Source organism: Ranitomeya variabilis, chromosome 3 (genome assembly GCF_051348905.1).
Source record: "Ranitomeya variabilis isolate aRanVar5 chromosome 3, aRanVar5.hap1, whole genome shotgun sequence".
NCBI classification, from domain to species: domain Eukaryota; kingdom Metazoa; phylum Chordata; class Amphibia; order Anura; family Dendrobatidae; genus Ranitomeya; species Ranitomeya variabilis.
Genome location: NC_135234.1, coordinates 658,069,336 through 658,305,905, shown reverse-complemented (window position 1 = coordinate 658,305,905; position 236,570 = coordinate 658,069,336). Strand labels below are relative to the sequence as shown.

At 43.4% G+C, this 236,570-nt stretch overlaps 3 protein-coding genes across 10 annotated transcripts; 2 read left to right on the top strand and 1 right to left on the bottom strand.

Moving 5' to 3' along the window:
* Positions 1-5,222: 5,222 nt before the first annotated feature.
* On the top strand, positions 5,223-84,516 carry TFCP2 (transcription factor CP2). Of its 2 annotated transcripts, none has more exons than XR_013224008.1 (15): positions 5,223-5,821; positions 31,095-31,246; positions 36,057-36,133; positions 36,521-36,626; positions 38,028-38,134; positions 39,282-39,434; positions 46,412-46,522; positions 46,868-46,956; positions 51,639-51,714; positions 54,459-54,552; positions 65,032-65,122; positions 66,904-67,013; positions 67,189-67,331; positions 77,405-79,778; positions 81,350-81,795. XR_013224008.1 is itself a non-coding variant. In XM_077297816.1 (15 exons), the coding sequence occupies exons 1-15, from the start codon at positions 5,700-5,702 to the stop codon at positions 83,146-83,148; spliced, it is 1,518 nt and encodes a 505-aa protein (XP_077153931.1). In that variant the 5' UTR covers positions 5,227-5,699; the 3' UTR covers positions 83,149-84,516. The 2 variants fall into 2 exon arrangements, 1 of the variants encoding a protein (XP_077153931.1); XM_077297816.1 differs by lacking the exon at positions 81,350-81,795 and adding an exon at positions 83,114-84,516 and having other exon boundaries at positions 5,227-5,821; positions 77,405-77,456.
* Positions 84,517-111,308: 26,792 nt separating this feature from the next.
* On the top strand, positions 111,309-179,386 carry CSRNP2 (cysteine and serine rich nuclear protein 2). Of its 7 annotated transcripts, XM_077297808.1 has the most exons (9): positions 111,427-112,241; positions 117,373-117,690; positions 123,325-123,450; positions 124,548-124,693; positions 124,844-124,946; positions 166,140-166,315; positions 167,104-167,363; positions 176,573-176,869; positions 177,307-179,386. In XM_077297808.1, the coding sequence occupies exons 6-9, from the start codon at positions 166,156-166,158 to the stop codon at positions 178,138-178,140; spliced, it is 1,551 nt and encodes a 516-aa protein (XP_077153923.1). In that variant the 5' UTR covers positions 111,427-112,241; positions 117,373-117,690; positions 123,325-123,450; positions 124,548-124,693; positions 124,844-124,946; positions 166,140-166,155; the 3' UTR covers positions 178,141-179,386. The 7 variants fall into 7 exon arrangements, with proteins under 7 accessions (XP_077153925.1, XP_077153923.1, XP_077153922.1 ...); XM_077297807.1 differs by lacking the exon at positions 117,373-117,690 and having other exon boundaries at positions 111,429-112,241; XM_077297809.1 differs by lacking the exon at positions 117,373-117,690 and having other exon boundaries at positions 111,430-112,241; positions 124,844-124,933.
* Positions 179,387-199,177: 19,791 nt separating this feature from the next.
* LETMD1 (LETM1 domain containing 1) lies at positions 199,178-235,417 on the bottom strand. Its single transcript, XM_077297806.1, has 9 exons — positions 235,049-235,417; positions 233,388-233,539; positions 226,307-226,422; positions 223,993-224,075; positions 223,383-223,569; positions 214,162-214,263; positions 210,697-210,849; positions 205,291-205,387; positions 199,178-200,549 (listed from the first exon to the last, which is right to left on the bottom strand). The coding sequence occupies exons 1-9, from the start codon at positions 235,126-235,128 to the stop codon at positions 200,476-200,478; spliced, it is 1,044 nt and encodes a 347-aa protein (XP_077153921.1). The 5' UTR covers positions 235,129-235,417; the 3' UTR covers positions 199,178-200,475.
* Between the last annotated feature and the right edge of the window lie 1,153 nt (positions 235,418-236,570).

Below are 236,570 nucleotides of genomic sequence, written 5' to 3'. Positions count from 1 at the left end.
CAACCCACAGTAGTATACAGCACAGAGCACAGCCCACAGAGTACTATATATAGCACAGAGCACACAGTAGTATACAGCACAGAGCACAGCCCACAGAGAACTATATACAGCCCACAGTAGTATACAGCAGAGTACAGCCCACAGAGAACTATATACAGCCCACAGCAGTATACAGCACAGAGCACAGCCCACAGAGAGCTATATACAGCCCACAGCAGTATACAGCACAGAGTACAGCCCACAGAGAACTATATACAGCCCACAGTAGTATACAGCACAGAGCACAGCCCACAGAGAACTATATACAGCCCACAGCAGTATACAGCACAGAGCACAGCCCACAGAGTACTATATACAGCCCACAGCAGTATACAGCACAGAGCACAGCCCACAGAGAACTATATACAGCCCACATCTCTTCTCTTCCTCCCCTCACCTCCTCCGAGAATGGCCCCACAGTCCAGAAAAAAAAAAAACTCTCCTCACCTCTCCTCGTGCCCAGCGTTGCTTCCTGGTTCCTGCTCCTGTCTCAGCAGCTGCAGTCTGCCCGGGACACAGCAGGTGCGCGATGATATGACATCATCGCGCACCCGCAGTGTCAGAGGCAGAGCGGGGAATGATGGGAGAGGAGCGTCTGTAGACGCTCTCTCCTCCATCATTGCATTCAACTGTACCGGCGTCTATACGCCGGTATAGTTGAATGCGACGGCGGGGGCGGCGGATTGAGCGGCCCACCACTGGCACCGGCCCTTCTGGCATTTGCCAGAAGTGCCCTATGGCCAGTCCGGCCCTGAGTTTGAATTCCCAAACCCTTTTCAAAATGTCTTTTTAAGATGGGTTGTGTTCATCCCATTTCTAAAGGATTTCCAGAAAAGAGAAATGAAAAAGCAGCACTCACTTCCCTTGTACCTGCACCACCGCACTTTTATGGATATGTACATTTGAATGAATGAAAGGACTTTTAGCCAACAAAAGATCGGATGAGTACTGCTTTTTTCGTTTCTCTTTTCTGGACATTATATGCACTTACAATCATAGAATGGTAGAGTTGGAAGGGACCTCCTGGGTCATCTGGTCCAACCCCCTGCTCAAACAGGATTCACTAAATCATCCCAGACAGATCTCTGTCCAGCCTCTGTTTGAAGACTTCCGTGGAAGGAGACCTCACCACCTCTCATGGCAGTCTGTTCCACTCATTGATCACCCTGTCAAAAAGTTTTTTCTAATATCTAATCTGTGTCTCCTCTCATTCAGTTTCATCCCATTGCTTCTAGTCTTTCCTTGTGCAAATGAGAATAAAGATGATCCTTCTACAATGTGACAGTCCTTGAGATATTTGTAGACAGCTATTAAGTCTCCTCTCAGTCTTCTTTTTTGCAAGCTAAACATTCCCAAATCCTGTAACCATTTCTCATAGGACATAGTTTGCAGACCGGTCACCATTCTTGTCGCTTTTCTCTGAACTTGCTCCAGTTTGTTGATGTCTTTTTCAAATGTAGTGCCCAAAACTGGACACAGTATTCCAGATGAGGTCTGACCAAAGGAGTAGAGGGCAATAATGACTTCACGTGTTCTAGACTGTATGCTTCTGTTAATGCATCCCAGAATTGTATTTGCCTTTTTTGCTGCTGCATCACACTGCTGACTCATGTTCAGTTTATGATCTATTAGTATACCCAAGTCGTTATCACATGTGCTGTTGCTTAGCCCTATTCCTCCAATTCTGTATATGCTTTTTCATTTTTATTGCCCAGATGTAGTACTTTGCTTTTTCCTTGTTAAAAACCATTCTGTTAGTTGCTGCCCGCTGCTCCAGTTTATTTATATCTTTTTGAATCATCTCTCTCTTCTGTAGTATTAGCTATCCCTCCTAGCTTTGTCATCAGCAAATTTAATCAGTGTACCCTCAATTCCTTCATCTAAATCATTGATAAACATGTTGAACAATACAGGGCCCAGGACAGAACCCTGTGGTACCCCACCTGAGACATTCTTCCAACTGGATGTGCAGCCATTTATTACCACTCTTTGAGTCCGATCAATAAGCCAGTTATGAATCCACCTAACAGTTGCCTTGTCCATTCCAAACTCAGTCATTTTTTCAATAAGGAAGGTGTGTAATACTTTGTCAAATGCTTTGCTGAAGTCAAGATATACTATATCTACAGCACTTCCCTGATCCACCCAGTCAGTGATTCTGTCATAGAAGGAAATTAAGTTAGTCTGACATGACTTATTAGTTACAAACCCATGCTGACTCTGGTTAATCACTTCATTCTTATCCAGGTACTTACATACATGTTGTTTAATAATTTGTTCAAAGATCTTTCCTGGTATGGAAGTCAGACTCACCGGCCTTTAGTTCCCTGGGTCCACCTTCTTCCCCTTTTTGAAGATAGGAAAAACATTTGCTCTTCTCCAGTCTTCTGGGCCTTCTCCTGTTCTCCAAGAATTTTCAAAGATTATTGAGAGTGGTTCAAAAATTTCTTCTGCTATCTCCTTCAGTACTCTGGGGTGTAATTCATCTGGACCTGCAGACCTGAATTCATTTATGTTAGCTAAGTGTTTCCTCACTATCTGTTTATAAATATCCTGGATTTTTCTATTCCTTTAATAGGACAGTGAAGATCAGCTGATGTTACATTTCCTTTCTGAGAGAAAACAGATGCAAAACAGGAATTTAAAGGTTCGGCCTTCTCAACATCCTTTCTTACCATTTCATCATTTTCATCCTTTAAAAATCCTATAGCATCTTTGACTTTTCTTTTACTTTTGACATATCCCCAAAATCCTTTTTTATTGCTTTTGACGTCTCTTACAAGCCTTAATTCATTGTCAGCTTTAGATAATCTGATTCTTGCCCTGCAGGTTCTGCAGACAGCATTATATTCTTCTTTAGATATGCCTCCCTTTCCAGTTGATAAACATTTCTTTCTTCCTTTTTAGCATGTGTTTAAGTTCTGAGTTCATCCATCCTGGTTTCCTTAAATGCTTCATATTCTTCCCTCTTTTTGGAATTGTTAACGATTGTGCTTTGAAAATCTAATTTTTCAAGATTTCCCATCCTTCCTGGACCTTGTTGTCCTTAAGGATATCCAGCCATTGGAGTAGAGTAGAGTAGACTCAATTCCCTTTTTGAGTCCCTTAAAATCTGCCTTTCTGAAATCTAACTTTAAAGGGAACCTGTCAGCTGAATTTGGCGGGTCCTTTTTTGGGTCATATGGGCGGCGTTTTTGGGTCTTTTTGTTTTTGCGAAACCGAATCAACATCAAGTCAATTTTGCGACCAGCGTGCGGCCAGTGGGAAAAAAAGGGGTTAATAAAAGACCCGAAAACACTGCCCATATGACCTAAAAAAGGACCCGCCAAATTCAGGTGACAGGTTCCCTTTAAGCATAGCACCACAATAGAAATCCTAATAAGACGATTATCAAGAAATCCAGGAAATTAGACATATTAAAGTTATAAAACTGGTGCCCCTTTATCTTCATTGACATACCTAAGGGATTGGTTGTTGATTATAGACTTTTTAATGTGTTTCGAGAGGAAGCGGTCTCATCTGCGGTATGTGGGATGGTCAATTGGTTTCCGACACACCGATGTCTGGATTGAACCATTTTGAATTTTTATGGTGGTAACAAGAAAGTTGTTTTCCGTTTTTGAGTGATACAATGTTAAGCTTATGGTGGGATGAAATGTATTGAATTTGTCATAGAATTTTAGTTCTTGTTCAGACTCAGATCAGATTATTAAGATGTCATCGATGTAACAGAACTAGGCCTAGGGTTTCATGGCGCAGAAGGCTAAAAAGTCATTTTCCAGTTTAGCCATGAAAAGGTTGGCATACTGGGGTGCCACTCTGCTGCCCATAGCAGATCTGATGCGGTAGCTATAACGCCTTACCAAAAGAGAAAAAGTTATTTGTGAGGATAAATCCGGGGAGTCTTAATACACTCAGAAGGGATCCCATTAGCTTCAAGAAACATTTGGCAGATGGATAGTCCATCTCCACGTCGGCTGTTTCAATATAGGAATTCCACATCAATGGTGGCTAAGATGGCACTCTTGAAGGACCTATTGTTGTGACCTGAAACCCGTACTTGTCTCCATCTCTACCTTTGGCAACTCATAAAGTCCCATGGCTTCCAGGACCATCTATACGCTGATGACACTCAGATCTACTTTCTGCTGTCCAGACTCCCAGGGTGTATCAGCCATAGCCTCCTTCTCCACGCTTCCTAAAACTTATTGTGGAACGGAACTCATCGTTGTTCCTCTATCGCGCCTACATCCTCTATCTGCTCTATTCATCACGATAAAATGACATCACACTTTTTCCTTGTGCAGGAAGTCCCCTGCCTCAAAGCAACCCTTGATCCTGCCGTCTTCAAACCACACATCCAAGCTCTTGCCTCCTCCAAGTCAAACAATCCTTCCAAAATCTGTCCTTTTCTGAACCCTCAATCAAGTAAACTGTTATTGCATGCCCTCATCATCTCCCGCCTCAACTACTGCAGTAGCCTCCCTGCTAACACGCTCGCACCTCTCCAGTCGGCCATTAACGCCGTTCTCCGAATAATCCACATCTCTCCTCGCTACTCCTCCTCTTCTCCCCTCTGATAATCCCTCTATTGGCTCCCAATACTTCATGGTGGACGGTCTCCGCCATCTCGCTCCTCACTGCCGCCATCCCGTAGTTGTTCTACTGAACCCCATCACTCTATCATGTAGAGGTGGTCTTCCCTATCCCCTGGTGCTGGCCAGCTGGTCCCTGCCGGATGAGCAGCTGCCGGTGCACCAGGTGCCGCTTGTCTGAGCGTGGAGCTGTGCAGAGGTCACACTAGGTCAGCGCCGCCATCGGCTGCTCGGTGAACAGTTCGGGATTTCCTTTCTGCTCCCGGTTGCAGTGATTTCCGTTCAGTAACGTTATCGACGGCAGAAAAATGACCTAAGATCAGTACAAACACCGAGCCGCATGCACCCTCGGTAACAGCCAAGAGGTGGCACTGGCCGGCCCTGGGTGACATATGGAGCGGCGTCTAGACCGCGGCGCTGCCAGCTGGAGGAGGCAGGAGGCGCCTTATGTAATAACTTCCCGTGTGACACGCAATGACGTCACACCGGGCTACTCAAGCTCCCAGGCAGCCTATCAGAGGTAAGTTCCGCCTGTTAGCTCCGCCCACTGCCTGCCGCCTGTAGTACGGAGCGCTGCGGCTTCTCCTGGGGATGTTCGTGACAAGCTCCTGATTGGTGGCTGGCTGCCGAGTAGAAGGCGTGGTCTGCTGACGTCACGCTGTGCGTCGTGTCGTCGGCCGCCGCTGCTGCTCCTGCTCTTTCCTCCATGTTGCCTTGTTGAGTCGGTTCGGCAGCTTGTCACCCGTGTCCTGAGGGAGTCGGCGCAGAGGAAGCCGGCCGCCCGGCGGAGGGGCCCCGTACCTGTCCATGCGCTGTGCAGGGAGCGCAGTCCACCGGGGCGGCTGCTGCTTCAGGAGCACATTGCAGCTCTCCTTGTGATGCCTCCCCCAGCGCCCACCATGATCTCCTAGGACTCGTCCGCACCTGCTTCGTGCTCCGCCTCAGCCCTGGCATGTCCTGCCTCAGCGTCCGTCACCGGGGGCCGGCACACTAGTCAGGAGGCTGCCGGGGGCCGCACATCCGCACCGCTCATCACTGGGACGTTTACTGTGACCTCCTGCGAGAATGGCCTGGGCACTGAAGCTGCCGCTGGCGGACGAGGTGATCGAGTCCGGGCTGGTGCAGGACTTCGATGCCAGCCTGTCTGGGATTGGGCAGGAGCTGGGTGCCGCCGCCTACAGCATGAGGTGAGTGCGGGGAGGCCCCGCCTGTGAGGAGCGGCAGGGGGCAGCACGCACTGCTCTGCGCCCTTAGTGCAGGGACCCCTGACACCTCCGCAGAGGTGCCGGGTCATATTCCGCAGCACACACTGGGCACTGCTCTGCGCCCTTAGTGCAGGGTCCCCTGACACCTCCGCAGAGGTGCCGGGTCATATTCCGCAGCACACACTGGGCACTGCTCTGCGCCCTTAGTGCAGGGACCCCTGACACCTCCGCAGAGGTGCCGGGTCATGTTCCGCAGCACACACTGGGCACTGCTCTGCGCCCTTAGTGCAGGGACCCCTGACACCTCCGCAGAGGTGCCAGGTCATATTCCGCAGCACACACTGTGCACTGCTCTGCGCCCTTAGTGCAGGGACCCCTGACACCTCCGCAGAGGTGCCGGGTCATATTCCGCAGCACACACTGGGCACTGCTCTGCGCCCTTAGTGCAGGGTCCCCTGACACCTCCGCAGAGGTGCCGGGTCATATTCCGCAGCACACACTGGGCACTGCTCTGCGCCCTTAGTGCAGGGACCCCTGACACCTCCGCAGAGGTGCCGGGTCATGTTCCGCAGCACACACTGGGCACTGCTCTGCGCCCTTAGTGCAGGGACCCCTGACACCTCCGCAGAGGTGCCGGGTCATGTTCCGCAGCACACACTGCGCACTGCTCTGCGCCCTTAGTGCAGGGACCCCTGACACCTCCGCAGAGGTGCCGGGTCATGTTCCGCAGCACACACTGCGCACTGCTCTGTGCCCTTAGTGCAGGGACCCCTGACACCTCCGCAGAGGTGCCGGGTCATATTCCTCAGCACACACTGCGCACTGCTCTGCGCCCTTAGTGCAGGGTCCCCTGACACCTCCGCAGAGGTGCCGGGTCATATTCCGCAGCACACACTGGGCACTGCTCTGCGCCCTTAGTGCAGGGACCCCTGACACCTCCGCAGAGGTGCCGGGTCATATTCCTCAGCACACACTGCGCACTGCTCTGCGCCCTTAGTGCAGGGTCCCCTGACACCTCCGCAGAGGTGCCGGGTCATGTTCCACAGCACACACTGCTCTGCGCCCTTAGTGCAGGGACCCCTGACACCTCCGCAGAGGTGCCGGGTCATATTCCGCAGCACACACTGCGCACTGCTCTGCGCCCTCAGTGCAGGGTCCCCTGACACCTCCGCAGAGGTGCCGGGTCGTATTCCGCAGCACACACTGCGCACTGCTCTGCGCCGTTAGTGCAGGGTCCCCTGACACCTCCGCAGAGGTGCCGGGTCATGTTCCACAGCACACACTGCGCACTGCTCTGCGCCCTTAGTGCAGGGTCCCCTGACACCTCCGCAGAGGTGCCGGGTCATATTCCGCAGCACACACTGCGCACTGCTCTGCGCCCTCAGTGCAGGGACCCCTGACACCTCCGCAGAGGTGCCGGGTCATGTTCCGCAGCACACACTGCTCTGTGCCCTTAGTGCAGGGACCCCTGACACCTCCGCAGAGGTGCCGGGTCATATTCCGCAGCACACACTGGGCACTGCTCTGCGCCCTTAGTGCAGGGTCCCCTGACACCTCCGCAGAGGTGCCGGGTCATGTTCCGCAGCACACACTGCGCACTGCTCTGCGCCCTTAGTGCAGGGACCCCTGACACCTCCGCAGAGGTGCCGGGTCATGTTCCGCAGCACACACTGCGCACTGCTCTGCGCCCTTAGTGCAGGGACCCCTGACACCTCCGCAGAGGTGCCGGGTCGTATTCCACAAGGGTTATATAGGGGGTTACTGCCGCGACCCCCATCTGTCCAGGGGGCTCTGTACAGACTACCACTCCACTAGCAGAGGGGAGTTTGAGGGGTCTCAGCAGTCGGACTCCTAACAATCATATGTTTATTATCTCCTGCAAGGTGACGTCCATAAACCTAGATAAGAGAAGGTAGATTTACGCTTTACCCACCAGTGAAGCAGTGACCGGTGTTCAGGTGAATGATGGTCCTGCCAGCACAGCCACGTGTACTTTATTGGCCATATCACTGGCGCATGATGAACTATAGGACTGCATAGGGCCCCTCTGCTATTCTTGCACTAGGGCCCTTTTTCTGAGTCTCCCAGGGGCCATTACGGCTTTGTCCAGATGTTTATAAGAATTTAGGATTAAAGATCTTTTGTAGGAACGAGTGCTCCATGAGATGTTTCCTGAGAACGCTAAGGCCATGTCAGCAGTTACTTGCTTGGTAATAAGTCATATCGCCCCTTTACCTTCTCATAAATTCTGATAAATCTGCCCCATAGACTGTTTGCTTTTTGCACATCCTACAGGCATAGGTGGACAACTAAATACCCAGGTAAGTTAACCCTTTATTGCTTTGCTATTAGTAAGGGGGAACTCCCCAAAACACACAAAAAGCATGAAATATACTGTTACTGGGTATATAAAAGTAGCCTAAAGGGACATACAGAGCCGGCACCTCTCTTCCTAGTAGACCCTACCATCCTGGCCCTACCTGGCTGCAGAGGCTGGAACTGAGCACATTGGCTGCCACTGAGAATAGCTGATTGGTGGGAGTGTTGGTTGTTGTCACCCAACTGATCAGATATTGATGTCCTATTCTAAGGATAAGACATCAATTTTAAGTCTCTGGCAACCTCTTTAAGAATTACAGATTTGTACAGTACGGGATGATGTATAGCCTGACTCCGGCACTGGAGGAGCTTCACTACTGAGCATGTGCATATAGTGCAGCACAGATTCATCTCACCTCCGACTCCACAGCACTGGTCACTACTGAGCACGTACATAAAGTGCAGCACAGATTCATCTGAACTACGTCTCTACAGCACTGCCTCACTACTGAGCATGTACATAAAGTGTAGCACAGATTCATCTCATCTGCGACTTCACAGCACTGATCACTACTGAGCATGTGCATATAGTGTAGCACAGATTCATCTGAACTACGTCTCCACAGCACTGGTCATTACTGAGCATGGACATAAAGAGCAGCACAGATTCATCTCACCTCCGACTCCACATCACTGCCTCACTACTGAGCATGGACATAAAGTGCAGCACAGATTCATTTGAACTACGTCTCCACAGCACTGATCACTACTGAGCATGTGCATATAGTGCTGCACAGATTCATCTGAACTACGTCTCCACAGCACTGATCACTACTGAGCATGTGCATATAGTGCTGCACAGATTCATCTGAACGTCAACTCCACAGCACAGCCTCACTACTGAGCATGTACAAAAAGTGTAGCACAGATTCATCTCATCTACGACTTCACAGCACTGGTCACTACTGAGCATGTGCATATAGTGCAGCACAGATTCATCTGAACTACGTCTCCACAGCACTGCCTCACTACAGAGCATGTATATGAAGAGCAGCATAGATTCATCTCCACTAAAAGCCAAGATCCATAGATCAGGAGCAGAACAGACATTTATAGGACATTTCCTAATTTTCCCAAATTCTTATGAAAAATTATTCAGCACATCCTGCATTGTACTACTCTACCCAATTTATTATATATTTTAGGAGTCTCTCCATTTTATACCAACTCCTCAAAAATGGACACCAACTTCAACTCCACAGCACTGGATGACCAGTATGTCTGGCTGCCATTACTGGCACATAAGCAGTGTAGTCTTCCTACTGGAAGATATGTATGATGTGAGTGGTGAAGGAGTGTTTTTCTATATAGACCTAGAAGCTCCAAGTATACATGGTCCAAACAGGGGTCCTGAAGAAACTAAATACTAGTAATCTGAAAGAGTGGTCAGATATGATTCAAAGGGGTTTTCTGGTTAAAATAAGTGATTTCTCGTTGGCCTGTTGGGTTCAACCACAGGGAACCACAAAGTCAGAATGGAGCGGAAGTGTGCATGTGCGACCTGCACTCCTTTCACTCCTTATGGCGCTGTGTTCAGTGTTTTTCAACAGCCCAATAGAGAATGAATGTAGCTCCGGTTTGGCATCCTACCTACTGTGCCAGTTTGTAATTTGGGTAAAAAATTCCCTGATAGGTGCTGGTCTTAGTATTAGGATGTCCACTGATCAGTATATTATCGCCTTTCTTAAGTATAGGTGATAACTTGTTTTCACTGAACAACCTCTTTAAATTATTAGTTACCCTGGTATACGTGCCAAAAAGCTGAAATTACCAGTAGCAATGCTTATAGGCATATTGTCTAGTCACAGGCTTCCACATTTAGTCCAACCCTGCTATTCATGGGGCAATATATGAAATAGAATGTATCGCTTAAGAGTGATTTACTGAAAATTGGACATTGTACCTGCAACTGTTCAATCTTCTAGAAAGATCAATTTGCCTGTGTGCCCCCGTGAGCTAATATAAAATAGTTACTGTGTGACATTTTGGGTTCTAGGACATGGCTGATAATACACCAGACATATGCTGATTGAATGCTGCTACTTTTTGTGGTAAATTTCATTGATGTTTATGGGCGACTGTCTTCTGAGCCCACACATAGTACTTATTGTACACTGTGTTGTTCCTGCCAAGAGATGCAAATTTGGTACAAAAACTTCTGCACCAAATACTTAATGTGTGCAAAGCCTAAAGCATATAAATTAAATTGCATGGCATGTATACAGCAGTCCGTGTCTCCTATGCGATGTGTATACAGCAGTTTGTCTCCTATGCGATGTCTCCTATGAGATGTGTATTCAGCAGTTCCTTTCTCCTATAGGATATGTATTCAGCAGTCCATGACTCCTATGCGATGTGTAAAGAGCAGTCCGTGTCTATGTGATGTGTATACAGCAATCTGCGTCCTATGCAATGTGTATACAGCAATCTGCGTCCTATGCAATGTGTATACAGCAATCTGCGTCCTATGCAATGTGTATACAGCAATCTTGCCTCCTATGCGATGTGTATACAGCAGTTCGTGTCTCCTATGCGATGTGTATACAGCAGTCTGCATCTCTCATTGCTTGAGTTCTATAAATGGTTACATAAGCCTTGCTGAATTTCTCACTTTGAGAAGACAGGCAGTGACATATGTATCAGTGTTCAAGCCTTACTGCTGAGGTATGTTATTTAAAAACATACTGCAGAGAGTAGACTGTGCTTCAGACCGACGATGCAATCCTGGAAAAGCAGTTCATAATTTGTTTTAAATTTCCAAATGACCTTTGGCAGAAAAAAAGGTTTCCCATACCTGATTTTAGAGAAAAAAATTAAGTTTTAATGCAACAATTTCCCTGCTATCATCACCACATATGCTTTTAAGACCATTTCATACAAAACAGAATATTATTAACCCCTTCATGACCTACGACATGTATTTATACGGCATAGGTCGTGTCTCACCCTTTGATGCAGGCTCATGCGCTGATCCTGCATCTCTTCCGGCACATGACAGCTGATTTGATCCACCCGCTTCTGTCAATCCCTGACAGCAGCATTTAACATGATCGCACCTGAAGCACATCACAAACTACACCCATCAGCGCCCCTGTCATATTGCAGGGCGCTGATGGAGTGGCATGACAACCGGAGGTCTGCAGAAGACCCCTGTGCTTGACATTGCTGATCTGCTATGAACACCACCCTGTGGTTGGCATTCATAAATGATAATCTTTGCTACATATAGCAGGGCTGAAGCTCTGTGTGGCATAATCAGTCAGATGATCACAGCTTCAACTCTCCTAAGGAGACTACTGAAGCCAGTAAAAAATGAATGAAAAATGTTTTTAAAACTATAAGTTGAAATCGCCCTCCCTTTTGCCCCATTCAAAATAAAACCATTAAAAAAATACATATTTGGTATCGCTGCATTCAGAAACGCCCGATCTATCAAAATATAAAAATAATTAATCTGATTGGTAAACGGTGTAAAGGTACCGTCACACTAAACGATATCGCTAGCGATCCGTGACGTTGCAGCGTCCTCGCTAGCGATATCGTTTAGTTTGACACGCAGCAGCGATCAGGATCCTGCTGTGATGTCGCTGGTCGCTGAATAAAGTCCAGAACTTTATTTGGTCGTCCGATCGCCGTGTATCGTTGTGTTTGACACCAAAAGCAACGATACCAGCGATGTTTTACACTGGTAACAAGGGTAAACATCGGGTTACTAAGCGCAGGGCCGCGCTTAGTAACCCGATGTTTACCCTGGTTACCAGCGTAAAAGTAAAAAAAACAAACAGTACATGCTCACCTGCGCGTCTCCCAGCGTCTGCTTCCTGCTCTGACTGAGATCCGGCCCTAAAGTGAAAGTGAAAGCACAGCGGTGACGTCACCGCTGTGCTGTTAGGGCCGGAGCTCAGTCAGTGTCAGGAAGCAGACGCTGGGAGACGCGCAGGTGAGCATGTACTGTTTGTTTTTTTTACTTTTACGCTGGTAACCAGGGTAAACATCGGGTTACTAAGCGCGGCCCTGCGCTTAGCAACCCGATGTTTACCCTGGTTACCCGGGGACCTCGGCATCGTTGGTCGCTGGAGAGCGGTCTGTGTGACAGCTCTCCAGCGATCAAACAGCGACGCTGCAGCGATCGGCATCGTTGTCGCTATCGCTGCAGCGTCGCTTAATGTGACGGTACCTTAATGATAATGAGAAAAATCAAAATGCCAGAATTACGTTTTTTGGGCGCTGCAGCATTGCAATAACAGGCGATCAAAACATCGTATGTAACCTAAAATGGTATCCACAACAACGTTAGCTCAGCGCGCAAAAAAATTACCCCTCACCTGGCCCCACATCCCAAATAATGGAGACGCTACAGGTCTCAGAAAATGGCTGTATTTTTTTTTTACCACTTAAATAAACAAGATTCTATACATGTTTGGTATCTGCGAACTCGTAATGACCTGGAGACTCATAATGGCAGGTCAGTTTTAGCAGTTAGTGAACATGGTAAAAAATAAACCCAAAATACACTTGTGGAATTGCACTTTTTTTTGCAATTTCACTGCACTTGGATTTTTTTTTTTTTCCGTTTTCCAGTATACACTATATGGTAAATCCAATGGTGTCATTCAAAAGTATAACTTGTCCCACAAAAAAACAAGTCCTCGTACGGCCATATTGACAGAAAAATACAAAAGGTTATGGCTCTGGGAAGAAGGTTGGACACAGTGTCCGATATGCTTTATTATATAACGATCCTGGATAGATATTCACATTATCTGAGTCCACACAACTCTTTGAATTTTTTACCAAAAAATGAGTACAGAGTACTCACAGACCACCATACTACACAAAGTAAAATCAATAAAGTTTATTGAAAAAAACATTAGTTAAAAAATACATCATACTACATCATGCTTTCTCAAGAGGAGTGTCAAAAAGAAAGCACGTGAGTTGCGAAACGCGCGTCGGGGCGTTCCCATAGCGGCACTTATGATGGGTAAGCATTGATAGTGAACATTTCCAATGGCTTTTTGTACTTTTTATGGTGTTTTTTAGCTCTATCTATCCGGGTATTATATATTATTTATCTGCCTTAAAGGATTTTTTATGAGCTTTAGCACAGAGACATATTTTTCATCAATAATGTTCAATATTATAGTTATAATTGCTGCTTGGTATGGAATTTAGACTGAGTCCTTTTCTATATATCCTCACATAGTATGATGTATTTTTTAACTAATGTTTTTTTCAATAAACTTTATTGATTTTACTTTGTGTAGTATGGTGGTCTGTGAGTACTCTGTACTCATTTTTTGGTAAAAAGTATTTAATTGTCCACTATTTTTTGGATTCTTGGTATAGATTGAGAGGAGTGATCATTGTAATGCTCCTGGCTAAGACTAAATATTTATGCTTTTTGTATCTTTATTTTGATATCTTTGAATTTTTTGTCTGAATTGATGCAGTTATTCTATGTAATATAGTTACCTGAATCTATAACCCGCATCCCCCAAAATCCTGTGTCTCCTTTTGTTTCTTATATTTCCAACACAGTCCTGCAGAAATGACATTTTCTTGATCCTTTTTACTGTTGGCGCCTTTTACTTTTTTTATTGGGTCATACTCTCCATTATTAATTTGTTAGTGGATATATGTTGTTGTGTCTTTATTACTCATTCACCATTTTACATGGTTTGTACAATTTTTGCATTTTCCGTGAGCGCCTTTAGTGCAACCATAAGCCCTATGTTTTGCAATAAAGGCAACTTTTATCCCAATATTATTATTTGTATTTATTTATTTTTTACCTTATCTCAGTATAATTTCTTTGGTTCATAAACCTCAGTGTTCTGTCTGCATCGATTCTTATTTGCATACAATGTGGTAATTACAGGTATTTTCTACACTGGCCAATGACCTGTATAGAGACAATCTCAGCATGTCCTGCTTTGATCCATGTTCTAGATTGGCCTTCCATAAGTCATAGGGTCTACAATTAGCGATCACATGCAGGTCACCATCTGGATGTCGTGTTTTTCACTATCCCGAACAATTGATATAGCAAACTGTATTTGTCCTATTTATTGTTCATGTAGAAACCTGATTCCACAGGGATGAAGAATCATGTTTATAGGCATAACTGAGGCTGTTTAGCGCAGGTGTGGACATCCCAGCCAGTCTGTTCTTAGACCATGAAACCTGGATGTGTGAAATTGACCTTATCACCTTCATGTTTTATTACCGTAATTAGTGGGGGCTTCGCAGGTCTCTATAATGTATAAGTGCAGTTTTGTTTGTTTTTTTTCATTGCATAAACGTTTTCAGTGCGTACAAAGCAAATTGGAAGCGACCCATGTCTCGCTGACTGGTGGAGTTTGCGTTGCTCCGATTTCAGCATAACTCCTTATCGGCTTTGATCAGTGATGTCACAGATCTGTGATGCCATCATTGTCCTTTGTATATCTGGTTACAAGAAAGTTCAGATCCACTTTTTCTTTGAACGCCGAGCTCCAGTGCAGCACTACAGCTGTGGTGACGTTTCTGTAGCCGGGGCCAAGGCTCCCTTAGGTCATAAAAAGTTTGTCATACCAGTGGTTTCCATCTGAGAGCGCTTTCTTGGTAGAATTAACAGTAGAACGTCTTGAGGCATCTGTTGGCTTCTGCAGATCCTGAATCTTTTGCCGAGGTGATTATGTGGGGGGGCGCTGGATGGATCCTAGAGAACACACAACCCTTATGCATTCCATACATTGGTCTTCGTTACTATGGAAGTTTATTATTATCCGTTCTGCATTCGGATGACTGTCCCCATCTGTGAAGTGCTCATCAGACTGTAATTAATAGCTATGCTTGCTCATGGCCTAGAAAAATATGTGCAGTCGTCACTTTCATAATTGCCCGTGCCCACCCTCATCAACCTGAAGACTGAGTGAAGGTCATTGAGCACCTAACCTATTAATAACTGTAGTATCTTTTTGAGGCCATTTCATACTTCTTTTTTTTTTTTTTTTTTTTTTGCTCCAATTTTTTTTTTTTTTTTCAACGTGTGATGTGTTGCAGCAGATATATCGTTAGACAAGTCGGGGGCCCGATATAGCAGGTTGGCTTCCATTATAGGAGATGGAATGGATGTAACTGATGCAGCTGTCCTGTTTCTTTAAAGAATGAGCAGACCACAGTGTAGAGCGCCACCTTTTCTACAAATTGATGTCTTTCACGGTATGCTGGAAGTTGTGGTTCTTCAGTTGCTGTAGGTCTACAATTCGGTGCTGCAGCCAGTTCGGTCTGTGTATCGGTGAGATTCACATGTGAACTTTTTTTTTTAAATTCTGTTTGCTCTGTATGTATGACAATAAGACAGTATCTAGCCAAGTGTTATCTACACATTTCAGATGTTCAGAGTGGTGTCCATTGGTGAGACAGCAGATGTCTAAAGGTACCGTCACATTAAGCGACGCTGCAGCGATATAAACAACGAGCCGATCGCTGCAGCGTCGCTGTTTAGGTCGCTAGGAGACGTCAGACACCGGCAACAGCAGAACGATGCAGGAGCGATCCAGTGACGTACTTATCGTTCTCGCTGGTTGTTCGCTCCATGAAGAAACATTGCTGGTATCGTTGCTTTTGCTGTCAAACACGCCGATACACGCCGATCTGACGACCAAATAAAGTTCTGGACTTCTAGCTCCGACCAGCGATATAACAGCGGGATCCAGATCGCTGCTGCGTGTCAAACACAACGAGATCGCTATCCAGGACGCTGCAACGTCACGGATCGTTGTCGTTCTCGTTGGAAAGTTGTTTAGTGTGAAGGTACCTTAAGCGGTTATCAGGCTGTGTCCAGACGCAGGCCAGCGTATCCTCGGATGTGGACTCCATTGTTTTGGTGAAGCGTTGTCCATCAGATCCTGGAGCTGCCAGAGTCCTGATGTGGCTTCAGATGAAGTCGCAGGGTGCTTGGATGTGGCGATTGTGAAGGCCAGTGCAACATTGCTGAATCGACCTAAGACAATGGTGGATGTGTAGTTTGTCGGTAACTGGCTAGTGTGCTAATACATTTGTTTTATTCTCTGGTCTAGGAATACTGAAGTTGTACTTTTGCATTTTTTTCATTCTTATGGCAAAAACACTTTAATATCCTAGAGATATTAGTGACCGTTCAGCTCTGTATTTAGGACATGAATCAGATTTTACCCTTGCTGCATCTTAGGTAATGGTTTGCTGTTGTATTTGCCAGGTGTTGGGGGGCATCTGTTGTATACACTGTTTTTTCTTTCTAGCATGTATGACCCCAATAGGAGTGCGAGAAAAGAGGAGGCTTTGACTCAAGCTTTAGTGACGCACTTGATAGATCTTTTTAATGACTCTACCGTTAGATCAGTTTAGACAGCATGTTATGTTTTGGATTTGGACCCATATTGGCTATTGATATTAAGAGTATGTTCACTTATGTCCTACGTGCTTGTATTTCAGCTTATCATTATTCCAGTGATTGATTATTCAACTTACCGTATAAGGGAAGTTGTGCAGAACTTTGGCAGCTCTGACACTGGTGAATGATGTCAGTATGTCTTTGAAAAATTACCTGGAAGACTAATTTTTCTAAAAATCATACGAGAAATTACTAGAAATGCATACATTCTTGGTAATGGTCTAATGTGTCCTCATAAAGGGGACAATAATAATGTTACATTGCGCCATCATATTCTGCAGGGCTTTAAATTTGAGGGTGAAAAGGACAGCAAGTCTTCAAGGACTTTGTGTATGTTCAGCAGGAGGACAACACACACATTTTCAATCTAATAGAAAGATAACAGTCTGTATGTGGGGGCTGGGATAGCCTTCTCTGGAGATAAGTGGCACCAGACCATCTGGCAGCAGTTTTCCCAAACCTCCATAAGGGTACTAAGCCTGTATAAAATTGTACCCATTGGGGTCAAATTGTGCCATCAGCCCATGTGCTGGTTTTAGTAACTATTTCTTGCATCTCATGTGAATATCCAACTGTAAATTGTGGAGCCAGCTTATCGAGCCGTCCATTGGACCAGACTATGTAGACCTTTCTGATGGCGAGAAAGCTTTCCTTAGCGCATATCTACATAGTGTGATTTCATCAGGTGTGTTATGGAAACAATCGCTTGTTTTGGTTCTTGTTGTCAATTTTCTGTTTACGGTACAGATGTTCCTTCCATGTCGTGTCAGCCATCTGGAACATTCAGACTTGTTACTCCGGTTAGACATTTTGCATTTCTTTGTTTTTAAACAAACTGTATTTTGTAAAACAAAAGTGTAGTGCTGGGGAAAGAAATGTTGTATGTGAGCCATGGAGTAGCTTGTGCTTCCATAAATGAAAGTAAAAAAAAAAAAAAAAAAAAGGGTTTCTATCCGGCCTTTGAATGGATGATCCTCCAAGATTAAGACGCTCCTTTTATCATAGATATCAACATAACAATTCGGTCTCCAATTCTGAGCCTTTGTCAGGTGGGGAATACTCCGGAATCTATAGATTGGAGACAAAAACCAGTCTGTGTAGCTTAAATTGTGATGCTGATATTTACAGTACTGTACAAAAGTTTTAGGTGTGGGAAAAAATGCTAAAAAGTGAGAATGTTTACAAAAAAAAAAAAGTTTGCTTTTATTTATTTTTCTTCAAATAACAAAATGGAGCGAGCGAATAAATAAATCTAAATGATATCAATATTTGCTGTGACCATCATTTTGACCTTCAAAACAGCATCAATTCTTCTAGGTGCACTTGCTCAGAAATTTTGACTTAACTCGGTAGAAAGGTTGTTCCTAATGTGTTGGCGAACTAACCCCAGATTTGTGGATGGAAGCTTGGCAAATCTTTGTCTTCTCATATAATCCCACACGGACTCTTGAGATGAGGGCTCGGCGGGGTCATATCATCACTTCCAGGACTTATTGTTTTTCTTTATGCTTAAGATGGTTCTCAAAGGAAACCTGTCACCAGGTTTTTCTTGTATGAACAAATACCACCACCTTACTCACGCATGTGCTGCATTCCACAAAGTTGTATATTTTCTCCTGACTCTCCCTGTGTGACCCCCAAAAAACCTTTTGAATTGCTCCCACACTGAAGGCAAATCTAAACGATCCGGTCCGAAAGGCGTCATTGCTGCGGCGTGTCACTTTTCTGTGCCGCTAATCGCCATCCCCCGGCTTTTATGTGTTCTGAGTCATCTACAAAGCTGAACAAAATCTATCATCTAAACAGGGACATCGCTGGCTTGCGCAGGTGCACTTTACTCTTCCCCACTGCGGGCAGAGCATAAAACATAACTGCGCAAAGTGCACCTGCATGAGCTGGTGATGTCCCTGTGCAGGCGCGAGATTTTGTTTGGCTGTGCGGAGGACATGTCATTCACATCGATCAAAGCGGGAGGACGGCGATGGATGGACAGATGCTGCAGCAATGACTAGATGCCCATTGGACTGGGCCATCTGGGTTTGCTTACAGTTTTTTTGGTAGTTATACTGGGGGAGCTTGGATAATATACAACTTTGTGGAATGCAGCACAAGCGCTGATGAAGGCGGTGGTATTTGTTCATACACAAAAAAAACTGGTGATAGGTTTCCTTTAAAGGGAAGGTGCCACCAGTTTTATTGTAGTTTTTTTTTTTGTGAAATTAAGCTTAAAATAGTAAATAAAATGTATTAATGCAATGTTTGCACTGCTTGCAAACATTTCTATATGAAAAATATTATATATTTTCTTACAAATATATATATTGACCACTAGCGGGAGCATTTTCCGTTTTAGACCTCAAGCAGCTATAGTAAGACTTACCAGCTTTACTGTTAGCTGGAAAATCTGGGCAGTAACTGCTGACATCAGCATTTCCCTCCCCTTTTGGGTGGTCTAATATCCCTGGGGCAGAATGAAGAGCAGCATCACAGGGCAGAGCCATTTTGTGTGTGACTGCCCTGTGACCTGCTATCACCAGCAGTTACTGCATCAGAAGCACAGTTAGTTTATGTGGTGTGTATGGAGCAGCATTGTCTGTGCAGAGCGGTCTGTGACTCATCCCTCAGTAAGATAAGAAGGAGCTCCAGGTCTGCAGTGAATGGCCAGGCATTGTGGAGGGAGGGGAGAGATACATTGTATGGCTGAGAGAGATGTCAGGTGTCACCTCTCTCTGCAGGCTGGGAATGGAGCTCCTGTGATAGAGAGTAAGTGTATCTGGGCAGAGAGCACTGGGCTATAATAAAATGGCTGCTAGTCACACCTACAGCAGTGAGTTGTGCAGCCCACAGAGGCGTGCCCAGCTCACTGCTAATGCCTCTTCAATGTTAGATAGGGTCAGCGCCGGTCTATTATCTCCTATGTCCATGGGGTGCTGTAAAATGACACTGTTAGTGCCCTGCTACTGCTGCAAAACCAAGATGTCAGCCCCCAGTTCCTTCTTTAAACACATATAACACACGAAATCTGTTTCACATGCATTTAAAACTTGGTTATAGCAGCATGTTATGCTACGTTACAGTTTTTTATTAATGATCTACAAACGCGGTACCTTACCTTTAATGAATTTGACTGTTTGGGGTTGTTGTCCCGCTGAAGAATTAAGGTGGAACGACTCTGATGCCTCCCGGATGGTATTGCATGATTGCCAGTCTTCTCTGATCAGTAGATGTCAACATCATCGACTATGTGGGATTGTATGAAGAGACAGAAGGATTTACTCAAATCTACATCCATACAAGATCTGTGGTTAGTTCCCCATGATGTTTGAACAACTTACCTGCCGAGTTCCTTCAAAAACTGTGTGCAAGTTTACCTAGAAGAGTTGATGCTGTTGCGAAGGCAAAGGGTGGTAACACCAAATTTTGATCTAGATTTCTGAATTGTTTGATCACTTTGCATTTTTTTAACTGATACAAATAGACTTTGCAGCATTTTTCCACAAACTTTTGCACAATAGTGCTTAACAAAAAAGCACCTTATCCTGGAATACTGTCTGATAATTATTCATTACAATGCCGGATAACCGTGTTCCAGCAAATCCTATGCTTTACTATATTAAAGCATATGTATTATTCAATCATAGAAAAGACTGTCCCAGCATAAAGCTGCTGCTGATAATCTGTTTGATAAGCCATCAAACTATTGGAGGTGGCTATCTATCACAACTACAACCCCTATTATGGATTGGCTATGTGCCTGAGGAAGTGGACAAGGACGTCCACGAAACGTGTAGTTGTATAGCCCTGCATAAGGTATGCAACTCTTCTGAACTCTGATTCCCTTGCCTGATTCCGGTGCCATCTGCAGCCCTCATATCATACTTGCTATACGTGTTGTGCATACTCACAACGTGTAAAGGTGAGAATGTTACCGTACAGTAAACTGCGCTATTGCGCCCCTCTCTTTACCGTTTCTTGTGCGCTCTCAGATTTTGACAGCGGCATTTAACTAGTTAATAGGTGCGGGTGGATCGCGATTCCGCCCGCGCCTATTGCGGGCACATGTCAGCTGTTGAAAACAGCTGACATGTCCCAGCTTTGATGAGGGCTCACCGCCGGAGCCCGCATCAAAGCGGGGGTTGTGCCATAGGACGTACTATTCCATCCGATGGCAGAAAGGGGTTAATCTTATGTGTATGGGGTCACATAGTCTAATGTATATGGTTGCCTTACCAAAAGTTGGATGAAATTGACTGGTTTGGCTGACAATGTAGCGTGGGAGTTCCGACCAACCGATCGTCGGGGAAGATGGCATGTCCATTTTTTGACCCCCAATGCAATAATTCTTCCAACAGCCGTCTAATGTACCGTAAGTCTAGCTTTATATTGTACCACTCTCTAAGCCACAATACAGTTTGAGAGTATTCTGATCTTACAGTATATGCTATAACAACAGTGGGTTTTTTTTTTTTTTTTAGTAATTATGTTTTACTGCATGAAATAAGTATTTAATCACCTACCAACCAGCAAGAATTCTGGCTCTCACAGACCTGTTAGTATTTCTTTAAGAAGCCCTCCTACTCTGCACTCATTATCTGTATTAATTGCACCTGTTTGAACTCGTTACCTGTATAAAAGACACCTGCCACACACTCAATCATACTCCAACCTCTCCACCATGGCCAAGACCAAAGAGCTGTCTAAGGACACCAAGGACAAAATTGTAGACCTGCACAAGGCTGGGATGGGTTACAGGACAATAGGCAAGCAGCGTGGTGAGAAGGCAACAACTGTTGGCACGATTATTAGAAAATGGAAGAAACACAAGATGAATGTCAAACTTCCTCGTTCTGGGGCTCCATGCAAGATCCCACCTTGTGGAGTAAGGATGATTTTGAGAAAGGGAAAGGATGGATGAGGTCAAGTATCTCAAGATTTTGGCCAACAACCTCCTTGCTTCAACGAGAGCATTGAACATGGGTCGTGGTTGGGTCTTCCCAGCACGAGAATGACCAGAAAAACGGGGCAGCCGGGGCAACGAAGGAGTGGCTCTGTAAGTAGCATTTCAAGGTCCTGGAGTGGCCTAGCCAGTCTCTAGACCTGAACCAATAAAAAAAATCTTTGGAGGGAGCTGAAACTCAATGTTATCCATCAACAGCATTGAAACCTGAGAGATCTGGAGAACATCTGTATGGAGGAGTGGGCCAAATCCCTGCTGCAGTGTGGGCAAACTTGGACAAGAACTACAGGAAATATCTGATCTCTGTAATTGCAATCTAAGGTTTCTGTACCAAATAATAGGTTCTGGTTTTCTATTGTATCAAATACTTCATGCAATTAAATGCAAATTAATGATTTAAAAATCATGCAATGTGCTTTTTCTGGATTTTTTTTTTTTTTAGATTCTGTCTCTCAAAATTGAAATGTACCTATGATAAAAAAAAATGACAGATCTCTCTTTTCTTTGTAGGTGGGAAAACTTGCAAATTCGGCAGTGTATCAAATACATATTTGTGTGGGTGGGGGTCCCACTTCATCAACATTCAGGAAAACTACAGTTCCCTATTCATTGATGTTTCAGAGAATAGAAGTCCTTGTGGCCACTGAGCGGTTTCTATTGTAGTGTTCTATATGGGTTTCCTGGCATATAGCGCAAAGTCATCTTGATAAAAGAAAGGAAACTATATTTTAGCTTTCCCGCTCTGATGGTCTCCACTGGACCATAAAAGATATTTCCCTGGGTTATAAAACATCACTTTTAGTCCATTGGAGACCACTGGATTGAGTCAACACTTGTTTAACCCCTTAATGACCGCCAATACGTCTTTTTACTGACGTGAGATAAGAGAATAGCCTCCCCATACAGGTGACAATCCAGCAGCTGTCGGCTGTCCACTATAGCTGACAATTTGCAGCATAAGCCACGATCAGTGTTTGCACCGTCCAAATCTGTTTAACCCCTTAGATGCTGCTGTCAGTAGTGACTACATCATGTAAATGGTTAAGAGTGTGAGGGATCCCTCTTTATCCCATTTGGTGCCCTCAGATCATGATTGTGTGGTCCTGATGTTTGCCATGGCAATTCACGGCCAAATAGCGGCCTTAGGCTAGGTTCACATTGCGTTTACAGCAGCCCGTTCAACACATGCGTTAATGCAAGTGCCGACAATCCATCGCGCTAGCGCAGATAGAGAGCTAGCAGATGCTCTATCTGCGCTAACAGTGACGGACCCGGAAACGCTGCAGCCCGCGTCCCAGGGTCCGTCACTCAATGACTGCACATCGCTAGCGCATGCCCATATGGGCGTGCGCTAGCAATGCGCCTTAAATAGAGCTAAATGGCAGCGTTATCGGACTGTGTTATGCCGCGGTGTAACGCAGTTCGTCTCATGGACTGCTGAAACGGTATGTGAACCCAGTCTTAGAGTCTGCCAGCTCTAGTAACCTGTTCAGAAGTTAGCAGCATTTAGGTGGAGAAAATACACTTTTTCCTTCCTGACATGTCACTTTGCATGAATTCCTGAAAATTGCTACAAGGGTTAATAAACTACCTGACTGCAGTTTTCAATATGTCAGGGTGCTGTTTTTAAAATGGTAGAATTTTCTGGGGGTTTCCAATATATAGGATCCCCAAAGTTTATTCAAACAGCTCCCTAAAGAAATACATTTTGTAACTTTCCTTGAAAAAATGAAAAATTGCTGCTCCATTTTTAAACCTCCTAAAATGCTAACAAAATAAAATAACATTTTAGAAATTGTGCTGATTTAAAGAAGACACGTGGGAAATGTTATTTATTAATGTTTTTCTGTGGTATGACTATCTGGATTGAAAGGATAATCATTCAAAGTTTGAAATTTGCAAATTTTTTCACTTTTTCCTCAAATTTCTGATAATTTTTTTGTAAATAAACACAAAACATTTCAACCTAAATTTACCATGATCATAAATTATAATGTGCCATGAAAAAAGTCTGAAAATCACTGGGATTGAAGAGTTCCAGAGGTTAAATCCCTATCACACAGGCTGTTTCTATTGCTAATTCCAACTGCATACATATTATGCAAAGAAAAAATGAAACCTGATTTGGACAGGTCCAGCAAGATGCACCAAATTAATCATGCGCTGTGTACCACTATGGTAGATTTAGTGCAGTTCTGCCTTTCTCATTTAGGAGGTTAAATGCTGTCTAAATTTAGGACCCCTAATTCTGCCTGTGGGTTAAATTTGTTCTTCATGCCAACAGTCTATTAATCCCTTCACCCACGAAGGCTGTTTGCACCTCCATGACCAGTACAGTGCTGACCAGTGTCACTTAATAGCCCCGCACTGTGCATAATGCATAACACACTCCGGGGCTGGGATTCACAAGCTGGGTGGCCGCACAGGCGCAGTCTACGAGACTGCATCTGAGGTCAGACGGGCAGCGCTCACTGCGCCTGCCCCAGGCAGAACAAAACAGCGCAGGCACCGGATTTGATTTGAAACCAGCGCGGAGGGGGCGGCGCCCCGCGCTGAAGAAGCCTTGAGTGACGGCAGTGTGGCGTGTGCAGCAGGGGGGTTAAGACCTGCCTCCAGGGCTAAAGACAGGTATTTTTGCGAAATTATAAAACGCTTTATTTCTGCTTTGACTGCACCAGTAACTAAAAGAGCCACCTTGTCAGAATGCAGCATTACTGCTGCACAAGGTGGCTCTTTTAGTTTCTAACGGCTGGAGGGGGGTGACAGAGTCCCTTTAAGGGATGGGGGCAGTGTTCTGGATCACTGCGTTGAGAAACACGTGATGGTGTCTCCGCGGTGTTGGATGTTTTCATCTCCCCGAGGTCATTCATCCTTATGTTTATAGTCTTTTCACTAGGCACTGCTCCTAATAGCCAGTTTCCTACTCCACACTGATGAGGGGCAAATACCCTGAAACAGCTGTCTGTGGATGGATACCATGTTTTGGCATAGGTGGTTTTCCTTTATTGGATGCTGCCCTTCCCGTGGTTGTTCCTTCCCGGTGAAAGGCCTGGCTATTCATTGCTTGCGTTGAGAAACACGTGATGGTGTTTCCGCAGCTTTTCTACATGCATTTGCATATTTCCCATAAGGGATGGGGGCAGTGTTCTGGATCACTGCGTTAAGAAACACGTGATGGTGTCTCCGCGGTGTTGGATGTTTTGATCTCCCCGAGGTCATTCATCCTTATGTTCATACCCCCAGAGAGGTATAGACTGCTGTGAATGCAGCGTGTAAGCACATGTTCACACTAGCCACTGAAAAGACAAAGACAGAAACATAATGACGAAATACCCTGCAGTAAATAAACAGCATAGTGCATGAAAATAATATACGGTACTTAGTTAACATGATTTATTTATTTTTTTTAATCTAAAAAATGCAAAAGCCATCCCACCACTTCACGGTGACCGTAATTGGGACAGTCCTAATTCTAATACCAATTGTGACTTGTAGGATCGCTACTTCCAATAGGTGGCGCTGTAGAGTTTAAGTCCTCTTTTTCTCAGAAGAGGCAATTTGCATATTTAAATTCCCAGAGGAGCATTGTACGGCAAATAAGCCTCCTTACATTGACAAGCCAGAGATGGTATGTCACTCTCCATAAGGAGAAACGATACCCCTTAGACCCCATGTCCAGAGCCTCTCACCTAGCCAAATCAGTTCTCATGCTTCGCACTGACGAGGGCCAACAGCCCGAAACACCGTGTCTGCGAATTGAGATACTGATTTGGCTTTTATCCTAAGTCATATTGCACGACTCGTTAAAGGGTTGATTGTGACTTGTAGGATCGCTACTTCCAATAGGTGGCGCTGTAGAGTTTAAGTCCTCTTTTTCTCAGAAGAGGCAATTTGCATAATACCAAAACCTTAGCGTTTGTCAAGTGGCATGCATGTGGATAAGGGCTGAGAAGGACTGGTCCAGCTAGTGCACACACAGCCATGCAAGAGCACATCAATATAATGCCCAGTTCAAGGAAAGGCAGGCCACACCTTTATATGCACGTGATGCAAACAGAATGGAAAAACCCAAAGGTTAAAACCCAAATGTTAAGTGCTAAATGAGCAGAATCCCCCCCCCCCCCCCAAGTGACCCCATTTTGGAAGTTATGCCCCTTTGGGTATTTTATCTACAGGTGTAGTGACGATTTTGACTCCATGGTTGTTTTCCAGAAACAGGCAGCAGTGGATGTTGCTGAGTGAAAATTGCAAACCGCCGTTGTAGTGACCAGTACATTGTAGTGACCAGTATGTTATGCCTAGCTTTTGCTTCTGGTGACATGCACACGCCGTAAATTAGGCGGTCTCTCATCACTACAGGAATGCCAAACATGTGGACTCTAAATGGGGCTCAGAAGGGAGGGGGGGCATTTTGGATTTGGGAGCACAGAATTTGATGAATTTCTTTTAGGGAGGGCGAGGAGAGATTTCTCTTTTCCAGACCCCTGCGATTGATATCGATCGTACTAATTAGTGGGTTAAAGTGCCGGGTGTCAGCTGACACCCAGCGACAATCACGCTCACATCCTCTGTGCATGCAAAATCGCCATGACGTACACATACGTCATAGGTCGGTAAGTACCAGTCGACCATAGGGTATGGATATGTCCAATGTTGGGGAATGGGGTTAACTGTATTTTTTTCCCCTCCGCACCCTCTCAATAAAAACACACAAGTCCTACAAATTCACCAAGTGAACACACCATTAGGCTTCCACTGCATTATACGATCCGGACACTCATTACAGCGGCTGATAAAGGATCTGTGTCCCAAATGTGCGCAGGTCCGTGCTACGCAGGTTGCGTCTATACTTTGTTGGTTTTTATCCTGCATCAACAATTCATCCTGGTGATTAGATGCAGGTAGAGAGGAATGTAGTCTTTAATAGCTGTTGGCCTTGTGCAAGTCCTTAATATCTGAGCATCGGGGAAATCCACGTTCCTTTGAATTGGCCATATCTGGTCTTTTTTATTGATCTCTCAATTTATTCTAGTTCCCAAACTTATCAACATGGTTCCAGTTGATTAGGTGAGATTCTGCAGTTTCCTTCTCATGCAGTCTCATTGGGCCGAATAGGAGATACTGACTACAGACTCTACAGTAAAGGGGATATGACCTCTTCATCTATCGATTGGTGGGTGTCGGTGTATGGCGCTCTGATAATGTCCTGGCATGATTGAAGGTTTTTACAGAGGAGCCTTTCTTTTTTGTGTTTAACTAGGTTCACATTGCGTTAGGGCAATCCGTTTAGCGCTAGCGCTAGCGGATTGCGCTAACGCAATGTTTATTTAGGGGCCGTGTTTGGGGTCGCGTTAACGTCCCCACTCTCGCAGATCCCTGATCTGCGAGAGCGGGGAACGGACCTCGGGCGCGCCGCGGACGCTGCAAGCAGCGTCCGAGGCGCGTCACAGAAGAACGGCACATCACTAGCGCGAGCCGAAAAAGGCACGCGCTAGTGATGCGCTGCAGGAGAAATTTACATTGCTGTCAATGGGCACGCTAACGGACCCGTTGCACGGCGTTAATTGCGACATTTTCGCCGTGCAACGCTGTCCGTTAGTGTGCACACATTAACGCAATGTGAACCTAGCCTTATTACAGGTTGGGATGCTTTTTGTTCTTTGGCTACATGTCTGCTTGAGTTTTATTAACGATTACACCACAGATGCTTTCATAGAAATGCTTGAATCACACTCACAAAGTTTGCAACACAGATGCAATTGCTTTTGGTACGTGACGTACGTACACCAGTTGTGCCACTTGTACTTCCAGTTGTGTGTTTCGAGGCAGTCCGGTGACTAACGCCCAGATGTGCACATTCATGTTTGGAGGAACGTACTTCAGTCACATTTGGCTATTCGGGGTGAATGACCCATCTCTACCTGGTACCTTTTTGAAGTCACTAATGTGGGGCTTAGGGTGATTTAACATTGTGTTTAGGCACCCGTTCAGTGGCCCCTCCGGGGGCTTATGACCGATCCCCCTGAAAAACGAGATTCTGACCTACGCATCGAGGGGGCAATAGACTATAATTGTGCCGACAGAGTGAACGTGCCCTCTGCCATCTACTTTTGAGTGTTATTCGCCTACTTTAGGCGGATGCTCAGATGTAGTAGACTCAGTCTGGGTGTTCGCCTCCAGTAGGCGTATATGCCCAAAAATTATGCACGGCAGAGCACACGTTCGCTCTGTTGACAGGAAAAGTCTATGGCCCAGTTGGCGCATACATCCGAATCCCGTTTTTTCGTGGGGTTCAGACGTAAGCCCTGATGGGGCCACTGAACGGGTGCCTAAACACAATGTGAAATCACCCTTATTGATCTGCATTCATGTTCCTCGGCCATTGTAGCTTCTCCTGCTGCTCACCTTGTAGATGGGGAATGCAGAGATTTTTCTCTGATCATTAGTTGCTTAGTTCAGACTGTTATAAAATAACAGGGGCTGCAGATGAGTTTCCTGCAGTGAACCAGTCTGTGTTATCAGCTAAATAACAGATTTGGATGACCCTCCATGAGGCCTTGCACTGTCTGCTGTGGAGTTGCCAATGTCTGTGTGCAATGTTGGCAGCAATGTCAGACTGCAGACCTCGGGACCATCAAATTGCACCAAAGGTTCTCAACCTTGCCGTTTTTAAAAAAATGTTTTTTTTAATTTTCAGATCATAATCTGTGTTTAAAAAAAGTGTACTTTTGGACTAGTACACTTTTTTTTTTTTTTTTTTTTTTTTTTTTTAATAAATCTCTGTTCAGTTGGTTCATTATCACAGGCAGGGTTGCCATGAAATGTAACACCTCTTAAATGTATGCTCATGCCTTCTTTGCAATGTCGTTATCTATATCTATAGCTGAGTTATTATTATTATTTATTGTTATAGCGCCATTTATTCCATGGCGCTTTACATGTGATCCTCAGCTCCTGGTCTCGAGGCCCCCAGCAAATGTGTTGAGGAGGATGGAGTGATACCTGTGCTATGCTAAAGAAATCTTGAAAACATGATCTGTCGAGGGCCTTTGGATTTGGCGTTGAGGAACACTCCTCTATAAGGATAGTCAGGGCAACCATAATACCACCATACACATAAAATTAGCTGCTACTCTCATAATGGCTGGTTCGGCCAACTTTATTTTATATTTATATGGGCTTTGCAGCTCTGTTCTCATTTATAAGGGCATATGTTGGTGATCTACACCAGAAGAAACTCCGGACATATACTTCTAACAAAAAGCTGTGACGTGTCCCACTTTATAGTCCTAGGGTCCCCTATAAGGCTGCAATGGTAAAACAAAACCTGTTGACCGTGCAATATATTTTGATGGTAGTATGTTTGGTGAACCATAGCCTGCTGCGCTGCAGACGGAGCCTGTTCTACAGATCCCGAGCACAGAGATTTGTTCCGTTGTCTGGCAGATGAGTGGTAGGATGAGAGTTTAATGGCGGCTCCTGTGTCTTGCTGGATATTTGTGTTTTTGTTGTTGGACATGGACAATTTGCATCTGTTCCACTCTCATTTATCATCTGCCCGCAGCTACATCTTCAAAGCTCAAAGTTCTTTCCATGCAGATCTGCGTCTTGGTGTGGGCCGCCTCGCTAATAGCCGGCCAGTCACACACGGTTTGTTCTGATTGATCTTTTGTTTAGTTTTGGCGGCACAATTCGCTAGGGCAACTCCATGCAGTTGCAGACAAATGTAATATCTTTTTGTTTGAAAGGCTCTCATTGTGGGGTATCAAGCCGCGCCATGAACAGCGGCCAGCATGACGTTCTGTGTGTACCACGGCACATCTATTCTTAAGTGCACTTGCATAACGTGTTATGTCAAATTTAGTACATCCCTCCTCTTATATCCTCACCCCATTCTTATTTATTTTTTCCTTCAAAACTGTGTCCTGGTCCTGAGATTCCTCAAAAGACTGGTCTGAAGCGCTAGTCAGCGGGCAGAAGCACCCAGCCCCTCCATGTGCAAATGCTCATGAAGGATCCAGGTGCTTCAGGGCAGTTCTTGAGCATTTGGGGCTTGTAGGTGGTGGGTTATCTCTTAAAGTGCAAAAAGATCAGCAATGCAAAATCGGATATGCAGAATATTTATTCCTCCCCCAATCATCTTCCGGGGAAGAGTCAGGTGGCTCCTCCATAAACATTAGACTGTTGTCCAAACCCGATGTTGGTGGGTTCAGACAATGGTGGTCTATTGTGTATGGGGGCATTCCAAAAGTTACCTGTTATAAAGACCCAATAGGGCCTTATGAGTTAATGTAGCAGGTACCATGATGTATGTAAAATGCCACATGGCTGACCCTACAAGTAGTTCTCATACTTCTATCAGCTGGCTGTAGATTCCAGGTTAGGGGACCTGTGGCCAGGCTGTATTGTACCATGTTACATGGACGTGTGAATCCAGCCTAAAGAGCCGTACTAGGACATAAGCTTGTGAGGCGAAGTTCTGGCCGCACATCGCCATGCATGCGTGTGATCCCGGCTTCATTGTAATGTGGGCCTATACCTCAGTGATGAGTATTTGTATGGAGGCCGATTACTTCCCAAGAGAAAACTACGAATGCAACTAAAAAATCTTGGGTTTAATTAAAAAAAAAAAAAAAAAGTTTGCAATTTGCTAATCTTCTTTGTTCTTGGATTGGTATTTTTAAGGCTACATTCACACTTCTATTGTACCCAACTGCTGTCCAGTTTTCTTTTCCCAGACAACACACTGACCCATAGGGTTTCATTGCTCCATACACACTTCCCTTTTAAAAATGGATGTGTCTTTGGACTGTGAGGCTGCCGTCACACTATCAGTATTTGGTCAGTATTTTACATCAGTATTTGTAAGCCAAAACCAGGAGTGGAACAATTAGAGGAAAAGTATACTAGAAACATATGCACCACTTCTGCATTTATCACCCACTCCTGGTTTTGGCTTACAAATACTGATGTAAAATACTGACCAAATACTGATCGTGTGACGGCAGCCTGAGACAGAGCATGTCCTATTCTCATCCATATTGCGGATCAGATTGGATCAGCTATTAAAGTCTATTGGAATTTGTCTAAAAACAGATGAATCATGAAAGACATACTGTGGCCTTCAGTTTTCTGTTTGTCATTCTATTTTAACTGAACCATTAATAGTCAATGGATAAACTTCACACAGTTTATCCGCTTCAGTTTTTTCACAAATGGCTGAAAAAAACCTGATGTAACATGGACATAAAACTGATGTGTGGCTGTAGCCATAAAGCTATGTACAGTGGTTTTTTTTTTTTTTTTTTTACCACCTTCCCCCATTACAGCTGTAACTTTCCCAGTTGATAAGCGCCGGGGCTGGCTAACTCCAGTTCTGCGGAGGTCCAGTTACCTGTCTTAGAAAGGTCTGACCGCTTCCTTACCCCTGACATGTGTGCGGTTTTCCTGTATCTTCAGTGATCACTTGCTCTACAGTCATCTTGTCTGCTTTCTTCCAGTGATGTACTCGCCCTGCCTATCTTCAAGCAAGAAGAGTCAAGTCTGCCTTCAGAGAATGAAAACAAGATCCTTCCTTTCCAGTACGTGCTGTGTACGGCTACCTCCCCCGCTGTGAAGCTTCACGAAGAGACCCTAACCTATCTCAATCAAGGTGACTTCAGGGGCTAGCATTACTTTAACTGCATAATTGCCACGTGATGAACACCGTGTCAGCAAATATATAGATTTATATACTTTTATATTTTTTTGAGTTATAGAAAATTGTCCTATTTTCCAGTATTCGTTTCACCTTTTACTAGTAAAAACGGCATACTCTGATACAACCTTTATAAAGGGAATCTGGTCAAATGTGGTAATAATCTAAGCTATTAATATGGGTATACAGGTTATAGACTGCTGAGGAGAGTGGTACCTGTGTGTCTCATCAGATTCCTTGATGAGGATAAATCAGCTTTTATCACTTTATATAAGTTACCTCTTCCAGGCTCTGGGAATGTCAATGCCTGGAAGATAACTCTGCCTCCAGAGATTTTACATGAAGAATTACCAGTGGAATATGTGATGGCCGCTTTCTGATCTCCCTGCAGAGCTGTGTGTGATTATACCTGACACATCTGCAGGGTCCTCTCAGCTTCAGCTTCCATTTCTCAGGCAGACAGGGCTGCAATATTTTTACAGTACAGCAAAGCCAGTGGCGTGCCGCCAATGGCGACAAACCACACGGCTGCTATGGGGCCTGTGAGTCATGGGGGGCCAGCTCAGACACCGTGCCTCCCTGCCAGCATCGCACTTTCAACTGTATTGGCATTGCAGATACAGCTTCAGTATGCTCCCTGCCGAGAACAGAGCAGCGGGAGATCGAGGAGAGGTGAGTTTTGTTTTTTTGTTTAAATCAGTACACGTTGGCCATACTACTACATGGATGATTATGGGCTGTGCATTATATAAAGGATATGGGCTGTCTATTACACTAACATGAAGTGATTATGGACAGTGCATTATATATGGAGGTGGATTATACTATGGGGGGTGCATTATACTGTATGGAGTACTATGAGGATGCATTATACTATATAGAGGACTACGTGAGTCATTATACTATATGGGGGACTTTTGGACTGAATTATGCTATATGGAGGACCATGGGGGGTGCATTATACTATATGGAGGACTATGCGGAGTGCATTATCCTATATGGAGCACTATGCACTGCATTATACTATATTGAGGACTATGGGGGAGTGCATTATACTATATGCAGGACTATGGGGGGGAGTGCATTATACTGTAACGATGACAATGGGGGAGCTCATTATACTGTATAGAGGACTATGGGGGAGTGCATTATACTGTATGGAGGACTATGAGGGAGGAGTGCATTATAGTATATTGAGGACTATGGGGGGTGAATTATAGTGTAAGCTGCCTAGCACTCAAAAAATAGTGCTGGAATTGGGTAGGTTAATCTTTGCGAAGGATGTATGAATCAAACCGCATATAAGGTTATCCTAGAAAAACAGTTGATTTCCTTCTGCTCAGGCAATGTTCCCCAACTCTTGAGGACTGGTTTTTCCAGTAGGACAATGTGCCATGCCACACAGCTAGGTCAATCAAGGTGTGGATGAAGGACCACCACATCAAATCCCTGTCATAGCCAGCCCAATCTCCAGACCTGAACCCCATTAAAAACCTCTGGAATGTAATCAAGTGGAAGATGGATAATCACAAGCCATCAAACAAAGAAGAACTGCTTAAATTTTAGTACCAGGAGTGGCATAAGGTCACCCAAAAGCATTGTGAACGACTGGTGGAAAGCATGCCAAGACACATGAAAGCTGTGAATAAAAATCATGGTTATTCCAAAAAATATTGATTTCTGAACTCGCCCTGAGTTAAAACATTAGTATTGTTGTTTCTAAATGACTAGATGGTAGCCCGATTCTAACGCATCGGGTATTCTAGAATATGTATGTAGTTTATTTATGAAGATTTTAGAATAGTACATTGAATACACAGGATTCGGACTGCGCCTGTCACTGATTGTTCGCGGCCGGCCACGTAGTATATAACAGCCCACGTAGTACATAGCACAGCCACGTAGTACATAGCACAGCCACGTAGTATATAGCACAGCCACGTAGTACATAGCACAGCCACGTAGTATATAGCACAGCCACGTAGTATATAGCACAGCCACGTAGTATATAGCACAGCCACCTAGTATATAGCACAGCCACGTAGTATATAACAGCCCACATAGCATATAACACAGCCACGTAGTGTATAATGCAGCCCACGCACGTAGTGTATAACGCAGCCCACGCACGTAGTGTATAACGCAGCCCACGCACGTAGTGTATAACGCAGCCCACGCACGTAGTGTATAGCGCAGCCCACGCAGTATATCGCCCAGCCCACGCAGTATATCGCAATGTGGGCATCATATTCCTGTTACTTCGGTTGTGGTACCCCATGACTGCTATGTATGCCCCTGAGCAGGGCTCAAGAGAGCTGTAAAAAATGTTAGCAAGAAGACAAATTTAATTTCTCCTGTTCTGTGTTTGTTACTTGTCTCACTCTGGTAACCCTCCCTTCATATAAAATAAGCTCTGGACGCAGCATCCTCCTCATAGCCTGGAATAAGACCTCAGATATCAAGGTATCATTGTATTTCGCCTTCTATGACATACATGTCTATCTAGATGGCTTAGGAGGGTTGATTCCACTGACAGATTCCCTTTAAGAATAAGTTTGGCTTTTATACTATCTTGTTATATTTCTGATTGAACTACATTCTTGGTGAACTGTACAATTTTTTTAAAGGGGTTTTCTGACTTGCATTATTAAGGAGCACACTCATCTCCTGCCTCACAGCTTGTGGATTGGCTCTCCGCTGATGTTTGACAATTTGGCCTGCTTGCAAGAATGAGTTGCTGGTCCAAACTGCGTGCTCCCCAATGCTACTACAATGCTAGAGGCAGCTTTGAGGAGCACTTAGGCTGCAGGGATCCAATGTTTCGGTCTGCTTCAAAGCAGCACTTGCAAGCTCCACAGCAAACAGCTTGCAAGAGCTGCACTCCTTTCCTAGGAGACTGGTCACTTCTAATAGACTGCAGGGAATCTAGGCAGCGCTCACAAATCTGTGGAATTTAAGTATCCTTCTGTTCTTGATTGAGAAAAAGAGGATTTTTAATAACAAGTACAGTTTAGTAACAAATTGCAAAGGTTTTTTTATTACCCGCAAACTCTTTACAACTTTAAAGGGGTTTTCTGAGGCTTTTATATTGATGGCCTACCTTTAGGCTAGGTCATCAATATGTGATGTGTGTGGGGTGTGACACTTGGCACCCCCACCAATCAGATGTGCTTGATGTGACTGGATGTTAGAGATCTGGAGCAGCACAGCGCCGTCAACTGCATAATGGTTGCGGTCGGGTACTGCAGATCCACCCCCTACTTGCATAACTAAGAGGTGTATGTGCAGCATCTGGACACCGCCACTATACAATTCACAGAGCGGTGCTGCTCTGCAACTGAGCACATCCGGCCAGGGCAGGAAACTGATGATATTCACCTATCTTAAGGATGGGCCTTCAAGCATTGGACACTATAGTACGTTTTTGATGAGAAATGCTCCAGCCTATTGTAACATTTTGTCTTAGGTGTTTTTTTTTTTTCTTCTTAATCTCCTTTATAAATCGCTTGGAGAAGCCAGAAACAAATGCATATTAAAATGTAGCAAAGAAAAATACCACAAATTAGCATTTTTGTTGGCTTACTAACAGTGTAAGACTGCTGAACAAAAACAATTGCTTATGTGAAAAAGAACTTATGGGTGGGTTCATGATTGGCTAATGAGTTACTTGCAAACCAGCAGAGTCAGCCGTATGTGCACATATATTATGATGGACGATATCTCCATCAGGAGCTGTCACATTCTTCCCTTCTGGGGGATCACGTCTGTAAGCCATTATGTGTAAACATGAATTCTTCTGTGCATGAATTATTAGCTCTCCTCCTCCCCAGTGTGGGGAGCTCACCCCTGCTCCTGTTGTACTCGTTCATTACCTCTACCTTGGAGGACGGCAGTTAAGTGTTGACATGTGTTTTCTATGTAGGGTTGCGTGCACGAAGTCACCGCAGGCAAACCTAATCTATCTGGGAGCCCAAGGCTACGTGCAAAAGTGGTGGATTCCTCTACAAGAATGTAGTAGCATGCTAGTGAAAGTCTACAATATATTACACATTCTCTAGGGCCCCTCCAAAACTAAGAATCCATTCTGGGGGCAGCGGGAAGCTTGTGAACAACTCGAAAGTATGCAGGAAAACCGTAACAAGCTTTGCGTGCCCCCAGAACCAATGCCACTAAAAAGTATTTAATAGTCCTATGAAAGTGAATTTTAAACGTGGATTTTAGAAATTTCCTCTTTGTATGCCGTATAAAGTCATGTGGATTTATAGGGACTTAGTCCTAATTACATTTATCGCCAATTCACAGGCAAAGTGTTCCATGTACAATCATTGGTGTGGTTTCAGGGGTAGTGCACGTGTGACCACGGCTTCACCATGTGGCATCACCAGCGTAGCTGTAGCCTTTCTGTAATAAAACTTCAGTAGAGCTAAGCTAAAAAAGATGTGGGACCCTGTGCTAGGAGCCATGTGCGTGTTCCATGGCTGTCAGACTACAGCCCTTCTACCTGCCGGCACTTGATTATTATACTATAGGCATGGTCCTCATTGCAACACAACGCACCAGGCCTACTGGTCAGAAGAAGCGCCAGGAATGTCGGCAGGTAGGAGCTGGATCCGGGCTCTAGCCTGGTAGCCATGGAATACTCACATGGCCGCTAGGCCAGGGGTCTGCAAATCTTTTTGTTCAACTGTGCTTTTGAGTGATCCTGAGCAGATGTCCATAATTGCTGTTTTTTATAATAATCCCAATAACCACTTATTTCCTACAGGCCAATCCTATGAAATCAGGATGTTAGACAATAGAAAACTAGGAGAATTGCCAGAGTTGACTGGTAAACTAGTCAAGGTAAGAGGCCTGTCGTTGTCATTCCTTTTGTCTGGATGTATAGATATGTATCTGGTTACACTCCACATAACTTCCACTTTAGTCCTGCACATCCTATTATATAGGAGCTGATGGGTATATGACTAGACATAAGGAAAGAGCTGTTCTCCAGATACATTATTGGAAGGTAGTCATAATTGTAACTTTAGGCAGAGGATTGCCACATTTAATGTCTCCATAAGTGACTCCTCCGATAAGCAGACAGTGTGTGTCTTAGTATCAGACAATAGTCTTGTATTGGGTGTGGTCAGAGATATGTCCTATGTCTCGTATAAGAGAAGTAGTAGTATGCCCATTGCTTAGGATCATGTACCTCTTCAGGTAGTTTCCTCGTTTCTCCCCTTGTAGAGCATATTTCGAGTCGTGTTTCATGACCGGCGACTGCAGTACACGGAGCACCAGCAGCTGGAAGGATGGCGGTGGAACAGACCTGGAGACAGAATACTTGATATTGGTAATACGATGACTAACGATACAAAAGCAGGGCCACAACATACTGTCTGGACATAAGTATTTGGGACCCACACATTACACTACAGAAGCGATGGCATTCCTGTCTATATTCATAGGCATTGAGGTGGTGGTCACAGCTAGAACAGCTTACACTATACTGGAAAGACTTTCTACAAGATTTAGCAGTTTGTCTACTGGAATTTTTGCCCAATCATCCAAAAGAGCATTTGTGAGGTCAGGCACCGAAGGACGCGAGGTCCCAGCTCATAATTTCCATTTTAGTTTATCCCAAATGTGCTCAATGGTGTTGGGCCCAGGACTCTGTGCGGCCAGTCAAGTTCTTCATTGTGAAGCTCGCCCATCCATGCTTTTATGGACCTTGCTTTTTTTTCACTGGGGGCACAGTCATGCCGGGAGCAAAAAATTGACTTATCCAAACTGTTCCCACAAAGTTGTAAACTCATTTTTTCCAAAATCTCTTGGTATTCTGAAACATTAAGATTTCCATTCCCTGTATTAAAGGGGTCTAATCCAACCTGTGAAAAACAACCCCATAGTATTATCACTTTTCTGCCAAATTTTGCAATTGGCATCATGCAGTCAGGCAGGTAACATTCTCCTGATATTCATCAAACCCAGACTCATCCATGATCGTGCCAGACAGAAGAGCGACTCAGCCATCCACATTTCTTCTCCATGTCCAGTGGCAATATGCTTTACATCAGTCCAGCTGAAATTTGGCATTGTGCTTGGTGATGTAAGGCTTGCATGCAGCTGCTCATTCTTTGGAAACACATGACATTAAAGAAGCAATCCCAATATTATTTTGATTAAACCTGTGTCGGTGTGTGTGTACTGTAGGATAAGTTTGTGAATATACTTACCAATCACAGACTTCCTCATTCTGACGATCCACAGCTTTACATTGGCGCTGTTCACATCTGTGTTAAGGTTCTTGTTTATTACAATGCAGTGGTGGATCCTGGTTTCTATGGATTTGTAAATTATTTCGTTTTGGTCTAACAGCTGATCTTGACCAAAAAGCCAAGGGGTACATGCAGCATTATTTTTCTTGTCAATTCTGCAAAAACTGTGATGGGGTCTCTGATGTAGTCCTGGGCATAATAACATTGATTGGGACCTGCACAAGGAGCGGGGATCTCTCGCATTTTCCCCCTTGCACAGTGGTTCTCTCATTCTCCCATTGTGCTGCACAGCTACAGTCAATGAATGTTGCTCTATTGCCGTTCCTTGCACGGCGGGTAGACTGGAGTACCGCTGTTTAGGAATATATCATTATGGGACCTGCAGACCCTTTATTTTGAGGCGTGCGTACCAAAAATTATTGTTTTTGTGCCTCTTTGCAAAATATCTCTTCCCTTTCTACTTCTAACATTTCTAGATATCCCCATGTCTGTGGGTATTATTGACCCAAGAGCAAATCCAACTCAGCTCAACACTGTAGAATTTCTCTGGGATCCTTCCAAGAGGACGTCTATCTTTATACAGGTAAGGGGGGATTCCTGCTGCGTTGCTGGCTTATGCATACCACACTTGATTGATACCACATTAGATGAAAACAGGCTTGGTTTTTTACTGTCTCATTCAGCCAGTGTTTAGCAGCTGAAATAAGTAACACTCAACCAATATATGTAATTGTATACAGCAAAAGGCAGTATGTATCAGCTGAAGATCACCCGTCATGGTCAGAATTAGCCATTCTGATTGAATTTTATCCAGTGTGCGTGTGCTCCCTTAATCCCGTCCCTTTCACTTCTTTTTGCCATCCACACAGTGTACACAGAACAATAGTCACCACGATCGTTCTGTGCAGATAAAATATAATTGCGGTCAGCAGTACAGAGCAGCATGTCTGCTCATGACCTCTGTCTGAGGGCTTTACTCCATCTCGATCCTATGAATGACGTGTTAGAGGTCCTTTGCACCCATGCTGCTCCATTTGGTCCTGACTAGTGATGAGCGAGTATACTCGTTGCTCGGGTTTTCCCGAGCACGCCCGGGTGGTCTCCGAGTATTTGTAACTGCTCGGAGATTTAGTTTTTGTTGATGCAGCTGCATGATTTACAGCTGCTAGCCAGCCTGAGTACATGTGGGGGTTGTCTGGTTTCTAGGGAATCCCCACATGTATTCAAGCTGTGTAGCAGCTGTAAATCATCTAGCTGCGGCGACGAAAACTAAATCTCCGAGCACTTACAAATAATCGGAGACCACCCGAGCGTGCTCTGGAAAAACCGAGCAACGAGTATACTCACTCATCATTAGTTCTGACCACACTGAGTAAGAATGGAGGATTAGGATTCCCGTTCTGGTGATTGATGCAGGGCCCCTAACAATGAGACATGGGTCAGTATGGATAGATAGTAGATGTCGGTCATAGGAAAAAAACTTCCGGACATCAGGAAGCATTGAGCTCACATTTCTCATATCTTTTGCATCCGGCGATGGGTTGCTTGCTCAGTTTTAACAATCTAAAAATCGTGGCGAAATGGGTACATCTAAGATTGGGGGGGGGGGAAAAATCAGAATATTTTGATATGCAAGGAAAAGTGTAATTCTGACTAGTTTGCAAAACGGCGCACTCTATCAATGAATAATTACGTTATATCTTACTGGATTTCCTGCATTATGTTTTCAGGTTCATTGCATTAGTACAGAATTTACCATGCGGAAACACGGGGGCGAGAAGGGTGTACCTTTCCGAATCCAAATTGATACTTTTAAAGAGAATGAGAATGGAGAATATACAGAGCAACTGCACTCGGCCAGCTGTCAGATCAAAGTGTTCAAGGTATGTTGGTTTTTGTAGCCTGCAGCTACTGTAGGGAACATTCCCATCTCTGCTACAATTCATGTCTGCTGATTCCAGGACACGTAAATGACAGCGCTGATCCAATATCTGCATGCATCCATTTCGCAAATGATTCACATACTTATAATGGGGAAGTGTTCTCACGGTGAGAAAGTGTCTAAGTTGCCAGCCATGTATACCCATTTAAAAAAAATAAAATAAAAATGTGTGTATTATTTATATGCGCACGCACGCACGCACGCACGCACGCACGCACGCACGCACGCACACACACACACACACACACACACACACACACACATATATATTTATATGTGTGTGTGTATTTGTGTAATCTCAGTTATTCAACATTCTTCAACTTAAAGTAGACAGGAATCGTATGCAATTATTTTTCATGGGTTTTTTTGTATCTGCAGTACCCAAATGACATATGTGCTGGGTTAGTTATCAATTTACTATTTTTTTATTTTATTTTTTTTTTATTTATTTTTTTAAATTCACCAATGCATTACACTTTCTATATCTGCAGTCACGGTAGTTGCCCACCCCTGTCCTGTGCTGCCTCAGGTTAGGGTAGTATAGAGGACCTGATGGCTGTCTCCTATTTAAGAATAGTAGTGATTTGCAAATGACAAGTTTTGCAAAAATAAAAACCAGTAATACTGTATATATGGATCATACATTCATCTCTTGGGGCACATAATCTTTGGTTTCTGCTGCAATAAAGGGTGATGAGGTGGAGGGGGGTTACGTCAGTGATAAGACTTTGCATGATTTTGCACAAGGGGGGTTGGGTCCCTGTAAATTTTTGTAGTCAAAGGGAAAAAAAAAGTTAATTACTATGTGCCTCCTTGGCCTACGCCTATAAACTCCGATCATGTTTATTTACTCAATTATCATCATTGTTCATTGCAGAAACACACAAAGGCTCATTCTAGGAATTTCACTCATGTACAGGGCCACAACTGGTTTGACTGCTACTCTCCCACAAAGACTCTTTATGTCAATCTTGGGCTTTTTGTGCCTCAGGTGGTTTCCCTTCATTTACATGTAAATGGCAATTCTCCAGTTGCGAACCTTCAGCTACTTCTGGCTTGTAGTAAATTGTAATAATTTGACTCTTATCCATCACATATTTAGAACAATGGCCCCGTACAGGAGTAAGGGCTCATCGCACCGTCTCCCACCAGCTGATGTCATCGTACCGTGTTTGTCTTTCACTGTTAAGCCTAAGTCACACTAAATGACTTACCAACGATCACGACCAGCGATACGACCTGGCCGTGATCGTTGCTAAGTCGTTGTGTGGTCGCTGGGGAGCTGTCACACAGACAGCTCTCTCCAGCGACCAACGATCAGGGGAACGACTTCGGCATCGTTGAAACTGTCTTCAACGATGCCGAAGTCCCCCTGCAGCACCCGGGTAACCAGGGTAAACATCGGGTTACTAAGTGCAGGGCCGCGCTTAGTAACCCGATATTTACCCTGGTTACCATTGTAAAAGTAAAAAAAAAAAAAAAACACTACATACTCACATTCTGATGTCGGTCACGTCCCCCACCGGCGTCCACAGGGTTAAAACTGCTTTCGGCAGGAGCGCTGCTAATGCACGCGCTGCTGCCAAGAGCTTCCCTGCACTGAATGTGTCAGCGCCGGCAGTAATAGCGGTGACTTCACCGCTGTGCTCTGCTTTACGGCCGGCGCTGACAGTCAGTGCAGGAAGCCCTCTGCAGCAGCGCGTGCTTTAGCAGCGCTCCTGCCGAAAGCAGTTTTAACCCTGTGGACGCCGGGGGACGTGACAGACATCAGAATGTGAGTATGTACTGTTTTTTTTTTTTAACTTTTACAATGGTAACCAGGGTAAATATCGGGTTACTAAGCACGGCCCTGCGCTTAGTAACCCGATATTTACCCTGGTTACAAGTGAACACATCGCTGGATCGGCGTCACACACGCCGATCCAGCGATGACAGCGGGTGATCAGCGACCAAAAAAGGTCCTGATCATTCCCCAACGACCAACGATCTCCCAGCAGGGGCCTGATCGTTGGTCGCTGTCACACATAACGAGATCGTTAGCGGGATCGTTGCTACGTCACCAAAAGCGTGACGTTGCAACGATATCGTTATGTGTGACTCAGCCTTTAGTTTTTGAAGACCTCAAATTCAGGTGTCTTGTGGATTTTTCCACTGATGCTGCTGTGGTATTGTTTTGCATTGGAAGAAATCGATGGCAAACTGGCAACATAATGAGGTGTGCTGTAGAATTAATCTGCAGTTTTTGGAAAACTATTCACGGGCTTTGGACATTAAAATCAACCGTTGTTGGTAAAATGTACTTGTTAACTATATGTAATGTTTAATAAAAGAGCAAATGACTGACTACAGACCATCGCTGGTATATGTATGACTGCCCGAGAGGAATAAAGACCATCACTGGAATATGTATTACTGCCCGAGTGGAATAAAGACCATCACTGGAATATGTATTACTGCCTGAGCGGAATAAAGACCATCACTGGTATATGTATGACTACCCGAGCGGAATAAAGACCATCACCGGTATATGTATTACTGCCCGAGCAGAATAAAGACCATCACTGGTATATGTATGACTGCCCGAGCGGAATAAAGACCATCGCTGATAAATGTATGACTGTCCAAGTGGGCTTGGGAACAAGCAGTCTTAAGTGGATTAGTATTTCTGTTTTTCATCCTATAAAGGCCGGAGTGTAAAGCAAATACATAAAATGTGAACCCATCCATGAAGTAGAGCCCGGTCTTGGATCGGAAGACTCCGCCCAACTGCAGGGTCTCCTGACTTGAGCTCTCTTCCTGATGTTTATAAGGCAATTGGCTCAGGTCAGGAGACCCACCGGTGAGGACAGGTTTTGTCATCCAAGCACAGTCTGTGGTTCCCAGATGTGTGACTCCATCCTTGGAGTATGTTGGCATGGATTTTTTTTTTCTTAACACTGGATTTTGAAGCAGATCGGCTTCAAAATCCACAGTAAGAACCTCTTTAAGGCCACGTTCCCACAATGAATTTTTTACTTTGCGTATTTTTGGGAAAAAAATGCAAGTAACATATTTTACTTAATGGGTGCAGAAAATCTGCAACATGAAAAGCTCATTGTGGGAACATAGGCTAATATATGTTTGCGAGTCAGTTGGATTCAGTGTGAACATATCCCATATTAACCTCCTATATCTGCTGTGATATAGACCTCTGTACCCCTGTTCACTGGTGGTAGTGAGGGCTCCATTCATCACATTGAGATTGGGAAAAGCTTGAGGGGAGACTGGATCTAGCCGCTGTTTTTTATTTATTTATTTTTTTTAAGGTAAACATTTTGTTAAACTTGACGCATGTTGTGAAGTCCGGTCGATAAGTTTAGGTTCACGTTTCATATGTTTTGCTCAATGAGTAAAATTCTGATTTGAGTGTATAGGCATTACAGTAGTAAGTCTGTCACCAGTCACTCTATTAATGCTGCCCAAACCAGGGGCAGCATGAATCTGAGCCTAGCTGCACAATTGAAGCCAGGTATGTGTTTATCTGAAATGCTATGGTCTGGAAGATGGCGGGGGACAAAAGGAGAGAACTGACTTGTCCAGTGCGACTTACCGGCTTCTTCCTGCAGCTGGCAAATGACAGGTCTCTACCTATGTACACCATTGGAAGAGAACGGTTATTCAGCTAGTTTGACGAACTGGCCCCAATGGCTTCTCCCAGCGCTTTTCTTTTCTATGAAACCTTGGAGCGTTTCAGAGAGAAAATCTACCTGGCTACGTTCGTGGCCAGGCTGTGATCCATGCTGCCTGTGGCGCTACAATCGTGGCCAGGCTGTGATCCATGCTGCCTGTGGCGCTACAATTGTGGCCAGGCTGTGATCCATGCTGCCTGTGGTGATACCATCGTGGTCAGGCTCTGATTGATGCTGCCTGAGGCGCTACAATCTTGGCCAGGCTCTGATTAATGCTGCTTGTGGCGCTACAATCATGCCCAGGCCCTGATTCATGCTGCCTATGGTGCTACAATCATGCCCAGGCCCTGATTCATGCTGCCTGTGTCGCTACAATCGTGGCCAGGCTGTGATCCATGCTGCTTGTGTCGCTAGAATCGTGGTCAGGCTCTGATTGTACCGCCACAGGCAGCATCAATCGCTGTCAGGCTCTGATGCTGCCTGTGGCGATACAATCGTGGTCAGGCTCTGATGCTGCATTTGGCGATACAATCGTGGCTAGGCTCTGATTGATGCTGCCTGTGGCGGTACAATCGTGGTCAGGCTCTGATTGATGCTGCCTGTGGCAATACAATCGTGGCCAGGCTCTGATCCTTGCTTCCTGTGGCGCTACAATCGTGGTCAGGCTCTGATTGATGCTGCCTGTGGCAATACAATCGTGGCCAGGCTCTGATCCTTGCTTCCTGTGGCGCTACAATCGTGGTCAGGCTCTGATGCTGCATGTGGCGATACAATCGTGGCCAGGCTCTGATTGATGCTGCCTGTGGCGGTACAATCGTGGTCAGGCTCCGATTGATGCTGCCTGTGGCAATACAATCGTGGCCAGGCTCTGATCCTTGCTGCCTGTGGCGCTACAATCGTGGTCAGGCTCTGATTGATGCTGCCTGTGGCGCTACAATCGTGGTCAGGCTCTGATGCTGCATGTGGCGATACAATCGTGGCTGCTGCATGTGGCGATACAATCGTGGTCAGGCTCTGATCCATGCTGCCTGTGGCAATACAATCGTGGCCAGGCTCTGATCCTTGCTGCCTGTGGTGCTACAATCGTGGTCAGGCTCTGATGCTGCATGTGGCGATGCAATCGTGGTCAGGCTCTGATGCTGCATGTGGCGATACAATCGTGGCCAGGCTCTGATTGATGCTGCCTGTGGCGGTACAATCGTGGTCAGGCTCTGATTCACGCTGCCTGTGGTGCTACAATCTTGGGCAGGCTCTGATTCACGCTGCCTGTGGCTTGGGCAGCATGAATCAACTGGCAGGTTCCCTTTTAGATCAGCGACTCTGGCCTTCCTTGTTCCGCTCTCTGAGCTGCATGAACTAAATGGATTCCACATATATAATTTTTAAAACAATATTGCAGCTTGGAAAGGAAAAAAATAGAGATCCTGGAATTAATTATACAAGTACAAAAATTGAATAATTGGGGTAGTGTGTAATAGAGAAGGTTAAACAAATTTTAGTTCACAGCGGTTCCGCTCCAAAGGCTGTGACATACTTTGTGGAAAAAACTGTTCATGTTTACAGACCAGGCTGCATTTTCGGTTGTATTCACATCTGTTTAATGTTTTTTTCATTTCTTTTAAGATTAACCAGAACATCACTCATTTAATGAAAATCTTCAGTTTTAATACCGCCATGCCAAGGGCATGCACGAGTTCAACTTGTGTAGTAGTAATTATATTTTCACTTCACATTCGTAGAAGACTGTAACACAAGTGTGTATGCCTTTAAGGACTTTCTGCGTGTGAGTCTTAATTTTAAGACTAAGATATTTCTTTTGTGCGACCTTGGGTCAAGGACAATGTTCGCAGTTCCTTGAGGAATTCATTAGGCATGCTGGCTGGAGTTATTAATGTAAAGCCTGCCTGTTAATTTAGTTGCTTGTTTAGCACCGTGGACCTGCTTTGGAAATGGTTTTAACCATTGAGCTTACAAATGTGATCACTATGTTGCTGTACTCCAACCTACATCATTTTATGTACGAAGAGATTGTACCACGTATATCACAGATACAGCCATTGTATGGCTATGAGGGTTGATCCGAAATGAATGCCTCCTTTTTACTTAAATGGACACTACAAGACAGTTGAGTAAGATTTCAGCGACATAAACTGTTTTTACCAACGTTGAACAAGAGTCTGCATGCCGTGCTCGTAAAAATCTGAGCCAGCAGAGGCAAGCCACTATCTTTTACACTGGCGATGACAGCTTTATTGTCTGGGAGTTGTTACGCCCGTAATCCAACTTTCATTGGCCCAACGAGTTGGAAGTTTGAAGGCGCCAAATCCGGACTATATGGCAGATGTGGTAGGACAATCCAGCCCAATGTGCAGTGTGCTCATCTGTCCATCAGGTGCTCATAGATTTGCATTTGATGCTCTTTCGGTTCCAGTTTAAGCAGTAGCAGGACCTACCTGGCACGTTTTGCAATACCAAACATTGCCAACATCTTTTTCAATACATTAAAGCCAGCATTAATCTCTGTACGCAGGTTATAATCCGCCGATTTGTACGGGTGAGCTGATCAAGGAGCTCTTAATTTTGAGAGGTCTGCGGGATGCCGGGACATGGCTTGTTTTTCACCAGTGTTGAAGAACATCACCCACCGCCTCACTGTGCACCTCACATCCACTATATTGTCTCTATAGACCTTCCAGCGTCAGTGGAGCTCGGTGGGTGCACTTCTGTTTTGTATGCCAGGTGCCATTTTGGTAAACTGGCGATCCGATGCTATCTGTCTGACTACAATGAAATTATCAGGATGTCAGCGGGAAGGTTTAACCTTTATTAACACACCACCATCAGCTCCGATGTTGTAGGTCAGCACAAATAAGTCCTTGCTTTCGAAGCAGCCCTTGTAGCTATATGCAATAGTATGTGTGTTAAGGTTTTAATATTAGAGATTGTAAGGCCATCCCGATGGATACACCTTGTCGTAATGGCTTTTATGCTTATTTGATCAAAATAGTGTTAATATTTGGCATGGCTGTGATGAGGCCGAAAGTGCCCACATCGGAAAAGCTTGTTGACTGACTGACTGTGCTGCAAGCTTTATTTGGGCTGCCGAACCCAACCGGTAACGCGGACTTCCAGGAGAAGTCAGTGTTCTGGTTCGCCCATCATGATCAATGACCATCTCTGGAATAGCATCACTGTAACGTACAATTAAACAGCAGTAAAATAGTATTTTGTGTTTTTAATACTCTTGTAGCCTAAAGGAGCAGACCGAAAACAGAAAACGGACAGGGAAAAGATGGAAAAGCGAACGCCACAAGAGAAGGAGAAATATCAGCCCTCCTATGAGACCACCATTTTAACAGAGGTGAAAGGATTATTACAATGTTTCCTATGCAGTTGTTAAATTGTCACTGTTCTTTCCTAGCTCCTAAATACATCTCAGCAGCTATAAACATTAAAATTGTATTTACAAGGTTTCAGTATCTTTTCTCTCTTAATTCTTCATGATTTTCAGGATCTCTACTTTTTGTCATTTAGTGTGAACAGTGTGTACTTCCAGAGAATACAGGTGTGTCCTCTACATCACATCACATTACCAGGACAGATGTATATGCTATGGAAGTACACAATGAAGGTTCTGGCTGAATGGCCGCAGATGACTCCATGGCTTCAGTTGTGATCGTTTCTACTGGATCTTTGTGTTTTTTAGTGCTCGCCGTGGCCTGAGATCACATATGTCCCCAATGCTCCCTCCCCTGGATTCAACAGTTCGCACAATAGTTTTACAATTAGTGAAGGGTAAGTTTTCTCCTTCTTCCATTCTACATATGACTAAATGCATCTATGTAGTTGAAAATGTTGATTTACAGCTTCATCCAGAGCTGCAGCCTGGAATAGAAGAACGAGCGGGATCAGCGCTGTGCTCAGTGTTGCAGATATCCTTTCAAAGTTTGTCTTTAATCATTTCTCCTTTAAAAGTGTAACAGTGTACCATCACAAGACACAGAATACACTTGCTCGTTTTGAGGTAGAACACTGAGCTCTTAATGTACACAGGACCGGATTAATCACTGTTTAGAGTCGTAAAGCACTTTAAAAGGTTGCAAAATTTTTGGCAATGTGGAGATGCCCCAAAAAATGTTGCTACTTTTGGCGCTTCCACAGTGAATGGGGTGTGGCGCCCAGCGAATTCATCTTTAGTTAACACCGTTTTAGTGGTGTAACTTATGTCACTATTGTTACCCTAGTCACTGACTAGTTGTATTTCAGATGAATACCTCACTCATTAATTGCCGTGCATCCCTAGCCTAGCCTTAGAGTGAATGACTGACTGAATTTGTGCCCTATGTGACTTGTGAATCCTCACAATGTTCTAGGAGCAGGCAGTCGTGATTGCAAGCATGCAATTTGCATACCTGGCCACATTTCGAGTAGATTTGTCCAGCCTCACTCAATACACTTGGTTTGAGCGAGGCTGTGCATTTCTCGTTGGCACATGACTGCATGTATTCAAATCGCATATTTACGGACGACTTGCATCGGGGAATCCTTAGTGCGCAGTGCACACTGAGGATTTAAATCTGCAATCACATACAGTGTTTGTCCTCTTCTTGATTTCCAAATCTTTTGCATGTTTGTCACACTTACTGTAAATGTTTCGTATCACTAAACAAATTTAAATATTAGACAAAGATAACACACATAAACATAGAATGCACGTTTTAAATGTAGGTCTTTATTATTAAGGGAAAAAGAAATTCAAACCTATAGGGCCCTGTGTGAAAAAGTGATTGCCCCTAAACCTAATAACTGGTTGGGCCACCCTTAGCAGCAACATCAAACGTTTGTGATAACTGGCAATGAGTCTTTTACAACACCCTAGAGGAATTTTGGCCCACAAATCTTTGCAGAATTATTGTAATTCAGCCACATTGGAGGGTTTCTGAGCATGAAACACCTTTCTAAGGTCATGCTGTCTCAATCGGATTAAAGTCAGGACTTTGACTAGGCCACTCTATTGTCTTAATTTTGTTTGATAAACCATTCAGAGGTGGACTTGCTGGTGTGTTTTGGATCATTATCCTGCTGCATAACCCAAGTGTACGTCATCTTGAGGTCATGAACAGATGGCCAGATATTCTCCTTCAGGATTTTTTGATAGACAGCAGAATTCATGTTTCCATTTACCACAGCAAGACTTCCAGCTCTTGAAGCAACAAAACAGCCCCAGACCATCACACTACAACCACCATATTTTACTGTTGGTATGATGTTCCTTTTCTAAAATGCTGTCTTACTTCTACGCCAGTTGTAATGGTGCATACACCTTCCAAAAAGTTTTGTCTCATCAGTCCACACAGTATTTTCCCAAAGTCTTGGGGATCATCAAGATGTTTTATGGCAAAACTGAGACGAGTCTTTATGTTCTTATTGCTCAGCAGTGGTTTTCGTCTTGGAACTCTGCCATGCAGGCCATTTTTACCAGTATCTTTCTTATGGTGGAATCATGAACACTGACCTTAACTGAAGCAAGTGAAAATTTCAGTTCATTGGATATTGTTGTATGGTCTTTTGTGACCTCTTGGATGAGTCATCACTGCGCTCTTGTGATAATTTTGGTTGGCCAGCCATTCCTGAGAAGTTTGACCACTGCTCCACTTTTTGCCATTTGTGGATAATAGCTTTGATTGTGGTTAGTTGGAGCCCGAAAGCTATAGAAATGGCTTTATAATTTCTTTCCAGACAGATAGATCTCAATGACTTGGATTGCAGAATGATGTTTTCAGGACCTTTTGGTCTACTTCACTTTGTCAGGCTGGTCCTATTTAAGTGATTTCTTGATAAACAGCAGGTGTGGCAGTAATCAGACCTGCGTGTGGCTAGGGAATTTAAACTCTGCTTCCAAAAGATCTGATAAACCACTGCTAAATTATTTTTAAGTGGGGGTGGGAATCACTTTTTCACAAAGGGATTTGTAGGTTTGAATTTCTTTTCCCCTTCATTTAAAAACTGCATTTTATGTTTACTTGTGTTATCTGTGTCTAATATTTAAATATGTTTTTGATCTGCAACATTTTAAGTGTGACAAACGTTCAAAATAGGAAATCATGGAGGGGGCAAACACTTTTTCACACCACTATATAGTGATTGCATTCTTGTACCCTAAGGACGAACAAACCCTTTTAATGAATTTAGCGTCTTTTTCACCACTACACCCTTCATTAACATTGAAATGTTCGACAAAAATCTTAATAAATCTGAACATACGGGGAAATGCTAAATTTATTGATCATTCCTAGCAGCAACACTTTCCCATACTAAACGGAGGTAAGGGACAGGTGTGCATCTTGGAATAAGTAAAATAGACAAATACAGAATTAAAACCATAAGTGTGGCAACAATATCAACATGCGGAGGAGAGGTGGAGGAGAAACACATGGTGTGTAAAAAAAAAAAAAAAAAAAAAAAAAAAAAAGCTACTATGTCCAATAAACTATTCAGATAATTTGGGATCAATAATGTAGAATCCAGTAAGCTACTCTATTTGGAGGACTCCCACATTCGAATCCTTGAACATGTAGGTGCGATGTTTCACCCCAGTGTTTCGGGATGAAATAAATGATGAAGTAATTGTGTGCCCACACGTATAGTAGCCTTTACTTTGTAGCTAGGTAGGAATCGCTGGCTTTTTCCCCCACAACTAGATAAAATAATTGACCAAGAGTGGGAGTGCTGGGGTACATGGCTCACCCCCGGTCCAGTTATGATTTGGATACCAAGAATCTGCAAAAACCCTAGTCCATGCCCTCATCATCTCTTGCCTCGACTACTGCAACCTCCTGCTCTGTGGCCTCCCCTCGAACACTCTCGCACCCCTCCAATCTATTCTAAACTCTGCTGCCCGACTAATCCACCTGTCCCCCCGCTATTCTCCGGCCTCTCCCCTCTGTCAATCCCTTCACTGGCTCCCCATTACCCAGAGACTACAGTACAAAACCCTAACGATGACATACAAAGCCATCCACAACCTGTCTCCTCCTTACATCTGTGACCTCGTCTCCCGGTACTTACCTACACGCAACCTCCGATCCTCACAAGATCTCCTTCTCTACTCCCCTCTTATCTCCTCTTCCCACAATCGTATACAAGATTTCTCTCGCATATCACCCCTACTCTGGAACCTTCTACCACAACACATCAGACTCTCGCCCACCATCAGAATCTTCAAAAAGAATCTGAAGACCCACCTCTTCCGACAAGCCTACAACCTGCAGTAACCACCGATCAACCAACCGCTGCACGATCAGCTCTATCCTCACCTACTGTATTCTCACCCATCCCTTGTAGATTGTAAGCCCTCGCGGGCAGGGTCCTCACTCCTCCTGTACCAGTTATGACTTGTATTGTTTAAGATTATTGTACTTGTTTTTATTATGTATACCCCTCCTCACTTGTAAAGCGCCATGGAATAAATGGCGCTATAACAATAAATAATAATAATAATAATACAGGGTTGCTATATAGAATTGGGACATTTTTCTTAACAATGTTGCATATTCCATAGAAAACTGGGTAGGAAAAGTAGCAGGAGATGGACTTCCATGTTATAACCAGCAGCTGTTATTATCGTGATATAACAATTGCTGATCCCCTGGTTTTACAACTTGCCATAGTCCTCACACAATTTAGTATCTATAAAGGGTAACCCTGGTGTTCAAGTCTTTGGCAGATTCCATCAGATTCCCCTTTATAGGTAATCAATTGCAAACCATTTTTCTTGGCCCTGAGTTCTCAAGCGTGAATACCCTTAATGGTATGAGAAAAAATTATTTCTCTTCCTTGACCCCCCCCCCCCCCCTTCCACATTCCGTAAAAAAAAAATAAAAAGCAATCTACTGTATATAGCAGCCACACAAGACCACATATATCTTACACTTCATGGAATCCAGTAAAATTAAATTGCTTTTTATTAATTTTTCATTTCTATGTTGCTGGTCCTTGAGATTGTTACAATCACGTGCTTAGACTCTATTATGAATTGTGTTAAATAGTCACCATTACAAGTACCATATAGAGGAGTTGTAGGTCAGTCATTGTGAGCTGTCGTACAAATAAGCTGACTTTCATAAAGCACCCATTAAAGTGAATGTGAGCTGAGCTGCAGAACCAGGGGTGTCCTGGCTCCATACGCTGTACTAGCTGCTGCAGGAACCCCCTGGATTGGTGGGGGTTGATATCCAGGACCCCCATTAATCTGATATTGAAGACCTCTAAGGATAAGTCATGTGGATGTTCCCTCTATGACAAATATTCCACAGTACCTAATGTATGGGTGGTTTTGGGATGGCAATAGAGCCATTGAAAAGACAGTGATTTTCTGCTTGCACTGTTTATTATTTTTTTTTGAGTATAGTCAATTTTTATGAAGAAGGTATCTAGGTTTAATGATCCATAAGGATAATTTCTTCCTTGTTTTCCAGTAATGGTTCGCCAAATCACCAACCTGAGCCCCCTGCACCCATCATTGATGTAAGTTCACCGATAACCCCTACTCAGGTACGTATTTGACTAATATTCGACTAGGCCTTAGATTGTGTCATGGCCACCCTGTTACACAGCACCTATGGTTGGTGAAATACAGTTTTGATGAGATCTGTAATACCACACTTTTGCCATCAGAACCCAACTTGTCTAGAAGCACCGTTGTGTAGGTCTTATAGAATTACATTACAATCGTAAACCGGTTTCACACATTCCTGTTTCACAGTCCAAGTACAGACCGGTATGCACGGGCTGGCTGCAGGTCTCCTGACCCGATCTCAGCAGCTCCATATATGCCTATGAGGCTACTGAGTTGGTATCAGGAGACCTGTGGCCATTCCTTAAGGTACCTTCACACTAAACAACTTTACAACGAGAACGACAACGATCCGTGACGTTGCAGCGTCCTGGATAGCGATCTCGTTGTGTTTGACACGCAGCAGCGATCTGGATCCCGCTGTGATATCGCTGGTCGGAGCTAGAAGTCCAGAACTTTATTTGGTCGTCAGATCGGTGTGTATCGTCGTGTTTGACAGCAAAAGCAACGATGCCAGCAATGTTTTACATGGAGCTAACGACCTGCGAGAACGATAAGTGAGCCACCGCTACGTCACAGAATCGCTCCTGCATCGCTCTGGAGCTGCTGTGTTTGACGTCTCTACAGCGACCTAAACAGCGACGCTGCAGCCATCGGCTCGTTGTCTATATCGCTGCAGCGTCGCTGAGTGTGACGGTACCTTTACTCTGTTTGCGAGGCCCAGAAATGGGATATTGGTCTTAGGCTAGTGAGGATGAATCCATTACGATCGGGCTGTGAGTTGTATTGGAAGGGTGGCTTCCCAGAATAGTTCTGAACAGATATGTCTGCTTGCTGATGCTTTAACAAAAATATTAGCTAGTAAGCACCATTATTTCCAGTGCTTTCTACATTGGAAAGAGTTACATGCATATAACATATACAAAACATACATACAAGCTTACAATCTATAGAGTATTGGGGAAAATTAAGTGGTTTCTTAGTGCATCAAACCAGTGGACAGATCGCTGTCTACTCCATTTAAAGATTTCACTCCATTTCACCAATTTTTTCATGTTGAATTAGACACCATATGTAATAGTGGGTGAAGAGTGACATAAACCCTTTTTTTTATTTATTTATTTTTTTATTTGCGGAGTAGCATTTGACACCTAATGAGTTAGTGTTTTGTAAAGCCCAAGTGGGTGTTGGCAGATGGCTTTCACTGGAGGTGTGTATTACTTCTCCCTGTATGATTCTGACCAATCATAAGCATGCAGCCACACAGCAGAAAAAGAACACACCTATAGCTTAGAGCATGTTTGCTCAGTGTGTGTGAGATGTAATCACACTCATGTCTGCTGTGCTCAAGCAACTAACATTTTTTCTGCAATGTATCTGCTCTTCCTACAGAGCGAGTAAAAGTTACTTGAGTACAGCAGACAAGAGTGATTACTTCACACACTGAGAAACCTGTTCTGGTTCTATTTCTGCTGTGTTGCTGCCTGCGTATGATTGGTCTGTGTGATACAGGGAGAAAGCCATCCGATAACGGGTAAGCCCAAGTGGGTGTTAACTTACTAGGTGCCAAATACTTTGCTTGTTAATATGTCTGCAATGGAAAGGCGAAAATAAAATAAATGATCCCACTCTACAGCCACTGTTACATCTTGTGACCAGTTCAACACGAAAAATGTACTGAAAGGTCCTTTTTAATTATTATAAAGCATTTGTCTAATTTTATTATAACAAATGTTTTTATTTAAATTATTTTATTTTAAATGTTCGGTTGAGTTTTCCCCCATTGTGGAATGCCGATCTTATGAGTGAGAGGTTGTAATACTGCCTATCCACCTTTATTTATAGGCACACTATATTGCAGTATGTGTTTGTTGCATTATCACTCGTTTGGGTTAAGGTCCATTTTATGGCTAAATTAAAGTGATGTAGAAGTAGTGTATAACTTTTATGGGGTCCACATGTGTTGGATACGCTGCAGACTATTTCTGCAAGAACCTCAAAGACAAATCTCCTGGGGAGGGAGAGTACTTGCTTCGTATTGCAGGTAATCAGCAGCACTAGATTACTTGCAGATTTGATTGTATATTATTTATTAAAGTCCGTGGCAAAATTTGACATAATTTGCATGCTGCGGATGTTAAAACCTGCACTGCGGGGACAAATTCTGCACGGGAAAGTTCTGTAACATCTCATCGGTTTGCTTTTTACTGTGTTCCTCTGGATTTTATCTGTGCAAATCCACAGATAAAATGGGCAGCAGTTCCTTCATATGGCCAAGGCTGGCTTTATTAAAGGTCTGACACTTGCTCAGTGAACAGGCATAACATAATGAGCAAATCGGCTGTCCTCCTGCCCTAGTACCGTTCATGTGTAAGAAGAAGTGCGGTCTGCCATGTAGGCAGAATCTGTCCACAGAAGCAGGCACATGTCCAGAAGGTGTGTAGCTACATACTTGGCCTTGACGACACGTGCATTGTTTAGGGCCGGTGGGGTTTTGGTTTGCTCACCTGTGTGTGTGTATATACGAATATGGATTAATGGACACATGTTGTATATGACATTTAGTGAGAACCAGTGAAGGTGTGACGGCACACACAAGAACCTCTCTGCAGGTTAAACAGTCTTCTAGAAGAGGAAATGCCCTTCTCAGTGAGACACTGATTTGTTACATAATGTATAGAATGGAGTTTTGTGGAGCTCTCTTTATGCATTTCTCTTGTAGAACCTCTTGCCTACATCAACCCCTCAGGAGGCACAACAGTGGCTACATAGAAATAGATTTGCTGCATTCTCGCGGCTATTCACAAATTTCTCAGGTAACTCCCTAGGAGGAAAAGTGTTAATGCAGTGCTGTTTCACATTCCCTCAACCTGCAACCTACTTTCTCTTCCTGACCAGCTCCATACACTTGTGTATACTTCTGTCCCATATGGGTGAAAAAGGCTGAGCATAAAAAAACTACTTCATGGGGGTGGTAGGGCAAATACTGAACCGATCCTCAAGCTGGAGATGCTCTATACGGTGACCCGAAGCGGCTCCTGTGTGTCATGGCTTACGTAATGTTAAGCCGATGCTGGTTCTTAATATGGGCGAATATATATATATATATATATATATATATATATATATATATATATATATATATATATATATATATATATATATATATATATATATATATATATATCCATTTATCCATTACTGGACGATTATTAATGGACTCAGAGGTGAAAAAAATATAAAGTAATATTGATCCTCCCCCTCCATATGGGCATTGCAGCCCCTATTGGTCTGCTATGATCTACACATGGGCCCTCACGATAGCCTACTGCCAGTCAAGCTACAGCAGATTAGCGTCCACTGATGGGCCACAGCGCTCATATGATGCTCCCAATCAGTGGACATTGATCGGCTGCAGCGTTCACATTTTGTATGAGTGTAAGAAATACTGGCTGCAGTGTTCATGTCAGGAACCCCATTGAAAATGGTGCACTCCTAAAGAAGTAATGCAAGTGTCCTGATGGTGGTGCCAGGATATTAAATATTGTTGGAAAAGTATATAGAATTTTTTTTTCCTGTGCTTTATAAATTTTCTAGCACTTTTCTTAAAAGCCAGCATCCAGTAGGCACCTGCATATTTAGCATATCTACTTTTGCTCCTGTATAGCCTTATTGTCTTCAAAAGGTTTTCTCTAATATCGCGACAGCTGTTTGTTTTTTTTTGTGCTCAGCTTTTTTTTACCAACACTGCACTTATCCATCCGCGTGTCACAGCCCGTAATTCATGGCCCAGCCGTGGGTCTCCCAACCTGAACTCTACAGCCTCATAGGCATATATAAGGCAGCCAGGTCTGGGTCAGGAGACGTGCGGCCGCTCTGTGCATTGCAGTCTATACCGCAGATGTGTGAATGCGGCCTTAGAAGTATACAGAATTACAGAGCTATCCAGCTTAGCAGATCCAACCAAATCTTTCTACACTTCTAGACTTTTATATTCTCTTGTTTAATTACTGTGTTAAGCTTCACAAAGCACGGCGCTTTATTGTTGTATTTTTGTGAAAATCCCTGACCAGGCATAGGTTGGCTGGTTAATATCATTTTTGCTGCAGTGATATTGTGCTGTTCTACAGAAAATTACAATTTTACTTTGCTTCCAGATGTTTTCTACACAACTTTGTGGCCACTTTTATAGAGAGGAAGTCATCTTTTGCCCAAGTTTAGCCCTCTATATGGTCAGAAGCTCACCTGCAGTGAATGTCTGAGCTATCTTCCTGGACTTGAGGTGCCTTCTGTGCTAAAAGCATGGAGGATTATAATATGCATGAATACAGTGGGGAAAAAAAGTATTTAGTCAGCCACCAATTGTGCAAGTTCTCACACTTAAAAAGATGAGAGAGGCCTGTAATTGACATCATAGATAGACCACAACTATGAGAGTCAAAAATGAGAAAACAAATCCAGAAAATCACCTTGCCTGATTTGGCAAAATGTATTTTTCAAATTATGGAGGAAAATAAGTATTTGATCATTAACAAAAGTTCATTTCAATATTTTGTTATATATCCTTTGTTGGCAATGACAGAGGTTAGACGTTTTCTGTAAGCCTTCACAAGGTTGGCACACACTGTTGGTGGTATGATGGCCCATTCCTCCATGCAGATCTTTTCTAGAGCAGTGATGTTTTGGGCCTGTCACTGGGCATCATGGACTTTCAACTCCCTCCAAAGGTTTTCTATGGGGTTAAGATCTGGAGACTGGCTAGGCCACTCCAGGACCTTCATATGCTTCTTACAAAGCCACTCCTTCGTGCCCTGGCGGTGTGCTTGGGATCATTATCATGCCGAAAGACTCATAGACGTTTCATCTTCAATGCCCTTGCTGATGGAAGGAGGTTTGCACTCAAAATTTCATGATACTTGACTGATCCATGTACATGAAAGAATGGGGCCATCATGGTCCCTTTGCAGAGAAACAGCCCCAAAGCATGATGTTGCCACCCCCATGCTTCACAGTGGGTATGGTTTTCTTTGGATGCAACTCAGCATTCTGTCTCCTCCAAACACGAGAAGTTTTGCTTCTACCAAACAGTTCTACTTTGGTTTCATCAGACCATGTGACATTCTCCCAATACTCTTCTGGATAATCCAAATGCTCTCTCGCAAACTTCAGATGGGCCCAGACATGTACTGGCTTAAGCAGGGGGACACGTCTGGCACTGCAGGATCTGAGTCCCTGGAGGCGTAGTGTGTTACTGATGGTAGCCTTTGTTACAGTGGTCCCAGCTCTATGCAGGTCATTCATTAGGTTCCCCCTTGTGGTTCTGGGATTTTTACTCACCGTTCTTGTGATCATTTTGACCCCACGGGGTGAGATCTTGTGTGGAGCCCCAGATCAAGGCGTGGTCTTGTATGTCTTCCATTTTCTTATTATTGCTCCCACAGTTGATTTCATCACACCAAGCTGCTTACCTATTGCAGATTCAGTCTTCCCAGCCTGGTGCAGTGCAACAATTTTATTTCTGGTGTCCTTCGACAGCTCTTTGGTCTTCACCGTAGTGGAGTTTGGAGTGTGACTGTTTGAGGTTGTGGACAGGTGTCTTTTATACTGATAACACATTCAAACAGGTGCCATTTACTACAGGTAATGAGTGGAGGACAGAGGAGCCTCTTAAAGAAGTTGTTACAGGTCTGTGAGAGCCAGAAATCCTACATGTTTTTAGGTGACCAAATACTTATTTTCCACCATAATATGCTAAATAAATCTTGCCAAATCAGACAAGGTGAATTTCTGGATTTGTTTTCTCATTTTGACTCTCATAGTTGTGGTCTACTTATGATGTAAATTACAGGCCTCTCTCATCTTTTTAAGTGGGAGAACTTGCACAATTGGTGGCTGACTAAATACTTTTTACACACTGTATGTCTCAGATGTGTATTAGTATTCACCAACATGGCACAATTATTGCTCTACTGGGCCATGTTCACCTATCTCCCACCTACCAAAATCTGAATTGGGTCTTGCAATGCAGATAATTGGTAGGTTGTTTGATTTGTCACAAGTATAGGTCAATTACCTTTTCCTGTGAGGGCTTGTTCACACTGTGCGGCTTTTCCATCCAGAATTGGGAATTGAAAAATCTTCAATTACATTATCAGCATAATGAATGAAATCTCAAAAATCTCATCCACACATTGCAAACAATTTGTGTGGAATTTCAGAGCCACAGCATGTCAATTTTATATGTGGATTTCACCCTTTGCAATGTGAAGGGTCGATGTAAATACTTCTATGCCCAAAAATGACACCAGTATTCTAGGGCTGATACCTTTTATTAGCTAAACAGAAAAATTATTTTGCCAGCCTTCAGAGCACAGAGGCTCCATCAGGCCTGATGGTCCTCTTTGCTCTGAAAGCTGGCAAAATAATTTTTCCCCTTCATTCATGACAGCACACCTGAGAGAGGAATCCGCCCAGCTAGGACAGGAAACCTACTGAAGTAAAAGGGCCGTACCTCTCCCCCGCTTTAGTTGGTTTCCTGCCTTTTATGGAATCCTCGTGCTGAAATCTGCAGTGAAGAGAAAAAAGGAAGTAGGCCTGTCCTGGCGGAAAAACAGGCTGCATACCTGTGGCTCCGGTCTTCATGTGACTGGAAGTGCCGTCCACGTGTCCCCTGGAGGCTTGGTGTACGTACGTGCGGGGCTAGCGGCACAATCAGCTCAGTACTGGCTCTGACCGCTGCACCGCCCTCCTCCTGCCGCTCTCCCCGTACCTGCTCTCCGCTGGTCACAGTGCGGTAGAGAGACCGGGACGCACATCCAGAAGTGGTGTGCACCGCTGACGTCAAGGGCTCAAGGCACGCTGGGTATAGGTGTGCACGAGTGACGTCAGGGGGCATGCTGGAAGAATATGGCGGCGCCCTACGCGTCGCCATCAGAAACACTCTGGACAGTGTGCCCGGTCGACTTTTGTGGAGGAGAGGAAGGGCAATCGTTGGGACCGGAAAGGAAGCTCCACAAGATGGTGCTTACTACCCCTTCATAAGAGCGAGCAGCAGAGCAGGACCAAGGCAGCAGCAGCCAACAGCCCACTATCAACGTGGGCAGAAGGGAGGCAGCCGTTTGAGTGGCAGGAGCAGCTGCCATCCCAGTCAGAGTACTAGAGCATCTCTAGATTCCTCGGTGTCCAGAGAAGATGTGGTACATGTCCCACCACAACCTCCGAATCCAGTACTTTTAAGTGACAGCGGGTGGTGAGTGATCTTCGTGAATGTCACCTTTTTTTAGTTGGCCCCTTTATTTGTTTAAATCACTAGGGGAGGCCTAGGAAAGCTAGCGCTAAGAAGAGGAACAAGGAGTGTGCGCTATGCAAAAACTTGCTAGCGGTGGACTGGAAGAAGAGCCTCTGCTCTGACTGCATCCACAGGACCATTAATGAGGAGACCCCTGACTTTGCAGCAAGCCTTCGGTCCGTTATGAGATCCGAAGTGGAGGGCTCCCTTAAAACCTTGTTTAAAAAAAAAAAAAAAAGGGAAAGGGAAGACAAACTCAGGGAGGTCTCTTCTAACTGACTCCTCTCCAAAATCATCGGAAAAACAATGCATAACTGAGTCCTCATCCTCCTCCTCGGACAGTGACACAGGGAGCAGACCGTGCTTTCTGGGGGAGGAAGTGAATACGCTGCTTAAAGTCATTAGAACAACTATGGGCCTAAAAGTGGAGAAAGCAGTTAAGTCTCTTGAGGATGTGATGATTGGAGGGTTAGAAGAAAATAAGAAACACACCTTCCCGGTCAATGCTAAGGTCCAGGCTCTCATTAGCAGAGAGTGGAGGAGATCAGAGAAAACTGGTGCTTTACCCTCATTCTCAAAAAGGATTTGAGGAAAAGGATGCAGACTTATGGGATAAGGTCCCTAGGATTGATGGTGCTGTGCCAAGGTCATCGAAGAAGTCAGCACTACCCTTTGAAGATTCAGGAGTACTCAGGGACCCATTAGATAAGGCAGACACTTATCTAAGGCACACATAGGAAGCGGGAGGTCTGAAACCGGCAATCGCTGAAACTTGTACTGCAGGTTCCCTTATGATTTGGCTACAACAGCTGGAGGAACAGCTTAGGTCCAAAACACCAAGAGATAGAATCTTGTCCAACAAGCCTCTGTTGCACGGAGCTGCAGCATTCTTAGCAGACACGTCCGCTGACTCTGTGAGGCTAGCAGCTAGGTCTCCCGGTTTATCGAACACAGCAAGACAGGCCTTGTGACTCAAGGGCTCTTCGGGAGATCTGTGTGTGTAGTCAAAGAACTAGTTGTGTTCCATACCATGTGATGGGCAATTTTTGTTTGGGAAAAAGCTGCACGACATCCTGGAAAAAGCCGGTGACAGGAAGAAGGGCTTTTCCGGGTTCTCAGGAAGGTCTTCCTTTCGGTGGAAAAAATTTAGTAGGGGACATCCTCCGGGAGAGAGAGAAGGGAGTGGGAAGGTAAAAGTAAAAGGGAGTCCGAATTCATGTTTGGCAGTCTTTCCTCCACTTCCAAGAAGTCCTTGCAATGACACCAGACCAGCAGTCTGGGGGAGGCTTTCCCTCTTCATTCCTCATCTCCACCAGCACCTGGGTCCTGGATATAGTAAGGGAAGGCCTGAAAATAGAATTCTATCATCTGCCGCGACAGTCATTTGTAATCAGAAGATCAGCCAGAGAACAACTTGCCCTAGAGACAGAGAATCTTGGGCCTAGAAGAGAAACAGGTTCTACGCAAGGTTTTGTGCAAACCAAAAAGAAAAAAAAAAGGGGGGGGATTTTATTCCCCCCTCTTCTTGATAAAAAAGCCAGATGGTTCATTCAGGACCATCATAAATATGAAGGGTCTCAATCGCTGGATAAAGAATCACACCTTCAAGATGGAGTCTGTGAGTACGGCCATAAAACGTCATCAGAATTGTTTTATGGTGGTGGTCGACTTAAAGAATTCTTACTATCACATCCCGATCCATCTGGACCACCAGAAATATCTAAGAGTGGCCCTATACATTCAAGGAGAAGTCGGACATTTTCAATTTCAAGCTCTTCCTTTTTGGTTGTCAATAGCTCCAAGAGTGTTCACCAAGTTGATAGCAGAGCCTTCTTGCGCATCCGGAACACAGTCATTGCTCCTTATCTGGACGACTTTCTCATAGTAGGAAGATCGAAGGACCACTCCGGTACGCAGTTGGAGGTTACAGTAGTTTTTCAAGATCTGGGCTGGATGGCGAACACTCAAAAATCAAGGCTGCAACCCCTAAGCGTGCAAATCTTCTTGGGCCTTGTACTGAACTCTGAGCTGCAGACTTGTTTCTTGCCTGAGGACAAGGTAGAAAAGGAGTTGAACCTGACCTCGGCAGCCATAGAGCTTCCAGAGATGTCCCTGTTGGGAACCCTAACTTTCTGCATTCCAGCAGTCAGATGGGCCCAATTCCACAGCAGGTAGCTGCAGTGGGAAGTCCTGTCTGCACAGAGATCACTAAAAGAGTGTTTGGAAGGGAAGGTAGATTTTTCTACAGAGGTCAGAAACTCCCTCAGATGATGGGCACGGTAAATTTAACATCAGGGGTTCCATGGGTGAGGCCAGTAGACAACATAATTACGACAGACGCGAGCATCTCAGGTTGGGGGGGCACACCTGAGGGTCATGCAATTCAGGGGTCTTGGACACTTTCCGAGAAGGGTAGATCGTCAAATTTAAAAGAATTGTGGGCTGTGGAAAGGTCTCTAGAAAGCTTTCTTCCTCTCCTCCTGGGTCGCCAGGTTCGCATTATGTTAGACAACCGAACCACGGTGGCGTATATCAACCATCAGGGGAGAACAAGGTCCCACTCCCTAATGGAAGCAGCAAACAACCTCCTACAGATAGCAGAGCAGCATCTTTTTTCCCTTTACAGCACTACACATAAGGGGAGCGGAAAAAGTTAAGACAGACTTTTTAAGCCATAACAAGCTGAAACGGGGAATGGGCCCTAAACCTCAGGGTGTTTCAGCAGATAGTTTGTCTGTGGTTGCCGGAGATAGATTTGTATGCCAACAGACACAACAGCAAGGTAAAAAGGTTCTGTTCACTAGACCCCAGGGAAAACCCATTTGCAGTAGACTCCCTCCAGATTCCCTGGGACTTCAGAAATGGTTACGCCTTCCCTCCAATAACGATGGTTCCAGCAGTCGTGAAAAAGATAAGGGAGGATCAGGCAAGAGTGATTATGATTGTCCTTAGCAGGGAAAACCATGGTCCTTTTGTCAGAAAGGAGCAATGTGTCTGTGAGGCCATGTGCACACGTTCAGGATTTTTCGCTATAAAAACGCGAAAAAAACGCTTACATATGCCTCCTATTTACAGGGTATCCCTCATTTTTTTTGTGCAAATGTTGCATTTTTTTCCGCGAAAAAATCACATCACGGAAAAAAAAGCAACATGTTCATTAAAAATGCGGAATTGTGGGGATTCCGCACACCTAGGAGTGCATTGATCTGCTTACTTCCTGCACGGGGCTGTGCACACCATGCGGGAAGTAAGCAGATTATGTGCGGTTGGTACCCAGGGTGGAGGAGAGGAGACTCTCCTCCACGGACTGGGCACCATATAATTGGTAAAAAAAAAAGAATTAAAATAAAAAATAGTGATATACTCACCCTCTGATGGCCCCCAAAGTGTTCCCGCCTCTCCGGTGCATGCTCCCTCTTCCGTTCCTATAGATGGTGTGGTTCAGGACCTGTGATGACGTCGCTGTCTTGTGATTGGTCGCGTGACCGCTCATGTGACTCACGCGACCAATCACAAGCCGCAACGTCATCGAAGGTCCTGAACTACACCGGCATCTATAGGAACGGACGCCGCTGAGGAGATTGGCTGTCTGCAGAGGGTGAGTATAACCATTTTTTAATTTTTTTTTAATTATTTTTAAACATTCTTTTACTATAGATGCTGCATAAGCAGCATCTATAGTAAAAAGTTGGTCACACTTGTCAAACAGTATGTTTGACAAGTGTGACCAACTTGTCAGTCAGTTTTCCAAGCGATGCTACAGATCGCTTGGAAAACTTTAGCATTCTGCAAGCTAATTACGCTTGCAGAATGCTAAAAAAAAGCAAAAAAAATATGCGGATTTCTTGCAAAAAATTTCCGGTTTTCTTCAGGAAATTTCTGCAAGAAATCCGGACGTGTGCACATACCCTGAGATCCATGGATCCTGCTGGAGATCCCAGACCTTCTTATGCAGGGGCCAATATTCCACACTCAAGTAAAGGGCTTCCATCTAGCAGCATGGAATTTGAAAGGGCAGTACTTAGTAACGGGAGTTTTGCCAGAGTTAGTTTCCACCTTACCTAAATGTAGAAAAACCTAACAACGAAAATTTACGGCAGGACATGGAAAAAATTCTTCTAGCTTTTAGGGAAGCCGTTGGGTCAAAAGCCTCCAATCTGTCACATCCTAGAGTTCCTTCAGACAGGGTTTGAACTGGGGTTGGCTACTAGTACCCTTAAGGTCCAGGTATCGGCTTTGGGCACATTGTATAATTGTAACCTTGCAGGTAATACTTGGATAGGAAGATTCATAAAATCCTGTCATAGGTCCAGACCAGTCCCAATCCCAAGGGCTCCCCCATGGGACCTGAACCTGGTACTAGAAGCTTTGACCAGAGAACCGTTTGAACCCATGAAGGAATTGTCAGCAAAGTATCTTACACCCAAGGTAATCACATTAGTGTCTCTGACATCAGCCTGTAGGGTGAGTAATTACAGGGCCTTTCTATAAATCTTTCTTCTATTCAAATTTATGAGGATATTCGTGTTCAGATCTGATCCGGCTTATCTTTCTAAGGTAGTGTTGAGATTTCATTGAAGTCAAGATACTGTCCTACCCCCCTTCTGTAATAACCCTAAGAATTCAGGGGAGATGAAGTTTCATAATTTTTACGTTAGAAGGGCTCTGTTACAATGTATGTCCATGACTAGCCAGTGCAGGAAAGCCCAGTCCCTGTTTGTAGCCTTCCAGGGTCATAGGAAGGGTTACGGGATAACAAAAAGTACCATTGCCAGAGGGATTATAGATGCCATCAGTTTAGCTTACTCTGCTAGTGGTGCTCCGATCCCTGACGGCATCAAGGCTCATTCCACCAGAGCCGTGGCGACCTCCTGGGCGCAGAAAGCGAAGGTATCGATTGATCAAATTTGTAAGGCCGCCACCTGGTCCTCACCATCTACCTTCTTTTAGGAACTAGATTGGTTCTATCCTCCTCTGCTGACTTAACCTTTGGCAGAAGGGTGCTGCAAGCGATGGTCCCTCCCTAACGTGTTTCAAGTTCTCCAGAAACCTATCATGTGCGTGGTCATGGGTGAAGGGAAAACACCAATGTTAAAATGACATCACCCGTATATTCCCCCCCCCCCTTTTACACCTTATGGGTGTGCACTATAGTTTGGGTGTTTTATATTGTGGTGTTGGTTAAGTGTGTAAATTAACCTGGAGGTCCTCTCATGCTCTGTAACCCAACTGAAGCTGGAGAAAGGTACCGCCCTTTTGTTTCAGTAGGTTTCCTGTCCTTGCTGGGCGGATTCCTCTCTCAGGTGTGCTGTCATGGGTTCTGGAAAAACTGGATAGTGGTAAGTAACCTTGGTGTTTTGGGGTTAGCCAATAAAGGTATCACTTCTAAAATACTTTTTTTATTTTTGGGCATAAAAGTATTTACATCGATTTTTCTGGCTAATACTGTACCACCATATGATTTTTTTAACTGTACGTCATAACAATGTGAAGGGTAAATTCCACACTCAAATCTGCATGGAATCCGCACTAATAATAATTTATATTTTTTGTCACTCTTGAACATACCCAAATGTAGAGGCAGAGAGCTCCACATCACACAATACAGTTTAAGGTGTGTGTGTGATTTATTCTTCCAGATTTTTATTTCAAAGGGGTTTGACAAGTCCACAGTATTTTTCATTGGACAACCTTTTGTTGAAATATAAGAAACACGAGCTTGGGATCTGGAATAATTGAAAGATCTAAAATATCCTAATATCTCCTAACTAAATTAGCAGTGTACTTCACAATGGCACTAGTGGAAATCATCGCCTGCACATAATCTAACCCAGCGGCAGCATAGTTCTCCCTTGACTTTTTTTTTTTTTTTGTTACTTTTCGGATGTTCCTATATAGGTTTTATAGATGATGGCTCCTGTACCTTCACCAATTAAGTTGTATGATTAGACCAAGTTTATAGTTGCTGATGATGCTAAGCCAACATAACCATTTGTATTTGTTTCAGGTGCAGATTTATTAAAGTTAACTAGGGATGATGTTATTCAGATTTGTGGACCTGCTGATGGTATCCGGCTCTTCAATGCACTGAAAGGGAGGTGAGCTGATGTCCTTGGCTTTAGAATCACATTGCGTATTTCTCCTGTACACCTATATTTTTTTACTCTACCCTATTGTTGTTCTAATGTTTGAAGCCCACCAATCAGCAGCTTTTTTTTTTTTTTTTTTTTTTTTACAAATTTTGGTGGGTGAAGTCTTGTTCAGTCTCATGGTACATTAATAGGCCACCAACCTTTTACCCCCAGAAAACCATATCCTTTACAATCATCAGAACAATTGGGGGTGAGCTGCAGTACCAGACACAACTGCGAGTATGGATGAGTTGTCTGGTTAACCCTAATGGGACCACAGCGCTTAAACATCCTTATTTTGCTAATTGCTCATTCCCCTTGATATCTTGGGCCTTTTATATGATCACTTTCACCCCTGCATGCTCTAATGACTAGAAGCTGCAGCAGCTTCTCTATGTATCTGCCTCCAGCTTCTCCCCCTCTCATCTACATAAACTTTTATAGGCAGCAGTTGTAATATGATCCCTCAGTAAAAACAGATCTTACCCATTTTTGTGTGAGCAGTGCAGGAAACGGCTGTGGGGGGAACTGATATCTTGTAAAAAGGGCATACGATATTAAAATACTGTACAAAGCTGCTTATCTTTGCTTTTAATGTGTATGTGTATGTGTATATATATATATACATATATACATACGCACACACACACACACACACACACACACACACACACACACACACACACACACACACACACACACGAACACGATGGTGGCCCGATTCTAACGCATCGGGTATTCTAGAATATGCATGTCCACGTGGTATATTGCCCAGCCACCTAGTATATTGCCCAGTGACGTAGTATATTGCCCAACCACATAGTATATTGCCCAGTGACGTAGTATATTGCCCAGCGACGTAGTATATTGGCCAGTTACGTAGTATATTGCCCAGTGACATAGTATACAGCACAGAGCCACGTAGTATACAGCACAGAGCCACGTAGTATATTGCCCAGCTACGTAGTATATTGCCCAGCCACGTATGTCACAGGTTAAAAAATAAAAAATAAACATATACTCACCTTCCGAGGGCCCCTTGTAGTTCTGTCGTCTGTGTGCGGTGCAGGCGGCAGCTTCCGGTCCCAGGGTGTGATGACGTCGCAGTCACATGACCGTGACGTCATGGCAGGTCCTTCTCGCACAGGACCTGTGATGACGTCGTGGTCACATGACCGTGACGTCATGGAAGGTCCTTCTCGCAGACCATCCTTGCCACCGGAACCTACCGCTTGCATGGAGCGGTCACCGGAGCGTCGCGAGGAGCGGGAAAGGCGGCGGAAGGTGAGTATATAATGATTTTTTATGTTTTTTATTATTTTTATCATTAGATATTTTTACTATTAACGCTGCATAGGCAGCATCAATAGTAAATACTTGGTGACACAGGGTTAATAGCGGCGGTAATGGACTGAGTTACCCGCGGCATAACGTGGTCCGTTACCGCTGGCATTAACCCTGTGTGAGCGGTGACTGCGGGGAGTATGGAGCGGGCGCCGGGCACTGACTGCAGGGGAGCAGGGAGGGACTAATTGGACTGTGGCCGTCGCTGATTGGTCGCGGCAGCCATGACAGGCAGCTGGCGAGACCAATCATCGACTTGGATTCCATGACAGACAGAGGCCACGACCAATGAATATCCGTGACAGACAGACAGAAGGACAGACGGAAGTGACCCTTAGACAAATAGATATATAGATATATTTATATACTCTTTAATTTCTCTTTCTCTCTGCCCATTCCATTAGGGTGGTACGGCCAAGGCTCACAATTTATGTATGCCAGGAGTCGCAGCAGTCAAGGGAGCATCCGCAGCAGAAACCTGAAAACGGAGAGCAAGGAAATAGTGCTTTTTATGGTAACTACTGAATAAGTTTTGATGGTGTAGTTACCGCTCTGATTGAGGTTGGGCAGTACTCGCCCGTGGGTGTGCACAATTTTCCCTCTAGTGAATGGTGGTATATATATTATGCTTGGTGCATTTGATTAGTGCAAAGTATATTCGCTCAGCATACTTTTTTTTTCTTTCACAGTGTATCATGCCATCTTCCTGGAAGACCTGACAAATATGGAATTAACTGAAAAGCTTGCCCAACTTTTCAACATTTGTCCTCATCAAATTAACCAGGTCTACAAACAGGGGCCCACGGGCATTCATGTTCTCATCAGTGATGAGGTTGGTCACTCAGATACAGCATTTCTGTAATCTCAGTAGGGAGCAGCACTTCGCCAACGCGCCTAAAACCAGGCGTTTCTCAGGACTGATACCGACTCCTGGCAATCGGTGTTGTCACTTGTCATTTAAAGAGGCTTTCCCACACTATTGTGTACCTGGGTTCATTTTTGTACTGCTGGTCAGTTAGACATCCATAACTCATTTATTTCACATTTTTGGGTCACTTTTTTCCTTCTTTGTGACACAAGCTTCGATCTGGTGCTTTGTTATAATCTTTGCTATTGGTGTTTTTGTTTTGTTTTTCCTCTTATGCCATATTAATATGTACCACCTATATAGGGGATTTTTGATTGTTAGATGTGGGTCTCCAGACCCAGACCTCCATCGATCTGCAGAAAGTTAAAGGGACAACACCATATACAATTTTGTAGCTAATGTTTAGATACTCTTTAAATCAGAATCTATGCAGTACAGCTGTCCTATTCGTTCATGTGGTTAGCCGTACTCGTGAGACTAGTACTGAACGTCCTTATCTTTATGTAGTCTTATCTCTGTGCATTTACAGGAAGACAAAACAAACACCATTTAAAACTGTTTCCCTGTAGTCTGTAAATGAATTCTTCTTGACCTTGACCCTTACTCGCGCATTCAGTACAATGCAGCACGTCTGCCTTTTAATAGCCCGGCCAAAAAGCGTCTAGTTTGAAGGTCTTTTATGGCTGTAAACGCTGCTAATATGTCTGATTTATGAGGTTAGTACGTAAGAGCGCTGAATTATACAGGCTACTCCCTCATCCTTAAGTGGCTGCTATAAAATCTCTAGTGCACTTCCTAGGCCTTATCTCTTCTACATCTTAGTAACAGGTAATTTGTTGCAGAGCTAATCTTTAGTAATCTTTTAGATTTGAGTATTTTGCTTGGATTAAAATGGTTTGTGTGCATAGTTTTGTAGTTATTCCCTGTCTATAGTTTTGGGGATAACTTCCCAATCGCTGGGCATCTGACCACTGGGACCCCCCACTGATCCCAAGAAATGTGGCTATGAATAGTCTCGTATGAATGCAGCGGAGGATTGAGCATATCCAACTCTGCTCCATTCATGTCCATGGGAGATCGCCTAGTACAGTGCTCGGCTACCTCCAGCAGTCCAATAGAATGTATATTTGGAATGACAATCATTCAACCATTTTTACAAACAGCAAAATTAGCAAACTTTCTGCTTCTTGCAATAACCAATCATATACATTATTGAATTACTTCAACACATCTAGTATAACAAATGGTTTCTCCCAAATCAACACAAAATGCCACTTTTAACCCCTTTTTCACAAAAGGATGGAAATCTATCTGAGGTTGGGTCTGTGTGTGCTGGGAACTCAGGAGCTGAGCCCACTCCATGTATAGTAGATGCTGGCTGTTACATAACCGGCATCTGTCTAGATCAGAGGTGTCAAACTGCATTCCTCGAGGGCCGCCAACAGGTCATGTTTTCAGGATTTCCTTGTATTGCACAGGTGATAATTTAATCACCTGCACAGAATGATTCCAGCACCTTGTGGAATGCTAAGGAAATCCTGAAAACATGACCTGTTGGCGGCCCTCGAGGAATGCAGTTTGACACCTCTGGTCTAGATGCAGCTGGCAATTTCAGGCAGCTGAATTTAAAGAAGCCCTCCTATGACTAATTTTTTTTTTTTTTTTTTCATTAAATATCAGTGTGTGTATTAAAACTCGCCTACTGCCGCTCTCTGGGATCCCGCACTATCCCGCTCCTCTTGAGTAAAGAATGCGTCACTTCTCACAAGAACACAAAGGCAAAAAACAATAAACACTGTGCAGGAAGCAAAAATAATCAAAAACAATTAGTGGGTCAACCAATGATGTGCTTCGAAGCCAATAGCAAAATGCGAACCTTTCCATTTTTTTTTTTTCTTTCTTTTTTACTTCCCAATCATGTGCTGCTCAGTCTTCGTGTTTTAGGCGTTTCCATGCTCTTGTACTACAGATTCATATAAATTTCCATTTTTTACCTATTCATGCAGTCGTAACATAATTTCTTGCTGTGCCTGCCTGTGACATCATATTTACACTGTTGTGTTTACTTACGGTATATATATTTATTCCCTTTTCTAGCTATATGTGTCTCCCATGTATTCACTCCTTTTTCTCACCTAATCATCAGTACATTATTGGTTCAGCCACGAATTGTTTTCAATCTTCCCCACCATCACCCTTTTTGTTTAATAGAAGCAGTTTTTATACATTGTAAATCGAGTAAACTAGTAGCTGCTTTATTTTTGTCCTGCAAATGTGATACAGTGGGGAAAACAAGTATTTGATACACTGCCGATTTTGCAGTGAAGTTTTGAAGTTTTTCCATCTACAAAGAATGGAGAGGTATGTAATTTTTCTCATAGGTACACTTCAACTGTAAGAGACTGCATCCAAAAATGAAAACCAGAAAATCACATTGTATGATTTTTACATAACTAAATTGCATTTTATTGCATGAAATAAGTATTTGATACAATAGAAAAACAGAATGTAATGTTTCGTATAGAAACCTTTGTTTGCAATTACAGAAGTCAGATGTTTTCTGTAGTCCTTGACAAGTTTGCACACACTGCAGCTGGGATTTTGGCCCACTCCGCCATACAGACCTTCTCTAGATCTTTCAGGTTTCAGGGGCTGTTGCTGGGCAACATTCAGTTCCCTCCAAAGAAGATGTTCTATTGGGTTCAGGTCTGGAGACTGGCTAGGCCTCTCCAGGACCTTGAAATGCTTCTTACAGAGCCACTCCTTAGTAGCCCTGGTTGTGTGTTTCGTGTCATTGTCATGCTGGAAAACCCAGCCATGACGCCTCTTCAATACTCTTACTGAGGAAAGGATATTGTTGGCCAAAATCTTACAATACATGACCCCAACCATACTCCCTTCAATACGATGCAGTTATCCTATCCCCTTGGCAGAAAAGCACTCCCAAAGTATGATGTTTCCCCACCATGCTTCACGGGTGGGACGGTGTTCTTGGGATTGTGCTCATCCTTCTTCCTCTACTCACACAGTGCAGTGATAACAAAAAGTTCTATTTTGGTCTCATCTGACCACATGACCTTCTCCCATGCCTCCTCTGGATCATCCAGATGGTCATTGGCGAACTTCAAATGGGCCTGGACATGTGCTGGTGTGAGTAGAGGGACCTTGTGTGTCCTGCATGATTGTAATTTTTGACAGCGTAGTGTGTTACTAATAATAATGTTTGAGATTGTGGTCCCAGCTCTCTTCACATCATTGACCAGGTCTTCCTGTGTAGTTCTGTGCTCATTCTTGACCTTTCTCAGAATCATCCATACCCTATGAGGTAAGATCTTGCATGGAGCCCCAGGCAGCATAAGATTGACAGTCATCTTGTGTTTCATCCATTTTGTTATTGCACCAGTTGTTGCCTTCTCACCAAGCTGATTGCCTAGCCCATCCCAACCTTGTGCAGGCGTAGAATTTTGTCACCGGTGTCCCCTTTGGTCTTGGCCATGGTGTAGAGGTTGGAGTGAGATTGATTGTGTGGACAGGTGTCGTTTATACAGGTAATGAGTGCAGAGTAGGAGGGTTTTTTAAAGAAAAACAGGCCTGCCAGAATTCTTGCTGGTTGGTAGGTGATGAAATACTTACTTTATGCAATAAAATGCAGTTTAATTATTTAAAAAATCATACACTGTGATTTTCTGTTTTTTTATTTTTAGATTCTGTCTCTCACAATTGAATTGTATCTACGATAAAAATTACAGATCTCTCCATTCTTTGTAGGTGGGAAAACATGCAAAATCTGCATCAGTATCAAATACTTATTTTCCCCACTGTATGGCCAGACACCAGATCCTGGCAGTATGCCTGAGGAATTGTAGTTCCTTTCTCACTGGCATATACTTCAATCTTCTTCCTACAGACATAGCTGCAGGTCAAAGAAGGTCGACTTTGGTTTCATTGCTTTACAGAAAAAAGTCGCAAAACTTCTCTGGCTTCTTTAGGGTACGTTCCCACATTCAGGAATTTCTGTGCGTATTTCTGCAGCGTCAAACCCGCAGTGGCAGATGTTACAGTATAGTGGATGGAATTTGTAGAAATCCCATGTCCACTATGCGACTGTGCATCTGTGGATCCCCTGCAGAAACTGACATGCGGCACATTTTTCAAGTTCGCAGCATGTCAATTTCTCTTCTGGAGACGCTAGTCTCCGCAACAGACATTGCATGAATAGAATGAATTGATCACGGTAAATCCGCATGATTCAGTAAACACATGAGGACTTACCTGCGTTCAATAGATCGCAGCTAAAGTACGCTGCATCCAAAGCGCTGCTACATCCGGAACGTGGGCACATAGCCTAAGTGGTTTTGAGCACATTGAAGCAGATTATCTTGTCCCTTTGGGTTACCAGAGGTATGCCCTCCAGTTCAGGCTTATAGACCTTCCTTGTTTAGTATGTGACTTGGGGCTCATGCAAACGACTGTATTATCTGAGTGCGAGCTGACAAAACATTGGATCACACTTGAACTAATGTTATTCTATAGGATTGTGCCCATGTCCAATTCACCCCCCTCCACCTGAGGAAAAAAATCGCTGCATGCTCGAGTTTGAGCTGAAGTCTTCAGATCGCTTTCAGCCATGCAAGTCAATGAGTCTGTTGGATCGATAGGACTGCACTCGAATGATATCTGAGAACAGTCCGATTTTGTCTGGTCATCCAAGAGTATCGGATCACACTATGCTCACACTCTGATCAACTCTTTGATCAGTGTCATTTGCGTAACTGATCCAATTTTTTTGGATGGCAAAAAATACTGATCTACAGCCAGCCTAACTGTGAAAACTGAAATCGCAGTGTCTGTCGACATTAAATCTTGGTACAGGTCTTCGACCTCAGTCTGCCACGTCTAGGTATAGTGTAGCCACGGTTTCTTTACCTTTTGTACCTGTAAATTATAATTCCAACTGTATCTCTAGGAATATTCAAAGCAATGAACTCTTCCTTAAAGGGAACCTGTCAGTGGGATTGTGCTCAGTAACCTACTCTCACGATGCTAGCGGGGATCTCATCGAGGTCACCGCAGTTCATCCCGGCTGGAACGGAGCCTGAGTGACGTCACCGCTAGTCACTGAGGCTGCAAGCATCTTGGCACAGTCCAGGTTGAAAAATAATTATCCCCAGACATGGATTACGGCGTGGGACAGAACGACGGAGAGGTGAGGGATATTGTTGTTTATTTTTGGTTTATTACAGGAGAATGAGGGCTTCAGTGGAATTAGGCGAGGTCGTAAGTATGGTTTAATTGAGATTATTTAAGGAATCTGTGTCATTCTTTCAATTAAAGGACTTTATTCTTGGTGTGTGTGCGTGTGTGTGTGTGTGTGTGTGTGTGTGTGTGTGTGTGTGTGTGTGTGTTTTCTTACAATGTGACTATGGGGTTATTAATGGGAGGAGTCTTATTGACGCCTCTCCATTACTAACCTCGGGGCTTGATGTCATCGGACAATACAAAGGTGACATCAACTGCACAAATATGAACCCCACTTGCCACGACTACAGGGCAAGTGGGAAAAGCCGGGCAAAGCTCCAGAATTGTTGCATCTAATAGATGTGCCTTTTCTGGGCGGCTGCGGGCTGCTATTTTTAGGCCGGAGTTGGGGCAATATCCATGGCCCCTTACCAGCCTGAGAATACCAGCCCTCAGCTTTCTGCTTTAGCAAGGCTGGCTGTCAAAATGGGGGGGACCCCATGCTGTTTTTTTTACATTATTTAAATAATTAAAAAATACGGTATGAGGACCCCTCTATACTTGATAACCAGCCTTGCTGAAGCTGACAGCTGAGGGTTTCTGTTATGACCTGGTGGTTACGGAGCGGCACTGAGATGACCTGGTGGGTAAAACAAAACATGGACAAGCTCTGAGGAGGTGAAAGCTTTACTGACCGCAATCCCTACTCCTAGCACCAACACTAGAAATAGCCGTGGAGCGTTCCTGACTCTGCCTAGACGCCTCGTCACAGCCTAAGAACTAACTACCCCTGAAGATGGAAACGGAAAACTATCTCGCCTCAGAGAAACCCCCAAAAGGAAAGATAGCCCCCCACAAATATTGACGGTGAGTGGAGAGGGAAATGACAAACTCGGAAATGAAAATAGATTTTAGCAAAGGAGGCCAATACTATCTAAAAAGACAGAGATAGAAAAGGATACTGTGCGGTCAGTATAACAAACTACAAAAAAACACGCAGAGTTTACAAAAATAGCCTCCACACCGACTCACGGTGTGGAGGAGCAAATCTGCACCCCAGAGCTTCCAACTAGCCAGAATATTTCATAATGACCAGCTGGACAAAAGAGACATAACTTTAACGGAACTTATCTTAAGCTGAAATGGACTGGCCAACAGAGAACTTCCAGGAGAAAACTGAATCCAACAGGAAAACATTGACAGCTGGCATCCACTACAGACTAGAGCCCAGTTAAATAACAAGGCCAGGGAACCGATTAGTGAAAGCAGCTGCTAGGTTCCACTAGAAACCACCAGAGGGAGCCCAAGAGCAGAACTCCCAAAAATACCATTCACAACCACAGAATGGAGCCCAAGAACAGAATTCACCAACAGGTTTCCTCCCCCAGCTGTGAGATTTGCCTGGCTGGTTATTAAAAATAGGGGGGAAACCACCCAGGTTTTTTTTTTTTTTTTTTTCATTATTATTTATTAGCAGCAGATGAATACTCCTATCAGCCGCTTCTGCTCTCACTGTTATTAACAATAGCAGGTGTCGGATGATGAGAAACGGTAGTCCCCTCAGCTGACACCAGTGACCGGAGGTAAACTGCATACCTCCGATCACAGCTCAGCGCTCCTGCTGTCTTTTGACTCCCGCTGTCTTTTGACAGCGTGGGAACCGTGGCTCTCTAACCGGGGATGGTTTCATGCATGTGACTGTGTCAAACACTGTATTGTTGGGCCCCCCATTTAAGTGAATGGGGTTTGGGTCTGCTCTGCTGGATGACATGCTATATGGACGCAGCATGCAGCCTGCCATCTAGATGTAGCGGAGCTGACTGACGTCACATCCGGCACATAAGCTGCAAGAAAAGTCAATCTGCGTATTTGCAGCGTATTTTTCACCATCCATTCAAGTCAATGGGTAAAAAACGCTGAAAAAAGTGACATGCTGTATGAAAAAAAAAAAAAAAAAAGCTGCAAAGCACAAAATCCTGATGACAAAAAACCAATGTGTGTGCATGAGACTTCTGAAATCTCATAGGCTTTGCTGGTACTGTAAAAAGCAGCGGAAAATTGGCATAAAAAAAAAAACGCAGCAAAAAAAAAAAAAAAAACACCCAGTGTGAACTTACCCTTACGAACCCCTGAATTATTAATCAGACCAACATGTGCTGTTATGGGGGACTAGATGGTGGCCCGATTCTAACGCATCGGGTATTCTAGAATATGTATGTATGTATATAGCAGCCACATAGTATATAGCACAGGCCATGTAGTATATAGGAGCCATGTAGTATATAGCAGACAAATACTACGTGGCCTGTGCTATATACTATGTGGCTGCTATATACATACATACATAAATATTGTAGAATACCCGCTGCGTTAATACAGGCCACGCAGTATATAACAGTGGCCACGCAGTATATAACAGTGGCCACGCAGTATATAGCAGCCACGCAGTATATAACACAGGCGACGTAGTATATAACACTGGCCGCGTAATATATAGCACAGCCCACGCAGTATATAGCACAGCCCCCGCAGTATATAACACTGGCCACGTAATATATAGCACAGCCCATGCAGTACATAGCAGCCACGCAGTATATAGCACAGCCCCCGCAGTATATAACACTGGCCACGTAACATATAGCACAGCCCACGCAGTACATAGCAGCCACACAGTATATAGCACAGCCCCCGCAGTATATAACACTAGCCACGTAATATATAACACAGCCCACGCAGTATATAGCAGCCACGCAGTATATAACATAGCCACGTTAGAATATAGCACAGAGATGTAGTATATAACAGAGCCCACGCAGTATGTAACACAGCCCACGTAGTATATAGCAATGTGGGCACTATATGCGTGGTTAAAAAAAGACTTAAAATAAAAAATAAACATATACTCACCTTCCGAAGGCCCCTTGACGTCCTGGCCCTGTGTGCGGTGCACGCGGCAGCTTACGGTCCCAGGGTTGGTATGAGCGCAGGACCTGTGATGACGTCGCGGTCACATGACCGTGACGTCATGGAAGGTCCTTCTCGCATAGCATCCTTGACACCGGAACCTGCCGCTTGCACTGCCGAGGACAGCGGGCAACGTCGGAGGGTGAGAATAACCTTCTTTTTTTTATTATTATTATTATTATTCTTTGTAACATTAGATCTTTTTACTATTGATGCTGCATACGCAGCATCAATAGTAAAAATTTGGTCACACGGTTAATAACTGCGTAACTGGAGTGCGTTACACCGCACTCCGGTAACACTGGCATTAACCCTGTGTGAGGGCTGACTGGAGGGGAGCATGGAGCGGGCACTGACTGCGGGGAGGAAAGAGCGGCCATTTTGCCACCGGACTGTGCCCGTCGCTGATTGGTCGTGGCAATGGTCGTGGGTGTTTTGCCACGACCAATCAGCGACTTGGATTCCATGACAGACAGACAGGCCGCGACCAATGAATATCCGTGACAGACAGAAAGACAGACAGAAGGACAGACAGACGGAAGTGACCCTTAGACAATTATATAGTAGATTCTATTCAGGGGGTTGAATAAATCTGAGTTGCAGTAGTCGGTAATGTCGTGCTGTATTCGGAGAAGCCACTTATTGTTTGTGGTGAAGCAATGGTGGCCCGATTCTAACGCATCGGGTATTTTAGAATATGTATGTCCGCGTAGTATATTGCCCAGCCACGTAGTATATTGCCCAGTGACGTAGTATATTGCCCAGTTACATTGTACATTGCCCAGTGACGTAGTATATTGCCCAGCCACGTAGTATATTGCCCAGTGACGTAGTATACAGCACAGAGCCACGTAGTATATTGGCCAGTCACGTAGTATATTGCCCAGCCATGTATGACACAGGTTAAAAAAATAAACATATACTCACCTTCCGCAGGCGCGTTGTAGCTCTGTCGCCTGTGTGGGGTGCAGGCGGCAGCTTCCGGTCCCAGGGTGTGATGACGTCACGTGACCGTGTCGCGATCACATGACCGTGACGTCACGGCAGGTCCTTTACGCGCAGGCGCGCAGGACTTGTGATGACGTCGCGGTCACATGACCGTGACGTCATGGCAGGTCCTTCTGCCAGACCATCCGTGCCACCGGAACGTGCCGCTTGCAGCGCGAGGAGCGGGAAAGGCGGCGTAGGTGAGTATATAATCATTTTTTATTTTTTTAATTATTTTTAACAGATGTTTTTACTATTGACACTGCATAGGCTGCGTCAATAGTCAAAAACTTGGTCACACAGGGTTAATAGCAGCGGTAACGGAGTTCGTTACCCGCTGCATAACGCGGTCCGTTACCGCCGGCATTAACCCTGTGTAAGCGGTGACCGGAGGGGTGTAGGCGGGCGCCGGGCAGTGAGTGCGGGGAGTAAGGAGCGGCCATTTTCTTCTCGGCGTTTTGCCACGATCAATCAGCGACTTGGATTCCATGACAGACAGAGGCCGCGACCAATGAATATCCGGGACAGACAGATGGAAGTACCCCTTAGACAATTATATAGTAGGATTCTATTCAGGGGGTTGAATACATCTGAGTTGTAGTAGTCGGTAATGTCGTGCTGTATTCGGAGAAGCCACTTGTTTGTGGTGAAGCAATTCAGTTGTTCTCGTTTCTTTCATCTGTTTCAAACAGCAGAAAGTTTGTGCCTTTCCTAATAAACCTAATTTGCAATATGGGGGGGTGCTGAGTGATTGTAATTTTTACTGTACATGTACAATCAGTGCCTCCCCATGAGGAGGTACCGTACTCATGTTTCTGTCTTTAACGTTACTTTTACTTTTCTAATAGATGATTCAAAATTTTCCGGACGAGTCATTCTTTGTGTTGGACACAATGAAAGGTAGGGCAGCGACCTGTGTGAATGTTGTAGCTGAGCACTTGATTAGGAACGATCATTTATGCATTATTATGATGCATTTCCTGCTGTTTACACAACTCTCCGTATTGTAGTTCTTAGAAGGCGCCTTTTTACCTTTTGCCAGTATCAGCATTTATTCCAGCGTTGAATACGTGACTATACGTGACTATAAAGCGGACTAGCCATAAACTACTGCAATTTACACACACAGAAATACAGTATACAATAAAACTGGTTGTCGGAAGTAGTGGAAGGGGTTAACATCAACTCTGTAAGGGTGCAGGTGTAATATCATTGCTGTAGTAGACTTCTAGTGGTCATTTTTGGAATGGCAGTCCTTATTTTTCTGGTGCTGTATCTTGGGGTATTGCCTGCAAGATGATATTCACAATCACATCTTACCAGTGCAGTTTTTAGCTTCTCCTGCCATTAGTATGTCACTATTTATACAGTCATCTTAATGCAAAAGAAAAATTCTGTGTACATTCATTTTCTCATATCGTATAGTACATGTAAAGAGGTTTTACTCTCTATAACAGAGCTATGCTGTGTACTCAAAGTTTGTGTATGGCCCTTATAACTTGTATCGGTAACGGCTGTATTAATGTTACCGATCAGTAAGTGACATGCTAACTGTGAGACATAATGGCTTTAATTAAAGGTGCAAGATCTTGTGTTTTGACAGAAAGGTTGTCGTGGAAGGTTATGGGATTACACTCGGCAGGCCGGACACCCCTTCATTGCTACAAGGGATACTAACGTTAATCAATTTGCTCCCTTGATTCCAGGAATGTTCCTATAAACCAATTGGCTTCCATGATTACATATTGCATATTATTTAGGCCTTCAATTGATCTTTACGTTTGTTTTTTTCTTTCTTGTGATTTGTTACTGTTTTTTGCACCAAGTTATTCAGAATGGCACACACGAGTTTCTTTCACCTCTTTGCATCTTTTTGTTGTAGAAAGTCACATTATCCTTTAGGGTATGTTCACACGCTGCGGATTTTGCGGCGGATCCGCAGCGTTTCCGCAGCTGCGGATCCGCAGCAGTTTCCCATGCGTTTACAGTACAATGTAAACCTATGGGAAACGAAATCCGCAGTGCACATGCTGCGGAAAAAAACGTGCGGAAACGCAGCGGTTTACATTCCGCAGCATGTCAATTCTTTGTGCGGATTCCGCAGCGGTTTTACACCTGCTCCATAATAGAAAACCACAGGTGTAAAACCGCAGTGGAATCCGCACAAAAACCGCGGTAAATCCGCTGCGGAAAAATCCGCAGTGGACTATTCTACGTGTGCACATACCCTTAGAATGTCACAGTGGTCTCCGACTGCAGAAAAATAAAATTACAGATTTTGCACTCCACTGGGGTACTGGAGTACAGGAGTACAATTTTTAGCAAATTATTATTTACTAGATGGTGGCCTGATTGTAACGCATCGGGTATTCTAGAATATGTATGTAGTGGTTTAAATCCCGCCCAATATCGCTGAGGCGCAACCAATCAATCAGTGAAGCGTGTGTCAAATCCCTTGCCAATTCGCGGCCAGACTGCGCCTGTCGCTGATTGGTCGCGGGCTACTGGCGCGACCAATCGGCGATGTGGGATTTCCATTACAGACAGACAGAATTAGACAATTATATAGTAGACTAGATGGTGGCACGATTCTAACGCATCGGGTATTCTAGAATATGTATGTAGTTTATTTATGAAGATTTCAGAATAATGCAATGAATACACAGGATTCGGCTGGCCGGGCGCGACCAATTAGCGAAGCATGGTTCAAATCCCGCACCAATTCGCGGCCGGACTGCGTCTGTCCCTGATTGGTCGTGCCCGGCAGCGAACAATCAGTAAAGCCAGGGCCAGCTCCAGATTTTTGAGGGCCCCGGGCGAAAGTCTCACAGCCCACGTAGCATATAACACAGCCCACGTAGCATATAACACAGCCCACGTAGCATATAACACAGCCCACGTAGCATATAACACAGCCCACGTAGCATATAACACAGCCCACGTAGCATATAACACAGCCCACGTAGCATATAACACAGCCCACGTAGCATATAACACAGCCCACGTAGCATATAACACAGCCCACGTAGCATATAACACAGCCCACGTAGCATATAACACAGCCCACGTAGTATATAGCACAGCCCACGCAGTATATAGCACAGCCCATGCAGTATATAACAGCCCATGTAGTATATAGCACAGCCCACGTATATAGCACAGCCCACTCAGTATATAACACAGCCCATGCAGTGTTTATAACACAGCCCACATAGTATACAGGTCCTTCTCAAAAAATTAGCATATAGTGTTAAATGTCATTATTTACCATAATGTAATGATTACAATTAAACTTTCATATATTATAGATTCATTATCAACCAACTGAAATTTGTCAGGTCTTTTATTGTTTTAATACTGATGATTTTGGCCTACAACTCCTGATAACCCAAAAAACCTGTCTCAATAAATTAGCATATCAAGAAAAGGTTCTCTAAACGACCTATTACCCTAATCTTCTGAATCAACTAATTAACTCTAAACACATGCAAAAGATACCTGAGGCTTTTAAAAACTCCCTGCCTGGTTCATTACTCAAAACCCCCATCATGGGTAAGACTAGCGACCTGACAGATGTCAAGAAGGCCATCATTGACACCCTCAAGCAAGAGGGTAAGACCCAGAAAGAAATTTCTCAACAAATAGGCTGTTCCCAGAGTGCTGTATCAAGGCACCTCAATGGTAAGTCTGTTGGAAGGAAACAATGTGGCAGAAAACGCTGTACAACGAGAAGAGGTGACCGGACCCTGAGGAAGATTGTGGAGAAGGACCGATTCCAGACCTTGGGGAACCTGAGGAAGCAGTGGACTGAGTCTGGTGTGGAAACATCCAGAGCCACCGTGCACAGGCGTGTGCAGGAAATGGGCTACAGGTGCCGCATTCCCCAGGTAAAGCCACTTTTGAACCATAAACAGCGGCAGAAGCGCCTGACCTGGTACTTTTTTCTGATGAAAGCAAATTTTGCATGTCATTCGGAAATCAAGGTGCCAGAGTCTGGAGGAAGACTGGGGAGAAGGAAATGCCAAAATGCCTGAAGTCCAGTGTCAAGTACCCACAATCAGTGATGGTGTGGGGTGCCATGTCAGCTGCTGGTGTTGGTCCACTGTGTTTCATCAAGGGAAGGGTCAATGCAGCTAGCTATCAGGAGATTTTGGAGCACTTCATGCTTCCATCGGCTGAAATGCTTTATGGAGATGAAGATTTCATTTTTCAGCACGACCTGGCACCTGCTCACAGTGCCAAAACCACTGGTAAATGGTTTACTGACCATGGTATTACTGTGCTCAATTGGCCTGCCAACTCTCCTGACCTGAACCCCATAGAGAATCTGTGGGATATTGTGAAGAGAAAGTTGAGAGACGCAAGACCCAACACTCTGGATGAGCTTAAGGCCGCTATTGAAGCATCCTGGGCCTCCATAACATCTCAGCAGTGTCACAGGCTGATTGCCTCCATGCCACGCCGCATTGAAGCAGTCATTTCTGCCAAAGGATTCCCGACCAAGTATTGAGTGCATAACTGAACATTATTATTTGATGGTTTTTTTGTTTGTTATTAAAAAACACTTTTATTTGATTGGACGGGTGAAATATGCTAATTTATTGAGACAGGTTTTTTGGGTTATCAGGAGTTGTAGGCCAAAATCATCAGTATTAAAACAATAAAAGACCTGACAAATTTCAGTTGGTGGATAATGAATCTATAATATATGAAAGTTTAATTGTAATCATTACATTATGGTAAATAATGAAATTTAACACTATATGCTAATTTTTTGAGAAGGACCTGTATAGCAGTGTGGGCACCATATCCCTGTTAAAAAAAAAAAAAAAAAAAAAAGAATTTAAAATAAAAAGGTTATATACTCCCCTTCCAGCGGCCCCCGGATCCAGCCCAGGCCTTTAGCGATGCTCCTCGCGACGCTCTGTTCCCAGTAATGCCTTGCAGCAATAACCCGTGATAATGTAGCGGTCTCGTGAGACCGCTACGTCATCTGGGGTCATTGCCGCAATGCATTCTTGGGACCGGAGCATCGCGAGGAGTGGGAAAGGCTGCTGCGGACGCCGGAAGGTGAGAATATAATGTTTTGGGTTTTTTTTTATTATTTTTAACATTATATGTTTTTACTATTGATGCTGCATAGGCAGCATCAATAGTAAAAAGTTGGTCACACTTACAGGGTTAATGGCAGCGTTAACGGACTGCTAAAACGCTATGTGGGCGCTGACTAGAGGGGAGTAGGGAGGGGCCAATTTGCAGCCGGACTCTGCCTGTCGCGCCCAGCCGGCCGGGACCAATCAGCGACGCGGGATTTCCGTGGCAGACAGACAAACAGAAGGAAGTGGACCTTAGACGAATATATATATATAGATTATTATTATAGCACCATTTATTCCACGGCGCTTTACATGTGAGGAGGGGTATACATAATAAAAATGAGTACAGTAATCTTACACTATACAAGTCATGACTGGTACAGGAGGAGAGAGGATCCTGCCCACGAGGGCTCACTGTCTACAAGAATTGTGACATTTGAAATATTTTCCAATTATTATGCTTTTCTTATATAGCGCCATCATATCCCATAAATGATGATTTAGGGTCAAGTTAAAGGCACATTATCAAATAAAAAAATCACACAATTTTGTTTTGGATCTCCCAGTTTAGAATAAAAACATCACCCAAGTCGCTCCTTTCCCCTTCACTAGTTACAAAAAGGTTAAAGGTGGCAATAAACTTTAGATGGTTAGTTAATGGCCTGGCCCTGGAAATGTCATGCAGCGAGCCTCCGCTTTCTGGACCACTGTAGATGTCTCATTATACAGATGCCTTCGACAATTACCTCTGTCACTGCATCTGCCACTAGTAGGTGACCTCCTTTTCAATAGTTGACAGTGGTAAATCACACCATTGTTTTTGGATAAAAAAAAATAAGACTGACACTTCCAAAACTGAACTATCATTATTATTATTATATGCTCCATCAGGGGCACATTTGAATCCTGTTTTTTTTCGGGGGGCTTCAAATGGAAAACTCAACAGTCTCGATCATGTCGTCCAAATGTTGTGGACAGGATTTAAAAAAGATGCTGCCCTTCGCCCGGTGTCATTGAACTCATTGAACTAGTTTACGGTACTGAAATGCGATTGTGGCTGTGTCGGTGAAACGTTCATTCACTAGATTGATCATTAAATGTCCAACTACGAACCCACTTATTCTGTACGGCCACCTTGTATTCTGTCGTCATTTCTATGACCGCTGTAAATTCACATTTTAATAGGATTGACCCAATTGGTCCAATTGTAGCATGTTGACAGGATCATGTTCACATGGGTCTCGCATCCATCACTAGAACAGCCCTGTATATCTTGTGGCTAACACCATTGGAATAGCCCTTTACATTGCGGCACGGTGAGAAATGCTGGATATGAAATTGATGTAGCTCTGACCCCTTAAACATTACGGAAATGAATTCAGTAACGTTGTAAAAGTGATCAATATGATAATGGCCACTACTGCATCCAGTTCCTGACTTTTTTTTCTTGTTTTGTTACAGCTGAGACCGATACCTACCACATCATTTTAAAATAAGGTTCTGCACAAGATCCACCTTGTCCCGTCATCACTGAAGACCGATAACCAGTCTCTCAGCGCTCCCCCATGGGCTCACAAGACTTGAATGCACTAGAGACAATTGCATCTTCAGCGAGTCGCCACATTCTGGCAGACCACTTGACCCTCGCTTCTTCCATATTCAGACGGTGACGCTGCTCCAGCTTGTGCAGACGCAAATCGCGTCCATTCGATGAGACAAAGAGCTTACTGCAGTGATTGAGCTTCGGACTGCTTGCATTTCTCATGGAGCGGGTTTTCTCTGCACAAGAACGAGCCGTTCTACTTAACGTGAACTTGGATGGTGTATGCTCTGGCCATACCACTGCATTGGCTGCCATCATTTTATACTTAAGAATACAAAAAGCATTTTAAGCTTGTCTTGCCGGCTGCTGGAAGATGTGGATACAATATTCTTGAAGCATATTTGTGTATATTGGTTACCCCATCAAACTATACTGTCTTACCTAGATGGTTAAGGGGGTTAGTATTTTTTTTATGTAGCATGTGTCTTTTTGTATGATGCTTTTTGTAACACCAGCCATCTTCCCCAGCTGTTCGTTATCAAGCCCTCAGATTTTTACTTGTCTTTTATACTTTTTTTTTTTTTAATGGACTGCCATTGATGGAGATGTTTAACAGGTACACTTCTGCATACTGATCAGATGAATTACTTTCAATGCCTATAATATGTCATCTTCACGATCAGTCCTACCAGTTGTCTTCACCCTTTACCCCTCCGATTCCTGCATGCTCCGGCTTGTCGGGATTGATGAGACTTTGGCACACGGTCAGTGACCGATCCATTATATAGTCATTGTATCACCTTATCAGCCCCATCTCGAAGCCACCATTCATTCTGATATCATTCTATTGGATCTCTGGTCTGTGGAACTTTTTTTAATTTCAGCCTTGTTTTTGTAAACTTTTTTTTTTTTCTGTGTTTCTCATTGTTGCACATAATTTCCATGAGATTGGCTCCTCTTTCTGGAGGCATCTGTGGCGCTCTGCAAGTCTTGTGGGATGGTGAATACCTCTAATAAAAACACCTGCTGGCATTTCAACAATCCCCACATCCTTCTCTAACAAAAGGTGTCCTTTATTTCTTCTCACGGTTTCCGTCCCGATTCAGCGTAGAACACGATGGGTGTAAGTGAAGGTGTAGAGAAGTCTGTTCATTTATTTCAAATAATTTTCCGAGCAACAATTTTTGTGGGGGTCATTTAACGACTTGCTTAACATGTCACAAGCACAAAAATATGGTGTAATTGTGTTTATCACATGTGAGTAGGAGCAAGAAGGAATACTGTCTATTGAAGTTCATAATAAATGGATGGTTGTTTTAGTCTTGGTAGCAATGATTAATTTATAGGTTTAGGATTGGCTGTCATTGATTAAGACTACATGACACGTGTGTTCCATGCTATACACATAAGCAAAAATGAGGGCCAGCACACCTGTTAGCCTGAATGTGCGCCTACACATTCACTTATACTATGTCCACACGCTGCGGATTACTCTGCAGATTTTTACGGACCGATTTTGGTAAATCCGCAGTTAATCTGCACTGCAGAATTACCGCAGATTTACCGTGTTTTTTTTTGCGTTTTTTGTGCAGATTTCACCTGCGGTTTTAGGGTAAGTTCACACAGGACTTTTTTGCTGCGTATTTTTGCTGCGTTTTTTAATGCTAATTTAGGTGCGTTTTTTTGGTGCGTATTTGGTGCGTTTTTTGGGTAAGTTCACACAGGACTTTTTTGCTGCGTATTTTTGCTGCGTTTTTTATGCCAATTTTCAGCTGCTTATAATAGATGCGGTTTTTGTGCGGTTTTGGTGCGTTTTTTTGTTTTTGTGCATGATAATAAAGTTGAGTGACCCCAGTGGAGCTTAGCATCGCCTTCATCCCAGCGGGGGAACAATTTACGGCGAATTACATGCCATGCATCGGCCTTTTTTTGACGATCACTGTAGTTTGGGCAAGCTACATCCCAAATTACAGGCATCCACCTTGGAAAAATAAATGAAAAAGTAATTACCAAATGCAAGATGAAATGAAGCCAACATTCATGACAAGGAAGATACAAACATACACATGCAGAACACATGAACATGTACATAACAGCACATGAGCATCGCAAAGTGTACCATTGCAAACAATCGGATAGATAGATATATCACAAATTAAAAAAAATATTACCTCCATAATTAGTTGGGAAACATTAATGCTCATCCTCCTATACCAAGACATGGCTAACACCTCACTACCAGAAACTCCCTCACAATAGATCACAGTCAGGACACCTCACAATGGCTCTTCACACCTCACAATGGCTCACAATGGCTCTTCACACCTCACTACCAGGAACTCCCTCACAATAGATCACAATCAGGACACCTCACAATGGCTCTTCACACCTCACAATGGCTCACAATGGATCTTCACACCTCACTAACCACACCCCTAAGCTCTTGGCTGTGAGATCACTTCCTGCTGGCCATGATTTTTCTGCACAAAAAACGCAGCAAATAATGCTACATGCGTTTTTGCAGCGTTTTTTCCATCACCCATTCAAGTCAATGGGTCAAAAAACGCTGCAAAAACGCAGCACAAACGCTGAAAGAAGTGACATGCCCTATGTCCAAAAAACGCAGCAAAGCAGAAAATACTGATCAAACAAAAACCCAATGTGTGTGCATGAGATTTCTGAAATCTCATAGGCTTTGCTGGTACTGTAAAAAGCAGCTGAAAATTAGCATAAAAAAACGCAGCAAAAAAGTCCTGTGTGAATGTACCCTTACACCTACGGATTCCTATCATGGAGCAGGTGTAAACCGCTGCGGAATCCGCACAAAGACTTGACATGCTGCGGAATAAATGCAACGTTTCCGCGCCTTGTTTTCCGCAGCATGTGCACTGCGGATTTTGTTTTCTATAAGTTTACATGGTACTGTAAACTCATGGAAAACTGCTGCGGATCTGCAGCGTGTGCACATACCCTCACACTGTGACCATAAACGATCTAAAGTAAAAAGTTTAAAAAAAAAAAAAAAGGTAGATACTCTGCAGTAAGTAAATAATTAGAAATAATTAAAAAAAAGGTTACTAAGTATCCATATTTTTCAAAATTAGAGGAACAAAAGCACACAAGACAATCGGGTGATGGCCTTTTAGGTACAAGGAAAGTAAAAGGGAGGTGCTCACCTGAGCAAATTGGGTGCTCAAAAAAAAACAAACTAAACCACAGAAAAACAAAACCCTAAAAGCATTTTTTATTCATAAATATTTAAAAAGACCAAGTGATCAACACTAGGCAAATACATAAATTTCCATCACCAAACTGAAATTGGGTATCGGTACAAGGGTACTTATCTGGAAATTGCCAGATTAAAGATAATGGTACACAAACCTAATGTGGCCCTAATAAAGTCCTACACACGCTGTACCTTCCTGACAGTGGAGGTTGGCACCCTAAGTTCGACACGGCGCCCCCACTCCGCGATGGCTGTCCCTTCTATTCCTGAAGGCCCTGTCAGCTACCCAACCCAAAACCCACCACCATGCACACAAATAGCTAATACCTTTGGCTATAACAATGTATAAAATAGCCTCTCCTAAGATAGAAATAAACCCTCTAGTATTTACTAGAGTTTATTGGGAGTTGCCAAACAGTGTCCATTCAAAGGACTACAAATTGCCCTCATATTAAAGGCTCATGCTGTAACTGTCATTAGCATGACTAAAGAAAAAGAGCAGATCCAAAATGACTATGTATATACTAGATGGTGGCCCGATTCTAACGCATCGGGTATTCTAGACGATGCATGTCCACGTAGTGTATTGCCCAGCCACGTACGTAGTGTATTGCCCAGCCACGTAGTATACAGACTTAAAATAAACATATACTCACCCTCCGAAGGCCCGTTGAAGTCCTGGCCCTGTGTGCGGTGCACGCGTCGGCTTCCGGTCCCAGGGTTGGTATGAGCGTAGGACCTGTGATGACGTCGCGGTCACATGACCGTGACGTCATGGAAGGTCCTTCTCGCAGGGCCTGTGATCACGTCGCGGTCACTGTTATGAACTGGTGGTTTAGGAGCAACATGGGACGAGCTCTGGAGGAGGTGGTACCTGTACTGACCGCAGTTCCTGATCTTAACACAACACTAGAAGTGGCCGGGGGATGTTCCTGTCACTCCCTAGACACCTAATCACAGCCGGAGGACTAACTACCCCTAAAGATAGAAACAGGAAAGCTATCTTGCCTCAGAGAAAATCCCCAAAGGAATTACAGCCCCCCACAAATATTGACTGTGAGTGGAGAGGGAAATGACATACGCAGAATGAAACCAGGATGAAGCAAAGGAGGCCACTCTAGCTAGATAGATAGAATATTGTGCGGTCAGTATTAAAAACTAGAAAAATCCACCACAGAGTTTACAAAAATCTCCACACCTGACTAAAGGTGTGGAGGGTAAATCTGCTTCCAGCTTAACTGAATAAATCCATACTGACAAGCTGGACAAGAAAAAACATAGAAAGTGCTGAACGATAAAGTCCACAAAATGTGGACTGCAAAGAACAAAGCAAGGGCTTATCTTTGCTGAACTGGTCAGAACATCAGGGAAATCCAAGAGAGATGTGAATCCAAGCAGGAACCATTGACAACTGGCACTAGCTGAAGGATAGAGCCAGGATAAAGAGCCAGAATAGACGATCAGTGGAAGCAGCTGCTGACTGCTAAATCCAAGGAGCAGCAGTTCCACTTAAATCCACCGGAGGGAGCCCAAGAGCAGAACTCACAAAAGTGCCACTTACAAACACCGGAGGGAGCCCAAGAGCGGAATTCACAACAGTACCCCCCCTTGAGGAGGGGTCACCGAACCCACACCAGAGCCCCCAGGCCGATCAGGACGAGCCAAGTGAAAGGCACGAACCAAATCGGCGGACTGGACATCGGAAGCAACAACCCAAGAATTATCCTCCTGGCCATAACCCTTCCACTTGACAAGATACTGAAGCCTCCGCCTCGAAAAACGAGAATCCAAAATTTTCTCCACCACATATTCCAACTCCCCATCAACCAACACCGGGGCAGGAGGATCAACAGAGGGAACAACGGGCACCACATATCTCCGCAACAAAGATCTATGGAAAACATTATGGATGGCAAAAGAGGCTGGAAGGGCCAAACGAAAAGATACCGGATTGATAATCTCAGAAATCTTATAAGGACCAATAAACAGAGGTTTGAACTTAGGGGAAGAAACCTTCATAGGAACATGACGAGAAGATAACCAGACTAAATCCCCCACCCGAAGCCGGGGACCAACACACCGACGGCGGTTAGCAAAACGTTGAGCCTTTTCCTGAGACAACGTCAAATTGTCTACCACATGAGTCCAAATCTGCTGCAACCTGTCCACCACAGAATCCACACCAGGACAATCAGAAGGCTCAACCTGCCCCGAAGAAAAACGAGGATGAAAACCAAAATTACAAAAGAAAGGCGAAACCAAAGTAGCCGAACTAGCCCGATTATTAAGGGCAAACTCGGCCAACGGCAAGAAAGCCACCCAATCATCCTGATCAGCAGACACAAAGCATCTCAAATAGGTTTCCAAGGTCTGATTAGTTCGCTCAGTTTGGCCATTTGTCTGAGGATGAAACGCCGAAGAAAAAGACAAATCAATACCCATCCTAGCACAAAAGGCCCGCCAAAACCTAGAAACAAACTGGGAACCTCTGTCAGACACAATATTCTCCGGAATGCCATGCAAACGAACCACATGCTGAAAAAACGAACCAAATCAGAGGAGGAAGGCAATTTAGGCAAAGGTACCAAATGGGCCATTTTAGAGAACTGGTCACAAACCACCCAGATAACAGACATCTTCTGGGAAACCGGAAGATCCGAAATAAAATCCATGGAAATATGCGTCCAGGGACTCTCGGGGACTGGCAAAGGCAAAAGCAACCCACTAGCGCGGGAACAGCAAGGCTTGGCCCGGGCACAAGTCCCACAGGACTGCACAAAAGAACGCACATCCCGCGACAAGGAAGGCCACCAAAAGGACCTAGCAACCAAATCTCTGGTACCAAAAATCCCAGGATGACCAGCCAACACTGAGCAATGAACCTCAGAAATTACCTTACTAGTCCATCTATCAGGAACAAACCGCTTCCCCACTGGACAGCGGTCAGGTTTATCAGCCTGAAATTCCTGAAGCACCCGCCGCAAATCAGGGGAGATGGCAGAAAGAATCACCCCTTCTTTAAGAATGCCAACCGGCTCAAGGAATCCAGGAGAATCAGGCAAAAAACTCCTAGAGAGGGCATCAGCCTTAACATTCTTAGATCCCGGAAGATACGAGACCACAAAATCAAAACGGGAGAAAAATAGGGAACATAGAGCCTGTCTAGGGTTCAGCCGCTTGGCCGACTCGAGGTAAATCAGATTCTTATGATCGGTCAAGACCACAACGCGGTGCTTGGCTCCCTCAAGCCAATGTCGCCACTCCTCAAATGCCCACTTCATAGCCAACAACTCCCGATTGCCAACGTCATAATTGCGCTCCGCAGGCGAAAACTTTCTGGAAAAAAAGGCACACGGTTTCATCAAAGAACCATCAGAATTCCTCTGAGACAAAACGGCCCCTGCCCCAATCTCAGAAGCGTCAACCTCAACCTGAAAAGGAAGAGAAACATCTGGCTGACGCAACACAGGGGCAGAAGTAAATCGGCGTTTAAGCTCCTGAAAGGCCTCAACAGCCGCAGAGGACCAATTCGTCACATCAGCGCCTTTCTTCGTCAAATCAGTCAGGGGCTTAACCACACTGGAAAAGTTGGCAATGAAACGGCGATAAAAATTAGCAAAGCCCAAAAATTTCTGAAGGCTCTTCACCGATGTGGGTTGAATCCAATCATGAATGGCTTGGACCTTAACAGGATCCATTTCTATAGACGAGGGAGAAAAAATAAAACCCAAAAAAGAGACCTTCTGAACTCCAAATAGGCACTTAGACCCCTTCACAAATAAAGCATTATCACGAAGGATCTGGAATACCATCCTGACCTGCTTCACATGAGACTCCCAATCATCGGAAAAAATCAAAATATCATCCAAATACACAATCATGAATTTATCAAGATAATTGCGGAAAATATCATGCATGAAGGACTGAAATACAGAAGGAGCATTAGAAAGCCCGAAAGGCATCACAAGGTATTCAAAATGGCCTTCGGGCATATTAAATGCAGTTTTCTATTCGTCACCCTGTTTAATACGAACAAGATTATATGCCCCTCGAAGGTCAATCTTAGTAAACCAACTAGCCCCCTTAATCCGAGCAAACAAATCAGAAAGCAAAGGTAAAGGGTATTGGAATTTGACCGTGATCTTATTAAGAAGGCGATAATCAATACAGGGTCTCAAGGAGCCATCCTTCTTGGCAACAAAAAAGAATCCCGCTCCCAATGGTGACGAGGACGGCCGAATATGCCCCTTCTCCAAAGACTCCTTGACATAACTCCGCATGGCGGCATGCTCTGGCACAGACAGATTGAAAAGTCGGCCCTTAGGGAACTTACAGCCAGGAATCAAGTAAATAGCACAATCACAGTCCCTATGTGGAGGAAGGGAACTGGACTTGGGCTCATCAAATACATCCTGGAAATCCGACAAAAACTCAGGGACTTCAGAAGAGGGGGAAGAGGAAATTGACATCAAAGGAACGTCACAATGTACCCCTTGACAACCCCAACTAGTCACAGACATAGATTTCCAATCCAGCACCGGATTATGTTCCTGTAACCATGGAAAACCCAGTACAACAACATCATGCAAGTTATGCAACACCAGAAAACGGCAATCTTCCTGATGTGCTGGAGCCATGCACATGGTCAGCTGAGTCCAATACTGAGGTTTATTCTTGGCCAATGGTGTAGCATCAATCCCCCTCAAAGGAATAGGGCTCTGCAAAGGCTGCAAGGAAAAACCACAGCGCCTGGCGAATTCCAAGTCCATCAAGTTCAGGGCAGCGCCTGAATCCACAAATGCCATGACAGAAAAGGACGATAATGAGCAAATCAGGGTCACAGATAAGAGAAATTTAGGCTGTACAGTACTGATGGTAACAGAACTAGCAACCCTCTTAGTACGCTTAGGGCAATCAGAAATAACATGAGCAGAATCACCACAGTAAAACAGCCTATTCTGGCGTCTGAATCCCTGCCGTTCTGCTCTAGTCAAAATCCTATCACATTGCATAGGCTCAGGACTCTGCTCAGAGGATACCGCCATATGGTGCACAACTTTGCGCTCGCGCAGACGCCGATCAATCTGAATGGCTAGAGACATAGATTCGCTCAAACCAGCCGGTGTGGGGAACCCCACCATAACATCTTTAAGGGCTTCAGAAAGACCCTTTCTGAAAATTGCTGCCAGAGCATCCTCATTCCATTTAGTGAGCACAGACCATTTTCTAAATTTCTGGCAGTATACTTCTGCCGCTTCCTGACCCTGACACAAGGCCAACAGGGTTTTTTCTGCATGATCCACAGAATTAGGTTCGTCATACAATAATCCGAGCACTTGAAAAAATGCATCTACATTCAGCAATGCCGGATCCCCTGATTCAAGGGAGAATGCCCAGTCCTGAGGGTCACCACGCAGCAGAGAGATGACAATTTTAACCTGCTGAATGGGATCACCAGAGGAACGGGGTTTCAAAGCAAAAAACAATTTGCAGTTATTTTTAAAGTTCAAAAACTTGGATCTATCCCCAAAAAACAAATCAGGAGTAGGAATTTTAGGCTCTAAAGCCGGAGTCTGGACAAGATAATCTTGGATACTCTGTACTCTTGTAGCAAGTTGATCCACACGAGAAAACAAACCCTGAACATCCATGCCAGCGCCAAAATCCTGAACCACCCAGAGATTAAGAGGAAAAAAAAGACAAAACAGATTGCAGAAAAAAAAATGACTCAGAACTTTTTTTTCCTTCTTTTGAGATGCATTTAATTCATTTCTGGCCAGTTGTACTGTTATGAACTGGTGGTTTAGGAGCAACATGGGACGAGCTCTGGAGGTGGTACATGTACTGACCGCAGTTCCTGATCTTAACACAACACTAGAAGTAGCCGTGGGATGTTCCTGTCACTCCCAAGACACCTCATCACAGCCGGAGGACTAACTACCCCTAAAGATAGAAACAGGAAAGCTATCTTGCCTCAGAGAAAATCCCCAAAGGAATTACAGCCCCCCACAAATATTGACTGTGAGTGGAGAGGGAAATGACATACGCAGAATGAAACCAGGATGAAGCAAAGGAGGCCACTCTAGCTAGATAGATAGAATAGGACAGAATACTGTGCGGTCAGTATTAAAAACTAGAAAAATCCACCACAGAGTTTACAAAAATCTCCACACCTGACTAAAGGTGTGGAGGGTAAATCTGCTTCCCAGAGCTTCCAGCTTAACTTAATAAATCCATACTGACAAGCTGGACAAGAAAAAACATAGAAAGTGCTGAACGATAAAGTCCACAAAATGTGGACTGCAAAGAACAAAGCAAGGACTTATCTTTGCTGAACTGGTCAGAACATCAGGGAAATCCAAGAGAGATGTGAATCCAAGCAGGAACCATTGACAACTGGCACTAGCTGAAGGATAGAGCCAGGAAAAATAGTCGAGCCAGAATAGACGATCAGTGGAAGCAGCTGCTGACTGCTAAATCCAAGGAGCAGCAGTTCCACTTAAATCCACCGGAGGGAGCCCAAGAGCAGAACTCACAAAAGTGCCACTTACAACCGCCGGAGGGAGCCCAAGAGTGGAATTCACAACAGGTCACATGACCGTGACGTCATGGAAGGTCCTTCTCGCATACCATCCTTGGCACCGGAACCTGCCGCTTGCATGGAGCTGTCACCGGAGCGTCGCGAGGAGCGGGAAAGGCGGTGGAAGGTGAGTATATGATTTTTATTTTATTTTTTAAATTATTTTTAACATTAGAACTTTTTACTATTGATGCTGCATAGGCAGCATGAATAGTAAAAAAAACTTGGTCACACAGGGTTAATGGCGGTAACGGAGTGAGTTATCCGCGGCATAACGCGGTCCATTACCGCTGGCATTAACCCTGTGTGAGCGGTGACTGGAGGGGAGTATGGAGCAGGCGCCGGGCACTGACTGCCCGGGAGTAGGGAGGGACTAATCAGACTGTTGCCGTCGCTGATTGGTCGCGGCAGCCATGACAGGCAGCTGGCGAGACCAATCAGCGACTTGGATTCCATGACAGACAGAGGCTGCGACCAATGAATATCCGTGACAGACAGATAGAAGGAAGTGACCCTTAGACAATTATATAGTAGATTGTCCTCTAATTTCAAATTAACATCCAGATCTACTCTTTAGTAAATTGTGAGCCAAAGGAATAGAAATAGTTTCATAGCAAGCTCTGGTACAGTCCAATAGATATATGCATTCACCAAGTTCTCCTGGTACCGCTGTGCCACATGTAGTATCAAATCTATTGCCATAAATGTTTGTGGCCAGCAAGCTATCGAAACAAAAACAAGTTACTTATGAGTCACGTAAATTGTTTCATAGTCCACGTCCCTACGCGTTTCACCCCTTCCTGATATAGGGGCTCATCATGGGACCATCAATAGAGGCAAAGCCATAGTGGCCTAAAGTGCATGTTGGGTGCTCACCTGAGCAGGTTGGGTGCAGGCACAACTCCTATGAACGCCCGATGGTGTCAGTTGCTGCAGACTTGTGGCGGGGAAGGATGGGATGATCTCTTCTGGGATAGTTGCCCAATTTGGACGATAAAACTATATCCGGCTGCGCTGCTGTAATGAAGATAAGGGCCAAGATGAGCTGAATAGCTTTTATTTCCATAACGCGCTTCAATATTGGACTAGCGTCTTTTTCAAATGAGAAAAATTGATGCAATTTGTTGTCATTAAAAAAATACAACACACAGCCCAGTGAGTGACACATCACTGCCATTAGATTATATAACAATCTGGTGACAGATGGTCTTTGGTTATACATATGCTAAAAAGAAATGGCCACCTGACATTGGCCATGGCTTGGTTCGCATAGATTGCTAGATTTATTGCATTGGCTCATGTGGTCAGGTCAATCTGTCATACTTCTTTAACGTCCAATGACTGATGTATCCGACATTGGATGCCTCCCGCTGTTTGGTGCGGGCTCCGGTGATGAGTCAGTACCTTTTCCGGCACCATCTGATCAGCTGTCATGTGCCCCTAACAGCCACGGGTGGAATCGCGATCAGTTAACATGTTAAATGCCGCTGTCCAACTCTGGCAAGCAAAATAAATAGTATACACCGCACACTCTAGGGGTATCAATTGCAAATGTAGTGAAATTTATTTTACAGTGCTTCAAACATAATATTCAACAGTGCAGAAGGCGACCAGAGGTTAAACTCGACGTTGCGACTCTTCCCGAGTCTTTATCAAGTGGTCGCTTGAAAAAATCAAAATCAATGTAAATAACAACATAATAGAAAAAATACATAAAAAGGAGCGCATAAGAAAATATAAAGCAACCCAGAGAAACATATTTACATGCATGGCAGACAATTGGAACCAACAGCATTTTTTTTTATAAAAAAGGGGTAAGGTTCCTAGCAGAAAGAGTAATGTAAGGGTGGTATGCTAGATGTCAAAGACATAGATAGTAGGATATAGTAAAAAGGCCCCGGATATTGGGGTCTTGGACAAATGAGGCTGATGTGAGAATAGTATACCATAAGAGAGAGTAAGATATGGTAGGAGGCCCTGGGTACTAGGGTCTAGGGATGGTAAACAAACATAGGTTGGGTAAGAATCAATAGTGTGACCTGAAAAAGCGGATTAAATATTACCTTGGCACATGAATATAGGTACGCTGAGGGAAGATCTCCCCGAGGAGTATAGGCTTTCTGTGGAAAATGGAACGTGTTACAAAGGCTGCAGGTCAATTGAGAGGAATAAAAACATACACTGTACAGCAGGATACCTTATGTATGGGGTAACGCGGGTAGGCTGATAGGCTTAACTGAGCCTTCGATAGTGGGATCTAAAAATCAATGCGTCCTATTAGTTGTTTGTGTGCGCAATATAATGGGTCAGAGCGGCAGCGTGGTGGGGGGTTTACCTGGCGGTGTGGTGGTCTGAGCGGCGCTCCTGCGCCTAGCTGTGAGTGGCATGCTGTCCCAGAGGTACAACCCCCAGTATATGTGCGCGCCGGGACCCGCGGTACCGGAAGTGCGTCACCCGGCACTGGAAGTCCTGTCGTGCTGGACACAGAGCTGCGCAAGCGCATGATTGCTGGAGGGGTTGCTAAGCAATGGGCAATAAGCCCAGCGCTTGTGTTGAACTGCTACAGTAGCTGTGAGTGTCCTGGGCGCCTGCGCAGGTGTATGAAGTAGATAAAGCCGCGGAAAGCTAGTGTTCAGACCTAGACAGTCTAGTATGGAAACAAGACTGCGACCACTTGATAAAGACTCGGGAAGAGTCGAAACGTCGAGTTTAACCTCTGGTCGCCTTCTGCACTGTAAAATATATTTCACTACATTTGCAATTGATACCCCTAGAGTGTGCGGTGTATACTATTTATTTTGAATGCTACGGACTTTCTTAGTCCATTACACCAGCACCTCGCCATCTAAAAAATCCTAGTGCACACCATTTTTTCTTTAACTAATTTATTATCTTGGTTGCTGCACAGGATACCCAAATGTCAACTGACACTTTTGCCTATGACTTAGCCACCAGCTCCAGCATATTATCCCAAGTCACAAGCTCCACTGAATTCCTTAAGATACCGGTAGCTGACTTGAGAACTAGGGATTACGAGAAAACCAAACGCAAACTGGTTTCGTATGACCTACACTGTAGCGCTTTGGCTGAGTACCACCGCCAAAACAAAATTCCTAGGGGCTTAAGGAGTCACTTACGACCCACCCTATTTGCAGATAACCAGGAGTTTTGCGACAAATATCAGAAAATTTTAAATAAGTGCTCATTAGACATTATTATTGTTACTGTGGAGTACCTCCAGAAGGAAATCTCTGACACTAAAAAGAATATCCAGGCTATTGAGACACAACTAGCGGCGACCCTCTCTACTACCAAATGGACTACCCTTAAAGAGAAAACGGACAGAATCATCGCCGAGCATCAAAAAAAACCTCCAAGACCGTAAAAGACAGAAGTTCTAAAGGGACAACGAGGACTATCTCAACAATCGAGTCTATAGATGGAGCGATTCCACCACATACACACCCTGGCGACGACGCCCTACGCAAAGAAGGTTCGACTCACACAGCTCTGGCAGCGATTCATCTGCAGGCTCAACCAGGCCGCCTTTTTTAGCGAAAGGACGCAGGGGAGGATACTATCACGGAGACCAATCCGACGGGCGCGGAGAAAGAATGGTGACGCGCAGCCTGGTAAGCCACCTAACCTGGTGATGAACATTTCCAGCTACTCCCTATCCCCTGCCGAACTATCTGTACTGCAAAAAGGATTATCTTTTTGCCCTACCCCAAGATGGGACTCATTTCAGATGGAAAAAGACTTGCATCGGTTCTACAAAACCATCAGACTTAAAACTCATTTTGGCACAGGAGCCTCCGCCAGACCTGGCAGATCCACCACTACTGAGACTGTATCTGAATTATCTATCTCTGCTTTAAATTTACGGAATACTAGTACTTTTTCACCTCCACTTTCCTACCACGCAACAGAAACTTTCATTTCTTTTGTTGATCGTGACATCAAATCCCTCACACAACAGAAATTAGGCTTTTTCCCTACACATACCAATCTCACCCTTGATGAGAAACAAGCACTCACGTCCTTACGATCCAACAAAAGGATAATTATTAAACCGGCCGACAAAGGGGGCGCCATTGTCGTGATGGATCGGTGTCAATACCACAATGAAGTCCTCCAACAACTGTCAGATACGGACACCTATAAGATCATATCTAGGGACCGCACCCCCAGAATTTCACAATTAATACAGGATCTCACCACGGCATACCTGGATAACAGGACCATAGATTCCAAAACAGCAACTTTTCTCAAAAACCTTCACCCGATCACTCCAGTCTTTTACATCTTACCTAAAATTCATAAGTCCCTCAATAATCCCCTAGGGAGGCCGATCGTGGCCTCCACAGACTCCATCTTCTCACCTCTCTCTGTCTTTCTCGAAAAGATCATAACACCCTTGACCAAAGGAACAAGATCCTTCCTTCTAGATACAAACCAATTTCTGGCGATTATTAACCAAATCCGACAAGTACCCACACATAGCCTTTTAGTCACACTAGACGTTAATAGTTTATATACGTCTATCTCCCATGACAAAGGGATTCTTGCAACAAAGGACTTGTTGGACAAATCGGACATGTCTTCCAATGCCATCAATCTCTGTCTTGACTGTTGAATATTATGTTTGAAGCACTGTAAAATAAATTTCACTACATTTGCAATTGATACCCCTAGAGTGTGCGGTGTATACTATTTATTTTGCTTGCCAGAGTTGGACAGCGGCATTTAACATGTTAACTGATCGCGATTCCACCCGTGGCTGTTAGGGGCACATGACAGCTGATCAGATGGTGCCGGAAAAGGTACTGACTCATCACCAGAGCCCGCACCAAACAGCGGGAGGCGTCCAATGTCGGATACATCCATCATTGGACGTTAAAGAAGTATGACAGATTGACCTGACCACATGAGCCAATGCAATAAATCTAGCAATCTATGCGAACCAAGCCATGGCCAATGTCAGGTGGCTATTTTTTTTTAGCATATGTATAACCAAAGACCATCTGTCACCAGATTGTTATATAATCTGATGGCAGTGATGTGTCACTCACTGGGCTGTGTGTTGTATTTTTTTAATGACAACAAATTGCATCAATTTTTCTCATTTGAAAAAGACGCTAGTCCAATATTGAAGCGCGTTATGGAAATAAAAGCTATTCAGCTCATCTTGGCCCTAATCTTCATTACAGCAGCGCAGCCTGATATAGTTTTATCGTCCAAATTGGGCAACTATCCCAGAAGAGATCATCCCATCCTTCCCCGCCACAAGTCTGCAGCAACTGACACCATCGGGCGTTCATAGGAGTTGTGCCTGCACCCAACCTGCTCAGGTGAGCACCCAACATGCACTTTAGGCCACTATGGCTTTGCCTCTATTGATGGTCCCATGATGAGCCCCTATATCAGGAAGGGGTGAAACGCGTAGGGACGTGGACTATGAAACAATTTACGTGACTCATAAGTAACTTGTTTTTGTTTCGATAGCTTGCTGGCCACAAACATTTATGGCAATAGATTTGATACTACATGTGGCACAGCGGTACCAGGAGAACTTGGTGAATGCATATATCTATTGGACTGTACCAGAGCTTGCTATCAAACTATTTCTATTCCTTACTCTCTCTTATGGTATACTATTCTCACATCAGCCTCATTTGTCCAAGACCCCAATATCCGGGGCCTTTTTAATATATCCTACTATCTATGTCTTTGACATCTAGCATACCACCCTTACATTACTCTTTCTGCTAGGAACCTTACCCCTTTTTTATAAAAAAATTGCTGTTGGTTCCAATTGTCTGCCATGCATGTAAATATTTTTCTCTGGGTTGCTTTATATTTTCTTATGCGCTCCTTTTTATGTATTTTTTCTGTTATGTTGTTATTTACATTGATTTTGATTTTTTCAAGCGACCACTTGATAAAGACTCGGGAAGAGTCGAAACGTCGAGTTTAACCTCTGGTCGCCTTCTGCACTGTTGAATATTATGTTTGAAGCACTGTAAAATAAATTTCACTACATTTGCAATTGATACCCCTAGAGTGTGCGGTGTATACTATTTATTTTGAATGCTACGGACTTTGTTAGTCCATTACACCAGCACCTCGCCATCTAAAAAATCCTAGTGCACACCATTTTTTCTTTAACCAACTCTGGCAAGCGGCATTGAACATGCATGCGCAGGAAGCGCGTCTTTAACCCCACCCATCGGCACCTGTGTCACATGACCGTGGGTCGCCGATAGGTTGGCATGACAACCCAGGGTCTGCAGGAGACTCCTGTGGTGGTCATTGCTGGATCGCTATGAGCTACGCACAGTGGTCGGCGCTCCTAGTTGATGAGCATTTCTGCTATATAAATATATATAAATGTTTTATTTTGAATGGGGTGATTTGAACAAACAAAAAAAATACACATATTTGGTGTCGCCGCGTTCAAAATCTCCCGATCTATCAATATATAAAAAGAATCCAATCGGTAAACGGCATAGAGAAAAAAAAATGAAACCGTCAGAATTACATTTTTGGTCCCTACAACATAGCAATAACAGGCAATCTAAAAAAAAAATCATTTGTACACCTAAATGGTAGCAATAAAAATGTCAGATCAACGTGCAAAAAATAAGCCCTCACCCGGACCCAGATTCCGAAAAATGGAGATGGTACGGGTCTAAACTTTGGATTTTTTGTTACCACTTAAATAAAATATATATAATTTGTTAGCTCACTGTATTGGGAAGACAAGCAGTTTAACCCCGAAGGTGCTTTGCATGTTAAGGACCAGGTGGTAAAAGTTCTTCGATATGACTTGCGTTTATTTGTGAAAAAAATCGGAAATTTGGCCAAAAATTTAGCAATTTTCAAACTTTGTATTTTTATGCCCTTAAATCACAGAGCTATGTAACACAAAGTAGTTAATAAATAACATTTCCCACATGTCTACTTAACATCAGCACCTTTTTGTAACAAATTTTTATTAATTTTTTTTAGGAAGTTATAAGGGTTAAAAGTTGACCAGCGATTTTTAATTTTTCCATGAAAATTTACAAAACCATTTTCTTAGGGACCACCTCACATTTGAAGTCACTTTGAGGGGTCTATATGATAGAAAATACTCAAAAGTGACACCATTGTAAAAACTGCACCCCTGCACATTCAAGAAGTTTATGAACCCTTCATGTGCTTCACAGGAATTTTTGGAATGTGTGAAAAAAATGAACATTTAACTTTTTTTCACAAAAAATTTACTTCAGATCCATTTTTTTATTTTGACAAGAGTAACAGGTTAAAATTAACCCCAAAATTTGTTGTGTAATTTCTCCTGAGCATACCGTTACCACATGTAAGGGAGAAAACCACGGTTTGGGTGCACTACAGGGCTCAGCAGGGAAGGAGCTCCATATTATAGTGCAGACTTTTCTGTTATGGTTTGCAGGTGCCATGACCCAGTGGGAGAGCCCATGAGGTGCCAGAACAGCAGAATGCCCCATAAGTGACCCCATTTTACACACTACACCTCTCAATGAACTCATCTAGGGGCGCAGTGATCATATTGACACTGTAGATGTCACCAAATTTTATACCATTTGTCAGTGAAGAAAAAATAGCTAAGGTTTTACCACCAAAATTTTGTTTTAGCCCCAGATTTTACATTTTTACACAAGTGGGTAAAAATGGCACCATAATGTGTCCCGCAATTTCTACTGAATGTGGCAATACCCCATATGTGGTTGTACAGTACTACTTAGCCATAGAATGGTGGAGTTGGAAGGGACCTCCTGGGTCATCTGGTCCAACCCCCTGCTCAACTCAGGATTCACTAAATCATCCCAGACACAGGTCTATCCAGCCTCTGTTTGAAGACTTCCATTGAAGAACTCTCCACCTCTCATGGCAGCCTGTACCCCTCATTGATCACCCTGTCAAAACGTTTTTTCTCATATCTAATCTGTGTCTCCTCCCATTCAGTTTGATCCCATTTCTTCTAGTCTTTCCATGTGCAAATGAGAATGAAGACGATCCTTCTACAATGTGACAGCCCTTGAGATATTTGTGGACGGCTATTAAGTCTCCTCTCGGTCTTCTTTTTTGCAGACTAAATATTCCCAAATCCCGTAACCTTTCCTCATAGGATATGGTTTGCAGACCAGTAACCATTCTGGTCGCTCTTTCTGAACTTGCTCCAGTTTGTTGATGTCTTTTTTTAAAATGTGGTGCCCAAAACTGGACACCGTATTCCAGATGAGGTTTGACCAAAGAGGAGTAGAGGGCAATAATGACTTTGCATGATCTAGACTATGCTTCTGTTAATACATCCCAGAATTGCATTTGCCTTTTTTCCTGCTGCAAAGTACTACATCTGGGCAATAAAAATGAAAAAATCATTTACAGAATGGGAGGAATAGGGCTAAGCAATAGCACATGTGAAAAAGTCTTGGGTATACTAATAGATCATAAACTGAACATGAGTCAACCGATGTTCGACTCATGTTCAGTTCATGATCTATTAGCAATAATGACTTCACGTGATCTAGACTGCATGCTTCTGTTAATACATCCCAGAATTGTATTTGCCTTTTTTGCTGCTGCATCACACTGTTGACTCATGTTCAGTCTGTGATCTATTAGTATACCCAAGTCTTCTTCACGTGTGCTGTTGCTTAGCCCTATTCCTCCCATTCTGTATATGCCTTTTTCATTTTTATTGCCCACATGTAGTACTTCGCATTTTTCCTTGTTAAAAACCATTGTTAGTTGTTGCCCACTGCTCCAGTTTATTTAGATATTTTTGAATCCTCTCTCTCTTCTCTAGTATTAGCTATCCCTCCTAGCTTTGTGTCATCAGCAAATTTAATCAGTGTACCCTCAATTCCTTCATATAAATCATTGATAAAGATGTTGAACAATGCAGGGCCCAGGACAGAACCCTGTGGTACCCCACTTGAGACATTCTTCTAACTGGATGTGCAGCCATTTACAACCACTCTTTGGGTCCGATCAATAAGCCAGTTATGAATCCACCTAACAGTTGCCTTATCCATTCCATACTTAGTCATTTTTTTCAATAAGGATTGTGTGATACTTTGTCAAATACTTTGCTGAAGTCAATATATACTGTATCTACAGCATTTCCCTGATCCACCCAGTCAGTAATTCTGTCATAGAAGGAAATTAAGTTAGTCTGACATGACTTATTAGTTACAAACCCATGCTGACTCTGGTTAATCACTTCATTCTTATCCAGGTACTTACATACATGTTGTTTAATAATTTGTTCAAGGATCTTTTCTGGTATAGACGTCAGACTCACCGGCCTATAGTTTCCTGGGTCCACCTTCTTCCCCTTTTTGAAGACCGGAGAGACCCAGGAGGAATGGAGCGCTATTTGCTTCCTGGAGCGCAGCTTATCCTAGAACAGTTTACGAACTCCATATACAGAGTCCCCAATTGCTAGAAGAGCAGAATCCCCAATCAAGTGACCCCATTTTGGAAATTATACCCCTTTGGGAATTTATCTACAGGTGTAGTGCCAATTTTGGCTCCATGGGTATTTTCCAGAAACAAGTAGCAATGAATGTTGCCGAGTGAAAATTGCAAACTGCCATTGTAGTGACCCAGTAGTGACCAGTACATTGTAGTCACCAATACATTATGCACAGCCAGTACTTCTGGAGACATGCCCCCGTAGGTTAGGTGGGCTCTCATCACTTCAGAAATGCTAAACATGTGGACGCTATATGTGGTTTAGGTACACTGTGGGGCTCAAAACGAAGGGAGCATTTGGATTTGGGAGCTGAGAATTTGCTGAATTTCTTGTGGAGGGTGAGGAGCCATTTCACTTTTCCAGAGCCTTTGCACTATCAGTAACGTGGAAGCCTCCTATTTTTCCATTAACGACAGACCTGAGTGGGGACTTGCTTTTTTTTATGGATTGAGTTGAATCTTTTATTGGGAACATTTTAACCCCATTCTGCCATCTGATGGAATAGTACGTCCAATGGCAGTACCCCCGCTTTGATGTGGGCTCCGGCAGTGAGCCCGCATCAAAGCCCGGACATGTCAGCTGTCATGTGCCCGCAATAGGCAGGGCGGAATCGTGATCTGCCCGCACATATTAACAAGTGCTTCTAGCCATCGGGCTGGAAATGCGCGCATCGGTGACCTCCGTCATGTGATCTGGGGTCATCGGTATGTCGCCATAACAACCAGAGGTCTCCAGCAGACCTCTGTCGTTGTTAATGCCAAATTGCTATGAGCGCCACCCAGTGGTCAGCGATCTGAGCATCGCCCCTATGTAGCAGAGTCGATCGGGCTATGCCAGCTTCTAGCCTCCCATGGAGGCTATTGAAGCATAGCAAAAATAAAAAAATAAAAATGTTTTTAAAAATATGAATAAAATATATAAAAGTTCAAATCACCCCCTTTCGCCCCATTCAAAATAAAACAATTAAAAAAATCAAACATGCACATATTTCTGCGTATTGCTGCGTTCAGAATTGCCCAAACTATTTTTCTTTTTTTTTTAGCAAACTTTGGAATTTTTTTTCACCACTTAGACACCAAAGATGTCTAGGTTCTTTTTTATCTATGAACTCGTAATGACCTGGTGAATCATAATGGCAGGTCCGTTTTAGCATTTAGTGAACCTAGCAAAAAAGCCAAACAAAAAACAAGTGTGGGATAGCACTTTTTTTTGCAATTTCACCGCACTTGGAATTTTGTTCCTGTTTTCTAGTACTCTATATGGTAAAACCAATGTTGTCGTTCAATAGTACAACTCATCCCGCAAAAAAAATAACCCTCACATGGCCATATTGACAAAAAAATAAAAAGTTATGGCTTTAGGAAGGAGGGGAGCAAAAAATGAAAGCAAAAAACTGAAAAAAAAAGCTCCGATCATTAAGGTGTTAAATAACGTTTGGGATCACATTTATCCATTGCTCTATGCTGAGCTCTTACGTTGGGGTCTCCATCTAAATTTCTGAGTTATGTGATTCAGATGACACCCCCGAGGTTTCCATAGTATAGTTACTCTGAACTCCGTCTGATCTCTGTTCAGAGGTGTACTACTTTACAGAACTGCACAAAACTGTGGCCGATGGCTTTTATGCAGTCCTAAAGATTGACACCGTCGGATCACAGGTCAGACAACGTCCACAGCGCCTCCATCTGCCTCATTATAGGGAATCTTCCGTTGAAAGTTCCATCTGAATCATGTATTTGAGATTTACACGGAAATCCCAGTGCAAGCGCTCAGCACAGAATGCAGGATAAGTGTTCACTGAGCCTTACTGCAATCATTGGATTCCTTGATCTTTTGTGCGGGTCTCCGCATGTTGTTGTTCTTTTATGTGGTTTTTAACGTTACTTTTATTCTCTCTTTTTAGTACTGTTTTTGGCATATATGAGGATCTACATTCATTGATCTGAGCATTTCGTATGCATGGACCTTAAAGAGTTTTGTGGATATCTTCATGAACATATTCTTCGCCATATTTGTCCCTATGACCAGGAAGCTAGCTACACCTGTATATACTTTGGACTATTTATATACTTTGTATACCAATAGTGGATAATTAATTATGTAGTGTAGCTGGCAAAATCTGATTGCTTATTATATTTAACTACAGGATTGGTGATTGAGACGTTTATTTCCATTTGTATGTATAAATATCCTCATGATTTTATGCCATTTTGCAGTGTTCCCTTTTTCTTGTTATATGCCATATTTACCATTATGTTTTATTATGCACCTGTGTATTTTGTTATGGGCCTCTTTATGTCCATTGTTATTTGTATGTCCATTCTTTTTTGGCTTTTTCATGTTTATTATTCCACCATTTCTTTTTTTGCATATTTTTTCTTGTAGTTATTTCTGCCCATTCTGTTGTTTGTATACAGGTTTTTTTGTGTTTCTTTATTATGGATTACGCTGTATTGGTGCATATTTGGCCGTTTCAGCATTGGCCTTTTTTGGCACATGCTATATACGGCCATATGTTCTTGTATACTCACCTCTTGTATCTATGGCCTTCCATGTGGACTGTCTATTTGCCGCAAGCTTACCCGTCCAGCGAACCAGGCAGATATTTGGTGATGTGGCCACTGGCCGCTGTGTGTGAATTACACTGGTGTGCGCATGTTTGCCACCGTAAAGATGGCGTTTCGGCATATTCTTTATTTGCCCTCTGTAATATGGCCGCGCCGTTACACACTGCGCATGTTTGCCACCGATAAGATGGCCGCGCAATACATTCCTTATGTGCCACATCTAATATGGCCGTGCTGATATTCATTACGCATGTCTATAGGGGTGGGCCCTTTTGCCTTACACTCTGCAGCGTTCTTCCGGTGCTTTGTATCGCGGTGTCTATTCACCTGGGCCACATGGGGCCCCGGTGTTCCCAGGTGATTGCGACCATGCGATCAAGGCACCTTGCACTACTTGTACACAGGTGCATACTATTCACACTTATGTATGAGCACATATAAGGGATCCAGTAATTCGTCCACATACCCCTTGAGAAAGGCACCCGCCGAAACGCGCGTCGGGGGAGACGGGGGGTGGCACGTTCTTCCATCTCAGGCTTACAGTTTAACGCGGTATGTATGTATTTACAGCAACAGTCCTTATATGTCTACACTGTTTGAGATTTGCACTTCTATCTGCAGATATGGGAACTGTTTTCAATGCATACTCCGTATGATATACTATATATATTTATTTACCATTACATGATATGTTAGCTGTGATATAGGGCTGCCTTCCCCCCGTTTCATGTCATCGTGCTGTGGATGCGCACGGAGATCTTTTTTGCACTGTTGTTTAGCACCTTATTTCCATCTTTTATGTTTTTATCTAATAAAGTTTACATTTTGTACATTGGACTTTTTCGACTGTGTCTTCTCTAGTATGTTTTTCATATCCCATGCAGTTATGTCCTGTCTAGTCCTTATTTAGTCCCAATATATTGTATATACCAGTATTGTGATGGTGATTATGTGGGGGACTGGCTGGTATCCCACCCTAGTAGTTTTGCAATCATTGGAAAGCAGAATGAAAAAATCAATGTGAAAAATTTGTTTATTTTTTACGCTTTTTCTTGTGCGGTATGTGATTATGCAACTTTATTCTTCGGGTCGGGGCGATTACAGCGATACCAGATTTATATCAGGTTTTTATATATTTGGCTGCGGTGACACACTAAAAGACACTTTTTTATTGCGTAAATTATTTATTTTTTTGCATCACCACATTTTGTTATAATTTTACCATATTTTGGCTCACAGTTATATGAGGGCTAGTTTTTGTGGGATGACATTTTTGTTGGTGCCATTTTTAGACACCCGTGACATTTTTTTGTCCACTTCTATACTAATTTTTGGGCAGCAGGATGAACAAAACCAGCAATTCAGGATTTTATTTGTTGTGGGGGGGGGGGTTATAACATTCTGCGTGTGGCAAAATTGATAAGGCAGCTTTATTTGGGTAAGTACTACTACAGCGATATTGCATTGATACCATTTTTTTTAATGTTTTTGCATCACTTTATTCTGAGAGCTAAAAGGCTATGTACACGCGCTGCGGATCCGCATTTTCCGCAGCAGTTTCTCATGCGTTTACAGTACAATGTAAACCTATGGGAAACGCAATCCGCAATGCACATGCTGCTGAAAAAAATGCTCAGAAACGCAGCGGTTCACATTCCGCAGCATGTCAATTCTTTGTGCGGATTCCGCAGCGGTTTTACACCTGCTCCATAATAGAAAACCGCAGGTAAAACTGCAGTAGAATCCGCACAAAAACTGCTGTAAATCCGCAGGAAAGAAGCAGTGCTTATGCCCTGCAGATTTATCAAATCCGCAGTGGACCTTTCTACGTGTGCACATAGCCTAAATTTATTTTTCCACTGATGGAGCTGTATATGGCAGCTTGTTTTTTGCTGGACAAGATGATGTTTTTTAGCGGTACCATGATTATTTATATGTCTTTTTGATCATGTTTTAGGCTACTTTCACACTAGCGTCGGGCCGAGGTCCCCGACGCTAGCGTTGTCCCCGCCGCACAACGGGGGCAGCGGATGTATTTTTCCAGCGCATCCGCTGCCCCATTGTGAGGTGCGGGGAGGTGGGGGCGGAGTTCCGGCCGCGCATGCGCGGTCGGAAAAAGCGGACCGTCGGGAGCAAAAAACGTTACACGTAACGTTTTTTGGTCCCGACGGTCCGCCACAGCACGGTGCAACCGTCGCACGACGGTTGCGACGTGTGGCAATGCGTCGCTAATGTTAGTCAATGCAGAAAAAACGCATCCTGCAAGCACTTTTGCAGGATGCGTTTTTTCAGCAAAACGACGCATTGCGACGTATTGCAGTTAACGCCAGTGTGAAAGAAGCCTTATTCCACTTTTTGTTCAGGGGTATGATAATAAAGCATTGATTTCACCTGTACCGCTCCCAGCAGACCCCTGTGTAGGTAATTGCTTCGTGTACCGCCCCCCGTGTAGGTGATTGCTCCCTGTACCGCCCCCCGTGGAGGTGATTGCTCCCTGTACCGCCCCCCGTGGAGGTGATTGCCCCCTGTACGGCCTCCCGTGTAGGTGATTGCTCCCTGTACCGCCCCCCGTGGAGGTGATTGCCCCCTGTACCGCCCCCCGTGTAGGTGATTGCCCCCTGTACGGCCTCCCGTGTAGGTGATTGCCCCCTGTACGGCCTCCCGTGTAGGTGATTGCCCCCTGTACGGCCTCCTGTGTAGGTGATTGCTCCCTGTACCGCCCCCCGTGTAGGTGATTGCTCCCTGTACCGCCCCCCGTGTAGGTGATTGCCCCCTGTACGGCCCCCCGTGTAGGTGATTGCTCCCTGTACCGCTCCCAGCAGACCCCTGTGTAGGTAATTGCTTCGTGTACCGCCCCCCGTGTAGGTGATTGCCCCCTGTACCGCCCCCCGTGGAGGTGATTGCTCCCTGTACCACCCCCCGTGTAGGTGATTGCCCCCTGTACGGCCCCCCGTGTAGGTGATTGCTCCCTGTACCGCCCCCCGTGTAGGTGATTGCTCCCTGTACCGCCCCCCGTGTAGGTGATTGCTCCCTGTACGGCCCCCCGTGTAGGTGATTGCTCCCTGTACCGCCCCCCGTGTAGGTGATTGCTCCCTGTACCGCCCCCCGTGTAGGTGATTGCTCCCTGTACCGCCCCCCGTGTAGGTGATTGCCCCCTGTACGGCCCCCCGTGTAGGTGATTGCTCCCTGTACCGCCCCCCGTGTAGGTGATTGCTCCCTGTACCGGCCCCCGTGTAGGTGATTGCTCCCTGTACCGCCCCCCGTGTAGGTGATTGCTCCCTGTACCGCCCCCCGTGTAGGTGATTGCCCCCTGTACGGCCCCCCGTGTAGGTGATTGCTCCCTGTACCGCTCCCAGCAGACCCCTGTGTAGGTAATTGCTTCGTGTACCGCCCCCCGTGTAGGTGATTGCCCCCTGTACGGCCCCCCGTGTAGGTGATTGCTCCCTGTACCGCCCCCCGTGGAGGTGATTGCTCCCTGTACCGCCCCCCGTGTAGGTGATTGCCCCCTGTACGGCCCCCCGTGTAGGTGATTGCTCCCTGTACGGCCCCCCGTGTAGGTGATTGCTCCCTGTACCGCCCCCCGTGTAGGTGATTGCTCCCTGTACCGCCCCCCGTGTAGGTGATTGCTCCCTGTACCGCCCCCCGTGTAGGTGATTGCTCCCTGTACCGCCCCCCGTGTAGGTGATTGCTCCCTGTACCGCCCCCCGTGTAGGTGATTGCTCCCTGTACCGCCCCCCGTGTAGGTGATTGCTCCCTGTACCGCCTCCCGTGTAGGTGATTGCCCCCTGTACCGCCCCCCGTGTAGGTGATTGCTCCCTGTACCGGCCCCCGTGTAGGTGATTGCTCCCTGTACCGCCCCCCGTGTAGGTGATTGCTCCCTGTACCGCCCCCCGTGTAGGTGATTGCTCCCTGTACCGCCCCCCGTGTAGGTGATTGCTCCCTGTACCGCCCCCGTGTAGGTGATTGCTCCCTGTACCGCCCCCCCGTGTAGGTGATTGCCCCCTGTACCGCCCCCCCGTAGGTGATTGCTCCCTGTACCGCCCCCCGTGTAGGTGATTGCTCCCTGTACCGGCCCCCGTGGAGGTGATTGCTCCCTGTACCGCCCCCCGTGGAGGTGATTGCTCCCTGTACCGCCCCCCGTGTAGGTGATTGCTCCCTGTACCGGCCCCCGTGGAGGTGATTGCTCCCTGTACCGCCCCCCGTGGAGGTGATTGCTCCCTGTACCGCCCCCCGTGGAGGTGATTGCTCCCTGTACGGCCCCCCGTGTAGGTGATTGCCCCCTGTACGGCCCCCCGTGTAGGTGATTGCTCCCTGTACCGCCCCCCGTGGAGGTGATTGCTCCCTGTACCGCCCCCGGTCACGTCCAGCAGATAATCGCTTCTCTCTGCCCTTTTCTAGCTGGCGGTAAAGCCCAGCAGCAGCCGCCATAGTGTCAGCCAGCAGCGCCCGGCACTGGCCCGCTCCTCGCCGCCGCCACACTGAGTGACTGAGGGGTCTCCCTGCCTTTTCCATGACCGCCACATCCGCAGATCTATATGTCACGTGACAATGCCGCTGCCTCAACACTAGTGAAGGGTAGTTCGTGAGTGAGTAGTTCAAAATGAACTAATCTTCAGAGTGAACTAGTTCATCTAGTTCACCATCCTGACAGAGATTAGTTCATTATGAACTAAACAGCAAGTGGGAGGAGACAGAGAGTGATCCCTCATACAGCTCCTCACACTGAAGATCCCTGGTCTCACACTTGCTCTTTATAGCTCCTGATGCTGGAAAAGAAGGTAGTAAACACTATACCACACATCAAATACAAATATAATAGTAATAATAAAAACTGAAATTGTACAGTAGACAGACACAGCTCATGTGTGTATGAGAGAGTGATTCTGTGGTGTGGTTCATGCCCCTCACCAGTCTTTATGATAAGATCAGCCTCCTGTACAGGATCAGCCTTGCTACAATCTTTACCACTGGCTCCTGTTCTGTTCTCAGGATGCTGAACGGCTTCTCAGCTCCCTCATACACAATCATTATTAGTCAGTACTCTACACTAATACAGGGGGAACTGCTGCTGGGCTCAGGGAGATGCATCACGTTGAACTAGGCTGTCCTGAGTCATTCTCAACAGAACATCTAGTTCAGCAGTTGATATAGTTCATTTAGTTCACAGGTCACATGACATGATGCATTTCCTATCAGCTCCTCACAGGAGCTAGGGTGGAGAATTATCAGGCTGTCTAATAGGAAGATTTTCTTTGCCCCATAGCAACCAATCACAGGTCAGCTTTCTGATACTGCAGTAGTGCAGTGCTCTGGCAAGTGAAATCTGAGCTGTGATTGGTTGCTATGGGCAGCAAAAGATCCATTTACTGTAAGGGTATGTGCACACATCAGGATTTCTGGCAGAAATTTTCCTGACAAAAACCGGACATTTCTGCCAGAAATCTGCATGCGTTTTTACCGCGATTTTGACGCGTTTTTTGTGCGTTTTTTCCCAATGCATAGAATAGCTGGAAAAACGCAAAAAAAACGCAAAATTAATGAACATGCTGCTTTTTTTACCGCGATGCGTTTTTTCCGCGGAAAAAAACGCACCATGTGCACAAACCACGCAGAATGCATTCTAAATGATAGGATGCATAATGTATGCGTTTTTAATGAGTTTTTATAGCGTTTTTATTGCGAAAAAAGGCGAAAAAACCGCGAATAAACCTGAACGTGTGCACATACCCTAAGGCAGCTTGGTAAATCTGTAGTTCTGTGTAGTTTCACCACATCTCTTCCTTTTGTAACCTATTGCAGTGGTGTGAAATGAATACTGTCTGCCTGCTCAGTGCTCAATACCAGAGACACTGCAAGTGACCATAATGTGTGCAGATAATACACTGCGCACTGGGAGGCTTGAATATTTCACAAAGAAAAAAAAGAAATTACTAACTTGAATAAATAACTTTAGAATTTTTTTTCTCCAGACTGAGTACCCCTTTAACAAGAGTTTTTTATGTAATGATCAGATGTATTAACTATTTCTGATCATTTTAACAAAACTATAACTCATCCTTGGAGCCACAGCTTCTGTGTAACGAACTAGAACTGATCCATCTCTTCTCAGCAGAATCCAGAGCAATACTGAACTAAATGAACTAAATGAACTAATCTTTTGAACTAATCTTTTCAGTGAACTAGTTCATGGTGAACTAATCACCAAAATGAACTAGATTTCCCATCACTACTCAACACAAAAGATGGAGATTTCTTCACAGCAACCACATAACCAGCCCGCGGCCAAACAACGCGAGATCTCCGGCCGTTCGGCGCTATGACAACGCCCCTGTCTAGGAGAACAGCTGAAGTCCGCCACTGTAACTGCCGGTTGCTCTCTGTGCGCCCCGGTATCTGCGGCCCGCACAGTCCCGTCACTATGTGACGCCCCAGAAGGGACTTCGTGGTCGCAATCCTCTCACAACCGCCTCGTAACCCTTGACCCCTCCCACACACTGCAGCATCTCCCATCGTCCCTTGCGCACTCTGGACTACATTTCCCAGTGAGCCTCGGGCCGTCGTGTGACGTCACAATGCCTATAAGTGGACGCATTGTAACGTTCTCAGCCCATTGTTACCGATGTACGGAGCCGGGGCGGATAGGGCAGAACGTGGCCGCTTTCCCCGGATACTTTACTTTTGAGGTGAACCTGGGACGTGGGAAAACAAATCCATCATCTCCTGTGCAGCAGCAGCAATAAACCAATAAACGCCCTTTGCTGTGTGACTGATCTGCTCAGCAGGACTGTCCCCATCCTCAGCGTACAGGACACCGACGAGGAGATGACATTTGTGCGATCGGCGGCAGCTCCGGCCCCCGCCGCTTATTACGCGGTTCTCGACCTTACGATTTAATGCACCGACCCCTTCCGCCCCGGCTTCGCCTGAACTCCCTAATAACCAATGCTGTTGTCATCCAGTCACTGTCACCCCCGATCTGCCACACACCCTTCTATCAGATCGGGTCGTGAGTCGTGTGCTGCATAAACCCCCTAAAGGGACACATCCCCACCCCCTCATCTACACTCACCAGGACTTGCCCTTTAAAAAAAAAAGAGGAAAATAAACAACATCAGATCACCAAGCGGATCCGGCGATCACCAGACTAGAAGGAAGCTCGCCTTAAAAAGTAGGTGATGTCCATGTGTTGTGTGTGTGATCTGCTCCGGGAAGGACTGGGCTTTAAATCCCAGTGTGGAATGCGGGGCTGGGCTCCAGCTTGTGGTGTGATGCCTGAATGTGTGATGGTTGTGTGTTATGCCTGGATGTGTGATGGTCGTGGTGTGATGTGTGATGGTTGTGGTGTAATGCATGTATGTGTGATGGTTGTGTTGTGATGCCTGGATGTGTGATGGTTGTGGTGTGATGCCTGGATGTGTGATGGTTGTGGTGTGATGCCTGGATGTGTGATGGTTGTGGTGTAATGCATGTATGTGTGATGGTTGTGTTGTGATGCCTGGATGTGTGATGGTTGTGGTGTGATGCCTGAATGTGTGATGGTTGTCGCGTGATGCCTGAATGTGTGATGTGTTGTGGTGTGATGCTTGAACTGTGTGATGGATGTGTTGTGGTGTGGTGTGATGCCTGAATGTGTGATGCTTGCACTGTGTGATGGTTGTGTTGTGGTGTGATGCTTGGTTGTGGTGTGTTGGTTATTGTGTGATTGATGGTTGGTTGTGGTTGATGCTTGGCTGTGGTGTGTGATGGTTGGTTGTGGTGTGTGATGGTTGGATGTGTGATGGTTGGTTGTTGTGTGATGCTTGGCTGTGGTGTGTGATGGTTGTGGTGTGATGGTTGGTTGTGGTGTGTGATGGTTGGTTGTTGTGTGATGCTTGGCTGTGGTGTGTGATGGTTGTGGTGTGATGGTTGGTTGTGGTGTGTGATGGTTGGTTGTTGTGTGATGCTTGGCTGTGGTGTGTGATGGTTGTGGTGTGATGGTTGGTTGTGGTGTGTGATGGTTGTTGTGTGATGCTTGGCTGTGGTGTGTGATGCTTGGTTGTGTGATGCTTGGCTGTGGTGTGTGATGGTTGGTTGTGTGCAGCTTCTCTGGATGACATATCAGGATTGTACATCTGCTATTTCTGCCACAACATCCCATCTAGTGATCATATATCTTCTGCTCGGTCAGATCTTGTGCATTGCTCATGTATGACATTTCATATTGTGATTTCATTTAGAGATGTAAGATCATATTGGTGCAATGTGGTTATATATCAGCTGCTGCAGAACTTCTTGAGCAATGGCTGCCTGCCTCTTGTAAGTGAAGTCGTTTGTTGATTGAAATGATTACTTTGCAGCGGTTACCTCATTGATGAAATCCTGTAATGTTGACCAGGCCTATTCTGGGGAATGAAGCCCTCCAGGTTATATGACCGGTTTCTGACCCCCCCCCCCCCCTGTATTACTACAGTTCTGTGTGTAACCAGGCCCACAGGGGGACCCTTTTAATTGTAGGACTGACACGGTGACATACAGGATGTGGTAGGAGCTTCCTACAAATGTCTTTTTTATTGTCTGGAGCATTCAGTATTTTCTTCAGTTTGTTCTTTGAGATGTAGGGGTCCGACACGTCCCTTTTATGAATCTACTAGGTGATAGTTATATACCGTACTTATAATTTTGGGAAATGTTTTCTCCTGATGGAATACTAGATCCAGAGAAAGCGATTATCTCTTACAGAATACATCTCCTTCTCACCAATACATCTTGGCTTTTTTGCTCTGTGAGGGCCACCAAGGCCGAGCGTCTACACAGCACAAATCCTCATTTTAGTATTTATTTTTTACTAAGAAAATGGACTTCTTGGAATCCCACATCAGCGTTACCATATTTGTAGGATTTGGGGGTCTATTTTAAGCTACAGTTCTCACCTCTTCTGGCATTGGGAGCAGCAATTGTTACCGGTTTCTGCTTGACCAGTGGTCCTTGTAAGATGTGGCCTCAAATCCTATTCTTCTGGAATGTGAGATATGTCTGGGAAGCTTGCCAAGGATTAGATGTATAGGATGTGAGAGGACATTTTCACTACCGCCATGTGATGTGCGTCCCTCCTCCCAGAATATATGGATTGTGCTGATTCCTGTTCCTTGACCACTTCTAGGTACGGCACATCCCAGTAAGTAATAACTTCTACCTGCAGGGCATTTACAACATGTCCCTTCTCTGTGGAGATAATAAATCCTCATTACAGAAGCCTCAGTGCCTGCTGAATGGTTGGTATGGCGCCATGTGCGCCACTTCATAGAATTTTTGATTAATTGACTATGCTGAGGCCTTCTCATCAGTTCTGTCGGTATTGGTTTTGGATAGATAATTCGGCATTGCAGACTGATTGCCGCTGAATCTGTCGGTGCCATGGGAAACGATTAGGTCACTACATGTCTGGTGCCAGTACAAGGCTGGTAATAGTGGGCGAAGAACATGCCGTACAATATGGTAAAGAATATTTAAGCTGAATATTTTGTAAAATATCTAAAAAAAAAATTTGCATGCATTTATCAAAGACCGACCGAAACAAGACAGGAGACTAAAACCAGTGCACAGTTGCCTATACCAACCAATTCTCCACAAAGACGTCTTGGCTTAGTAAGGTCTCCCAAGGCCGAGTGTCTTCACAGCACAGTCCTCTTTTGTAGCAAGTTCAATGGAAATTTAGATTGAAATTTTGTCTTTCTCATATTTAATTTTACTAAGAAAATATACTTCTTGGAATCCCATATCGGATTTACCATCTGATGCATTTACATTTGTTCCCCGTTTTTGCTTCACCATTGGTCCGTGTAAGATGTGACCTCAAATTATATTCTTCTGGAATTGAACTGAACTGCTCCCCTGTTGTCTGCTGGCATTGTGCGTTCCAGGGCCGAGTCCACATGTTGGGCCTCATTCAGCATTTCATGTTTTGCACAGATGCAGCACATACTTGTTGTAGGGCATGTTCACACCTCCCTTTTTTTTTTTCTTTTTTTTTTTGGAGGAAGTGAGCACAAATTTTTGATGTACCAGTTCACGTGAAAGTTCACAGTTCTCTGATTTCATTCTCTTGGCTCTCGAGTACTGTCCTTTTTTTTTTCTCGTATAATGGGTTGGAGAGGCTTGGAATTTTTTTTTTGCATATGAGAAAATGCCATACTTATAAAACCAGACACACAGACTAAAAATGAATGAAAATTTGGATCCATCACACAATAAGACATTACTGCAAATTTAAGGTTAATTTGATGCCAATTTGAAAAGTTGGAATTTTTTCTAACTTTATCGTAACAGTCAAAATGAGTGGTTTCTCCGATTTCCTCCCACACTCCAAATACATACTGATAGAGAAACTATATTGTGAGCCCCAATGGAGTCAGTGATAATCTGGAAAGCGCTGTGGAATATGATGGCGCTGTATAAGTGAGTAAAATATATGTAAAATATATACACATTTGTAGGTTGTGAGCCCTCGCGGGCAGGATCTTCCCTTCTCCTGTACTAGTTGGTGACTCGTTTTGTTCAAGATTATTGTACTCGTTTTCTATGTATACCCCTTCGCACATGTAAAGCACCACGGAATAAATGACGCTATAATAATAAATAATACAACACATGCTTTTTCATGACACCTGACGGGCAGTGATCACGGAGCAAGATATGTATTATCACATCGGAACTCGATCCTGAAGCCATTGATCTTTTTCTATGAGAAACCACACAATTTGTTTACTTTTGGTGAAATGTCTGCAAAACTGCCATCGGCAAGGCTTGTTCTACGTAACATAGCCTTGGTTAAGCAGTGGCTAGACAATATGTCTGTGTCCACACAGGTTGGATATGGTGCAGATTTTCTAGAAATGGTGCAAACTCTGCTGTTGTTGGGCTCTGCATGGCAAAGGGGAAATCGCTCAAAAAACAGGAAAAGGTAGGACTATAGGGGGCCAAAATGACCAAACTGCGAAAAATAAGCCCTATTAAAAGCTGAATCTTTATTAGCTATACATTAAAGGGAACCTGTCATGTCCTTTTTGTGTTTTATAATGCCCCCAGTGTGTTTTCTCACAGGAAAGCTCCCAGTATATACATGCAAAACCACTTTATATCATTAGTAGATTGCATCACATACCTTTCGTTTCTGGCATTGGGGAGGCACTATTTACTGCTTCAGTTACGGTCAGTCATGGTCCTGTTCAAAATCATTCACGCCCGCCGCATTGTGATTGATTGCCGTGACTGGTCGGACGTTACGGCAACAGCGTCAGAAATCCCGCGATTGTGCACTGCCCATCGGCCCCCTGGCACGCACACTGAATCTGGGTGTTTTCTTTTCACATGTGCGCATGCTCTAGAGCCGCTGTGAGGCAATGGCCACATGATAGGTCGTGAGCGCGCATTCAATGGGCGCCAGGACCGGTCTGGCCATCTGGCAAATGCCAGAAGGGCCTGTCTGGTCATGGGCTGCCTTGTCTGCTACGTTGTTTACAAAGTCTGTGTTCTGAAGGCACCCATACTGTTAAGAGTTGTGATGGAGCACAAAGTCGCTGACTCCGTCACTTACCCCAGCAGGCCACCGGTATCATTAGAAATATTGGTCATGTAATAAATCTTGCTTTCCTCCATCCAGGGTAATATTAGTACGGTAATATATCCCCATCTGGTGCTGGGGAATGGGGACATTACGGGACTGTTTAATTTCAGTGAGGCAGTGATCCAATTGACGGTTGTTGTATTTATGGTATTTCAGATTATTGCTGTATGTTCCCTATGTGGCATTCGCTTGCATGCTATTTTTTGGGGTATATTATTCATTTGAAAAAATGGTCCTATTGTTTTAATGGATCTTGTGCTCAGTTTTGGGGTCTACCATATCTGTAAATGAGGGACAGTGATTAATTGTGACTATACTCTAGGTCTGTTTATATGGCTCTGCTTTCATTCCTTCATAATTGCACGAGTTCTCTATATATCAGCAGTTAACTGACACGTTTTTGTCCAATACACTGCTCAAAAATAGAGAACACTTAGACAACACAATGTAACTCCAAGTCAATCACACTTCTGTAAATCAACCTGTCAAGTTATGAAGCAACACTGATTGTGAATCCATTTCTCCTGCTGTTGTGCAAATTGAGCAGACAACAGGTAGAAATGATAGGCAATTAGCAATACAATCCCTATAAAGTAGTGGTTCTGTAGAGGGTGACCCCAGACCATTTCTCTGTTCTCATCCTTTTTGGCTGTTGTTTTGGTCACTTTAGCCTTTTTTTTGTTTTTCTCACCCCTAGAGGTACAGTAGCCATCCCGCAGAAGTTGCTCATGTAGTGCAGCTCATCCAGGTTGGCACATCAATGCGAGCTGTGGCAAGAAGGGTAGCTGTGTCTGTCAGCACAGTGTCCAGAGCATGGAGCAGATGCCAGTAGACAGGCCTGTACACCAGGAGATGTGGAGAGGATCGTAGGTCAACAACCCAGCAGCAGAACCTCTACCTCCTCCTTTGTGCAAGGAGGAACAGAAGGAGCAGTGCCAGAGCCCTGCAAAATGACTTCCAGGAGGCCACTAACATCCATGTGTCTGCACAAACTGTCAGAAACAGACTCCATGAGGTTAGTATGAGGGCTCGCCTTCCACAAGTGGGTATTGTGCTTAGAGCTCACAATGCGAATGGCATTTGCCAGAGAACACCAAGATTGGCAGATTGGACATTGGCGCTCTGTGCTCCTCACGGATGAGAGCAGGTTCACACTGAGCAGACATTCTGCTGTCTGCAACATTCTCCAGCATGACCGGTTTGGCAGTGGGTCAGTAGTGGTGTGGGGTGGCATTTCTTTGGAGGGCTGCACAGCACTCCATGTTCTAGCCAGATGTACCCTGACTGTCATTTGGTACCGGGACGAGATCCTCGGACCCATTGTGAGACCATATGCAGGTGCAGTGGGCCCTGGGTTCTTTCTCATGCATGACAATGCTAGGCATCATGTGGCTAAAGTGTGTCAGCAGTTCCTGCATGATGTAGGCATTGATGATATGGACTGGCTTTCCCATTCCCCAGACCTGAGTCCAATCGAGCAAATCTGGTGCATCATGTCTCATTCCATCCACTAACGCCACATTTCACCACAAACTGTCCAGGAGTTGACTGATGATTTAATCCAGGTCTGGGAGGAGATCCCTCATGAGAACATCCACTTGCCTCATCAGGACCATGCCCAGGCATTGTAGGGAGGTCATACAGGCACGTGGAGGCCACACACACTACCGAGCATCACTTCCTTGTCTGGAGGCATTTCCACTGAAATTGGATCAGCCTGTAGTTTGATTTTCCACTTTGATTTTGAGTATCATTCCAAATCCAGATTTCCATGGGATATTAATTTTGAGTTACATTGATCATTTTTATGTTTTATTGTTCTCAACACATTCCAGATCAATACAGATTTGCAACTAGAATATTTCATTCAGTGATGTCTAGGATGTCTAGGTATTTTAGTGTTCTCTTTATTTTTTTGAGCAGTGTGGTTTGGAAATATTTTAAAATATTGATGCTATGTTAGCTTCCTTAGGCTGTGTTCACACGTTGCAGATTATTCGCGTTTTTTTCGCGTTTTTTCCCTATAAAAACGCTATAAAACCGCAAATAATCTGCTTATATTATGCATCCTATCATTTTTAATGAATTCTGCACTTTTTGTACACATGATGCGTTTTTTTCCGCGGTAAAAACGCATCGCGGTAAAAAACGCAGCATGTTCATTAATTTTGCTGTTTTTTTGCGGATTTCCCACTCCAAAATGCATTGGGAAGTGTCCGGAAAAAACCGCGGCAAAAACGCGGCAAAACCGCGGCAAAAACGCATGCGGTTTTCTTTCGGATTTCTTGCAGAAAATGTCCGGAATTCTCAGGAATTTTCTGCAAGAAATCCTGAACGTGTGCACATAGCCTTAGGGCCAGTCCACAATTGTTTTTAGTGATTTGATACTTTTAGCATATACCTAATAAAGATTCATCTTGTTAGTGGGGTTTATCATTCATAGTCTGGTCAGAGGTGAAATCCACATTGAAAAACAACAGCAAATTGACAGGACAGGTTGTGAATATCTAATCTGCAACGCTGTTCAATTTCCCATACAGATTTTCTTCACAAGGTGCAGATTAGATTTCATAAAAATCTTTTCTACCACTCTAGTACAGTAAGGCCACGTGCACACATTGAGTATTTGGTGAGTTTTTTACCTCAGTATTTGTAAGTCAAAACCAGGAGTGGGTGAAAAATACAGATGTATTGTTCCTCTCCTGGTTTTTGACTTGCAAATACTGAGGTAAAAAAACTTACCAAATACTCAACATGTACACGTGTCCTTACATTAACCCCTTCATGACCGTGGGATTTTTCGTTTTTCCGTGTTCGTTTTTCACTCCCCTCCTTCCCAGAGCCATAACTTTTAAATTTTTCTGTCAATTTGGCCATGTGAGGGCTTATTTTTTGCGGGACGAGTTGTACTTTTGAACGACATCATTGGTTTTACCATGTCGTGTACTAGAAAACGGGAAAAAAAATTCCATGTGCGGTGAAATTGCAAAAAAAGTGCAATCCCACACTTGTTTTTTGCTTGGCTTTTTTGCTAGGTTCACTAAATGCTAAAACTGACCTGCCATCATGATTCTCCAGGTCATTACGAGTTCATAGACACCTAACATGACTAGGTTATTTTTTACCTAAGTGGTGAAAAAAAATTCCAAACTTTGCTAAAAAAAAAATAAAATAAAACAAATTGCGCCATTTTCCGATACTCGTAGCGTCTCCATTTTTCATGATCTGGGGTCGGTTGAGGGCTTATTTTTTGCGTGCCGAGCTGGCGTTTTTAATGATTCCAATTCGGTGCAGATACGTTCTTTTGATCGCCCGTTATAGCATTTTAATGCAATGTCGCGGCGACCAAAAAAACGTAATTCTGGCATTTCGATTTTTTTTCTCGTTACGCCGTTTAGCGATCTGGTTAATGCTTTTTTTTTCATTGATAGATCGGGCGATTCTGAACGTGGTGATACCAAATATGTGTAGATTTGATTTTTTTTTTTATTGATTTATTTTGATTGGGGCGAAAGGGGGGTGATTTAAACTTTTATATATTTTTTTTTTTATTTTTTCACTTTTTTTAACTTTTTTTTTAAACTTTTGCCATGCTTCAGTAGCATCCATGGGAGGCTAGAAGCAGGCACAGCACGATCGCCTCTGCTACATAGCAGCGATCTGCTGTTCGCTGCTATGTAGCAGAAAATCAGGTGTGCTGTGAGCGCCGACCACAGGGTGGCGCTCACAGCTACAGGCGATCAGTAACCATAGAGGTCTCAAGGACCTCTATGGTTACTGTCCTGACACATCGCCGACCCCCGATCATGTGACGGGGTCGGCGATGACCTCATTTCCGGCCGCCCGGCAGGATGCAGTAGTTAAATGCCGCTGTCTGCGTTTGACAGCGGCATTTAACTAGTTAATAGCGGCGGGTGAATCGCGATTTCACCCGCCGCTATTGCGGGCACATGTCAGCTGTTCAAAACAGCTGACATGTCCCGGCTTTGATGCGGGCTCACCGCGGAGCCCTGCAGCAAAGCAGGGGAGCCGACATCGGACGGGATAGTACGTCCGATGTCGGTAAGGGGTTAATACCACAGCTAAGAGGCTCAGGCCACATTCACATGTTGAGTATTTGGTGATTTATTTATTTTTTATACCTCAGTATTTGTAAGTCAAACCCAGCAATGGAACAATTAGACGAAAAGTGAAATAGAAACATGTCACCACTTCTGCATTTATCACCCACTCCTGACTTTGGCTGACAAATACTGAGGTAAAAACTCACCAAATACTCACATGTGCATGGGGCCTCATACAGAGCAGATTCTGGAAAATCCCTCAGTTTTGTAGCCTTAATATCAAGTAGATTGAAAGAGAAAGAAGACAAAGGCACCATTGTATTCCCATGTCATTTTTGCGCCTTTTTTTACGTATTGCTAGTCTGCACCACTGTCAGTATTCAACTTACCTGTGCGTCTGCAGAATTATTTCTTCATTGGAAATTATTTTTGCACACAGAATAATTCACAGTATATCCGATAACGATCGCAATGCAGATTTGCATGAAGGAGTCCTTAGGATTATAATTCTCTATGTAAGCACCAACATACTCCACAGCACTTTACAATTGAGCTGGACATAGAATCATAGAATGGTGGAGTTGGAAGGGACCTCCTGGGTCATCTGGTCCAACCCCCTGCTCAAAGCAGGATTCACTAAATCATCCCAGACAGATGTCTGTCCAGCCTCTGTTTGAAAACTTCCATGGATGGAGAACTCACCACCTCTCGTGGCACCCTGTTCCACTCACTAATCACCTTGTCAAAAAGTTTTTTCTAATTTCTAATCTGTGTCTCCTTCCATTCAGTTCCATCCCATTGCTTCTAGTCTTTCCTTGTGCAAATGAGAATAAAGATGATCCTTCTACATTGTGACAGCCCTTGAGATATTTGTAGACAGCTATTAAGTCTCCTCTCAGTCTTCTTTTTTGCAAGCTAAACATTCCCAAATCCTGCAACCGTTCCTCATAGGACATGGTTTGCAGAGCGGTCACCATTCTGGTGGCTCTTCTCTGAACTTGCTCCAGTTTGTTGATGTCTTTTTTAAAATGTGGTGCTCAAAACTGGGCACAGCATTCCAGATGAGGTCTGACCAAAGAGGAGTAGAGGGCAATAATGACTTTGCGTGATATAGACTGTATGCTTCTGTTAATACATCCCAGAATTGTATTTGCCTTTTTTGCTGCTGCGTCACACTGTTGACTCATGTTCAGTTTATCTATTAGTATACCCAAGTCTTTTTCACATGTGCTGTTGCTTAGCCCTATGCCTCCCATTCTGTAAATGATTTTTTCATTTTTATTGCCCAAATGTAATACTTTGCATTTTTCCTGTCTCTCTCTTCTCTAGTATTAGCTATCCCTCCTAGCTTTGTGTCATCAGCAAATATAGTTAGTGTACCCTCAATTTCTTCATCTAAATCATTGATAAATATGTTGAACAATACAGGGCCCAGGACAGAACCCTGTGGTACCCCACTTGAGACATTCTTCCAACTGGATGTGCAGCCATTTACGACCACTCTTGGGTCCGATCACTAAGCCAGTTATGAATCCACCTAACAGTTGCCTTGTCCATTCTATACTTAGTCATTTTTCCAATAAGGATTGTGTGAGATACTTTGTCAAATGCTTTGCTGAAGTCAAGATATACTATATCTACAGCATTTCCTTGATCCACCCAGTCAGTGATTCTGTCATAGAAGGAAATTAAGTTAGTCTGACATGACATATAAAGACAATGTCCAACACATAGTTCAACTGTTACAGGAGTGAGGACCCTGCTTATATTCTATAGAGATGGGGGCAGACACAATACATAGAACGCATTTGTCATATATGATATAAAGCTGCAGGATCCGGTCATAAGCCGGTATCTGTGTAAGTGCAGTAACCAAGTGCTATTCGGTGCATGGATGATGTGGAGACAGATGAATAAGGGAGCAGATTCTGAGGAAAAATTACAAGGTGGAACAGAGGATAAATAAGTGAAGTGAGGTGATGGGGTCTGTCCAAAGAGATGTGTTTTTAAATCACACTTAAAAATGTTGGGGATAGGTACTAATAGGATTTTCTGGGCTAGAGCATTCCCCAAAAACTGGCGCAACACACAGAAGTCTTTGGAGAAAGAAGTGGGAGGTTCAGATTATGGAGGATGTTAGTCTTAGATCAGTTGCAGAACGCAGGGCACATGTAGGAATATAGAGATGAGGGAGGAGATATAAGGTGGTTCAGATCTGTGGAGAGTTGTGGGTAAGTAATAAGTTTATGTGGATTGCTCACTAGTCTAATGGCTGGCACAGGTTGGAAGCATCGGTGTAGGGGCTGGACAAATACTGTTCTGATTGCTGCATTCAGGACTGATTGGAGAGGAGAAAGTTTGGTAAGGGGGAGACCTATCAGAGAGTCGTAGTAGTTAAGACAAGAATTAATAAGAGGCTCGGTAAGAGTTTTTCCTGCTTAAAGGTGAGAAAAGGAAAAGGTCAGATTCTGGAGATTTTTTTCTTATTGGAGATAGCACAATTAATAAAGAAGAATTTTCCATCAAGGACCTGTTTTAAAACCAAGAAAATGCCTAATTATTGTTTCGTATTTTTCCTTGTGTAGGCAGCTTTTCTGTGAGGTAGATATATCCTGACTCCCATAGACTGTCATTTCTGACTATATAGTCTGCATTTCATCACCTATGGGACGTGCTTGCAGCCTCTGTTCCTAGCCCTTCAAGGCTGTCAGGTTAGTTGTAATGTAGCCAGTTTTACTCTATGGTGCTGTTATAAGTTAACTTTCAACATCCATAAACATAGATTACTAATATTGTTTTATTTCACTTGCTGCATCACATTTGAACATGCTGTTAGGAGGCTTTTGGCAGCCTAGATTCTAGAACATAATTCTTTTTAGAAGTTCAATGAAGTGGCATGTGCCATGTAGCCATGCCAGCTCTAAGATTTCTAATATGGTACCTCTTGACTTTTTCATGTAAACTCAGTACTTCCACCAATTTCTGCTGCTCCACTCCAATAATTCTGGAACAGTGTTTTTTTGTATAATTTTTTTTTATGCCCCCTCTGTTCCAAAGTTGTGTTTTTCAGTAATAATTTATCTTTTGGGCACTTCTGTTCCTTTCAACCAACTACTTGTATAACAAAACTTCTCTGCAAGTGTTTTATTTTTCTCCTGTAGTGATGCTGGCCAATCAAATCATGGCTGCGTCATATAGAGGGGGGGGAAAGCAAACGCCCACTGAGGTGACAGCTGCAGCCTGGCTCAGTGTGTTTTCCTGGGATGAGTTTTCCTTGCGTGAAAATGCTAAGAACTCTGCATTACCCACATCCTTTCCTTCTATTGCAGCACAGGAGAGCAACAGTGGTGCATAGCCGTGGCCCTGTACCAAATCGTGTTACAGGCTCTCCTGTGCTACGATAGCAAGAAGGGACATGGCGATTGGAGTTCTCACTGTGATCACATGATACAAATCTCTTTGTCAGGAGAGTCACTGAGTCAGGCTGCAGCTGTGATCTCGGTGGGTGTTTGCTTTTTCCCCTCTATGATGTTTTGATTGGCCTGTGTTATAAGGGTGAAAAAGCAAAGTTCTACAGAGAAGTTCTGTGGTATATGCCCAGTTGGTTGAAGTGAAAATTTGGGCATTCTTTATTACTGGGGGCTTAACCTTGGAATGGAGGGGCATAGATAAACTGTTCCCAAATCAGTGGAACAGCAGCAATTGAAGGAGCTACTAGAAAGTTTTTTAAAAAATCCAGTGAAAGGTCTTCTGTGATTAATTTCTGGTTGTAACAGAATCCAATATAAATAACTCCATTTCTCCACAGACTTTTTAGTGATCGTCTCATCCATAGGGATTACGAAATGCTAACCATGTCATCATGTGGGCAGAACAGGGCAGAGGAGTCACCAGTTTCTACTGAGCCGCCTCCTAGACAGTGACACATTAACCTTTCAGCATGGTTGTTTGTTAGTAAGTGGCTGTGTATGTCTTGTAGTGTAGTGTCTTTGGGAGTATCAGGGTTGTGGCTCTGCTCTGCCCGTGACACCCATTATAAGTGATAAATTCTTTATATATCAATTAATGTGCATAAAAGGTGTTTCTTTTTGCGTTTTTTTACAGATGCAGCAGAGCAGCGTTTGATATTTTGCTCACCTTGTGGTGATGCGTTTTGCATCTCTGGTTTTATTCAAAGAGTTTATTAGCAAAGAAGTGAGTATATCAGGTAAAGACAATGTAATAATAAAAACATCTGACCTAATATCCTGCAGCAGATATAAGCTAGTCCATATAATGCAAGTTTTTTTTTGTTTTTCCTTTTTTTTTGCTACACACCAATACAGTAGATCAGACAAAGATATACATAGACTACAAGTTACTAAGCAGAGCGAGGGCCATAACAGCACGTCACACCCCGGGGCCTGATTTCATTTTGCTGAACCTATTATTTTGCCCTACCATTTCTACAAGTGGTGTCATTCTGTAATTGAGTTCTAGGGCTTGTTCACACATTACAGGTTTCCTGTGGATTTTTTAATCAACAAGAAGTTCTAATCCTAGGGCCATGATGGGCACCGAAACAACAAATGCAACCAAGACAAAAAAAAAGTGCCAGTACAAAATGTAGTAATGCAAATTACCATAAACTATATACTTTATTAAATACAAATATTTAAAACCTTGCAGACAAAATGTGAGATAAGTGGGTGAGCAGCAGTGGGGAACCCCAATAATAAAGTAGTTATTTTATGGTAATTTGCATTATTGACACTTGCAAAGGATTTTTAAATCCACAGCAAGTTAATTCTTTCTCCAAATTTTGCAACTTAGGCTGTGTGCACACGATGCGGATTTAGTGCGGATCCGCAGCGTTTTTTTCCGCGCAGAAACGCTGCAGATAAAGTGATTTACAGTACAATGTAAATCAATAGGAAAAAAAAAAATGCTGTGCTAATGGTGCGGAAAATTCCGCATGAAAAACGCTGCGGAACAAAAGAAGTAGCATGTCACTACTTTTGTGCAGATCTGCAGCGTTTCTGCACCCTTCCATTATAGAAATCCGCAGGGGTAAAAAACGCATGAAATCCGCAACAAAAACGCACAAAATCCGCATTAAAAAACACGTCAAATCTGCACCTGCGTTTTCTGCCAGGAGATGCGGATTTTGTGCAGAAAATTCTGCACCCCAATCCGCAACGTGTGCACATAGGCTAAGAATGTAAAATCCGCAATAGAATTTGCAACAGTTTTTTTTTTTTTTTTCCTCTCATATGACGTGGACATATTACTCTCACCGGAGCAGACTGCAGTAGTTTGAGTTGCAGTTTTACAATTTTTAAGTAAAAATCAATTATTTACAGGTTATTGATCCATAATAAAGTGGCTATATGATTATCAGCTAATTGTGTACTTTCATTTACATTGAACCCGATGTGTGGTAATAACATCTGCTGCGTGTTGTAACACCAGCACCCCTGCATGCCTCTGCTCCTCCCAGCCGGCAGGGATGCCGACTTACTCAGCGCCCAGGCCATCCTGCTGCATCTCCTGCTTCGCCTTCCAGGTCCCATTGTCTGGCAGAGTGCTTAGGGCATTAGGGCATACGTGCACTTCTGTCTCTTATAGAGACAGCGCACACACTCCTAATGTGTCCCCAGTCCATAAATGGGAGGCACTTAATACTTAAAGCCCCTCCACCTGTTGGAGATGCCTGAGCAACAATTGTAGTTAGTCATCGTGTGGAACAAATGTAGCAAAAAAGAGGAAAATCCAGCTTCCAAAAAAATTCCAAATTGTGAATAAAACATGAAGTCCAGTAGGATGAACTCACATGATAGTGAGTAACAGATTACACGTTTCGAACAACAGCTTGTTCTTTCTCAAAGCTCAAGTAGTTAGTCAGTCTGCCAGTTTGTTACTAGGTTCCTGTACCAGTCCAGTTAAACATGCATCCGTACCAGTTCTTCTTTCCAGCATTCGTCTGAGACAATCCTGAAACCGCTCCTGTGGTACCTGGAATCCACGCTGCCTGTACCAGTTCCTTCTGAACCAGTGTCTACTTCATTACCATCTCTATCCTGTCCTGCCTTGGACTCAGTCAGTTTCTGCTATTCTGACCCTTGGAGTCAGCTTCTGCAGTACCGGGGCCTGCCCTAGGAGTGGTACCCGGCGGCTACCTGCAGCTCAAGCCTAACTCCACCATTAGGCGCTTTAGTGAATACTAGGTAGCTGCTTACCCTACAGGTAAGGAAAGCCCGTGGCACATTAGGTCCACAATCCACCAGCGTGACACTTGCACTAGAATAATGATGGTCAACTTGGCACTTAAAGAGGTTGTCCTCTACTTTTTCTTTGATGACTGCAAGCAAGTATTTCCAATCAGCGGCCCCTAACACCAAGAACAGCTGATTGGCCCAGGTGTCGGACCCCAATTGATCAGACATTGATGACCTATCCTTTTGGATAGATCATCAATGAAAAAGTAGTGGACAACCTCTTTAATAAAAGGCTCAAATGCAAACCTTGACCCTGTCGAAGAGATGATAAACACATGTACAGCAATGATGCGCATCTTAAAGGGATTATCGAGGCATACTGTGCTGCTCATTCTGGCTTCTGTTGTAAATTGGCTGCACAGTTGCTTAGGCAGCCGTCCCATACCCAATAAGAACCATGCACTGGTGTTGGATTAGACCCACTCACTGAGCGTTGGCTGATTTGTCTTGACAACTGTACCATCCAATGTGCCCCTTGGTAATGACCAAAAAAAATAAGTATACTGTGTGCACTAAACAAAAATATATTTGCAACATTATGGTATATTTAAAGAGAAAAAAATATTTGGGGAGGAATAAAATAAGGGACAAACAAGACACTTTTGAGCTGCTGACAGGCCCTCTGTAAAGAGCAATATGGCTTCTGAACATTAGGAAAAAATGAGACAGTTTGCACATACGGTACTTTGGACAATTCATGCCTGCCCTCTATAAAGCAATTGGTAATTAATAATTTGCATTCCCACCCAAATTGTATCTGTAATTACCGTACTTTGTGTAGCGATCATTCCATGTGTTTTGTATCATTCCTTTTCTTATGTAAGTTCAGTTTACGGCAATGAGGCAGCGAAGGAACGTGCGATAGTGCAGATGAGATTCCCATGCAATATCTGGGCATGTGTGGCTCTAACTACAGGGCAATTGGGCTTTCTCCGGGACCTTTTTGTGTTAAAAGTAGATTTGAAGAGTAGTTTCCTGAAGTAAATGTTTACTAAAATTGGTGCAGCTAAAAAGGCAAAGGGCGCACAAGTAATAGTGCACCATAAGGACAAGGATGATGCAAGGACAACCTTTTTTTTCTCTCTCTCTTTTTAGAAAGGCAGCATTTATACTTACAGATTTGAGAATGAATTCTGTTATTCATAATGTTGTTACCTAAAAAAGGAAGGAAAAAAACCCTCCAAAAATATTAAAACTTCAGAAGTTGCAATATTAAAGCTCCCCCATTTGTGCAAAGGCTGTGATTTTGCTTCTGACCTACAATCAGTTGTCAACATCACAGGCAAGGAGCTTGGAAACCTGTAGAAAATGAGAAGGTATGTGTCATGGAGGCCATGAAAGGGATGAAAAGACAGGATGTTATTGAGTCAGGAGTGAAACTTTATCCTCGGCTGTGGGATACCGGAGCGGAGCGTATTTCTACAGCAGGTTATTACGCACATGTCCTTGGTTAACCCTTACTCTTAAAAGTTCCCTGCACTCTTCTCATAAAATTCATGATTAGTGTTTTTAATTTAACCCTTTACAAGCCTCGGTTGAAAATGTTGCAAAACTGCATTGCTCAAATCTACCATTGTTTCTATTGGAGATTAATACATTTTATTCAGCTGAACCCCCTGAAAAAGCAGACGGTGAAACTGTGAAATATGCACCAGGTCTGTGTTGGTTACGCTTTTCTGAGTCTGAGCATGGGGTTTGTATAAATGTTGCATAGATCTATAGTTGACTGCTTAGTCACCTCTTCCTTGGATTATACTGCCTTTAACATTGAGGGTTTGAACTTTAAATATATACATTTTATTTAGTTGTATTGAACCCTGACCACCACCTAGTAGATCTGGATGGTCATTTGTTTTGTGATTTATGAATAAAGCTATTGAATTGATGGAGCCATTCACTTATGAGCCCTGCAGAGTCACTTTGGACACTATCCAGGAACAGTCATGGCAGTGTTAGTCTTTTTCAGGCCTGCACAAAATTGTGGTAGACCATGGTTTTGTGCATGTTGTATACACTGCCAGACAGCATCCAAAGTGACACCGTTGGCTTTATGACAGTGAATGGTCCTGTTGGAATCTTTGTTTTTTGGGGGATTCCGATGGAAACCCTGAAGATGCTCAGCAGAGAGCCCTGTATGTGTGTGAGCGTAGCCTTATAGGTCATACAGATCATGGAGGTTTTTAGTTGGGAGATCAGTGGCACCCCATGGGTTGTACTCAAAAACTTCAAATGTATAGTTTTTATACAGTCAATCAATTGCAATCACACATTGTGACTGAGACCTTTATTGATTTATTTAGACAGTTTTGAACTGGAAATGTTGGTCCCACCTTCTGTGTTAAGAATCAATTCTGCAGGTGTTAGTGCATACACAAGGCTGTATGTCAGTAATTCGTAGGGGGGGAAATAATCCCATGGGAAAGTGGGATTGTCCACTATCAAACCTAATGGGTCTCATTGGTTCCATTGACATATGCAAACCTTGCCCTACCGGAGGCCAGCCCAACCATGGGTGATCCATTTGCTGCTGCTGAATGTTTTATGTAGCAGCATTAATCTTTACAGTTTGGTCTTTTATCATTTGAGATCAGAGTTTACCCACTTTCACCCCACTTACCGTTGATTGATGGCTACTTCTATTTGTCGACTGTGTTCTAGCTCATCAATCTGCCGTCATTCTGTGCTGCTCTTCAGGAGGATTTGGCATCAGTTCTGACATGTCCATCTTTAGTTAAAAAAGAAATAAAAAAATTGTTTCGGTACCTGTATTAGGCTACGTTCACATTTGCGTTGTGCGCCGCTGCGTCGGCGACGCAATGCACAACGCAAACAAAAACGCAACAAAACGCATGCTAAAACGCTGCGTTTTGCGACGCATGCGTCCTTTTTCGCCGAAAGTTGGACGCAAAAAAAATGCAACTTGCTGCGTTCTCTGCGCCCAACGCTTGCGGCCAAAAAAACGCATGCGTCGCAAAACGCAGCACAGCGCATGTCCATGCGCCCCCATGTTAAATATAGGGGCGCATGACGCATGCGGCGACGCTGCGGCGCCGAACGCTAATGTGAACGTAGACTAAGTCAGTTAAAAAAAACAAACCATAGATTGCTTTTAGTTAGGGATCGTTCACACCACCATATTTTTGGTCCAAGTGACATCTGTGGAAAATGGACCAGTGTGAATCAGTGGGGCTGAATGCATTGGCTACTGTCGTGTGTCGTATGAGTCTTGTCTATTCAAGTCTATGGGTGCGTAAAAAAGAATGATTCCTTATGGAGTATTGGTATGGCATCTGATTTTTAGATGCATTGCTATTCTTTAACATGGGAAATTGTATTTGGTCTTGTACATTTTTTAATTGTTGCTGTATAAAAACAAATGCCATACAGATGACAAATGACATATCTGGATGAATCTGTCAACTTTTATTTTGTGCCAGTGTGACCCTAGCCTCAGAAATGGGAAAATAATAAGTTTGTCCATAAACCTGTTAATAGCTAACAAAAAAAAAATAAATTAACAAGCAAGTTTTGAAGACTACTTACAAATTTGCCAGTCTTTGATACACTCCACACAGGACTACATCTGTTTACGGTACTGCAACATCTGAGGAACCTGGCTCAGAGATAGTGAGGCATCATGTCTCTGAGCTTAAATCAATTTTGGAACAGTAAAACTTTCACACCACTTATCTAAACTAATTAAAGATATAGGACCAGATTCATCAAAGCTTCTGGCATAAAAAGATTGGAAAAGTGGCAACATTTCTGGAACAACTCAAGTCTGCGCTAAAGACGGTCTGGAGTGATGTAATGACTGGGACCTTATTCTCCAAGCTCATATTTTTTTTTTATTTTTATTTTTTTAAATACCCATTTATTATGCCATATCTCTGCTCTTTGTTATTCCATGTCTGATGAAGAGCCCTAAGTTGTCAGGAAAGCGTGCTTTGGTATATCATTTATCATTTTATTATTGTTAATCAACATAATAAAAGGTATATTTACAAGATGTTTTTGTTTCTCTTACTGGGAGCTGTCAATTATGTTCAGTAAATACTTTATATTTCCCTTTAAATAACCATTTGTATATATTTTCATAAAGCTTTTGCTATTCTGCTATTATTCCACCTGAAAGTGTTTGAATAAATGTAAAACTTGAGGTTGCCATTACCCATTCAATGGGATGTATCATTAGACATTCGATCAATCTACAATGGGAAAGGTGATGGTCAGTTGTCAATTTTAAACACACATTTTCTTGGAATAATGGCTAAAGATAGTTTTCTTAAGCATATTCTAGGATTGATAAGTCATATAACACCTTCACGACCTTGGTATTTAGCGTTTTTGTTTTGTTTTGTTTTATCGTATAATGCACTAGGAAACGGAAGAAAACATTCCAAATGCTGTGAAACTGCAAAAAAGTGCAATGCTACAATTTTCTTTTTTTTTTTTTAAGCATGTTCATTAAATGATAAAACTGACCTGCCATTATGATTCTCAGGGTCATTACGAGTCCATAGACACTAAACATGTCTAGGTTCTTTTTTATTTAAGTGGTTAAAAAAAAAAAAAGGTTGTAAAATCAAATGTAAAAAAAAAAGCGCCATTTTTCAAGACCTTGTACCATTTCCATTTTTAGGGATCTGGGACTGGGTGAGGGCTTTTTTTTTTTTTGGGGCACGATGAGTTGATATTTGTAATGATACTATTTTTGGGGTAGATATGATGATTTGGTCCCCTGTTACTGTTTTTTATTACAATGCTGCCGTGGCCAAACACCGTAATTCTGGCATTTTGATTATTTTTCTCATGCCATTGACTGATCTAATTGTTTTTATATTTTATTTTTTTTTTAATTCGTTTATTTATTCCAGAATAAACAAACAATGCACACATTTGCATTTATCATTATCAATTATACCACCGGATACAAATAATTACAGAATGTCATCATATCCAAAGTTTACAGGGGTAATTGTTTTTATATTTTGATGGCGTTTCTGATCAGTATCAAATGTGTATTTTTGATTTTTTTTTTAATTGCTTTATTTTGAATGGAGCAAAAGGGGGGTGATTTGAATGTTTACATTTTTAACATTTATTTGTAAATATTTTTAACCTTTTTTTTTTTTCTACTTTCTAATTGCTACAATAGTCCCCTTAGGAGACTTGAAGCTGCAATCATTTGATCACTTGTGCTACACATAGCAGGGCTCCAGCCCTGTCATGTGTGGCAAAATCATCATCTCTTATGAACGCCGGCCACAGGCTGCCGTCCATAGGAGATCTGCAATAACAAGCACGGGAGACTTCTGCAGACATCCGGTTGTCATGCCAACCCATCGTTGCCCAGCAATCATGTGACAGGGGCGCCAATAAGTGGGATTTGTGACATGGTTCCTGTAAGCGTGCATTAAATGCCGCTGTCAGAAATCGACAGTGACATTTAACATGTTAACAGCCGCGGGTGGATCTTTATTCCAACCGCGGCCGTTACAGGCACATGACAACTAATCAAATCACCTGTAATGTGCCGGAAAAGATGCGGGCTCAGCACCGGAGTCCGCATCAAATGCCGGGACACGACCTATGATGTATCTATACGTCATAGGTCGTGGAGGGGTTAAAAAACATGTGGCAAGGTGGTATAATGCTTAGGTTATGCTTCATATAAAATTGCAAAATTTTTATTGACTGTGAAAATGTAAAAAATATTGGCAAGATATTTTTCATTGACCTAAAGATACCGTGCAGAGACAATGATTTCTTCTCCGTGGTCACTGGCTGCTGATGTCATACTTGGCACAGCGCACTGATGAGCAGCCCTGCAGAGTCATCCCCTTGGCAGATAATTTCCTGGTCACAATGAGGATCCGGATCAAAGAGTTGGATGCACTTGCTTAGAATAAATGAGGAGATGGGTAATTAAATGGGATTTGGCTCAGAGGAAGCTGTTGATGCGTTTACAAGCCAACACTATGCAAATTAGTTATGAGCGGATGTTCTGGAATGTTCCTACAAGTAATAAATCAGAGCTGTATGAAATGTAACTTGTAAAAAGTGATGACTATTTCTGACAAGGGTTTAATATATCTTGAGACGATAGTTTATCAGCAGTGGGTTAATGACATCTAGGCACAACGGTCTTCAGCTGACTATATACACATCTGTCTTGCCCTTAAAGGGAATCTGTCAGTAGGATCAAACCTCCTAACCTACCTATGTGGGCATGTAGGTCATAGGAAGCTGAGTAAAATGATACCTTGATATCTGCAATCTGATGTCTTATTCCAGAGAAATCCACATTTTTATTATATGCAAATGAGCTGTTGAGGGCTCTGGGCCGAACATGGCTCTTCCTCAGAATCTGCCTCCAGAGATTATTTTATATTAAAGGAGGTGTTAACAGTGTGAGACATGTAATGAACATCGAACAGTAGAACTGAACTTTGTCTCCTTACAAACACATTTTCTGCAGCTCTCAGAGCTCTGCTGTATTGTAACCTTGTCCACCTGTGAGATGGGAAGCTGAAGCTGGGAGGAACCTGTGTCAGGTATAATCACACACAGTTAGTTGGAATGTCTCAAATTGTAGCCCCACTGATCTGTGAACATAATCATTATTACCTTGCCTTTACCCGTACACCTTTGTCCTTTTGGCTTCTATTAGGCCGGATAGTTGGTGTATCTTAAGAAGGTATGTAATGACATAGTAGACTACACTTTTCTATATAATGGTATAAATAAAATAAAACATATATTACATGATAAATATTTATTTTTATATAGCATTAACATATTCCGCAGCGCTTTACAGTTTGCACACATTATCATCACTGTCCCCGATGGGGCCCACAATAAGTTTCATACAATAGGACTCAAAGTGGCAACATATCCTATAGTCTGTCAATATAATGGGGGACAGTCAGGGCTGCAGTCATAGCCGAGGATTTTTGTATATCAGTGCCGCCCTGGCCTCCCATCACATATATAGTGTCCATTACTCTGCATACCTGTGTCTTCTCTCACTGTGCCGTCAGGATCTTCTCTGTGTTGCTGTAATCGGCTTCACATTAATTTAGACACAGTCCATTGCAGCTTTTAACTGAATAACTTTACTGACTTCAGGACACAGCACTTCCATTGCCATAACGGCATTAATACCATGTTTCAAGCAGCACTCTTCCACTTTCCCTGCACTCTTCCCTTTGTCACTAAGCAAGTTCCCGGGTCGGTCCGTATCATACGGCTCCTCAGTGTCTTTCCTGTTCAGCCCTACTCCTATTGGGAGTTTCCTTGTCCATTTAGCCCCGGATTCGAGGGCATCAACCCACGAAGTATTACTCAACATGAGTGTTCTGCACATCTGTTCTGCTGTGACCACAACGAAGCTCCAACTTCTTCACTCCCTGTCAATGTTATTACTGTTGCCACGGTTTTAGTCTTCCCCACTGGTCCTGGATGGCTGTGCTTACACTTGAATGTTGCGGTGTCACTGCCTCGTCCCCAGGCCTATAAGCCCTTCTGGACGGTACGTGCTCCCTGGTCCCAACTGACTATAATCAATAAGTCCTCCTGTCTTAACCATAGTGACCCCTCCTATATTAACTATTTACAGTGCTATATCTAAAACTGTAATGTACCCCATTTTGTGGCAAAACGTGGGTACTACACTTTCCCTATAACAAACAATGAACATCTTATACAAAGCAGCAGTAATAAATATGTACATTATGAAACATACACAATAGCAGTAGTCAAAGGTAAAACATACCATTATACAATAACATATATTATAACATACGGTACCAGGACGGACAAGAAAAATGCAAGGACATAATGCACCCCCTTACAAATACTCCTACTTGTTTCCCCTCGTTGTTCTGATGCACTCAGACATCTGTATAAATGGGTCCGATATCGTTTCTCGTTGCATAAACTAGCTGCTGGTCTCCCGACCTGAACGTGACGGGTTCATATATTTTAATGGAGATATTACACTCTGGTCAGGAGACCCTCAGGCAGTCCGTGCATTGCGGTCCGATCTCAGACTGATTTATATGGACGCCTGAATGCGCCCTTCTTCCAATATGCTCTACTTTACATTTTAAGAGGTTAATCAATGGAGACAATTATACTCACTATTTTTGTGTTATTGGAGAGCGGTATGTAAAGATGCGTTGCTCACTGATAACCGGTTTCTATTTTTTTAAACGTGTTAATCAAATTGCAGTAAATTGACTGAGGTCCTATTGCTTCTTTTCTGACTCAACAATACATCATATTATGCACTAATAATTAATTGCTGTGGCAGTATACGATAAAACTGGATACATTTTTAGGTGCAGACTAAATGTATGTCTTAATGGGTTCTTCAGTGTAGTTATGTAAAGTCGGTCAGGTTATTTCTGCTTGGAAGACATTTTGTTTATTCATATAGAGTGAGTTTAAGGGAATTTTGTAGCTGATACATGCTGTCCTATCCACAGGAAGCATGTATCTGGCACACTGCGGCAATGCAGAGAAAAACATTTTAAAAGCTACCAGGGACCAATAAACTTGGATGACTTTTTGGACAGGCGCGTCCCCAGCGGCTTCTCCACACCCGCTACCCTGGAATGACAGGTCTTGCCTTATACATGCAGGATGACCTGTCACTCCAGAGGAGCTGGCGGGGAGAAGTGGCGGCTTTTAAAATGTTTCTCCCTGAAACTCTCGGTCAAACATACCTGGCTGATATCATACAGCCGGGGTCTGGTACCTACATGCTGCCCGATCCAGGCAGGTTCCCTTTAGTGAGGACCTTTCACCAGTTTGAGCATATAAAATGGGACACCTCATAGAATAGTGGCTGCAGAGCTGAGTAAAACATAGTTCTTATTTAATTTCTCATCTTCTTTGCAGAGATATTGTCTTATAAAGTTTATATTATAATTTGTAAATCAAGGGGAGTTACAACAGATCCATCTCTGGTGGCGTGTACTTTGCCCCTGCATTATACTAACCGATCATAAGCAGGAGGTGTTATGCAGGGGAAAAACACAGAATATCAGAACTACATTACTTATCCTGTGAGATGATACACAGCCCTGCTCTCCGCCCGATCTATACAACTACTATATAAAAGCGAAGTATAATTACAAACACCTCTATGAGCCCACAGCAGTCAGTGTTTAGAGCAAAGCGGAGTGTGATTACAAACACTGCCATCTCAAGTCAGTACCCCATCCCATTCCCCACACTGTCAATAGAGCTGGATGCTTTTATATAATCACACTTAGCACTGCTACACGTGCTTCTGTAGAGATCACATAGGAGAAAAGGCTATTTTGTCATCACGTCTCACACAGAAGAAAGCCTGCTCTAAGCTTCTCTACGGACATGCTTTCTGCATGACGCCACCTGCTTATGATTGGTTGGCATCAGGCAAAGGGAACAGTACACTCTCTCAGAAAAGAATCTCTGGTAACTCTTACTTGGGCTTATAAATTTTAACATAGGCTTTACAAGCCAATATCTCCACAGTGGAGATGATAAATGTAAAAATATAAGTGTTACTCAGCTCTGCAGCCACTATTCCATAAGGTGGCCAGATTAACATGCTCAAACTGGTGAAAGGTCTTCTTTATGACGTGACAAAGACGTTCTTAGAAGTACAACAACTAGAACATGCTTCCTGGTGCTGCATTTTTGCAGTAACTGATCCTCACATGACCATGACAGAACATTGCAAAGCTTCCCTGTCCTAGATGGAAACTTTTTCCTGAGAACTCTTCTTTTGCTGACATAAGTAGCATTTCATAATATGTGTATTACACACTGTTTTTCATACATTGCTCTGGTCTTGTGAGGTCATTGAATTGTTAGGCTTCCATGTTAACCCATTCCTACGAAAGGACCTTGTATTCATTTATTGGGAAGGGGCCCTCTGGTGTAGAGAGGGATCCGGAGTGGAGCTTCCTGCTCCTGAGGCAGGTATCTGATATATATATATATATATATATATATATATATATATATATATATATATATATTGCTGAAAAAAAATAAAGGGAACACTTAGGCTGGGTTCACATAACGTTTTGGCAGTCCGTTAGACGGACTACGTTATAACGTGGTGTAATGCAGTTTGTTAACGCCGCCATTAAGCCCTATGTCGAACGCACAATGGGCGTGCACTAGCGATGTGCCGTCATTGAGTGACGGACCCTGGGACACGGGCTGCAGCGTTTCCGGGTCCGTCACCGCTAGCGCAGATAGAGCATCTGTTAGCTCTATCTGCGCTAGCGATTTGGCATGTCGGCACTTGTGTTAATGCAGCCCGTTTAACGCATGTGTTGAACGGGCTGCTGTTAGCGCAATGTGAACCCAGCCTTAAACAACAGAATATAACTCCAAGTAAATCAAACTTCTGTGAAATCAAACTGTCCACTTAGGAAGCTACACTCCTTGACAATCAATTTCACATGCTGTTGTGCAAATGGAATAGGCAACAGATGGAAATTATTGGCAATTATCAAGACACACTCAATAAAGGAGTGGTTCTGCAGATGGAGACCACAGACCACATCTCAGTACCAATGCTTTCTGGCTGATGTTTTGGTCACTTTTGAATGTTGGTTGTGCTTTCACACTCGTGGTAGCATGAGACGGACTCTACAGCCCCCACAAGTGGCTCAGGTAATGCAGCTCATCCAGGATGGCACATCAATGCGAGCTGTGGCAAGAAGGTTTGCTGTGTCTGTCAGCGTAGTGTCCGGAGGCTGGAGGCACTACCAGGAGACAGGCCAGTACACCAGGAGACGTGGAAGGGGCCGTAGGAGGACAACAACCTAGCAGCAGGAGCGCTACCTCAGCCTTTGTGCAAGGAGGAACACGGCCAGAGCCCTGCAAAATGACCTCCAGCAGGCCACAAATGTGCATGTGTCTGCACAACCGACTTCTTGAGGCTGGTTTGAGTGCCCGACATCCACAGATGGGGGTTGTGCTTACAGCCCAACACCTTGCAGGATGCTTGGCATTTGCCACAGAACACCAGAATTGGCAAATTCGCCACTGTGCTCTTCACAGATGAAAACAGGCTCACACTGAGCACATGTGACAGACGTCTGGAGACGCCGTGGAGAGCAATCTGCTGCCTGCAACATCCTTCAACATGACCAGTTTGGCAGTGGGTCAGTAAGGCTATGTGCACACATAGAATGGTCCACTGCGGATTTGATAAATCTGCAGGGCAAAAATGCTGCGTTTTTGCTGCAGATTTATCGCGGATTTACTGCAGTTTTTCTGCGGATTTCACTGCGGTTTTACAACTGCGGTTTTCTATTGGAGCAGCTGTAAAACCGCTGCGGAATCCGCAGAAAGAAGTGACATGCTGCGGAATGTAAACCGCTGCGTTTCCGCGTGTTTTTTTCTGCAGCATGTGCACAGCGTTTTTTGTTTCCCGTAGGTTTACATTGTAATGTAAACTCATGGGAAACTGCTGCGGAAACGCGGATCCGCAGCGTTTTCCGCATCATGTGCACATACCCTAATGGTGGCATTTCTTTGGAGGGTCGCACATCCATCCATGTGCTAACCAGAGGTAGCCTGACTGCCATTAGGTACCGAGATGAGATCCCCAGACCCCTTGTGAGACCAAATGCTGGTGCGGTTGGCCCTGGGTTCCTCCTAATGCAGGACAATGCCAGACCTCATGTGGCTGGAGTGTGTCAGCAGTTCCTGCAAGATGAAGGCATTGAAGCTATGGACTGGCCCACCCGTTCCTCAGACCTGAATCCGATTGAACACATCTGGGACATCATGTCTCGCACCATCCACCAACGTCATGTTGGACCACAGACTGTCCAGGAATTGGCAGATGCTTTAGTCCAGGTCTGGGAGGAGATCCCTCAGGAGACCATCCGCCCCCTCATCAGGAGCATGCCCAAGCGTTGTAGGGAGGTCATACAGGCACGTGGAGGCCACACACACTACTGAGTAAAAATACCGGTAAAAATAAACATTTGATATCACAACATTTGTAAAAGACCGATCTGTTAGTATATGACAATAAGTAACCTGATCGGTAAATGTTGTAAAGATGAAAAAAAACAAAAAAAAAATTCTTTTCTTTTAACACTTTACATCCCTAAAAAATGTAATAATAAGCAATAAAAGCACCATATATGCACAAAAATATCAGTGAAAATGACTCACTGTACAAAAATAAACCCTCAGTCTCATAAACAGAAAAAAATGATGTTACGGGTCTTGGAAAATGACTATGCAAAGCTTTTGGGCGAGATTCTGAATTTGTTTTTATTACTTAAATAACTAATTTTAAAAAATCTATGCAAGTTTGGAATGGCCGTAATTGGACTGACCTGGACAATCATATTTCCAGGTAATTTTTACCGCACAATGAACACTGTGAAAAAACAAAACAAAAGAACAATGGTGGAATAGCATTTATTCCTTCTAGTGATGAGCGAATATACTCGTTGCTCGGGTTTTCCAGAGTACGCTCAGGTGATCTCCGAGTATTTGTGACTGCTCGGAGATTTAGTTTTCATCGCCTCAGCTGCATGATTTACAGCTGCTAGCCAGCTTGAATACACGTGGGGATTCCCTAGCAAGCAGGCAACCCCCACATGTACTCAGGCTGGCTAATAGCTGTAAATCATGCAGCTGCGTCAACAAAAACTAAATCTCCGAGCAGTCACAAATACTCGGAGACCACACGGGCGTGCTCGGGAAAACCCCGAGCAACGAGTATACTCGCTCATCACTAATTCCTTCACCATTTCATCTAATTTTTACATTATTTTTTTCCTCAAGGTTTAGTACATTATAAGGTAAACTGAATGGTGCAATTAAAAATTACAACTTGTCCTGCAAAAACAAGCCCTTACACATGTCAATGGAAAAATAAAACAAAATGATGGCTCTTGCAAAGAAGGCAACGAAAAAACAAAACCGCAAAAAAATCCTGGCACTTAAAGGGTTATTGGCTCATTCTTGGAGGTTTCATATAGGAAGTTTTTGGGGTCACTGGTGGCTTTGGGCTGTGGTTCGCATGGACCTGTGATCTCTCCATAGAGGTGATCTGAGTCCATGATGGCTCCTCGCAGTCAGCCTGGAGATTGCCAGCAGAGCGCGGGTTCTGCATCGTGCCTTTCTGCCAGACTCTTCCTCTGCATGTTCAGTTCCCGAGAAACAAGCAGGCAAGTCTGGCTTAATATATCAAGGCTTTGTCATTTGTTTCAATGCCTTTCTCACGTTTTATTTTAGAAACGATTATAAATGTTCTATTCCGGGGACTTTTGTTTTCTAGTCCTCTGGCGAAAAAGCTCCATACACATTTTAGATTAACTGCCATTTTTCATTGTTGCTTTAAATGTAGAAATTAATCACAGGAGGAAGATAAAACGAGTCAATAGATCCATTCATGGCCAACAAAAGTCAACTAGGGCAATGGGAGTGCCTGCTGCAGCTGTCACTATTGTCATTCTGTCACAATGCTAGATTGGTGAGATCTATACAAGGGCAGCTTCACTATGAACAGCATTTGTACAACTAGACATTTTTAAAAAAAAGCATAGCTGCCAAGCGTATTGGCTTCTCCCCCCCCCCCCCCCCAAAAAAAAAAAAAAAGTTAATATACACTTGGACAATGGTGGTCTTTGGGCATGTGGGGTATACACAAAGTCTAGCGGGACACGTGAGAAAAATCAGAACTTCGGAGAAGATTGGAAATTGCTTATCAAGGAATCAAGATTGTGGCGTGAAACTTGGGTTACGTTTATTCCTGTTTCCACAGATGGATATTGTCAAATAATGCTAGAAAAAACCTCAGTTTTGCAATTTGCGGCTTATGCAAATTTACAGTTGTTCTTTAGCTATTAACACTTTTCCTTTGATAGCTCATTGCCTACGACACCGACCACCTGCAGCAGGCCAGAAGTAGGAGATAACCGCATGCTCCAACAATCCTGCTCAGTTTCCAAACAGTGCTTACAAGCTGACTAGGAAAGAGCTAGTTAGCACTGCACATGTGCTAGCAGTGGTGGTCGGTCTCCAAAGCAACGAGCTGTGAACAAAAGTGTTAATCTATCAAAACCGGTTACAAATTTGAATAAGCTGTAAATTGTTACATTACTTGTATAGACCAGCACAATCTGGCAACACCTTTATACATACGGTACATTTATGTAGATGGAATGACCCTTTACGTGGATTGTCATCTCATTTAAAGAGGTTGTCTGGTCGTAAACTACAAGTCTGCAGTCACGCTATGTGACTGCAGATTTGTGAATCCTCACATCGCGCACACTGCGCACTGTTAGGATTCTCTGGTGCCGACGCAAAGTATACAATATGCATAGCCCCGGCTACATTCCGGCTAGACTGATTCTGGCCTCAGTCAATACACTTGCATTGAACGAGGCCACAATCATTAGTCAGAATGTGGCTAGAAGTGTGCATTTTGCTTACTTGCCACATGACCGCAGCGGAGAATCCTTACAGCGTGCAGTGCGCGTGATGTGAGGATTCACAAGTCTGCAGTCACAGACAACCCCTTTAAATGAGATCTGACAATCCACTTAAAGGGTCATTCCCATCTTTATAAATGTATATATAATTAATGGTATTGCCGGATCGTGCGTGTAAATGCAAGCAATTTTGCAATTTACTAATTGTTACAATTTTCAGTCACTTTTGAGAACGCTTTTGTTTACTTCTCATTGCCTTGGAGATCAACCACCGCTCATAGACAGCAGAGCATGGTCAGTGCTTACAAGCTTATTTCTGTTGATCTTGTAAACACTATTTTGAAGCTGGCCAGTATCGCTAGTGCACAGTTACCTCCTAAGCCTGGCTCGCTTCAGTGCAGTGCTTATAAGCTCGACAGCAGCAGTGGTCGGTCTCCTAGGTTACGAGCTTTAAATTTAAAAAAATGAATATCTCAAGAACAGTTGCATATTTTAATAAGCAGTAAATTGCCAAAGCGCTTATCTTTGCAAGCACGATCCAAAAATAACCATCTATGGAGACGGGATTAACTCTAAGTTGGTATAATAAATTAGTAGACGTCTAGATATATCAGAAATGTATCTCTATAAACAACATATTGCACCATACATTGATAACTTGCTTGAATTGCTCATTTAGATGATAAAGAGCATAAAGCATGTTATTTAGTATGGGAAATACACGGTCACGAATTCCCAGGCAGCTTTCTCTGCCATTTCCTTGTAAAAGTCAGTTTCATGTTGCCTAGCAACGTGTCTTTTTATTTTCTCCTCACTAAAATCGTGAGTGATAGAACGTGTACGTCATCCACATAGGTGAGCCGCATGTTTAGTTATGGCTGAAGCGGTATTCTTGTATGACCCATCCGTAGTTGTCGTGGTACCTTGTGTGTGCTCAGGCTCATGGATCATGGCACTTCCGCAGTCCACCTACAGTGTAATCTGTTGCCGGTGATGCCAGGCCATGCCGGGCTGTTGTCCTGGATCCAGTCACTTACTGTTATATCATTTGTTAATTCTCCCCCATCTGCTATAGCTGCCGGCATCACGAGAGCAAAACACATCCCGGATTGTCACGTTCATGGGTTAAATGCCAATATTCTGGGCTTCTCTCATTGTTTTCTGTTTGATGTTTTCTTGTTGATATTAATACCTCCTTCATCTTAAAGACAGGCCACAAATTCTCTAAGTGATAAGAGAAAACCGTACTTGTGTATTCAAATCCCTGTCAATTTAAAGGGGTTCCCACATTGCCATAACTAGAGTCTGATGGGGCCCCTGTGCAAGATTTAGACCGGGCTCCCCCCATCCTGAAAATATATATATGTATATGCCTCTCATCCTTGGCCCCATCCTGGTATGTCCCATATTCTGCCGCTGTTATTTAATCATAGGTATTTCGTGGGAAACAAAACAGTCACCAACAAACCTAGTGTAAACTAGTGTATATCAAGTATAGTCCATAAAAACGGGAGGTGGTGTACATCTTTCACAGTTGACATCCCATTGCGTATAGTCCCAATGTTGTACTTCAACCTATGTGACCTGATGTTGGTAGCAACGTCATCTTCCAACAATCTTGACAATGGTTAATGGAGGTCAGTGTCCTCCCGAAGTGTTTACCAGAAAAAGTCACCCATCCTTAAGTGCCACAATCACTAGTACTAGAAAAAGATAAAACCCATTAAAATCACATAAAATACAGCACATGCGGGAGTGTGCACGAAGAATAGAACAGCAACCAGTGGATTACAAAAATGGGGCAAAAGAAATGTTCTCGTTCAAGCCCTCAGGCTGGACAGTCTGAAGATGCCATATCCACTGCGTCTCAAGCATACCCAGCCTTTTAGAAAGTTGACCACCCCTAATATGATTTTTAAAGCATCTATCCCCCTGACCCTTAGAAGCGCCGCATTGCATCCATGAAAATCCTTGAAGTGTCTGGGTAAAGTTTTAAGTAGAGATCCATCCGTGTGGCCAGAGGCCATGTGTTCCCTAATGCAGACCTTTAGTTGGCGAGTGGTAAGGCCTACATAAATAAGTCCGCAGGGACATGTAGCATAGTATATCACATATCGTGTAGTACACGTAATGTGTTGTCTGATAGAGTATACCTTGGTGCCCTTAGAGTTGGAAAATAAGCTGCAGCTTTCCACGTTGGGACAGGCGACACAATGGCCACACGGACTACGTCCAGACCTAGGTGTAAATCTATATAAGAAGGTCAGAGGGTGCTGGTTCACATGGTGACTACGAACCAAATGATCCCGAAGGTTTCTGGCACGTCTAAATGTCACGGAGGGTCGATCTGGGAGGAATTTTTTAATGGTAGGGTCCACCATTAATATAGGCCATGCTTTTTCCAGTATCTGGCGTATCTGATCAGATTGCGAACTGAAGGTAGTAATGAACCTCATTTTGACATTACCGTCGCCAGTCAGGCGATCAGGAGCCCCATATACAAGATTTTCACGTGAGGTATGTTTGGCTCTCAGGTATGCTTTTTTAATGGATCTACCGCTATATCCACATTCCCTGAATCGTACCCGCAACTCCTCAGCTCTTTTTTCAAAATCCCCGTTGGTGGAACAAATCCGTCTGCGGCGAAGGAACTGCCCCACCGGAATTGATCTTATCATATGCCTCGGGTGTCCTGAAGTAGCATGTAGAAGGGTATTAGAAGATGTTTTTTTACAGAAGATATCCGTATTCAAGATACCCATAGGGTCTCTCTTAATCGTCACGTCCAAAAAATCAATAGATTGAGTATCAAATACAAACGTAAGATGAATATTACGGTCGTTGCTGTTCAGGAGAAACATAAAGTGTCCAAGGTTAACGGATGTGCCCTGCCAGATGAAGAAGTTGTCATCAATATACCGTGTCCAAAGTGGGACACGGTCGATTGATCCCTGTTCATCTGACAGGGGGAGGTCCCTCTCCCACAGCCCCAGGAAAAGACCGGCATAGGCGGGCGCAAAGGCCGCTCCCATGGCGGTCCCCTGGAGCTGTAGGTAGAAGGACCCCTTAAACACAAAGAAATTGTGGGTGAGGGTGAGCTCCAGAAGTTCCAGCAGAAGCGATCTCATACCCATGGAAAGTGATGAAGTTTCCAGATAAAATTTTACGGCACGAATACCATCTTTGTGTCTGATATTGGTATAAAGAGACAACGTCTGCTGAAACCAATGGAGTGCCACCCTCTAAGCACAATCCGTTGACCCTACGCAGAAGATCCCCAGTGTCCTTGAGGAAGGACGGAAGGCTAGTTACAAGTGGCTTGAGATGAAAATCTATCCACCTATTAACATGCTCCAGCAGGTTACCCCCACCTGAAATAATTGGTCTGCCGGGCGGGGACTGGAGGCCTTTATGTATCTTAGGGAGTAAATACAATGTTGGTATAGTTGGTTCCTTAACTATCAAGGCTGACGCCAGATCTTTGGTGATAACGTCGTCCCGTAAGGCCCGCTGGATAATGGAGTCCAATTGTGCAGTGAAGGCAGAGAGGGGATTGTATGTTAGTTTTTTATAACAGACATTGTTATCCAACTGTCTGAATGCCTCCCTCTCGTACATATCCACGGGCCACAGGACACCGTTACCACCTTTGTCCGCTGGTGTTATAACCACATCAGGAAGATTTTTAAGAAACTGCAGTCTATTCCTTTCAGCCTTAGATAGATTATCCCTTGAAAAAGAATTTTGGATGTTACCAAGATCCTCCGTCACCACCCGGACAAACGTATCTATGTTGGTACAAGAGGATAATGGGGGGAACCTGCTGGAGCAGGGGCGGATAGATGGAGGAATCTTACCTCCATCGTGCTCATGTTCCACTGCCAGCTCTTCCAGAATTCTCAGCGCATTCTGTTCTTCCTCTGTTGGGAATAATAGATGTAATTCATTGTTAAAATGATATCTCCTAAACAGCAATGACGAGCAAAAAGATGAAGATCCTTAATAGTAGAAAATAGATCAAAATTGGACGTCGGAGAAAAAGATAGACCCCTCTCCAGTAATTGAACATCAGTATCAGAAAGTATGTGATTACTAAGATTAATCACCTTATTATCTCTCTTCGTTCTATTAGAGGCCATATTATTCCTCCTATAGGGGTGGTAGGCATGATCTCGTAATTTAATATCACCACCGCCAGTCACGGATGCCGATACTGAGGACAAATCCGATCGTCCACTCAGAGATGATAGGGAAGTATTGGATGTTGCTCTATCCAATTGTTGATTCACCTTCGTTTTCCATAGGTAAACCCTTTTAGTTTGGTAATCTTTAGTATCTCTACTGAACTTGGATACCTGGGAATCTTGGATTTTCTTTGCCAAAGAGTCCATAGACTTATCTAGATCACATTCAAATTGTTGCAATTTAGCGGGAGGACAGCCAGTCTTCACTTCAGCCTGCATGGAATCAATTGTTTTATCCAATTCAGCAATAATACCAGTATTGAAATTAATTAGCAACTGCATAAGTGTGGTGGAACAGAGGGTACACGCCTCCTCCCATTGTGTAGTAAAGGCTATATCATCTATAGAAAAGGATGGGATGACTCTCACCCTAAGTCCCCTAGGGACCATCTTATTTTTAATATATTTTTGTAGAAATAATCTGTTCCACCACAAGCGAGAGCGCTTCAGTAGCATAGTTTTAATGGATTGTAATCTGTCATCCCATTTAGAAACCACTGGTTGCTGCACATCCATCCCACTGCCATTAAACTCCTGATCCATTTGATCAAGCCAGGTACGTTCCTTGGCTCTGTAGTCCATGCTGATATCCACGCAACCTGTGCATAACACAGTAAACAAGATTAACCATAGGTATTTCGTGGGAAATAAAACAGTCACCAACATAGTTATATTCCCAATAAGGGATTAGTTACCAATAGATAAATGGGACCAAAATGGGACCATAGTGGACAAACTGCATGAATATAGAACTCAAACTATCCAAAGAAAACCACAGTCATAAGTCCGAGTAAATGCAAAATATACAAACTTTATTAATCACAAACAGGTGAAAACATGACAGATAAGAACAATCCCCGTGCCACCCATAGCACGTACAAAACAGGGCAGGGGTAGGTGCCTCTAGTATAAACCAATACATACAAAGAATGACCGTACACAGTACAAAGTAGTAGTAGGTTAGTTCATATGTCTGCGTATTTATGTATGCTACAGATAAGTGTATGCAGCAAGAACAAACCCACAAAGGTATACATACCGGCCAGCTGTAGAGAAGCAGAGTCTGCAGGCAGCCCACCCCCCGTCCACCCCGACGCGCGTTTCGGCAAATGCCTTTCTCAAGGGGTATGCAAATGTACTAACGGGTCCAATATATATAGGGCAAAAAAAAACAAATCGTACCCACCCTGCAGAGCATCTTAATCACTGGACGTCAGTTCACATGGTCACACACCACTGGAAGTACACGGGCCCCATGCATTCCATAGGTAATGGCACCACGATACATAGGACCGGAAGTGAAGCTCTGAGGGCACAGCGCGATCAAAATACAACTCGACATGCGCAGATTGTGCCGCGCGTTCTTATCTGTCATGTTTTCACCTGTTTGTGATTAATAAAGTTTGTATATTTTGCATTTACTCGGACTTATGACTGGTTTTCTTTGGATAGTTTGAGTTCGCTGTTATTTAATGAATAGAAAAAAATAAACTATTATTCTCACCGGTGGTGTACATAGAAGCCCCATAGCAGAAGTATAATGCACTCCCCATAGTCCTCCTTATAGTATAATGTATCTCCATACATAATGCACAGCTCATTGCCCTCCATATTAGTATAATACACAGCCCATATCCTTCATATAATATAATGCACAACCCATAATCCTTCATATAGTATAATGCGCTCCCCATACTCCTCCATATAGTATAATGCACCTCCATGCATAATTCACAGCCCATAGACCTCCATACAGTATAATGCACAGCCGACATTCCTCCATATTAGCATAATACACAGCCCATGTGCTTTAATATGAAATAATGCACAGCTCAAAGACCTTCATATAGTATAATGCACAGGCCATAGTCCTCTATGGTTTAATGCACAACCCATAGTCAGCCATGTGGTATAGCCTCTGTGTGCTCACTGATCTATTTATTTATTAATTTTTTTTAAACCTTCCCTTTGCTCCCCTGCTGTATGCCATCTTCTGAAGCCGGCAGCTGACTTCACTGCCATGCAGACCCAGGTACCTTCACGCTGACATCAACTTTTGGCCTGCAGCGTGTATTGCCATGAACACACCCAATGGGTCTGTGTGGAACAATACTCTTCAACTGAATCCGAGGACGCACATCCAGTTGAAGTGTCTGCTAGCGTCAGCGGGCTGCCCCCCGATCCTCCCCCTGCCATGGACTTTTGCAGCGACTTATGACTCATTAGGAAAACTGACCTCCTGTTTCTACATAGAGCTTAGAAGGATTTAGCTAGTCGGTTTTTAAAGGGAACCTGCCACCAGTTTTGCCACTTATAACGTATGTCCATCACCTTTAATATCATAAGAATGGGGTTCCTGTAACCTCTTCATATTCTCAGACGTGCCCCTGCATACTTCAGAAAAAGTGTTTTATTTTTGCCCTGTATGTAAATTGAGCAGTCTGGTCAAATGGGTGTTTACATACTCTCATCAGCTCTGCCCTGGTCCCGTGACACACCGCCTCTTCACTTATATAGCGCCATTAACTTGACAGCGCTTTACTGATATCATCACTGTCCCCATTGGGACTCACAATGTAGATTCCCTATCAGTATGTCTTTGGAGTGTGGGATTAAACTGGAGAACCCGGAGGAAGCCCACCCAAACACAGGGAGAACATACAAACTCCATGAAGATGTTGTCCTTGGTGGGATTTGAACCCAAAGACCCCAGTGCTGCAAGGCTGCAGTGCTAACCACTGAGCCACCATGCTGCCCAAACTTCTAACTGCACGTATGTGAATGACATCTCTCTGTCATCCATGTAGAGACGGAGAGATATCATCCACTTATACGCAGTTAGAAGAGGTGACATTTGAGGGGACCAAGTCGGCGATGATCATAATCTGCAAACACCCATCTGACCCGACCACGCAATTTACACGCAGCACGGGACAAGTGTAAAACGTTTTCTGAGGTTTGCAGATGCATGTCTGAGGAAATAAAGGGACTGCAGGATCCCCTTTCTTATGATCTTAAAGGTGAAGGTGATGGGCATTATTCTGCATTATTCTGAAAACTTCATAAATAAACTACATACATATTCTAGAATACCCGATGCGTTAGAATCGGGCCACCATCTAGTAGTTTATAAGTGACAATACTGGTGACCAGTTCCCTTTTAATCATGTGATGTCATAGACCTAATGGAAAAGAGAATAATTAACTGGGTAGAAAGGCAAAATGAGCAATTGTAAGAACACAGTGCTGTATAATCTGATGACTGCAGTATAATGAGAGGATACACGTTGTGATGGGCGGAGGGCTTCTTTACATGCACTGCACACTTTCCCGTTTGGGTAGTGCAAACACTTCTGTTTATCCTGATGTGTCTGGTTAATGACAATGCAAAAACGGTAGTGATGTCTGAGCAGAGTCAGAGAGCTGGAAAGAGGAAGCAATCAAGTACGGTAAATGTCATTCTGGGTCTGTGGCAAACATTAGTGTTTTCTATCTTTGGACACTGCCATCTGTTACCCACATTGGTGATTGCAATATTTCAGAAAGAAATCAATAGGATATAAAAAGACTTAAGTAGTCAGGACATTCCCAAACCTTTATTTTGAGGAATTGGGGATATTGTGGGGGCGCTGTGATGAGATGTCCACACCTTAATGTACATATTTTGCACATAGACGGTTTTCTCTTATCACGTGTGTTCGGCTTATCTGGTGACTGTATATCTAGTGATACTTGGAAAATGTATTAGGAAGTGTAACCAGCTAGCTAAGTGATGGTGTAATGAGCTGGAATATGGACGGTTTCTAATGGTAAGCAGATGGTCAGTCCTCACCCAGCTCCCATAGGCCTCGTCTGCTTACCACCTGCAGGTGCTTATGCCACGGGGATGTACACCAGGCCCATATTAATGTGAGAAGCGGTCGCTTACATTTGCTTATGTAATTTAGGAAATCCAAATGTACTGATAGAAATGTGTGGTTTTCTTAGATTTCTCAAACACTTTTATAGAGAGTAGAACTACTTAAAGAGAATGTATCATCAGAAAATATCCTATTCTTTTATCCCTTCACAGCCTTTGACATACATTTACTTCAAAGGTCATGTCCCTGCCTTTGAATCGGGCTCTCGTGACGAGCCCGCATCTTTCCTCGCACATGGTGGTTGATTTAATCAGTCATCATGTGCCTTTAACAGCTGCTGGGGAGTGGAACCTGCCCCCCCTGCAGCTTGTTAACCAGATAAATCCCACTGTCAATCGCTGACATCGGGGTTTAACATGCGCCAACCGGAAGCATGTCATTCATCCCGCCCATTGGCGAACCCGTAACGTGATCACAAGGTACAGCCAGGGGTCTACTGATGACCTCCGTGCCTGTCATTATGATCCTCCTGAGAATGCCGGCCTGTGGCCAGTTGCGTTTTTTTGGCCACCACAACATTGCAATAAGAGGCAATCAAAACATTGTTTCTACCCCAAAATGGTATCAGTAAAATTGTCAGCTCAGGGTGCAAAAAATGAGCCCTCACACAGCCCCAGATCCCGAAAACTGAAAATGTTACGGGTTTTTTTCAACCACTTAAATTAAAAAAGCTATACGTACTTAGTATCTGCGTACTTGTATTGACCTGGAGAATTCGATTTCCATTTCAGTTTTACCATATAGTAAACTTGGTAAATAGAAAAAAAAATTTGTGGAATTGCACTTTTTTTTTGCAATTTCATCACAGTTGGAATTTTATTCCTGCTTTCCAGTGCATCAGATGATACAATGGATGATGTAATTCAAAACAACAACTTGTCATGCAAAAAAAAGTCTTTATATGGTTATGGGGATGGAAAAATAAAGTTATGGTTCTTGGAATAAGGGGAGGACAGAACAAAAGCGGAAAAAATCTAAAACCTCAAGGTCATTGTGACGACACAGCATTTAATCTTAATTGTCCCGACGTCTATTTTAGTTGGTCAAGAACCATAGACTGTTGTCAAATAAGTCTTAAAAGTTGAAACTTGATATTTTTGAATGGTTGCTGTTTGCCTCTTATCATAGAATCATAGAATGTTAGAGTTGGAAGGGACCTCAAGGGTCATCGTGTCCAACCCCCTGCTCAATGTAGGATTCACTAAACCAGTGTTTCTCAACTCTGGTCCTCAAGACCCACCAACAGGTCAAGTTTTCAGGATCTCTTAGTATTTCACAGGTGATAATTTCATCACCTGCTTCAGCATTAACTCCGTCACCTATGGAAATCCTGAAAACTTGGCCTGTTGGTGGGTCTTGAGGACTGGAGTTGAGAAACACTGCACTAAACCATCTCTGTTTTGAAGACTTCCATTGAATGAGAACTCGCCACCTCTTGTGACAGCCCGTTCCACTCATTGATCACCCTCACTGTCACAAAGTTTTTTTTTTTCTAATATCTAATCTGTATATTTTCCCTTTCAGTTTTATTCCATTGCTTCTCGTGTTTCCATGTGCAAATGAGAATAATGATGATCCCTCTACACTGTGACAGCCCTTCAGATATCTGTAGACAGCTATTATATCAGCTCGTACAGCTTATTGTTTGCTATCTTTGCAAAACAGGGTCATTGAACAATCAATATTTGATAATATGTTGATTGACCATTGTGTGGGACCCTGTGGCTTGATGACTTGCTAAACTATGGAAAAAAAACTATGCAAATTGATTAAATACTCAAACAATGAGAGATAAACTCATTCCACCTGCCCCCTGACCTCTGTATTATAACCTGAAACACAGATGTGGGTGTAAAAAAAGGATTTATATCTTTCTTTAAGGAGAAGCAAAGACTCTTCACAGAACCACAGCCAGGAACACTCTATGGATTAGCAGTCAGGACATCATGGCTCCATCACAAGGGACACAGATTTGACATTCTATAGAATGTCAGCTTAGGGGACCACAGCACTGGTTGAAAGAATACAGATCTGCTCCATTGACAATCACTGAACCAATGGAAACGTTTGGGGAAGCCAGGATTGGGACCCACCGGTCATTTTGGCTCCATGGAGACATTCGGAGAAGCCAGGTTGTGACCATCTGGTCAGCTTCCTAAACTTGTCGTTACCTCCTCTATGTGGGTGTTGCACGTGGGGGTTGTCTGCCCTGGAAGCCACGGAGTCGCAGCTGCTATAATCCCGGCGAGTCAGCGGAAGGGTGAGACTCTGTAATTTTGCACCATCTTGGATATTTTGCTGGGACTGTTCTATATGTTTATTGTCTGTTTGGTTCAATAAAGTATTGCTGCACTTGTTTTACCCTCACCCTGTGTTGTCGGAGTTGTATTCTGCTCACTGAGAAAGGAGAGCGAACGTTCAGTGGGATGAGCCCTGGTCCATGCGGTCTCGGGCCAGCAGATGAGAGCACCCAGTGACCCCTGTGAGTCCACATTCATGAAGGCGTTTAATCAACTTTTTGTGTTTTTTGGTTTTTTTAATATAATTTTAATTAAATAAATCTTGCAATTTTAACATTGGCCATTTGGGCTGGTTTGGACTCATAGTTAATTGATTTTTTTTTTACAGAAGATTTCAGCAGTCCCCTCATCAAAAGCAGAATTACAATAATAGGGAACGCTACTCTATACACAGCTGAAAACACAGGCTCCACCGTTCGCAATAGGCGATGTCACAGACTCCCCTCCTTTCACAGTGACCTTTGAACACGCTCATTACATGCTTTAATACAAAAGATTGGTTCTGAATCAGTTTGTTGCTGCTAATGTACATGTGAATTTCCTGAAAGAAAAGGACTTGGGCTTATTAAGCTCCAGTGGCCAGTGTGAACATTGCAACATTTCAAATTATTTTTTATTATAGATTTTAAAATGTTTGGTAATTTTTTTTTTATGTTACCAAGTTCCATACATTTAACATAAAAACATGATTTAAACAGTCATTTCCTGATGACGCATTATCTTTAAAAAGGTTATCCAGGCCAATATTCCTGATGCAATGGGTGGTCACGTGACCACGCGTATGCGATTTCCACGCTTGCATTTACATGCCGACTAGACTCATTTGACTTTTAACTAAAGAAGTGAATTGAGAGAAGCCTTTACGGCTGTCCCACAGCTGTCATTATTGATTTATTACTGAATTCTTCAAGAGAAGTTCTGCAAAGTTCAAATCTGACTACTATTCATAGGAAATACTAGCGGGACACGATTATTCAGATTATGCAATTTAGCAAAATAAGGTTTGGCAACTTCAGACATTGCTTACATTCCAAACTAGATATATCCGTTCGATGTTCCCAATGTTTATGACCCTGTAATACTTTGCAGAGTAACTACCAGCCGACTGGAGAACCGGGACATAAAGTACAAATGAAAAACAAATGCAAATGTATAAGTAAATCGTACAAATCGCTTCTGTGCGGAATAAACAAATGTGACACAAGCGTCTCCATGCTGCGCTCTAACCAAACACTTTATATGCTGCTTTTGGTGGATTTTTTTCCATGGAATTACAGTTACATAATTCATGGCATATATTTATATTTTTCTTTTGTTCTTAAAGGTGATGATGACGAGTTCCCTTTAAATAAAACTGGATTAAAAAAAGAATGACTAATGGGAAAAAAAGTCAATTTTTTATACATTAAATTTTTTATTTCTTTTCTTTTTTTTTTTTACAAGGGACAAATAAGCGGCAGGAGAGCAGGGAAAAACAATGTCTTATCCTCCCTGCAGCCACTGGTTTGCAGTCATGGGATCGGTGCAGGGAGCAATTTCAGGCAGTCGTGGCTCACTTTTCAGTAATCACGCCCCATCATTTTGATTCCAGACCGGCTCTACACACATAATCAAAGTGCTGGGGAGTGATTACACCTGCACTCGCTGAAAGGTGAGCGATGACTGCTGGAAATTGCTCCCTGCGCCACTCCTATGACTGGAAGCCAATGGCGGCCAGGACAATAAAACAGAATTTTCTCCCAGCCAGCGCTGTTCCCGGTAATCCAGCTAAACAGGATTTAAATGCTTTGTACCTGGAGATTACTCCTATATCTGCAGGAAAATGACATTTTTCAAGGTGACAGGTGGTTCCCTTAGTAATATCATATACAAAAGACAAAACATAACATAGACCTTTAAAAATGGGAGAGATTGGAAAGAAAAGCATAAACTTACCAAGAAGCCAAATAAATTGTCAATGTACCTGTTGGTCAATAGAAAAGAAACTTCAGGTTTTACAACACAAATCTATGGTGACGCTTAGGATGAAAAAAAGCAAAATAAAACGGAAGCCGATGTGCGAAAGGAATGGGCCCTTGGAATAGTATATCTCATTGTATATGTGAATGACAGTATGGCATGGTTGTACATCATTGATCTTATACCACGGTAATACCAAGTGTCACTTACACAAAATAATCCTTTTGGGCCCCACAGATCAGAAATTGGCTAGATTTCGCTTCCCCACTGGTACTGCAACACCGGGGAGCAAAAGTGGGCAGGATTGTTTCATAGGTCACCCTATTCTCAAAGAAATTGAGGGCGGAAGTCAAGAATCTGGGATCTCCTGGCCATGGATGGAAAGGTCTCCTCATACGAGATAGCTTTTAGATTAGATTTCTGATCTCTGAGGGCTATGTCCATTTCTGCTTCAGATGTACAGCTGAGAAGGAACAATGTTCCCTGGGTGCTATGCCTTGTCCTAGGTAGGCTTTAATTTGTACTAACTCTTTAGGGACCGGGCCATTTTTTTCTTTTAAATCGTTGATTTTGAGATTTGTTGTTTTTTTTTTTCCTGACACATAATAGTTTGATAATGGTAAATTGAGGTTGATATGTTTTGCAATTATTTATAAAACATAGGAGAAATGTTACAAAAATATGCAGTTTTCAAACTTTGAATGATTATCCCTTTAATCCAGATGGTCATATCAGACAAAATCAATAATAAAATACATTTCCCTCATGCCTACTTTAGGTCAGGACCATTTGTAAAATGTCGCTTTATTTTGTTAGCATTTTAGAAGGTTTAAAAATGTAGCCGAAATTTTTCATTTTTTAAAGGAAGTGTACAAAAAGTATTTTTTTTAGGGACCTGTTCAGTTTTTAAGTGACTTTGGGGATCCTATACACAGGGTGGTCCAAAAGTAGGTGGACAGAAAATAATATTTATTTTGATTTATTATTATTATTATTATTTATTTTTAATTTTTATTCTGTTAAACCAGAGAGTTATCTGACACAAAAATAGTTAATAAATAACATTTCCCACATGTCTACTTTACACCAGCACAATTTTGGAAACAATTTTTTTTTTGTTTTGAAGTTATAAGGGTTAAAAGTTGACCAGCGATTTCTCATTTTTACAACATTTACAAAACCATTTTTTTAGGGACCACCTCACATTTGAAGTCAATTTGAGGGTTCTATATGGCTGAAAATGCCCTAAAGTGACACCATTCTAAAAACTGCACCCCTCAAGGTGCTCAAAACCACATTCAAGAAGTTTATTAACCCTTCAGGTGTTTCGCAGCAGCAGAAGCAACATGGAAGAAAAAAATGAACATTTAACTTTTTAGTCACAAAAATGATCTTTTAGCAACAATTTTTTTTATTTTCCCAAGGGTAAAAGGAGAAAGTGGTTGTGCAAAAGTTGTTGCCCAGTTTGTCCTGAGTATGCTGATACCCCATATGTGGGGGTAAACCACTGTTTGGGGACACGTCGGAGCTCGGAAGAGAAGTAGTGATGTTTTGGAAAGCAGACTTTGATAGAATGGTCTGCAGGCGTCATGTTGCGTTTGCAAAGCCCCTGAAGTGCCTAAACAGTAGAAAACCCCCACAAGTGACCCCATTTTGGAAACTAGACCCCCCAAGAAACTTATCTAGATGTGTGGTGAGAACTTTGAACCCCAAAAAACATGTTTGATAAATCTCCCCCTTCATAACCATATTACATATACTGTCCACCTACTTTTGGACCACCCTGTATATTGGAAAAAGCCCCAAAAGTGATACCATTTTAGAATCCGCACACCTCAACGTATTCAAAATTGCTTTCAGGTAGTTCATCAACACTTCAGATGCTTATGAGGAAATACTGCAAAGTGGCAGTATGACAGGAATGAAAAAGTTTATTTTTGCCACCTAAATTTTGATAACTTCTAAACAGGTCGCTATAGCCGGCAGACGCGAAGGCCATTATTTGGCCGTGAACTGCCATGGCAAACATCAGGACCACACGATCAAGATTTCGGGGTGCCTATGGGATTAAAGAGGAAGCCCCCACACTCTGTTAACCATCTACAGTGGGGGAAATAAGTATTTGATCCCTTGCTGGTTTTGTAAGTTTGCCCACTGAGGCTACGTTCACATTTGCGTTGTTGGGCGCAGCGTCGTCGACGCATACCGACGCATGCGTCATGCGCCCCTATCTTTAACATGGGGGACGCATGGACATGCGCCGGTATGCGTTGTACTGCGTTTTACGACGCATGCGTCATATAGACGCACAAGACAGGGCGCAGGGGACGCTACTTGTAGCATTTTTTTCCTGCGCCGAAATTCCCGATCTGTAGGATCTTATGACAACGCATGCGTCGCAAAACGCTGCGTTGTGTACATGCGTTGTTGTTTGCGTCGCCGACGCTGCACCCAACAACGCAAATGTGAACGTAGCCTGACAAGGACATGAACAGTCTATAATTTTAAGGTTAAGTTAATTTTAACATTGAGTGATAGAATATCAAAAATAAAATCCAGAAAATCACATTGTATCAATTTATTTGCGTTTTGCAGTGAGAAATAAGTATTTGATCCCTCTGGCAAACAAGACTTAATACTTGGTGGCAAAACCCTTGTTGGGAAGCACAGCAGTCAGAATTTTTTTGTACTTGATGATAAGCTTTGCGCACATGTCAGGAGGAATTTTGGTCCACTCCTCTTTGCAGATCATCTCTAAATCATTAATATTTTGAGGCTGTCGCTTGGCAGCTCGGAGCTTCAACTCCCTCCATAAGTTTTCTATGGGATTACGGTCTGGGGACTGGCTAGGTCACTCCATGATCTTAATGTGCTTCTTTTTGAGCCACTCCTTTGTTGCCTTGGCTGTGTGTTTTGAGTCATTGTCTTGCTGGAAGACCCAGCCACGACCCATTTTTAATGTCCTGTGGAGGGAAGGAGGTTTTAAGTCAGGATTTTATGGTACATGGCTCCATCCATTCTCCCATTGATGCGGTGAAGTAGTCCTGTGCCTTTAGCAGAGAAACACCCCCAAAAAAATAATGTTTCTACCTCCATGCTTGACAGAGGGGACCGTGTTTTTTGGGTCATAGGCAGCATTTCTCTTCCTCCAAACACGGCGAGTTGAGTTAATGCCAAAGAGCTCAATTTTTGTCTCATCTCACCACTGACCACAGCACCTTCTCCCAATGACTCACGGAATCATCCAGGTGTTCATTGGCAAACTTCAGACGGGCCTGCACATGTGCCTTCTTGAGCAGGGGGACCTTGCGGGCACTGCAGGATTTTAAACCTTTACGGCATAATGTGTTAGCAATGGGTTTCTTGGTGACTGTGGTTCCAGCTGCCTTGAGATCAATAACAAGTTCCCACTGTGTAGTTTTAGGTTGATCTCTCACCTTCCTAATGATCAAGGATACCTCACTAGGTGAGATTTTTGCATGGTGCCCCAGATCGATGTCGATTGACAGTCATTTTGTATTTCTTCCATTTTCTTACTATTGTCTCCTTTTCACCCAGCGCCTTAATTGTGGTTTTGTAGCCCATTCCAGCTTTGTGCAGGTCTATGATCTTGTCCCTGACATCATTATAAAGCTCTTTGGTCTTGCCCATGTTGTAGGTTAGAGTCTGATTGATTGAGTCTGTGGACAGGAGTCTTTTATAAAGATGACTATGTAAGACCGCTGTCTTTAATGCAGGTAACGAGTTGATTAGGAGCGTCTAACTGGTCTGTAGGAGCCGGAACTCTTAATCATTGGTAGGGGATCAGATACTTATTTCTCACTGCAAAATGCAAATTAATGTACATAATTTATACAATGTGATTTTCTGGATTTAATTTTATGATATTCTATCTCTCATTGTTAAAATTAACCTACCCTTAAAGGGAACCTGTCACCAGTTTTGGCCAATATAAGATACGGCCATCATCTTTCAGGGCTGATATACAGTATTCTATAATGCTGTATATCTGCCCCCAACCCGACCTGTAAGAAAAGAAAAATATGTTTTATTATACTCACCTGTGGGGAGGTCCGGACCGATGGGCGTCGCTGGTCTTGGTCCGGTGCCTCACTTCTTGTTACTATCCCCGTCCTCCTGCTTGCTTCATGTGGATGACGCGTCCCTTTGTTATCCACACAGTCTCCTCAGCACAGCGCTCCTGCGCAGCCGTACTTCTCTTCCCTGTCAAGGACAGAGCAAATTACTGCAGTGCGCAGGTGCCGGGGCTCTTTGACCTTTCCCGGCACCTACGCACTGCAGTATTATGCTCTGCCATCAACAGAGCAGAGAAGTATGCCTGCGCTGTGCCGAGAAGACGCGTCTACCACACAAAACAAGCAGGAGGGCAGCATCGCAAGAAGAAGGGAGGTGCAGGACCAAAACCAGCGACACCCATCGGACCAGACCGCCCCACAGGCGAGTATAATAAAAGTTATTTTTCTTCTCTTGCAGGTCTGGTTGGGGGCAGATATACAGCATTATAAAATGCTGTATATCAGCCCTGAAAGGTGATGGCTGCAAGTTATATCGGCCAAAACTGGTGACAGGTAATCTTTAAAATTATAGACTGTTCATGTCTTTGTCATTGGGCAAACTTACAAAATCAGCAATGGATCAAATACTTATTTCTCCCACTGTATATGCCGAAGTCACTATTAACAGCAGCAATTAAGGGGTTAAACAACCATAATGGGTGCCAACACTGATCGTGGCTGATGCATCAAGTTGTCAGCTATAGTGTACAGCTGCTGGATTGTCACCTATTGGGTGATGCTTGTCTCTTTTATCGCAGGTCAGTAAAAAAATGTATTGGTGGTCACTAAGGGGTTAATGTACACAGGGTGACACCTAGGACCATGCATATTCAAGACCTGAATATCTGAAGTATGTCTGTTACCCTCTTAAAGGGAACCTGTCACCTCCACAATCGAAGGTGTGCTAAGCCCACCAGCATCAGGGGCTTATCTACAGCATTCTGGAATGCTGTAGATAAGCCCCCGATGTAACCTGAAAGATGAGAAAAAGAGGTTAGATTATACTCACCCAGGGGCGGTCCCAGTCTGGTTCTGGTCCGATGGGCGTCACGGTCCGGTCCGGGGCCTCCCATTTTCTTACGATGATGTCTTCTTCTTGTATTCACGCTCCGGTGCAGGCATACTCTGTCTGCACTGTTGAGGGCAGAGCAAAGTACTGCAGTGCACAGGCGCCGGGAAAGGTCCGAGAGGCCCGACGCCTGTGCACTGCAGTACTTAGCTCTGACCTCAACAGGGCAGACAGAGTACGCCTGCGCCGGAGCCGCAGCGTGAATACAAGAAGAGGACGTCATCGTAAGAAGATGGGAGGTTACGGACCGGACTGTGACACCCATCGGACCAGAACCAGACCGGGACCGCCCCTGGGTGAGTATAATCTAACCTCTTTTTCTCATCTTTCAGGTTACATCGGGGGCTTATCTACAGCATTCCAGAATGCTGTAGATAAGCCCCTGATGCTGGTGGGCTTAGCTCACCTTCGATTTTGGGGGTGACAGGTTTCCTTTAAGTTCATGTGTTGTAATGAGAGAAGGCTTCAGGGGCAGGTTATTGTGTTGGCTAAATGTAGAATGAGGAATATTGTGATATGTTCTAAGAAGTATTAATACAAGTAAGGACTCTAGTGGTCTGAAAAGTATTAAAAAAATGTATGTTTTATTGCATCGCTGAAAGGGTTGCAAGTCTATGTGAATGCAGACTTATGAATTCTCACATTGCTTGCAGTCCGCACTATAATCATTCTCCAGTGCCAGCGGAGAGATTGGCACCGGTTATGTGACTGCATACGATATGCATGCTCCTAGTCACATTCCGACTAAACGTGTGCAGTCTCAGTCAATACCAGTGAATTGCATGAGGCCACACACTTCTAGTTGGAATGTAGCTGGAGTCTACATATTGCATACTTGTGGTCTTGGCACCGGAGAATCCTCATAACTTGCGATATAGGGATTCATAAGTCTGCAGTCACATAGTGACTGCAGACTTTTGTGATGTACCTGAACAACCCCATAAAGAACATTTTATTGGTCCTTGTTTTCCTGCCATAGTTTGTTCCTTAATTTAAGCATTGAGGAGAAGCCAATGGCAGAACTAGAATGTCTCTTGCATTGTTATAGAAAATGTTAGATAGAGAAATAAATAGTAGTATGTTTGACGTCAACCAAATCTCGTTTCTCAAGAATGGAGATTTTTTTTTTTTTATTGTATAGTGTACTGCACATTTACTGGGTTACTGGCCACCCTGCAGTCACAGAGCGGCCGGTTACATTAGCAAGGAGAGCACTCTTCAATGCGCCATCCTCCAACTAACAGGAAGCCCAGAGGCAGAGGAGCGGTGTGCTCCTGAAGAAATACCAAGACACAAACCCTTTGACCTGTGGTAGACTTGAGGACTAGATCATTATAGTAGCTGAGGAGTATAAGATGCTCTTGATGGTAGAGTTTTCGGTAGGTCAGTGAAATTGATACTTTTCTATACCTGGCCACTTGGATAATGTCCATTACAATAATTTAATTCAGGAAAAAAGATCATTGCATGTTGTTAAATTGAGTCCTCAGTGATTTAGTGTTTTAAATTGCTAACTGAGGAAATGAGAAATGGCAAAATTCATGTTTTTGTCGGCATCCGGCATGAGTCAACATATTTACATACAAAAGGACCTGTGAATAGTGCAGTCAATAGGACAGGTGGTAATGTAGTAGGGTTTAGTCTTGGTTCAAACATATATATATATTTTGGAATATATCTAATGTTATGTTCACATTAATACAGCGCTCTCCGCTGAGCACTACATCAGGGTTTCTGTCAGAATCCAAACAGGATGCCCTGGAAACCCCACAGCCATTCATTTCAGTGAAGCCGACGTGGTCACTTTGGACTCTGGAAATTCGGTATAGGAGAAAACTGGCTCATCCATCAAATTACTATAAAAATAAAAAACCTTTATTGAAAATTTAAAATGAATTTTCAGTAATGTTTTTTTTTTTATTTTATTTATAATTTGATGGATGTGCTCCACCAGCAGTATTGGCACCCACCTATGGAAGGTCTCGGTGTGTTTGATTGCCCTACTGCATTGTGAGCTCCATTTCCTACCTTGTTTTTTCCACTTTGGACACTGTCTATCTTCATCTCGGCAATCCATCTTTTTTTTTAAGAGTAGACCTGCACAAACGTGACAGATCAGGTTTTTGTGGCTGTCAGAAAAAGACGAGTACTGGCAGGATGGAGGTCAGACATTGTCCAGTGACTCCGCGAATGACCCTGTCGGGGATTCTAACACACCCCAACGCGGTTCTCAGCGGAGAGCACTGTTTGTGTGTGAACCCAGCCTAAGTAACATATGTTGGAGATATCCGAGAATCAGACGAAACGAGCAGAGCTGCTATTGTCAGGGCAGGCCGATCTCCTCACATCCATCCTGGTGTCTCTCTATTCTGACTTTCCAAACGGAAGACTGTTGCCTTGGCAACCAAGCCAAATGACTAGATGGGAGGCGAGTTTTTCTATTCCCAGTGTTGCAGCTGCTTTCCTATAACACAGGCAGATATCTGCAATGAACCGAGCAGAAAGATTGCTCCATCAGGGCCTGTATTCAGGGCTGGTAGCTATACACTATGTGGACCATATATTATTCTGCATATATACACATATCCTCATATCGGTCTCTTTATTTTATACTGTAAGACATGACTGATCAGTTCTCCTGGTGCATCATAATTGGTGGAGGAAGGTTCAACTCGATGGACCGGAGGTTTTTTTTTCAACCTATATATCATTGATATGGTATATGGTTAGATCCTGATGAAGTCGTCTGATGCCTTCGAAACGCGTTGCGTTGATAACGAACCCACCTCAAGTCTACTTTCAGATCTCCATCAGCAACGCAGACGACCCACCTATTGGTTCTCTGCTGGCATTTCAATGTCTTTTTAACCCATGGGACTGCAGCAGCTGACAAATTTAAGCTTGATATTTGTTGTGTGATACACAAGTATACCAGGTGAGCCATTCCCGCCACCTTATTGTCCTTTATCGTCACATAAGACCTCATTGCGCTTCTTGCTACGCAGTTTTTCCCACAACAATAGTGTCGCAACACGTGATCATTGCAGCCTATATTTGGATGTAGCAGTAACGTTACATATCATTACTGGAGGCTGAAAGACATGAATTGGCAAGGGACCAAGCACCGCCATTAAAGGGGGGAGAAAGTGATTGTACTGTTATAATTTAGATTAAAAAGGTAAAAACCAGAGAAAAAAATACAAAATAAGCATATGCCCCATAGTAAGTAAATGGTAATAGTACATGTAGATAACATAGGATACTTAGTTAACACTATTTTGATCAAAACGTAAAATCCATCTTGTCACAACAAGGTGTACCCAATCATAACGGTCCTATCTATAGTATTAAAATTTCACCTTGTGGCAGCCGAACTCAATATAGATAAGGGCAGAGCAAGACCCAGGTCCGAATGTTCCAACACCTGCTTCTGTTTGTACAAAGTACAAGAAACGACAGCAAAACCAAAGAAATGAGCCGGATTAAAATATTAAATTAAAAAAAAAGTATTTTAGGGTTATGCTTGTCCACACCTGTGGGTTTACAGGTGTTCTGCAGAAAAAATTGCAACAATTAGAATTGTTTAACCTCCTCATCAGAATTAATAGATCGGATTGAGAATTTGTTGCACTTTTCGTTCCTGTGATAACATCTGACGTCCTTTGGATTCAATAATCCAATTTGCATTGATTTTGTACGAAAAAAAAAAAAATTGACCTGCAGTGTGTGTGGATGACATTTGTACAGAGCTCATCCACTTTGTTTCTATTGTATGTCCCTGTGGATTTTTTTTTTGTCAGGAAATTGGGATGAAAAATCTGCAGCATTTTCCCGTACTTCAGGATGTACTTACACATAAGAAGTTACAAAGGATCTGAATAGAGGAGACTCAAGGCACTTAATAAATACAGAAATAGATTTTAGCATAGGAAAACCACAGTGTTATTAAAGCAAAGGTAGGAGAATGGGTCATATTTGGCCCCAGGGAAGTTCAATTGTTGAGCTGATCAGATCGTTCTATGGTTTGTCAGTCTATATTCAAACTAATTAATAAGTAAGATTCAAGGGAATCTGACAGCATTATTTCACACACAAGCTAGCTCTTTCAAAGACAAGTCCAGCCTTTCCGTTCCTCCATTACTGAGAAATCCGTGTTTGAATTAATATACAAATAAGGCTGAAGAACTATTCGTAGATCTGAAGCCTCTGTCACTCCAGGTCTATTCCCTGTCCTGCACCGCCTCATCTTCCTTGGCCAACAGCTTCTGTATTGTATGACGTCAGGCAAAGGAGCCATCAGTCAAGCAGGAGGCGGTAGCACATGGTGGTGAATGGAGCTGGAGTGACAGCACATGGTGGGGACTAGAGCTGGTGTGACAGAGGCTTCAGTTTTTCAGCTTCATTTGCATATTAAATCAATAGCTGATTTCTCAGTAATGGAGGAACAGACTGGCCATGTAAAAGGTATTGTTGAGCTTGTCTTTGAAAGAGCTAAATGTGCATGTAAATAGTTTGGGTGATGGAATTCCGCAGACAGATTCCCTTTAAGCTGACATTATCCCGAAATATGTTGCAAAAAAATTATTTGTAGGAAATGCTCTAATGCCTGCACTCAGCTAAAGCTGCATCATTGGAAAGCAAGAACAATGGCTTTATTTGGAGACTTTTGAATGAGCACTTTCATTTTCATTGACCTACACTTCTACCAGTTTTACTCTACCCAGTATGTATTCAGTATTAATTAATGGATACCTTTAGATTATGTGCCAACCTACCTTTAGATTATGTGCCAACCATTTGGTTCCCAGGACCATTACCATCATGCACATTTGTGGTACTGTGCAGTATTTGTATGTCTAAACATGTAATTGGTCTAGAAAACCTAGCGTGAACATTTCTTTTAAAATGTTAATTCAATAAATTGTTAAGAAGTACAATAATTAATTGTATTTACAATCATTCTTTCCCTAATATTTATTCTCTGTGTAAAAGAGTCTTTAAAAAAGCACAAAACTTATTTTATTGTCAATTTAGTTTAGTGGTTATTAGAGATGAGCCAATTTGATCTTGTCCCTGCTTATTCGGCAAGCTATAGCGCTTACTGAATAAGCTACAGGCGGAACCCGGATACATGGGGCGCGCCGGCTGTTCGGCTCCGCAGCTGCATGTGCCGCGACTGTGTGACAGTCACAACACATGCATGGAGAGCCTGTGTGTTGTGACTGACACAGCTGCGACAAATGCAGCTGCGGAGCCGAACAGCTGATCAGCCGGCGTGCGCTCCATGTATCCGGGTCCCTTGGTAAGCGCTATAGCTTGCCGAATAAGCAGGGACCCAATCAAATTCGCTCATCTCTAGTTACCACCTCCATTATAATAATCAATGGATAAATGACTTGCCTTCCAGATAGTACCCATCCTTTAGGCAATCTATCCAGCTGTTTGCATCTCTTATACAGGCTCATTTAGGCTACTTCCACACTAGCATCGTACGACGCACGACGAATTGCGTCGTTGCGACGTACCGACGCAAGCAGTGAAAGCGCCGCACGACGGGGGCAACGGATGCTGTTTTTCAACGCATCCGCTGCCCCATTGTGATGTGCGGGGAGGCGGGGGCGGAGTTCCGGCCGCGCATGCGCGGTTGGAAAGGACGGTCTCGACGCACCAAAAAAGTTACATGCAACGTTTTTTGGTGGCGACGGACCGACGGTTGCGACGTGTGGCAATGCGTCGCACTGTGTCGCTAATGCAAGTCTATGGAGAAAAAAACGCATCCTGCAAGCACTTTTGCAGGATGTGTTTTTTCTACAAAACGATGCATAGCGACGTGCAGTGCACAACGCTAGTGTGAAAGTAGCCTTAGACGAGTGATTGTGTTAACAATTTTTCTGTGGGCATAGAGTTGTGGTTTGCCTGTCTAAACAGGCCATTAAATGATCTCTGATTGTCCTGTGTATAGACAATTGACCGTCGTTTGATGCCTGTGGTCGGCAGGTGTAAATGCACTTTAAAGGTCTGCAAACACATTACAATAAAATGGGCTGAACCCACCAATATTGGGTAGATTGGCCAAAAGTCTAATGCATATAGGGGTTTCTCATTTCTCCTCGGACAGATGTGTGGTGAGAAAAGGATCCCATGTGTTGAATCTCAACACGCGATAATTTTCTTTCAGGGTTTAGATAAGCTGGCAGCAAATCACTCCCAGAGAAAACAGGACCTCCCACCCGAAAGGTTGGGAGAAATAGGCATTGGACGAGCGATTATTCATACAACAGCAAAATAATGTGTATGGGAGCCCAAAAGTTTTGTCCAGACTACCGTACTTTCAGTCCATTTGTGATCCAACAAAACATTGGACCACACTAAGATCCAATTGTTTTCTATGAGGCCATTCACATGTCCAATTTTTTCCTCGGACTTCTGTGTGAAGAAGAAATCGCAACATGCCCGATTTGCATCCATATATCGGATTGCATTCCGCCAGGCAAGTCTATGGGTCTGTGAAAAATATTGGACCACACTTGGATGACATCAAAGGGCAGACGGACTTTCACAGATTAACGGAATGGAGCATTTTATTTTTCCATCTTTCCACGTCTGATTGTGATCGGGAGCGTGATCTTGGATGAGAGAAAATATGGTCGTGTGACCCTAGACTGTAGGATGACAGACTATAGATCTAGGCTGACTGCTGATATTTCATGATTTTGTCTAATTGATGGCACTGAGGATAGATCTGTCGGTGGCTTCATTTGTCCCCCCCCCCCCATGACTTTCTCACAATCTCATGACGACGGTTTCTATTCATGACAGGAAATGTGTACTGTGCCTTCAGTTCCCTGACATTTTGTGTGCCAGCCATTAATTGCAATTTGCCGACGAGCTTGATAAGGATGCTTTGCTGTAAGCTGCTGAGAGCCCTGGCTTTGATGTTGACAATGCCGTAATTTGTAAAGGCACCTAGCAATGCTGCCTAATCCATCACCAATTAGTTGGCTTAAAAAAAATGTTTGAGGAGCCCTATAGACCACCAGAATTCCAGTGCACTTCTTTTTATCTTTCTTACACATTTCTATCATTTCTTTCTGTCAGGAAAACTCTGAAACAAATGGATGCTGTGACGAGCAGAAGCCTGAAAAGAAAATTTGAAGAAGTAGATGCTGGCTCGCCAATTTCTACATCAAAAGATTCTGATGATGAGATCTCAAACAGCGACAGTGCCGATAGCTGTGACAGCATTAATGCTCCTACCACCACTGAACTTATCCGTATGTTATTTTCGGGAATGCTATTGGGCGGTGTAACTGGATTGTTTTATTCTCATAGACATAATGCCTATTTAGACAGATTGATCATCTTGGAGCTAGCGTTCCGATTGTCCCGATTAACAGCTTGTCTAAGAAGGTTGGAAATCACCCGATGAATTAGCAAATTGCTTGTTCGTCAGATGCGATTTTTAAGTTAGGATCTATAGATCTATAGATCTTAACAGCTAATTTACATATTAAGAAAAACATTGCTATCTCTAGAATAAAATATCAGATTGAAGATATCAAGGTACTCATTTAGTCAATTTTCTGTGACCTACATGCCCATATAGATGGCTTAGGAAGGATGATAATATTTTTTTTTTAGAAAAAATGGAAGATAACTAGCAATTACTGTCCATGAAGGACAGGATCGGTATAAGAAGAAAAGTTTGAGGATAATCAAAATTTCTAGAATGGTATATTGTCTGGCACATACACCAGTCCAGCAATGTAACCTGTCAGTAGCACTGTTAGTCCTTCATTTTGTGTGCAAAACTATTCCCATAAATGTCGTCAAATAGTCCTTTAACTTACCGTACCTACTTTTTTTTATCCTCTCCATTCATGTGAATGCTTTTCTCATAGTCAACCGTGCACATCATTCATCCATAGATGAAAACCAAGAGCGTTCTGTCTGGATCTTAAATTTATTTTATCTAGAAGTGATAGGAAACGTTACAGTGATTTTTATATGTTATAAAAGATATTTAAGTAATTTTAAACTACCGGTATTTATTTTATTTTAGCAACATCCATCCTGAAGCGACAGAAACTTCTGAGACAAAAGAATGTCCGTTTTGACCAGGTCACTGTCTATTACTTCTCACGTCGCCAAGGATTCACCAGTGTGCCAAGCCAGGGCGGTAGCTCCTTGGGAATGGCCCAGCATCACAATTCTGTACGAAAGTACACACTGTGTGAGTTTGCCCAGGAACAAGAGGTGACACATCGGGAAATCCTGCGTGCGCACCTAAAGGAGGAGAAACTTCACACAAGGAAGATGAAGGTGGGTCACTGGTGTTTTCTGTGATGCCAACCTAGTGATGCCAGATTTCATTAATAAATTAATGTTCTGCATCAAGGACCTGATATGTTCACATGGCACATGTACAGATTGCAGCCATTTCAAAGTTTACAGCCTCATCTGACCATAAGACACGTTCTCTAGATAGAACACTTCATCTCCTTGTACTCCTTTTCAGTGGATTCATATAGGAAAATGTAATATGCAGTAAATTTGACAAAACTTTAAATTAGTCTCAAAGTTTACAAAGGGTAACATTAAATATCCTCATAGTACTCCTCAAAATGTACAGTAACTATAAGCAAAACTAGACAAAGGGGGTGAATGAGGGTAACCTCAGCATTCCAATCCAGTCAAGACCTACCTGTTCTTCTGAACACTGCCTTTGGGACATGTATCTTGTCTGCACTTAGAATGCTCCTCTTCCTTCTAGAAGTTTAGTTGACTAGATTCCTTTCACAGATTAGGCAGTTGTGGTGTTTTATCAATATTGAAAAGACTAGGAAATCTCACTGAGTGTGTATGGTTTACACTACTGCACTGTTCGCCCACTCACAAGTTAGCAACGGTGTTCTACTAGTAGACAATATACGGAGGATGGAGTAGTTTACCAGTATGTTTCTGGGTTAATATCAAGTGCAGGCTACTCAATGTTATTTGCAGAATTTGTACCTCTAAACTGGTTAAATTAATGTGCTTCCCAGATTGATTATACTTGGAATATTACACTTGCATCATGCATCTCCACTACCTTCAGGTTCTCTTCATTCCCTAAGGTGTGCATGATGAAATGTCCCTATGGAGACTTAGTCTGTTGCTGACATCCTTGCCCTTTTAGCGAGCACTTTTTAAATATATTGGATCCATTGAGACCATACTTAATTTTATAGAAAGGTTGTAAATTCACCACCTTCTTTTTTTATAATATACTTTGAATGGAAACGGATTTGGGTGAGGCTTCAAACATATCGCTGTATTAATAATTGTCTTCAAGCAAATAGGGTCTAAATGAAAAGTCCCTTATTTTACAACCAAGTTACTTATGAGAGAAAATAAACACAGACACCAGGCACTCCCATCCTCTGAACAACATGAAAGTTTGACAGCAGAAGTTTCTAAACTCTTTTGGACCAGTGATCAGGTTAGATTCAGTAGGATGATGTAACAATCTTTTCTAAATTGATGTGTGGTTGATGTTTTCACCCAAATCTGGCAAGCTGTAGGCTTTTAGGAGACTCCTCGCTGATATGTATATATTGGTGGGTAGTCTCTTAAACGCCTACAGCTTGCCAGATTTAAGTTAGGACATAAACCACACATTTTATATATATATATATATATATATATATATATATATATATATATATATATATATATATATATACAGTTAGGTCCATATATATTTGGACAGAGACAACATTTTTCTAATTTTGGTTACAGACATTACCACAATGAATTTTAAACAAAACAATTCAGATGCAGTTGAAGTTCAGACTTTCAGCTTTCATTTGAGGGTATCCACATTAAAATCGGATGAAGGGTTTAGGAGTTTCAACTCCTTAACATGTGCCACCCTGTTTTTAAAGGGACCAAAAGTAATTGGACAATTGACTCCAAGGCTATTTCATGGGCAGGTGTGGGCAATCCCTTCGTTATGTCATTCTCAATTAAGCAGATAAAAGGCCTGGAGTTGATTTGAGGTGTGGTGCTTGCATTTGGAAGGTTTTGCTGTGAAGTAAACATGCGGTCAAAGGAGCTCTCCTTGCAGGTGAATCAAGCCATCCTTAAGCTGCGAAAACAGAAAAAACCCATCCGAGAAATTGCTACAATATTAGGAGTGGCAAAATCTACAGTTTGGTACATCCTGAGAAAGAAAGAAAGCACTGGTGAACTCATCAATGCAAAAAGACCTGGGCGCCCACGGAAGACAACAGTGGTGGATGATCGCAGAATAATCTCCATGGTGAGGAGAAATCCATTCACAACAGCCAACCAAGTGAACAACACCCTCCAGGAGGTCGGCATATCAATATCCAAATCTACCATAAAGAGAAGACTGCATGAAAGTAAATACAGAGGGTTCACTGCACGGTGCAAGCCACTCATAAGTGTCAAGAATAAAAAGGCTAGACTGGACTTTGCTAAAAAAAAATCTAAAAAAGCCAGCACAGTTCTGGAAGAACATTCTTTGGACAGATGAAACCAAGATCAACCTCTACCAGAATGATGGAAAGAGAAAAGCATGGCAAAGGCGTGGTACAGCTCATGACCCAAAGCATACCACATCATCTGTAAAACACGGCGGAGGCAGTGTGATGGCTTGGGCATGCATGGCTGCCAGTGGTATTGGGTCACTAATGTTTATTGATGATGTGACACAGGACAGAAACAGCCGAATGAATTCTGAGGTATTCAGAGCCATACTGTGTGCTCAGATCCAGCCAAATGCAGCCAAACTGATTGGTCGTCGTTTCATACTACAGATGGACAATGACCCAAAACATAAAGGCAGCACGGTGGCGCAGTGGTTAGCACAGCAGCCTTGCAGCGCTGGAGTCCTGGGTTCTAATCCCACCTTGGACAACATCTGCAAAGAGTTTGTATGTTCTCTCCGTGTTTGCGTGGGTTTCCTCCGGGCACTCCGGTTTCCTCCCACATTTCAAAGACATACTGATAGGTAATTTAGATTGTGAGCCCCATCGGGGACAGCGATGACAATGTGTGCAAACTGTAAAGCGCTGCGTAATATGTTAGCGCTATATAAAAAATAAAGATTATTATTATTATTATTAAAGCCAAAGCAACCCAGGAGTTTATTAAATCAAAGAAGTGGAATATTCTTGAATGGCCAAGTCAGTCACCTGATCTCAACCCAATTGAGCATGCATTTCACTTGTTAAAGACTAAACTTCAGACAGAAAGGCCCACAAACAAACAGCAACTGAAAACCACCGCAGTGAAGGCCTGGCAGAGCATCAAAAAGGAGGAAACACCGCGTCTGGTGATGTCCATGAGTTCAAGACTTCAGGCAGTCATTGCCAACAGAGGGTTTTCAACCAAGTACTAGAAATGAACATTTTATTTAAAATTATTGAATCTGTCCAATTACTTTTGGTCCCTTTAAAAACAGGGTGGCACATGTTAAGGAGTTGAAACTCCTAAACTCTTCATCCAATTTTAATGTGGATACCCTCAAATGAAAGCTGAAAGTCTGAACTTCAACTGCATCTGAATTGTTTTGTTTAAAATTCATTGTGGTAATGTTTATAACCAAAATTGGAAAAATGTTGTCTCTGTCCAAATATATATGGACCTAACTGTATGTATATATATATATATATATATATATATATATATATATATATATATATATATATATATATATATATATATATATGTCAAAAGTTTGGTCACACCTTCTCATTTAAAGATTTTTCTGTATTTTCATGACTATAAGAAAATGACCATTAACAAAAAAAGTGAGAAACAACTGAAATTATGTCTTATATTCTAGGTTCTTCAAAGTAGCCACCTTTTGCTTTGATGACTGCTTTGCACACTCTTGGCATTCTCTTGATGAGCTTCAAGAGGTAGACACCAGGAATGGTTTTCACTTCACAGGTGTGCCCTGACAGGTTTAATAAGTGGGATTTATTGCCTTATAAATGGGGTTGGGACCATCAGTTGTGTGTTGAGCAGAAGTCTGGTGGATACACAGCTGATAGTCCTACTGAATAGACTGTTAGAATTTGTATTATGGCAAGAAAAAGCAGCTAAGTAAAGAAAAAGTAGTGGCCATCATTACTTTAAGAAAAGAAGGTCAGTCAGTCCGAAAAATTGGAAAAACTTTGAAAGTGTCCCCAAGTGCAGTGGCAAAAACCATCAAGCGCTACAAAGAAACTGGCTCACATGAGGACCGCCCCAGGAAAGGAAGACCAAGAGTCACCTCTGCTTCTGAGGATAAGTTTATCCGAGTCACCAGCCTCAGAAATCGCAGGTTAACAGCAGCTCAGATTAGAGACCAGGTCAATGCCACACAGAGTTCTAGCAGCAGACACATCTCTACAACAACTCTTAAGAGGAGACTTTGTGCAGCAGGCCTTCATGGTAAAATAGCTGCTAGGAAACCACTGCTAAGGACAGGCAACAAGCAGAAGAGACTTGTTTGGGCTAAAGAACACAAGGAATTGACATTAGACCAGTGGAAATCTGTTCTTTGGTCTGATGAGTCCAAATTTGAGATCTTTGGTTCCAACCGCGGTGTCTTTGTGCGACGCAGAAAAGGTGAATGGATGGGCTCTACATGCCTGGTTCCCACCGTGAAGCATGGAGGAGGAAGTGTGATGGTGTGGGGCTGCTTTGCTGGTGACACTGTTGGGAATTTATTCAAAATTGAAGGCATACTGAACCAGCATGGCTACCACAGCATCTTGCAGCGGCATGCTATTCCATCCGGCTTGCGTGTAGTTGGACCATCATTTATTTTTCAACAGGACAATGACCCCAAACACACCTCCAGGCTGTGTAAGGGCTATTTGACCAAGAAGGAGAGTGATGGGGTGCTACGCCAGATGACCTGGCCTCCACAGTCACCAGACATTAACCTAATTGAGATGGTTTGGGGTGAGCTGGACCGCAGAGTGAAGGCAAAAGGGCCAACAAGTGCTAAGCATCTCTGGGAACTCCTTCAAGATTGTTGGAAGACCATTACCGGTGACTACCTCTTGAAGCTCATCAAGAGAATGCCAAGAGTGTGCAAAGCAGTCATCAAAGCAAAAGGTGGCTACTTTGAAGAACCTAGAATATAAGACATATTTTCAGTTGTTTCACACTTTTTTGTTAAGTATATAATTCCACATGTGTTAATTCATAGTTTTGATGCCTTCAGTGTGAATTTACAATTTTCATAGTCATGAAAATACAGAAAAATCTTTAAATGAGGTGTGTCCAAACTTTTGGTCTGTACTGTGTATATACAGTGTGTATATATATATATATATATATATATATATATATATATATATACATACAGTATATCATGTGTACATGTGCACATATGTACACTGACGAGCAAAAGGATAACAATGTTCTGAACCTTTGACTTCAGGCTTCACATCTCACCATCCATTACTTCTTAGAACGTGAGACTACCATCATTTTATAGAAAATCATCTTGGCTATCTCATACATAAATTTGACTTGCTACTATTTAGCATATGATTAGTTATGCAGATTCTTGTCATGTCACTGCATTGTTACGGTTTTGCTCCTGCTTTTGGAAAAATATTTTTCTTCCTGAGTACTACAAAATGCAACCTGTTCTCACATTCCCTAGTATCTCAATGAATTATTAGGTGGATTCCCAAGCACACGGTTACTGGTTAGAATCGAGGAGCAGCCATGAAGAAGATTTCCCAAGTAAAGAGAAACCACATCTTCCAGCTCATCAATAGAGGTTTCTCGGCCAAGAAAATTGCCAAACTGCATCATGTGAGTGCCATGACAGTTGGAAAAACACAAAATGAAGTCAGTCCATCCATTCAAAAGTCAAGATGTGGACATCCAGGCAAAATATTGGAGGCAACAAGTTGGCTCATCACTAGGTCTATCCGTTCTGGTGCGACAAACGTCCATATCTCACACGTTACACAAGTCTGGAATGGTGCCTGAAAAAAAGTAAAGAAGCCTTGACTTCAATATCATCATAAGAATCATTGGCTCGAATTTGCAAAAAAAGAGAAAAAAGTGGACAGTAGAAGATTGGAAACGGGTGACTTGGAGTGATGAGACAAAAGTCAGTAGAGTAAACTCAGTACAAATGGGTCTAGAAGAAACAAGGGAAAAAATGGCTAATGGTTTGAGAAATTGAGGGAACTGTCAGATACAGTTCAGGAAGCCTGATGATATGCGGTTGTTTCACAGCTAAAGGCCAAAGGCTTTGGATACTTGACCAGGATTGATGGTGGTCTCAATGCTGAGCTATATGTAAGTATCCTACAAGACCAGTTACTCAGTACACTCGAGTATTATGGGTATGAAAAGGACGATACAGTATTACAGCAGGACAATGACCCGAAGCATACATCGAAATTGGCGAAGAAATAGTTCAACGACCTTGAAACAGAGGTGCTGGATTTGCACCCACAGTACCGAGACCTCAACCCAATCAAACACTTTTGGGTAGAGTTGAAGAAGAAGCTATATACATTCCCGAAGTGAGTCAACCAGTATGCACCAACTTGGAATCAGATTTCGGTCGAGACATGCCCGAATCTGGACGACAGCATGCCCATAAGGATTCTCGCAGTGGTGGAAGCCAAAGGTCGATTTACAAAATACTAACAAAATAATAAAAAATTACATTTAGATTTTTAGGAGCAAAACAGTAACAATGCAGTGACATGAAAAGAATCTGTATAACTAACCATATGCTAAATAGTTGCAAGTCAAATTTATGTTCGGAACTGTAGTCGATGGTGAGATGGAGCATGAAAGCCAAAAGTTCAAAATATTGTTACCCTATTTATGGTCAGTGTATGTAAATGTATACACACAGACACACCATAAACTGCAGATTAAAACGGTATCCTGACCAAAGACATTTCTAGCTAATCGCTCAGATGCTATGGAGATCTAAGGTTGCAAACCCTGTTCTAGAATCCAAGGTAGACAGCGATGACCATAATAGAAGGAAGATGAGGATCTCCAGGCTATGCATGTGCGCACTTACAGTTGGGTCCAGAAATATTTGGACAGTGACCGAATCTTTGTGATTTGGGCTCTGCATGCTATTAATTTTTTTTATTTAAAATGAAACAACTGCGATGCAATTGAAGTGTAGACTTTAAGATTAATTAAAGGGTTTGAAGAGAAATATCCTGTCAAACATTTAGGAATTGCACAAAGCTTCCTCAGAAGCTCAAAAGTAATTGGTCAAATGAACTTTACCATAAATAAAATGTTCATTTTAATACTTTGCAGAATCCTTTGCAAGGCAACAACTGCTTGATGTTTAGAAGCCATGGAAGTCACCAAATGCTGAGTTTCTTCTTTTTGTGATGCTTTGCCAGGCCTTTACTGCAGCTGACTTCAATTGTTGCTTGTTTGTGGGTCTTTCTGTCTTAAAGTGAATCTGCCACCTGATTTTGGCTCTATAAACTGCGGCCACCGCCATTAGGGGCTTCTCTACAGCATTTTGTAATGTTGTAGATAAGCCCCCAATGTAACCTGAAAGATAAGAAAAACAAGTTAGATTATACTTACCCAGGGGCGGTCCGGCGCATCCCATCTTCATGCGATGACATCCTCTTCCTTGCTTCTGTCACGGCTTCTGCACAGGCGTAATTCACTACCCTGTTGAGGGCAGAGCAAAATACTGCAGTGCGCAGGCGCTGGGAAAGGTCAGAGAGGACCGGCACCTGCGCACTGCAGTACTTTACGCTGCCCTCAACAGGGCAAATCAGTACGCCTGCGCAGGAGCCGCAACAGAAGCAAGGAAGAGGACGACATCATATGAAGATGCGACGCCCATCGGAACCAAACCAGGACCGCCCCTGGGTGAGTATAATTGTTTTTCTTATCTTTCAGGTTACATGGGAGGGGGGGCTTATCTACAGCATTACAGAATGCTGTAGATAAGCCCCTGATGGCGGTGGCTGCAGTTTATAGGGCCAAAATGAGGTGACAGATTCCCTTTAAGCATGTGAAATGCTGCTCGATGGGTTTGAGATCTGGTGAATGACTCAGCCATTGCAGAATATTCAACTTCTTTGCCTTAAAAAACTCATGGATTGCTCTCGCAGTATGTTGTGGGTCATTGTACTGTGAATCGCCTTCCGATCAACCTTGCTTCATTTGGTTGAATCTGAGCAAAGCGTATTTCCCTGTACACTTCACAATTCATCTGGCCGCTTCTGTCTTCAGTCACATCATCAATAAACATTAGTGACCCAGTGGAAGCCAGTCATGCCCATGTCATCACACTGTCACACTGCCTCCACCAGAGGATGTGGTGTGGTTTGGATCATGAGCCATTTCAAGCCTTCTCCATACTTTCTTCTTTTCATCATTCTGGTACAGGTTGATCTTAGTTTAATCTGTCCAAAAAATGCTTTCCAGAACTAGCTGTCTTCTTTAGATGTTTTTTTTGCAAAGTCCAATCTAGTCTTTTTATTTTTATGGCTGATTAATGGTTTGCACCTTGTGGTGAATCCTCTGTATTTGCTCTCATAAAGTCTCATAAAGTCTTCTCAATATGGTAGACTTTGATACTGAAACACCTACTTCCTTCAGTGTTCTTCACTTGGGTTGATGTCCTGAAGGGGGTTTTCTTCACCATGAAAAGGCTTCTGCGATCAACCACCACTGTTGTCTCCCATGGATTTCCAGGCCTTTTTGAGTTCCCACGTTCACCAGTACGCTTTTTTTTTTTTTTTGCAGAAAGTATCAAACTGTTGATTTGCCCATTCCTAACATTTCTGCTGTCTCTCTGATGGATTTCATCTTTTTTTTTCTTTTTCAGCCTAATGATGGTCCATTCTCTTCCACTGAGAGGACCTTTGACCCCATGTTGTGGGTTCACAGCAACAGCTTGCAAATGCCACACCTGGAATCTGCTCCTGACCTTTTGCTTGTTTAATTGATGATAGATTAACGAGTGAATAGCCAATGCAGTCCGTTAAAGAGCTTTTGAGATAATTGTCCAATTACTTTGGGCCCATTTAAACAGAGGTAGCTACATATTAGAGCTGAAATTCCTAAACCCTTATTCCGATTAGGATGTGAATGCTCTCTAGTTAAAGATGAGAGTCTGCACTTTAAGTCCATATTGATTATACAACTGTATCTTGCATATGTTTTGGTAAACTGCTATGCCAAAACTAGTCAGTGTCTAAATATTTCTGGACCTAACTGTATCTGCATTTAAGTTAATAGGACTTTGCGGAAACAGCCCGGTGCACTTGCTTGTTGTGTGGTAAGAATGTGTGTGAATATACCTTTAATATATTTTTTTCCACTTCTCTTATAAATTTGATCATTCTCTGCTACATCCTCACAGTCTTTGGCCACATGTTTGGCGTCTGTATGGGAGATTAATAAACTGTTGTAAGGTGCCCGGAAATGTCTTTTTTTTAACACCATTTTATTCACAATATTTATTCCTTTTTTTTTGTGTTTTTTTTTATCTTCAGTTAACAAAAAATGGTACCGTAGAATCAGAAGAAGCTGAAGGCCTCACCTTGGAGGATGTTTCAGATGAAGATATAGATGTAGACAATGTTGAAGTAGACGATTACTTCTTCCTTCAGCCATTGCCTACAAAGAGGCGCAGAGCTTTGCTCCGAGCAGCTGGTGTACATCGTATAGATGCTGAAGAGAAGCAAGAACTCCGAGCCATCCGACTCTCTAGAGAGGAATGTGGGTGTGATTGTCGACTCTTCTGCGATCCCGAGGCTTGTCCATGCAGTCAAGCTGGGATCAAATGTCAGGTGAGGAATAACACTGTGTTTGTCCTTGACTCTCCAGCCCCCATTTGGCATCATTAATACCTCAATAAACATGGCTTCATGGAAGGTTTCTCAGTTTTCTATAGCAATTTGACTTTTTTTTTTTTTTTTTCAAAACTGTAATCAGAAGTAAAACTTGAATTTTGATTTCTCAAAGACACAAGTGGCCCTATGTCATTTAGAAATAGACCTATTTTTTCACATTGTCATACATTGTGTCATATTTCTTGGTGCTAAAAAATAAAATGTTTAGTTTATTTTTACAATATAGGTTGTATATATATATATTTTTTTATAAACTGAAATCCCTTGCTGTATATTATATAGTCACGTTATTAAAGGAGCATTCCTTGTTGATGTGCAGGTTTTCTTACACAATTCCTTCCTTTGTCTCTTCCCTGGTGTTCTCACACTAATAGGTGGATCGTATGTCCTTTCCATGTGGTTGTTCTCGGGACGGCTGCAGTAATATAGCTGGCAGGATAGAATTTAACCCTATACGTGTACGGACCCATTATCTACACACTATCATGAAACTTGAGCTGGAAAATAAGCACCAGCAGCCACGACCTCCACCCCTTGAAGAGGAGCTTCCTCATGCCTCTCTTGCTGTCCATCCTCACCAGGAGACGCAGGATTTCCATGAATTCATTGCTGAGAACTATCACTTGGAGAACGAAGCTGCTGTCAGACACCTGCAAAGTGCGGAGGAACGCCAGAGGCTCCTGGATGAGGGTGATGAGGCGTCTAGTCTCAGTCTTGACTCCAGCGTGGAGTCTCTAGATGTATGTCTTCTGGAGTCTCCTATCTCACTGCCACCATCCGCCTGCCATTCCTCCATAAATCCTGTTTTGTTGTCTTCTAGTTCTTCGGTCCTCTGCTATACCGATGAGGACTCTGGGAGACCAGCCACACCACCGGATTACTCTGATGGAAGTGTGGTGTCCATTTATGATCACAATTCAACAGGATTAGACACAGGGTCAGAAGTGACAGATTCTGTTCACTCTGAGGCCACCGAACCAGGTGACTCTGTAAAGATTAACAATGAGGTTTGCACTATATTGACCCCATGCTCTAAAGAGGTGGACCCACCCTCTGAGTCTGGGGGCAATTCCTCTGACTTGGCATCTCAGACTAACAATCCATTAGTCACCTGCTACAGTGAAGGGGGGAAGCTGCGAGAAGATCCTGAAAGCCAAACCTCCTGGTCAGGCCAGCCGTTTTCTGCAGAAAATACCCTGACCGCCTGACACTTTTCGGAAACATTTTGCACAAGCCGCTCCCAACTTTCCCCCTCCACTTATAATCCCATTCCTCCCTTGTCTTACTACCCTATGCGCACCTGTGAAAGAAATCTATTTATACAGGATTTGTCCTCCTTTACTAAGGTCCATTTTTATTATGAGATAAAAAAAACAATCCATTCGTGAGACGAAAAAAAGACCCATGCCCAATTCTTTTCTTCAGTTACGCAATTATGACTTTTGTAAGTACCCTTTAAGCAACCTTTTGAACAAGCCAATAGAAGTTTTCGATATACATGGCTTTGAACTGGTTTGGTTAATAGGGGTGACTTTTACCATTTTACTGGGTTTCATTGCAATATTTTCCCCCAGGTGATTTTAGGTGGATCACATCTGATTGCCATCATGTAAAACACTATTTGCAAACTAGCAGCCGTACAGATTTTGGTCAGTGGAGGTAAAATATGGTTCTGCTACCTGCTTCTGACTTTTAGGATCTATTCTTTCCTGGAGCCCTTTGTTGCCGCTTTGAGTCTCTACACACTTATAGGAACCTAATGTGTGACGAAGAGCTAACTTGCCCCTGTAGTACAGTGCTATGGAGTAGGGTTAGCGTGAAATCTCAAAGTCTGGAGAGCTGAGCTGCCTTCTTTTATTTTATTTTATTAATATTTTCACGTCCCGGTGCAGATGCACTTTAACTTCAAGGCAAGTCTTTAAAAACAGAACTAACCTACAGGACTCTCCTCAACTTAATAAAGCTGCTAATCTTTCCACCTGGACGATTTAAAGGGACAATTTCTCTCCAACGTGGTAGTCTTTTATCCGTGTGGATCTATGGTATCTATTTCAAGCAGTGACCCCAGGGGTTGGTGCCTATGTGTAAACAAGCAGTATGTATAGAGCCCTTTTTTTTTTAAATTAATTAGGTTTTTACATTTAATTATTGTGTTTAAATTATAAAATTTGGAGAGATACAGAATATTTATTTCCAGATATTATTGATCAACCTGTTTTGATTTTTTATTTTGGCAAACGTTTAAAAGTAAGAAGCCATTGCCATGGAATTTAATGTGCCGCAGATTGTGGTTCTCGCTGTCGTCCAACTTATCGGCTTAGATTTAATGGCGGAATTAAAAAAAACAAAAAAAAAAACAAACAAACTGACATTCTAGTCTAATAAGTCTGATCTAACAGGTTGGTTTAAAACTGGCTAATAAAAGGTTGCCACCTACCGCTAGGCTGGTACAGATCTCGGTCTTAGTGTGTTTCTTTTAGACTTAAAAACTTATGTTTTTGATATTTTTTAGCCTACTCTAAAAATCATTATTAAATGTACAATGTGGGAATTTGGTGCATTGTAAAGTATATCACTGCGCTGAAGCAGTGCTGGGGTGCGAGAGAGACTTTGGGGAATTGCAATACATGGGAAAAATATTCGTATAGGAAAAACTATTTATGTAATTGATCCTGAAGCGTTCGCATTGGGTCAGGTCATATCAGGTCAGGTCCCAATTCTCCTACTAGTTCATGTGTTGTCTTTTAAAAGAAAACTTCAGCTCAATGGAAAAATGTCACCTACATTTGTCAGGCATTGTGCTTCTGTATTTGCGGTTTTAACATATTTTTTGCGTTGCTTGTTATCTTTTCTGGCATTTCCATAACAGCCCAGGTTATCGTTTGTCAGGTGCACATTGCCATGCTCCTACTGAGCTCCCCCCAGGGTGTAGGGGGTGCTGGAAACTATTCACGTGACCTGCCGTAACTAAACTAATAGGCTAAAGTCACGTCAACATTTTCTGATATAAGTAACGGACGCCTTAGCAAGATGTCTAAGGTGTTGTGTCCGTCTTATGCTTCCGTGGTTACATTTATTTATATCATAAAATTAGGGATATGCACATTTCACTGTCATATAATAATCTATACCCACCAGAAAATAACCTGGCATCTGAAGCGCAATGTACACTTTTTTTGTTCAATTATTTTCTGCATAATTCATTTTCTATTATAACCCTTTAAAAGAATCTGTCAGTAGGGTTTTGCTACCACATCTGAAAGCAGCATGATGTAGGGTCAGAGACCCTGATTGCAGCAATGTATTACTTTAATTTACTGGGTGCTGCAGTTTTAATGAAAAAACTGTTTTCTCTGCTGTAGATCTAGCAGTTCTCTGAATGCTGAGCTCTGGGGGTGTGTGGTTGGACTAACTGTTATCAGAACAAGTAGTCTTCCAGTAAAAATCTCCTGCTGATAAAACAGTGGTTTTATCAAAACTACAACAAGCAGCTCAGTAATGATACATTGCTGGAATCAGGGTCTCTGTCTCTACATTATGCCACTCTCTGATTAGATAGCAAAAACCTGGTGTCAGATTCCGTTTTAGTATACACTAAATTCAATTTCAATTGTCCGACACTAAATTATAATCTTCCCAAAGAAGTGAGAAATGCACCTGTAACTAGAGACTAGTTTTGGTAGTTGCATACAGAAAGGAGTGTGAAGTATTTAATGATGCAAGCGGTGCATTAATGAATGCTCCTGTTATCATCTGTCTGGAACGCTCCAGGGTCAGGCTTCTCTTTAAAGTGTATGTATACCTTTGTGGGCAATTTTTTTTTTACTTAAAATAAATCTGTCTTCAGGTTTTTACCACCTTATCTGAGAGCAGCATAATGTAGAGACAGACTCTGATTCCAGAAATGTGTCACTTAGTGGGCTGCTTGCTGTAGTTTTGATATAATAATTGTTTTATCAGCTTGAGATTATCATTAGAGGACTAGTGAACCTTCTGCCAGGTAGTCCAGCATATTCACGAGCTGTGTATAACCCCGCCCCCACCACCAATTGGCAGCTTTCTGCGTACTGTTCCTGAGCAGAAAGCTGCCAATCAGTGGTGTGGGCGGGGTTATACAGAGCACAGCATGTAGTGCACTGCTGAGTCTGCAGCAGAGAAAGCTGGGATTTTATCAAAATGACTGCAAACTGCTCAGTAAGTGACACATTGCTATAATCAGGGTCTTCTGCCTCTATATGATGCTACGCTCAGATGGAATAGCAAAACCTTTGGAGACAAGTTCCCTTTACGTATATACATTTTTGACTGAAACTAAATTGTACAGTTAGGTTTCATTTCTAAAAATGTTGAATCGTTTCTAAAGCCTGGATGTATCACTACCGGACATAGCGGAAGGAGTTGACAGTGAATCCATCAGTAAGCTGCTTTCTTCTAAGCTGATTCCTGACCTCTTCATAGTTGAAGTTTGGTCAAAAATCAGCTTAGAAGATGGTTCAGAAGAAGAAAGATAAGGGTTACAAACGCTGCTGTCAGATCATTAACTATTAACTTTTAGGCCACAGCTGAAAAATAAAAATAAAAGTTCCCCAGAATTTCTTTGACATTTGTGTCCCGCTTCGCCCCATCCAATCCTGCTCTTGGCAGTCCTGTCTTCAGTGTCCTCTGGTTATATACCGCTATTACATTGGTTCTCCAGATGCATGGCCATTTTTTGAGCACTTGATGCGGCCTCCAAACAACGTAGTGTTATTGTCAATGATCATGTATTACATCATTCTTGTCTGCGCTATGTCCGTATTTCCCGTGGGGCTCCATGCTCCCATTTGCAAGTGATGTTTATGGAAATATTGAATAAAGGAGATGGTCATGGGCAAAAAATAGATTATAAAACCTAAATGGCCACACTTAGCAAAAGATGCATTTTTTTTTTTTAAAGTATTTTCTGAAGATTTGGCAAGAAAGTACCGTAATTTAAATCAGCTTCCTAATGTATTCTGGGAAGCTTAATTGTGGCTTTAGGAGATCGCTATTTTTATTTGCAGTGTGGGGGAGGCAAAGACAAATTAGGAGTTTACAAAGAAAGCAAATGAAAATGTCCTCCTTGTGTTCGTCTTCTAGAACTAGGTGACATTCTGCACTTATAGACCATTGTTCTATGGCTGTAGTCCATAGGTGCATCTCACAAGCTATTCCTTGGTTTCCATAAGTCACAGATTTTGTAGTCATAATGATGATTGTACTCGTTCACACAGATATTATAGGAGATTCCAAGACTCGGCACTGACACTGAGCTGTCCCGATAGTCGGTGACGGCCATACATCTGTATTAGCCGCTGCTAGCTACAGATACGTAGGGTTTTATGTGACACAGTGAGTTCTGCTCCATACAATCTGCAGATTCCCTTTACTAGATTGTCACATTCTCTATGGGAAAAGATATTGTTGAGCGAGAGCAGAAAAGCAGCCAAATTTATTGCACTTGTACTCAGGACACTGGTCCACTACAACAGTCGTCTCTAACCTGCGGCTCTCCAGCTGTTGAGAAACTACTGGACTGATTCATCACTTGTGTTTTTTTTAAGACACCTTTCTTTTTTGTCTTCTAGCATTCATGCATTCTTTGTTGTTTTTTTTTCTTCAAAATGGTTCACACGGTTCGTAAATTTTGCACAAAATCAAATTTTTTCTTTTTATTTTTTTGCCTTAAATCTCTTATGACTTTTTGAGCTAAAGAGTGATACGTTCCTCAAAAATGTTTGCGCACAAATTTCAGGCGTAACTAAAATCACTCCTGGCGAGGACTGGGAGTACACTTGCACAAAAATTTTTGCAACTTTTTTTAAAAAAAACATCTCGAAACCCCAAATTCTACCCACAATGATGTACATAAAAAAAATAAAAACAAAGGTGAGCGCCTAGAAAATGGAGCTTAAAAATGGCACCAATTAAAAGAATAAGGCGTTCAGATGAAAACCAGCCACAAATGTAATCCCGAATCTGGCCCTAAGACTCCCATAAAATGCTAGCGTTGCAGTTTTGGAACCACAGGAGCAAGTTTGAGATCACTACATTAGCCGATATTCCCACGGCTCAGGTTCCACAATAATACCACAACAAAGCCCATGACATCCAGCAACAAACAGCTCCATCCAAGGCTGGTAGTAGAGGGTCACTTTGGTTAAAAAGGGTATCAAGCTACAAATGTTATGAAGTACACAGCACTCTACTATTTCAAATTAAAGGGGTTACAGAAAGTTTGGAAGTGATCCTCCATCCATAGGATAAGGGGATATCTTTCTGATCACTGGGGTTCTAACCGCTGAGCCTTCCCCTGATCATGAGAACCAGGGCTCTGAAGATCTCGTGTGAATGAAGCGATGATCGCTCATGCGCACTGTTGTTTCATTCATTCATTCATTTTTAATGGAAGGGCCAGAACTCCCTGCGGACACTGTGCTGGGCTATCTAGGGTGGGCTCATAGGGAATGAATGGAGTAGAGGTGCGCATGATCAACCAATGTTCCATTCATATGGGGCCCCTGGGTCTTAGGATCAGTTGGGGTCTCAGTGGTCGGACCCCCGTGATCAGGAAGTTAACCTTTATCCTATGGATAGGGAGGTACTTACCAACTCTGTACAACCCCTTTTAGTTAATCATTTTACAATTTGGAAGGTATGACACACCTACTGGTGATATGCCCTGTGTAGCTGGCGGCTGGCCCCGTGGTACCTGTCACTTCACATGTAGCGTACAATTATTTAACAACTAGACTAAGGCTCTGTCCACCTTGGCGTCACGGTTCCTGTTTTTGCCAAAGCCATTTTATTCCTTTTAAACATCGTAAGGACTCCGTTCACACTCGCATTCTATAGTTTATCATTCTTTACCCGTTGTTGCCATAAAATGTACTATAAAGTCTACGGTGCTGAAATGATATATGTCTGTCCGAAAGATCCAGGTTTTTTATATGAAATCTAAAAGATCCAAATTGTTAGTTTTGGTTATTTAAAAAAAAAAATCATTTGGTATAGTTAGTATGACTGGGCCTTTTAAAGGAGTTGTCCTGAGTTGAAGAAATGTTGTATTTATTTCCAAAATGGTGTCGCTCATACCCATTCAAGTCATCCCTTATTAACTATTTTGGCTTTTTACTAATAAAATTGTAGAAAACTGGCTCCTAATATACTGTACTCTGTAAACGCTAAGTGCAGGCCAAACCTTTGTGGACGTAGAACGCTGGTTCCATATATCATGTAGGACGCTGGTTACACTAGGTACGTCCGCGGAGGTGTAAATAACTGGTGCAAATGCACTAGCAAATTCTGGATATGTTGTTGTGTTCTGCTTTACACAATGGAGGACACCCAGGTTTTCCTTTCGGTAAAAGTGATGATGATCTCTGCCATCAGACATGACCGCTCAGCATTACAGGGACTAGGTAGGTAGTTCGATGATTCGGCTCCACGTCATTCCAGCTGGTGGTGGTAAAATACAGAATTGCATTTGTGCCATACAGTGGGCTGTAATGAAGCTTCTGTGAGCCGCCGCTCTACGTAGATCACATTGTGCCTTTAAAGGGAACCTGTCATCCCCAAAATCGAAGGTGAGCTAAGCCCACCAGCATCAGGGGCTTATCTACAGCATTCTGGAATGCTGTAGATAAGCCCCCGATGTATCCTGAAAGATGAGAAAAAGAGGTTATATTATACTCACCTGGGGGGGCGGTCCGATCCGATAGGCATCGCGGTCTGGTCCGGGGCCTCCCATCGTCTTACAATGACGTCCTCTTCTTGTCTTCATGCCGCAGCTCCGGCGCAGGCGTACTTTGTTTGCCCTGCTGAGGGCAGCGTAAAGTACTGCAGTGCGCAGGCGCCGGGAAAGGTCAGCGAGGCCCGGCGCCTGCGCACAGCAGTACTTTGCTCTGCCCTCAACAGGGCAGACAAAGTACGCCTGCGCCGGAGCTGCGGCATGAAGACAAGAAGAGGATGTCATTGTAAGAAGATGGCAGGCCCCGGACCGGACCTGGGTGAGTGTAATCTAACCTCTTTTTCTCATCTTTCAGGATACATTGGGGGCTTATCTACAGCAGAGGTGTCAAACTGCATTCCTCGAGGGCCGCCAACAGGTCATGTTTTCAGGATTTCCTTAGCATTCCACAAGGTGCTGGAATCATTCTGTGCAGGTGATTAAATTATCACCTGTGCAATACAAGGAAATCCTGAAAACATGACCTGTTGGCGGCCCTCGAGGAATGCAGTTTGACACCTCTGATCTACAGCATTCCAGAATGCTGTAGATAAGCCCCTGGTGCCGGTGGGCTTAGCTCACCTTCGACAGGTTCCCTTTAAGGAAAATGGCAGTTATGTCTTGTAAGAATAGAGACGAGTTGAGTTATATGAACCATCTGGATAGTGAGAAGGCAACAGCGTGCTGACCAGAAAACCATTGTGCCGCACAATGCCGAGCCGATGGAATTCACATTCACTACAATTTACGGCTGTAGTCCAGATATGTACAAGATAAATCCCAGTTTTACTGTCGCCCACATACACATTCGAACCAAAGCGATGATCGGGTGAAAATGATCATTTCATCATTTTAGCCAAATGGTGTTTGCGATGTAGTTGGCCGTGTTTTGATATTTTGTTCTTCCAAAATCCGGACAAAGGATCTCGTTCATATGAAGATGGTTCCTTCTTTCTGGGAATGTTCCCGATCTTTCGTTAGTCGCACAATGTCCCCTGACGCTCGTGGTTTTCATTAAGTTACATCCACTTTACTTGAACCGTTAAGCACAGCTGATATTGTGCACAGAGTAGTTTACGGTCTGTGTAAGCGTGTCCTTGTGCACGCGCGGTTTTCTACAGGACTACAAGTTAACAAGTTACATCCATTTTGGATCAATCAATAAAAGGGAGAGTGAGTATTTAGGATAGACCCAAGAAACCTTACAAGTGCCTGAGTCAGATGACTATTGCTTAGTACTTACTAATAGTGATAAGCGAGTGCACTCGTTGCTCAGGTGACCTCCGAGTATTTGTAACTGCTCGGAGATTTAGTTTTCATCGCTGGCAGCTGAATGATTTACAGCTATTGGCCAGGTTGATTACATGTGGGGGTTGCCTGGCTGCTAGGGAATTCCCACATGTAATCAAGCTGTCTAGTAGCTGTAAATCATTCAGCTGCTGTGATGAAAACTAAATCTCCGAGCAGTCATAAATACTCGGTGGTCACCTGAGCATGCTCGGGAAAAATCTGAGCAAGGAGAACACTCGCTCATCACTACTTACTAATGCTTCACGCCATATCAGCTGCTGATTTCAGACACTGGCAGAAAGTAAATGGCGAGTTGTTTCTAGAGTTTGTTTTTATTCTTAGAGCTGAGGATGAGGAATGTATACCCTGACAATGCATGGCGTCATGTTAGGTGGGTACTGGGTGGCAGAAGAGAAGGGCCTTAGTGCCCTGGTGCATGCTATTGCCCAATATATCAATTTTTTGGGAACAAAAAAACAAATGTTTTAATTGTGCTAAATGGGGTTGGATAGCGTAAAAGTAGTATTATATCATCAACTGTGCACGCAAAATCTTTATATTACTTCATCCAAGACATCAGTGTATTAACACTAAAAAGAATCCTCTCGATCTCCATTTTCTGCAAGGTAATATTGATTTATTAGAATAAGGGTACTGTCACACAGTGGCACTTTGATCGCTCCGACGGCACGATCCGTGACGTTGCAGCGTCGCTTGATTATCACTCCAGCGTCGTAGACTGCGGTCACACTTTGCAATGCACGGCGCTGGAGCGATAATTTCATGACGTAGTTGCGATGTAGAAGTCATACGGGACATTGGGAATATCGTGCACACCTTTGTTACACGCTGCGATCATGCCGCCACAGCGGGACACTAGACGACGAAATAACGTTTCAAACGATCTGCTACGACGTACGATTCTCAGCAGGGTCCCTGATCGCAGTAGCGTGTCAGACACAGCGATATCGTAACTATATCGCTGGAACGTCACGGATCGTGCCGTTGTAGCCACCAAAGTGCCACTGTGTGACAGTACCGTAAGGCTATGTTCACACATTGGGTTTTTTTCTGCATATTTGCGTTTTTTCACCCATAGGAAACAATGGGTAAGTGCAAAAATGCAGCAAAAAACCACAGGTATCAGGTTTTGGTGCAAAAAAGAAAGTTGCATCATGATTTTTGACGGGGCACTAAGCTTCATCAGCATGCACAAGAGAACAAAAACGTAGCAAAACTTGTTGTTTTTTTTTGTAGCTGACTCAAGAGAGTTTTACCTGCAGAAAAAACCACTGCAAAAACGCAACGTGTGACCATAGCCTTATACCATGTCTGCATTTCTCTATGTTTTCATGGCTTGTGCAAACCTTCGGCCCATTTCCCTTAGTGCCATTGTTTATTCTCCTAGGCGGCTGTTACATGTCTGTGTATGGACTGTGATTTCCAGTCTGGCTGTAGGTTTCCTCACCAGATAAGATAATGGTTTGTTTTTCTTTCTAGCATTAAAATACTACAATTTTTCTAGTGGAAACCTCTTCACCAAACCCCTCCTTTGAGCATTTTTTTTAAATTTTTTTGGCTTCCTTTTTTTTTTCCTGCATTTTTTTTTTTTGCCGCTTTTTGATTAGACGATGCCTAGCTTGGAACATTTTCTGGCAGAAGCCGCTTAGAAAAATTGATGTGCTCTTTCTTTTCTTCTACCAGATGTTTTGGAAAAGCCTGAAGTGCTCAAACGACTGAACATACGAACACCAAGTCGGGTTTTTCACATAGACATTATTAGGATTCTTTTGGTAAAAAAAAAAGTTGTCATGGGCTGTTTTGGTCTTTCGATTACATTAGTAATGCTTTATGGATGACAATCCAACAAATGGTCGCACCTTGGCCAATCCAAAATGGCTAAATCTAGAGGAGACCCCACCATAATAATCTTTCTCTTCTCCCCATGTGCCATCCTTAGATTGGCAACATATCTTTGTTTTTCTGGAATTTCAAGGGTTTAAACCTTCTTGCAAAATTCTTTGGTGAAATCCAGCCTCCAGTCATGGCTTCTACCCACCTGTCCGGGGTCTCGGCCGACCGGGACGCAGCGTGCCTGACTTATACTTGAAATAGCTGTTACTAAAGTTGAATTCTTTTGTTGTATTAACAGAATGAAACTAAGCAAACAAAGTTGTTGTAAATGAGCTATAAAAGATTGAGATTATAATGTCTGTAAAGCGCTGCAGTGTATGATGGCGCTATATAAGCATAATAAATAGGAATTGAGACACAACTTGCACAAAGAATAATGTGTTGCTAGGGCAGCGTGCAAGAATCTTCTACTGTATAGGCTTTGCTAGGTATTGCAAGAAGGAGATGTAAAGACAGACGTATACTTGGAAACCAATACTACGCTATGACCACACTACAATGATTCTCTATTGGTGCTGTGAGCTCTAAACAGGGCAGGGTGGTCAGACGTGTACAGACTACTTCCATAGAATTTCAAGAGTCCATTCCATTGGGTTGATGTCGTTAGGGTGTTTTCTGATTTTTGGTTACTCGCCAGGTGTCTGTATCGCGTGGATCTCCTGCTGAGCTTACGATTAGTCTGTGTATTCCGATGTGATGGACGTGATACATGTCGCCACCTTGTGGGAGATATTATTTAATGCATTTAACACTCGGACGTCACAACTTTTTCCATTTTGTAGTGTTAGCGTAATCGAATCTTCCCGGCTTGTGTAACCCATTCTTCATCCCTCTAATCTGCTTTTTTTTTTTCTTTTCAAACTGTACACAAAATTTATCATTTCAGTGTAAAATTCAAAGCTTGCCATGTTTCCCGCGCTGTCTCATTTGAGTTTCTAGGATTTCTGAAATGTGACAATTCTGTATTTAAGAGAATATTTAAATGTAAAAATAAATAAAAAATTATGATCAAAGCAGTGATGCCGCCTGGTCGTGCTTGCTTTTAACCATATGCTTCTCTACAGATGTCGATATGACAGCATGCCCGTTATATTGTATAACCGATTACTTCACTATAGCTCTGTGGATTTGGCCAGACAATCCTGCAATCGGCAGAAATAAACGGAGTATGGGATTTAAAAAAAAGGGACATTATGTACACGGGCTCCGGCGATATTGCATGTTTTCATTTCTCTAGGAGTCAAAGCAAATGCATCACTTATAGCTTCTGGCCCCCGCTGCCACACCTGTAACAGGGTCCCCACCTAAAATGTGCCCTTTATAGTACTGGTGTTTTCCAATGAGACTTATGCAGATATTAGGGGCTCAGCTGCTACCTTTACACCCTCACAGCTACACCACTTCTTCAAGGAGAGAAAAACTGTGAAAAAAAAATCATCTTATAAAACTCACTATAATTTATTTTCTCGTTTGTTATACCTGTTAATTCAGAAGAAAAAAAAAATCTGTATGAAGTCTGAGAAAAAAATAAGGCAAAACAGGACACACGTATTGGTGCTGTAAAAATATTTAGAGGGAATTTGTCAGCAGGTTTTAGCTATGTAATCTGAGGGCAGCAAGAGTTAGGGGTTAAAACATTAAATTCAATGATGTATCACTTAATCTGTGTGCTGTTTACTTACAATGAAGGTTTGATCACTAGGACATTATCACTGCTGAGACTAGTTGTCTATAGACAATGTACATATAAGCTGGCGTGGGCAGGGTTAGCTTTCTCAGCTCTGCTGCATTCTACATCTAAGAACTACGATTGTATCACAACTGCTGCACCCAGTAATCTAAGTAATACATCACTGGACTCGGGGTCTCTGCTCCTACATTATGCTGCTCTCAGATGAGGTAGCAAAAACCAGATTCCCCTTAATACAAAACTACCCAGAAAAATGTGGTTTAATTATGCAGTTAACATGGTGACAATATGGAAATTACACCATGAAGACTTGTTACCTGCTGTATAACTATTGTTCTGTTTTTCAGTGCAGGACATCATGAGGAGAGTCTTTAACTACTGACATCAGCGTACAGCTCTCCACTAGTGGAAAGAGCTTTTTGCAGCAACTCTCTGCTCTGATTGAGATGGAGATCCCATACTATACAAGTCATTGTGTGATCCTATCAAGGTTGTGATAATCACTGTGGAGTAAGGGTACCGTCACACAGTGGCATTTTTATCGCTACGATGGCACGATCCGTGACGTTCTAGCGATATCGTTACGATCTCGCAGTGTCTGACACGCTACTGCGATCAGACACCCTGCTGAGAATCGTACGTCGTAGCACATCGTTTGAAACTTTCTTTCGTCGCTGGATCTCCCGCTGTCATCGCTGGATTGTTGTGTGTGACAGCGATCCAGCGATGCGTTCGCTGGTAACCAGGGTAAACATCGGGTTACTAAGCGCAGGGCCGCGCTTAGTAACCCGATGTTTACCCTGGTTACCAGCGTAAAAGTAAAAAAAAACAAACCGTACATACTCACCATCTGATGTCCGTCAGGTCCCTTGCCGTCTGCTTCCCGCTCTGTCTGTCTGCCGGCCGGAAAGTGAGAGCAGATCACAGCGGTGACGTCACTGCTGCGCTCTGCTCTCACTGTACGGCTGCACTCAGTCAGAGCAGGAAGCAGACGGCAAGGGACCTGACGGACATCAGATGGTCAGTATGTACTGTTTGTTTTTTTTTACTTTTACGCTGGTAACCACGGTAAACATCGGGTTACTAAGCGCGGCCCTGCGCTTAGTAACCCGATGTTTACCCTGGTTACCAGCGAACCTCGGCATTGTTGGTCGCTGGAGAGCGGTCTGTGTGACAGCTCCCCAGCGACCACACAACGACTTACCAACGATCACGGCCAGGTCGTATCGCAGGTCGTGATCGTTGGTAAATCGTATAGTGAGACGGTACCCTATGGGTGTGTTCACACGTTCATGGTTTTAGATCCAAAGCCACAAGTTGATTAAAAAAAAATAAAAAATAGAAGTGTGTCTTCCTTTTATACAAGACAGTCCTCCATTATCGGTTCTTAACTTTAGATTCAAAAAATTGCACTAAAATCCACCTGAACATGGGAGTGCACCCGTTAGGCCTGAGGTTAGGGTTTGTGATTCACATTCAAGTTCTATCTACGATTTCACGGACCAAACTCTTGACCATTATAGTCTATGAGCATGTTGATATTTTTTGCGGACCGAGGGGAGACTTGTATGGTTTCAATGCCAGTCTAAAATCAATCGAGTCAAGCCTATAGGTCCATGAAAAACTTGCACAGCACTCAGATAGCATCCTTCTTGCATCCGTATGCTGTCCAATTTTCACATTTGTTTAATATGAGAAGCTTAAGAAATGCAAAAAAAAAATCCAAACACTGATGAAAAAATGGACTTACTTTCCGGTAAAGAGTAGTGATGAGCGAATATACTCGTTACTCGAGATTTCTCGAGCATGCTCAGGTGTCCTCTGAGTATTTTTTAGTGCTCGGAGATTTAGTTTTCATCACCGCAGCTGAATGATTTACATCTGTTAGCCAGCATAAGTACATGTGGGGGTTGCCTGGTTGCTACGGAATCCCCACATGTAATTATGCTGGCTAACAGATGTAAATCATTCAGCTGTAGCAAGAAAAACTAAATCTCCGAGCACTAAAATATACTCGGAGGACCCTGAGCGTGCTCGAGAAATCTCGAGTAACGAGTATAATCGCTCATCACTAGTGATCCACCGTTCAAATACAAAAAAGGACAGGAAACCTACAGAATAAAGTGGTGTATTCTCTCCAGTGCATCAGTTGGTTTACAGATCATGAGGACACTCCTTAATATTAACCCCTTTCTGACATTAGACGTACTATCCCGTCGAGGTGGGGTGGGCCCGTATGACCACCGACGGGATAGTACGTCATACGCGATCGGCCGCGCTCACGGGGGGAGCGCGGCCGATCGCGGCCGGGTGTCAGCTGCATATCGCAGCTGACATCCGGCACTATGTGCCAGGAGCGGTCACGGACCGCCCCCGGCACATGATCGCGGTGTACCGGCGGAATAGGGAAGCATCGCGCAGGGAGGGGGCTTCCCTGCGGGCTTCCCTGAGACCCCCGGAGCAACGCGATGTGATCGCGTTGCTCCGAGGGTCTCCTACCTCCCTCCTCGCCGCAGGTCCCGGATCCAAGATGGCCGCGGCATCCGGGTCCTGCAGGGAAGGAGGTGGCTTACAGAGTGCCTGCTCAGAGCAGGCGCTGGTAAGCCTGCAGCCCTGCACAGCAGATCGCAGATCTGACAGAGTGCTGTGCACACTGTCAGATCACCGATCTGTAATGTCCCCCCCGGGACAAAGTAAAAAAGTTTAAAAAAAATTCTCCACGTGTGTAAAAAAAAAATAAATCCTAAATAAATAAAAAAAAAAAGATATTTATTATTCCCATAAATACATTTCTTTAGCTAAATAAAAAAAACAAAACAATAAAAGTACACATATTTAGCATCGCCGCGTCCGTAACGACCCAACCTATAAAACTGCCCCACTAGTTAACCCCTTCAGTAAACACCGTAAGAAAAAAAAAAAAAAAACGAGGCAAAAAACAACGCTTTATTATCATACTGCCGAACAAAAAGTGGAATAACACGCGATAAAAAAAGACTGATATAAATAACCATGGTACCGCTGAAAACGTCATCTTGTCCCGCAAAAAATGAGCCGCCATACAGCATCATCAGCAAAAAAATGAAAAAACGTTATAGTCCTGAGAATAAAGCGATACCAAAATAATTATTTTTTCTATAAAATAGTTATCGTATAAAAGTGCCAAAACATAAAAGAAATGATATAAATGAGATATCGCTGTAATCGTACTGACCCGACGAATAAAACTGCTTTATCAATTTTACCAAACGCGGAACGGTATAAACGCCTCCCCCAAAAGAAATTCATGAATAGCTGGTTTTTGATCACTCTGCCTCACAAAAATCGGAATAAAAAGCGATCAAAAAATGTCACGTGTCAGAAAATGTTACCAATAAAAACGTCAACTCGTCCCGCAAAAAACAAGATCTCACATGACTCTGTGGACTCAAATATGGAAAAATTATAGCTCTCAAAATGTGGTAACGCAAAAAATATTTTTTGCAATGAAAAGCGTCTTTCAGTGTGTGACGGCTGCCAATCATAAAAATCCGCTAAAAAACCCGCTATAAAAGTAAATCAAACCCCCCTTCATCACCCCCTTAGTTAGGGAAAAATAAAAAAATGTATTTATTTCCATTTTCCCGTTAGGGTTAGGGCTAGAGTTAGGACTAGAGTTAGGGCTAGGGTTAGGGCTAGGGTTGGGGCTAGGGTTAGGGTTACGGCTAGTGTTACGGCTAGTGATAGGGCTAGTGATAGGGCTAGTGATAGGGCTAGGGTTATTGCTAGGGTTAGGGCTAGGGTTAGGGTTGGGGCTAGGGTTGGGGCTACAGTTAGGGTTGGGGCTAAAGATAGGGTTAGGGTTTGGATTACATTTACGGTTGGGAATAGGGTTGGGTGTGTCTGGGTTAGAGGAGTGGTTAGGGTTACTGTTGGGATTAGGGTTAGGGGTGTGTTTGGATTAGGGTTTCAGTTATAATTGGGGGGTTTCCACTGGTTAGGCACATCAGGGGCTCTCCAAACGGGACATGGCATCCGATCTGAATTCCAGCCAATTCTGCGTTGAAAAAGGAAAACAGTGCTCCTTCCCTTCCGAGCTCTCCCGTGTGCCCAAACAGGGGTTTACCCCAACATATGGGGTATCAGCGTACTCAGGACAAATTGGACATCATCTTTTGGGGTCCAATTTCTCCTGCTACCCTTGGGAAAATACAAAACTGGGGGCCAAAAAATAAGTTTTGTGGGAAAAAAAGGATTTTTTATTTTCACGGCTCTGCGTTGTAAACTGTAGTGAAACACTTGGGGGTTCAAAGTTCTCACAACACATCTAGATAAGTTCCTTGGGGGGTCTAGTTTCCGATATGGGGTCACTTGTGGGGGGTTTGTACTGTTTGGGTACATCAGGGGCTCTGCAAATGCAACGTGACGCCTGCAGACCAATCCATTTAAGTCTGCATTCCAAATGGCGCTCCTTCCCTTCCGAGCTCTGTCATGCGCCCAAACAGTGGTTCCCCCCCACATATGGGGTATCAGCGTACTCAGGACAAATTGGACAACAACTTTTGGCTTCCAATTTATCCTGATACCCTTGTGAAAATACAAAACTGGGGGCTAAAAAATCATTTTTGTGAAAAAAAAAAAGAATTTTTATTTTCATGGCTCTGCGTTATAAACTGTAGTGAAACACTTGGGGGTTCAAAGCTCTCAAAACACATCTAGATAAGTTCCTTAGGGGGTCTACTTTCCAAAATGGTGTCACTTGTGGGGGTTTTTAATGTTTAGGCACATCAAGGGCTCTCCAAACGCAACATGGCATTCCATCTCAATTCCAGTCAATTTTGCATTGAAAAGTCAAATGGCGCTCCTTTCCTTCCGAGCTCTGCCATGCGCCCAAACAGTGGTTTACCCCCACATATGGGGTATCAGCGTACTCAGGACAAATTGTACAACAAATTTTGGGGTCTATTTTCTCCTGTTACCCTTGGTAAAATAAAACAAATTGGATCTGAAATAAATTTTGTGTGAAAAAAAGTTAAATGTTCATTTTTATTTAAACATTCCAAAAATTCCTGTGAAACACCTGAAGGGTTAATAAACTTCTTGAAAGTGGTTTTGAGTACCTTGAGGGGTGCAGTTTTTAGAATGGTGTCACACTTGGGTATTTTCTATCATATAGACCCCTCAAAATGACTTCAAATGAGATGTGGTCCCTAAAAAAAAATGGTGTTGTAAAAATGAGAAATTGCTGGTCAACTTTTAACCCTTATAACTCCGTCACAAAAAAAAATTTTGGTTCCAAAATTGTGCTGATGTACAGTAGACATGTGGGAAATGTTACTTATTAAGTATTTTGCGTGACATATGTCTGTGATTTAAGGGCAAAATTCAAAGTTGGAAAATTGCGAAATTTTCAAAATTTTCGCCAAATATTCGTTTTTTTTCACAAATAAACGCAAGTTATATCGAAGAAATTTTACCACTCTCATGAAGTACAATATGTCACGAGAAAACAATGTCAGAATCGCCAAGATCCGTTGAAGCGTTCCAGAGTTATAACCTCATAAAGGGACAGTGGTCAGAATTGTAAAAATTGGCCTGGTCATTAACGTGCAAACCACCCTTGGGGGTGAAGGGGTTAATATACACCAGTATCCCCTCCCCCCCTTTCTTCTTTAAAAAAAAAAAAAAAAAACACTAGTCATTGCCAAAAGTGTTGGCACCCTTGAAATTGTTCCAGAAAATGAAGTATTTCTCCCAGAAAAGTATTCAATTACACATATTTTGTTATAGATAAGTTTATTTCCATTGTGTTCTTTGGAACAACACGAAAACAAAGGCAAATTGGACATATCGTATTTTTTGGATTATAAGACGCACTTTTATGATCCCCAAAATTAGGGGGAAAATGGGGGTGCATCTTATAAGAAGAACACTGTTCTTACCGATGATGCGGCCCGGAGCTGGGGGTGTTGTGGTGGTCCTGCGGTGGTCCTGCGGTGGTGGTACAGCGGCGAGCAGTAGCCCTGTGGCGGCATATGGCAGCTGCTATTCTTCTTCCAGGGTCCGGCTTCCAGCTCTTCCTGGCGCAGATGGAGGAAAGCAGAGATCTCCATCTGTGCCTGCCTCTACGCGATGTCTCCAGGAAAATAGCCGCGTATGCGGCGCAGATGGAAATCTCGGGAGATGAGATCTCAGCTCCAAGATCTCCATCTGCGCCGCCTCGGCAGCCATTTTCCAAAAGTCCACCGCATAGTAAACAGTGTGGGGGCTCTGGGCTTTCCAAAAATGTCGGCAGTACCCCCGCACCACCGATCACCCTGCTCCGCTGCGGCCTGCACCACCGAACACCAGCAGCGACCCTGGGACCCCACTTCACCGCAGCCACCACCCCGATAAGGCTACGTTCACATTTGCGGTCGGCGCCGCAGCGTCGCCGCATGCGTCATGCGCCCCTATATTTAACATGGGGGCGCATGGACATGCGTCGCACTTGCGTTTTGCGCCGCATGCATCCCTGCGGCGCCCGCGTCCGGGCGCAGAGGACGCAGCAAGTTGCATTTTTGCTGCGTCCAAAATCAATGAAAAAAAGGACACATGCGGCGCAAAACGCAGCGTTGTGCATGCGTTTTGCAGCGTTTTTGTTTGCGTTGTGCGTTGCGGCGCCGACGCTGCGGCGCACAACGCAAATGTGAACGTAGCCTTAGCAATAAGACGCCTGGATTGTAAGAAGCACCACCATTTTATTAAAAAATGTTTTTCCTTTTTTTCTCCTAAAAATTTGGTTTGTATCTTATAAACCGCAAAATACGGTAATTTCACACACAACCCCAAACCCAAAGATGGGCCAGACAAAATTGTTGGCACTTTACTGAAAATTTTGGAAAACAACTTTGTTTCAAACGTGATACTCATTCAAACTCACCTGCGGTAAGTAACTGGTGTGGGCAATATGAAAATCACACCTGAAACCAGGAAAGAAGAGAAGTTGACTCAATCTTTGCATTGTGTGTCTGCATGTGCCACACTAAGAATAGAGAACAGAAAGAGAAGAGAACTATCTGAGAACCAAAGTTGGTGAAAAATTAACAATCTCAAGGGTACAAGTCCATCTCCAGACATCTTGATGTTCCTTTGTCCACGGTACGCAACATAATCAAGAAGTTTACAACTCATGACATTGTAGCTAATCTCTCTGGACATGGACAGCGGAAAAAAAAAAACTGATGAAAGGTTGAAAAGTAGGATAGTCCGGATCGTGGATAAGCAGTTCCAATCAAGTTCGAAAAAAATTCAAGCTGTCCTGCAGGCTCAGGCTGTATCAGTATCAGTGTCAGTGCAAACTATTCAATCGGAGAATTACGGTAAATGAACGCTATGGCGGGAATCCCAGGTGGACCCCACTGCTGACACAGACATAAAAAAAGTTAGACTGCAGTTTGCCAAATTGTATGCGAGTAAGCCAAAATCCTTCTGGGGAAAAGGTCTTGTGGACAGATGAGACCAACACTGAGCTTTGTGATAAGGCACATAATTCTACTTTTTACCGGAAACAGAATGAGGCATACAAAGAAAAGAACACAGTACCTACAGTCAAATATGGTAGAGGATCAAAGATGTTTTGGGGTTGTTTTGCTACCTCTGGCACTGGGTGCCTTGACTGTGTACATCATGAAATCTGAAGATTACTAAAGGATTTTGGGTCACAATGTAGTGGCCAGTGTCAGAAAGCTGGATTTGTATCTTAGGTCATGGTTCTTCCAGCCCCCAGAAATAGATGGAAACAAAGTGCTGAAGAGTTCGGACATGGCCAGCAATGAATCTGGATCAAAATCCCATTGAACAACTGTGGACAGATCTTGAAATTGCTAATGGGAGAAGGCGTCCTTCAAATATGAGAGGCCTGTAGCAGTTTGCAGAAGAAGACTGGTCCAAAATTCTAGTTGAGATTTATAAGAAGCTTGTTGATGATTATAGGAAGCAATTGATTGCAGTTATTTATTTAAAAAAAATATGCAATCAAATGTTATGCTGAGGGTGCCAACAATTTTATCCGTCCCATTTTTGGGGTTTTGTGCGAAACTATGTTCAATTTGCCTTTTTTTGTATTGTCCCAATACACACAAAGGAAATAAACGTGTATAACAAAATATGTGTAATTGCAATAATTTTCTGGAAGAAATATTTAATTTTCTTGAACAATTTCAAGGGTGCCAACACTTTTGGCCATAACTGTTTCCTTCACGGTGATGGATTCACATACAAAGAGATCACCCACTCCCAGTGACTTGAGGGAACATAAGGGTGCTGTGATTGGTTGTGGAGAATCCCATTACTGGTAAGTAACTCCGTCTTTTCCTATCACCCATGACAGCAGCCACAGAGAAACTTTAAACTTATGATGGAACTACAGCTTGTAGAACCTTTCTCCCAAAGGAAAAATCAGCAGAAGACCCCAAATCCCACCTGTAGAAGGTGCAAGGTGAGGACCACATTGCTGCCCTGTGCATCACAGGGATAGCGGTTAGGATATTTTCCCTTGCGGCTTTATTTTTTAGCTGGCTTTCCAATTGATCCAGGCATACCAGCAAGGACCTGGCTGTACATGTTGCTGAAATGATTGGCTTAAAAGAACCCGCAGAAGACTCCAAAACTTTCTTTAAGAGACAATTCGCATTCCTATTAAAGGGATCTCAGAGCTACAGAAGTGCAGGGGACTACAGCTTCACAAACTCTGAAGGCAGAAAGGATGACATGGTCACTTCACATACCCGATCCTCATCTTCCCCAACATAATCTGTCAGGAGGACCAATACAAATCAAATAATTGTCATATTTATCTGACTGTCATCTAATGCTTATGGGGCCACTAGTCATTGCTTGTATGTCCTATAAAGTAACAATTCTGGAATCTTTTTGTAGAACTCTATGCTGTGATATCCCTCCGTTATTCCTGTAAATCAATGAATTGACAGAACATTGTTTGTAGGGAGATGTCCGGTTGACAATGATCACACGGTGGTGACAGTGCCACACTAAGGAAACATCATTTAAAAATGGAGTTGTAATACGCAGTTGTGAATGTGTTCCAGAAGACATAAGAGGAGTATCAAAACACAATTCTAGGAAAAGTTGCCCAAGCATCATCATTATTTCATGGCTAATACAACTAATAACTAAAAAGAAATATCAGGGACAACGGACTAATTTTCCTTTCAAGGGGACTTAACATGAGATGTTTGTGTGAATATGTATATTGCCTCTTCAGAACTCTATAGCTCCACCTACAAGTCACTAATGACCCTCTAACGAGCCTTGAAATGTGACTTAGGACAAAAGCCAAATCAGAATCTCAGTTTCTGGGTATCTGGGTATTGCCCCTCGTCAGTGCAAAGTATGAGATCTGATTTGGCTATGTGAGAGGCTCTGGACTAAGATACATTTTAATGATCATTTTTGACACATCCCCATAATGCCTGCATTATGGCTTTCACAGATCAAACTTTACAATTCACCACAGAAACTTGAAACACCCCCAGCCCCCCCCCCCCCCCAAAAAAAAAAAAAAAAAAAAAAAAAAAACCACAATCAAATGTTACAATTAAATGAAAAGAAGCTTACAAAATAATAGTATTCGTCTTAAAAGCTCCTTTATCATTTTTATACTTACAGTTCCACTGCATGAACAAAGAAGTAAAATATATACAAGCAAATTGTGAATAGATAAAAACACAAATAAAAAATACAATTTTGTACACAAGTGGTTTGCAGAAAGTGCCTACAGGGAAGAAGCTGCAGGATCTGGAAACTCCCACTGCCTCTGCTGAATGGTCAAAATGGTTCAATACACAGTTGAGTACAAATTAAACAGTACTATATAATACCTCCATCTAATGAACGGTAAAACATACAGACCCATCATACATTTTTTCAGTAGCATACTCTTATAACAGTACATTACCAGCACCTACAAAGCAAATTGGTCCTTTCCTAAAGAGGACGTGTCACCGAACATCTGTTTTAGTAAATAGTTGTATTCCTCATTAAATAACAATTCTATAAAATCTTTTCTTAAAACTGTTGAATTTTGTGCTGTTACTCTGTTATTCCTGAATAATGTGACAACTGGGTGTTACTATTCCCCCTTGTAAAAGGGGTGTGTCCTGAAAGTGTCTGACACTGACCAATCAAATTATGCAGGGACACGCCCACCAACTGCTGACTCCAGCTGATCCTTCCCCCGAGGTCCTGGGCTGCAGTTTTAGCTCTGGCAGTCGTTTCTACACAACCATGTGTCTGAATTAGTTATTAAACTTATGTAATGTTGAACGATTCATACATTTCTAAGAGAACCGGCAGAGGAAAAGAACAGCATAAGAAGATCCAGAATAGTTACTTCATCTGGGAATACAAGTAGCCACTAAAATAACATGTTGCAAGGAATTAAAGGTCCTCTTTAAATGAGTTCTTTAGCAATTAAAAAAAAAACGTGTCTTTTTTAGATTGAAACAGCGCCACTGGTATTCAAGGGTGCTGTCTGGGATTGCAGACATTCACATGAATAATAAAAGCAGATCTTTTTTTTCTTTTTTCCTTATCCTAGATAACCACTATAAATGTACATAAAAAGGCAGGGGTATCTTCAGGGCTACATTCTTCCTTAATGATATGGCCCCAATATGACCACTTTGTTTTTTCCACATTTCTCCAGGATAGGAATTATTTCACACAAAAGACTTTAAAACATACTGGTGCGAAACAAGTCTTCTGAGAAAAGGACGGTTTACATAACCCACTAAGTCCTGAAAGAAAGGGACCTTTCAATAGTGCATGCTTTACAAGTGTTCAGGACACCAAGTCCTCGGGCCCAGAGCTGGTAAGACGAGGCAGAATAGAAGTCGGAGCCTACTGTCTATTACTTCACATTCACTTCTCTACGGACTGGAGGTAGTTGGCAGAGAGTAGGACCATGCTGTGCAATAATAGCGATGCCTCAGACTCTGGAAAAGAAAGTACACAGAAGTAAATACTTAGGATGATAGCAGTATAAAGCCTTGGGTTAAGTGCCCAAGATGAGTTTTTGACACTGTGTATGTTTATTGCAAAAAAAAATACAGTCTAACAGTTTCAGTGTTTTAGATCCAAGTCACGGATCAAACGCAACCATGAAAGTCTATGGGCCCGTGAAAATCTTGGATAGCACATGGATGACATCAAATTGTTTGTCTATCCCTGACTGTTTCTTAGGAGAAGCTTGAAAAACCCCCAATAGTTGCATACGAGAAAACCCGATGGCAAAAATGGAAGTGCTGACTAAACACTGATCAATATCTGGTCCAGAACACTGATAGAAAATGGCCCTAAATGGTTAAAAAATGCCAAAAAGCTTACAGGGAGTGGGTAGGAGGCTCCGCAGATTCACAGAGAGAGACCCACCCAGAGCGACAGCCTCCAACAGTATCGGCATGTCAAGAGCACCCATACAGTTCAGCCTTGCAGTAAAGCGGAGAAACATGGTCTCCCTGCTCTACCAGCCTCTGCTCTGCATACCGGAGGTGATTTTAGGCCTGCGGCCTACAGAACGTCAAAGTCCATGACTCTTACAGTGCCAGCGGACTCACCAATATCGGGGGTTATGTAAATATTTGGTGTTTTTTTACCTTGTCAGTATGATGCACCCACTGTCCCTACTACAAGTACTATGTGGGGATCATACAATGTGTGGGGGCCTTATACAGTGTGGGTCCATCATGATGTGTGTGGGGGGCTATGGGTGGATCATACTGTGGGAGCATCATGCTGTGCGTAATCATGGGAGATCATAAAGTGTGTAGAGCTGTTGGGGACATTATTTTCTATGTTTGGACCTGTGGGAAATCACACTGTGTGAGGTAGATTATAATGTATTGGGGATTTGGGGGGCTATCATATTGCGTGGGGGTCTGTGTGCGACTTTTTTTTTATCCGGCAGCAGCGGATCAGCATTGAGGGGGTATCAGTGGAATAAGAAATTTGTGCAGGTTGGGGATAGATGGGGATAGTGCCTGAAATGCAAGAAGTCAGATGTGCCTTTGTTGTAATCTCTGGCCGGAGAAGTTGTCATGTCGGTCTGATCCAGATGGAAAAGACGGAAAAAGTGAACTCCTCCATCACAAAGAACATCATCTGTAAGTCACTGTCTGTAACTGTACTGTAGTCTCTTACATGTTCTGCAGCACTGATATCTGCCATTATAATATCAGCCTTGATATAGTTATTCGCCAGTAACATCAGGAGGTTCCTCTATACCCACAAGTACAGAACGCCACCATGGTTGTAAACATGTTTACCTTGGTTAGATGACCACTCAGATGTGTCCCCTGAGATGAACCCCTAACTACACCTCTGGATCCAGCAAATTGTTCAGCTGAACACACAGCCTCAATTTGGTTAGAACAATAATCAATATGATCCAGAAAAGTTTACAGTAATCGTTACCTCTGTGATACAACTAAAATGACTGCCATGTCCCATTGGTCACAACACGTATTCAATGTTAAAAAGGTTTTTCCCAGTCATTGTTGACTCTTCATTTAGGCCATGTTCACATGCTCAGTATTTGGTCAGTTTTTTACCTCAGTATTTGTAAGCCAGAATCAAGAGTGGAACAATCAGAGGAAAAGTATAATAGAAACATATGCACCACTTCTGTATTTATCACCCACTCCTGGTTTTAGCTTACAAATACTGAGGTAAAATACTGACCGACTACTGAATGTGTGAACGTGGCCATCACATGTGCATGACATTGCACCAGGCCGGCTAATCAGAAGAAGACCCATGAACGATGGGAGGTAGCAGACAGTTCTAAGGACTCCTGTCCAGCAACCACAGATTACTCACATGGCTACTGTACTCAGTCCTGCGAAATGTTTAACACCAACTCTACTCAACACCATTCACTGTGCAAAATATAAATATTTATGGTCTTGGGTGGTTAAAGGGAACCCATCATGTGAAAAAAAACCCCGTTATTAACCTGCAGATTTGGGGTTAAGAGCGTTCTGAACCTGCCAGTCGCCCGTAATTAGAACCCCGCTGCCAGGAGGAAATTAACTTTATTCCTACCGGTAGTATTCAGGGTTCAGTCACGGGGGCGGCACTGGTGCGGTTTTAGTCACCGATCTGTTTATAGAGAGCGGCAGCTGTAACCTCATCCCCCGCACTGACTGACAGCAGCTCAGCATTAGGGCCAGTTGTCAGTCAGTGCCAGGACATGGTTACAGCTGCTGCACTCTACACACTGAGCGGAGACTAAAACCGCGCCGGTGCCACCCCCGTGACTGAACCCTGAATACTACCAGTAGGAATGAAGATGCAGCTGCTACCATTCGCTTCCAAACTCCTGGAGCAGCACGTCCTTGCTGAACTTTCCTCCCACCTCTCATCTAACTCGTTGTTCGACAATCTACAATCTGGTTTCCGCCCCCATCACTCAACTGAGACTGCCCTGACCAAAATCACTAACGACCTACTTACCGCCAAAGCTACTGGACAATACTCTGTACTCCTCCTTCTAGACCTGTCCTCTGCTTTCGACACAGTTGACCACTGCCTCCTACTACAGATCCTCTCCTCCTTTGGCATCAAAGACCTCGCCCTATCCTGGATCGCCTCGTACCTTTCCAACCGCACATTCAGCGTCTCCCAGTCCCACACTACCTCCTCATCCCACCCTCTCTCTGTTGGAGTCCACCAAGGCTCTGTTCTAGGACCCCTACTCTTCTCAATCTATACACTTGGCTTGGGACAACTCAAAGTCCCATGGATTCCAGTACCACCTCTATGCTGATGACACTCAGATCTACCTCTCAGGGATTCTGGACAGCAGAGCGGTGACGTCTGGGCCAGAGTGCCTATCAGCCATATCCTCCTCCTTCTCCTCTCGCTTCCTCAAACTCAATGTGGACAAATCTGAACTCATCATCTTTCCTCCATCCCACAGATCTTCCTTACCTGACCTATCTATCGCAATCAATGACATAATGCTTTCCCCCGTACCAGAAGTCAGCTGCCTCGGAGTAACCTTCGACTCTGCCCTGTCCTTCAAACCGCACATCCAAGCTCTTTCCACCTCCTGTCGCCTACAGCTCAAAAATATCTCCAGAATCCGTCCTTTTCCTCAACCTTCAATCTACTAAAATGCTTGTGCATGCCCTCATCATCTCACGCCTTGACTACTGCAACATCCTTTTCTGCGGCCTCCCTGCTAACACCCTTGCACCTCTCCAGTCCATCCTTAACTCTGCTGCCCGACTAATCCATCTCTCTCCTCGCTACTCCTCCGCTTCCCCCCTCTGCAAATCTCTTCACTGGCTCCCATTCCTTCAGCGTATCCAGTTCAAATTACTAATACTGACCTACAAAGCCATCCATAACCTGTCTCCTCCATATATCTCTGAACTAATCTCCCGATATCTTCCCTCACGTAATCTCCGGTCCTCCCAAGACCTCCTTCTCTCCTCCACACTTATTCGCTCCTCATCCAATCGCCTCCAAGACTTCTCCCGAATATCCCCCATCCTCTGGAATTCTCTGCCCCAACACGTCCGACTATCAACCACATTCAGATCCTTCAGACGGAACCTGAAAACTCATCTCTTCAGGAAAGCCTACAGCCTGCACTGACCCCGCTGCCTCCTCATCACTACCGAAGCTACCGCCTCACCAACACCGGAGCTCCTGCAACCCCCAACCTACTGTCTCCTTCCCCATAATCCTGCAGAATGTAAAGGTACCTTCACACGAAACGACTTTACAACGAGAACGACAACGATCCGTGACGTTGCAGCGTCCTGGATAGCGATATCGTTGTGTTTGACACGCAGCAGCGATCTGGATCCTGCTGTGATATCGCTGGTCGGAGCTAGAAGTCCAGAACTTTATTTGGTCGTCAGATCGGCGTGTATCGTCGTGTTTGACAGCAAAAGCAACGATGCCAGCAATGTTAAACATGGAGCTAACGACCTGTGAGAACGATAAGTGCGTCACCGCTACGTCACAGGATCGCTCCTGCGTCGTTCTGGAGCTGCTGTGTTTGACATCTCTACAGCGATGTAAACAGCGACGCTGCAGCGATCAGATCGTTGTCGTTCTCGTTGTAGAGTCGTTTCGTGTGAAGGTACCTTTAGCCCGCAAGGGCAGGGTCCTCGCCCCTCTGTATCAGTCTGTCATTGTTAGTTTGTTTACTGTAAGTGATATCTGTAACTTGTATGTAACCCCTTCTCATGCACAGCACCATGGAATCAATGGTGCTATATAAATAAATAATAATAAATAAATAATAAATAATATTTTGCTGTGCTCATGCCCGTCACCAGGGAACTCCGCCATTGTGCTATGCTCATGGCCGTCACCAGAGCACACCGCTATTTTGCTGTGCTCATGCCTGTCACCAGGGAACTCCGCCATTGTACTGTGCTCATGCCCGTCACCAGAGCACTCCGCCATTGTGCTGTGCTCATGCCTGTCACCAGGGAACTCCGCCATTGTACTGTGCTCATGCCCGTCACCAGAGCACTCCGCCATCGATAGATTACAGAGGTCACTGGACAAAGATGCTGAAGGAAATCTTTTTTGCCTCATATTACCCGAATTGCTCCAGCTTGTAAAGGTAACTTTCTAGTATACACGGTAATTCTACCAAAGTTATACATTCACTTAAAAATCCCCCAAAATGGTTAGATGGTTAACAGGTTTTACCTTTCAATTTTTCTGATAGCTGTATCCAGCAATTTAACCATTTTCTACAGTCTTCTGTACTGAGGTGAGTGGAATTTAGCCCTCTGATATAACAAGCCTGAAAAGCAAAGAAATCAATTAACGAGGGCTCAATCTGAGAGCCGATTGGCACGCGACTCTTTTACCCCGGCCAATGCAAACTGTATGCTGACAGACTTCTGCATAAATGATCGTTTATTCCCATACAGTTTGCATATTGCGAGCAGCGCATCTCATGGGCTACACAGTGCGATGTGCTACCATCAATGAGTATTTCTTATATTACATAAGGCGCTCAATTTGCCAATCTACCGTATTTTCCGGCGCATAAGACGACTTTTTAACCCCTAAAAATTGTCCCAAAAGTCGGGGGTCGTCTTATACGCCAGGTACGGCATGTGCAGGGAGCGATCCTGGATGTTCCCAGGGTCTGAAGGAGAGGAAACTCTCCTTCAGGCCCTGGGATCCATATTCATGTATAAAATAAAGAATAAAAATAAAAAATATGTATATACTCACCCCTCCGAGAAGCCTGGCTGTCACCGCTGCAAGCGTCTGCCTCCGTTCCTAAGAATTGCAGAGCGTGAAGGACCTTCGATGACGTCACGGTCAGGTGACCGGTCACGGACCAATCACAGGACTGCGACGTCATCGAGGGTCCTTCATGCTCTGCCATTCTTAGGAATGGAGGCAGACGCTTGCAGCAGTGACAGCCAGGCTTCTCGGAGGGGTGAGTATATACATATTTTTTATTTTTATTCTTTATTTTTAACATGAATATGGATCCCAGGGCCTGAAGGAGAGTCTCCTCTCCTTCAGACCCTGGGAACCACACGCCGTATAAGATGACTGGGCGTATAAGATGACCCCCCGTCTCATACAGCGGGCATATCCCAAATTCCATATTTTATATGGAAAAGTTGGGGGTCGTCTTATACACCAGAAAATACGGTATATATATACACATATATATATATATATATATATATATATATATATATATATATATATATATATATATATATATATATATATATACATACACACACATATATATATATATATATATATATATATATATACACATACACATACATATATATATATATATATATATATATATATATATATATATATATATATATATACACATACATACATATATATATATATATATAGCATCGTGATGGCTCGCTAATCCCACCCCCTGCAGAGTAGCTCCGCCTCCCACACATCACCACACATAATCCCACCCCCCACCCCATTATTACACAAAATCCCGCCCCCACCACATTACCACACACAATCCCGCCCCCCCACCACATTACCACACACAATCCCCCCACATTACCACACATAATCCCGCCCCCACATTACCACACACAATCCCGCCCCCCCACCACATTACCACACATAATCCCGCCCCCCACATTACCACACATAATCCCGCCCCCCACATTACCACACACAATCCACCCACATTACCACACATAATCCCGCCCCCACCACATTACCACACAATCCCGCCCCCCCACCACATTAACACACATATTCCCGCCCCCCATTACCACACATAATCCCGCCCCCACCACATTACCACACATAATCCCGCCCCCCACCACATTACCACACATAATCCCGCCCCCCACCACATTACCACACACAATCCCGCCCCCCCACCATATTACCACACGACGCTCCGTCCCCCCACATTACCATACGAGTCTCCGTCCTCACACATTACCACACGACGCTCCGTCCCCACACATTACCATACGAGGCTCCGTCCTCACACATTCCCACACGAGGCTCCGTCCCCTCACATTACCACACACAATCCCGCACCCCCACCATATTACCACACGACGCTCCGTCCCCCCACATTACCATACGAGGCTCCGTCCTCACACATTACCACACGACGCTCCGTCCCCACACATTACCATACGAGGCTGCGTCCCCACACATTACCACATGAGGCTGCGTCCCCTCACATTACCACACACAATCCCGCCCCCCCACCAAATTACCACACGACGCTCCGTCCCCACACATTACCACATGAGGCTGCGTCCCCACACATTACCACATGAGGCTGCGTCCCCACACATTACCACACGAGGCTGCGTCCTCACACATTACCACACAAATCCAGTTTGCTTTTGATTTTACACTGAGAATAAAATGTACTAGTATTATGATGATTTTTAATTATTATTGTTATTAACTTCATTTTATGTTAATTTACCACCTGTGTAAACGTTATTGAATGTTGTCATTATTTACTTTAGTTTAATCACTAGCAGCGTTAATTAGATAGCAAAGAGCATGCCGAGCGTTAGCTGGCTGGAAACAGCTAGTTATAGATAAAAGGGTATTTAGGTGAAAAGGATCCGCCACCGAACTTCTGTTTGTCTGTCTGAGTCATACATGCTAAGACTAAATACATAAAACTATGGCAAGCTACATGAGTGTTGGGGAAATGAAAATGACGTCTTCTGCTATGTGGTGGTTTCTGTAATTCTCATTCATATAAGAAAGGAAGACGCCATGCATGCACAGCCTGCTCGGCCATTGCAAAAATGGGACCACAGCTGACCATTGCTGGAGTTGGTGAGACCCAGGGATGGATACCCCACTGATTACTTACAGCATATCTATATATAACACTGCAATGAAGAAATGCCTTTAAAGCCGACCATACACAAGAGAAAAGTCATCAATCCCGATATGTTTGGCAAATTATGTCGTGAGTATGGGGCCTATCAAATGTCCCGATAGAAGATCTAGAGGGGGGAATATTGGTAGAAATGCCTGACAATTCTGCAATGTAGTAATACAAAATAATAAGGATGAATTTTTTGACTTTTAATGTAGTAAAGGCTTACCATTGGGGTTTTTCCTCTTTACACGCCCCATACTCTTGTGAAACTGACCATACCGGTAGGCAATCTTACATATCACTTTCCCACTATAGGGAATTTGTCCCTTATTGACCATATAATAGCAATTATATCTGTTTTCCACCATAGAGACGTGCCTCACTAAAATCCCCAGGATTCCCATGAATCCCTGACACTCCTGTATAGTTTGGTATGTTTCTTCTTCTTTCCTCCTTTAACTGATATAATGAGATATAAAGTTGAGCATTGTATTTCGGACCTCTATATGTTGGTACTATTACATTTATCTGACCCGGACCAATATTACCCATCTCTGTACATACTTTATTTTTGTTGTTCTCATTATGAATTTAATAATGATTTTTTTTTTCTGTTCTGTAGTAATTGATAAAGGACAAATGCAGCCGAAACGTTTTGCCTTGACTACATTAAAAGTAAAAAAATTCATCCTTAAGTTGAGTGCCTAGTTTATTTTGTATTACTTCATGGTGTGGGATCCTACTACGGCACTTTCCTTAGTAGTGCAGATGCTTCTCTATTAATTCTGTAATGTAAACTCGGCCAATCTACATTTTTTTTTTTTTTTTTTTTTTTAAGGTGGAATAGGCAGAAATAGCAATTTGCCAACATTGATTTCATGTGTACAGCTCGATCCAAAGATCATGCGAGAACATCAAATATATGCCGCATACTGTTCGAGCCTTCACAATATACGATGCTCAGTTTTGGTTGAACTTAGGGGTCAAGACACTGGCACAGGTAAATATCCAGGGTCTTCTTGTTTCTTTTGACCAATGTCAACAGCCCTATCAAGCCCTCAGAAATGCTTTTTTTAGGTAACCAACTAAGGCATGTCCTAAATACCCAGTTCCCAGAAATGTGTGGAAATTCTCTCAGCCTCAAACCCCGATTGGGATATAAAAAAAAATCTAGGGACCAAAAGGGGTTGGTCTCCTTTTTATACACCAAGTTACTAAGCAGGAGATGCTCCTCATCATCATTCATGGTTGAGGGCAAAGGGAAGACAGTAATAACCTATCAGAGGATTGGAGCGAGGCCTTGACATCCCCACAGTAGGTTTCACAGGCAATTATATATATATATATATATATAGTCCATCAATGCTACCTGACTCCTAGCAGGTTATATAAAATGGTAGATCCACCATCGCAGATTGCCATAAGTGTGGGGAAGAGGCGGCAGATTTTATACACCTGATGTGGTACTGCGCTCTTATTGCAGACTTCTAGAAAGAGGTCATGGCTATCCTCATCGCGATAATCCAACCCCTGTACCAATCTGCTTTAAGGTGTATTCATTAGGAATCCTTGATGAGGAGACCTGGTTCATTATCCTCGCTCTCTCCTCAGGGAAACATTGTTTTTGGCTTGGAAGGCTATCGCCATGAGATGAATAGATAGAAGACCCCCACAAAGTTCATGCTGGGTCATTATGGTAAATACTGCTGCTTCCTATGAGAGGGTGGTATATAAAAATAGATACTGTCCTGAAAAATGTAATAAGGTATGGAAGCCTTGGTTTGATTCTTTTTTGACTTCCATTAATCCCCAGGTGATGAGGAATATTCTGTTGTGATAAAACGTGATATTTGGTGCCTGACATGTGTGTCATGGAGTATTTAATGAGCAATGAGAAATAATGTTTGTTCTATAATGTAACCTTGTTATGTTGGATAATATTCAATAAAAAGAGATAAAAAGAACCAAAAACACATATGCCCCATTATCACTGACCAACACAAATTTTGCTGCCTCAAATGTTAGACCTGTTTCTGGGAATATTTGAGTCATAAAATGGCATGAATTTTCCCCTATTAGATCTAGTTTTTAAAAAAACAAACATATACCACTTTTCATTCTGCTCCTCCAAAAAAAAAAAAAAACCCTGGATATTTTAATTAAAAATAAAAAAAAAGAGGAGGGAAACAAAACAAAATTGAAAGTAGACCCGTATGATAACTCTCAGATAGGTGGGTGGGTTACAATTAAGCTCTACATTTTTATGCCAGTATACATTATAGAAAAGGAAGGTCGTCATAGCTGCAAAACAAAAGATACACAAAAAATGTGGGTGATTAAAATACATAGATTTCCCATGTTACTTATTATGACCTCCCAATTCTGCAGAACAGATCTTCTAAAGAACAGACTAAAATTTTAGACAATTCAACCACATGTAAGAAACTAGAGCTAGTGCGGTCCATTCTATGCAATGACATTTTCTGAATCAGCGCCACAAATAACCCCAGGAATGGGCCGTAAAACCAAGAAAAGTAAAAAAGGTTATTTTGGTTGGGTTGTGCTATGAGATGGGAAATTCAGGCATTTCTGTCCATCCCCCATTGTAAAGAAAAAAATTATAGAATTTTTTTTCTGCGTCAGTGATCTCTTCCAGTCCCAACACTTCCAGAGGGAATTTAATGAACTATAAAATAAGAATTGATATCTGTTATTTCACATCTCACCTTCTTAATTTCCTCGTCGCTGAGTTCTCGCACTCCACATTGGAGCAGGGCACTGTCCAGGTGATGAATTTCAAAAATGTGCGACCTGAGCCGACGCTGAAGGAAAAACGCTGGAAGGTGCGGGGTCAGGAACATGAGACGGCTCAAAGCTCTCTGCACAGACAAAGGACTGTATTAGAGAACGGCACAGGACACTACTTCTCAGGACTCTACCAGAGCCCCCTAACAATGCAGGTTTTGTGGCCCCTTAGGAAAACCGCCTGATGTGCTACACTGAGCGAAACAGAGGCCGCAGTATAGTAGAGCAAGACAATGGCGAGATCTCAGGAAATATACGAGAGACGATTATAACCCTAATATGTCTATGGGCCCCATTGTACCCATTTTTGCCTCCAATTTTATATGGAAGTCATTTTTCTCTATATCAAACAAAATAAAATACTGTATGTCATTTTTCTGCCAGATGCTGTCCTACAGAGATATTCTGACCTTGAAGCATTGTTTGGGAAGATTACTCCTGTAATACAAGGTTGAAAGGAGACACCATACGGCAGCACATGTAGATCTGAAAAATAGAAACTCAGGGGCTCCATGTGCTGCCATCCAGTCTCCATCTACAGGGCTTTTCCGAGGCCTGACCGGCACAATAAAGGAACGGTGACAACTGAAGAAGCAGAAGGATAGAAGGAAATCTTACTAATAGTGATGAGCGAACGTGCTTGGATACGGTGTTATGAGAGCATGCTCATGTGTTATCTGAGGGACTTCAGTGAGCTCCAAACACATTTTCATGGAAACACGACAGTGAAGGTGATCAATGAGTGGAACAGGCTGCCACGAGAGGTGGTGAGATCTCCCTCAATGGAAGTCTTCAAACAGAGGCTGGACAGACATCTGTCTGAGATGGTTTAGTGAATTCTGCATTGAGCAAGGGGTTGGACACGATGACCCAGGAGGTCCCTTCCAACTCGAGGCATTCTATGATTCTATGATGTTCGAGTTCCCAAGGCTGGATGTCAAACACATTTTTTGCACATGCCAAAAATACTCTGTTAGACCCCAAGGATGCTCGGATAATACCTTATCTGTGCGCGATCGCTTATCACTAGATAATAACATTGGAGAATTCCTAATATGCTTATAGTAAAAAAAAAAAAAGCTGTTTCTGGGGAAAAAAAGTTAAAGCAGTAATGGGCTTCATGGGGGCTGTACAAGAGGTGACAACATGACCGCACCACGAAAGGTGCAGCACCGCTTCTGGATAAAATGTAGCCACATTTTTCTAATTCTGGACCCCTGGTTACATGCATAGCTCTTTTAGTATGGATATGACCAAAAAGAGTAGTGAGGCGCCATAAAGGTTTTTACATAGAGCCATAAGCTATATGGGCATCTAAATAGAGCTATATGGGAAAATTATTTTCCTTACTCATGTGTCAATATTTGTTAAATAAAAAAAATTTGATTTTTTACTTGGCATATGCTTCAGTTTATTAGTTTATTTGTAGGTAGTCTTTTAGAATGGAGTCTCTGCAGTTTTTGATGTTTAAGTCCTTCCTTTATATTTCCCATTCCTTTTGAATCCACCTCTGACTTTAGTGGAAAAAAAACTGCACAAAAAACTGCAGTTGTGTTAAGAAAAACAATGCTGCATGTGAAATGACCCAAAGGGTATGTTCACACAGATTTTTTGAGGATCCTTTTTGGAGCACACCAGCTGCAAAATCCTCCTCAAAAACTCTTGCAAGACTCTTCAATTTTTTTAATTTTTTTATGGCAAATCCACTTTGCTGTTAGTATGAAGAGTCATCTGCGCTTTCCCCCCTTGAACTCCTTGGGGTAGAGTGGGGGAAAGGAAGGTGCATGTCACTTTTTTTTTTTTTTTTTAAAAAGGTGGAATCCAAAGAAAACCTCTCCAAACTAGGCAGCAGCCAATCAAAAGGCTGCAAAAAAAAAAAAAACTCTTTCAAAACCAGCCCCCCAAAAAGGAGTGTTTCCTGAAGCAGCTACTGCTTCAAAATGCCTAGATTATTAAAAAAAAAACAAAAAAAACCAACTTACTGCTAACATAATTTTATGCTTCATGCACACCCAGTCTATTGGCTGAATTTTGGAGAGGAAACTGAGCACAAACTTCAAGTGCCTTAGGATGTTTTTGAGGAGGTTTTGTAGAGAGTTGGCGCAGTTTCCACTGTAAAAACTTAAAAAAAAAAAAAAAACCTAAGTGTGTACATACCCTTAGGCTCTATGGATGCAATTTTTGCAGGTTTCATTTGCGCAATAAAAGACGACAAATTTAATACATTGTTTCATAGATTTTTTTTTGATGATCTTTGTTTAAAACGTACAGATCTATTTTCAGAGGCTTTTTTAATTATAAAAATTGGGAAATTGCATAAAAAACCTCAGCTAATAGAAGAGGCTCAGGCGTCACTAACCGCGGCTAGGCACACACTGCTCTTGATGGGCCGCTGCAGGGTAAATGTGGCGCTATCATTAGGCCATTCATGTAAATGGATGTAAGCCTAATACAATGCATGGAGACAGGGGTCTTATTACAGCCACATTTCTGGGCACCTCTGTGTGACAATACTATGGCTACAGGACTATGTCACATCCCATGGATCTAGCGTTAGCCAAGAACCCTAGAATTAAGATATAACATTTTATATAACATTCATTTGACTGAGCGATAAATGTGCTTGTGTGGGAAACTAATGTTATGCAGATTATAGATGTCACGCTGATTATAATATAATATATAAGCACAACGGCACAAATGTACTTCCAAATTAATCAAACGTGATTTATTAGTGCAGCAAAGGATATCTGTACATGAAACAGGACAACGTTTTGGTCAGAATGACATCTATCAGGGCTGTTGTAAAGGAGCCGATATGGGAACGCTGCAGGGGGCCTCTTCTACCACGTAGCACAGAATTTGGTTTTGACCATTCTGTGCCTAACATATCACTCCTATTGACGTCATGCTGATTGGCAGCCAACTTCCTGCATTTAGGCAGTGGAGAGCCGGCTGTCAATCAGCATGACATCAGCAGTCATGCTCTGTCAACAGTGCAGAGCGGAAAACAAGCCGCTGCTCTGTCAATGTGACGCCATCAGAAGCCGCTGCTCTGTCAATGTGACGCCATCAGAAGCCGCTGCTCTGTCAATGTGACGCCATCAGAAGCAGCTGAATAGCCGGTAGATGCAGTCTATGACTGCCTTGTGCCGGCAGAGATCGGCGCCGGGCACAGCAGTCAGGTAGTTGGCTAGTTAGTAACTACTTGCCTGTTAGTTCCTAGGCCCATATTAAAAAAAATAAAATAAATAAAGCAGTCCTTGATAAGCCCTTTAAATTTACGTCACCCCTCTGGAGAAAACCTTTATATATACATTATGTAATGTAATAATTTGGGGTTTAGATAAGGAAAAAAAAAAAACCTTCTACACTATTTTTCTTACCATTTGCTGGACATGAAGACTTTTGAGGCACAAAGGTGGACCTGAAAAAGCTGCTCTGACCTCCTGAATATCTGTGACCTTTGGGTGAATTCCTTGCTGTACCTAGAATTTAAAAAAAAAATAAAAAAAATGAGCTATGGGCAGGAGAAAACAACATGTACAAGCCAAAAATAACAATAAAGCCACTTTCACACGGAAGTTTTCAGGTCTGTGTCTTGTATCAGGACCTGTGAGGCAAAACCAAAAATAGAACATACAGGGAGAATGGTCAGAACACAGATTGCCAATTTTCTTTTTTTTTTTGCATTTTAGGGTTACAAATTGAAAAATTCGCTTAATTCTATATTCGGATTACGTTCGCTGGCGAATATGGTTTTTGCAATATTCGCCAAACACAGCCGAACGCCATTGGAGTCAATCGGAGTAGAAATGAGCAAACATGTTTGGAAACAATCGTCAAACATAAATTCAGCACAAATAGGTTATCGATATGGCGGATTTGGTGATTGACTGTGTTCGGAAACACTCAACTCTAGTTACAAATTCTGATATAAAAACACAAGTCTAGGGGGCGTGGCCTGGCTATGGAGGAGTGAGGACACACTTCACCTCAGCTCTCTTCTCCGGGCCGAGAATCAGCCGATTGTGAACTCCCAGGGGCGTTTTGCTTAGAACATGAGCTGTAGGAGAAAGGGGAGATCAGCCTACAGCAGATCCAAGAGCCTCTCATCCAGCAACAGAGGCATACAGAACTTTCTTCTGGGAACCCCGGCCAGTAAGGGTTGCAAAAACATGGCCGCCGCCCCCTCCAGCTATGCAGCTGCCTTGGGGCTACAGGAGAGCGAGGTGAGAGCCAGAGAAGGAGAGCGTGATCTTGTACAGACTCCAGCTCCCATACCATCACTCAGTGCTGCAAGAGTTCAAACGAGGTCGTCTAAGCAGCCTGTGAGCACAGCACAGGGGGATGGGCTGCTGTCTCCCTTCACCATGAATGATGACCAGGACTGGTACAGCACAGACATGGACGCACAAGGTACACTGATGGCAGCTGGTCATTCTAGCCAGACTCAGACATGGCATGCAGAATCTGGGTGGGGGTTAACCCTTGATGAGACCCAGAGGCAGAAAGGGTGTTCTGAGGAACTGCCTCCCCCCTCACTTTCACCAGGGTGCACTACAATCCCCAGCGGTGCAGCAGGAGCTAATTCCCCTTTGGAGGAGACTGCTGCTTCTCCTGCTCATCCCTGGGGAAGGGACACACATTCCTCTGCCATACAAGCCTCAGGAGTTGTAGCAGAGCTGACTCAGCTACGAACCAGGCTAACAGCTATTCCTACAAGAGAGGACATGGAGACATACATAACACGGCTGGAGCAGGCTTGCAGGTCAGAATTGAATACTCTGCGCACTGAAGTTAAACAAGTAGATACTCAGGTCCAGGACCATACTAACAGAATCCAAGATATTGAAAGGAACATGCTTTCTCATCAGAAGTCACTAGACATATACTCCAGCCAGCTTCACTACCTGATAGAAGCCCAGAATGATGCAGAAAACAGGGGAAGGCGCAATAATCTGAGGATACGGGGTCTACCTGAGTCAGTAGAATCTAAAGATCTTTCTCACACATTGCAATGCATTTTCAACAGAATTCTGGGTGAGCCTCCTGAGAAGGAGATTGAATTGGACAGAGCTCATAGAGCACTTGGCCCCAGAGCATCTGACCCAGACCGTCCACGGGACGTGATATGCCGCATTCATCACTATGTACAAAAAGAAGCCATCCTGCAGAGGCTCAGAGATGGATCCTTTGCTCTATTCCAAGGATCAAAGATTCTAATCCTACCGGACCTGTCCCGCCTTACTTTGCAAAGAAGAAGAGCATTGAGACCTCTCTTGGATTTGCTTTGAGATCATAACTTGCCGTATAGCTGGGGGTTTCCATTCCGTTTGCAGGTCCGTCATGCGGGCCGCATGCATATCCTCAGGTCCCCATCGGACATTGCATCATTTACATCAACCTTGAACCTCCCTCGGATTGAAATTATGGACTGGCCTACTATTCCAGTGGAGGCCTTTGGCGGGTTAAACCAACGCTGGGGCAGGAGGGGGCGGGAATCTTTCCCTCCTCCTTGAGATCTGTGGTCTGGGGTTGATTTCCTTTCAAAATTAATGCACTATTCTGATATGCAATAATATGTGTCCATGTTTTGCTTTCAGATACTGATTGTGGAATGTTGCTCCAGTTATCTTTATTTGTAACCAGCATCAGGTTATTAAGGTTTTCTTTACCCTGGGACTTGTTGACCTTCTCCCCCTTCCCTAGACATAGATAACAGGTTAATAATAGTCTTGGGCGAGGGAGGGTCCTGGGGCTTATATTCTGATTATTTGACTATACTCTGTTCTCCTTGGTTTTTACACGGGGGGGCGGTGGCATTTAGGGGGCAGTTTTAGCTCTGGTGTCGTCTCGGCCTGGTGAGGGGAGCCCCTCTATGGAAAGCATAGTCCCCACCGGGAATTCACGTCACATTGTTGGACGTTAAACAATTTTCCCAACAATACTTGTGCACTTCGCACATCCTTTGGTACATGTTCTTTTGTATCTAACCTAGTTAGTACGTTTGTATGTTTTCTTCCCTTACATTTTTTTTCTCTCCCCTGCTGACTCATCTTTTATATTTTCCTTTCTCTTCCCTCTACTCACTCCTGTGTCTGCTTCTGTCCCTTCTTCTTTCCTCCCCCTCCCATAAATTTTTTTTTTTTATTTATTTGTTGATTTTCCTTTTTTTCCCCTTTTTTTTTTTTTCTTCTTGCTTCTCTTTTTCTTCTTTCTCTCCCTATTCCTCCTCTGTTTATAAAGTACTTTACCATTACCATGGAACGGATTAACATAGGATCCATCAACGCCCGAGGGATAAATGTCCCTCAGAAAAGGTCCCAGATCTTGTATGATATGCATAAAAAGCGGACTCACATCCTCCTGCTCCAAGAGACTCATTTCAAGGCTGGCTGTCTCCCCACCCTGAAGGATCGATATTATTGCTCTTGGTTTCACAGCCCTAACCCCGACTCAAAGTCAAAAGGGGTCTCAATAGCCCTACATAAGTCATTGGTCCATTCAGTCCTGGATTCTAGGATTGACCCAGAAGGCAGGTACATTCTCCTAAAACTTCGCATTAACTCAATGGTATTCACCATAGCTAATTGGTACCTACCCAATAAAGATCCGACTTTAGCTTGTTCCGCTATTCTGTCGCTCCTGTCGGATTTCAGGGAGGGGACTCTGATTGCATCCGGAGGTGGATACTTCATCTCAGCGTCATTTCCTGCCCCGTAGACGTATCAATGCTTTTAAACGTAGGATTCAGAACCTACGCCTGGAGAGTCCTGCATCCTACGGATAGGGACTATACGTATTACTCCCCGACTCACTCTTCATACAGCCGCATAGATATGCTGTTAATAAGCCAGCATGCCCTGACCTGGCAAGCCCAGGCTTCTATTGGTCACATTGCCTGGTCGGACCATGCTCCGGTGTTTCTCCATCTTATCCCACCAAATGGCCTTCATCGACCATGGACATGGCGTCTCAACGATAACTTACTTAAACCCTCTATGCACTTTGGAGATTAGGAAGTCTATCTCAGAATTTCTAGAAATCCATGAACATGACCAGACGTCCCTTCCTAACCAGTGGGAAACACTTGAGTGTGTTATAAGGGGTCTTTTGATTAAAGCATGGCTCTAGATTGAAAAAAGAAAGGGCCTCTCTAATTTCCAGTCTGCTCCAGCAGATTAATACATTGGAATCCTCACATAAACAATCTTTATCCTCTTCTGTGTACACAGACCTGTTAAAAGCAAGGGAGGAGCTTAGGGTCCTACTGGATCAAAAATATTCCCGTCAAAAAATCAGATTCCATCGATTTATGTATGAACATGCGGATAAATGTGGCAGGGCATTGGCTAGGGTGCTACATCCCAGAAGGGACACTATTTAGTTATATCCCACAAATCATGCAGATCGGGGGGGCCCGCACACAGGATCCAACCCAAATTACCGAATCCTTTCGAGCTTATTATAGTGACGTTTATAATATTAAGGGGCAATTCAGGGACATGTCAGCTTCATCTCTTCACCTTAAAATAAACGACTATATCAGACAAAACACCCTTCCAGCTGTCCATCCTGAACTCGCAGACTCTCTGGAGGAGGACTTTTCAGAGGAAGAGATTTCTGCCATTATTAAATCAAATCCTGTGGGAAAGAGCCCAGGGCGGCCTGATGGGTTCACACCAAAATTTTATAAGGTATTTAGCGAACAGCTTGTCCCTTTCCTAACAAAAGTCTTAAGTTCTGTGTCCGAGGGATCCCCATTCATGCCCCAGTCCCTGGAGGCCCACATCAGCGTTTTACCAAAACCAGGGAAAGATCCATTGTTAATTTCCAATTATAGGCCCATCTCTTTGATTAATGTGGACATCAAAATATTTTCGAAGGCCCTGGCTAATAGGTTGGCACCTTTGTTACCCGGGGTTATTCATACAGATCAAGTAGGGTTTGTCAAGGGCCGAGATGCCAGCGATAATACGTATAAAACTCTTCTCCTGATGGCTCGGGCGAGGTCCAGATCACTCCCGTTGTGTTTGCTTTCGGTTGACGCAGAGAAGGCCTTCGACCGGGTCAGTTGGAGCTTCATGTCGGCTTCCTTGCACCTATTGGGCCTGGGCACCAAATTTATTGAGAAGATTCTCTCTCTATATAGGGGCCCTACAGCTAGGGTTAGGGTTAATGGGTTCCCGTCCTCCCCTATCCACATCAACAACGGTACACGGCAGGGGTGTCCTCTGTCCCCTCTCTTGTATGTATTGATAATGGAACATCTGCCAATAGCCATTAGAAAGAACCCCAGCATTCACGGTATTCTAGTTGGGGTAGGTCAGTGTAAATCGGCCTTATATGCAGATGACCTTCTCATGTTTATATCACAGCCTCGCATTTCCTTCCCCTCCATAGTCAAAGAATTTGAGACATTTGGCCATCTTAGTAATTTTAAAGTGAATTATTCTAAATCCGAGGCCCTTAATATAACTTTATCTAGAGATGAAGTTCAACATCTTAAAGATAATTTTCCCTTTAAATGGCAGGAAACAGCATTAAGATACTTGGGAGTAACCATCCCGACAGATCATACTAAACTATATTCTTTAAACTTCCAACCCCTTTTGGATAAGACCTTGAAAGACTTAGGTAGCTATGATAAGCGGAAGCTCTCATGGTTCGGCCGTATAAATGCGATAAAAATGGATGTACTTCCTTGTTTCCTGTATATTTTCCAGACAGTTCCTCGAATTCCTCCTCCTTCTTTCTTTTCCAGAATCCAATCAGCCATCTTGAGATTTGTGTGTGGGCGGGTGGTAGTCCCCAAATCGGCATGGGTACTTTATATAGGCACAAAGGCTCAGGCGGCGCGGGTCTTCCGAATTTCAAATTGTATCACAGAGCAGCGCTATTGACACGCATGCTAGACTGGCAGTACCACAGTTCAGACAAACAATGGGTGGGAATAGAACAAGATAGCTCAAGTAACCTTCCCTGGATCAGCCCTAAAAGTAGAGGTCAATTCAGTTCTGAAGCTGACCTCCTTAAAGATACACTTAGAGGATGGGATCTGGAGACCCGCAGAGGCTCTCTGTCCTTAGGCACTGGACCGCTTACGCCTCTCTTCTCTAATCCGGAGTTTCCCCCGGGGGTGGAGAGGGATCGTTTTCTTGGGGGGGAGAGAGGGGACAATACCAGATGCTTTCATGTCCTCAAGGGTTCGGCCATGCCCGCTTTCGAATCAGTGCAGCCGTTAGAGGGAGGGGGCCCTTCTGATTGGTTGGAATACCTCCAACTAAAATCCTTCCTCTCGTCTCCAGAGGGCGCAGGCTCATACTCCTCCCTTCCTACGCCGTTTGAAAAGCTTTTCCTGTTGGGGTCGCCGCCTGCACATGCTGTCTCCTTAATATATGCTCTTTTGAACCAAAATACCAAAGACAAGTTCCCCAAGTATGTGGAGAGGTGGCGGGGTGAGTTGGGAGTTGCTATATCGGAGGCGGAGTGGAGGAAGGCGTTCGTATATTCACATAAAATTCTCTATTGCCTGTGCCGCACAGGAAAAGAATCACAAAATTCTCACCAGGTGGTATCGCTGTCCTGATGTCTTACATGCCGCTTTTCCCTCCGTCTGAGATAGGTGCTGGCGTTGTGGAGTAGAGAGAGGTACCATGCTATACATTTGGTGGGGATGTAAGCTTATTAAGCCATTTTGGGATACTGTCTTTTCCGCTTATCAAGCCATTAGGTCATTTGGTGACCAACTCCCCCCAGGTGGTTTATTATCTATCCTCCCGGGCTCGTTTCGCTTCCAGAAAAAGGGGCTCCTAAGATTCTGCTTAACTGCTGCGCGCACTGTGATCCCGAGACATTGGAAATCCTCCCAATCTCCTAATGTGTCTGAATGGGTCAAGGAGATGACCAGCCTTCAAAGTATGGAGGAATTGTCTGCTGAGGTTAACGGTTCAATGGAGAAATATCTGCAGGTCTGGAGTCCTTGGATTTTGTTTATGGACTCTCAGGACCTTCAATCCCTCTTTTCTAAGTCATAAGGAAGATAGATTGAACAATACGGGTTAGATGGACGTCAATATAGGGGTGCAAGTTGCCCCCTTCTATATCAGACTCCATGGTTCCTTCCCCTCCCCCCTTTTTTTTCATCCTCTCTCCTCCCCCATATTCCTCTTCTTAGGGTACTGTCACACAGTGCCATTTTGATCGCTACGACGGTACGATTCGTGACGTTCTAGCGATATCGTTACGATATCGCAGTGTCTGACACGCAGCAGCGATCAGGGACCCTGCTGAGAATCGTACGTCGTAGCAGATCGTATGGAACTTTCTTTCGTCGCTTGATCTCCCGCTGACATCGCTGGATCGTTGTGTGTGACAGCGATCCAGCGATGTGTTCGCTTGTAACCAGGGTAAACATCGGGTAACTAAGCGCAGGGCCGCGCTTAGTAACCCGATGTTTACCGTGGTTACCAGCGTAAACGTAAAAAAACCAAACAGTACACACTCACATTCCGGTGTCTGTCCCCCGGCGTCTCAGCTTCTCTGCACTGTGAGCGCCGGCCAGCCAGAAAGCGAGCACAGCGGTGACGTCTGACGTCACCGCTCTGCTTTCCGGCCGCTGTGCTTACACAGTGCAGAGAAGCTGAGACGCCGGGGGACAGACACCGGAATGTGAGTATGTACTGTTTGGTTTTTTTACGTTTACGCTGGTAACCAGGGTAAACATCGGGTTACTAAGCGCGGCCCTGCGCTTAGTAACCCGATGTTTACCCTGGTTACCCGGGGACTTCGGCATCGCTCCAGCGCCGTGATTGCAACGTGTGACCGCAGTCTACGACGCTGGAGCGATAATCATACGACGCTGCGACGTCACGGATCGTGCCGTCGTAGCGATCAAAATGGCACTGTGTGACAGTACCCTTAGTCTCATTCTTTCCGTTCGTGTTTATACCATTATTACTTGGAGTGACCTAGCTCCTCGTTTGGGTCGCTCTCTTTCAGAGGATACCTCATATGTATCACCAAAGGTCATACAATCTCGCTGGACAGGGGATACCTACATCCGCCTCGGTTTTTTATTTTTTTCCTTTTCAGATCTTGTTGGACTTGATTGAAAATGATTTTGACCTGAAAGTTATACTATTTCGGGACTTGTTGGTTACAGGTCTTGATATACAGTTGTACATGAGATTTCTTTTTGTACTCAATACTTTTTATGTTGTTGAATCCTTTGTTCCTTGTTTGTTTTGAAGTTCTTTTCAATAAAAACCAGATTAAACATAAAAACACAAGTGTAATAGTGAACTTGAAGGTAAGAAGGGAGGAGGCTTCAAAATAACAGAAAGGGCCTGATCAAAGATGACTGAAGTGCGCACACACAGTGCAAAGAGACCTGGCGGCTCCGTAAGTGAAGAGACATTAATTCAGCCCAAAATCTGATGTAAAGCAAAGTATTGGAAGATCAGCTGTGCCAAACACTACTGTCCAAGTTACAAGTGCTCCCACCACCTCCATACCCCGATACTAAGGCACAGGGGAGCTGGCATTTTCCTTGTGCGTGTTTCCCCAGCACCATCGGGACACTATGCAATCTGATAAAAATCTTAAAATGAGCTACTAAGTGATGAACTGCCTGCAAGATCACAAATACTTTGGCCTTGCTCATGCGTGAACATTATTCCTTAACCCTTCAATCTGGCTTCCGCCCTCACCACTCCACCGAAACTACCCTGACCAAAATTACTAATGACTTACTCACAGCCAAAGCTAACAGACAGTTCTCCATCCTCCTCCTTCTCGACCTTCTTGTGCATGCCCTCATCATCTCCCGCCTCGATTACTGCAACACCCTCCTCTGTGGCCTCCCCGGTAACTCTCTTGCACCGCTCCAGTCTGCCCTCAACTTTGCTGCCCAGCTAATCTACCTCTCTCCTCGCTACTCCCCTGCTTCTCCCCTCTGCAAATCCCTCCACTGGCTCCCAAGTCCCCAACGAATCCAATTCAAACTACTAACACAGATCTACAAAGCCATCCACAACCTGTCCCCTCCCTATATCTCTGAACTAATCTCCCAATATCTTCCCTCACATAATCTTCAATCCTCCCAAGACCTCCTACTCTCTTCCACACTAATTCGTTCCTCACACAACCGCCTCCAAGATTTCTCCCGAATATCCCCCATCCTCTGGAACTCCACGTCTCAACACGTCCGATTATCCACCACCCTCGGATCCTTCAGACGGAACCTGAAAACCAATCTCTTCAGGAAAAACTACAGCCTGCAATAACTATTCTGCCACCTCACCACCACCCGAGCTGCCGCCTCACCAACCACCCGAGCTGCCGCCTCACCACCACCAGAGCTGCCGCACCCCCGACCTTCTGTGTCTTCCCTATTACCCCGTAGAATGTAAGTCCGCAAGGACAGAGTCCTCTCCCCTCTGCACCAGTTTGTCATCGTAAATTTGTTTACTGTAAGCGATATCTATAACTCTGTACGTAAGCCCTTTCTCATGTACAGCACCATGGAATTAATGGTACTATATAAATAAATAATAATAATAATAATAATAATAATAATAATAATAATAATAATAAACCTTACCTGCGCGACCACTTGGCGAATCTGATCCTGCAGAGTCTGCTCAGGCACAGAGTTCAGACATTCTAACAGACTGTCTAACACGTCTTCATAAACATCTTTCCGCTTGTTATGATAAATCTCCAAGAATTCCTCCTGCTGTTTTGGAGTCCAAAAGTATCGGATCAGCAATTGTCTAGGAAAAAAATACCTAGGGAAAACACACACAAAAAAGATAAAAATATGCCATCCAAATGTTACATTTTTCCCTTAATCCAAATTTACAAATACATGATAAGAACACAACAACAAGAAAAAAAATATGCATATGTCATTGTACAACATTTCAGTATCTAGAGAAAAGAAACAAACATTCATGTAGAAATTCAGCCAAAAAAAAAAACAAACAGGTCTTTCATTTCCTTGTTCCATTCGCGTTGGGCTGAAAAGAGAAATAAATCTACCAGAGAGGACAGTCTCTTCTGCAGCAAGAAGCCCCCCAGGGACAAAGCAACCATATTTCCCTAGTGATAGTAATCAAGAACTGCAATTATTGAGCTTTTGCCCCTGACACGAGCCCACCATACAGCGCTCTTCTATACACTGAATTTAAACATCTGCGCGTTATACTTACATTAACACAAACACCAGATAGTTGGCAAATGGTGGAATAGAAATGATCATCACCGGCGTTGCTTTAATAATATCTCTTCTGAACTATGGGAGACAGACAAAGGCTATTCGGAGAGAACATACAAAAGCGGTTTGCAAAAAGCTGGGATAAAATAACATTTTTCTCTTCAGCTGTATATAACAAATGACTAGCTATGCCATTCCGTCAGGCGTCATTCACACAGGGGCGGCATCACTTATATGACCACCATCTCTTGCAGTGACATATCGTAGTTGGCATTTTCACAGCTCATGGTCCCCACATCTATGTAAGTGCTCATACACCTATCTATGGCTGACAGCGAATTGTGTGTGTGACATACAGCTACTAACCCCGCTTCCACATATAGGAGCCGAGTCATCAATACTTATGGACAGCAGGGTGGCTCAGTGGTTAACACCGAAGACCTGCAGCGCTGGGCTCCTGGGATCAAATCCCACCAAGGACAACATCTACAAGGAGTCTGTATGTTCTCCTCGTGTTTGCGTGGGTTTCCTCCGGGTTCTCCGGTTTCCTCCCACACTCCAAAGACATCATACGGATAGGAAACCTAGATTGTGAGCCCTAAAGGGGACAGTGATGATAATGTCTGTAAAAGACTGGTGTAGCACACGCTCGCCATACGCCAATCTTGCTGGAGTACAAGGCGCTGAATTCATTAAGATGTACAAGCGGCTTAACGAATTTGCTGCCTCTTCTAAGTGGCATGAGCCGAGCCAGAAATGCTACTCCCATCAGTGACTGGAGTAGCATTTCTGGCCTACAAAACCTTGGCATTTTTATTTATTTGATGGCCTGTTCAGACTCCTATCTAACATGAAAACTGCAAAAGAAGCTACATTTTTACATAACATAAATTTTGCAGCGTTTCAAGACTTGCTGTGAAAGCTTTGATGAATCGGAGGTATCGTGTTCTTAATGGGGACTTTGGAGAAAGCAGCTGCCAGACACTACTTATGTCCAGTGGAAACAAAGAATGAGCATGCTGAATACAACATGACCAATCTATGGACATCTCCTACCGTAAAGGAACACTTACACATAAGGGGAAGCCTGCCAATCCTACCCGTGTTGGCTGGACTGGCCGATTATATACAGGAGGGCCTCCCGACTCTTCCCCGTCATTATTTATGGTGGAAGGATTGGGAGGCCAGTAGTTGGGCCATCTTTGCACATCAAGTTTCAACTTGGACATATACAGGAAGAAAAGTGTAGTCATTGCCATATATGTGGAGGGACACATCATCAGTAACCTGGATAGCGGAACATTTTTTCTGTTAATAAGTAACAGTCATTGTAATTTTTTGTCCATAAATCAATAGTACACATGAAAATAAGAAACTTTGTAATATATTATTCTTTCTCCTCCTGGACTGACCATTCATTCTCAATTGACAGGTATTCAATGAAGACAGATTTTCCCATTACTGAGATAGATGACAGTTGGTGCTCTTAATATTCTACGGAGAACTGTACCTGTCAGTTCAGGAACACTTGCTCAGAACGTCTGTGTCCGCCATTAGCTCCTCCATACAGCTTTATGAGCACCATCTGTCATCTCAGGAATGGGAAATATTCTGTCTTCACTGAATACAGATTTTACCCGTGAATTGAGAAAGATCAGTCCGGGAGGAGAAAGAAGCAGATTTCGCTTATAAAATATGTTACACATTTTCTTATTTCTATGTGTACTATTGACTTATTGAATACAAAAATAAAATGATGGCTCTTTTAAATGCACGTAATCATTTTTGCAATTGGGTTTCATTAAAACGTTTGCACAATCTGCCTTTTATAGCCTATGTGATGCACTGTATTACTGGCTGCAGAATGAGTTAACGGAGATTGTGTCAGTAAGCCGCTATGGCGGCCTGGCAATCACTTATCTGTCTCTTCTGAGCTCCTCTCACCTGATTTATCAGCACATCAATGTAGAACGTGCAGGAAAACTACGAGACTGTAAAAGCCAAACAGGCAAAATGTTTAATGAAACCAATAGCAAAAATTATTTATAGCCCAAAGTACATGCTTTTAGGTGAAAGAAAGGGTTCTTAAAGGTGAACAACCCCTTTATGTCTCTCAGTCTTAAACCAGATGGATAACACTAAAAGGTATCAGCATCTGTAGATTTACATGAGGGGCATTTTATCCAGATAAGGCAAGTTTGTAGCCAAATGTTCAGATCTTGAATCATTGAATGTCCTGATTCATTTGTAGCAAGAACCATTCTGCCAAATACTGGCAATAAATGCTAATATTCAGTATATGAACGCACCTGTCGCAGTTTTTCCATCTCCCTGTAAGGCAGCTGGTGATACTGTAGACCCTGACTTGTCATCTTCCCTCTTATCTGCCTGACTTCTTTTCCGTCCATCAACAACATTCGCAGTCCTGCAACATGTAGATAGCAAAAGATTTAGTCTTTTCCAGCAGGAATCACCGGCCAAGGGGTGCCAAAGCTGATATTTAGTGGTACATAACCCAAAGAAAAACATAAATAAATGCCCTGCAGTAAATAAGTAAACACCAATAGTGCATGAAAATAGTATAGCGTGCTTAGTTAACATCATTTTGATTAAAATTTGATTAAAAAAAAAAAAAAGTACAAGCCACTGTGTCACGGTGACCCTATCCGGGACAGTCAACCTCTAGTATTAAAACCTTATGTTTTTATCTTGGGTTTTGCCTGTTTAGTGGCCAGTGTGAACTTGCGCCTTCACGCTGCATGATACCAACTTATATTCCAGTTCATCTCTCTGGGTTTTCTGTTTCGGTTGGTTTGTACCTAGTGGCCTGCCTTTTCTTTGAGCCAGACATTGCATTCATGTAGTTCTCCATGCCTGGGTGTCCATTATCCAGGTCTCAGTTCTTATCCACATGCACGTCACTAGACAAATGGTAAGGTTTTAATATTTGAGGTTAGGACCGTCCTGAATAGGGTCACCATGACGTGGTGGGATGGCTTATACGTTTTTGTTTTGTTTTTTTATTAAAATTATGTTAACTAAGCTCCTCATATAATTTTCATACACTATTGCTATTTATTCACTGCAGGGTATTTGCTTTATGGTGGTTTTATCTTGGGTTTTGTCTGGTTAGTGGCCAATGTGAACATGGCCTTACATGCCGCATGCACACCAAATCATTCCAACCGTACACCGATGACACTGATGGTAATAATGGACACACAGACCGTACACCGATGACACACTGATGGTAATAATGGACACGGACCGTACACTGATGACACACTGATGGTAATAATGGACACAGACCGTACACCGATGACACACTGATGGTAACAATGGACACATGGACCATACACCAATGACACACAGATGGTAATAATGGACACACGGACCGTACACCGATGACACACCGCTGGTAATAATGGACACACAGACCGTACACCGATGACACACTGATGGTAACAATGGACACATGGACCGTACACCAATGACACACAGATGGTAATAATGGACACACGGACCGTACACTGATGACACACTGATGGTAATAATGGACACACGGACCGTACACCGATGAAACACTAATGGTAACAATGGACACATGGACCGTACACCAATGACACACAGATGGTAATAATGGACACATGGACCGTACACCAATGACACACAGATGGTAATGATGGACACATGGACCGTACACTGATGACACACTGATGGTAATAATGGACACATGGACCGTACACTGATGACACACCGCTGGTAATAATGGACACACGGACCGTACACCGATGACACACTGATAGTAATAATGGACACACGGACCGTACACCGATGACACACTGATGGTAATAATGGACACACGGACCGTACACCGATGACACACAGCTGGTAATAATGGACACGGACCGTACACTGATGACACAGTGATGGTAATAATGGACACAGACCGTACACCGATGACACACTGATGGTAACAATGGACACATGGACCATACACCAATGACACACAGATGGTAATAATGGACACACGGACCGTACACCGATGACACACTGATAGTAATAATGGACACACGGACCGTACACCGATGACACACTGATGGTAATAATGGACACACGGACCGTACACCGATGACACACAGCTGGTAATAATGGACACGGACCGTACACCGATGACACACTGATGGTAATAATGGACACACAGACCGTACACCGATGACACACTGATAGTAACAATGGACACATGGACCATACACCAATGACACACAGATGGTAATAATGGACGCACGGACCGTACACCGATGACACACCGCTGGTAATAATGGACACACAGACCGTACACCGATGACACACTGATGGTAACAATGGACACATGGACCGTACACTGATGACACACCGCTGGTAATAATGGACACACGGACCGTACACTGATGACACACTGATAGTAATAATGGACACACGGACCGTACACCGATGACACACTGATGGTAATAATGGACACACGGACCGTACACCGATGACACACAGCTGGTAATAATGGACACACGGACGGTACACCGATGACACACTGATAGTAATAATTGACACATGGACCGTACACTGATGACATACTGATGGTAATAATGGACACACGGACCGTACACCGATGACACACTGATGGTAATTATGGACACACGGACCGTACACCGATGACACACAGCTGGTAATAATGGACACACGGACCGTACACTGATGGTAATAATGACCGTATACTGATTCTCTTCTTTTTTTCATGTAACCGTAGTTAGCGGCCTACTGTGTTCCAGCTAGGACGTTACTGCCCATGAACATATATTTTTGGTGTGCTCTATTAGGGGCGCTTGTTACATATCAATGTATGACTCACTTCCGGTTTGGTTTGCATGGTATCAGGTGCGGCATAGGGGATACAGCAGCGGAACTACCAAGGAGGAGACTGGCGGCATTTTCTGTTCATACAAGGGTCAGGTCTCCATTTTAGGGAAGACTAAGGTCAGTGATTTAATGAAAAAGGAAGCTAGACATCGGGCAGCTCTAGTGATCTAAGGAAGTGAATCTAAGGCATGATGGGCCGCTTTTTGCATAAAAGGAGATTGAATCAATCAGCATGCAGTATCATTATCCAGCCTCCTGATGATCCAGAATGGAGAAACGATGAAGGATTTATCCGAAACGCGCGTCGGGGTGTGCTGTACTTGGAGGGACGGACGTTGCAGGTATATAGTACCATTTTCATTTACCCTGTTATTGGTGCACTTATCACGTAGGACATTGGCATATATATTTTTACCACCTTATCTTTGATTAAGGCTTTACCCTCATTGGTATGAGATATACATTAGCCCCCCTTTTTTTTACTCTTAATAGTATAAGATATACATCACAGTTCTTCATATACCTTGTTTTTGGTATATAGCACATGTGGGATAGGTATATTACCTACATCACTTTACCTTAATTGGATTTATTTGATTGCAATTATTCACTGCATCGCATCTGCACCTTATTATATATCTGATATAATTTAGGTATAATTTATATATTAATTTTTTCGCATTTTTGCACCATCTCTGTTTTTGCACGTAGTTATATACTTATACATTAGATATATGAGGGTATTTTGTGCCTATTGGGATTTTAAATTAAATATGTAGAATGGGGTACTAATTTATAAGGAATCATATAAAACCCAAAAGAAGAATATTTATTAAATTTTGTTAAAATGCCACCAACCTGTGGCTGCACCAAACCACAATCGAAAAACACACCGTGAAAAAACTAGTGTGGGGGAGGAACATTCCCCGAATAGAGTCTATGCTGAAGTCTGCCTACCAGCGGGGGTTGGCGCCCTAGGGGAAGCGTTATAGCGCCCCCGCTCAACGGCGGCTGACCCTGGGGTCCCTAAATTGACCCTAAAATACCAATGGGTCCCTCTACCCACACAATCATGTACTAAAGGTACCCCTGTACACTATACATAAATCCACCTAAACATAGGGAGTCCTAAATCCCAACACCGTGCAATAAAAACAATTGGAGAACATGTAATAGGCTATTGATGGAAATAAAATGCAGTATGCACACGTAGTCTGTATTATAACAAGTGTCCTTTCGCATAGGTTTCTGCAATTACCATCCACCTAGACTATGGGACATATTTACACCCATTGAAATCAATGATGTCTGCCAAACAAAACACAACTGATGCAGTGTTCTGATAAACACTCTATGGACCAGATCATATATCCCACATCAGCCTGATGCCAAATGACAAATACCAGCGAGTGCTAATGCACGCAATAATTCTATAGCCGATACATCACTATCGTATTCTACAGAAGATATACTGCAGAGTTTGACACATGTGAATCCAGGTCAATACTCATCGTCAGGTGAGGTGCCGTCCGCCTATTGTCCTATGTAGCCTCTTATAGATCTGATATAATTTAGGTATAATTTATATATTTATTTTCTCGCATGTTTGCACCCTTTTGCATTTTTGCACAATCTCTTTTTTTGCACGTAGTTATATACTTATACATTAGATATATGAGGGTATTTTGTGCCTATTGGGGTCCAAGTCCTACATGAATTTTTATGAATTAATTTTTTTTATTTTTGTCCGTCCGGTTATCAAGTTATTGTTAAAAAATATATTTATTTTTAAATAATCTTTCCAAGTACAGGCACATTATGAAGTTCCATTTGCCAAAAAAATAAATAAAGGCATTCTTTTATATACATTCATATGTCTTGGCTTTAATCTTTATATTGAAATATACAGTTAGGTCCATATATATTTGGACAGAGACAACATTTTTCTAATTTTGGTTATAGACATTACCACAATGAATTTTAAACAAAACAATTCAGATGCAGTTGAAGTTCAGACTTTCAGCTTTCATTTGAGGGTATCCACATTAAAATTGGATGAAAGGTTTAGGAGTTTCAGCTCCTTAATATGTGCCACCCTGTTTTTAAAGGGACCAAAAGTAATTGGACAGATTAAATAATTGTAAATAAAATGTTCATTTCTAGTACTTGGTTGAAAATCCTTTGTTGGCAATGACTGCCTGAAGTCTTGAACTCATGGACATCACCAGACGCTGTGTTTCCTCCTTTTTGATGCTCTGCCAGGCCTTCACTGCGGTGGTCTTCAGTTGCTGTTTGTTTGTGGGCCTTTCTGTCTGAAGTTTAGTCTTTAACAAGTGAAATGCTGCTCAATTGGGTTCAGATCAGGTGACTGACTTGGCCATTCAAGAATATCCCACTTCTTTGCTTTAATAAACTCCTGGGTTGCTTTGGTTTTATGTTTTGGGTCATTGTCTATCTGTAGGATGAAACGACGGCCAATCAGTTTTGCTGCATTTGGCTGGATCTGAGCACACAGTATGGCTCTGAATACCTCAGAATTCATTCGGCTGCTTCTGTCCTGTGTCACATCATCAATAAACACTAGTGACCCAGTGCCACTGGCAGCCATGCATGCCCAAGCCATCACATTGCCTCCGCCGTGTTTTACAGATGATGTGGTATGCTTTGGATCATGACCTGTACTACGCCTTCGCCATACTTTTCTCTTTCCATCATTCTGGTAGAGGTTGATCTTGGTTTCATCTGTCCAAAGAATGTTCTTCCAGAACTGTGCTGGCTTTTTTAGATGTTTTTTAGCAAAGTCCAGTCTAGCCTTTTTATTCTTGATGCTTATGAGTGGCTGCACCGTGCAGTGAACCCTCTGTATTTACTTTCATGCAGTCTTCTCTTTATGGTAGATTTGGATATTGATACGCCGACCTCCTGGAGAGTGTTGGTCACTTGGTTGGCTGTTGTGAAGAGGTTTCTCTTCACCATGGAGATTATTCTTCTATCCTCCACCACTGTTGTCTTCCGTGGGCGCCCAGGTCTTTTTGCATTGATGAGTTCACCAGTGCTTTCTTTCTTTCTCAGGATGTACCAAACTGTAGATTTTGCCACTCCTAATATTGTAGCAATTTCTCGGATGGGTTTTTTCTGTTTTCACAGCTTAAGGATGGCTTGTTTCACCTTCATGGAGAGCTCCTTTGACCGCATGTTTACTTCACAGCAAAACCTTCCAAATGCAAGCACCACACCTCAAATCAACTCCAGGCCTTTTATCTGCTTAATTGAGAATGACATAACGAAGGGATTGCCCACACCTGTCCATGAAATAGCCTTGGAGTCAATTGTCCAATTACTTTTGGTCCCTTTAAAAACAGGGTGGCACATGTTAAGGAGCTGAAACTCCTAAACCCTTCATCCAATTTTAATGTGGATACCCTCAAATGAAAGCTGAAAGTCTGAACTTCAACTGCATCTAAATTGTTTTGTTTAGAATTCATTGTGGTAATGTCTATAACCAAAATTAGAAAAATGTTGTCTCTGTCCAAATATATATGGACCTAACTGTACATTCTTTTATTGTTTTGATTTCCAAACTGGTGTTTTATATTACTAGTACCCCAGATGGTCTGCCATTCACTTCCTTGTGTAGCAGTCACCTTTTTTCTTGTATTTATTCATTTACAATATATTTCATGAGTGAGTGAGTGAGTGTGTATATATATATATATATATATATATATATATATATATATATATATATATATACACACACACACATATATATGTACACTGATGACACACCGCTGGTAATAATGGACACACGGACCCCGTACACTGATGACACACTGATGGTAATAATGGACACTTGGACTGCACACTGAGGACACGGGTACCATTTATTTTTGCATATGTGAAAAATACAGACATCTGAAAGAGGCCTATACAGAATTAGGCACAATGTATAAGGCCACAATTCAGACATCAGTCTCTTTTACGCAGTGCGACACAAGTCACCTGATTTATAATGCACAGTATTCAATGCTTTGTAAAGCAGCAGAAGCATCCAAACCACATGACGCCAATATAAAGTGCTTTTATTGGGAGATCAGCATGAGGCAATAATCCAGTGTCATAAATGGCCAATGCTTGAGCCCACCCCTTGTCCTTCTACGTGGAGTGGGAACATTCAGACACTTACAATGTAATATTCTAAATGTCTCTTATCTAAGAGAACTTTGGTTGGACACTGATTATTAATCTCATATCTATACAGTCCAACCATCTTATGTGAAGGGGGGGTGCTGACCTCCCCGACAGACGATGTGGCCAGAATTAAGGATCAGACATATCACATAATAACACTAATTCTTATGCTCTTAGGAGAGCTACCCTGATGCCAGTGTGTCTGCCGACAGCTTACTCCCAGCTGCCCAACAGAAATGTGTATATTGGGGTCAGCATGAATAGCTGTTGGCCATCCAATTCATCCATTGTCCACACCACACTTACCTTTCATAAAAGTGGAGTACAAAATATAAAAGTTAGGAAACTTTCTTTCCAAAAAGTGCTCATATCTTGTATTGAGGTGTTTGGCTTTGGAAGTGATCAGAGAGAGCACGCCTTGTGGCTTCTGGTTAGTCGACAAGTGGCAGGGCTGGTACCTGGGGAGACAGAAGAAGGTGGCTGTGACTTCTGCACATCATCTAGTCTTCAGCCGGCAATGTGAGGCTAAACCTGCACTGACGACCCATACACGTGTATATTAGTATTATTATCAATGGCAGCCGACAAAACAATTCTCATTCTGAAATGTGGGCAATGGCAGCAAATGTTACTTGCTACAAAAGGAGCTCAGTCAGACGGCCATATAAATCGGGCCGAGGTCGGACCACAGTGCTCGGACTGGCTGGCGGCTCTCCGGGCCGAGCGTGAGAGCTTCATGTATTCTTATGCAGCTGTCACACTTGGGTCGGAAGAGCCGCCGGCCAGTCCGATTTCTACAGAATAAATTATATAAAATGTCTGAGGGCCGCGTCCTAATAATGATCAGATCATTGTACGTGAAGTTCGGCTGACAGGTACTCATCCCGCGTCCCCATACACGTGCATGCTCGGGTCGGCTGAGGGCGCATGTGTGGTCACCAGGGAGAGGGCAGGAAGCAGCGGCCGGACACCTCTGCCTGGGGTTCATCTCTCATTAATCCAAAACATCAGGATTCTCCCCCGTCACACACCATCATCTCACAAACATTCCATCGTTCACACCCCCATATTGGTTCACACGTTCCACTGCAGATTTTTTTGTGTGGGTTTTTCCTCCCCTCCTTCGTATAAACTTTTTATTTATAAACTGGAGAAAGAGGGGTGCATTCAGACTTAAGATTTGTAAAACCTTTTTCTTTTTCAATTCCTTTAGGGCACTTTAACCTGAGATTATTTGTTCTATATACTGCAGTATTCCTGTATATATGAAGCCTAAGATGGCAGCTACGCGAGGCATTCAGTAACCCAACGGCGGCAGCCAGGGAAACCCATCGGCACCTCGCGGTCATGTTGCAGTACATATATGGGAGGCCAAAAATGCACATGACCCAAATCGCTACCCACACAACCCCGGCACCATGACATAATAGTACGTCATGAAGGGGAAGGAGCTATAACCAGCAGTAGCTGTGACGCTGGCCCTCAGCACCCCGACACCCCCGGTCGGCTGATTCCATCAGTGGTCCCGGTCCTGGAGCACCGCAGCCTCATTTCGCTCTGACTTTCCCATCACTGCAGCTTGGTTCTATTCAGAAAATTGGTCAGAGGTGAAATACCAGGCATGGCCTCCATCAGATGGGCAGCGCTGTTAAATGTCAGTAAAGTGGGGGAAAAAATGCAAAAATTAGATTAAAAAGGCCGCTGTTCTACCACCACACATTCTCTATGGATTTCCCCCAAACTGCAGGGCGGACCGCGGCCACAGGGGTCAGATCCCGGGTCTCCGGTGCCTGCGGAGATGGCAGCCGGCTCCGGGCTGTACCAGTCACTGCACGTGTAACTGCCGGCCATGTCAGTGATGGCAGCTCCTGCGGACTGTGCCTGGCAGGTGGCTGTGCCCGGCAGGTGGCTGTGCCCGGCAGGTGGCTGTGCCCGGCAGGTGGCAGCGCCCGTCCTCTCATACTCACAGCATTACTAGGCATTTCCTCAGGCGCCGGCCCCCTCCGTCCAGCAGCAGCCGGCACGTCCCTGTCCTGCACAGCGCCATGTTCTAGGAGGAGAAGCCGCATCTGTCAGCAGCTACTTACAAGGTCGAGAGCGCAAGGGTCACGTGTGCGGTGGTCACATCACGTGATGACTGCTCTGGGCAGCCATGTTTGTTGAGGGCACGAGCCCAATCTACACACTGCTCGTACTAAGCTAAAGGACCTTTGATGATGTCACGAGCACGTGATGTCTCGTGTGCTGGAGCTGTCAGACCTCAGCTTGTGCTTATGGAGGACAGACACGTGTATTTTTCGGTTTGAGTAGATACTTTTTGACACCTTACGGCCGCCGTACTCTTCACTGCTGCTGGCAATATGACTGTTCATTCTGCAACTGAAATAAACACAATGAGAAAACCCCAGGACACATTGTCTGCACTGAATATTTGGGTTCCATTGTATTAGATAAATGAGGTGCCGGTTGGGGAAGGCCCCAGAAAGTGATTCTGCCCTTCACCTGGAAGCAGCAGGTTGTGGCTCTGCCGCCATCGTCCCCCTTTGGCTTCCATCAGCTCAGTCACGCTTTGGGCCCTGTCCTGCTGTCACCAATGCCCCCTGACGGTGATTCCTCCGTTTCCCATCCAGATGGCCATGAAGCGCGGTCCGTGCCCCAGCTGTGGAGTGCGGAGTGGCCTCGGGGTCTCCTGGGCCAAACTCGTCACCTTCACATAAGCCAACCAGGCTGTGGAGTTTGGGCGGCCGGACCCGGTGCCGGTCCGTGTATCACGGTCCATAAATGGACTCTCTCTGGCCGGCTGAGGTCTTCGGCCTTCTGCCTTCACAGAGCCATGTTCCATTGTCATTTCTGTTCCTCCGCTCCCTGCTCATTTGGTGGGTGCTTTTTGGGTTGGGGGTTTGTAAAAAAGAACAACAAACTTTAATGTGGTTTTTTTTTTGGGGGGGGGGGTTATTTTTTTTATTCAGATACAAGTTTATAGAAGAAAAAGTTTAAAGAAGAAGCCGCTCCTAGATTATTCTGCACTCTTAATAAAAATGCTCCTGGCTCAAGAAAAGGGCCGATGTCTGGGAAATCCCATATTTGTTTCATGTTTCTCTGTTTCCCACTTGGCGTTTTGTCTCGAAATCTCCCACTGATAAACCAACCAAGGAAGATCCTAGCAGGAGAGCAGCAGTGCCCATCATGAGGGGCTCGGATAACGGCGTCTAACCAAGGGGTCTCGTGTTACACTCAGTCAGGATCTGGTCCGAGCCACACACTTGTATTTGGGCAGAACCCCCATGTCTAATTTTTATCCAGGGGAAGTCACGTGTACCATGTGATTGCTGCTCTCTGGGACCTGCACGTGGCAGACATGATGGCCACATATAACCCGCTGCGTGCGATAGCATAATGAGTTCTCATGGGCAATAGCACACGGGCCATAGCGCTCCATAGAAACTGCGGATAGAAAACCATACCAGGATTGGTAATATAGCAAAAGAA

Bases quoted from the DNA above. Each gene is read 5' to 3' on its own strand.
- LETMD1 (XM_077297806.1), bottom strand. From the start codon at position 235,128: ATGGCGCTGTGCAGGACAGGGACGTGCCGGCTGCTGCTGGACGGAGGG. The intron at 205,388-210,696 runs GTGAGATGTGAA...TTTGCTTTTCAG, and splicing joins GCGACGAGGAAATTAAGAAG to GCTTGTTATATCAGAGGGCT. The intron at 200,550-205,290 runs GTAAAACCTGTT...TTTCTTTTCCAG, and splicing joins GCTATCAGAAAAATTGAAAG to AGTCTGAGGCATCGCTATTA.
- TFCP2 (XM_077297816.1), top strand. From the start codon at position 5,700: ATGGCCTGGGCACTGAAGCTGCCGCTGGCGGACGAGGTGATCGAGTCC. The intron at 51,715-54,458 runs GTACGTATTTGA...TTTCTCTTGTAG, and splicing joins CACCGATAACCCCTACTCAG to AACCTCTTGCCTACATCAAC. The intron at 67,332-77,404 runs GTTGGTCACTCA...CTTTTCTAATAG, and splicing joins ATGTTCTCATCAGTGATGAG to ATGATTCAAAATTTTCCGGA.
- CSRNP2 (XM_077297810.1), top strand. From the start codon at position 166,156: ATGGATGCTGTGACGAGCAGAAGCCTGAAAAGAAAATTTGAAGAAGTA. The intron at 166,316-167,103 runs GTATGTTATTTT...ATTTTATTTTAG, and splicing joins TACCACCACTGAACTTATCC to CAACATCCATCCTGAAGCGA. The intron at 167,364-176,572 runs GTGGGTCACTGG...TTTTATCTTCAG, and splicing joins TTCACACAAGGAAGATGAAG to TTAACAAAAAATGGTACCGT.